The sequence below is a fragment of the Anabrus simplex genome, chromosome 1 (assembly GCF_040414725.1).
Source record: "Anabrus simplex isolate iqAnaSimp1 chromosome 1, ASM4041472v1, whole genome shotgun sequence".
In the NCBI taxonomy this organism is placed as follows: domain Eukaryota; kingdom Metazoa; phylum Arthropoda; class Insecta; order Orthoptera; family Tettigoniidae; genus Anabrus; species Anabrus simplex.
Window position 1 is genome coordinate 1026476574 of NC_090265.1, and position 288358 is coordinate 1026764931.

The 288358-nt window shown below is 39.3% G+C and overlaps 2 protein-coding genes across 5 annotated transcripts; both read right to left on the bottom strand.

The window, feature by feature from the left end:
- Nucleotides 1-79026: 79026 nt before the first annotated feature.
- LOC136857857 (serine-rich adhesin for platelets) lies at nt 79027-180393 on the bottom strand. Of its 4 annotated transcripts, XM_068225331.1 has the most exons (36): nt 180253-180393; nt 179717-179916; nt 179151-179363; nt 176823-176879; nt 175164-175223; nt 173870-174032; nt 173340-173539; nt 162919-163131; nt 159695-159754; nt 153627-153680; nt 152114-152276; nt 151576-151775; nt 151046-151258; nt 149447-149512; nt 146327-146383; nt 137839-137913; nt 135880-136074; nt 131981-132140; nt 128834-129039; nt 128114-128323; nt 127435-127506; nt 125499-125693; nt 121637-121796; nt 118487-118692; nt 117767-117976; nt 117097-117168; nt 115067-115226; nt 109827-110026; nt 107221-107433; nt 102913-102945; nt 102632-102823; nt 101972-102128; nt 90340-90545; nt 86032-86223; nt 81546-81572; nt 79027-79290 (listed from the first exon to the last, which is right to left on the bottom strand). In XM_068225331.1, the coding sequence occupies exons 1-36, from the start codon at nt 180384-180386 to the stop codon at nt 79286-79288; spliced, it is 5199 nt and encodes a 1732-aa protein (XP_068081432.1). In that variant the 5' UTR covers nt 180387-180393; the 3' UTR covers nt 79027-79285. The 4 variants fall into 4 exon arrangements, with proteins under 4 accessions (XP_068081432.1, XP_068081433.1, XP_068081435.1 ...); XM_068225332.1 differs by lacking the exon at nt 146327-146383; XM_068225334.1 differs by lacking the exons at nt 128114-128323; nt 128834-129039; nt 131981-132140; nt 135880-136074; nt 137839-137913.
- Nucleotides 180394-181230: 837 nt separating this feature from the next.
- Nucleotides 181231-234532, bottom strand: LOC137496968 (uncharacterized). The gene is made up of 6 exons (XM_068225180.1): nt 234464-234532; nt 213449-213566; nt 206244-206456; nt 201575-201637; nt 190784-190978; nt 181231-181292 (listed from the first exon to the last, which is right to left on the bottom strand). Exons 1-6 carry the CDS (start codon nt 234530-234532, stop codon nt 181231-181233), a joined length of 720 nt encoding a protein of 239 aa, XP_068081281.1.
- Nucleotides 234533-288358: the final 53826 nt, after the last annotated feature.

A 288358-nucleotide genomic window follows, 5' to 3' on the forward strand; every position in this document is an offset into this window, starting at 1 on the left:
GTGTTCTGAAGATGTTAAAAATGCTTTCCTGTACTTCAATCTTCGTTGGGCAGGTTGGTATCCAAAGAGTGGATGTGAAGGCATTAAATTTGTTTTAAGCGTCACAATAACTACTATTTACGGTTTTCGCAGTTGCTGAGGTGCCGAAATTTTGTCTCACACGAGTTCTTTTACATGCCAGTAAAGCTACGACTGTCGTACCTGAGCACCTTCGAATACCACCGGACTGAGCCAGGATCAAACCTGCTCAGAGATGCCTTAACCGTCTTGTGAATATTACTTACAGTACTTATATGTTACTGAACTAATGACTAATGTCCATTAAGGAGTTTTTCTTGTATTATACGGATAATCATTTTTAAATCTAAACTGTATAACGCAGTCTTTATCTATCATTTCCGTAATTCATTTCACTGTTACGCCCCGTAAAATTGTAGAAGATATATTTATTTTAAATGAAGTTTAATGTGAGAGAAAGTCTCACGTGTGACCACTCGTGTTATAATTCGGCTAGCGACCACTCGAGGGTTAATAATAACGCTTAGACTCAAAATCCTTTGTAAATACATAATTAAAATAATAAGATTGTATATTAACGAGCTCGTAAATAGTTAAATTTAATATATATATGAACTAATCCACGACTTTCCGCAATTACGGGTTGCCACAATGGACAAAATAAAGCGTATCAGGACACAGACTGTTTTATCACATAGAAAGATAGAGGTAATATGAATTTTTAAATTATGAAGGTCCGAACAAGTGAAATGAATATGTACTCAGACAACACACTACACTACCAATCACTACAGAAATATGTAATAGTGATTACAACCCTCCATATAGGATTGACATCAGAAGGACATCTCGCCGCAAAACAGGGACAATCCACATGTGTGACACAACAGGCACCCGCGACTAAACAGATATGGGAAAAGTGGCAGAAGCTGAAGAAGAAGTCACATACTGGTGCGGAACATCTAATTCCACACCAACATCCGAAAGTTGAACAGCCTCTTAGGCCGCCTTGTTTCTTACAACATATATTTCAAACATTACAATTCTTAGGTCATCCAAACAGCTTACCATTGGGGAATAATAACTTGTTTCTAGTAAATTTCCACATGACTAAATAATGTGAATGACTTGCAGAAACTACCGCAGCCACAAAGCAACACAATATGAACTAACGGTTAATTTGGGTAAATCTTACATCCACACACAACGAAGAGTGAAACGAAAAGTCCATTAAAACGAAAATACTCACGCACAGTATTTTCATAGGAAAGGCTGATGCGTTTAAAGTCCACATTGGCCACATATGATGTTTGGGGGTTGTGGCAACCCCAATGACACATGCGAGCACTCCGACCACCATTTTGGAATAAGCCATCTTGAACTACACTTATACTTTTTAAATAGAATGACAGGCATACAACACATCATTTCTATTTGATTTTCAATGCCGCATACCATTTTGTCCCATTCTGAACCGTTTTCTAATCATAACCCGTTTAACCTTTGCAGGTGTCACTCACTTAATAATGGTGCTGACGACCGAAGAACATGTGGAGATCATCCACATGTGTGGAACTCATAGCCCACGTGTGGTGGCTTCAGAGTTTAATGCATTTAACCCCGACAGGGAGCCCATTTCCCACTTGGTGTGGCCAAACTAATCAGCAGATTGCGAGACACGGGATCTGTGGCTGACTAAGCTCGCAGAGATCGCCCAATGATGTCGATATATGAGCCAACCACTATCGCTGTCCTCACATCCTTCTCTGAAAGCCACCAACGCAGCACCAGACGTTTCTGTTTGAATCTGGAGTTAGCGAAACGTCCACACGTAAGACACTTTCCGTTAAAAAAAACACCCTTACAAAATTGAGATGCACAAGCATCTGAGAGAGGAAAATCCAGAGCGTCCGGTACGGTTTTCCAAGTGTGTGACGGAAGAACTGGAGACCAATCGGATCTCCTCTTTCAGTTTTTGTTCTCCGATGAGGCAAATTTTTACCTCAAAGGAGAAGTGAACAAACAAAACCACCGTTACCGGAGTGGCCACAACCTACTTTGGATTGATGCATCGCTGATGGGTGGTTCCGTGAATGTTATGGTATGGTGTGGTATGTTCGGTCCGAGGATCATTGGGACACATTTCGTCTTCCGCACGCTGAACGCCGAATACTAACAACGAATGCTGGGTGATAAGATTTTTCGTCGGTTTAGTCGGAGGACTGCTCCTTCCGAACGTTCTTCCAGCAGGATGGAGCCACTTCTGTACGAAACTGCATGGATTATCAGTTCCCTGTGAAGTGCATGGGGTGTGTGGGATCGAAAGAATCGCCACCACGGTCACCGGATACCACGCCTCTCGACTTCTACCTGGAGGTCCACGTAAAGGCTATGAATATGTGGAATATACAGCATGTAGTACAGCGGGTTGTGGATGCGTGTGCTGCTGTGCATCCGGAGACATTGCTTGCTATACATTAGGACTAGAAAAGGTGCATGGCATAAACCATTGTTCAACAGGATGATCATTTCGAGAATGGGCTGTGAGCAGATATGAAAGGGTAAAGACATTCCATAATTGTGAAGCTTATTTCCCAAAGATACCAAATCCAAAAAAAGTCGAAATTTAGATTATGGTGGAAAAAGTACGTTGGTAGGTATCTCCATGATATGAAAGCAAAAGAAATAGCCAAAACGACCTAAATCCATATCAAACAGGGCATTAAAAATCTCGTTTGATTCCAATAAGTAACAAATCCTGTGGGCTGAATGTGTCACTACGTACCGTATCCACGCAGCCAATGAGAGGCCACTTCTGGGTCACGTGAATAGCAGCAAAATGGCCACGCTATGTTTACATGACGTGAAGTGACGGTTTTCTTACGAACTGGTCTGGTTGAATTTCATCTTTTTCATTCCCTTGCGCCATTCTGTGAACATAGAATCTTAAAGAAAGATCTGATATATGAAATATGATAGCATTCCAACACAGCTTAAGCAGGTTGAAAGTCAAAATCATATCAAGATTGCAAAGAAAAATGATGCAAACCAACTTCTCAGGGACATGGGGTACAAGGTGGACGACTTCCCTTTTTATTCACATGCATTAAATTTGCCAGATGATGGTGTCGTTAATGATAATGATATTAGTGACACTCTACATATTTTTTTATGATAGCACAGGGACCACACTAGTATAGAAGAAAGGGTCTGGATTTTGGTTAAAATTTTGACTAGTTTAATTTAATTTTGCTTGCTTTTTGTTGTAATATAGTTGCATTTTCATTATTTATTTCACTCTTAGTACTGGATAACATCATCCATTGTCTAGTTCACAACTTATTTACTATATTCATATTCTTTATACAATCATAATTTCTTAAGTTCAGTTCTGGTGCTTTGCATTACTTTCATTGTTTTTTTCAATTTAATATTATTTAAATAATCTATGCCTTCACGGTAAATACCTAAAATCTAATTATTGTATAACTAAATACAGTCAGTTTTATCGAAGATTCTGATGACTGCAGTGAAATTTACGTCTTTCGGGTGAAATTATTAGAGTTTCAGTGCTAAAAAGTACTAAATCCAACATTTTTTCGAATATTTTCTAAACCGCAAAAGCTTAAACAGAAATAATTTGTGTAACAATGCAATTATTCTGTCTGAACATAATAAAAGTGCTCAAGTGGATTTTCAGTTGAAATGTTACACTCTGAGCGTTTTACCTTTCTTCTGTAAAATATTACTTTTTGGATTTGGTACCTTTTGGAAACAAGCTTTGCAATTAGGAAATGGTTAATGATAGGACAAGACGATCTGTGGCGCTGAACTCCTCAAGGAAATGCAGGTGGAAATGATGTGTCGCGTGCCTATCATTTCATTTAAATTATTTTCTAGATCTACTTAGTAGTCTGTACGTGTAATTTGGTTAATAACTGAGAAATGTGATTCGTTTTTAATTGTAGTTGAAGTTAGAAAATGGTTGTGAACCGCAAAATTCTAGCTTTTAGCTGTTCTTGCAAGATCATTGTCCTTACCGAATGTTTAGGGTGTACCAAAGTCTAGTCCTATTTCAACAAATAGTGGATTATTATCTTCAATTTTGTCACAAAAATTTTTGGTAATACAAACATAAAATATATATGTAAATCTCTTCGCTGTAGGGTAGAGTGGTAAAACTTCGATACAACTACAATTCCGAACAAACTTAGAAAACCCACTGTATTTCATTCTTCAGTGTTAATAACACTTACGTGTGACCGGATGTGAGAAGAGTGAAGCAGCTTCTTTGCCAATGTGAAAAATAATACATGTGTTTCAGTTAGTTTGCAAGAAACTGCCGATTTTACATTGCAAGATGAGCGATGCTTCATTTCATTTCACGTTGTTATAAATTGGAAGCTATCTTAATTAAGCTTTGGGATCTTTTCTTGAAGTGTAAAGCGCTATTTATAATAATGCCATATTTGTAACAACCTCAGGACGGGAGTTGATAGTGTAAGCATTATCTCTTGTATTCCTCTCTAACTAGTGGATGGATCCATTATTGAAATACCGGTACATGCGGTACATTTTCGATCAGATGGTATGCCACAATTTCGATCATACATGTGTGCATTTTTCTCACTGCAGATTCCGCACAGATGGTCAGAGAAGAGAGTTTATATGAAATGGTCAATTACGAACCTTCATTTACCTTCAGTCAGTTGGTTATCGAAGAAAATTCCTGAGAGTCCTTCAAAAAGTCAACCCAAAATGGATCATCATCCTGTCGCCGAATGTAATGAATGACTGCAACTCAGTACTAATTCAACACCAGATAATTCGACCATTATGGAAACTGCCTCAACGTCAAATTTAAATATTATGAGCACTATATCAGCCGGCCCCGTGGTGTAGGGGTAGCGTGTCTGCCTCTTACCCGGTGGCCCCGGGTTCGATTCCCGGCCAGGTCAGGGATTTTTACCTGGACCTGAGGGCTGGTTCGAGGTCCACTCAGCCTACGTGATTAGAATTGAGGAGCTATCTGACGGTGAGATAGCGGCCCCGGTCTAGAAAGCCAAGAATAACGGCCGAGAGCATTCGCCGTGCTGACCACACGACACCTCGTAATCTGCAGGCATTCAGGCTGAGCAGCGGTCGCTTGGTAGGCCAAGGCCCTTCAAGGGCTGTAGTGCCATGGGGTTTGGTTTGCTTTGGAGCACTATGTCACCCAAAGAATCTATAAAAATATCTTACCATCGGTATCACCTGAAAACAAATCCACGTTATATCTTTATCCCACTTAAAATCAGGTCAGCAAATTCAGGTTTTTAAGTTCAAAAGTCTCTCTTTAGGAATGACAATAACGCAAACGTAAATCAAAAGATAACCGGCATGTCAAGCACAACAAATCTTCAGGATGATATAGCTATATCGACTAAAGCATTCGAAAGACAACTAGTGTGGATTTTGTCATCTGCATTATAACAGTGAGAATTTCGTGATAAAAGGACCACGGATTCAATTCGATGACTGCAACGCGTAGTATCATGAAATATGTGTTGGGGGAAAAGTAAAACAAGACATTTTGAACATGGAAAATGTGTGTGATCCATATTGTACCTTGTGTGATCAGAATTGTACCACCAGCAGTACAATTGCGATCAAAGGCAGGCTGTACTCTCTGCTTCGTACAACTTTTACAACGGGGCTTTATTTAAATGCTATTATTAGTATTGTGTGCTATTGTTTAAGGTGGCTACTTGGTGTCAATGTAAACGAATGTTGATATAAAATGAAGTGTGAATGCACGATTAATTAAATCTTGACCTACGGAAAAGCATACAAACTTGGATATGTTTTCTGGGCTTAGAAGACGAGAGTTCGAGTACCGGTACTGATTCTTTGGTTGTTCCACTCTTAGTAGCCTCTTACGGCATGTAAGGATGTGACAGAGTGGCAAAAGGGGCAATCGTGTTTGGCCGTGCCCCTGGCCGTACGGTTCGTGTAGTTTATTTATGTTGAAAATCTTATAGGTTTTCAACCTATCGATCATAACGGAGAAAATAATATCATTTCCAACCCAAGCAAGCTAGTGAGATTTACCAACTACATACAAATAGCATTACCCAATTAAATCATAACACTAACATTATACAATCAAATCATAACAAATATATTCGGAGAACTCCTAATCGCAGATCAGGTAGTTATAACAACACAGGGCATAATTGAACACACAAAAAAAAACAGAATAATCGGCAACACGGCAAAGTGGCCTACGGCCACCCAGAGGAAGGGTAATAAGAATAACATTCTTTTCCTCTCCTGATTGTATCAGCAGTTCTTTAGTCATTTACCTTCCAGAGTCACATATCACGCGTCGGAGTAGGCGGCCATTGTCTTGAGTAACATTCTAATGTTACTCGACCTAGTTGCTCCGTTCCCAACGTGACCTAAGTCACTATTTCAAGAATTGCTGAATCAATCACACGTATCATCTTTCCGTCTGCTGAGCTCGTGCCAACATTCCTTTCAAGCATAAAATCACTGTCTCACCACTTAGAATGAATATTAAGTATAACTTTAAGTATATATTGCATACTTTGCACTACTTTCCATAATATTCCGACCCACATTTGAATCTAGACAACCAATTCTTGCATTTTGCTTATACAACCATTTAAATTCAATTCCGCTTTGAGTCTCCACAAGCACCTTTTGATCTTTTAATATCTCCCTAATAAAATCAATCACATGACCGCTTGTTTCGTCCCAAAAAATAAATTATATATCCACTTATTTCGCTTTACTTATGCATTATTTTTGCCGGCACATGAAAACTTTTTCAAGTTACCTCCCCTCTTCCACTCTTTTGTTACCCACCCTATAATTTTTTGCTCGTCATCCTGCTTGCAAATCTCTTGTAGTTTAGTACTTAAAAGCTTTGCGCTTACCTTTTCTGTTTCCTTACATTGGGCTACCAAGTGTAGGTCATCAATCACAATACACACAGTGAGTTGTCTTCGTTCCTAACCCACCCCTTAATTCTGTGTAAACCCATGAGCCCCGGAATAGCTTAACCTGGATGCGACGAACATGCGCAACTTGCGGACTCACTTCCTAACCAAATCGAGACAGTGCTAATTACAACTCGGGAACTTTGTATTAGTCATGCGGATATCCCAGAGTCCTATGAGGTGGACTTGTTGTGGTAGTCGAAAATCTCCGATGAGTCATGTGAAACACCCCTGAGTCTGTTTATGCTGTTATTGTCTTGGGACACAGGAGAGGTTCAGGGCGTGGTCTTGACAATACCTACTGATGATTGGCTGGCAAGGATAAATCTCGACGTATCATGTGAGAGCTGAGATATATATATATATATATGCATTTGATCATACAGCAAGGAGTCAACACACGGGAATGAACTTCTCAACACACTGGACTGGACTGGACTTCAGATGTTTGAGGAACGTATTATTTTTATCGTGCAACGTGGCTGACCTACAAACTATGGAGTGCTTAGGCACGGGGTATTGTATTAATTATGGCGGCTTGGTATTATATGTTGATGAACGCCATCTCAGACTTTCGTTAACTTATGTTCAGGAATGACAAGGGTGTGTTGCTCAAGCGAATATATCTTTAAAACAAGTGCTAGAGTCAGTGAACACAGTATTATGAGGTACAGTATCTGTGTCATATAATAAGTGCCAATTATGAGAATCTACAAGTCGTCTCGATACACAAAGACAGTGAAGGGTACTTACCTACATATATGTGCATTGATCAACTGACAAACTGCAAATGGTGGCTTAGTCCTCGCTTTTGTTTTCCCACTGTTTTCGTCCTCCTTGTTGTTGTAAATATCGAGACTTCCAGCGATATTTTGTGAGTGTGTTTTATGTATATTTTGGCCTGTTGATGAGGTGCTAATGCACGTATTTTATTCAGAATATAGTCAGTTATTTTGGAATCAGTGTTATTGATGAAATTAGGTGCAGTTCCTACCTATTTAGTCGTTTTCGGAAGGTTAGGCCAGTAGCAGATGTACCAGTACGTAGCATTATGTACATTCCCTGGGAGATAAGGAATTATCATGCTCTATCAAAATTCGAGGGATCCAATCTGGTGAACTCTGGCATCCATACTACGGATATTTCGATTAATTATTTTTATTAATTGAATTTATTTCATTCATTTTAGTCAGTTTTTGAGTAATTTTATTTATTCGGATAATTGTATAATTCTTATTTACAAATATTTCAAATGGCGCCCAGTGTTGGGCAATGGTTTTTAATTATGATTATTATGATATTTATTAACATATCATTGCAGTATATTATATCGACTTTGTTCTCTCTCCCTTATTCCTGCACACCGTATATAAATATAATTTTTTTCATCCTGACTGCTGTTTTCTGCCTCCTTCAGTTTAGATACTTACTTTTCCAGATTTATTCACTTTCTTTCTTAACATCACAATTTATTTCTTATTACATCCTACCTTGGTCATTGATCCTTCTGTTTTTCTTGTATCCATTTCCTCATATTTCTGAATTCCTTAGCTTGGTCTTGTATCAACTCTTTAATCTGTTCTAAAGGGAAGACTTCTTTAACTACTTCCTTCACCACCTCTCTAATCTTCTCAACGTCTTCCCAGCTTATGTTGGCACTAGCATTCTTGCAGCGATTTAATTCGACGCCCTCTTCTTTATTTTCCACTGGCACCTCCCAATAGCCGTCCGATATCGCTCAACTCCCACCATACTTCTCGGCACTTGCCACTCAGCAGTCCGCACCTGTTGCTTGCTTAGGCTAGTCCTCAACTGGTATCATCTATGTTTGTAACGTAACTGGTATCATTTTTCAATTTTAAGGTTTAAAGTCACTGTTTATTAAAAAGCACAATTTTCCTTATCCCAGGATATCTTACCTTATTTTTACATGTACATAACTACAACTCAAAACATTTTGTGTCCAGATATAGCTATGATTTTTAAAATATATAGAAAACATGTTAAACTTCAAAAATGTTTCACACACCCACATATGTTCATTCATTTATCCGCAAAGCACTCTCAACAGATTTTTTTGGCGCACTCCAAGCAGATCGGTTTTCCACACCTCTGGTATGGGTACTTCGTACACCTTTTCAGTTTAGGGTCGCAAAAGTATCCCGTTTTACGAACCTCGAAGAATTCAAGCAGTTCATGCAGAATGTCATTTCAAAGTTTGGTTCATTAGGTCGTAAAACTTGCCAAGATGGTCCTGATTGTGGCTCCATTATTATTTATAGGAATTAAACGCACCGTAAATAACAACAGTGTTATACTAACTCACAATAATCACAATAAACACTCAATACTGAATAACGTCATTCGCGAACAATAGTCACGGAACTGGTATCATACATCTGTGAGACGGCGCGATAAGTTTATTACGCACTTACTCAAGGTCAAACAAAGCAAGCGGTACATCACCTTCCCTGCAGGGAAACAACACTCCAACTGAGAGCTACACAAGGGAAGAAAGCAGTAGGCTGAGGAAAGGAGAGGGGATGGCCTTGGAAAATTTGTCAGCCGTCTCACAGACATATGATACCAGTTGAGGGGTAGACTGTGGTTCTTGTAGTTGCTGGGATTGTTGGTGTTTCGGAACGGACTGTTCAACACATCAATAATCAGTAGTGTATTAGACGTGGCCATAAAAGGCGTCAGATTTGATGCCGGAGAAAGGTCCTGACTGAGAAGGACCAGACACGTTTCAGAGCTTGTGAATCAAAATCACTTCCAAATCCGACGGGAATTGCCGAAGTCAGTGGGTGAAGGTCCATCCCAACGTAGCGACATAACATTTTGACGGGAACTACATGATAGATTCCGCCATCTCGCAAGAGGCCATCACTCATACAGGCACATAGAGCTGCGCGTCATCAATGGGCTAGAAATCATCGAACGTGGACAGTAGCTGACTGCCAGAACGTAATGCCATCTGACGAATCGCGTTTCTGCCTGTATTTCAATGACGCACGTCGCCGAGTGCACCGAAAGCCAAATGAAGCATTTCATCCCCAGATGTGTGCAAGGTCAGCTTCAAGCCAGAGGTGGGTCTGTGATATTTTCGGGCTGTTTTTCGTATAAAGGATTGGGTCCGCTCACTGAGGTGGCCACATGTCTATTTAAACATTCTGGTTGATTCGGTGTTGACTTTTAGTCAACATTTGCATGATGAGTATGCTATTGATACTTTAATTTTTCAAGATAACAACAGCAAAGTTCATAGGGAAGGACGCAGGTGTGACTGATTTGATGAACACTCCCCCACCCTATTACACCTCGAGTGGCCTGCAAAATCACATGACTTGAACCACATTGAAAATCTGTGGGACGTGTTGGAACAGCGGGTAAAACGCTGATATCAGCATCCCCCCAGTTTGACGGAAATGCGCGACCAAATCCTTAGCGAATAGCTTAACCTAGATGCGACGAACATGCACAACTTGCTGAATCATTTCCTAACAAAATCAAGGCGGTCATAAAGTCCAGTGGTGGAGCTACACGGTGTTGTGATGCATGTTATGATGTCTCCAGCGATGATTACTTTGTTGTCCGGCGAGCTTAGATTGACAGCACCAATGCGTACCCACCTTGACTTGCTTCAGAAGGAGACCGTTCACTCCTACTAGCACCACAACATCCACAGTTACTCACACGCACAACGGAAACATAAAAACAATTAGAACCGTTTAAAATAATTATCAAACGCATGGCAACATGATTACTCAAATTCGATTTGCCGTAGTACCCAATAGTTAATTCAGTTTGGCGGCTTTCCTAATATACTCCATGCTCCCAATTGGAAGAAGAACCAAAACGCGACCACCCCGTCTGCAAATTTTAGTAACGCCAAAGTGATCCGTTGCTCAGTTTAAGATTCCCTTACCAGATTTTGTAAGTGATCCTGTTATCATCAGTTGCGTACCTTTGAGTAACTTCCTCGCTCGCCACACGCAATCACGGTCGACATAGCGTGTTAACTTCACTATTACTGGGCGTTTTCTACTGGCAGCCATTTAAGCCGTTGACTGATGAGGACTTCCAATTCTGTGGCAGGGTTTGATATCGCCCATTGTAACATCAATATTTAAACGAGATTTAAATACACCTGTTATTTCGGAATTCACCTTTTATTTGAGATCCCCGTTCACCCCATGAATTAGGAGGCAATTTCTCCGGCCGTGCGATTATGGGCACGCAGCTGTGAGCTTGCATTCTGTAGATAATGTGTTCGAACCCGACTGTGGACAGCCCTGAAGATGGTTTTCCGTTGTTTTCCCGTTTTCACACCAGGAAAATGCTGGGGCTGTACCTTATTAAAACAACGGCCGATTCCTTCCAGCTGCTAGTCCTTTCCTAACCCATCGTCGTCATGAGACCTATCTGTATTGGTGCTACGTAAAACAAATTGCAAAAAAAAATCTCCGGTTGTAGTGCTCTGCATCTCCAGCAGATCGTCTTGCCAGACCAATTCTGCATTCCAAACGGGAGATGTCCCTTCTAGTACATCCAGTAAATTTAGTGAGGTCAGGGCTGTGTGAGGCTAGGATCTCGGACGGTAAGGTGGCTGCTCTGGTAACGCTGGTAACCAGCTGCAGCCGCGTTCCGAAAGCTTACAATGTAAATTCGTAAGCGATTATTCCGTGCGTGTGATATAATTATGATTTTTCGGCTGCAGTATGCAGGTATGAATTAAGATGCTACTATATCTAGGAAATATCCTAGACACACTCGCTGGCTAAATAAAAGATTGGTTCTGTGATTTCTACAGGATAAACTGGGAGCACTCATTATGTACTGTTGGCTATGGGTGCTATGTTCCGACACAAGCCCATTCGATAATTCATACGTGATAAAACGTCACAGAAAATTAGTAAGACAGTATTTCTAGAATTCATTAACAAATCACCTTGGGAGTGGCGACCCCATTGTAATAACAGCCTATATTTGTTTCATTCATTACATCCCTGACCCGGTCAATGACTGGAAAACAGGTTGTAGGTTTTCATTTCATTTTCATATTTCTAGAAAGTATACCACTTGAGTAACTGCCGGGTTAAATACGTTATTTGTGTATATTATTTTATTAGTATAGACCGACTAAGAGACAGTGGTGACATTTTCAAAACTCGAAAGTTTATTTCAGTTAGACTGAAAAAATGAACACTCCTTGCGAAAAATGTAGGTTTCTGACATTTTATGTCTTACATAGTTTTTCCACACATGATGAACAGTAAGGGATATATTCATGATTATTGTATTAGTAGACCTAACAAAGTTTCAAATATCTCTGCAAATATTCATCGGTCTATGAATATTGTACATAAGAGCAGTTTTAGGAAACGTGTATTGAATGGGTTATGTTTTTATTGTTAAGTCCATGAAATATGGATATGATCAGTCTTCTGACTTTGATGGTTGCTACAGGTGTGATTATTTTTATGAGGTGAAAATCCACTTTTTATTAAGCCCTTATTGATCAAGAAAATATTGAAGATGACTATTGAAATGAGAGGGAAAATGGAAAGAACAATCGCTCGATTGGCGAGGAAAAGAATCATAAATTATTGGAAGTAGAATATCGGCGTCAACAAGATTTTAAGCTGGTAACGGACACTAAAGTAATTCCGTATGACAGCATTGCCCCTCAACACCGATTGCTTGTCCTCGATATTCGTAGCAATGTTACACAACCCAAACCTAAACCTAAGACTGGGCCTGACCGAATAAAGTGGTGGCGGATGAATGCCCAACTAAACGAGTTGATGACAGCCTTGGCAAACTTCTCCGTGAAGTCCGATCAATCGGTTCAAAACATGTGGAAAGATGCTGTGGAACAGATACATCAGGTGGCGACAAAAACGTTGGGAAAAACCATACCCGGACGAAAATATATTGATAAACAAACCTGATGGTGGGCAGACGAAGTCAAGCAAGCAATCAAGGAGAAAAAGATAGCCTACAAGACTTGGTGGAACTCACGTCTTGATACTGATCTTCAGCAATATCGCGACCTGAAATCTGCAGCAAAAAGAGCTGTAGCTGCAGCAAAGGACCATTATTACCAGTCACTATACGACCAGCTCGACACACCATCAGGAGAAAACAATATATATCGTCTTGCTAAGTCCCGTCACCGTTCAACTCAGGACATTGGACACGTCATGCACATAAAAGGAGCCGACGCCAAACTGCTGCGAGATCAACAATCCATTCTCCAGCGTTGGGCAGATTACTTTAATAACATCAGCAACAAAGAATTTACGCATCCACCAATTTCTAGTCCTGATCCTATCGTAGGCCCTGTTCCCTCAATTACATCCGAGAAAGTAATGCTTGCCATTAGCAAAATGAAAAATGGAAAAGCAACTGGTCCAGATGACTTACCAGCGGAAATCTGGAAAATGCTCGGAAAGCCTGCTTCAGAGTTCCTTGTCTCACTCTTCAACCAAATCATCGCCGAGAAACAGCTTCCACACTCATGGACAACTAGCACAACAGTTCCAATCTGGAAGGGAAAAGGAGATGTGAGTGATTGCTCGACCTATCACCCTATACGACTCCTCTGTCATACTTTCAAGATCTTTGAACGTGTACTTGACAGCAGACTCAGATGTATTGTCTCTGTAACACCAAACCAGTGTGGATTTGTTAAGGGATGCAGTACCATCGATGCAATCCATGCCACACGCCTCTTGATGGGAAAGCACAGAGAGAGAGACAGAAGAGTGTACACATGGCATTTCTAGACCTAGAAAAGGCTTTGGACCGTATCCCACACGAACTTATTTGGCGAGCTCTTCGCTGTCATGGCGTCCCTGAAGAGTATGTAAGCTGGGTGCAACTTCTGTATCGCAATTCCACTAGTGTCGTCCGGAGTCCTGCTGGAATCTCTCCACCTTTCGATATCACTGTGGGTGTTCATCAAGGTTCTGCCCTTTCACCATTGCTATTCATCCTCTGCATGGATACGGCAACAGCTGACATACAGACTGGACCCTTCTTTATGCCGATGATGAGGTACTTGCACAAGAAACCCGTCCTGAACTCCAGCTTCAGGTTCAAACGTGGAAGGACAGACTGGCTGAAAATGGACTGCACCTCAATATCCAGAAGACAGAATACCTGGAATGTGGCCCTCAAACCAGAGGTACCATAAGTATCAGTGAAGAAGACCTGCAGAAGACCATGCAATTTAAGTACTTGGGATCCGTCGTCACCTCAAACTGTGACATCGCTCCTGATACTCGGATGAGGTTAAATGCAGCTTGGCTCAAGTGGAGACAGGTCACTGGAGTCCTCTGTGATAAAAAGATGCCTCAATATCTAAAGGCAAAAGTTTATAAGAGTATGATACGGCCAGCAGCGATCTATGGGACTGAATGTCGCCCCATGACGAAACAACAGGAGCAAATGTTGATAACCATGGAGATGAAGATACTTCGATGGTCCATGGGGCTGACCCGATGTGACCACATAAGGAACACGGATGTCTGGCAAAGGTTTGGTGTCGCGCCCATCATAGACAAAGTGAGGGAAGCCCGTCTCCGCTGGTACGGCCACGTCATGAGAAAACAGGACGACTCAGTTGCCAAAACAGCGCTCCACATCAACCCAGAGGAAACAAGACCACGAGGAAGACCGGCAAAGAGATGGACTGACAACATCAAGGCAGACATGGACAGTGTTGGTTTAACACCAGAAGATGTCAACGACAGACAGAAATGGAGGAGATGTAGCAAAGCAGCAGACCCTGCAAGTCGGGATTAATGCTAAGAAAGAGAGAGAGAGAGAATATCGGCGTGCCTTGGACAGTTGACAGGAAGTATAACGGGAGAGAGTGCTAGGACAGGATCATTTCGGTCCTCTTGATCAACATTAACATTAGACTGACACTATTATTAAATATGTGACTTGTACATCCTGGTGAAATTAATCTCTGCTGGGTAGCATTACTGCTAATTCTTCCCATTCTGAGGTATGGAACGTTTTCGAATCGGTACAGGTCCAAATTTATTTGGTATACTTGGCATATGAACTACAACAAAAGTTCCTTGACTATAACTTGTCTTACATTGGCGCACGTCCTATTAACTCCTCAGATATGTCTCGGATGCAGTAGAGATTTTCTATACCTTATCTGGCTGCTCTGTTTTCATCACTGACCTCATCCAAGCTGAGCATTTCGAGCACAGTTCTAAATCTATTTTCTCCCATGGTGTCAGAAAATTTCAACCCTAGGTCACCTGCTCTACAAAATTGAAGAATGTTCTGGTTATCTGAATGGCTTACACAGGCTAACCCCGACGGTATTAAAGTATTCGAGGCCTAGGGGAGTCTTTCACGCCCTTCGTGGCCCTCGTCTTTCTTTCTTTCTTTCTTTCTTTTTCTTTTTTTTTTTTTTTTTTTTTTTTTGCTAGTTGCTTTACGTCGCATCGACACAGATAGGTCTTTTGGTGACGATGGGACAGGGAAGGGCTAGGAGTGGGAATGAAGCGGCCGTGGCCCAGCATTTTCCTGGTGTGAAAATTGGAAACCACGGAAAACGATTTTCAGGGCTGCCGACAGTGGGGTTCGAACCTTGTCTTACTTTGTCCGATATCTTCATTATTCGAATTAACGGACCCCTTTCATTTTTCTCTATGATTATTTCATATAGAGGATGATTGGATAGTTGTACTTCCTCTTAAAACAATGACCACCACCACTACTTTCACCGGCTAAACACAACAATTCGATCAAAGCCTTTAATTCAACAATGTCCATTTCACTGGCATCCCTAATACGGGTGTAGCTGGACTGTGCCTTACCGAACTATGTGTTTGTGTACTCCATTGTTTTCGGGAGGAGATGATCAGGAAAAAATACTCGCCAACATTCAAGTGCATACACTCATGTTTGGCACTCCATGTCGCACTTAGGAGATCAGTAACTAAATTGTTGCTTCCTTGTTCGATGCCAGTGTGTTATTCCATCCTTACCTACGTAGATTGGAGTCCCAATAGACTGACTTATGTTGCCAGTGTTGTCACAGTTATTGGTATCAGTGTCAATACTTGAATTACGAGGCTGATAAGTAGGCAAATCCATATCATCCTCATCCATACTTTCTTCAGTCTCTCTCCATCCATGACGATTCATCCATATTACCAGGGTCTGACAGGTCACGACTAGAATACGATCAGTAACATCCTCGTAATGTACATAATCTGAAAAAAAAGTCCGAATATGATCCTCTTCCTTTACTAAGTTCATTACGAACTCAATACAATTTAAACTACATAGTAAAAAAATTTCACTTAAATAAACAAACACACGCAAAATCGTTTTTTAAGTACGTGGTTACAAGCCTATAGGGAAAATTGCCGCTGTCATGATACTACTAATTAACTATTACCACTCTTTACGGAGCATTGGGAGACACTAATCAATTACATGGAAGTGTGTCTGACGTATGCGTAGAGGAATAGTAGAAGTGGCGCGCCTATCAGCGTGACATTACAGTTTGAAAACAAAAGAGTGGGGCAGTTTGCCGCCAGGTGTATAACGAGGTTTACGTTTTACGGTATTGGGATTAGTAGTGGAAAGCTGACAGAAATCTGCTACGAATTTTACAATATAAAACCAGTGTCGGCTGGAGTAGAAAATCAGTTGTGGGCTGTAACCCATCCCCCGTCCAAAAATAAAAATATTTAGAAACATGTGCGGTTTTCAAGAGGCTCTCCACTGAGGTTTTCATACTGAAGAAACACGCAAACAACCCCAGCACATACAAAACTAATTCAACACACAATAACACCCTCAATCACAAAACATTAACGAACTCAGAAACACTTGGTGTGAGTGCGCAGAAACAGAACTTCGCAACGTTATAAAAATCATTGAAATAAAACAGCAACAAAGTCATGCTAAATTACATATTTTGTTATAGTGAAATTTATGTCCGCCTCCGTAGTGTAACGGTTAGTGTTATTAGCTGCCGTCACCGGGGGCCCGGGTTCGATTCCCGGTACTCCAGAATGGCAGGAGGGCTGGTATGTGGTTGAAATGGTACATGCAGCTCACCTCCATTGTGGGGTGTGCCTGAAAAGAGCTGCACCACCTCAGGACGAGGACACGAGCTAACTTAGTGAAATTTGCAAACTAGACATTTTGTAATTAAAGGACATCACACTATCATGTCCTTATTTTGACAACATAAAAAGTACATTTTTTATAGTTCATCGATTTACAAATGTGCCTATGGAATAGGCAAGTTGGGAGTATTAAAAGACCTGCAGCTGATGGCTCCCTCTACAGTATTTAGTTTCCCATTTGCTTTGAGCGATCCACTCTTAAATACTACTGCTGAGTCACCTGCCACGCTCTCATTTCGGTCGAAATGCTGGTGTGACCAGTGCTGCCTCTGTGTGGTAGAACGAAGACTCGCTGTGAAGTGGTGTCTTGGCTGTTCTTTCCACAGCCTACCGAAGAAGTTAGACACGCATGCGCAAAAGGCGGAGTTCCTGCTTTCTGGTAAAAGGCTTAGAAATTCTCGCTGAGCCACGCTGAGCTGTGATCTGCACAGCTAGCACCCGGCGTGGAGCGCACGACTAGAGTTGAATGATTTGTTATTCTTTGACTGGCGTCTTTTTCATTACACTGTATTTCGTTGTAGATAATCTTATTAAAGTAATTCCTTTTTCAAATCGACAATGTGCTGAAGCACTTCGGCACATAAGGTACGGCCGCCCCTGTATAAAACTGAATTCTTTTGGAATAGATTTTCTCCATGAATTAGTCTTTACTGTAAATCAATGACTTCGTTGGTCTTACATTAGCTTATTCAGTTTTTCAATACTTAGTATTTTCCATTCGAAAGTGGAAGGTACAGGTTTAGAATTCGATTTTGATAACTCATACCATTTCACATTTTCAGCTACATTGTGGCTGACATAATATCTCATAGTGACTGCCTGTAGGGTGTATTCATAATTGCTACTTCAGTACCGTAGCAAATGGGGAAATCCCGGGAAAACTAATTTACATATCTTTTCGAAACAAACTACGTCTTCAAATTTTAAAAATTGGAAAAATCAGGTGGCTTTTAGTGCAAAAGAAGAAATTGATTCAGAAAAACATGGCCGAGAATAAATGCTAATCTCTTCCCTTTTACTCATGTTATTAATAATCAAATAACAAAATATTCTTTTTTTTTGCCACTTTTCCACACTCTCGTGGGGTCGTGGGTGCAAACTAAATGTGGAGTTGGTCCTAGTAGTGGAGACGGAGTGAGTAGAACTATATATTAATTCTCTTCGAGCAGTTATTGGACGTCACAGCGGAGCACCGAACCAATTCTAGTACGGTACTCCACATACTGCACGTGAATTTCGGTTCATTTAGAGCAAGGGTAAGATGCAGAATTGTACTGGTTATTCGAAAGTAGATTGAGACAATTGTCCTATTTATAAGTTTTTGTAGTTAATTTTTAATATGGTGGATTACATTCTGTCAGCATTTCTTAAATAAGAAAGAACTTGTAAACATCATAAACATTCTGTAATCTGTACATTCTGTAAACATAAATACAGAATATGGTACAGTGCTCAAGTAATATTTAAAGTTACAAAAAGTCAGAGTATTGTTAACCTGGTAAAGTTTAAAGGTAAATTCACTAATCATGGAAGTTCTTGTCTCACTTTGACGGTAGTAAATCCGTCGAATAAATTTCGATATTTATCGGTTTTCACTTCTTTTATATATATCGCTATATCGCCTGTACTACTCCGACTACTTAGTAGATGCCAGACAAGCCACACCTCTTTAGAGATCATAGCTAATAAGGAAGAGGGTACCGGCATACCATTAGCAAACAGCATTATTTCAAGGAATAAAATTATCATATTGATAGAGTTTGAAAATGACAGATAATAAATGTAGGTTTGTTAGTTGTTAGGAATGTGAGACTGTAGAGGTGCTGTGTTATCTTAAGAAAAAAAATAGCGAATAATAAAGGTAATAACTTCTCATTGAAATTATTTAAAGTGTACAAAATAATTTTGTTGACATTAACAACAAATATTATTAGTAAAACTTCGCTACCACTCCTAGGCCCGTACCTAGAGGGCCCATTTTATATATGCGCATATAGCAAATGCATCGATACTGAACTCCTTCAGGACTATGACTTATAATAGCCGTAACTCTGTGTGTGACTTCCTTCCGAAACAATTATTTACTTCCCGGCTTATATTTTTGGGCCATGGAGAAGTCAAACTCCGAAGTGCTGATGCTTTTCCAAAGATTCGTTTCGGATGACATCTCCAAAAGGCAATTTTGTTATGAAAGCCACTCAGTAACTGGTGGTGCTACGCACGTAGGCCCATTCTGCAAGAAAGTAGCACATCGAGTTACTGAAAAGGCTGAAGAAGTACATTGAAATGAAATGTCGTATGGCTTTTAGTGCCGGGATATCCCAGGACGGGTTCGGCTCGCCAAGTGCAGGTCTTTCTATTTGACGCCCGTACGCGACCAGCGCGTCGTGATGAGGATGAAATGATGATGAAGACAGCACATACACCCAGCCCCCGTGCCATTGGAATTAACCAATTAAGGTTAAAATCCCCGGCCCGGCCGGGAATCGAACCCGGGACCCTCTGAACCGAAGGCCAGTACGCTGACCGTTCAGCCAACGAGTCGGTCAAGAAGTACATTCATACGTGGAGAACAAGTTTAAAAGTGTCCTGAAGGAGTGAGTCGCAAGAAAATGGTCTGAGTATCTTAAACCTGTTTTCAAATTTCGAAAAAACTAGCTAACCCATAAGTTTCATGGCACTAATGATGGCACAAGGAAAGGAAAGGACGACGGTGCGGTAAAATGCTGTTGTCATAATAATGCATAATATTGACCCATTTGCTTCCATGTATATGGATTCGGTTTACCATTGGCCCACCTATCATATAAATATATTAACTTTAACTTTCTCGATACATCTATCTCAGCAGAGGAAATGCTCTATTCTGCTGGACAAATTATTTTGCACCGAAGGTTATCCCTCTCTGCAAGGCGAGCTGAAATGCTGATATTTCTGTGTAGATGTTAATCCCTTATAAGACCTGTTTCATGAAATACATCGCACTGTGTCTACGTCATGAATTGCGACTTATTAAGCTATATATATATTGTGCCCTTCTGACCAGAGCATGAGTGATGATGAATCTCTTCCACATCTGCCACGGCCATCTGAAAAAGAAAACATAACTTACCAATGACTTACCACCACGTAGACTCTCTTCTCAGGTGCGGACCGTCCGGTTGATTCGTCGGGCAGGGCTGGCAAATTGGGATGTCCAAACTAAACTACGGGTCAAGCTAACTACTAAATAATTTGAAATCCCCAGACTGATTAAATTGAATAAAATAAATTTTATTGGTCCAGACAAAATAAAGTTAAATGGAATTAAGAATTGAATGAAACTACGTTGATTTGAAATAAATTAAATTAATTGATTATAATGAATTCGTGTAAAATAACAATGACACAATAATCATCTGAAGAAGAAAAGTATAATTGAGTTACATCATGTGATTAAAGATCAAAATAAAAGAACATTAATGTCCTCACTGCATTTCAAATTAAATCGTTGATGTAACAGAATACTGTCTCAAGATTACACCACATGTGCTAAATGTTGTCACTAAATGTCCAAAATAATTTGATGTAGATCACTTAATAATTAATTCACGGTCACAAAACAGTCTAATATTAGATTCACATAACGTGTGGCCTAAGTTTCCAATCTAACCATGAACACATACACACTCTCAGTTTGAAATTATTTCATTACAATGTAGATTTATAATGTTAATAATTATTCAAAGGTTGGAAAATCACCAGTCAATGCTGTTATTTTAAATTCAATGAAAAATACTGAAAATAGACTATATGCCACGACCACACCACTATGATTGTAAAGTTATCGGACCAATTAAAATAACATATAAGAGATTACCCATGATGGGTCAGTGGTCGACTGAGCCTCCTTTCCAAACAAGACTGATTCTGTAAACACACAGACCGGTTTACTATTTCTTACACATCTTCACATAACCACATAAGTTTTACATTGATAATTGAATTTGCGGCGTTTCAATTGTTTATACAAGAATAAATTATTTGTTGACCTGACCTTAATACTTTTAAATTAATGTGACATTTAATATTCGAGATTCTTGTGTTGTCGAGCTAAGGTATTACGATAATGCTGCCATCTTATCGACTACCGTGTCGTCCATTTACTGTAAACCTAATCCTATCGCGTATTTACTAAATTTATAAACAAATGAATATTTACAAAAACTAAAATTACACTGGCAATGTAGAAATCCACAAAATGGGGTAAGTGACACAAAATAAAATAAAATCAGCTACAGTCTACTATTTACACAACTAAATGTTTACGACCTTCCAAATTGAGTTAATAATTATGAAATCCAAGATTTAATATTGAAAATTTGAAGTGACACACATTTCTGCAAGAATATTCGATAATTAGCATCCTAAGAATTGTCTCTGACTATTATACGCAAGCAAGATTGGTTTAATGAAAATACATGTTTTTCAAAATTAATTAAATAAATAGTTATTTTAATTTGGGTTCATCATGACTAATCACACAAAAATATCATTTTAAAATATTCTATTTCACAACAATAAAATATTTAGTGTTAAGATTATTTACCACTTTTACGTGTCATTGTCGGCAATCACCTCAAATTTGCGAAGCATTAACTATTTCCACAATACGTTACCAAATATTGTAACTTCTTATAAAATAATACAATGTTATTTGCATTGTCCTCTCGCTAATGAATGATTCTTATTTGGGTCCATTATATTCACTTAATCCCTGATTATCCCTGTACGTCGATTGCGCCTTCAGTGTTTACTATTCTCATATATCATAGTAGGTTCGCTCTTATCATTAGAGCCATCAACATCATTCACTTAATTCACTATCATAAATATCCGTCCTTTATCAAGGGACGCATTAAAATTATTCGTCATGGCACTTACACATGTGACCGTCACTGGCTCACATTCATACTCAATGAATTCGCTTCCTCTGTGCTTCACTTCAAAGGCAGAATTCATTCCACACATTTCAGGGATGAAATACTCTCAATATTCATATTGGCTTCTCTAGCCTTCACTTGGACCTATCTGTCTTCTACCACAATAATTCACAAGTTAAGAATGCCTCATAAATAAAGCCTGTATCATAGCTATTAATATGCACATTTGATTGCTTTCACAATGATATGTTTAAATCAACAACAACAACAATGTATCTGTAATGCATTACTTTACTTCAATTTAAGTTCCGAGATTCCTATTATTATTATTATTATTATTATTATTATTATTATTATTATTATTATTATTATTATTATTGTAATTTTACTATTATTATCATCTCCGGTTTTACAAATGCATTACTCTGCATTAAATATCAATTAACACAATTTCAATATGTACACATCTAAGTTTGAAAATTATGGTAACCTTATTATTATTATTAGTATTATTATTATTAGTATTATTATTATTACTATTACTTTTATTATATGAATATTAGAACTCCGCGTTGCATTTCAAAGATTCAAATATCGATTATTATTATTATTATTATTATTATTATTATTATTATTATTATTATTATTATTATTATTATTATTATTATTATTATTATTATTATTATTATTACGCCTAAACACTAGCTTATTATCTGAATTAGGAAGAATCGACACAACAATTATATTACGTTTACCTCCTAAAATTTATTATTATGTCTATTATCAGGATGCTACCTCGTAGGTGAATAAAATTAAATATTATGCTATAATCCATAAATTAGGTCGTGAAAGTTATCCACCTGTACCAAAATTTTATATGAAAATTTACATTTATGCAGTACTTATTATTATTATTATTATTATTATTATTATTATTATTATTATTATTATTATTATTATTATTATTATTATTATTATTATTATTATTATTATTATTATTATTGTTAGATCGAGTTTACCACAATCAGATTCCAATCGGCAACCTGACTGTCTTAATCTCTACTATTAGCTCGTGATTATTATAATAAATCGTCACATCACCGTTAGTTTTATTGTTAAGTGTCCGGTACGTGAACTGATTATTTACAAAACATTAAATAATGGCAATATCGGACAACGCGTTAATCTATAGTCTACATTAATTTACACAATAAATGTGGCATCTTATTATCTTGTTCTGCTGGCTGCAAACTGCATCCTTGGGGATCTATTTAATCCATATTTAGCACTTCATGGTGATATTATACGAATGCACTCGTATCACACTTGTATCACATGCATTTTTCAATCTTGACCTTCTTGATTTCTAATATCTAACTTACAAACTAACACGAAAAACATTTTAAATTATAAGATTTGCATCAGCGTTTGTTTAATGAATTGACTTGACTTCGCTACCGGAGTGTTTCTTCTGACGGGCGCTGTTCAATACGCTAATGATGTCGGCGGCACTCCTCTCTAATTGTATGTAAACAAAGCGCCGAACGTGTTCACTGACCTTGGTCTGACGAGTTGAGTATTTGTCTTTGCTACCTAGTTTCCAGGAATACTTCTACCTGCAACGGGACTGTAATTCCATTCTGACAAGTTCCACTGTCTTTAACTGCAGCTAGCGTTGGAAATTCTTAGGCTGTAAATGAGGTCGAATTCTTTTTTTTAATATTACCGTTTTGTAAAAGACAGGAAACGGAACTAAATGTGCGTAACTGGGCACAGTCTATAATTGTTAGATATGCTACAGTTCATGAAATAATGTAACTGTCCATGGAGAAATGTATTTACATATCGCGGCAAAGTGACATTTTGTTATGCTACTGCTAAACTGCTCAATTTCTACAAGCCGGTCAAATACCACTACAATTTTCTAAATATAAGACCGAACATTGTCTCTTGCCCACTGTCGTGTAGAATAGTTTATAAGTTACTGTTCATGGCAAAGTTGGATAATAGTCTGTGTTATAATTAACACTCACCTAATTTTTCAGTATTCAGCAGATGCTTAGGAATCGCGTATCACGACCGTGCTTCTGATTTATCACACCTGAGCATGTTAACACTGAGTTTTAGAATAACCACCGATTTAAATAAAATACTGCGAATAACTGCGGAAGACTGTCACAGAATACTGACTGAATAAGTTGTCGACTGGAGATCGTAGACCGAGTCGTAGACTGAAAACTGAGTGTAGACTGATAGACTGAATGCCCTGTCGGGTTCGACGTCTTCTTTTGTAATTTCCTACGCCATGCCCTCACAAAATCCAGAGTAAGGATGGCGGAAGGATACACAGTACACCACGGGACCTTCCTTTATGAGTGTCCGTCACTTAATTTAATGCCGATTTGCACTGATCTACTCCATTCATTGGAGCAGTTCACAAAATGATGATAATTCTGTAGATCGATCACAGAGTGTTATTAAATGTCAGAGGCGTCATCTATGTTAACTAACTTGGCGTAGACACACTGTTCTTCGATTTGCTTGCCTTCACCATCGGATGAGTCCACTTCACTTGCATTTGAGATGCAGATACTCATATTTAAATAATTAGAGAATAATTAATCAAGAGAATAATCAGCAAATTCCTGAATTACATGTTAACCGAGCTCGATAGCTGCAGACGCTTAAGTGAGACCAGTATCCAGTACTAGGGAGATAGTAGGTCCGAACCCCACTGTGGGCAGCCCTAAGGATGGTTTTCCTTTTTTCCCATTTTCACACCAGTCAAATGCTGGGGCTGTACCTTAATTAACGCCACGGCTGCTTCCTTCCCGGTCCTAGCCCTTTCCTGTCCCATCGCCGCTATAAGACCTATCTGTGTCGGTGCGACGTAAAGCCAATAGAAAAAAAAAATGTTGAAGATAAGAGCACTGTTAATTTCCTTTAAAACTGTCGATGATCACCAAATTAACAGATTTGCAGTCTTACTTAAGATGGGCGGTTATCTGATGCAAATTTGTGATTGGCTGAATTTAGCCTTGGGTCCTCAAAATGTCTCCCAAGACAGGGTTATTCCAAGTTGGTAAGGGGTGGTCGGTGTCGTTCTACCTGCCTTCCACACTGTTCTCGGTCTAACATTTAAGGAGTGGCACTGCATTTTTCGGCAAACTTTCTTTTCTCACGAAGAAGTTGCAAGCGAAATCTTCCGAGCGGGCCATTAGTCCAAATTGGAGGGTTTTTTGATATTTTGTTGTTGGCTGTACGTGCCTTAAAGAAAGTACGAAGGATATGAGCTGACGCCAAGAGTGTCTGGCTTCTGACAAATACTGGAGACGCTGTTCTGCAGATTTTCAAGGCGTATTCCATGTATGAAATTAATAAATATAATAAAATAATAGTTTGGGGATTGCATTATGGGTACAATATATATATATATATATACAGGGTGTTAGGTGTATACGTGCATATATTTCTTGTAACAATCGAGAATGATGTGTAGAACCAATATATATCAATTTTTTAATAATCGTCGGAAGTTACTTTCGTGAGCAGAGGGATATGATGTTTTTAGAGTAGTTAATACACCTCTCTGTTGTGAAAGGATAGCTTTGCTCTGTTTATGTATATGGGAAGCCTGTCCACAATAACAGCTGAAGGCTGGTGCTACTGGATCATGACAAGTTACGTACCAATCTTGTTAAACCGGTTTTGTTCATGTGTTTGGGCAGCCTGTCCACGATAACAGCTGAAGGCTGGTGCTACTTGTTCATGACAAGTTACGCACCATTCTTGTCAAACCGGTTTTGTTTACGAGTATGTGCATCCTGTCCAAGATAACAGCCGAAGGCTGGTGCTACTGGTTCGTAATATGTCACATAACATTCTTCCCAAAACAGTTTTGTTTATTTACGATCAGCCTATCCACGATAAATTTTTAGCATTTTGTTTCCATTTCAAGATCTTCAGGAAGCCCCCGTGGCTCAGGCGGCAACGCGTCAGCCTCTCTCCGCTGGATACCGCGGTTCAAATCCCGGTCACTCCATGTGAGATTTGTGCTGGACAAAGCGGAGGCGGTACAGCTTCCTCCGGGTACTCTGGTTTTCCCTGTCATCTTTCATTTCAGCAACACTCTTCATTAACATTTAATTTCATCTGTCGGTCATTAATGAAATTAAATGGCGTACGACGTTCAGTGGTGGGAGTGCCCAAGGACAATTTCGAATCGCCGGGTGCAGGTCATTGCCCCAGAGGAGTGCGACAGGCTTCGGCAGCCGGCACATTTCCTATCCTCGCAGCTAGATGTGGCTTCAATCATTCCATTTCTGACCAGGTCGAATGTCTGGAAAGAGGCTGTGGATTTCCATTTTCAAGATCTTCAGACTCCCTTGGTCATCGATCTCGGTTAATGGAGATGTATCGAATAGCCGGTGTTAATGTGGGCTCTGTTGCTGTTAGGTCCTTTAGGGGATTGGGATATTTGTGGTTATCAGTCCCATGCTCTAGTGAGTGTGAAAATGGCCTGATCATCTGTGTCGGTACGGGGTCTGTAAGATTGTGTGGTATTATAATTATTCGAGAGTGGAGTTAGGATAAGTACTCCAGGACATGAATATGCTACTATCCCGCTTTGTATTGCATAAATGGAGAATGAACAAGGCAAAATCATGCTGGCGTATACGTAAAGAACTTTCGTTGCGTCAAAAAAATACTTGAGATAGGATATAAAAATAGGTAGTATTGAAAGTGAACTATTAAAGCACATCGAACGTTTTGTTTCAACCGGATAATGTACACGTTATTAAACTACATAAATTAACGTACCTACAGTTCATCCTTCCTAACGAAAAGATCATGTATAATGGTAGAATAAAAATCATTAACTGATTGCTGCTTTTGCAGGGCTTATTTACCGCATCAAAATTCAAGTTTAGGGTCTGAGTGGCTCAGACGGTTCAAACATTGGCATCCTGGCCCTTACTTGGCAGGCTTAATCCTAGCTCAGTCTGGCGGTATTTTAACCTTCTCAAATACATCAGATAAGGATGTAAGGGAGAGAGCATATTTGTCTCTGGTGAGACCCCAACTAGAGTATGGTTCCAGTGTATGGGACCTTTATCAGGATAACTTGATTCAGGAACTGGAAAATATCGAAAGAAAAGCAGCTCGATTTGTTCTGGGCGATTTCCGACAAAAGAGTAGCGTTACAAAAATGTTACAAAGTTTGGGCTGGGAAGACTTGGGAGAAAGGAGACGAGCTGCTCGACTAAGTGGTATGTTCCGAGCTGTCAGTGGAGAGCTGCTATTTGCTTTACGTCGCACCGACACAGATATGCCTTATGGCGACGATGGGAAAGGAAAGGCGCAGGAAGTGGAAGGAAGCGGCCGTGGCCTTAATTAAGGTACAGCTCCGGCATTTGCCTGGTGTGAAAATGGGAAACCATGGAAAATCATCTTCAGTGCTGCCGACAGTGGGGCTCGAACCCACTATCTCCCGATTACTGGATACTGGCCGCACTTAAGCGACTGCAGCTAACGAGCTCGGTAGTGGAGAGATGGCTTGGGAGGACAGCAGTAGACGAATAAGTTTGGATGGTGTCTTTAAAAGTAGGAAAGATCACAATATGATGATAAAGTTGGAATTCAAGAGGACAAATTAGGGCAAATATTCGTTTATAGGAAGGGGAGTTAGGGATTGGAATAACTTAGCAAGGGAGATGTTCAAAAAATTTCCAATTTACTTGCAATCATTTAAGAAAAAGGCTAGGAAAACAACAGATAGGGAATCTACCAGCAGGGCGACTGCCATAAATACAGATCAGTAGTGATTGAGTGATTCCTATCAATAGACTTACTGGCGCGTTGAAGAATACATGTGGGGCAAGATTCCGGCACCTCGGAGTCTCCGAGAACCGTAAAAAGTAGTGGGACGTAAGCAAATATCGTTATTATTATTATTATTATTATTATTATTATTATTATTATTATTATTATTATTATTATTATTATTATTATTATTATTATTAAAATAAAAGGTATCCGTCACACTCAAACTTTGTAGCTCTTAATTTGTCACAATACATGAAAAAGAAAATAGTGAACTGTCAAGAACTCCGAATTTTTATCCGAATTGTTAATCATAACTCTACCGGGCGAGTTGGCCGCGAGGTTAGCAGCGCGTAGCTGTGAGCTCGCATCCGGGAGATAGTGGGTTCGAACCCCACTATCGGCAGCCCTGAAGATGGTTTTCCGTGGTTTCCCATTTTCACACCAGGCAAATGCTGGCCACGCCCACTTCCTTCCCCTTCCTAGGCATTTTCTATCCCGTCGTCGCCATAAGACCTATTTGTCTCGGTGCAACGTAAAACAAATAGCGAAAAAGAAATTAACTCTGAATACGGCTCCGAAATTACTAGAACATGTACCTCAAAGTCACCATTCCGTTCCCTTATAGGAGGTGCTCGAAATGTCGTCCGTTAACTGGACGACAGACGTCCATGTGGTGACAGCATAAATCCCTCACCCACCTCCATGTCAGCTCTCACAGTTACGATGGCATCCCCAATACGTCGTCTTACAGTAAATTCATCGGCATTTCCACTTGGTACACCAAGTCTTTGAGGTGCGCCCAGAAATAAAAAATCTAGTGGATCGAACTCGGGTGATCTCGGTTGGCAGCTGACGAGACTATACCGACAAACCCACCGATTGGGGAAACGGCGTTCTAGTGATCGACGAGCGTACCTACTGAGGTGAGGAGGTACCCCGTCGTGCATGAGCGACATCCGCTTTCGTATCTGTAGTGGAACGTCGTCCAGAGGCTCTGGCAGAGACAACTGCATAAATTGGAGATAACTAGAGCCAGTCAGTTGCGCAGGCAGCTCCAATGGTCCAAGAAGCAGATCTCCCGAATTTACAGCCTTAATATTTTTAGAAAACCTATGCTGGAAATAACCTTGGTGAATGGCATGAGGGTCTTCTTGCGCTCATGTAGGGGCATTGTGAAAAATAATTATACCCCACCCCACTGGTAAAGGATGCCTCATCTGTAACCAACTCACTGTGCGGAACGTCTGCATTACGTTCACATTGTTACAAGAATCAGGTACAGAATTCAGCTCTTGGTAGGTAATCCGCTTCTTGGAGATACTTATTTTTTTTTTTTACAATTGCCTATCCCATCGTCTTACTGCGACGATGGGATAGGAAAGGAATGCGAAAGAAGCAACCTTGGCCTTAATTAAGATAGAGCCCCACTATTTGTCTGGTGTGAAAATGGTAAACCACGGAAAACCATGTTCAGGGCTGCTGGCAGTGGGGTTCGAATCCCCTGTTTCCCGAATGCAAGCTGATAACTACGTGACCCAAACCATGCGGCTACTTGCCCAGTGAGATGCTGAACTTCGTGGTAGTGCTGTGGGTACAACAGCTGTTCACGGAATGTACGATGAGCAGTCTAGTTAGATGTAACTACTTGTCTTGCCAAGCTCCTTTGGCTATAGTCGGTCCCGCTTGGACAAGTTTTCTTCTTCCCGCCGAAGATCCAAGGGATCGCGTTGCAATCCACGGCACTCGATCTGAGAATGAAGCGAGCCTGATTCTCGGAGCCTTCGGTACACATCGGCGAACGTTCGGCTATTGGAAATACGGCAGTTTGGAAATCTTCGTATGTACAGCTTCCTCGCCGCATGTGCAGTTTCTCCAGCTGTCTGTAAACGAGGTGAATATCAGCTAATTCGGCACATGTAAATGTTTCCGTTATGTAATCAATTGGCTGCAGTGATGTTAACCCAAGACTGCGGGACAGGCAGCAACAACTTGCGAACAGTGACAGTGGGGTAGGTAGCGTGGAGCCTACATCCAGTGTCGCATTCACTTGTTTACTCACTACTGCTGAATATAACGTCACTCGGATTGCTTACATAAGAGCTGCGTAAAATCATTTCCTCATCTGATTGGTATACGTAGATTTAACAATGTCTTGACATTCAAACGTATTAGGTTCGATACGGCTCAGCCCGGTGATATTTGAAGGTGCTCAAGTACGTCAGCCTCGCATCAGTAGATTTGTTGCAACTTGCTTTACATCGCGCCGACGCAGATAGGTCATATGGCGACGATGGGACATGGATGGGCTAGGAGTGGGAAGGAAGCGGTCGTGGCCTTAATTAAGGTACAGCCCCAGCATTTGCCTGGTGTGAAAATGGGAAACCACGGAAAACCATCTTCAGGGCTGCCGACAGTGGGGTTCGAACCCACTATCTCGCGAATAGTGGATACTGGCCGCACTTAAGCGACTGCAGTTATCGAAATCGGTATCAGTAGATTTAGTAGGAGCCTTCCAACTCCTAGGCCTTTCCTATCCCATCGTCGCATTAAGACCTATCTGTGTCGGTGCGACGTAAAGTCCCTAGCAAAAAAAAAAATTAGTAGCATGTAAAAGACGTCATGTGAGGCAATATTCTGGCACCTCGGTGTCTCCGAAAATCGTAAAAGTAGTTAGCGGGACGCAAAACCTATTATTATTATTATTATTATTATTATTATTATTATTGTTATTATTATTATTATTATTATTATTATTATTCTAGTTGCTTTACGTCGCACCGACACAGATAGCTCTTATGGCGACGATAGGATAGGAAAGGGCTAGGAGTGGGAAGGAAGCGGCCGTGGCCTTAATTAAGGTAGAGCGCCAGCATTTGCCTGGTGTGACAATGGGAAACCATGGAAAACCATTTTCAGGGCTGCCGACTGTGGGGTTCGAAACTACTATCTCTCGAATACTGGATACTGGCCGCATTTAAGCGACTGCAGCTATCGAGCTCGGTATTTATTATTATTATTATTATTATTATTATTATTATTATTATTATTATTATTATTATTATTATTATTATTATTATTATTATTATTATTATTACGAAAGCTAGACCGGTTTACGAGTACAGCATGGCCCGCACGTGGGCCATCACCCCTCTTCCCCAGCGACAAGGGGAGGAGTACACCAACATGCGTTTGCCTGCGATAGCAAACAAGTTCAACAACTCCCTTACTCTGCAACTGTAGTTGAGCACGTGACTCAACGACACGAGGACAGTATGACATAACCAGCGTTTCCTACTACGGCAATTCAAAACACATTAGCTCCTAAAATATTTGGCTCATTTATAGGGAAACTAATAGGACAAGGTAAAATGTGCATAGTATGTGTTGTGAGATGTACTTTTCTCTACCGACTAGCGAAATATCTGTACGTATACACCTAACACCCTGTATATACACGTCATTGCATGTATGTGTTTATGCGTGTATGTGTGTACATATTACATCCCTTAAACCACTGGAGCGATTTCGACCAAATTTGGTACAATTATACTTAGTATAAGGAGACAAACCGCATGGGTGTAAGACACTCAAGAACCCTTAGGGGCAGGGGGCGAGGGGGGAGGTGTAAAATAATAGAAAATAGTGTGGAATGCATACTATTCCATCGTATTAGGGGTCGCTGAGTTGAATAGTGACACTCCGCAGTTTTTAAGTCAAAGTTCAGCCCTCTTTGGGGTGGGGGCGAGAGTGGAGTGAGATCTAAAAATAATCGAAAATAGTGCCGAATCCGTATTGTTTGGGCTCGCTGAGGTGAATAGTGACACTCCAGATTTGTTGTAAGTCCAAGCTGTTTTAAGTGCCTTCGTAATGGGGCCGAGAGGGCTGTGAGATATATAAATAATCGAAAATAGTGTCGAATCTATCGTTTTCATGGTCACTGAGATGAATAGTGACACTCTGTATTTTAAAAATTCAAGTTCAGCTCCCTTTAGGGTGGAGTGCAAGGAGGTTTGAGATAAGATTAATCGAAAATAGTGCCAAATCCATAGTTTACAAGGTCGTAGAGATAAAAAGTGACACTCCAGAATACGTTTGTAGAAATAAGGGGCATAGGGGGGAGAAAGAGTGAAAAATAAGATGACCAACATGACCGAGATTTTGGAAGTATGTGTGTATTTTCCAGCATAGCTGTCACCTAAATTTGGTACAAATATTACTTTATCTGTGATAAATGCTGTTCGGGTAAGACGCCCATAGAATCCCCAGGGAAGGGGTGAAATATAAATATAACTAAAAACGAAAGATAATAGTCTCTAGCCATACCTTTCAGGAATACTGGAGCGAATTGTACCAATTTTGGTACAAATATGACTTACTATCAGAGGACTAACCGCGTAGGGAGAGGACGCCCCTAGCATCCTTACGTGGGGTGAGATATAAAAATGGTAAATAGTGCCGAATCCACAGTTTTCGGGGTCGCTAATATCAATAGTGATACTCCGCATTTGTGACAGCCATATTTGTTATAGGGAGTGAAGAAGGATGAAAAAATAAAATGAGCAAAATGACCGAGATTATGGACGTAGGCCTATTTGTCTATTTTCCAGCATACGAGTAGCTGTCAACTAAATTTGGTGCAAAATATTACTTACTATCTATGAAAAATGCTGTGGGGCAAGACACTCCTGGAAACCCTAGGGAAAGGGGTGACATACAAATATGAATCAAAACGACCAATAATCGTGTCCAATCCATACTTTTCAGGACTAGAGGAGCGGTTTGAACCAAACTTTGAACACACTCGAGAATTTTTAGGAGTCCAAGTTCAACCTCCTTTCGTATAGGGGGTAAGAAAATGTGAGAAACAAAAAGTACAAAATGACGGAGAAAATGGATGTACAGTAGGCCTATATGCGTCTGTTCTAGCATAGCTCTCACCCAAATCTAATACAAGTATGACTTGGTGTCTGGAAAATAATACCTTGAGGGTAAGAGACCTCTAGCTGCCTAGAGTAGGGGTGAAATGTAGAATTAACTGAAGAAGCTGATATTTGTGTCGAATGCATAGCTTTTGAGGTCGGTGAGATGATCTGTGTCCCTCTCGACGCCGTTTAAGGCAAATTACAGTCCCAATCGACCGGGCGAGTTGGCCGCGCGGTTAGGGCAAATGCTTGGGCTGTACCTTAATTAAGGCCACGGCTGCTTCCTTCCAACTCCTAGTCCTTTCCTATCCCATCGTTGTCATTAAGACTTACCTGGGTCAGTGTGACGTAAAACCACTAGAAAAAGGTCCCAATCGGCAAGGAGGGGGTGAGAACGGTAAAGAAAGGAAAATGCCCATAAGTGACAGAGTTTAAGAGCTTTTGTGTGTATGTTCTAGCATACCTCTCAACCAAACTTGGTACACATATGACTTACTATCTGGAATAAATTACTATGGGAATAAGACACTCCTATAACTTCTAGACACGGGGGTGAATTATAAAAAACACAGACAGAGGGGTGAAATATAAAAGTAATAGACAATGACAAATATTTATGTACAGTCCATAGTTTTTGGGGTGACTGAGGTGAATTATGATACTCCGCATGTCGTTGAAGTGCATGTTCAGCCCCCCATCGGCATGGAAATGAGAAGGGATGGAGAAATAATGTTCGAAATGACCGAAATTGTGGATGTATGAGTGTTCCTTCCAGCATAGCCTCATACGAAATTGGTACATATATGACTTACTATCTGAAAGAAAGTACTGTCAATGTAAAACACCCCTATTACTATTAGAGGAGGTGGTGGAATATAAAAATAAATGAAAATGACTGTTATTAATATCGAACGCATTGTTTACGAAGTCGCTGAGTTGAACTGTGACACTCTGGATGGTTAAGTCATACTTCAGCCGCAATCGGTATGGAGGTTGTAAAGGGGTGAAAATATGTAACAATTAACCGAAATTATGGATGCATGTTGGGATATTCCGTAGTAATTTCGACGAAATTTGGCACGCATGTAAGTTACCATCTGGAAAAAAGAAAACAGAATACTATGGAGATAAAACATCCCAATCCCCGCTCGGGGTGGGTAATGGGAGGGGCTGATACGTAAAAAGAATGGAAAATAACCGATATTAATGTCTAACCCATTCTTTTTGTGTCGCTCAGAGGAATTGTGAGGCTCTGTATACCGTTAAGTCAACGTTCAGCCTCCACTGAGGCGGGGGGCTGAGAGGGGCTTGAAAGTAAATAGTCCTAAATAACCGACAATAGTGTTGATTCTGTTCCTTTTGGGGTTGCAAGACTGATTGGTGACAGTCTCAATGACATGGAAATCATATCTATAGCGTGACGGTTAAATACATATAGTTATCACTTACTATATTTCGAACGTTTCAAATACTTTCCAGTCAATTCGAGCTTCCACAAGGATAAAGTTTCACTCGAAAATTAAATATACTAAGACATGAAATCAAACACATCTAAATAACACTAAAACTACAGAAGAGATAGTAAAATCAACTTCTCGAAAAGGAATTCTATAAAAAATCACTTCACATATAACCAACTTGTAATACAAATCTTCAAGGCAAACATTCAAAAACAATCCGGGCAACACTGGTTACTATAGCTTGTGTTAGAATAGGTCTTAAGACAGAGAATCAAAATCATTTGTGTATTGTATTCCTGTAATTCATGTTATCAAAATATCCGGCTCCTAGGCTGACTAGTCAGGGTAGTGACCTTCAGTTCAGATGGCCTGGGGTTCGATCGCCTGCGATGTCAGGAATTTTAATCTCAAATGTTTGATTCCCTTGGTTCTTCCCTGAGTTTATGTGATGTCTCAAAATCCCTGCAAATCATACAGCACTTAAAACACTGTTATCTACCACAACAATTAGCAGCTTCCAATTCATGCCAGCTTCTTCCCATCCTCATCGGGGGTGTACTCCTTACTAGAGCTGCACTCGGCTAGTAATCCCTCTCTTATCGTTCCCTCAATTATGAGGATCTTGATCTCCGAGGAGGGTATTGGTTAGTTGTCTCCGTAACTTGCGGTCCTCTGCCAGACGTACTGCCCCCAAGACGTTCAACTCAGCTATAATCTTGATTTGGGTGGTGTGAATAAAAATTAGCACTCACTCTTTACTCGCGAATTTAGAGCAGGCACTCGCAGTGAGGTGAATAAGAACCGCCTGTCGGAGGCAATCACTCACAGCAGACCTGTGACCTTGAGCACACACTCCAGTCGCTTGAGTAGCAGAGTGGCGCTTCAGATTTCTGGTGAATAAAGATAAAGCAGGCACTCTTTCCGGTAAGCGCCTGCTCATGTTTCCTTGAGCTAACTCAGTAGGTGACTCCAAATGATAGTGTCAAATTCAATAGCATGGCAGAGGTATGGTGGTGGTTAATCGGAAAAGAAAATTATATAAACTTCGCAGAGAATCTTCTCAACTTGATTACAGTGTTATAAAGGTCCAGTAAGGAGCATGCTGAAGAGCCTCCGTGGAACAGACGGCAGCGCGCCAGCCTTTCACCTTTGGGTTCCGTGGTTCAAATCTCGGCCACTCCATGTGGGATTTGTGCTGGACAAAGCGGAGGCGGGACAGGATTTTCTCCGGGTACTTCAGTTTTTCCCGTCATCTTTCATTCCAGCAACACTCTCCAATATCATTACATTTCATCTGTCAGTCATTAATCATTGCAACAGAGGAGTGCGACAGGCTTTGACAGCCGGCACGATTCCTATCCTCACCGCTTCATTCATTCCATTCCTGACCCGGTCAGATGACTGGAAACTGGCTGTGGATTTTCAAGTAGCATGCTGAATGGTTAGCGGAGCATTTCCTTGGGCACTCCAAAGAAACAAGAGGTGGTGCACTAACAAATTAAGAGTGGAGTTAGTGAAGACATCTCGGAGAACTGTTTAAAAAACATTTTCGTAGGTTTTGACATGAACAGAAATGAAAGCAGAATATTAGATGAAATTCGAACAAATGTTGCTTAGATGCAGGAAACCAAACCAAACCAAACCAAACCCCATGGCACTACAGCCCTTGAAGGGCCTTGGCCTACCAAGCGACCGCTTCTCAGCCCGAAGGCCTGCAGATTACGAGGTGTCATGTGGTCAGCACGACGAATCCTCTCGGCCCTTATTCATGGCTTTCTAGACCGGGGCCGCTATCTCACCGTCAGATAGCTCCTCAACTCTAATCACGTAAGCTGAGTGGACCTCGAACCAGCCCTCAGGTCCAGGTAAAAACCCTGACCTGGCCGGGAATCGAACCCAGGGCCTCCGGGTAAGAGGCAGGCACGCTACCCCTACGCCACGCGGCCGGCCTTAGATGCAGGAAGCACGAGCTAAATGGCAAGAACGTTTGAGCTTCCCTTATGCTGTCGGAACTGTAGACTGTACTCATGTACAAATTCAGAAAGCACGTGTTAATGGGAATTACTACATCTACAGAAAAGGCGTCCCTGGCATTAATGTACAGGCCACTTGCATTGGAAAGGAAGAATTCAACCATTGTAGATGTATCACGGCCTGACTCTGTCTATGACGTCCAGCTCCATAGTTAAATGGTTATCGTGTTGGCCTTTGGTCACAGGGGTCCTGGGTTCGATTCCCGGCAGGGTCGGGAATTTTAATCATCATTGGTTAATTTCCCTGGCACGGGAGATGGGTGTATGTGTTGTCTTCATCATCATTTCATCCTCCTCACGACGCGCAGGTCGCCTACGGGAGTCAGATAAAAAGACCTGCACCTGGCGAGCCGAACCCGTCCTGGGATCTCCCGGTACTAAAAGCCATACGCCATTTCATTTCTGTCTATGACTCGCGAATTTGGAGGAACTCCGATGTAGGAAGTAGAAGGGATGACAACTTCTGCAGATCTTACAACTTGCTTACGTCACGCTGACACAGATAGGTCTTATGGCGACGATGGGATAGGAATGGCGTAGGAATAGGAAGGGACCGGCCGTGGCCTTAATTACGGTACAACCCCAGCCTGGTGTGAAAACGGAAAACCACGGTAAACCATCTTCAAGGCTGCTGATAGTGAGGATCGAACCCACTATCTCCCGGATGCAAGCTCACAGCTGCGTGCTCTTAACCTCACGGCCAACTCATCCGGTCCTGCGGATCTGGCTCCTTAAAAATTTAATTCATTATCAATATATTATTTTCAACATAATGTTTGTCAGTTACGTTATAGGCCGACCATTTTCCTCAATTATTAATGTCGTAATATTGAGGCTATGATTTCCTACCTTTCAGACGGCCGATGGTAGGGTTATTCTCCCCCTGCATCAGATTCATCAGCCGTTTCTCTCATTATTTTAACGATATGCATTTGTTTCTCGTACGCTTTAATTCTACTTTATATTTCAGTCTTGTTTTCATGTTTCGTAATTCTTAAGCAACAGTTGTTGGACCGAAATTCTTCTTCTCCTTCTACCACTTTCCCCACCTCTGTGGGGTCCTCGGTACGAATTATGTCCCACATGTGGATTTGGCCCTGATTTACGGCCGGATACTCCTCCTGACGCCAACCCCAGATGGAGGGATGTAATCACTATTCCGTGTTTCTGTGGTGGTTGGTAGCGTAGTGTGTTGTGCGAATATGAAGAGGAAAGTGTTGGTAAAAACACAAACACCCAGTCTCAGGGCCAGAAGAATTAATCAGAGGCGATTAAAATCCCCGACCCAGCCGGGACCCTCTGAACCGAAGGCCTCAATGCTGACCATTCAGCCAATCAGACAGTTGTTGGACGGAAATGTTTAAGTTAAATTTAGCGAGTAGTTCACAGTGAACTGCATTTATTGCACTTGTTTTCTTGTGCTTCTTATCCGGTAACTGTGACTTTGAAAACATAACTGTATGTTTCTTTAAAATGGAGATAAAAGCGGACTAGAATTCCACACTGTCAGTGCCATGTTAAGCATTGAACTACCCGGAAGTCATCGAAGTGTTATCACAGTCTAAGCTGTCATATACATGGCACGTGCACGACCTTATTCAGTGACACTGAGTGGCTGCCCCAGACACTCGAGTTTACGCTGTGCTTCCGCTCTATATTTTTATTCACCGCAAATGCGGAATGGAAGCTCATCGGCAGGAAGACACTCAGGCACTCAGCGAGCACACGCTCACTCGCTTACACTCATTTTTATTCACACCACCCAATTGTTCGACCATCGAGTGCGAACACTCTCTTTCCGGGAACATTTCCAAGAACAACCAGTTTTTTTGTGCTGGCACTCCTACGTCACATTGTGTATCCAAATAATTGTAAAATTCTTTGTTTATATACTGACGATAATCTGATTCTGAGGTTTAGCTGGTTTATAATGGATCATCAGTAGTATGACCAATATATGTTCTAAAACAATGGGTGCTGAGTCAGACCCCTAGTCAATGACGTTAGGGCAATGACGTTAATCCATACGTACGTGAGCAGGTCTAACGTCACGTGACGTCTTAACCTAACCTGCAATCGCAGACGCTAAACTAACCTCAATGGGTTAGGTTACGGACCGACGTTTTTGTTTTTGGGAGGATGGAGAGGGTCTTCCCCTGAATCCTTGGGGGGGGGGCTACCTCCCAGCGCCCTACCAAAAATAGGAGAAGGGTGAGTGAGAGTTATCTCTCTCTCTCTCTCTCTCAGAGGACCGCATCTCTGGTCCTCGACCAAGAATATTGCCGGCTTCTTAGCCAGGCATGGCCGTCTTCCCTCATGGGAAGACTGGTAGCCAGATCGCTCACTGCAGTGCCTTTTTACTTTATGCTCATGTGGGTGGGGATATATGCACGAGGAGTGAAGGAATTGAAACAGCTCATGCGCACTGGCTAGAGTGATATCAGCACACTCACGCGGCTGGACTGAGCGAGTAACTATCTGCCTCCGGGCGCAGTCCTGTAGCATCTTTGCGAGTTCCTACAATCAAATATCTCGCCAGTGCGTTACGCGGGGCGAGGAGGGGACTTGAGAAGTGCCCGCTCTCGTAGGGACTTTCGTAGGTTACTAAAAGCAAATGACGAAAACATCACGCAAGAGATATATCACCGCTCCATCTATTCATCTACTTCGTCAGTTATTCAAATGAAATGACTAACAGATCCCCGCTTGTGACACAAAGGATGCGCCACCTATTAGCTAGTTGGTAAAAATAGACAACAGATTACGCACTAACACAATATATGATGAAGAGCAATGTTCACGTCAACTGGGTGATTCTGCTTTTTAAATATCACTCTAGCTATTGGGAATATAGACAAATTATTATTGAGGAGGAGGACCATTAACTTACCCAGGCGGCCTCACCTTCTATGTTGAACAGGGTTCTTGTAGGGGGATGGGAAGATTGGAAGGGAGAGACACGGAAGAGGAAAGGTAGCGACCGTGGCTTTAGTTTAGGTACCATTCCGGCATTTGCATAGGGGAGAAGTCAGAAACCGCGGAAGAACACATCAAGGATGGCTGTGGTGGGAATCGTACACACCTCTACTCATTTGACCACCCGCGGCTAAGTGGACGTCGTTCTACCCGTAATACCACATTTCAAATTTTCGTAGCAGAGCCGGGAATCGAACCCGCGGTTCCGGGGGTGTCAGCTAATGACACTAACTACAAGCCCCGTCAGGAATCGATCCTGCGACCCACTGTTATGAAGGCCAGTACACTGACTAATCATCTAACGTGTCGGAAATAATAATAATAATAATAATAATAATAATAATAATAATAATAATAATAATAATAATAATAATGTTATTACCATCTTCTATCTCTCCATGTACATTTCTCGCATTTTCAGAGACAAAGTGATAATGGAATTTGGATTGAGCCAGGATCGAACTACAATAATGTTGTTACTCCTATTGTTAATTTTCCTTCGGTTTCTCATTCCTTTCATTAACACAAGGCTGTCGTATTACTTTCTTAATCTGTTTACCCTCTACGGTTGGTCTTCTCCTGGGACACAGTAAGGGATCACACCTCTACCAACTCAAGGGGCAGTGTCCTGGAGCGTGAGACTTTCGTTCAGTGGGATACAGCTGGAGAAGGAGGTGGAGTACCTCGCCCAGGCGGCCACACCTGTTATGCTGAACAGGGGTCTTGTAAGGGGATGGGATAGACAAGAGAGAGGAAAGGAAGCGGCCGTGGCCTTAAGTTAGGTACCAATCAGTAGCGGCGATTGGGAAATAGAAGTGGTGGGGGGTGCAAAAAATATACAGACAACAGCAAGTAGCCGATTTGAGGGAAATAGCGCGGGGGACGGGGTGTATACACATCAAAACTGAACAAAAAAAGCTACCAAGTGGTAATTTTTAATGCTCTTTGAGCGAATTTACTAACTTAAGTGCGGCAATAATAGTTTTCTGAGATTTTGATTCAATACTATACAATAAAACTTTCACCAAAGAAACAATATTATACACGTATTACAATTAAACAGAAGTACGGTGTGAATATAAAATCAAAAAATCATTTAGTAATTAACTACACTCTAAGAAACTAACAGACAATATTATTATTTTCTTTCTATTCGTTTTACGTCGCACCGACAGAGATGGGTCTTATGGCGACGATGGGATAGGAAAGGTATATGGCCTTATTTAAGGTACAGCCCCAGCATTTTCCTGGTGTGAAAATGGAAAACCACGGAAAACCATTTTTAGGGCTGCCGACAGTGGGGCTCGAACCCACTATCTCCGATTACTGGATACTGGCCGCACTTAAGCGACTGCAGCTATCGACCTCGGTCAGACAATATTAAAGAGACTGACAGAATGACGAATGCACGCGGCAATCAGGTGAATCATACCTCAGTGTCCACGACCTTGGCAAAAAATATGCCTTGTTACCCTTCCTCATAGCATTTGCGAAGTCTCCACTACTTCGGTTAGCAGCAACGAACGACATTTTGTGCAAATTTTCGATAACAATTTTGTTAATAATTAAAAATTTGCACAAATTGTTTTTTAATAATTCCTATAATTCCTAGTTTCAGCCGGCTAAAATGGAATAAAAATGTAATATTTTCTCTGCAATGTGTGGGGGGGGGGGCGACTGCCCCCCTTAGTCGCCGCTACTGAGTACCACCCCGGCATTTGCCTGGAGGAGAAGTAGCAAACTACGGAAAACCATTTCGAGGATGGGTGAGAAGAGAATCCAAACCCACCTCTACTCAAAGGAACTCCCGAGGCTGAGTGCACCCCGTTCCAAACTTCGTACCACATTTCAAATTTCATTTCAGAGCCGGGAATCGAACCCGGGCCTCGGGGGCGATGTACCTGCCTCTACTCATTTGACTACCCGAGGCTGAGTGGACCCCGTTCCAGCCCTCGTGCCATATTTCAAATTTTCGTAGCAGAACCGGGAATCCAACCCGGGTCTCCGGGGATGGCAGCTAATTACTTTTATTTGCTAGTTGCTTTACGTCGCACCGACACAGTTATTTCTTATGGCTACGATGGGATAAGAAAGGTATAATAGTGGGAAGCGACCGTAGCCTTAATTAAAGTACGTCCCCTAACATTTGCCTGATGTGAAAATGGGAAACCACGGAAAACCATTTTCAGGGCTGCCGACAGTGGAGTTCGATCCCACTATTCCCGGATGCAAGCTCACAGCTGCGCGTCTCTAACCGCACGGCCAACTCGCCCGGTGGCAGCTAATAACACTAACCACTACGCCACAGAGGCGGACCTGTCGTATTTCACTACCACTACCTTAAATTACTATCGAATATAGTTAGGTCTGAGAAGTTTGTAGTTTGTGACGACACAAGAGAGAAGAAGGCAGGTTCGAATATGATAAATTATCCACGCTAGCTGTAAGCTTCTAATAATAATAATAAGAAGAAGAAGAAGAAGAATGTTATTACCATTTTTCAGAGACGAAGAGGTGAAGGAAATTGAACAGAGTCAGAATCTATCTACAATACTGCAGATAATGATAATATTTTGTATGTCTTCTTATTTTTTCATTAACACAAGGCTGTCGTATTTTACTAACATAAAATACTATCGAACTGAGCTTGGTCTGAGAAGTAAGCGATAGGAGGTCGCCGCCATATTCATCTTACAAATCCAGCTCATCTGTTGAAAGCTTTTAGTGTGTTGTATACACCCCTGTCAACGTTACTCCGTATAGAGAGTGCTTATCAGTGGATGTGAGAATAAAGACTGCAGTAGCTTGAAGAAAGTTCGTCTGTACAGCCGTGTGTGCATGTTCTATTACGATCTAATTAACATTCAGTAATGATAAATCAAAATATCATTTTATTTTCAAAATAAGCAGTAGGAGAAAAAGCAGATAGATGCATATCTAATGTTCAGTCACAGCTTTTATCTTGCAAGAAAACAGAAAACCGTTAACCTATTTTGTCTAGCATCAGCAGTGTTCAAACTTAATGTCGGTGAAAACCCTACATCCGATGTGCGCATCGCTGTTTTAAAAACGATGACGGTAGATGAAATTTGAACAATACGGATATAAATATATCAGCATGCCAACGATACTCCACCCTCTTTTATCAAGCAGAGCAGCTTACAACAATTTCAGCTTTTCTAAAGGTAAGCAGATACGCGTGTATGCGATGGAATATATATTCATATTAAAATTAATTATAATATTATATTTTTGTAATCTTTCTTTTTCAGAAAATCATCATTGTCATCATCACCGTCATCAACAACATTAGTGGATTCATCTGCTCACCAGTCTCAACTTCAAATCTTGTGACTTGATTTCTGCATTCATGTGAAAAGTAAGTTAATCTTAGATTGTATATATTACATATTATTTTTCATAATTTTTCCTTATGTTTTTGTTTTATTTTAGGCGTTAAAAAAGAAGTTACAGATTGTCAGTCATAACGCTGTACGAGAAGGTACACTGCTAGTGTACTTTGGTAGTTCTGTAATCTTATCGCACGAGTTGGCGCATATACCTTCATTACCTTTCCAATGTATGTATTAATTAGAACAAGAGCACGTTATTGATAATTCAGTAGGCTAATAGAATGGAGGCAATGAACAATCTCGGTCACTTTGCAGGAAAACCAGTATGCAGACTTTCCGATCTTCCTGTTGAACAACAAATCCGTGTTATTTCACTTCAAATAATATTAACAAGATTCGGTGAGAGAATTTTATGTACAGGTGAGGATTTTAAAGTGTTTTACCAAATGAATTTAATGCATTTTCCGATTCTGATCTCTATGATATAAACCAACGAACAATTAAAATGACATATCATGCTATAGAAAACAATACATGCATTGTTAATTTTAACCGTATGTAATTGTTTATTATAACACGTAAACTACATCACACACATAGCATGAATTGAATGTGAATTAAATACAGCAATACATATTTTAAATATTTGTGTAACATCTGAAAGATTTCTCTTTAAAAAAATTTCTGTATGTCATCGCTTCTAATTGGGAAACTATTAATTCATATTTTTCTCCACGTATAACAAGTAGTATTATAAAATATTCAATGAATACTTTAGATCCAAATTCGTTTTTAGTATCATCCTATAATGTGCTCAAAGATAATGTAACTTCTTTGCTATCTACACATTCTTCACTAAAACTGAATGCAGCATTAGCATGTTCATTTATTCTTTATAAAGATAATGATGAAATTGATGAAACTTTTTATATAGCATCGAAGGTATCAAAGCTGTTATGTTCTGATAATATTTCAGAATGGTTCCATGAACACATTTTAGACGAATTACTTAAAAATGTCAAAAGATTGAAAAGGGTGCAATCAGTAAAGGAGTACAAAATATTTCACATCTTCAGCTAAATGTCTGTAAGTTTGATCCTTTAAATTCAGGAAGACATTATATCCCGCTTCCGAAAGCCATTGCAGATAAAAAAACATGTTATCAATATTCAGAATAATGATGACTATTGCTTTTTATGGTGTAAACTCTGGTCCAAAAAATATCCCCGCTACGTATACTGGCCAAATATTTCAATTTCAACCTCATTTTCTAACAGACTTGCATTGGTACCAGCGTTTTCGTGCTATCAGTTTATTTTCTATGAAGTTAAGACACTCTTCTAGTCGTATTTGTTATTAAAAGCTCAGTTTTGATAGGTTGATTGGAGTAATGTGAATGATAGAACAACGTGATAAGATTTATCTTGATATTGGCCGTATTCACGGTACCAGTTTCCGAGGCACATCCCGCCATATACCTCTAGTTGTACTTCCGTCTGACTTCTTATCAGTTGTTCTTCAGTAAGCTGAACTGTAAAAAGAGAAACCAATCTGGTAAGATTTTAGAGGTCTATTGTTCTGTTTCTCAATAGATAAAATTGTGTTCCCAAAGCTTACTGGATTTTGAGAGAATTTAAGGTTGATATTTTTTTTCGGTTATGGGAAGGAAGCAATACCTATCTCAAAGGAGGAATGGCATGATTCTTGCATTCAGTTCCAAGGAATATCCAACAGGGAAATTGCTAGGAGGTTATTCATTGACCATAAACCAGTGGGTAATGTTTTAAAGAAACAAATGGGGACAAGGATGACAAGTTTGAGGTATAAATGTGGTCGCAAGGAGAATGCCAGCCAAGATTGTGCAGGGCGCTGAAAGCAGTGGCGAAACAAGGACAAATATTGAGTTCCAGGCAGCTTTCGCGCAAGTTACAACATGATCTAGGTCATTCCGTTTCACACCAAACAGTGTTAAGATATCTCTCAGACAAGAACATTAAAAAAGGAAAAAGCCTGCAAAGAAGCCACTCCTGACAAAAAAAAGGTATATCCAAGACAGAAATAAATTTGTTGAGATGTCTGAAAATTCGACAACTGAGGATTGGTGTAAGGTGATTCTTTCAGACAAACAATGTAATGTGTTCGGTACTGATGGTGGTGTAAAACTGTAGATAGAGCCCGGAGAGAAGTTCAAGAAGGAATGTGTTGTGGAATTTAAGAAATTTAGTGAAAGTGTTTTGCTGTGGGGAGCGATAACTTCCGTTCCGCTTACCGTTTATGCAGATTTTTTAATGTTTTACAACACCTTTTCTTCCTTGTCAACCAGATTTGACAGAACCATATACTGATTATATTCAGAAGTATACGCCGTTTTCTGTTGCATACAAAGTTGTTTGTTCATTCGATTTATCTTTATCATTTATTATTTTTTGCTAGGGGCTTTACATCGCACCGACACAGATAGGTCTTATGGCGACAATGGGATAGGAAAGGCCTAGGAGTTGGAAGGAAGCGGCCGTGGCCTTAATTAAGGTGTGAAAATGGGGAAACCACGGAAAACCATTTTCAGGGCTGCCGATAGTGGGATTCGAACCTACTATCTCCTGGATGCAAGCTCACAGCCGCGCGCCTCTACGCGCACGGCCAACTCGCCCGGTTTATCATTTATTAAGATGTATCGTCCTCCCGCAGGTACTGTCACCTTAACGAAGGCAGTATGGCATTGCGGGGTGTTTTTTGGAGGCTTGCGTGCTCAAATAACCCTTAGAGCTATGCCAGCGGGAGCTACGGCTCCTGGTAGGGCCACCCAAGCTGGACAGGTCTATGGCGATGGTCCAGACTAAGAGCAGTACCCTGGTCCTCCAGGTTGGGGGTTGGGCGTGGGGTCAACAACCCTTCGCCGGAAAAAAACTCTCGTTACGGAACCAATGGACAAAGGAAAGAGGACGGATGTAATGGATAACCGACCCTGGCAACGGAAACGGCATATGAATTGGTATAGCGCGACATGGAATGTGAGAACACTCAATAAACCTGGAGGATTAACGAACGTAAACAATGAAATGAAGAAATATAATGTGATGGGGGTAGCATTACAAGAGGAAAAATGGAATGGAAGTGGAGTACTTGCAATTGGGACACACACCTTGTTCTATAGCTGTGGAAACAGAGGATACGGTGGTACAGGGTTCCTTGTTGATAATTAATATAAGAGTGTAATATTGAACTTTAAGCCCGTTAATGACAGAATTTGTCTTCTACGAGTAAAAGCCCGCTTCTTCAATATATCTTTCATATGTGTATATGCACCACCAGAAGATGCAGAGTCAGCGGAGAAGGATATCATTTATGAACAACTGGAACAAGAATTAGCACTATTGGCAAAGCATGATGTTGAAGTGGTTATGGGGGACACTAACGCCCTAGTGGGAAGAGAAAATGCTTACAGGAAAACAGCTGGTAAGGAAAGATTGCATGAGGTTTCGAACGATAATGGTAGAAGGTTGATTGATATTGCTACGGGTAATAACATGCTTATTAAAAGCACATGGATGCAAAGGAAGAATGTAAGGAAAGTAACATGGTGCTCTCCTGATGGAATCACAAACAGCCAAATTGATTATCTGCTTATAGATAGAAGGCATGCGTCAGATATCTTGGAATTGGATTGCTGTCGAGGTTCAGATGGAGATAGTGATCACTATCTGGTAAGAGTCAAATACAGACAAAGGATAGCCAACTACAGAGGGATTAAAAGAATTGTGGTACCCTGGTTTGATGATTCTAAGTTAGCGATGAAAATATAGCACACCAATATGCAATGGTTTTGATAAATAGCCTTAATCAAATGGAAGATTGGACAGGAGAGAGTATTGAAGAAAGACGGCAAATGGTTAAAGGTATAATGTATAAAACGGCCGAAACTGTTTTGGGCAGAAAGAAACAATCGAGGATTCAGCACTGGTTTGATGAAGATTGTAGGAAGAAGATTGGAAGAAAAATGAACGAGCCAAGGAGGAGAATGCTACAGAGAAGAACAAGAACTACTGTAGAAGAATACAGAGAGAAGAGAAAGGAAGCAGACAAGGCATGTAGGAAGAAAAAGAGAGAATTTGAGAAACAGTGGATTGAAAAATTAGAAGAGAGAAAAACCGCTCAGGAAACTAAACAGTTTTATGCAACCGCAAGCGGACTGGTACGCGCTCGAGCGGCTGGGCCAGGACTCCACAAGCGGACTGGTACGCCGGGATTCAAGGTCTCATATTGGAGACATTTGTGACATCTTTTGGTTTTTTCCGGAAACATTTCTAATTGAAATCTTTCCTTGGTGTCTCAAAATGTCACCAGAGTGCTCTGGTATGCTTTCTTGGCAAAGAGAATTGATTAAAATATCGATCGAGAAATCTGTATTCTGTTGTTGACAAGATGGCTGAGGAGGCAGTTGCTTGCTCGCGCGAAATGCTCACTAATAACGAAATTCAAAGCATATTTGATGTTTTAGGCTCTGATTTCAGCAGTGTTAGTGAGGAAGAAGTTATTAGTGACCCTGTGCATGAATGAACACGAAATATATCACCAGAGATCTTTCGCGTAGTAATATCGTACGACATGGAATGCCGAATTAATTTTCTCCCGCCCCTCATGATCCAATTGCGACTGCCGGATTTGAAACTACGATCTTGGTACCTGGATATGAACACTTTACCATTGATCCTCAGACTGAATAATAATAATAATCATAATAATAATAATAATAATAATAATAATAATACACTGAGTGAGACATACGGCTGTAAGTTCGTATTTGGGAGATAGGTTGGAATCTCATCATTCGCCTACTCGTGATTTGTTTCCCATTAGTTCCTTATTTCCACATCAGGCAAATGTTAGGCTCATGTCGTATTGGTTTTCTATTATTTCCTTATTTCAAAATCAGGCAAATGTTAGGTTCGTGTTGTATAATTAAGGCCATAACACACACTAAAGAACTTCCGAGGTGAGATAAGTTAGTGAAAAATGTAAGATTTCAAAGGGATTTTTTATGTGTTATATTTCTAAATTGTTCTGTTTTTTGTGTCATGAGCAATAGCCTGGAATTTCTCATTAATATAGAACAGGTCCCATGATAATACGCGCAGTTGATCACCCACCATACTGTTTTAACCGAAAGCCTGCAGCACCCAGGTTGCATACTAATAAGTTGGCGGATTCCTAGCAATGTCAGAGCAAAGGGTGGCTGGATGCATATGGGTTAACATTGCTTTGGAGAGGGTAATGCGAATAATGCAAGGGAGCAACCCTGGTGGAACGTTGTTTAATCGAGTGACACAAGACCTTGCATATGCAAACGATATTGATTTGCTATCCAGGAGGAAACTGGATCTGGAAGAGAAGTTGAGAAAACTAGAAAAATAGGGGGCTGAGATGGGAATGATGATTAATCAGTCAAAAACTAAGTACATGCTAATGTCTAGGAAAAAGTATAATGAAGCAGAAAAATATGTGAATTTAAATGGGAAAGAATATGAACGCTGCAAAAGCTTTAAATATCTAGGGTCAATGGTAGCTGAAAACAATGATATGAAGGAAGAAATACATGATAGGATAGCAGCTTATAATAGGAGTTACTTTGCCTTAGGCAAGGTATTTAAAGCAAGGAGTCTTAGTAGGAACCTGAAGCTGACTGTTTATCGCACGATAGTGAGACCTGTGGTGATGTATGGTGCGGAAACTTGGACTATGACACAAGGTGATGAGGAGTTGCTACGGAGATGGGAAAGGAAGATACTTAGGAGAGTCTATGGACCAATAAAGGATGGTGGACTCTGGCGAATCAGAAATAATAAGGAAATCAGAGAGCTGTATAATAAACCAGATATAGTAGCAAAAATAAAGAGTAGTAGACTGCGATGGTTGGGACATGTAGAAAGAATGACAGAGAACCGGACAGTAAAGAAAGTCTTTGATGGGGAACCAGAAGGACGTCGTATGAGGGAAGGACCGAGGATCAGATGGTTGGACAGCGTGGAGGAGGATTTGAGACGGATGGGAGAAGATGGAGAACCAGAGCTGTCAGCAGAGAAGAGTGGGTGGAGATTGTCCAGGAGGCTAAGGCCCTGCAGGGGCTGTAGCGCCAACGAGTAAGTAAGTAAGTAAGTAAGTAAGTAAGATGTATCGTGGAGAAAACTGTACTGCATGGCTGTTAAATGAATTACAAAAGTTAGAACATCGTGTTACTTTACTTATATGTTGCCCACTTCCAGTTTAATTGCCATTTGATGATATGATTATGCATGATGAAACAGATGAATGCCACATCTGTAAACAGCCTATTACATTCCCGGAGATTAAAGTTAGAGAACACTTTACAGAAAAATATCGTGGACCTGCACATCAATCATGTAATGAAATGAAATGTCGTGCGACTTTTAGTGCCGGGATATCCCAGGACGGGTTCGGCTCGCCAGGTGCAGGTCTTTCTATTTGACACCCGTAGGTGACCTGCGCGTCGTGATGAGGATGAAATGATGATGAATATAACACATACACCCAACCCCCTTGTCATTGGAATTAACCAATTAAGGTTAAAATCCCGACCCGGCCGGGAATCAAACCCGGGACCCTCTGAACCGAAGGCCAGTACGCTGACAATTCATCCAACGAGTCGGACAATCATGTATTATTTTATATCGTGTTCCTGCATGTATACCTTGCTTTTTTCGTAACTAGTCAGGCTATGACTCTCACTTCGTTGTTCGCGAGTTTGCACGATTAAAATATACAAAGTTCTGTGTAATTGCTCAAAATCATGAACGTTTCATATCATTCGGTCAACGTGTAGGCGATATTAGCATTCGCTTTTAGACTCATATAAATGTATTAACTTTTCTCACGAAACGCTTGTATATGGACTTTCAAGCGTGGACTTAAAATACGTTCATGAGTATTTTCCAGACCCGGAGAAATTTAAACTTTGTATTAGGGAAGGTAGTCTGCCATATGACTATATCGAAAGTTTTGAAACGTTAGAAGAAAATAAATTTACCTACTCATTCTGCATTTTCAAGTGTTTTAAATGAAAGCAGCACACCATCATGTGGTAAGCAAACAATATCCATTTCATATGAAAACTACATGCATGCATGGAATGTTTGGTCTATATTTAATATAAAATACTTAGGTGAATACGCTGACTTTTCTTGAAAAGTAGACACACTTTTACTTTGCGACGTGTTTGAAACATTCCGTAAAATGTATTTGACTATTTATGGATTAGACCCGTGCTCTTACTACACTTCTCCTGGCATTTCGTGAGATGTAATGTTAAAGTATACAGGTGTTAGACTTGATATTCTTATTAATGTTGACATGCTTTTGTATTTTGAACGTGGACTTCGTGGTGGACGTTCAATTGCGAATAATCCATACCTCAACAATTACGATTCAGAGAAAGAACATTCTTATCTTATGCATTTTGATCGTAATAACCACTACGGCTATGCGATGGCACAGGATTTACCATATAAATATTTTGTTTGGCTACCTGAAAATTAAATTGAACATTTTGATGTTTACTTTGCTGCTAAAGATCCTAATCGTGGTTTCGTTTCGGAAGTTTCTCTTGATTACCTTTCTAATCTGCATAATTCTCACTCTGACCTTCCTTTATGTGTTGAAAAAGTGATTCCCCCTGATAACTCATCAAAGCATGTTAAACTGCTAGCTACCCTATTCCCCAAAAAGCGGTATGTTCTTCACATAGAGGGTCTTCTTCAATGTCTAGAATACGGTTTACAGTTAGAGTGTAATCACAGTATTATCGCGTTTAAGCACCAAGCGCAGCTTAAATCGTACATGTATTAAATACAGAGCATTGTGAACGTTCTACATCAACGTTTGAAGGTACCTTTTCAAACCCATGAATAACTCCATCTGCGGAAGAAGTATGGAAAATGTTCGCTAACATCGCGACATTCATTTAAATAATCATTAGGATGGACGGTATGATGCAATCATATTTATATAACGCCGATTGATTTGGGAACAGTCATACTAGATTACTCAAAACTAAAAATGAATGAATGATTTTCATTATGGTTTTGCAAAGCAGAAGTTTAGGAATCACTTTTGTATATGGATAGGGATAGTTGTATTTATCCTCTTCGGAATACAAATGTCTACGATGTAATGCGTAACCATTCTGAATACTTCGACACTTCTTGTTTTTCATCATGTAATCAATTTGGCATTAAGCCACTTAATAAGAAAGTAATAGGTCTCATGAAAGGTGAATGTAGTATGAATAACATGGTTGAGCTTATTGGTTTAGCATCAAAAATGTATGCGTATGAAGCAGAAAATTCACAATCTCTGCGAAAACCAAAAGGTGTACGTTCTAGTGTACAGTAGTTAGACATTTACAAGTACAACACTATCGTAATGTTCTGACTTCTAAAAATGTTGTTCCTTGTAGACAGATGAGAATACTTTCACGCAGACTCCAAGTTTTTACTATTGAACAGAATAAATATTCATTAATTGCATTTGATAATAAACGTCAGTGAAAAGTGATAATCTTACAAGTGTGCCTTGGGGATACATGCTATGTTTGATTTTTTTATAATTGTAAAAATAAGCAGAACACAGTAAGTTATTGTAGTTTACGATGATTTAATATCTTTTAAAAGAAGAAGCGTACAATGTTGAAAATATGATGTTTAAGTGTAAAAGGGATAAGATTAACTGAAGTACAAAGTTTTCTACATTTTGATGAAAATATTTAAAATATATGTAAATACAAAACGTCATAAATGATTGTTACATCATCAATCATTCTTAAATTTCTATATTGAAAAAATATTATTGTGTAAAATATGATTTTCTCTATATTTTTATCTTAATAACCACTACGGCTATGCGATGGCACAGGATTTACCATATGAATATTTTGTTTGGCTACCTGAAAATTAAATTGGACATTTTGATGTTTACTTTGCTGCTAAAGATCCTAATCGTGGTTTCGTTTCGGAAGTTTCTCTTGATTACCTTTCTAATCTGCATAATTCTCACTCTGACCTTTCTTTATGAGTTGAAAAAGTGATTCCCCCTGATAACTCATCAAAGATTATGTTCCTTATATGAAAGACTGAAATGAACAAAATGTAAGTGTAAAAGTAACATAATTCAAACAATACTATTTTTTCTCCTCATCCACCTAATAAACCTAGTAGAATATGACAACCTTCTTCTCCTCTTTCCCTTATATACTTACATCTGAAAGAAGGGAGAAAGACCTCCTTCTCCTTCTAATAAACCTTGTAGCGTATTACATCATTTTCTCCACATAGTCTTTCCCTTCTTCACCCGCATGGAATGTATTATGTCATATGTACGTTTGAAGTTTTTGTTCCAGTTTGATGATAACAACATAACCAAAATCGTACGTGCTTTTATCCATGAGTTTAATGATTATTTCTTGTGGTTATCAGCTAATTATTCTGCTAAAAAGGATGATAGGTGACATAGAAGTATGGTTAACATGCGTGTCTCATATTGGGTATTTTCTGCCTGCTCTTAGAAAAGCACAATCAGATTGTAGAGATGTGGATAAAGATGAAATATTCTTGTAACCTAACTTTTTATTAGAAACGTAAAACTATCATCCTTTACGATCTTTCTAATCTCCCTTTAAAAGATGAACACATGAGGTAACTTATAGGTGATAACCTTCCATATAAACGATAACCTAACTGCACTCTCTCCTCTGTAAATATGTCTTCAATTACCGTCTTCTGTTAGAAGTGATAAACTGGTATAGAAATAAATAGTATTATTAATATTATTCTCCTTTTCCGAATAGATAGCAATTTGGCCTTACAGCCGCATAAGACACAGAGGCAGTTGGTGTATGTTAATTATTATTAAATTATGATCCCGTTTGAATATTAATTAATAGTAATTTTACTACTTTTACCCACACACCCGGGAGGATATGCGTAGCATGTGTGGATCTGAACCTGTTTTACGGGTGGATGACCTTTCTGAAACCATCGCAATATGGAGAAAGGGGAGGGCACCTGTTAACCATACCTACAAGTTGCCTCATTAGTTGGACTCCTCCTAGGGATTTGAAGGCAGGCTAGAAGTAATATAACTGGTAAAGTGCATTCAGTGTAGAATTGCAGACAGAAATAGCATCCGTCTGTGAAACAGTGTGGAATTCACACTACACCCTCAGGTATAGAAAAAATTCGTATTATTATTGTTCTTCATCTTTGCCGAATAGTTAGCGATGTGATCTTGACGCACTGCCGCGTGAGCCATAGAGGCAGTTAGTGTATGTTAATTGTTATTAAAGTATGATTCCCATACCTGAGTGGATATGCGTAGCACGTGTGAATTTGACCCTGTTTCACTGGCGGGCGACACACCTTCACGTCGACACACAAGTTGGGGCTCCTCCAACGGGACTGAAGATGATCATTTTTAATAATAATAATAATAATTTTTCTACCTTTCCAATACCTAGAAAGTTATTTAAAAAGCAGAAACACCCAGTTGTCGTGAAAATTACTCTTCATCATATATTGTGTTTTTGCGAAATTTGTTGTCTATTTTTTCCAACTAGCTGCTAGGCGGCGCATCCTCTGCGTCACAAGAGGGGTCTTATAGTCATTTGATTTGGGTAACTCGCGAAGTCGATGAATTCATGGAGCGGTAATACATCTCTTGCGCGATCTGTTCCTAATTTGCTTTCAATAACTTTCGAAAGTCGCTACGAATGCGTGCACTTGTCAAGTCCCCTCCCCTCCCCGCGTGACGCACTAGCGCAATATTTGAATGTAGTAACTCGCAAAGACGCTACAGGAGAGCGCCCGGAGGCAGATAGTTACTTGCCAAGTCCACCCGCGTGAATGTGCTGATACCACTCTACTCAGTGCGCATGAGCGTTTTCAGTCCCTCTACACCCCACGCATCCATCCCCACCCACACAAGCATGGAATAAAAAGGCACTGCAGAGGTTTTACATGTAGGCATCTTTCTATTTCCGCCTATGTGGTTTTGTCCTGACCCTTATCACCCGATTACACCGCTATTTAATACACACCACCATATCTGGCCTGTTAACATGCCAAGCATGGGGACAGGCAGATACTCCTGTCGTATCACACTCCCACTCCTCCCTGCTATCTTTCTCTTCTTAGAACTAATAGCATGTCGGAGGCCATGTAGATTGAGTCGATGGTCACGCGGGGGGAGTGGGCTACGGGGGCCCCCGAAATAAAAAGCGATCGGGCAGCCTGTCTTCCCGCGAGGGAAGACGGCCATGCCCGGCTCAGTAGCCGGCAATATTTTTCGTCAAGGGCCAGAGATAGAGAGAGAGCAATTTCTCAGTAATCCTTCCCCTATTTTTAGAGGGCTGGGAAGTAGCCACCAGGGAGTGAGGAGAGGACCCTCTCCACCCTCCCAAAAACCAAAACATTGGTCCCTAACCTAACCCAGTCAGGTTAGGTTAGCGTCCGTGGTTGCAGGTTAGGTTAAGCCATCATTGCGACGACATAAATTTACCTACGTGAGGTTAGGCCTACTCACGTACGCAAGTATTGACGTCATTGACTACAAGTCAATGACCTCGTGTGAAAATGCTGACTCAGCATCCATTGTTTTAGAACATACTTTGGTCATATTACTCTCATCATCAAATGAAGTTCATTTTAACAATTATAACATTCTTTGTTGAATACCTTTGTCCAAATTCAATACAAATATGTAATAATCCCGTTTCATAATGTCCACTCTAGCGCCGATAATTAATACAAGTTTTAACTACACATTTACAAATGTGTACCCGGTTTCGTACTAGGATTAAACAATTAATGACGTCATAGTGCTTGCTCCAAACAGATTCGCACCGTCCCCGCCACGATTAGGTCCCGCTTTACGGCGCGATGTACTTCCTGATGCCAATACTATGTGGAGGGATGTATTCGTTAGTGCGTGCTTTTCAAGTGGTTAATACTGTGATGTGTTGTGTGCACCTGAGAAATTAACCCTACACGATTATAAAATATCCTACCTGCCCAAGAATTTCACTTAAGACCCTGAGAACCGAAAGCTGCTATGCTGATCATTTAACCAAGAAGCTAAATAAATGCAAAAATACTAAAAGTAAACTTCATTATCACATTATCTTCTACTTCTAGTGCTTTCTTCTTGCAGTGGATTAGTGAAAATAACGGAGTAATTATTCTTACTTTGTACTTTCTGTATTGCACACATAACCCAAATGCCGTAATGGCAATGGGATAAAATTTAATCGAATTTACATACAAAATTCAACCATGCAGTGTGTTCAGCGCGAACATTTCACTTGGAGCTTGCCAAGGACCTCTCCGTGGAAATCCTGAGCCGGAAAAAGTTCTTACTGTCACGTTCAATGTTGACAATTACGTTGTAAACTCTCACCAATAAAACTTAATGCACCGCCTCAAACCAGCCTTCACCGATACTTCCCACGGGAAAATAGAAATGGCAGAACAAAGAGATCATCGAGCTGTCAGAAATGAAAAGGAAATCTGAAAAGAAGGATGAAGAATACCTTATACCCCTCAAAATAATAGCTTCACCCAAAATTATGAATGTCGAAAATCGAGCCAGCCAATAACAACTGTGGAATTTTAGAGCACAAATATAGGAAGGAATATATAGCTAGTTTATCTCGTGAGACTGATAAAATTTAGACGTGAATTGCACTGATCATCACTTAAATTATAATATTTTTGGAGGTAAAATTTGTGACATATTATAGTCAAAGTAATTCATTAGGAGCAAGTACATCATATCACATTTTGTTGCCAATTGTACCAACGGTCATCGGTAAAGTACACCCCGGAAGTATATCTCCACCAGGAAACTTAATCACACTCAAGCCATGGAAATATTTTAAAAGTGTACGATTAGAAATCAAGGTGGACTTGCTCAGTGGATATGCATTAATTTTACTCATTAAGGAGTCATGGAAGTTATGTAATTAGACCAGTGACTTAGAAAGTAGATCTAGCTCAGATCACGCAATCTATGTCCAGCAAATAGTCCCGGCGGGAAACTAGAGAGACTCTAAGGTGACAACAAAAGATACGGAAAGGAACACAGAGGTTGGCCGGTCTACCGCGTCGCGATATTTGCCGAATACGATATCGAGACATCAGCCGTGGGGTAAGTGGAAATATTAAACCTTTATAAAGATTTTCAGTGTCATGCATAAATGATTTAGGATGACGTCCTACTATTTATTCTATAGACAATTATAGTGTACGGAGATACGAATATGAACTAATGGAGGGGAATTTATAAAAGTATATAAAGTTAGAGACAATAGCTTGAAAATATTGTGCATTGCCTTAGTATGCTGGAAAGAAATCAGTACGGCAAAAAGGGACATGGTCACCTGCAACAAGGTAGGGTTGAATGACGAAACATGCAGGTGGGCAGTATTTAGCCGAAAGTCAAGACCACATTCCAATAGCTCTTCATGTCCAGTAAAATGAACATTAGGGCATTGACCTAACAGGAATTTTGTTTACCAACACCTGAAAGGAGTGACAGAGAAATCTAGGAGGAAAATACTTTCTCTAACTGCCAGACAGCAGTTCAACGGAAGAAACAGCCTACTAGAATAAATTATAGTAGTCAATCTTATAGAAACAGACGATTAGGCTAAACATTTATAATAGGAGTAAGTAGATTAAGCGGTACAAAAAGGGGGAAGAAGCGAGTGATACTTGACGCGTGAGTTTAAGTGAATACAAGTGTGTTCCACTGGATATGATGACATCTAAACCAGTATAGATAATCTGCTTTTTATGGTCTAGTTAACCATGTAGAGGGCCGCTGAATGAATGGAATGCAGCTTGCTATAATCTGAGTGCAAACTTAAAATGTTGATTTTATTTTACCTGTAAACATTATGCAAGATCCAAATAGGTGTCCGATTGTATGAAAATAAATGTCTAACCCTCATTTGAGAAGGATTGTTTAGGACCAAAGTTTTATAACGTAAATGATTTCACGTACCATAACTATAATAATAAGTATAATACAGTGCTTGATGGGTTAAAGTAAGTAAATTCAAATCGGCCTAGGTTTAATTCTTTTAATTTTTCAAATAGTGGAGATTGATATTGAATGTAACCATTATATAATAATAATAATAATAATAATAATAATAATAATAATAATAATAATAATAATTGTACCGGTTGGTACACCTCTATGCCGCACATTTGAATTTTCTGCCTTTAAGTACTCCTCTACAGGAGAAACTCTGAACTGTAACAACTGTATCAACTGATATGTTTCCTAAGAAGATGTCGCTACCGTAAATTTTTTGATTACGAAGTTGTCAGTACTGTGTGGAGTTCAACTTGTTTTGTTTTCTATTGATCAAGAAGTGTGGACATCTCTGATAGATGTATCTACAAAAAAAACTATGACCATGCACCCTGGTGCGAAGTGAAGGAACTTTTCTTGAAGATATTTTGTACTCACAAGTTTTCCTATAACTGAATTTCGTTCTTTCATTTGTGGGTTGGCAATATAAATCTTTTATTTCCGCCAGTTTTGAACTTAGCCAATCCAAAATTTCTGTAATGAATTGTTGACCAATCGTGTCCTTCCTCTTCAATTTTGATGTGTAACTTTCAGCCTGCCAATAAAGTTGAGTGGGTGTGTTTTAATTATTCATGAAAGGTCTCGAACTTTCGCCAAGTGTACAAAAACTGCTGATTTTCACGGCTCCTCGCCACTTCTTCAACCTCTAGCTTAGTGTATGGACGTGTAGCAGGGGGCGGGTAGCGCCTCTTCCTTCGGGCAGCAGCTCTTCAATAAGGTAATGGCCGTTTAACATCTTTATTTCTTGCTAGCTCAGCAGTTTAACCCTCGGTGAAGGTCCAAAACCTTTTCAATGTAACCTACCTGTCTAAAAATGTATTTTAGTGCCGGCTTATGTAAAATTTTCTTATTACTTTAACTATAAATCGGGGATAGAGAGTGCTTTACCCTCTCGAGCTCCCCTTCATTTTTGATTTGATGTGACTACGTTTTCATAACCGATTTTCTTCTCTTTTGAATGTGTTAAAATTTTTTCTTATACGAGTTACCTCCCTAGTATGGGAATAGCCCCTGTAGCATCGGCCTAGTGCCCCTTAGGTTTTAAAAGGTTTCATGTAGGAGTGCAAGCAACGCCTCCATTCATCTTGGTATTTTGGGCTACTTAATCTGTTATTTTCCAGTGAGGCCCAGTAGGTTGGGTACGAGATACCCCCGTTTCATTTGATGTAAGCGGTGCCTTGATGGCAATTTAGCGTAATAGTCTGGTATTGCCTTTAATAGGCTTGAAATATTGAGAGCGGGTCAGCTCTTTCTTGTGTTTGAAAAGTGTCTCTGGGAGGCTTGAGGTTAAAAGTTGGGAGCAAGTGCTCCTTGAATGAAGGGGTATTCTGCCCTTTGTACAAATGAGTGTACCTTGGTAAAGTTGTTCTAGTAGCTCAAGGATTGTGTAATTGGGGCTCGATGCCCAGAACTTGTAAATACCCCGAAACTCGGGCTTTCGTTTGTAAAATTATACCTTGTACCTGATTAGTAGATAGTGGTTGAGTTGTTATTTGTTGAAATTCTATGTGAAATTTGTTAAGTTTTTCTATTTGTGAAAATATAACCTTTATTGAAATTTTAATTAATATCTCAGCTTTGTAGCTAGACCCATTCCAGCCCGCACCTTCTTTCACCTCTGCCTTCCACGGGTAACTCCGTAATAATAATAATAATAATAATAATAATAATAATAATAATAATAATAATAATAATAAAGTAAATTATAAATTTATGGTGGGTCAGTATTTAAATATCCCATTCAATTTCAAGTGTTGTTTAGTGTGAAATAAGTGATGTTTGAATAACAATAATTGCGATGAAAGACGGTTGAGTATTAACAATATTGATGAATCTATATATATATATATATAAAATTGGATGTTGATATATTTGACGTTAATAGACTCAAAAACTACTGGACCGATTTCGCTGAAATTTTCACAATTTGTTCTTATTACATATGAAAGTGTTTATGAAGTGGTTTGAACTAAATCGATAATGTAGTTTTATTATAATGAGTAATTTTATGTAATTTTATGTAATTTTATTAAACTGCAAAGCCGCACCAAGATTGGATCGACTTGATGGACAGACTGTCGCTAGGCGACAGTAGCTTACGCTAAAAGATGATAGTCCGCTAAATGAAATGGCGTATGGCTTTTTGTGGCGGGAGTGCCCGAGGACATGTTCGGCTCGTCACGTGCAGGTCTTGTGATTTGACACCCGTAGGCGACCTGCGCGTCGTGATGAGGATAATATTTGCTGTATATAGGAGGATGAAAACACGCCGCATTGACGTACAAAGTACCTTTCTTGATAGGAGGTGCATTCTTATGCCTACTATTTTGAAATAGCAATCCAACATGCCGTGATCGAGATGTACTTTCATGTCATAGTACCAACATTGATAGGTCTGCCCATTTTGAAGAATGTAGCTGTGTATTAGACGTGTAAAATATTTCAGAAATTGTTAAAAATATAGAATATCAACAATGGAATGACAAGGGTTATCACCCCCCCTCTTAACGAAGAGCAACTGGGGGTTCCCAACGCGCAAAGGCGAGTCTATGTAATCTACAGGTCTATGGGGGGGGGGGGGGGGACGAGTTACAAAAGTAATTGAAAATAGTGTTGAATTCATAGTTTTCGGGGTCGCTGAGATAAATAGTGACACTCCGGATTTTAAAGTCCAATTTCTGTCCCCTTCGAGGCGGGAGCGAGGGAGAGTGAGAAATAATATTAATAATATGAAGAAGAAGAAGGAGAAGGAGAAGAAGAAGAAGAAGAAGAAGAATAGAAAATAGAGACGAATTCATCATTTTCAGGGTGGCTGAGATGATTAGTGACACTCCGGAATTGGTTGAAGTCCAAGTTCATCACCCTTTGGGGTGGTAGGGACGAGGGTTGAATGATATATAAAAATAATCGGAAATAGTGTCGAATCCATAGTTTTCGGGGTCGCTGAGATTAATAGTGACACTCGGGATTTTTTAAAGTCCATATTCAGCACCCTTAGCGAACGGGGGGGGGAGGGGTGTGAGATATAAACATATTAATAATAGAAAATAGAAGTCGAATCCATAGTTTCGGGGTCGCTGAGATGAATAGTGACACTCCGGAATTTTTTAAAGTCCAAGTTTATCACCCTTTAAGTGGGGGGCGAGAGGGAATGAGATATAAAAATAATCGGAGGTGACGAATTCATAGTTTTCGAGGTCGCTGAGATGAATAGTGACAGCCGCGATTTTTTTAAGTCCTTTGGGATAGCGGACGAGGGGAGAGCGAGATATAAAAATAATCGGTAATGGTGCCAAATCTACAATTTTCGGGGTCGCTGAGATGAATAGTGACACTCCGGATTTTTTTAAAGTCCAAGTTCATCACCCTTTGACGTGAGGGACGAGGGGAGAGTGAGATATAAAAATAATCGGAAATAGTATCGAATCCATAGTTTTCGGGATCGCTGAGGTGTATAGTAACACTCCGGATTTTTTTAAGTTCGTATTTAGCATCCTTATTGGGGGAGGGGGGACGAGGCGGGTGTGAGATATAATAATTATAGTAATAGAAAAGATAAGTCGAATCCATAGTTTTCTGGGTCGCTGAGATGAATAGTGGCACTCCGGAATTTTTTTAATTCAAAGTTCATCACCCTTTGGGGTGGGGGGTGAGGGGTAATGAGATATAAAATTAATCGGAAATAGTGACGAATCTATAGTTTTCGGCGTCGCTGAGATGTATAGTGACACTTCGGATTTTTAAAAGTCCATGTTCAGCATTAAGAGATAAGAATTTCGTGGTGTTTCCTATTGAAGTGAGTTCAGCGACCTTAAGGCCCCCCCCCCGGGAGTGAGACATAAAATTAATCGAAATAGTGTCGAATCCATACTTTTCGGGATGGCTGAAATGAATAGTGACACTCCGAATGTCGTTTAAGTCCAAGTTGAGCCCCAGTAAGCAGGGTTGTGAGAAGGGGTGAAGAAAAGAAAATGTGCAAATGACGGAGATTCTGGGTGTTTGTATGCATGTTCCAGCATAGGTGTCAACTAAACTTGGTATAATACTAAATTTATTCAATAAATTCACACTATCTATAAAAAATACTGCAGGGGCAAGACACCCATAGAAGCCCTATGTTGGGTATTCAGCCCGAAGGCTGGTTTGATCCCCTGCAGCTCCGCCAACAGCTGTCATAAATAGCCTATGGAAGGGGGCGAAATATAATTATAACTAACAACGACCGATAATAGTGTTGAATCCATAGTTTTCTGGACTGCGGGAGAGATTTCAGCCAAACTTGGTACACTTATGACTTACTATCGTGAGACAAACTGCGAGGAGGTATTGTAGACCTTGCACGCTAGGGGTGGGGTGGGAAGGGCTGAGGTGTAGGGGAGGGGGAGGGAGACATAAAATTAATCGAAATAGTGTCGAATCCATACTTTTCGGGATGGCTGAAATGAATAGTGACACTCCGAATGTCGTTTAAGTCCAAGTTGAGCCCCAGTAAGCAGGGTTGTGAGAAGGGGTGAAGAAAAGAAAATGTGCAAATGACGGAGATTCTGGGTGTTTGTATGCATGTTCCAGCATAGGTGTCAACTAAACTTGGTATAATACTAAATTTATTCAATAAATTCACACTATCTATAAAAAATACTGCAGGGGCAAGACACCCATAGAAGCCCTATGTTGGGTATTCAGCCCGAAGGCTGGTTTGATCCCCTGCAGCTCCGCCAACAGCTGTCATAAATAGCCTATGGAAGGGGGCGAAATATAATTATAACTAACAACGACCGATAATAGTGTTGAATCCATAGTTTTCTGGACTGCGGGAGAGATTTCAGCCAAACTTGGTACACTCATGACTTACTATCGTGAGACAAACTGCGAGGAGGTATTGTAGACCTTGCACGCTAGGGGTGGGGTGGGAAGGGCTGAGGTGTAGGGGAGGGGGAGGGAGACATAAAATTAATCGAAATAGTGTCGAATCCATACTTTTCGGGATGGCTGAAATGAATAGTGACACTCCGGATGTCGTTTAAGTCCAAGTTGTGCCCCAGTAAGCAGGGTTGTGAGAAGGGGTGAAGAAAAGAAAATGTGCAAATGACGGAGATTTTGGGTGTTTGTATGCATGTTCCAGCATAGGTGCTAACTAAACTTGGTACAATACTAAATAGTGGAGTAGTGAGACGAATATTGATACTCCAGGCGTCGTTCTGTGTATGTTTCTTCCAAAATAGCCCTCATACAAAATTGGTACACATATGACTTACTATTTAAAAAAATACTATTGAGTAAAACACCAGTAGCACTCCTCGCGGAGGTGGTGAAGTATAAAAATAAACGAAAATGACTGATATTAATGTTTACGAGTTCGCGAGTTGAACTGTGACACTCTGGATGGATAAGTCATACTTCACCGCAATTGGTATGGAGGTTGAGAAGGGGTGAAAATGAATGTAAAAATTACCGTCAAAAATGGGTGTATGTGGGTATATTCTAAAATAGCTTTCAACAAAACTTGGTACATATATGACTTACCATCTGGAAAAAAAATACTATGGAGATAAAACACCAATCTCCGCTGGGGGTGGGGATGGGAGGGCATGATATAATTCCATTATTTAAAAATAATACAAAATAACCGATATTAATGTCGAATTCATTGTTGTGACTACCTGAATATAGTTTAAGTTGACGTTCAGCCTCCTTTGGAACGGTAGACTGAAAGGGGTTTTGTAGTGAATAGTATAAAATGACCGAGATTAGTGTTGAATCCACTGCGTTTGGAGTCTCAAGGCTGATTGGTGAGAGTATCAATGACAGTTGAAATCGTGTAGATCATATCTATACCGTGACTGATAAATACATGAAGTTATCACTAATTACCTTTTTGAAAGGATCGAATACTTCCCATTCAATTTGAGCTTCCACAAGGATAAAATTTTGCTCAAAAATGAAATCATTTAAAACTTGAAATCAAACACATTTAAATAACTCTAAAACTATATACATGGTAAAAATCCATATCCCAGAAAGGAATTCTATAAAAATTCACTTTAACACAACTAACTGGTGATACTAACCTTAAAAGTAAACATCCTAAATCAACCGGGCTACGCCGAGTAGTACAGGTAGTAATCTATATAAATAAAATCGTAACGACCGTGTGTCTGTACATTGACAATTTTGGCAAAATTTCCGTTCAGTTATCCGTTTCAGGTGTAATAATGACCATCTGCACATTTATTAGCTTGGTGTCTGTTTGTCTGTTTGTCTATAACTTGAAAACTACTGGATATACACAGACTGAGCAAATGTAATGAGATAACGGAGCACTGATACGCAGGTGTGTTGTCTCCGCACCACAAGCCCCGTGTGCCAGCGGCAGTTGTATAGGAGACCTTGTGAGCAGTGGCTGTGCATGTGACAGGTGTAACATGGAACGTTGTCGTGAGCTGACACCGTTCGAACGGGGTATGGTGGTCGGTGCCCGACGGATGGGAAGGGCGGTTTCGGAACTGGTGCGGGAGGGTATATCATGAATGGTTGAATGTGGGTGTCACCATCCACAACAGACGAACGACCGACCGTCCAGCCACCCTCGATGACCGTGACTGGTGACATCTGAGACGGGTTGTCAATAGTAACAGACGGGCAACCGTGCAACAAATCTCGGCTCAATTCAACACAGGTCTTGCTAGACACGTCTCCCAGTGGACAATCCGTAGAAACATGGGATCTATGGGGTATGGGAGCCGGCGCCGCACACAGGTGCCACTGTTAACTCAACGTCATCGGGCACAACGACGCACATTTGTCGCCAGTCACCAGGGATGGACACTGGAACAATGGCGTAACGTGATTTGGTCGGACGAATCACGATTTCAACTGCACCGTGCCGATGGGAGGCACCGTGTATGGCGCAGACCACATGAAGCTATGGATCCCGCCTGTCTTGAAGGTGTGGTCCAGGGCGCTGGTGTCTCTGTTATGGTCTGGGGTGCAGTTTCCTGGTATGAAATGGGCCCCCTAGTTGTTCAGGACGAGACTTTGAATGGTACGCGGTACGTTTAGCTGCTCGGAAGAACATCTCCACCCATTTTTGGCCTTCCAGCGCCCAGACGGTTCTGCGGTGTTTCAAGATGATAACGCGCCGCCACATCGCTCCCTCTTCGCCCGGGAATGGTTCCAGGAACATGCAGCGGAGGTCCAACGACTGCCATGGCCACCCAGAAGCCCCGATATGAACCCTATCGAGCATATCTGGGATGTCCTGGAACGCAGGTTCCGTGCCATGGATCCTGCACCCACGAACAGACCAGCATTGGCGGCCGCTATGCAAACGATTTGGTGTCATCTGCGTCCACAGTACTACCAGGGACTTGTCGACTCACTTCCACGGCGTCTCACTGCAGTTCACAGGGCCAGAGGAGGCCCCACACGCTATTAGGTGACTATCCCATGACATTTGCTAAGTCAGTGTATTTCTACCAGACTTCATATTAAGAATCTACTTGTCCTTGGGTAGGTTTTAAGGCCAATATTAATTCTAAATCCGTGGACTAACTGGGGTTTTATACGAAAGCGAAACCGTGGTTTTGCACTTCCACAAAATATAAACATCCAAATTTAATGGAAATCCACCTGCCTTAATGGAAAACAATGTCTAAACCTTTTTACACATGTGCATCTCTCCGATACAAGGATTAAAAAGGGAGATAACGGATCATTTTCGATGCAAGTCCCACCGAACTTAACTCAAGAGCGGTGCGTGCAAAGCGTATTTCTTATAACTTGAAAACTACTGGATTTATTTCAATCAAACTTCATATTTAGCGTCCACCTGTGCAAAGGTAATTTTTTAGTCCATTCCATGTAAACTTTCTGGAATGGATTGGAGTCTTATAGGGAACCGAAACAGTGATGTTACTCCCCCACAATACATACAAGACCATCTTTACTGGAAGTCGACCAACCATGATTGAAATCCATGTCTAAAACTTTCTTATCATGTGCATTTCTTCGATAGGAGTATTATTAAAGGATATATCATCAACGGACGGTTTTTCAGTTCCGGGCTGAATGGCTCAGACGGTTGAGGCGCTGGCCTTCTGACCCCAACTTAGCAGGTTCTAACCTGGCTCAGACCGGTGGTATTTGAAGGTGCTCAAACACGTCAGCCTCGTGTCGGTAGATTTACTGGCACGTAAAAGAACTCCTGCAGGACTAAATTTTGGCACCTCGTCGGCGTCTCCGAAAACCGTAAAAGTAGTTAGTGGGACGTAAATCAAATAACATTATTATCATTGGTTTTTCAGTACAAGTCCCACCGGCCTTAATCAAAAGCGGGTGTTTGTAAAGCGTGCACCCGCTCATGCAGCGGTCAGTGTCAAGTTATCCCGGTAGCTCTTGATTTCTTCTCAGGGTATTCCATTTTCCGCTCATAAAATCTGTGATTTTATATTTAATTATTTTACGTGGTTTCGAATGAGAATTTGTCCGCTGGAATACGCACCACTGGAGTATCTACACGCACAGGTACGAACCAGTGACCAATAACCTCAAAAGAAACTCTTTCCGATTGTAGAACTAGTCAATTGCTTATTTCTATGAAACTTATTAACTAACTTACAACTAGACGTTACTTGAACAGAAATTAAAACACAGTCACTTACTAAGAAAAAAATATAAGATTATTTATTGACTAAAATAATGTTTGATGTTAGATGAAGTGAAATCTGGGTAGTATTAATTGATTAATATTTAATCATTGAAAGACTAGAGTCAGCGCTGGCTCAAATAAAATAAAATAATTAAAGCTTAAAAAAATGCTTACATACTCTCATAACTAATGTTCAAATTCATATTAATACATGTCTCAATATTCGTAGCCATGTTCCGAAAAGTATTTCATTTCCACAAATTATATTCGAGATCACTGAGCAATCAAGGAATCAAATAAAATATACATTGTGAATACTGTCCCGTTAATTATTAAAATTATCCTCACAACATATAAGTCGTCATGCTGAGATAAAATAAGTGATTCGTTAACTTGAAAACGTAATAAAATTACATGGGAAAGACTAAGATTGTAAACCCGAATCTGTTCATATTTTCACGTAATTATTTCCCAAATATACTCTTGTGTGAGTATTAAATCGTAAAAGTGTTCACCAACTTTCCATTCATAAATTAATCATTCATAGATCTGCACTCTGATTATTTGGTCACATATTTCGAGTACGCACAAGTAACAACTCACGGGCTAAGACAATACCCCCCTAAAGCCTACAACATATGGCTCCTAACTAACCATTATTATATTCTTCATATTTAAAATATTCGAATAGAAATCATATTGCATGAAAAGAAATAAACATCTAACTAAATTTTCCAAGTAGTTTCAAATCCACACACTCCTCTATTAATGGCTCAATGTGCTCTAGCGTTCTGCTCTATCTCAATACTTCATATATATACGAGCTATTCAACTTGTATGGATAGTATAGAATGAAATTATTGTAACGTCACCGCACCACGAAATATTAGATGTATACTAAGTCATGAGTCTAGTAAACTGTACATTAAAGTACACTCTTATTCATAGTACCTGTTATTTACCAATGTCAGACATAAATATAACTGTCACGATACACTATTTTACCATAATGCTTGTCTATCTTACCTTAAAATGGTCATCTGCGCGATGTTCTCTCCTTGTCATATTCTTCCAAATATGGCACAGAAACTCACCTTAAAATTCTAATATAACATTATCTCGTCGAATGGCAATTCTTACACTTCCCGTAGAACATAAACAAACCTCTATACTTTAACTATTCATCACTATACTCCAATAAATAATCACATTTCAACACTATTCCAAAGATACTTTAACATAACACCGGCTTTGATATAGCCGTTTGCATATAGCCATTACTCCCAAAACTATATGCTAAATATACTAGAATTGCCTTGTAAAAAAATACGTAGTCAATAACCTTTATCTTAACACCAGTAGTACGAGTTCAATGCCCTCTTTCTATGAAGAAAGGAATAGTTAATTTGACAATAATCATCGTATCGCACAGGTACTTCGTGACGTAATCTATATTCAGGTAAGCGAGATTAATCGAAATTTCACTAGCAAATTAGACTCATTGCTTCTAGGTATTCACAAGTAACACTTCCATCTTTTATCCAAACTAGTTTCCACTGTAAGTATTCAAGTGCGGTAACCTGTATATGTCATATTAGCATTCTAATTCTACACTTCCACCTTATCTTAAAATCTTAGATATCTCACACTTCATTTTATATTACACACGCGTTCTTAATTACTCCAAAAATATCACCAAATATTCAGCACATGCCAAGTTAGATTGAGGGTGCAGATTACAAGAAACTACTCTACTAAAGAAATGTATGGACTTAGCTCGTCAGTTGCTACGTCTGATCTGGTTGTTGCTCCATCCTTCGGTTGCGGCTAGACCCTCAGATCGGATCTGGATCTCTGGTTGGATTGCACGCTCATGGTCATCAGCTGGTCACATGGCTCGCCGGTCCACTCCTTCTCGTCCGGTCTTTTGGCTGGGCGGTCCTCATCCACGTCATCATGTCCACTGGTTGGCCGGTCCAATCATCCACAGCTGGTCATCTGGCTCGACGGTCCATATCCCCAGTTCAGTCCATCTTGTTAATTTAGCAGACAGTCATCATTTTGAATCTGTAGACCACGAAAAGAATTCCATTTGCGCAATAATTAGTCATGATATATTCCATATTTCAATTATTTATAAATATCGTCGAAGTTTTCTTTGCTCTGAAAATTTCTCCGTAAAATAGTTATTAGGTTTACAGCTACGGTAGTTACTATCCTCTCGTACGAAGTCAACAATATTGTAGAATGGTGAATTCCTATTCCTTCGATCGTAGAGTGGCTCCTCACTAATCCAAGTCAATCATATATCACCAAAAATTATTTATATATATATTTTTTTCGGCTCTTTCTTAGCATACACCGGTGAATAATTTAATCGTATGCTATCGCCGATTATAAATAATCAATATTCTCCACAGTAGCCAAGAATATTCTTTAAATACGTAGCTCCGCTCGTTTTTGCGTCTTGTTTCTGCGAATGTTATTTCTTGAGTATCTACTTAAACAATCCTTCCGCTGCTATATTTTTTTTAAAACAATTCAAAATGAGCCTCTACTGTTCTGCAGTGTCTTCGAAAATTATCCGTTCCGTGACGTACATAGCCTCCAATACGCTGCATTAATATGAAGTTCATTGCCTTAGTAGATCGCATGGGCCATACCTTCCTACGCCGCCATTTTGTAGCTGGTCTTCGAGATGCGAACGGGCACATTTAATCCCCCGACACGAAGAAAATATATTGGTCACGATATATTTTCTCATTGTTAACTTGAAACTCAAATGTGACTTTGCATCTCGTATATTCTTTGCCATTCCGATATTAGCTATTCGATTATCGAATATCAACAGATTGATATCGATTCTGACTTAGTTGCACTAGTTTGTTTACATGACCCGTAACCATGTATTTAACAGCTGATTTTCTTCATTTCATCAGTCCTAATAAAGATATTTAATGCTTCCTCCTGGCGTATTTCACGATGGTAGGTCGTTTATTGGCTTTAGACTTTCTTGTTTCTTAAGTTCTTATTACATATGCTGATTCTCTTGAAAGTACAACTTGATGTTGCATGCATTATGTATGTTACGATATTTGCCATTTAAACTTGCTATTTCATAAGCATTATTCCCAAGTACGCGCTCGATTCTGTAGGGACCATTGTATAACGGCAGAAATTTAGCACATATTTTTGCTGGTGCATTTGATATTGGTGCAGTTTTGACTAGAACTAGATCTCCTTGCTTGAAAGGTGCATGGTACTTCTTATTCCGTACCCTTCTTAATCGTTTTTGGGACTGATCCTTGAGTCTCTGTTGGATCTTTAGATTTATTTCTTGGGGATCTGGCTTTTTATCTAGCTGCATAGTGAAAATGCTGTCCCATGTTCTCTGTGGGTGAACATTTTTATGGGCTACGCTAGGAATCTGGGCAGTTGACTGATTAACGGTGTTGTTTAAACTTTCAGCTATGATGTCGAGCATATCTATCCATTTCCAATGTTGTTGACAACAATATATTCTCCCGAATTTAGCGATCTCCTTCATATACCTCTCTAAGGGATTAGCTGCTGGATGACGAACTGAGCATAACGTATGCTTGATGCCCTCATTTCTCATTCGATCGCGGAACATAACTGATGTAAATTGTGTTCCCCTATCAGTAAGGATCCTTTCAGGTTTTCCCATTTCAGGAAATGTCTTATTAATGCGGCCATGTAAAACTTGTTTAGTATTGGCTCTCTGAATGGCTTGCAATGAAATATATTTAGAGAATATGTCGATAACCACTAGTATATATTTCTTTCCCTTTCGAGCAGTGGGCAACTTTCCAAAAATATCTATTGCATAAATTTCCTGAGCTCTAGATGGTATTATTGGGATCGGTTTATGACCGCATACGTAATTGTTATGCTTTACTCTCTGACACACATCGCATGTTTTTGCTATGTTTCTTACTGATCTTCTTAATCCATTCCACGTGAATTTTTCCATTATCGTTCCAATGACCTTGTCTATGCCAGCATGTCCGGTCATCTTGTGAGTATGCCAGATTAATTCTCTTTGTAGCTCTTCTGATATTACAATTCTTTTGCTGTTACTGATCTTGTCCACTACTTTCAGTAGTATCCCATCTACGATTTCATAGTTCCTTATGAATTCTGGCGCTGATTCCCTGTTCTCCAAGTTATCGATGATGATCTTCAATTTCTGGTCAGATTCCTGAAATTCTCTCAAATTTTCCAACTTTCTTAGCAGTTGTTCGTCTTGAGTATCCAATTCGATTGCTAGCACCTCTTCTTCACTTTCATGTGGATTTCTACTTAATGCATCAGCCAAGATGTTTTGCTTTCCACTGCAATGTTCGATCTTTAGGTCAAACTGTTGAGTAAATAACATCCATCGCGTTATCCTTTCGCTGATCATGACAGCTTTCAAACCAAAAGTCAACGCCTTATGGTCTGTCCGTATCGTTACTGGGTACCCATAAATTATACGTCTCCATTGTTGTAATGCGTGTACTATTGCTAGTAGTTCAAGCTCAGTAGTGGTGTAGTGTTGCTCATGTTTTCTAAGTTTCCTACTGGTAAATGCCAAATAAGTTCGTTTTTTGGTCTCGTTATCTTCTTGATATAGGCAAGCTCCTACACCAACGTGCGATGCATCAGCTTGAATTATGAATCTCTGTTGATAATCAGGATATCCCAGTTTGATACTTTTCTTCATCAGCTCTTTCATATTAATGAAAGCTTGTTCGGCCTCATCATTCCACTTCCATTTATTGTTGACCTTTAGCAGGTTCTGTAATGGTGCAGCCGTCTCTGTGTAACCTTCACAATGGTCTGAGAAGAATCCAGTCATCCCAAGAAATTGCCTTATATGCTTTACCTTTGTCGGCCTCGGGAAATCGCATATAGCCTTTATTTTTACGGGATTTGGTCTTATCCCTTCTCCATCGATCACGTGGCCTACAAAAAGTACTTGGCTTTGGCAAAATTTAGATTTTGATAGATTTATTTTGAAGCCAGTTCTCTGTAAATTACTTAATAGCTTTTCCAATTTGAAACAGTGTTCTTCGAAAGTAGAGCTCGCAAAGACCAGATCATCAACATAACAATTTACGAAGTCCTTTACTTCACTCGTTAGGCTTCTGTCTAATGCCCTTATCAATACTGCCGAACTGACCTTTAACCCGAAGGGTAGTCGACAATAGGCATATGTTTGGTTATTAAACATAAAACCCGTTAACAACCGTGACTTCTCTTCAAGGACAATATGGTGAAATGAAGCCGTGCAGTCCATACTCGTAAAGTATTTCTGACCTCTAAATCTCTTTACAATGTCCTTAATTTTGGGAGCCTGACTATACTCTGGAATCAGTCTGGAGTTTAGGACAAAACGGTCGTTTTCTTTCTATTTGTTTTACGTCGCACCGACACAGATAGGTCTTATGACGACGATGGGATAGGAAAGGCCTAGGAATGGGAATGAAGCGGCCGTGGACTTCACTAACGTACAGCCCCAGCATTTGCCTGGTGTGACAATTGGAAACCACGGAAAACCATCTTCAGGGCTGCCGAGAGTCGGGTTTGAACCTACTATCTCCCGGATGCAAGCTCACATCCGCGCGCCTCTAACCGCACGGCGAACTTGACCAGTGCGGTCGGTTTTGTCCAGCGGACATAGCCCAAAAGGTATTGTACGTAGATCAGATTCCTTATCTATATAAATAAAATCGTAACGACCGTGAGTCTGTACATTTACTATTTTGGCGACATTTTCGTACAGTAAACCGTTTCAAGCGTAATAATGACCAGCTGCATATTTGTTAGCTTTAATTTCCTGAAAGTTCTCATTTTAAGCCCCCCCCCCAACCGAAACAAGATTGGAGCACGATCTGCCAGACGAGCTAGAAACTTGAAATTGACAAAATTATATGTCTTAGACTGTAACCGACGGAAAGCTTCAAAGATCTTTAAATATTTCATTTTTACCCCCGAAAAGTATCTGAATATTGAGGCAATTTCAATGTCAGTGCAGACCTTCGTTTGCAGATATTTCGCGGCTAAACGGTAAGTCATATCATAAAACGGATGGCACAATCTTAGTTCATTTTGGAGTGATCCACAACTTTGGTCCTATGACGTTCCGTCGTATCCCTATTCCTTATATGTTAGATTTGTCTCAATTTTTCGATTATACCTACATTTTGCTCTTTGTACACGTATAATTCGTAGTTAGAATCACTTATACGAAATATAGAATCATCTAATTCTGGACGAACATTGACCAACCCAGTATCCATACGTGAGCCAAATTCTTTGTTTGTAGCTGTCATATTAGCACCCGAAAATAAGGCACTGTGAGGAAACCTTACACAAATTTCACCCTATTCAACATTTGTAACTCAATTTTACCCATAAATAGATGAGACAGGAGAATGTATCTTAAGACCAGCCATTTAGACAGCTAAATGATGATGATTATGATGATGATGCTTGTTGTTGAAAGAGGCCTAATATCGAGGTCATCGGCCCGACCTCTAAATGAGGCATCCTTTTGGTACAATTAGTTCGTGGACATGATGTATCGTTTAGCAGCAGTTAATCTGTAAATGAAGGTTTGTAATATTGTAAACATGCATGTACTTCGTATGTCGATCTATATACTGTATATTCATTGAAATCGATTTGTAGCGATGTAGAAATGGTGTGTTTGCCATTATAATTAATATTTTACATCGATAGTGACTCTCAGCAGGAGGGTGCCTGCTATTGTGATCATTACTCTCCACGTCGACTTTGACTGCCAGTAGAAATGCGATCCTTCTCCAACTCCTTTGTTACTAGCATTAGTAAAGGGCGACTACCACTGTAGTCAATAATTCACTTCTCAGTTTGACTTGGCAGAAGTCAATGGAGCATGCAATTTTGTTCAAACCTCCCCTAACCGGGACAATAGGTTTACAGCTAACACCCTTCAGGTTCCACAGCATCGTACGGTTAAGTGCAGTAAGTCGTTCATTGTCACTGCCTCTCAATTATACAACGATCTTAAACTATATGAAATTCAGCAAAGTAGTGTGGGAACTCAGAAAAATCTCTTAAATACCGCTACCTTTCCACTTATTAAGCCATGTAAATGAATTTTCACCAAATTAATTAAATAGTACGAAATATCATAATCCCCTAGATACATTTTAGATGCTTAGGTTTCTCTTTCGTCTTCGCTTCCTTGTTAGTATAGTGCATGTTTATGAAATGTTAAATGTATTATTGCAATCTTCTAGATGTTTAGTTTTTAATCTTATTCTTATATCCTGAATAGGAAAATGTATCTTAGCGCTTTTTATGTATTATTTTATTAGATTTTGTATGCTAGGTGATATATTTAAGTTAAAGTGGCAGTTAGTTACAGCCAAAGGGACCTCTGGTCCTACTTGTAATTAACTTTAAATAAATATATTTCTATTTCTAACCGATATTGTTTGGGAGTAGGCATGTGTGCCCGCCATTATAAACACATTTACCCATCTAAAATGTGACTGGCATTAGGCAGAGTGGCCTCGCTATTACAATGCAAACTCAGCAACTCGGTGTAAATATAATTAAGAAAAGGAGCCTGTCATTATAAAGATAACAGCACAACTCAATTTTGACTGGCAGTAGGGGAGTTGCATGCCATTATAATACAAACTCATCAACTGTAATATGTCTGGAAGTAGGAAAAGGGGCGTGCGATTGTAACGAAAACTCTCCAAATCGATTGTCACCCCGCATTAGGCAACGGGGCCTGCCATTCTAATGCAAATTTCCCAACACCATTGTGAATGGCAGTAGGCAAGTGAGCCTGCCGTTATCATCACAACACCGCAATTCACACTTTACATTGGAAACAGCGTATGCTGATCTCTCCATGCTGTTTATGGATAAAGCTAAGGGACATGCAATTTAAGAAAATCTTATTCACTGCATGCACAGTAATTTACTTGATATCCATATACAATGTAGAATACCGTAGCGATGCGCGGGTGCATTTGCTAGTGTGGAGTTATAATAATAGTATTAAATAACTAGTAAATAATGTATTAATGGTATTAATTTAGTAAATTTATAGGGGCTAGATATGATTTAGTAATAATGTACGGTAGATAAAACATGGCAGAATTCCCATGAAGAGGCAAATAGTTTATTGTGTGGAAGTTGAATCTTCTAAATACTCGTAGTTGAATTTCCGTTTGGTAATTGGCAGACGGTGAAGATCATGGAACAGTTGATGAAAATATAAGTAAAACATAAAAATATATGAGCGCAATAGATAAATGTATTATCCCATAAATAATTGAGAGAGGATTTCCCGTCAAGAGGGATGAGAAAGTCAGGTCAGTGTATCACATGAAAAGAGGTTAATCGCGAAGAATAGGGAGACAGTGTACCAGATGTTAGTGAATAAAAAAGTTGCACACATTTAAGGGTTTCCTAGAACCAGTAACAGCCACCAAAAAGAAACAATAATGGACGGCTGAAAGGAAAGAAGCAGGAAGCAGGAGGATGAAGGAGTACTGGCGCCAAAGAAAATTTAAGTCATGAGGAGTTATTTGCGTGGTCCAAAGCTGGCCAAAATCGATGAAATAAGAAGAAATATTGTTCTACGAATCTTTGATGAGATTGATAGTTGTGCAATAAGCACACCGTATTAAGGGATAAATAAATAAATAGAGAAATTAATGAAATGTCGTATGGCTTTTAGTGCCGGGATATCCCAGGATGGGTTCGGCTCGCCAGGTGCAGGTCTTTCTATTTGACGCCCGTAGGCGAACTACGCGTCATGTTGAGGATGAAGTGACGATGAAGACAACACATACACCCAGCCCCCGTGCCATTGGAATTAACCAATAAAGGTTAAAATCCCCGACCCGGCCGGGAATCGAACCCGGGACCCTCTGAACCGAAGGCCAGTACACTGACCGTTCAGCCAACGAGTTGGATAGAGAAATTAATGACAGATATATATATGTCTATATTGTAAGACTGAGTGCTCAGCGACCTTGTTAAACGGGCCGGACTACAATAAATTCTTCCACATGCAAATAGCATTAGTACTAGGCTAATGTGATAATCAGTTGGCTAATTTGGCAATCCTGAGATGAATAATATAATGCGTTACTTTAATTGATTTATGCCTAATTGCCGTTAATTTATGTATAAATAATAATGAATGATATCTAATGTTGTTATGTAAAAAGGACGTTAGTGCCGTACTCTAACAGTGTGATAAGCTAAACTGTGTTAAATGATGTGTAATTTGTGAACATTATGGATGAGAATACGAGAAATTTTGATTATCCAATAATTAAACATGAAATGTAATTTGGGACATACCATTGGCGAGATAGTGAGAAAGTAACTGAATAGTCACTGACATGCCAGCCCACCAATACAAGCTATTATTATGCAGCACTATTTTGTGCAATTTTACTGTACGATTTATGCAAATGAGAAAAGGTACGTGAACATCAGTTGTTGTAAATAGCAGGTTTATTGTAGTTTGGAGTGTTCTCTCTTCAGAGTTGTTTTAAGTTTCGTTGATTTAATTGAGAACGCTAAAATGTTGACAGGGTTAGAGATACAGTTGACAGAAATGAAATGGAGGTTTAATCCATAATTGTGTCAGTGATATGTCGTATGGCTTATAGTGCCGGGATATCCAAGGACGGGTTCGGCTCGCCAGGTGCAGGTCTTTCTATTTGACGTCTCTAGGCGACCTGCGCGTCGTCATGAGGATGAAATGATGATGAAGACAACACATACACCCAGCCCCCGTGCCATTGGAATTAACCAATTAAGGTTAAAATCCCCGACCCTGCCGGGAATCGAACCCGGGACCCTCTGAACCGAAGGCCAGTACGCTGACCGTTCAGCCAACGAGTCGGACATTGTATCAGTGATAGTAGGCTTGAGGACAACACTTTGGAGCTTGTAATGGAATCAACATTTCCACATTTTCACTAGAATAAGGAAGATAACACAATCTTTCTAAAATGCCGGAATGAACCAACCTAGGAGTCTATGATGTTAAATTATGTGCCTATTTGGTTTGACCAAGGTTACTGGAAAGTATTAAGTGGTGAATCAATAATAATTAGTATCTAACAGAGTAGGGGGAGATTTGGTCTGTTCAGGAGATTAGAATTCAGTCAAGGAAGATGATTGTTCCTTCAGTAAAATTTGGTGTCGGCACAACATCATATAATTTGTAAGATAATCATTCCCGGTTATCAGTTAGTTATGTTGGTAAAATTGATTTCTGGTGGAGACAGTAAGCATTGTAAGGCAGTTGAGCCATGCTATTATATTAATCAGTCATAAATAACTAGAACGTCACATTAACCTGTGTGTGTTCACAGAGAATAAATGTAGATCTTTTAAGCAGCATTCAGTCTGCAATGCAGGGGCGCAGATTGTATGAGTGAGTGATAGAAAGGTGTGCTTAAGGCAATATGGTTTGTGTGTTTCACAAATAATGTACCCTATTAAAAACACGAACTCTTTTCTTTGTGAGATATTTACTGATTTGTGAGTGTATAATTAACATAATTAATTAGGTGTTGGAATTTTTTTGGAATCTTTGTTTCATTTATGATCAGCTTAGATGCGTGTTTCTTTTGTTTTCATCCCAGTTATTTCTTTTTCTGTTTAATCATCATCATCTTGCTAATTTCAACTTATTCAAATTTACTTTCATTTTGTTAATAAATTAATTGATTAAACCCAGTCTTGTTACCGTCATTTTATAGTAGTTTCGCCCGTAGTCTAGTTACCCTCTGTACCCAAACGAGGAAGATTGACGCTTCACTCCCTGAGGTAACTATCATGTGTGCGATTAGTATATTTTATAACAGAGTGGAGGCAGAGTCTGCGAACCAGTTCCACCGCCACATCATGCTCCAAGCGTAACTTACTACTGTCGAGAGGTTTTCACGGAATATTTCTCTCTGCCTAACTACTCGTCTCCATTTTATATTGCTTTATATGATCAGTTGCATCATACATTATTTATGATTTTTCATTCTGTCGAACATCATAAACAAAATATATTTAATTCCTATAGGCTAAAATTTCTGTAATAGAACACATTTCATTTATAATACAATGGCACATTTCGTTCTACTAGAATATCTCGTCGTTGCCGGTACAAAACCTCCTATGTGATAATATTTTTGGAGATATACTGACCCGCAGCACATACATTATGAAGAGCGAGAATGCCTTGACAATATTCACACAATATTTTAACTTAGATAACAAAACCTTACCGGCCAAATTTCTAAGCTGAAATATTTCACAAATGACGTTTTGTTCCGGCAGCGATGATCTTCTGATTCTATTAAATCACTTTTATAACATATCGTCGTTGCCGGGACGAAACCTCCTATGTGAAATATTTTAGCTTAGAACTTTAGCCGGTACTGTTCTGTCATCTAAGGTTCAATATTGTGTGGCAGTTGTCAAGGCTCATCATAACGTATGTGCTGCGGGTCAGTATATCTCCAAAAATATTATCACATAGGAGGTTTCGTACCGGCAACGACGATATATATATATGTACAAAATTGTGAATGGTGCGTTATAGTTTCTTTTACCCTTGCTCACAATATCATCGATTCGTAATCATAGTCAACGCAAATAAGTTTTACATATACACGCATGTTGTAAAATTAATTTGGTTGATTTGAGACAGTACTTGTAGAACGAATAATGCCATTTTCTTGTGGTTAAAAATGTTTTCTTTTACACGTAATGTATGTTATATTGATTTATTAACTTTTGTAGTCCTATTACTTGCTCGCCAGACTGAAAATTCTTAAAAGTTATATTCATTTTAAGTTAATTGATATTAATATTAATTAATATTGAAATGAATGGTTTCGGTCTTTACAAATTAGGCTCTATAAATATGTCCTCAAACTAGTTTGATTCCTCACGTTCTGTAAGGCTTAGTATTTCGCATGTTATCCTGAAACGATTGAGTACTTGAGAGGTGCGGCCCACGTAAGAGATCTTAACATTTTCCATGAATTAATTAAGTTCAATTGTGAATTCAAGTGAATATTTGTATCAGGATTCAGTTAGGTGTGCTTGCTGTAACATTCCTCGATCACTCGCGCTATGAAGTCCAATCTAACATGTTTTCACATTTTGATACAATTCATTTCTCTTTAGTTTTGAATCAGTGTCCATTCCAAACTGCCTCATTCAGTCCTTTGAGCACGCCATGATATATTTGTGAAGTAGCTGCGGCATTTTGCAGGGAAGGAGCGAGTCAAGCAGTGTTTGACCGAACTTTATTAATACAAAAAAAACTGTAGTTGTGATTTAGTAAGTAAGTTTAAATGTTCATATTCTATATTTTTATCATTTGATTATGTTTTATTAGGAACAAAAGTAATGTTTTAGTACAACTGTATTTAGTAAAATTATTAAATACATCAGTATACAAGAAGAAAATTATAAACAATAAAATCAAAACGAATAGTACTACATTAAATATTAATAATAATTAATGTTATTGGCTTTACGTCCCAATAACTAATTTTACAGTTTTAGGAGACGTCGAGGTGCGGAAATTTAGTCTTGCAGGAGTTATTTAACGTGCCAGTAAATCTACCGACACGAGGCGGATGTATTTGAGCACCTTCAAATACCACCGATCTGAGCCAGGATCGAACCTACCAAGTTGCGGTCAGAAGGCCAGCACCTCAACCGTCTGAGCCACTCAGCCTGGCTCATTAAAGATTCATAACAGAAATAATGGTGTTAGGTTTTACCTAACGACGTGAGTGATCATGGGTTAATATTTCACAGTACAGGAGGATATTGATGTATGTTCGACAAAAACCTAAGAGGTAGGAAATAAAAAGCTGGCAAAAGTGGATCATATCAAGAACTTAGGATGTACAATTTCAAAGGATGGTAGTACAGTAAGTAGAAATGAATCAGTATGTAGCAAGGCTAATGCAGTTAGCTCAAAGTTTTTCTTACACTTTATTTTACTTCACACCGACACAGATAGGTCTTATGGTGACGATGTGTTGGGAAAGGTCTAGGAGTGAGAACGAAACGGCCGTGGAATGGCGTAGAAACGGGAAACCATGAAAACCAACTTCAGGGCTGCCGACGGTGTGGTTCGAACCCACTATTTCCCGAATGCAAGTTTACAGCTGCGTGGTACATCGCTCAGTTTTATGACGGATATTGTTATATAGAAGTGAAATCTACTTGTGACACACATAAAGATAGTGAGAATGATTGCTGGTACGAAATGTTCGGAATAATAGCTGGAAGGTGCTCGCCATGAGGAGATATGAGGTAAGTAAGGAATGAACTAGGTGGATGAAAATGTGCATATAAACTTAAAAGTCATTTTCTTTATCCATACATGACAAACAGAACTACTAGGGGAGAATTTTGGATATTTGGGAAAGTTTAAGGTTATTTAATGAACAAACTGACCGCATCACATTGCTCTCAAGTGAAGTATATTATAAGTATAGACTCAGTTACAATGGTGAAAGCTTGGAAGTAATCTTCAGTTAATTCTGATACATAGATCACTACATTCTACAGCTCCATTACTACTTATATATGTTATTTACATATATTGAAAATTCATGGAAATCCGGGTCAATATTTGAAAATCCGGAAGTGATGAGAAGAATGGAATTATGTGGCATCAGTTTCCAGCAAATAGAACGCCGTCTGTCGAAGTGAACCTTCAATTTCAACCTGTAACAATGGGCATTAAAATTCCATCATAAATAAAAGAACGACATAGATATTCCATGTAATTAGTGACCTTAAGATAATGATTAAAACTTTTCGTAAAATTTAGTCGTTTTTGAGAATTTGTTTTATTTGCAGCTATTTCTTGTTCATTTTGTGATATTTGAAGCCATTTCTGTTCAGTTTTGATTCAGTTAATTTATAACTGTGAGCTGGTAAAAGTAATACAAAATTTGAAAGAGACCCTGCAGAAAGAACTCTCCTGACCCATTTATTTTTCAGGTATAATTCTGTTACCATATGCTTTCTTCTTCAGGTAGTTAATAAATACATTTAATTGAAAAATATTTTTTGAAGACTGAAGAACCTTACACTTATAAGTTATATTTTTCGTTTAATCAGACATGTGGTCTAATTTCCATTCCTGAACTAAAGCCAATTGTTTTATGGTGTAATACTTACAAACTTTTGGGTAATGGAAATAATACACATGGACATTTGTGGTAATAGAATGCAATATTATATAACAAACACTTGAAACTGCACCACAAACAGAAATTGTACATGTGCCTTTGTGTAGTTTGGTAATTTTTCGATTTAATTGCGAATTAACGTTATCTATTTGTTTTTACATCTTTGACAACTGTGAAATCATTAATCCAGTGCCATAGGATACAATTTTATATGTTTCACACGTACTGATGTAGTAAAATCTCATACACCAGCTACAGTTTCTGCTACTAAGTATGTAGTTACGAATTCCGTTAATGATGAAGTTGAGGTGCAAGATTCAGAGCAAACCGTCCAGCGTACTACTAAAACGAAGTCTCTGTAGGTCAAAATAAACAGAGTCGAAAAAGTACGCATTAAAGTATTGAATAAAGAAATCCGCACCAGAAAGCAACTCCGTACTCATAAATCGCTAGACTGTATCAGAGATATCCCTTGATATTTTAAGTTCCATGAAGTATAACACGCCACCTGTAGTCAAAAATTTGATACCCATTTATGAAATGGAGGTTAATTTTCTAGAGAATAAATTACTAGATTGTATCATAGATATTCCTTGCTCTTATAAATTCCATGCTATTCGTTTGTTCAGTCCATCCGTTAACAGTTATGGTATCAAAAGTGCAGTCAACATGTAAAACGCTCCACGCGTACATCACATATTATAACCAGTTTCATGAAACCTTTGACGATATAACTACCTCTGCGATCCGTCTGATTCAGTTATGGGATTGGGTTAATTTTTCAGAGAATAAATCGCTAGATTGTGTCATAGAGCAGAATGCAGAGGAATTTATTCCGATACCACTATGTAGTCTGACCATATTCCTTGATATACTCAGTTCCATGATATTCGTTTTTCCAGTCTATTCCCTATGACCTTCGGAATTAAAAAATGCTGTGAACACGCAAAATCGTCTACCCGTATGTCACATATTATAAGATATTTTTATCAAATATTTGACGATGTAACTATCTCTATGACCCGTCCGAATGCTTCAAGAGCCTTGGTGCGAATGTTGGTACTGATCAGTGGAGGCGTGTGGATTTGTGTAACGAACAAACTTACATTTGATTTTACAGATATAGATTAAAAGGGACCTTCTGACTGGTAGGATAAGAGATTTTCAACAAAAACTGAATGGATAGGCAAGAGAATCAATGAATGTATCTGGATGGAATTCTAAGGGAAGAGAAAACTAGTTTATAAAATGTGCGGAAAAGGGTGGCTAAATATTGTACCAAAAATAATCCTGATTGAAGAGAAATTTTTGGGAAGGACATGGACGTGTAAATTCGAGGTTCAAGAACTTTCAAGATTTTATACGACATTTTCATAAAACTACCTATTAAAAGTGAAACGTGAATATGAATACAGAGTCCAATACCACATCGACAAGAATAAGGATCTCAATAAATATAAAAAAAAAATTAAAGTAGATCCCACTGAAGGAACATTCCTAAGCCGTTTATTTTTCATGTTAATGTTATTATGATTATCGTCCTAATTTGCGTGTCCGCGTACGTCGTTTATTATGTGTACGTTCTACGTCAAAATTTGATACTGTAGAAATTACAGTTTCTAATATAAAGAATATGAAGCTACGAATCACATGCTTTTCTCTGAACTTCAAATTTTATGGTAACCTCTCAGTAACAATGGTAGGGAACATTATTCTCGTTCCATTTAAGTGACTCTCCACCCTAAAAGCTAACTTGAATTATTATATACTATGTTTCATACTTACATTGAACATTTGTCCTGTTTGCATAGTCTGTAAAGAATAAGAAGAACAGTTAGTTGAAGTATCGGTATGGTAAATTACTAAATTAACTTACAGGTATGTTTAACAAAGTATAAATTCTAACTTTAATATATGCTAAGAAACTCTATTCTTCCTAACAAAAATTTCGAATCATTGAAGGAAGATCAATAATAATTTAACAGAAGTAAAACAGCTCTTAGAAGTTTCAACGAACAGACAAAAACTATGTCTTTTGTTTCTGTGTTTTTTTCAATGTAGATTTAGGAAACTTTCATAGTGGTGAGTTATAACAGACCACGCTGGTGGGGAGCCAAAGACTAGAAGAGAGTTAAACAAAAAGAAACGGGATTGTGAGAATAGTTTACCAAGTTTTGCAAGTGTGTGTTTGCAGGTAATATGTGATAACCCATTTATGCGTATGTGGTTGTATGCGTAATTGTAATAATTTGAATTACGGCATTGGCCTAGAAATATAAAAATATAAAATAAGAAAAAATTTTACAGCCGAAGATCAGAAAATGGTTGACTGCATGAACGAAAAACAGGTCTATGTGACTTATAGAACTGGGGTAGAAATACTTAATGTTCATAATGACTTGAGTGCAGCAAAACAACCTGTAGATATAAAAGTAAAATATGCTATTTTTTGAAGAGTAATGAAATGGGATTATTACATGTACCATCTCCGTAACAAAAAAAATTTGTCTATCATAGTGAGCTTCGCTGTATTTGCTGGATTATTATTGCAAACACGTGCATGCACCTTCACATTCTGGGAAAAATTCTCCTCCACAAAAGGAATGTACATAACTTAATTCCAGATAATGAAATGCGAGTTAATTACATGAGTTCCTGGCTTTCTAGTGCGTAAACTATGTCTTAACTTTCAGGCAACATATCCTGTTGCCGTAATCTTCTCCAGTTCTTAGGAAATAATTGGAAGTATGATATTGTGAGTAGTAATCGATATGGTTAGCTAAGGTGAATTAAGTAACAAACAACGGTGCATACTTAATCACGAGGGCTTCTCTTTGGTGTAATTTGTGAACTGAGTGTTTTGAGACCCAACTACGAAGTTATTAATCCTACGTTTAATCATGCTAATAGCTTCATTATTTAAGAAGGGAGATTTATGAACATATGTTGAAATAACCTGTGTGTGTAAGTTTTGTCTGATAATATATGCTTTATATGTCTGTTCAGCAGAGTGTAAGAGCTAACACGGCCAGAATAATAATCAAATAATGTCCAATTTAGTGCGTAGACGTGAGTACAATGAGAATGATGTTGCAGTTGATAAATGAAGTACGGTATTTTTTTTTAAGTATTGTAAAAGTAAAGGGACGACCTTCAACTTCTCGTGGTACATTCTTAAATTAAAAGTATGGACGACTCTGGTATGTATAACTACTATTTTTGCAACAGAAGAATGCAATTCCCTATACTTGATTTCGTAAACCGGTTTGGTTACAAAATTTTCTAATTGTTACTACTCTTGCATGTAAACTTACTCTCGACCCTTTGATCACCAATATGCACCAACAGGTTCTGACTATTTCTGGACCGAACTTTAACCAAGGTAATTTCAAACGTATTTACTTTGAAGCTAAACGAGAAATCCTCGTCACAGGATTAAACATGTGTTTACGTTTGGAAAGGTGAACTCACTCAGAACTATGCAGCTGTGAAATTATAGGTGAAAGATAACTACTCCAAAATTATCTATAAAATGATTACAATTATTATGCCGAAATCAATACAATGGATAAATAATTAGATATATTTTAGGTTTTGAGATCCAGTGTTAGATTGATTCATGTAAAAACTGCTTGAATCTCAGGTTGAAAAAGAGCAGGTACCTATTTGAATTCTAACGCATTTTGTTTGTAGAATAAGAAGATAGAATAAGTTTGAAATAAGAAGTACTGAACGCCCCAGGGAAGAAATTTTGTTAGTTCTTCTATGAAAAGGAAACTAAATACAACAAGGTCTACTCAGTGACTTTAAACAATTATCAGTTTATTTAAAAAAATTGTGATTGGAGATGTATTAATATGAATGAAACAAGAAATAAAGTAATACCGTTAAGAACAAGTGCGGGTGAATACAGTCAACGCATACGGAGGGTTGCCCCAGTTAATACAGGACCCAACCTTCTGCGCACGTGCCGCTCCTGGAAGCAACTATGTGTTGTTTTTGTTCTGTCTGGTCAGTGTGATTTAGAGAAGTGCCGCGTACACTCATATCATACCATTGTTGCCTCATGGCTTGCCGAATTGCAGATATATGGCAAGGCTACATTGTTGGCCAGCAGTGTAACATGAAAGGTCTCTACACTAGTAAGTCCTCTGTAGGCAATATGATAAAATTATATCAGAATGGTTTCCCTCCTGGAACAACAACCTTAAAAAAACTGCCGCGGAAGAGAGTTCCACCGTCTAGGACTCTGGATATCATTAAAAAGGTAAAGGCTGCCGTCCTGAAGGAAAACCTACCATCTCAAAGACACCTTGCCAGCCACACATGTGCATCTACAGATACAGTCTACCGTATAACTAAAGCAGATCTGAACCTGGAAAAGCAGCATAAGGCACGTGGACGAGCGTTATAAGTGAGGCACATTAAAGAACGGTTCACTAAACTACCTACAAGGGGAAAAAGAGCAGTCGGTTGTTACCCTGGATGAAGCTTTGGTTTATTTGGACGACACCAAAAAGCCCAGGTCAATTTACTATCGCCCAAAATGCCAAAAGAAGCACTCAAACTTCGTCAAGGAAAACAAAGAAACGATTGCTAGGGGTTAATGGTAGTGGCAAAATATTGTTCCCGGAATAAACTCAGAATCCTCAGAATGCCGAAAAATGTGAAGATAAATGCTACCTATGTTATGGACTACTATTTCGACAAAGATATCCCTTGGCTATACCGTGAGGATGCTTTAAATATTTTGATCCACATGGATAAATCATGTAGTCATACTGCCAGATCCTCAGACACCTATTAGGAGAGAAAAGAAGCAAAGATGGGTTTCCGTCTCATACAATTTAGTTACATCCCTGTCAAATGCCCGGATTCCTCTCCGATGGATTTCCGTGCCATTGGTCTCCTGAAAAGAGAGCTTTCTTCTTGACATCCCGCCACTATTGAGGGTCTTTTTTAAAATGTACAAAGAGGTATGGGACAATATTCCTCTTCCTGTACTCCGCCGAAGTCTTATACAGTTGAAATTGAGATGCAGAGCAAGAGTACGTACCCGTGTCTATCACATCGAGCACAATCGTGTCTGGAAGAAAGGAATCGCGAAGGACAGAAGGAACGTCAAAATCGTCCAAATGTAACTGGGGCAATCCTCCGAATAAAGTATTTAATTTTGTGCTAGAGAGATGAAGTCAGATCAATCGTATTCTTAGTTATGCTGTTCAAACACTTGTAATAATTAAACAGTGCATGACAAGCCGTAGACTATAGGAAGTTGATCATTTTTAAGTTCATATTCGTGGTGCTTAAAATATGATGATTCAAAATACGTCGGTTGAAGGAAAGGAATATAGATTAAGTTACAATCTGATCGGCGGCAAAGATGACTAACATTAACAGTTTTTTAATGCATCAAGTATTGAAAGATAATTAGCTTTAAGTCCCACTAATTACTTTTACGGTTTTCGGAGATGTATGGAAAGAAAAATTGTAGCCGATACATCTAGTGATTCCATATGAGACGCCCACATTATTGTATAATCCAGTAAGTTCTTTGCGTACGTATTACTTACAATGCTTTCATGTAAAATATCTCTAAACTAGGTGAACATTTCAAAGTTATTTTTAGAAGGAAATATTTCACTGAGTTGTCCTCCTACTCATTGCTTTCTTAATTCAGCTCATTTCTGTGCAATGACGTACGGCAAAAGTACGTTGAATTGTCGTATGGCTTTTAGTGCCGGGATATCCCAGGACGGGTTCGGCTCGCCAAGGTGCAGGTCTTTCCATTTGACTCCCGTAGGCGACCTGCGCGTCGTGATGAGGATGAAATGATGACGAATACAGAACATACACCCAGCCCCCGTGCCGTGGGAATTAACCAATTAAGGTTAAAATCCCCGACCCTGCCGGGAATCGAACCCGGGACCCTCTGAACCGAAGGCCAGTACGCCGACCGTTTAGCCAACGAGTCGGACATAAAGAACGTTATTATTATTATACGACGACGTGTTTTATTTTAGAGTCCACTATAGTCTTGCTATGCCAGCCTTAGTGAGCCAGGCCAATAAATTGCACATTTTGGACAATTATCAGTCAAAAAAAACGTTGTTTGCTACAGCGTATATTAAAAACAGTTAAGCGAATTATATTTTTTTCATATATTCACAAGGAGAGGTTCTGAAGTTATGTCAAGTATCTTTCATGTATAGAAGGTGTAAGTAACGTCGGTGCCATACTAATATAGCTCCTACTTTTAGTGTTCACTTACCAGTTTCAAGCACATTCTTCAGCGAGTTGAAAATACCGAAGTCTCGAATAGGGTAGAAGTACGTCGCTATGGATGTTAGTTGTACAACATCATAATCTCCAACACCGATGGCGAAAAGTGGGTTATCACCTCGTTTGAGTATAGCAGCAGGCTCCGTCGGATCTGTGATGCTTATTCCATCCGTTATCAGGACTAAAACAAATTAGGAAGTAATTAGATGTCGTTGCTGCTGATTCACAGAAGGAGATTGAGACGTACCTTTGTTATTGATTACATGATATTATATCAATTATATGTGGATGAATAATTACGGATATTTTGTAAGAAAATAATAATAAAAATAATTCCTAGGAGTTACTCGTCTACGTGCCCGTGTACTTATTCCTTGCTGAATCCCATCCGACACAATATTTTATTTTACTTTCTGTTCTCCTGTTAATATTACATTTGTAATTAATTGGACTGTAATGGCAATTTGTGCTTAATTAAGGGCCTAATCAGGAAGGAGGCTTGGTTCAGTTTTGTAAATTTTGATACGAACTTGGATATGCAATCCAAAAGTACTAATCGGATAGGTCACAAAGTATTCTTGTTCGAAAGAATTATATTCATTATCCTCGTGCTTGTAAGCAGTATATGTGTATCCAATTGTCCACAGCTCTTAGCTGTCTTTATTCCCAACGTCCTAATTCCACACAACCAATAGTATTGTTGTGGAGACTTCAGATGTAATGACGGCCAGATTATAATATTATTTTATTTATTTATTCTCTAATAGAAATATCTGCTTAGAAAAAGTAAGTGACTACGAAGTTTTGAAAGTAGAAAGTAGAAGGACTTGCTGTGATTGTAATGCGGGCTTTCCCACCTGAGGCTTGCATGGAGGGGAGTCATGAAGGTAAGATTCTAAAGTCAACTCGGAAGTTTTAAAAGGGGATGATGGGAGGACATAATTTTTCTTAGCGTGTGAATTCATAGGCGATGTTTCATTTTATGGAACGTAAGGGGGCGCGTGTGTGTACCCCCGAAATTCCTTCTGCAGTTTGATTTTTCAGTGACTGGTCTTCAAAATTTGTTGTGACCTTTCAGCAGTAAATTATCCTAGTCACTCTGTAGTATGGATTAGCCACTGCTTCACAGGCGTTCTGCTGCTTAGGTTTTAACCGCCCTTATTTCTAATAGGATAGAATAGTTGTACCGGTATCCTACCATTTTGTGATTTACGGCCTATGAAACTAACCCTTTCTAGTTTCTATTTTCTATTATTATGGCCGTTAAGCATGGGTTTGCGCCCATGTAATATATATCGGCGAGCCGAGAAAGTTAAAAAGGACCAGTGTCGTTTATTGTAAAGTGCCAGTGCATTCTGGAACCCTCCCTGTTCTTTTCTTACTCTCTAAGTTGGGTCGTGAGGATGTGCTTACTGTGGTTTCCTCTCTTTTTGTTGTTAATTACCTCCTTTGTGTGTTTAAGTACCATCTAAGGTTTTTCTATTATATAAACTTAAATGGTCATCGCGTTTGAATTGTATGTTTTATATTGTCCAGAACTATCTGGTACTATATTAGATAAATTTTAGAGACGCGTCGCCCTGTATTAATCAGAAGCCTAAAATCTTCAACCTGTTAATTGTTATTAATTAGAAGCCTAAATGCTTTATCTTGTTAATTGGACTTGATCCCTGCTGAATTTTAAACACCAAACCTATATATCTTATTATTTGATTACCTTAAAGTTTTCGTATTTTTATTTTTGAAAGCAAAAATCCAAAAGAAAAAAGAACATTTGTATTAAAATTGAGGTGATACTTGTAATACTTGTGCTTCCTGTGTCCAGATCCAGGCCCGCACCCTTTCTTTCCCCTGCTATCCGGTAATAGCCGGAACAACTAAAATCGTAATATTTTGTCTATCGCCGGGGCCACGTTTATCTCCATCCTTCTCTTTATACAATTAGCAACTGAGTTTAACCATCGTCTTCTGAGTCTCCCTTTACTTCTCTTACTCTCGACTACCAAGTTCATTATTCTCCTAGGTAACTTATCCTCCTCCATTCCCCGTACATCACTGAAACCGGCTTGTGCATATGGCATCCTCCATCGAGTTTAGTACTAACTTTGCCTATATCCCCTCATTTCAAGTACCCTCCTGTCATTGGAAATCATTTTTGCCCCTTGTATACCTGTTATTCCTAGCGTATGAATCAGATATCCGTAGCTCAACCAGCTTTCACTCCCGTACAAATATAATTATAATATATAAATAAATAAATATAAACATAATATCCTCCAAGAGCTGACTTATTTCTTAGAGAATATCGATGATGAGAACTGCAGGCTCTCCGCACTAGCTTTGCAGTACCTTGGTTCGATTTTCCTGAGTATACTACCATCCAGGGACATAATGGACAATTTTAAAGTATATCGTCACTTCACCGGTAAAAGGTTGTAATCCACAAAGCTCTTCCTATCGATTATTCTCCTTAAGTGGTCACGCCTCCCAGCCACATATGGTTATGCAGTCCACCAGAACAAATTTTGTTGTGTTCATTTTCCTGTGCCCATGTGTAAAGGAAAATTAACCTTACTGTACCGTACTATCCGAACGTATGCTTCCATTACGTATTTACGCACTCCTATTGTATAATGCATGTTAGGTTCATTTTCGGTTACTCGTCGGCATAGGAAAACGAACACAACGGACATTGTTCTGATGGACTGCATATCCATATGTGGCTGGGAGGCGTGACCAGTCTTAAGGAGAATAATCGATAGGAAGAGCTTTGTGGATTACAACCTTTTACCGGTGAAGCGACGATATATTACCAAAATTGTTTACATTCCTACCAAATGAAGAGCTGACAATCAATGATGCAATATTCGTTCGTACGCACGGTGAATTTAGACACGGGATACGGAATGTGTCTTACAAAAGATGTTCGTATTGGTAAAGCAACACCCAAAATTGGTTATGTGCACCATAGGTATTTTTTAACTCCGGGCATTACTATGTAGTGATAGTCTACGACGGGTATGGGGCAGTACTTCTGAATGGCAGCGCCACAGCTATTCTCATGTGCAGCTGTTTGAGTGACGACTGGAGTTTACATGCAGTAATATGACGCCTCTTCGCGGTAAGCTACGGTGTTTCTTAGACCTTCCAGATATTGATATGACCTTTAGGTGCAAAATTGGAATCACACATCTCACCTGAATGTGTTAACACGTGTTCGACTCTACCTACTATTACTAATGATGTTGGAGCAGGTGATAATTTCGTGTGGCTATTTCTAGCCGAGTGCAGCCCTTGTAAGGCAGACCCTCCGATGAGGGTGGGCGGCATCTGCCATGTGTAGGTAACTGCGTGTTATTGTGGTGGGGGATGGTGTTATGTGTAGTGTGTGAATTGCAGCGATGTTAGAGACAGCACAAACACCCGGCCCCAAGCCATTGGAATTAGCCAATGAAAGTTAAAATCCCCACCCGGCCGGGAATCGAACCCGAGACCCTCTGATCCGAAGGCAAGTACGCTGACCATTCAGCCAACGAGTCGGACGGGGAAGGTTAATTGTTGTGAAGTGCACTCTAATGTTCGTGACGATATCTATTAAGGTTGGCTGGGAAGTTCGCATTAAACAGGGAACGATACATCCTGGAAATTCCTTCTTGCCTTACATTTAGCCTCTTTAGTCCTGAGTGAAACGAATGACTTCGAAGTGTGAATGGTAAGGAGTGCACGAGGTATTAGATGTATAATTTAAATGGAAATTAATACTTAATATTTGTTTCCAACTTTTACCGGTCCTGAAGCCCTTAACGTATAAAAATATTCCCGTCTATATCACGTCAAAAAGATGACAGTGAAGTAATAACATCGGTATATCATGCGTTTACAAGTGAAGTGCATAAATTAATAATCATACGTTTTGAGGAAATGTGATTTAAACATTTCCACAGAATTTCATTCCAATATCTGCTCGCGGAATAAGAATATTTACATTTAAAATTATGTAATATTCTCCATAGAATATCTAGAATATAACTTTGTAACTGAAATTGTATTAATGTATTTTCCCTGAATTAAATTCTTCTCTTCACATTTTGCAAAAAAAAATATAAAATTAATGATCTGCTCGACAAATAAACATCACTAATGAATAGAGAGGAAAATGAATACACCGGCTAGTGTAAAACATCCAAACACTACAGAAACTAACTTAATGTATTTTGCTTACAAACCACGACGTATATTATATGAAATTTCGGGGCTGAATAGGCTACATCTATGAACGCAAGTCTGAGTTACTTACACGTAACAGTGAAATCATGCACAGCATTCTGCTGTAACTCGTTATTAGCGAGTTGAAGAGCTTTAGCTAGGTTCGTGCCACCTCGAGGATACCTGATGGCGCTTACGTTGCTGAGGAAGGTACAAGTGTCATCAGTACTGACTGAGACGTCCACTGTTGCATCGCTGCTGAACGTGACCACACCGGCAGAACGATCTTCTGATAACCTAGAGTGGAAAACGTGAGGATCAGAGTTAAATACAGTATAATTCTTCACCTTCCACTCAGAAAGAAATTTCCGTGTTTATCAAGTATGACGAGGTGACTAACCTAGAAATAAGTACGATAATAATAATAATAATAATAATAATAATAATAATAATAATAACAATAATAATAATAATAATAATAATAACAATAATAATAATAATCAGTGTTGCTATTCCCCGGAGAAAAATTGGAGAAAATTGGAGAAACATTTTCAGAAAAATCCGTTACACTACATAGTCTACATAGTTTAAAATGTTATCTGTCTCTGTGCCCGAAACCACTCCTCAGATGAACGAATTTGTTTTAACAATATTGGACAGGTCTTTAATTGTGAATGAAACTATTCACATGTGATGGATTTAAAGTTATACTGCACAATTAATATACCCTTTATAGAACCAGGGACCTTTGTATCCCTTTCTTTTGATCACCGACTTTGCATAAGAAAAAAATACTCTCTTGATATTGACATTGTTCGCTGGAATTTAGAGCTGGATACATTTCAAGAAACCTCTCCACTGCAGGAGAAATCGTCAACTATTACGTCTCGCAGTGGTAGAGTAATTGCTTGAACTGAATGTACACAAACTAACAGAAGTTTTTAAGCGGCTCAGTTCTTACAGTGCATGTACTAAAATAATTGATTGTACAGGTACATCAAATGTATAGGGCATTCATACCATGTTTTAGTAAGCAATAATGTAAAGGTAGTTGAATATAAATATATTGTCCAGATAGAGAAAGCGACTAATACTGGAAAATTACTGAAATTTGCATACGATAATATAGACATTTAGGAAGAGATACAAAAGTTGAAATCTACAAAGGAGGTTGGAATTGTTACGATTTCTGGGGATATATCAAAGGCTTTGGGTTGTGATATAGTGCCTTATCTGAAATAGTTGATTACTGTTTGCATCTGTGTGCGATGCGAAATTAATGGATATTTGAAAGTTAAGCCCCAGAGTACAAGAGAAAGGGAGACAAACATGAAGCGGGTAATTACAGGCCAGTCAGCTTGGCACGTGTTGTTTGCAAGCTCTGGGAAATCATTCTTTGTGATTACGAGACACTTGTTCTGGTTTGGAAAGGTTTTCCAGTGAAGCTAAACTTGTGGATTCCAGCATGATATATCAGATATTTTAGATTCAGGAGGTCGAATGGACTGTATCATTATTGACCTATCCAAGGCTTATGATAGGGTAGATCATGGGAGATTACTAATACAAATGGCGGCAGTGGTGAACGGGTTGCCAAATGTCTAGAAAATAGAACATTGAGAATTAGAGTAGGTGAAGTGTTACCTGATCTTGTAATGATTAAGATGGGTTTCCGCACGGTAATATTATTGGACCTTTATCTATATCTATAAAATAACATATCGTGACTGACTGACTGACTGACTGACTGACTGACTGACTGACTGACTGACTGACTGACTGACTGACTGACTGACTCATCACCGCCAAGCCAAAACTTCTGGAGAAAACGGAATGAAATTTTGCTCATACATTTATATTAGAGTGTAGGTGCTCACTAAGGGAGGATTCTTAGATAGTCCACCACTAGGGGGGTGAAAAAGGGATGAATTTTTAAATGAGTATATCTATATCTCATAACTTAAAGTTTGCAGACGAAAAAATTGGTATTTCGAATCCTTTAAAACTAAAGAAACACGTATTTTTCTTGTTTCCGAAAAATCCCAATAAGGGGGGAGGGGTGAAATAAGATTAAAAATGGGCTATGTACCTTTTATGAGGACACATATCTTAAAAATTGAATATTTTACAGACTTGAAAATATGCATTTGGAATCTCCTTTAAAAATAAAGGAACACGTATTTCTTTGTTTTGGAAAATCTAATTAATGAGGGGTGAACAGGGGTGACAAAGGAGGTGAATTTTAAAAGGCTATATTGACTCAGAAACTTAATCTATACCAATGTATAAAGAGGTAAAATTCGCTTGCATGTAATGGCTAATCTCAGGAACTACTGGACCGATTCAGAACATTCTTCCACTAATATAAAGACATTATCGCTGAGTGCTATAGGCTATATTTTATTTTCAAAACAATTCGAGGGGGGCTGGGGCGACGTGGGGAGATATAAAAATACTAGGCTAATAGAAGCGAAATATCGAACTTGTCGTACAAGGACGAGACAAGGCTCATTTTAAGCCCCTTGACGCAAGAAACAAAACTCAATGAGCCCTACGGGCCCGAAAACCATATCTTAAGGCCCTAGAACAAACCGTTATTGAGATATTGGCACCACACTATCCCTGCTCTAGGAATCTGGTAGTGGATTTACGTTGCGCCGACACGGATAGGTCTTATGGTGACGATGGGATAAGAAAGGCCTAGGAGTTGGAAGGAAGCGGCCGTGGCCTTCATTAAGGTACAGCCTGGTGTACAAATGGGAAACCACGGAAAACCATTTTCAGGGCTGCCGACAGTGGGATTCGAACCCATTATCTCCCGGATGCAAGCTCATAGCGGCGCGTCCCTAACCGCACGGCCAACTCGCCTGGTTCCAGTATGCTTATAGCAGCGAGGTTATCTACAATATATCACAAAAATCTAACTTGTTACAGACATAAAATTTGGTATTTTTGTTTTCGGAAAATCCACTTAAGGGGTGAGGGTTTAAAAGTAGTGAGAAAGGAGTTGAATTCTTTATATGAGGATACATATATCTCAGAAACGGAAGATGTTACTGACGTTAAAATTGGTAGGCCGTACTTGGAATCTCTTTTAAATGAAGGCACTTTTTCTGGAAAATCCACTTAAGTGGGTGAAAAATTTAAAAAAAATGGGTGATATTTTCAAATTAGTAATCTTCTCCTCTTCTACCGGTTTTTCCACACCTGTGGGGTCGCGGGTGCGAACTGTGTCGCATCTGTGGATTTGACGCTGTTTTACGAGTGGATGCTCTTCCTCTTCCCTATGTGTAGGAATGCAATTACTATTGCGTATTCCTGTTGTGGTTGGTAATGTGGTGTGCTGAGTGAATATGAAGAGGAGAGTGTTGGGAAAAACACAAACAACCTGTCCTCGAGCCAGAAGAATTAATCATACGCGATTAAAATATCCGACCCAGCCCGGAATCGAAACCGGAACTCTGCGAACCGAAGGCTTCAACGATGAACTCTCAGCCAAGAAGTGGGGCAGTTTTTAAAATTAGTGTATCTACAGTATATCTCATAAACTTAACGTGTTACAGGCGTGAAATTTGGTATTTTTAATCTCCGTTAGAAATAAAGAAACCAATATTTTCGACTGTTCCTCACATGTAGAGTTCCATGTCGCATGTTCCAGACTTAGCTCTGCCAGTAGCTTGGTCATCTTAGTCACAAAAGGCAATGCCACAAACGTGGTTTACAGTGAGGTTCTGGCGTAAATGAAATGGAATTTTTAGGCGAGGGTTTATACTTTAGGGATTTTCAGATAATGTCTTAGTGCAGTACCGATCAACAATTAATTTTTATCAACTTACGAAATCCTCGCGGGCGAAGCCGTGGGTAACAGCTAGTATGGTATAGACGTAAAAAATGATACATGGAATCTCCTTTAAAAGTAAAGGAACATGGATAATTTGCTTTAGGAGCATCCACATAAGGGGAACGGAAAAGGGGGTGAATGTTTCAAATGAGCATATCTACAGTATATATTAAAAACGTTACCTGTTACACACGTGAAAATTGGTATTTTGTATCTTTTAAAAATAAATAAACCTGTATTTTTTTTGCTTTCGTAAAATCATTTAAAGGGGGCAAAAAAGGACTGAAAATGGGATTGAATTCCTTTTATTAGGATGCTGGTATTTCAAAAACTCAAGGTATGACAGATGTAAAATTGGTATTTAAGTCTCCTGAAAATCAAAGAAGTACATATTTTTTTCATTTGGGAAAATCTACTTAATGGGAGGGGGTGAAAGAACAGACAAATTATTTGAATTACTTGTATGAGGATACTTACATATACAAAACTAAATATTATGCAGACCCGAAAATTTGTTGTTGGAATCTCCTTTTGAAATAAAGAAACACGTATTCTTTTTTCAAAAATCCACTTAAGGTGGGGTGAAGTAATTGATAAATTAGTTGAATAATTTGTATAATAATGCTTGCATCTAAAAAAAAGATATTACAATTGTGAAAATTGGTATTTGGAATCTCCTTTACAAATAAGGAAACACGCATTTTTGGAGGAAAGTCTACTTGGGAGGGGGCGTGGAAAAAGAGCTTAATTCTTTTAATAGGATACATATATCTCTAAATCTGAAGGCGTTACAGTTGGGATAATTGGTATTTGGAAGCTCCTTTATAAATAAAGAAACACGCATTTTGGGGGTCGGGGGTAATCAACTTATCGGCGGAGGGGTTGAAAAAGTAGTTGAATTATTTTAATGAGGGTAGTTATAGCCCAAAAACTGAAGATATTACAGACGTGAAAATAGGTATTTGGAGTCTACTATAAAAATGAGGAAACTTTTTTGTGTTTTCGGAAAATCGACGTATTGGGGGGGTGGGGGTAAAAATAAGTAAAAAAACAGTTGAATTCTGTTTATGAGGATACTTACATTTCAAAAACTGAAGAAGTTACAGACTGCAAATTTGTATTTTGATTCTCCTTTAAATGTGAAGGAAAACGTGTTTTCGGAAAATTTTTGCTAGTGGCTTTACGCCGCATCGACACAGATAGGTCTTATGGCGACGATAGGATGGAAAAGGCCTAGGAGTTGGAAGGAAGTGGCCGTGGCCTTAATTAAGGTACAGCCCCAGCATTTGCCTGGTGTGAAAATTGGAAACCGCGGAAAACCATCTTCAGGGCTGCCGACAGTGGGATTCGAACCCACTATCTCCCGGATGCGGGCTGGGGAAGGACTGATAATGGGGTTGAATTCACTTTATAGGGATCTCAAAAACTGAAGATGGTACCGACGTGGAAATAGGCAGTTTGAAGCTCATTAAAAAATGAAGAATCTTTCGACTTGCTAGAAGACGGATTGTCACATGTATGAGTACTGTTCTATGTCGCATGGACATCTTAGACCCAAAAGGTCTCTGGGTAAATTTAAACTCAGTTCTTCCGTGAGTTTTTACAATTTAGGGATTTTCAGGTAATGCCTTATTACGGTACCGGGGAACGATTACTTTTATCAAATTACGAAATGCGGGTAACTACTAGACTCTGTATATAAAATAGCATGTCATGACTGACTGACTGACTGACTGACTGACTGACTGACTGACTGACTGACTGATTCATCATCGCCGAGCCAAAATTACTGGGCATAAAGAAATGAAATTTTGCGGATACATTTGTATTATAATGTAGGCGCTTACTAAGGGAGGCTTTTTGGATATTGCGTCGCTAAGTGGATGAAAAATGGGGGGATGAAATTTTCAAATGAGTGTATCTATATCTCAAAACTCAACCGTTTAAAGACGCGAAAATTGGACATTTGAAACTCCTTTAAAAATAAAGAAACACTATTTTCTAGGTAAATCCTCTTAAGGGGGGTCAAAAAAGGTTGAAAAAGAAAGATTGAGCACCTTTCATGAGGATTCTTACAGTATATCAAAAAATGAAGATGTTATATTCATGAAAATTGGTATTTGGAATCGCTTTTAAAAATAAAGAGGAACGTATTTCTTTGCATTTTCTAAAGTCTACTTAAAGGGGCGTGAACAGGAGTGACAAAGTGGGTGAATATTTAAAATTTGTACATCTACAGTATATCTCAAATATCTAACGTGTTACAGACGTGAAGGTTGGTATTTGGCAACTCCTGTACAAGCAAAGTTCTTTTTATGTGGATACTTATGTCTCAGAAACTGAAGATGATACAGACATGAAAATTTCTATTTAGAATATTCTTTAAAAATAAAGAAACAGGATTTTTTTGTTTTCTAAAACATCCACGTAAGTGGGTGGGGTGGGTGAAAATAATGTTTTTTGTGAGGATACTTACATATCAAATACTGAAGACATTTACAGACATGAGTAGGGCCTATTTGTATTTGGAATCTCCTTTAAAAATAAAGCACTTGTTTTGTGGGGATGGGGGGGTAGTAGAATAAACTTAAGGAGGGTGTATAAGGAGTTAAATTCTTTTTATGAGGATACAAATAAGAAGTGGACTTAAAACAACGCATCTGTAAGGGGTTTTGACTGGCAGGTGAGGAGTGATGACAACAATATGCATCTGTATGAAAGCGTTTGAATTACGAAGTTAAAATTTCAAATTATATCCTAGGTGTTAAATAACAGAAGGTTTGAAACAAATTTAAACATTAGAGAGTTAAATTGGGGTTATGATCCGAAAGCGAATATATTCATTCCTTCCTCCGAAATGGTTTAATCTACAAAGACAAAATTCCAAATAGCGGTATACATTTTAAATTCCAGGTGTGAAATAGGAAATATTTTAAACGTTCCACTCCTCAAGTTTTAGAGGTTAGCTCCGTAAACGTAATTATTCATCCCTCAAGAACCGTTTGAAGTATAAAGTTGTAATTTTACGGGAAGAATCTTCTTTAATATCCTAGGTGTAAAATATCGGATACTTGAAAATATTTCTCGCCTAAGGAGTGTAGATGGTGGTTGATTCTCAAAAACAAAATATCCATTCTTCCGAAATCGTTTCAGGCATAAACTTATATTTTTATGAAGGTTGGTCTTCTATGTCCGAGCTGTTAGTAAATATTTAAAAACGTTAACCCCTTACAAATGTATTCATTCCTCCGTTACTGTTCGACGTACAAAATCAAAATTTCACAGGTTGGTCGCTTTTACATACTATATGTTAAATATGATAGGGTTAAAAACATTCATATTTTTCCGTATGGGGTTCAAATGAGTGTTAGATCAGAATAATTACCTCCAAACCGTTTGACGTATGAATTGAGGGCGTATTTTACAGGCTCAGCTGACAGTGGACTCTCCAAAGTGTAGAACTATGAAAAAAAACTTTCAGTTTAAAACCGTAGTGAAGCATGGGTATCTTGCTAGTTTTATATATATAAATGATATGAGTAAAGGAATAGAATCACAGATAATGCTATTTGTGGATGATAATATACTGTGTAGATTAGTAAATGAGTTGCTGGATTGTGGGCGATTGTAGGGGGATCTAGAAAATATTGTGAGATGGACAGCGGACAATGGTACGCCGGTAAATGGGATGAAAGTCAAGTTGTAAGTTTCATCTGGAAGAAAAAACTCACTATGTTTTAATGACTGTGTTGATGGGATGATTGTGGCTCATGGGGAATATTGTAAATAGCTATGTGATAATATGAGGAATGATCTTCATTGGTGTAATCATATTAACGAGGTTCTAGTAGTATGCGTATACGTCTGTGGTAAGACCCTAATTTTAATGTGTTCCCAGTATGGGATCCACAGTAGAACAACTTGATACGAGAACTGAAAAGTATCCAAAGGAAAGCAGCACTTTTTGATCAGGGTGATTTCCGAGAAGGGAGTGGTGCTACGAAAATATCACAAACTTTGGGCTGAAAAGAGTTCGAGTAAGGAGACGAGATGTTCGATGATGTGGTATGTTTCGATCTGTCACTGGCGAGATGGCGTGGAATGACATTAGTAGACTAATAAGCTTGACTGGCCCTTTTAAAAGTAGGAAGGATCATAATACGAAGAAGATAAAGTTGGAATTGGGGCAAGTATTCTTTTATAGGACGGGGAGCAAGGGACTGGAATAAATTATCAAAGGAAATGTTCAATAAATTTCCAAGTTCTTTCAAAATGTTTAAAAAACTAGGTAAACAATTCTTAGGGAATCTGCTACCAGGGCGACAGCCCTGAATGCAGGTAATTGATTGATTGATTGATTGATTGATTGATTGATTGATTGATTGATTGGTTGATTGATTGATTGATTGATTGATTGATTGATTGATTGATTGATTGATTGATTGATTGATTGATTGATTGATTGATTGATTGATTGATTGATTGATTGATTGATTGATTGATTGATTGATTGATTGATTGATTGATTGATTGATTGATGTTGTAGGCAGTTATTTAGCACGTGAGCAGGGCATCCAGTAACTATTAATTTATCCCCAGTTAAGGTTCTTAACTTTGAGTATACGTTGTTATGAGGAGACGACTAACCTACAAAACATCGTATTACAGTTTTCACCTGAAATGGCATACTTTATTTCCTGTCATATCAAACTTTTCGAGTGACTTTTTGATTGTAGTTAGTATTCACAAAGGGGGCAACAAGAGCTAGTTGAATAACCACAGACCGATAAGCTTCATGTCAATCGCATGCATACAAATGGAATAATTAATAGTAGATTACTTGAGGTTAAAAGGGGCTCTTCTGGAATGATATTTTAGTGGGAGGAAGGATTTAGGGAAGGCTTCTCCTTCAGAAGCTAGTTCTGTTCCGTATGTCAAGACATATCGAATAAGCTCGACAATGGCTCAAGGATTGATGCAGTAGTAATTGATTTTGCTAATGCATTCAATCTTGTGCCACTTGTTATACTCCTTAACAAATTTGCGCGAACGGACATTGATATCACAGTGGTAAAATTGATACGTGAACTCCTCAATGGAAGGTCTCAGAGGGTGCGACTGGGAGAAATGCTATCTCCTCCAATAAACGTTACGTCTGGCCTGGCTCAGCGTAGCGTTTTGGGGCTAATTCTTTACATACATTTCTTGAATGATATGCCTGATTCGATAAATTCGGAAGTGCGTCTCTTTGCTGATGTATGCGTCATATACCAGGAGATAAAGACAGGGGAGGACGAGCTATTGATTCAGCAGGACTTAGATACGATTGAAAAATCGAATGAGAATCCACAGCGGAAAAAAACAAGAAATTGTATATCAGTAAAAAAAAGAAAGTGACAGGAAAGGGGGATTACGAGCTTGGTGGGAATGTGTTGTTGAAGTTGATATTTATAAGTACCCAGGTGTTATTATTAGGAAAGACTTAAACTGATCAGAGCATGTGGAAAATGTATTTAGGAAATCCTGGAGATCGTTACATTTTATTATAAGGAATCTCAAGGAAGCTAATTCTGGTGCCAAAAGTAAAGCTTATAAATGTTTGGGAAGACCGATCTGCATGCTGGGATCCATACAGGGTAGGTTTAATAAATTCCCTATCAAAATTTCAAGAAGAGTGGTGCGTTTCGTAAACAGGAATAGGAGGAATGCCATCAATTGGGATAGTCTTGAATCTAGAAGAATTATAGCGCGCCTGTGAGGTCTTCATAAGAACTACACAGGCTGCCTAGAGTAGTATTGGAAATAGGTTGGAACCTCCCTCTTACTTATCTAGAAGTGATCCCAAGCATAAAATTAGGACCAGGAACAAACATACGAATGTGGGCAAGTTTCAACCATAAACAGGACGATAAGGATTGGAATAAATTACCTGCATCAGTCTTTGATAAATTCCCTTCCGGTATCAACACATTCAAGATCATTAGTGCTAGAGAAATTGAAAAGCAGAAATTCGTACTGAATTTGTGATTATCTACACATTTGTCAATGTCTGCATTGTTCCTGCTATACGAAACCCGTGATATAAAATGATATTATATGATATTTTAATTGTTTGAGCATGGATTTACATGCTTTTATACTCCAGACCGACCACTAACATACTCGATTGAATGTATATGGTTTTATCTCAAATTAATTAACAGTTGTATTGTTATTTTATTGATATCACCATATTTTAATATTAAGGTTTTGTTGTTATAACTATACAAGTATAACTATTATTAATACTATTACTATTATTATTAATACTTTATCTTTACAGTAGATATTTATTAATAAGACTATTATTAATACGGAAATACGGTGGTTTAATTTAATTCTGCATTTACTAAGTTAATAGATTTTATTAACTTTTTATTACATATATCATTAGCAAAATTATTATTGGAAACATCTTTAATATCAATTTAATATAAGAGGTCATCACCATTTTTAATTTTGTCTTCACTTGATATCCAGAATCAGTATAGTGTAGTTTATTCATTTCATTTTATTGTGTACTTTTTCATTGTGCGTTTTATGTCGCCACCGGCTGTAAGCCCCGTGCATCAGAAGTTAATACTACTTACATAATATGCAAGGGTCTTTGGAGTCTCATTTTGCTTTCTTGGAAGTCTAAGCGTTTAGACTGTATATCCCCATTTTGCAATCAAAGTACTGAATCAGCATGAGAAATAATTTTACTGCTACGTGACTGCTAGCGACAGTAGCCACACCACAAAACAATATGCTTTTCGTTCTGTCCATCACTCTTTGTACTACATAAGGAGACAACACCGAATTCACAATTGCTTCCAAATTCGTGCTAGCACTTGATATTTTCTTCTCAGTTTCAAAATCTGGGAATAATTTCTTCATAAGAGCAGTAGTGCCTTTCCGCCAAGTATAAAACTTAGATGTCCAGGGATTACATTGGAAATTGGACCGGCAGTGAGCAATGCTAACTACCAGACTGAACTACGAAGGCATAGCATGCGATGTACATATTAAAGATATAAAAACATTAAATTACTTAAAATTCCTTCGACTATTATAGGATTTAGGAGATAGTTGAGAGCCGTGATTCTGCATCAGGAAACGGCTTAATGAGGCAATCAGTATCATCATTGGCACTTTCAGATCAAACCCAACTCACTGGCCACATGTCCTCCATATACTGCAAAGAAATCATCTAAGGCACTAAACTTCCTGGGATTGATATGCGAGAATTAACAAAGTACAATACAAATACCAAATTCGAAGAATGTAGGAAAAAGCATCCAACATACAGTAAAGTGCCCAACTTATCAATTATCCTGTCTGGATATCTGTAGGCAGTGAATAAGAACAGACTGTGGAAATTGTGGTTTCAGGATAAAAATGGGCACGGAATGATAGTGTCGTGCATTGTGAAGTGCTGCCTTTTTGAAGCTTTGGATGGTTTGGAGACCCTTCACAATGTGATTATAAATGTACAAATTTTGTTGTCATATCAGGATATTGATCTGTAAGATATATAGATTGTTTAAACGTTATACGTTTTGTTTATATTTATGTTATATACTTGACAATCCACATGATGAAACGCAAATTTTACATACACGAATTGTAGGTTGGTATCCGCATTTCTTCACAACATGATCTGGTTCATGTGATACGCTACGTGTCTTAGTTTAACATTACGCACTTCACAAGTAGAAAATAGGGTAGGTAAGATGTATTCACCCTAGCGTAGTTATAAATATGTTTTCTTTCTTACAATCACTCATCCTTAACCTAACACATTATTATTATTATTATTATTATGATTAGCAATGACTAAACATAATACATGAATACGTACGGAAATGCACGGACGATTGCATTCACTAGGCCTGTTTCTAAGCCAAATTCATCTTCAGTAAGACTTCCAGAGCCATCCACGACGAACATCAGGTTGGCAGGTCTCCCCAAAGTTCTGTTAATATTGGCAATGAAATCTTCACCAATTTCTTCAATAGCTGTACGCAATCACATACATTGTTTGATTCAGTTGCGGAGTTCATATTGGAAAATTAAAAGTTATTTATCTAAATTATATTTCCACAATGTTGGTAACATAATTTTCATGATTTAACATGCAGAAGAAGACATTACAAGTAAAATATCGCAAATTGTTTGCTATGTGTAGTAACACTTTTTAAATAAAATAACCAATTTATATGTCCTAAGATATATAAGACAACATTTAGAACTTCAGATCAAATTAATTGATCCTTAGTTGGACCATATAAAATAATAATATCAGCTTTTTTATATTGAAGTAGCAATCCACTGATGATAACACATCTCACTTTGATACTGATCAGATTAATCAGTGAATTTCACAGTTTTCTGGAACGGAAAAACCTTCCTCTACTGTTGAATTCAGAAATAATCCACTTCTTATGGAATTAAATGAGAGAATATAATTTTATCACAAAGTTATCAAAATTCAATATTCTGTAATCGACAATATACTTACTTTTACATGAAGGCATCCTGTCACCTCTATAGCTCACCCAGCCACTCTGGTTGCAGATTACTTCAGGAGTACAACTAAGTTCGTAGCCTTCTTCACAAACAAGTTCGCAGATAGTTCCCAGTTCGCTTGTGCCCGATGAGCAGTTGGTTGCTTCCCAGTAACCACGCTGGCTATTCTCTAAGGCCTCACAAACTAATACAGGAAGGAGAAAATACTAAATACTAATAACATGACTACACAAATAACTGTAATCAAATAGGGTACTTAAGTATACAACTTACCTGGAATTTCTGGACGTGAATCGGGTATGTAATCTGAAATATTAAAACAAAAAGAATTTAAATCCATGATATATTGATATACTATCAAAATTAATGTGACTTTATATTATAATTCCACCATGACTGGCAATGAAAATATTTTTAAGTGTACTTGATACATTAAATCAATACAAATGAAATCGTAACGACCGTGTGCCTGTACATTACTATTTTGGTGAAATTTTCGTACAGTTTTTTTCCGGTGTAATAATGACCATCTGCGTAATATTTTTAGTTTTGGTGTCTGTCTGCTTGTCTGTTTTTTCTATAACTTGAAAACTTCGCGATATATTTTCACAAAATTTCATATTTAGAATCCACCTCTCCTTGGGTAGGACTTAGGGCCAATATTGTTTCAAAATCCCTGAACTAACTGGGGGATCGTATCATCCAGAAACCGGGATTTTGCACTCCCACAAAATATACACATATACAAAACATACCTGCCTTAATGTAAATCAATTTCTAAACCTTTTTTCTCGTGTGCATCATTCCAATACGAGGATTAAGAAGAGTGATATCATGAACGGACCGTTCTTCGGTACAAGTCCCACCGGACTTAACTCAAGAGCGGGTGCGTGTAAAGTGCATTTCTTATAACTTGGAAACTACTGAAGATATTTCAACCAAACTTTATATTTAGCATTCACCTGTCCAAAGGTAGGTTTTAAGATCCATACCCTTTCAAATTCCCGAAATGGACTGGGGTTTATAGTGAACCGAAACGGTAATTTCACCCTACCACAATATATATAAGACCAACCTGACTGGAAATCGACCAAACTTGGTAGAAATCTATTTCTAAAAGTTTTTCTCATTGGCATTTTTCCAACGGGAGCATTAAAAACCGAGTTATCATGAATGGTCTATTTTGCATGCTAACTCCAGCGGACATAGCCCAAAAGGTGTTGTACGTGGAGCAGATTATATATCTATCTATATAAATAAAATCGTAATGATCGTGCGTCTGTGCACTGACTTTGCCGAAATTTTCGTACAGTTATCCCTTTAAGGGGTAATAATTGTACCGGAGGTACACCCGCCCCGTTATTTAAATTAAGCGCCTTGGACAAGGCCCTCTTTAAAATAAAGTTTGAAACGACTGTTACAAGAAGTCTGAACATTTCTCAACAGATGTCTCTACTATAAACTTATGTTGTGCCCTCTGGTGTGAAGATGAACTATTAAAATTCTAGATGAATTTGGTATGTAAATGTTTCCTACACTGGGAATGTTCGCTTTTGTTTTTCATGTTCAAAAGTTATCATCAATTCTAGCTCTTCCCGCCAACTTAAGGCGTTGGCCAATCAAAAATTTTGTACATTTATTTATTCACCAATGAGAAAATTTTGATGTTTATTTGATTATCGAATGAGAATTGGGAGTGTGTCAGGCCTTAGCCCAGACTTTTCTGTAACTTTCCCTTCTGCTATGAAAGCTGGCACTTTTTGAACCAAGTTGTCTTTGGGATCGCTCCAATCTACATCTGGTGTGTGTTCCGGGAGACCCACCATCTCAAGGTAATGGCAGATTCCGTAAAACCACGTGATAGTCTTTGAAGGCTAGTTCGAGGGGAATGTTTCAAATCCTTACTAAGGTAACTTTATTCTTTTCATGTAAATTTCAAACTCCAAATGCAAATTTCAAACGAGCCGAATGAACTTAAGAGAAATCAGGAAATAGAGAGTGAGGTACCGTCTCGTATTCCCTCTCAACTTGATTTTGCGGTGACTATGATTTTGTAACATTTTCTACATTGTAATTTCTGTAACTTAATGTTTTTACATCCAGTCCGCTCAGTACTATAGGCTTAGCTTCTGTAACCTCGAACCATAAGCCCAAATAGGGTTTCATGCATTTATATAAATTTTAAGGCGAGCAAGTGTTGGCCTCCTCACCATTTTGGTTTTGGGGCCAGTAACTTTAAACTTTTGTTTTTTACCGAAGGCCTTGTAGAAATGGTACTTATTAACCCTGTTAGACTTAATTCTTCTCATGTTAAAGATATTAGACTGTTCAGCATTTACGGCAGTGAATACTGTTGGATTTTGTTAAATTTAGGTTATGCCGTTGATAGGCATGGAAAATGAAAATTTAAAAATAGATTCCTAAGTGTAAATTTGTAGATCAAAGACGTTCTTCCTGTTAATGTAAAGGTTGAATAGTGCCTGTAAGGCTGGAATGGTATAATGTTTGGAGTGTAGTCTCCTAGATAATTTATAGAGCAAAGATGCTCTTACCATTGGTGTAAAAGAAATAGAGAGGTCCGTCTTCTTGACTGTTTGAAAGGAGCAGTAGTGGTCAGGTGAATCTGTTTTTGGGAGCTTCGATCTTAGGTTGTTAATTGGTGATTTGTTGATTATTCAGATTTTCCAACATTGTACCCAAGTTAAGGAGCTAGTTCTGAAACTGAATTGTAAAGTCTAACTTTTGAAAAGAAACAAAAAAGAGGAGAAATAAACGTAGCTCTAATTTTAAAGTTTCAAATTAATCTTCTAATCGCCTTATATCCACCCATTCATGCCCGCAAATTCTTTCACCTCTCTGCACCACAATGTCCCCGGAACAAGTGGTAGCAGAGCGTGGTTGAATGGGTCTGGATAAAGCCTTTTTCGACGGCTACTCATAGAAATCAATACCGAACTCTAAATATTTTTTGTTTGTTGGTATCCTCCAAATTTTTTCAGCTTTTCTATCATTATGTCTGGTTCTCGCGAAGTCCTTGCACCTCGGCACTTGCGCAAGGAGGAATTAATCTATGAACTTCTAATTAGGAAGGTCCAGTATGGTGGCACGGTTGCAGCAGATATTGTCAAACTGAAGGAATCTTTAGAGTTTCCCGTTTTTATCCCCGTATTTGGGGAGAAGGACATTGTTGGAGCTCTGTCCACTATCACTGATAACACCACCGAGCTAGCGTCTGTTGTTAGTTTTTATGAAATAAGTGATCCTTGTACTAATCAGCTTAAGAGAGTTCAGGCTGGACTGTTTCATTTTTACAATAGGGCTAGGGACCTATTGTGTCTAAAATTGGAGGCTGATCATGCTAAGGAAGCTAGTAACTTGGTCGAACACCTGCCTGACATATCTAATAGGATTAGTCTATTGTTATCCGGGGCCGCAGGGGCTAAAGGTGACCATGTGCCAAAGGCAAATTTAACTACGGAAGAGGACTCTAGTAGGTCTGTGGAGAGTAGGAAATCGGTGGCTACAAAACAAACGTCAACCCCATCGGAACAAGCATATCATCATCTAAAACAACTTCCACATATTTTTTATGAGTAATGCGGGTTTCGAGCCTTCTCAATCTCCGATGTCGTCACCTATCATTTCGCCAGGTTTCAGCAGTTTGCCCCACCCATTTGCCACGTTCCTTAAAGGCATATCTAAGTTCTCGATAAATTCTACTAATGAGGTGATATCCTTTTTTAAGATTCCTCGTCGAATTACAAACCCTTTGTATTTGCTCTCTCTGAATATTCCAGTAGCCCATCATCGGGTAAATAAGAGGCCGCTGCGAGCGAGTTTGTTGTTGTTAACTTAGTGGCCCGAGAGTGGCTGGACTGGTGACGGCGTGTACTACCTGAGAGTACTGTACTGTATGCTGAGGACCGCCGCAAGAGAAGCCGCTATCGTGAGTGTGAGGGTAATTGGACTTGTTTTTATTAGCTGTTGGGAGTATCGTCCTGCTGTTGAATACTGTTGAGCTGTTGCTGTTTACTTGCTCACTGCATGCGACTGTGTGAATTACTAGACTCTCCCTGGAGTCGAGCCAAGTAATGGTTATCGTGTGTTGTGTAACCAGTACCACTGTGTTAATACACAGAATCCTACACACAGTTGATGTATGAGGTGAATCGACATGGGGAAATGAAAATAAGGATTATATCCATCCCCAGGTAATTCCAACCGGCCGGGACTCCCTGGTGTGTGTACAGAAGAGAGGCTTGTAAATAGACAGCAATTATTAAGTGTAGCCATTCATACATACATGAATAGAATTGTGTGTGTATGCGTACATATTAGGTGCGTGTACGTCATTCTAAAATTAATTAGAGCAATAAAACATACGCTGTTTTATTCATAACAATATATACATACATACCACACATCAAAGAATCAGAATATTAAATTAAAATAGCAATGCTAAAATAACTTATTCTACATAGGACAAAAGAAGGCCAAAATCAAGAAAATGCCGACAGTTTGCCTTCAATATCATTTATGTTGATAATTTAATTGAATTCGAATTATTTGCATTGTACTCACTCTGACTGATGTATGTCGTTATTGCATTGAAAATTCCCCAGTTTTGGAACAGGAAGTATACAGAACTACCTTCTTCATTCGTAGAGGAAATGGAAACAGCGGTGTCTCGGTTGACTTCTCCCACATATATGGGTATTATAAAGTGTCCTCGGCTCTTAATCAGTCTTGCCTCCCCAGAGCCATCGATAGAACTCTCAGTACCGGAGATGAAAACTGTAAAGTTAATAACAGAAATCAATTATCATGTCTATTGCGAATGATTTCATCTTTATTGTAAAAATTCTGCTGTAAAAGTGCATTAAATGTCGTTCTACAAGGACAGTCAATAACTAATGAAGATAGTGAGAGTGGTGAAGTTTTTGTAATCGGGTCGAAATAAAGAAAAACTTAGTCAAGTAACAGTAATAATAATATTGAATTTTCACGACCGCATTGTAATTGAAATGAATTATTAATTATTAGTTATTAATTATTAATTAATTTGGCAGATAGTTAATTTTTTTAAATCATCACTGTATCTAGCGATGACAGTTTGGACTTGGATGTAAATTGGGGAATGCAGGCTGGCCCCTGAATTTGGGAAGAAATTGTCAGACGATTAAGCGTAAAATTAAAGACCTATAAGGGCACGGTGAGACCTGGAATGTTAAATGGAGCGGAGACTTGGGTAAGAATAAATTATCAATGCTAGAAGCTGGACTTAGCTTAAATGGGAGATTGGGGGTGGATTCAAGAACGGACTATATCAAAAGAACTATGTAAGAGGCAACGAAGAGGGATACCTGCTTTGGTATGTTCACTTATGTATGATGAAGAGTGCTAGACATCGAGGTGGAAAGTAGCAGAGAGGGAAGACGACCGGGAAGAAGACAGATGGAATGCGTGTGGATATCTGTGGAAGAAGTAGTTGTTATACAGTATAGTCTGGATTTGAAGCAAATGTAAGCAACTTGCTAGAAACGTCCGCCCAGCATGAACGGAAAAGGTGAAGGAAAAGAGAACAAGAATTGCATCAAATTAAAGATGAGACAAAACTGATCACAAGAAAGTTAGGTTAATGGGTTACATAGCATGATATCCAAAAGTAATTCAACAGTTTAAGAAGTACGGGTATGTTGGGTTAATTTTGTGTGGAGGATACAGATAACTAACTGACTACGGAAAATATTGTTGTTGTCTTTGTCCGTCAGTCCATAGAGTGGTTTTGTTCCGCCATCCATACCACCTATTACGTGGTAAACTTTTCATTTCTATATGAATACCACATACAATATTTCTCTAATATATTTGTCATGTTCACGCCTTGTTCTCCCTTTACCGGTCTTAATACTTCCGCTTACCTCAGAAACTATGTGAACGAGTAGCGGATGTCTCAAGATGTGTCCTGTCATTCCGTCTCTTCTTCTGGTCAAATGTTACCAAATCGTTCTCCAATCACCAAATCGATTCAGAATTCCTTCATTCGTGATCCCATCTACCCATTTCACTTTCAGCACATTTCTGTAGCACAACATTGCAAAAGAACCTGTTCTGTCTGTTTCTGAGGTAGTGATTGTCCATGTTCCCCGTCCATACAATTACACGCTCAAAGAAAACGTTCTAATTTGCATATCACTGTTCCAAGACTGCAAACGTATTGTTTTAGGAAAGAAATTTCTCCCTTATGATAATCTGTGTTTTATGTCCTCCTTACTTCTGTCATCGTTAGTTGTTTTGCTACCAAAATAGGAATACCCATCTACTTCTTTTTAGGCCATTTATTAATCTAATATTTCCTGCTCCACCAGACTTCATTCCAGTGCATTTTATTATTTTTGTTTTTGATTTATATCATTTTGATCTTGTACACGTTTTCCAAGACTGTGTCCATACCAATTCTCAGTTTCTCAAGGGTTGCTGGTTGCTGCCGACTCATTAATATAATCGGCAAATATGAAGATTTTGAATTCCTTCCCTTGGATTTTGATTTCTTTTCAAATTTTTCCCTGATTTCCTGTACCATCTCTTGTGTATAAAATTGAAGAGGAAAGCGGACAAACTATTCCATTATGGACTGCCGATTATTCTTCATAGCCCTAATTCTTATCATTGCAGACTGAATTTTGCTCAGATTGAAGGCATGCCTGTTTCTCTGTAGTTCATTTCGATCACCTTCAGAATCTCAAATGGCTTGGTACAGTCAACGTTATCGTTTGATGATTTTTCAGATCTACGAATGTTAAATATGTGTTCTGGTCTTTAATTCGATTCTCAGATCAGACGTAGAGTCGATATTCCTTTGTTTGTTCCTGTATTGAACCGTGCCATAATTACTTAGAGGCAAAAAGTGAAGCATCGGATAAAATTCTGTCGGAAGCTCACACAAAAATACAGATGAACAAAAAATATTTTAAAATGGTATCACACTAGCTGTTACTGAGTTTGTTTTGCATGAGGTATTAATGACTTACGTGAAGAATGGGGTATAATTTAAGTTTCCATTGATAAGACATTGCAGAATTCAGTTCACAATATTGGTGATTTTAGGGAGCAGCAACCTTATTTTAAGCAGGAATAACATGGTTCTTGAAATGAAAACACGAAAATGTTTTCACAGTATCACTTACCAACTAAAGTACGCCATCCACTGCGTCTAATGTTTGACAAAGCGCGGTCGAGGACATTGGCTATGTCACTTCCGTCCCTGGGAGAGTACTGGACACTGTCGACTCTTTGAATAAATTCCGCACTTTCAATTTCAGTGAAAGGTATGACGACTTCAGCGTAGTCGCTGTACGTTATTAACCCAAAGTAGGAGATTCTGGAGCTGTAAGAAGACATTAATCCATGAAGAGGAAATATAAACAATTCTAATAATTCAATAAATCAAGTGGCTCACACTATATCCCTCTTCTTCTGATTTCATTCCCATCATCTGTCCAGTGAGTAGTAATTTTCATCACAGCACATTGCCTAGAAATATTTCAATACCAGCTACTGTACTATACCCGTCGTTGACTGTGTAGTTTCGTATGATTCCAGCAGAAGAGTCAGAACGTACAGTCAGTCAATAATAATAATAATAATAATAATCTCACGTTGCTATTTATAGCCTAGTGCACCCTCTGCAGCCCTGATCGTTATGGGAAATTGCCTGTTATTGTGGGGGGGGGGGATAGCGTTCTTGTGTGTGTAGGGTTAATTTCAGGGATTCTGAGGACAGTTCTGCCTTTTCGATCTTCCTTCAGAAGCTAACACTATCTTCATCTAAAATAATCCTCTTACTGATATCATCAGTAAACACAATTTGCCTCGCTAAAATATCATCCAAACTGAACCGTACTCACGGAGTCATCTAAACTCACCTATACTTTCCTGTAAATTGTGAAATAGGCCTACAAAACATAAATAATACAATACGCAGGAGCTCAGTATTCGAACAGCGATTACTGATCTAGATACGCGTGTTCTCCAGCCATTGTGCTAAGAGTGACGACAAGGTTTTACATAATATTCCCGAATATCTATATAAATAAAATTGTAGGGGGTCCGCTGTTTGTTTGTCTGTTTGTCTGTCTGTTTGTCTGTTCCACCATCACGTCGAAACGGCTAGATAGATCTCAACCAAATTTCATATTTAGAGTATACTCATCCCGGGGAAGGTTTCGACATGCATATCATTTTAAAATATTTGAATACACGGGGGGTTTATAGGAAAACCAGAATGGTTTTTCCACCATCACTTCGAAACGGCTGGATAGATCTCAACCAAACTTCATATTTAGAGTATACTCATAGTGGGGAAGGTTTCAATATGCATATTATTTTAAAATCTTTGAATAGACGGGGGTTTATAGGAAAACTATTGATTTTCTGTAAACTTCGTTTACTGTACGTAAAACGTCTCTTCATTATAAACAACTTTCGTTATGTTCATAATTTACCTTACTCTTCACATGACGGAGAAATTTACAGTTTTCCGCTGGTATCATGCTCTGCATTGAGTGACCGACAGACCGACAACGAACCTACAGGTTACCATGGCAACGTCTCTGACTGCATACCAGCAGGGAAGTAACGTATTGACATTTTCCTCATTATGCTTTTACATTCGTGGTTGTTCCTTGGGTAGAAGGCAAGAGAGGCGTCAATCGGCCTATCCGAGGGATATTGGCGGAATATCGTTGGATGTTATAACCGCCCTCGAATAGATTAAGTAATAACACCATCAGTCATCTTATTATTTGTTTACCTAGGAATCAGTGGACCTAAATTTCTCCTCTGTTACCGCTTTATTATATCCATAACTCACACTAGCATAATTTATTGAGGGGCATTTGATTTTCCAATACATTCACTTGGCATTTACATATTTGTCGTTATCCGGGTGTCCTCAGTTATAATCCATTTTCTATTACTTTCAACTTTCTTAACTGTATTATTTTCTTCCTTAATTACGCAGTATGTACGCGAGTGCTACAAACTACTGGATGTATTTCCACCAAGACTCATATTTAGAATATACACCTGTCCTTGCTAGGTTTTAGGGCAAATATTGTTTCTAAATCCCTGAACTGACTGGAGGTTTATACGAAACCGAAACAGTGATTTTGCACTTCCACAAAATATACACAACCAAAGTTAATTTAAATCTACCTGCCTTGGTAGTAATTAATTTCTAAACCTTTTCTCTCATGTGCATCATTTCGATACGAGGATTAATAACGGAGATATCATTAACGGACCGTTTTTCTGTACAAGTCCCATCGGACTTAACTCACGAGCGGGTGCGTGTAAAGCGTATTCATTACAACTTGAAAACTACTGAAGACATTCAAACCAAAATTTATATTTAGCATCCACCTGTCCAAAGGTAGGTTTTAAACGTAAATAAGATTTCATGTTCCGGGATGGACTGGCGGTCTATAGGGAACCGAAATTGTGATTTTACTCTTCCACAATATATACAGAACAAGACCAACCTGACTGGAAATCGACCAAACGTGATGGAATTCCACCTCTAAACCTTTTTTTTCATGTGCATTTTTTCGTCAGGAGGATTAATAAGGGAGATAGCATGAATGGTCAGTTTTGCAGGTTAAGTCCAGCGGACATAGCCAAAAAGGTGTTTTACATGGAGCAGATTCCTTATCTATATAAATCAAATCGTAACGACTGTGTGCCTCTACACTGACTATTTTGGCGAAATTTTCGTACAGCTTTCCGTTTAAGGGGTAATAATGACCATCTGCATAATTTTTGGTTTAGTTTCCTGAAAGTAATAATTTTTACCCGCCTCGCCCAAAATCCAGATTGCGGCATAATCTGCCAGAAGAATAAGAAGATAATTGAAATTTGACAAAATTATACGTTTTAGCCTGTAACGAACGGAAAACATCGAAGATCATTAAATTTTTCACTTTTTATCCCCGAAGAATATCGAAATATACAGGCAATTTTTATGATGGTGCAGACCTTCGGAAATTCCTATCACATAACAGATTGCACAATCTCCGTTCAATTTGGAATGATCTACAACCTTGGTCTTATGACTTTTTGCCGTATCTGTATACATTTTACGTTTGATTTTTCTCTATTAATCGATGTTAAGTCAATTTGGAATTTTCACAGCATAATTCATACTTTCGATTACTCATATGAAATACAGAATCATCAAACTCTTCACGAAAATTGGCCCACCCAGTAGCCATATGTGAGCCAAATGCTATGTATGTAGCTGTCGCATAATTATCCGAAAACTAATGTAATGTTAGATAATCTTACAAAAACGTTACCCTGTTCCACGTTTCTAACTCAATCTGACCCAAGAATAGATGACATATCATAGGACCAGGCATTTAGGCCACTAAATCCGGCGTGTCTTATGGTATAATCCTTTGTCGATATGACGTACGTTTAGTAGCAGTTAATCTGTAAATGAAGGTCTTCAATATTGTAAACACGCATATACTTTCGTATAACGATCTATATATATTCACTGATGTCGATTTGTAGCGATCGAGAAAGGGTGGGTCTGCTATTGTAATCAGTACTCCCCACACGCACTTTGACTGGCAGTATGAAAGGGTTCCTTCTCCAACTCCTGTGTAACTGTCATTAGTAAGGAAGGCCTACAATAGTAATGAATAGTTCCCTTCTCGATTTGACTTGCAGAAGGCAAGTGAGCATGCAGTTTTGTTTATAACTCCCCTACCCGATTGTGTTTGGCAGTAGGCAAGGGTGCCCGCCATTATAAAGAAATGTCCTCATCTAAAATGTGACTGGCATTAGGCATAGTGGCCCGCTATTTTGATGGAAACTCACCAACTTGGTGTGACTGGCAGTAAGGTAGCTGGAAGTAGGAAAATGGACCTGGCATTATAATGATAACTGCACAACTCAACTTCGAGTGATAGTAGGGTAATTGCCTGCCATTATAATAAAAACTCCTCAACTGTAATGTCTGGAAGTAGGAAAGGGGGCTGCCATTTTAACTATACTCCCCAAATCGATTCTGTCCGCGTAGAAGGCAATGGGGCCTGCAATTATAATGTAAACTTCCCAACTCGATTGTGAATGGCAGTAGACAAGTGAGCCTGCCGTTATATCACAAATACATAACAAACTTTTTACATTGGAAACAACGTACGGGGACCTCCCCATGCTCTTTCTCGGATAACGCTAAGAGACATGCAATTTTAAAACAATCTTATTTACTGCATGTACACTATTTACGTCGATATTCGAATACAATGTAGAATACCGTAGCGAACCACGGGTACATTCGCTAGTTAAATAATATATGTGCAATGAAATTTCATCCACGTTGTGCCTAATTTATTGGAATTCTGTTCCAAAATTATGTCCAAAGGAGTTTATGAAGCCCCGTTGATGTAATTTGAAGACATAATTCAGAGAGTTAGTAGAGATTCTGTTCAGAGATATGCACGTTCTTCGTGGAAGTTTAAGAGCAGCTGGAAAATTATTTGGATCTAAGAGGCTGAGACACTCCGAAACTGCATAGGTTCACTACTACATCCATTCTACTGTTAGATTGACGAATGAAGCCAACATCTATTGTGTGTGTTTTCATTGATGTACGGTGCAATTTCAAACTCTATCCGTGACATCTATTTGGATATTAAATGTAGTGTTTGACATAATCTTATCATTTTATTGCAGAACAGCATTTAAGCGGTGAGAAGTGGTAGCCAGTAAGCTGCACTAGGCCTTTTAGAGCCAGAGATGACTACCGTAAAGCCGTTGAGCTGGACGTCGACTTCCTTGATGTGACAGGTGTCAAGCAATGCTATAGAGATGGTCGGACATATCATCAACAATCTTCGATTTCTTCAGAACGTGGATAAGGTCAGTGACAGTGGCAGTAGGATATTTGTGACGAAGATAGCTGTAATTGAAGACATAGGATGATGGTCTACATATAAAACGGAAGTTACAGCGGGGTCAGTTTGAATCGAATAGATCATCAACAATCTTCGATTTCTTCAAAACGTGGATAAGATCAGTGACAGTGGCAGTAGGATATTTGTGACGAAGATAGCTGTAATTGAAGACATAGGATGATGCTCTACATATAAAACGGAAGTTACATCGGGGTCAGTTTGAATCGAATAGACCAGAATACTTCCCCTAGAAAAATAACAAAATCGCTTATGTAGAGAAAAGAATGCAAGGGTGATCCAGAAGACGATTTAACATCCAGTTTTAATGACTGCAAACTTGGAAGTGTAGAATGTCAATAGATTAGTCAATTAGATCAACATTTGCAGACTGAACGCTGATAGGTATAAAAGTTTATTAAGGAAATGCTTTTAAGTGTGTTTAATAGAACAGTAAACATACTTACAAGACAACCTCAGTGATAATCTTAACGAAATTTAGCTCCGTGTTGTAAAATGCTGATTCGCCGACATTCCGAGAAGAATCAACAATGAATAGCACCTGTTGAAATCCTGTGAAGGTCCCATTAAAGACGCTCACTACTTCTTCACCAACTTCTTCAATACCTGCAAAAGAAAGTTCTCGTTTAGCACCATTATTTTCATTGACCAGGACTTCATAATTTCATGGCATGTTATCGAGTTCGTCTGGTGCATTCGACTGTTACGTCTCTATGTGTGTCAGTTGTAGAGTTTCTGTCGTGGGTTTAATCCCATCAGAGGTGTATCTGATTCCTGTTGGGCAGAGAGGGGTCTATTCACCACTGTTTATCTTATATTGACGTGTGAATTATCTCTGGTGACACGTTTGGTATTTGTCCCTCAAAATAAATTGTTGCTGGAATGGAAGATGACACAGAAAACCAGAATACAGCCCCCCCAAATGGAATTAGCCCTTTCCTACTATTAGCAGAATTAAATGGAGTGAGTAAAAAACACGACAATAGCCTAAATGCGTCGAATTAAAATATTATTATTAACAGACTATGCCCGTCTAATGGACAATTTATTTTCTTTAAGGATTTTTAAAACACAACAATAGATAATGAATATATAATTATACTAGTAAACTTAATCACCACCGCTAACTTATTACTATTATTATTATTATTAACTTTGAAAGAATTTCAGATTATCACATTATCTACATTAAGAAAAAATATTTTAAAAAGTTATCATGAAAATGTTTCCGTAGATTGTTTCCGAAACCATGAAACGGCATAAACATATAAATGAAAGATGTGTCTATAACATTTTATCATCAAATCTTACCGACTCCTTACTAAAGAAATTTTCACGTACTCCAAATATCATCTACCAAGGGCTTAAAGCCAGACGTTATTGTTATACTAATATTGCATTTTACAATGTAATTATTCGTATTGCCCTACTGGTGGCCATGATCGTTTAAGCGTCAAATCTGTATGGTTGACACCGCGGTTAGCAGGTTCGAGTCCCGTTGGTCGAAGAATTGTTAACCATCAGAATGTTGGCAGGTAGGGTAGGAGAGGCGGATGGCATAACGTTTCTAACTATTAGATTACGTGCCAAAAGCCTCGATTTACTCCCGCTTTGTTCATATGGAGGGACACTGTCGATGGTCATTCACCGACGGATGGTGACGTTAAGCAATGAGCACATAACTTGGTTCCATTAAACAGGAGTAGGCTATGTGCCGGCACAGGATATCTCCTTCCTTCCTTCCTTCCTTCCTTCCTTCCTTCCTTCCTTCCTTCCTTCCTTCCTTCCTTCCTTCCTTCCTTCCTTCCTAGTTTCATATGCCACATCATTCATTTGATCTCATTAACTCCTCTGATGATATTGACGTCAAGCAGGGAATCTGGTCGTAAAACTCGCTACGAAGATTCATCTCATTTCATACCCGACGCCGTAAATAAATGGGACAAGAGTTGCACATATATTCGTAGTACTTGTAGTGATAGTATTCAGTCTAATGGACAATGCATTATTTTCTCTGAGGTTTTTAAAAATACACAAATAGATAGTGGATATATATATTAGTAAACTTATATTCACACTCAGAAATTATCCTTAACAATGGATCCATTATTCCACGGGTTGCTACCTTCCCACTCCTAGATATTTTCTACCATCGTCGCCATAATACCTATCAGTGTCTGTGTGACGAAACAAATACGTATGTTATAGAAATAATTTATGATTAGTTAAAACTGTTACCAGTCACAATACGTATTAAATATTTTACTCCATAATATCTGGGTGAAATTATGACACCTACTGGATATGCTATCATTTCACCACTTGACGATGGCACCTACACAGTGAAGTAAAACACTTTTAAAAAATTTGACTCGTAATTATTCATAAGGAATTATTTCACAGTCAAGGTTTACGTAAAAACATATTTATGTTAACACCACCATATACTTTACTGTGCTAAGTGTCAAATACTTACCTGAAATATCTGTCGATGTAGGTGGGGGAGTAGTAGTAGTACCAGTAGTACCAGGACTGGTTGTCTCGTAACCTGTAACAACATAAACAATTCATGATTACAACAAAACTAATATAATCATTAATTGAACAACCCAAATTATGATTCTACGAGTGATCTCCCTTAGACATGTTGAAATATTACCAAGTGTGTTAACTAAGTTATGCATGCAAGAATTTTGACAAGAAATGAGAAGAGAAAATGGAAACAAGAGTATTTATAAATTCTCTTTTGACCCGTTTTGTTCCACAATTGCAAAATAAAAAAGAGACGAATATCAATTTTTTAACTTTTCAGATATCTCGTATACAAACGTCCATTATATTCAGTCATAGTTATCCAACAGCTGAAAGAGTTTGCAGTTATTTTACTTTCATTTCTATGAAGCTGAGAGCAAGTTAATATTGTGGTATTGTAGACAATGACAGCAAGAGGAGCAGTTTGACCTTCATTCTCGGTGCGCTGTATATTCAGACTTTTTTATGTACGTATATAAATGTTCTGAATAAGTTCCATTTGAATGCAGTGGGATCAAAAAGCGCCGATAGTTTGAATAACTTACATTTTGCTGTTACGTAAAGACATAAATAAAAACTGGTTGCGAGGCAATAAAGAATAAGGTCGCACTTACTCTCATTGATGAAAGATAGTATGGAACTGAAGCTCTCCCACGAAGTAAACTTGAAGAACGTCCGTTGTTCGCTCTCTGTCACAGAGGAGATGTACAAGAGCCGATTTAAATCAGATCCAACAACCAGTGGGAAGATCACACCACCGTTGTTATTGATCTGTCTGGCTTGGGATGATCCATCTGTAGAGCTCTTACTGGTACTCACCAGAACTATCAGAACAGGGAAAGGAACATATAACACGTCATTACATCACATCTTGCATTGTGCAGTGTTCAAGAAGAGTTCTGCCTACTTTAGTTTAGTGCACTTTTGAATTTACTATGTGTATATACGTATAAATAAAGAAAACAGCATGCAGTCAACAATGTGAAAGCAACACAAACGCAACAAAAGTACACATTTCGTAATGTGGCATTTTGAACACAAAATTGTGTGGAAAATGAATGCTGTGTAACACCACTTCGAGGCCTGAGACGTGCTTGAGCACGACGAGGCATATAGAACAATAAACATTCCTATTTGTTTTGGGAGTGATTAACTCACTCTTGGACAGCAGCTTCAGTCAGTTACGGAATGTTAGCAAGGGAATTAAGATGGTGGGTAATTTCTCTCGTCAGTTAACGTCATACATGCTTCTCTAGCTTGAGTAACATTGACATGTAAAAAATAACTAAAATTGGAATTTAATTCTGAGTGTGCTAAGTACTGAGATTACTTACGTATTAGAGTACTGCCAGTTACTTCACTTCGTTGTATCTCGCTGGTGACGACTTCCAATGCCATTTCAATATTACTGACTCCACCTTGTTCGTATGAGATTGAGCTCATGCGCTCCTGAAGCACGGATCTTTGATATTTACCGAGGGATATGACCACATTGGCGGTGTCACTGTAGGTGATGACTCCTATCGAGCGTGTGGTTAACCTGTCAAATTAAGGGTTCATCAGTAGTTTAGTGACATAGAGAAAGGAGATTAACAGTTAGTGATATTCTCTCTTCTTTAAAATATACATCTACTCATCCTTAATTTTCGACGGTTAATTTATAATCTTAACCTTACTAAATTTACCAATAATACCTATATAGTTGGTCCGTTATTGGACATTATAAATTTTCCAGCTACCTCATGCATGGTTGTCAGCGTTTCGCCCCAGTGTGCCAAATTGGGCTCATCAGTTGGTAAATAGCCCACTGGGGTGAAACGCTGCAACCTGGAGTGAGTTAGCTGGAAAATGTACAATGTCCAATAACGGACGAACTATATTGGTAATATAAATTTACTCACTCGGGACAAATATTTTACGTTCCCAATGGGAATCAACATCTATATCATAAGTTGACCATGTATAGCATGCCAGAAAAATATTTCAATACACTCTTCCCTTTCTCAATCCTTATTTATTTAGTATATCTTCGTTGCCGGGACAAAACCTCCTGTGTGATAATATTTTGGATATATACTGACTCGCAGCATATACCTTACAAGGAGCGAGAATGTCATGTCCGTATTCACACAATATTGCACCTTAGATGATAGAACCTTATCGGTCAAAGTTATAAGATAAAATATTTCACATAGGAGGTTTTGTCTCGGCAGTGACGATAAACTGGTATCATCATTTTTGGAGAGGCTCTAAACTATTACCCCTCTTTTACGTTCCTGCTAGTAGATGTTTATAATCTCGTTGTAGAACAATATCAGACACAGAACACTATTTTAAAGGTAGTTGGTTCATAACGCCTTATTGACATAATCAACAAGTAGGTGAAAGTGCTCAATCTAGAATGTATCTTTCGTGTTGTTGTTTTAGATGAAATACAAGTCCTTTTAATGGCATTGACAGTGTATTTTCGATGCTTTTATACTTATTTTTGTTTACCAGTGGTGGTATACTACGGCCCACCACCGATGGTACACATTCCATCTGGCTCATTTTTCTTAGTCACGTTGCACTTCTCCTTAGCTGCATCTATTCACCTAAGTAATTAATAACACCGGTAGTAAGAATATATATATTTGTATACTAGTGATGTCGTTCCGTCATTATTCATGGTTTCAGGAGTTCTCTCTCGTCGTTTCACGTCCTGTATTTTTGCCGCCAACCGTGATCGAAAGTCAAACCGTACCCCATGATACTTTCTGGGGTCCTATGGCAAGAATTTACTTTCTCAATAAATCTGTTTTCCGGTGTTATACACCGTATTGAAAGTATTACGAAAATCGGTTCTATTTTATTTATTTGTACATTCTCTAATACAAACAATTAATAATTTTAAAGCTTTATTTCCTTCCCTCTTTTCACTTGAAAGGACACGGGTTTAAACATCTGACAGAAAGTCGAAATATTCAGAAGACAGTCCCACATAGCCCAATGGCTCACTCTTCCTACGATAAGAAAAGAGTTCAGACATTCCTTGGGACAAAGTTTGGCCTCACATTGAGTAAACCCCTGTGCCAGAATTAGTGCTGAGAACACGAATACTGGAAGTCTTTCTCTTTGACCCTTCTTGGGATGCTCATCGTCTTCATGGAGTTGGTTTTACTTTGCATTGCTTCGCTTTAAATTTTCTGTTCAGAAATACGTATTTGGGGTATTACAGATGTCCTTCATCCTGCAGGATTGACAGTTATTGATATATACTATTTATTGAAGTATGGCACAATAAGTATTTTAGCAGTGAGGTATATTTTAGAATATTTCATAATTATTCATATACTTTATTTGTCTATATTTGCTTGGAATAAATAGCAGTACTATATTTTAAACCTTGACAACAGGTTACTCTAATTTTCAACTTTTGCCACCTTCACATATGTCTTGGGAACTAATGGTATCTTTCCGATTTCTACGTTCAGTTATGTGAATGACGTGATGTGAGGCAAAGTAATGGTGAAGCATGTTACTCGTCAGTATACTGGAAGTTGGCTGCGGATGATACTATATCCCTCCATGGTGATTAATTGTATTTACATGGATATATTTCTTTCAGTTATTTCAACAAATCCCATAAAAACATTCCTGAAATCGACCTTGTCTTCTGGAACTACGTGGAATTACACCCTTATGTATTAGTGAGCCTAGAATTTCTGTGCAAGAATTAGTGTTGGAATTAACCGCACTTAGATGTTCACGGCACCTTAGCATGAACATATATTGAAATACATTAGTGTCCGTATTGGGGTATTTACCCTATTAACAGATTTGATCCAATCTCTAAGTTGCTCTCTCATATGTGATTCCAAATTATCTCTCCTTTCAAGAGTGTATGTAGCGATCTAACAGGGTGAACTTGGGTGCAAGTCTTCCTCCGTCTTTTCGATGTCTTCCAGATACCAGAAACGAACTTTCCTCGTACAACCATGGAGTCGGTTTATTCCTGTGTCATATCAAGGGGCCATGTTTGCAGAATAATTTTTATAACTTCTTTCAGCACGGTCAGATCATCTAAAAAGTAATCTTCGTAAACATTTCGAATTACAAATATGTATCTACTTAAGGCAATAAATTGTGATCTTGTCTATTCGATTCTTCGTGTGTGGTCCTTTCTTCTTCTCTGTGTATGCTAATAATACCTACCAATGTATAATTCCTTCGGATCACAATTCATGAAATTTCATTCTTCTCAATAGGTGATTTGTTGTGGTCGACTCGTTGCATGTCATCTTTTCCTTCAATACCTATTTTCTTTCTTCATTTCCTTCTATCTAACTTTCCATATCTACATCTGTTACTTCCCTTTCACTTCAACATGATGAAATACTTGAAAAGCAGCGCTCATTCGAGAATTTAAAAGTTATCATAGAGTACATATGTAAAGTTACATTACTTAGTCCCTCATATCACAAATAATGTTAGCTGTTACTCACGAGATGAAGTTTAGTAAGATATTGAAAAACGCCAGCTGTATATTGGTAAACTGGTCCTGTCCAACGCTCCAAGACTCGTCCAGGACAATGAGTAAATTTGATGTATTCTGAAGAGAGTGATTCAGTCTTTCCACCAGTTCAGAACTTCGTTCCTCCAGGGCTGTAAGCAAACATCAGACGCACTTAATCGGTAATCCCAAACATTTCTATGGGTCTTTATCACTGTTAAGTATGTAATAGTAAAATTAATATCTTTAAACATAAACTAGTGATCATACCATTTTAATACACTTTTATTTGTAAAACAAGCACATAAATTCGGAGGTCATTAACATATGCGTAAAAAAACTTCTGTTAGCTTCCGTTAGTTTTCATTAACTGAACTATGTCCTTAAAATTCATATAACTCTATTTTCATACAATTAATATAGGAGGCAGGAATCCGTTAGTCGTGGTTAACTACAAAGTGTTATGTTCTACATGTACCGGCGAAACTGGTCATTTCATCATCCAGACGATTCTGGACTCGATTAAACTCAACAAAATTATAGATGATAGCCTACAAGTAACTATTTTTCATGGAAGTCCCGTAAGCATTAATGTAGCACGGTACTTAAAAAGAATATAGCAATGTCACAGCTGCGATTATAATCAAATAGCTACTTACCGAGCAAGTTAAACTTGCGGTAATGGGCGCACAACTGTGAGCTTGCATTTGTAAGATAGTGGGTTCGAACCTCACTGTCAGCGGCCCTGAATATGGTTTACTGGTTTCCCATCTTCACAGCAAGCAAATTCTGCGGCTGTACCTTATGTAAGGCCACGGTCACTTCCTCGACATTCCTAGCCCAATCCTCTCCAATCGTCACCATCTATCTATGTCTGTGCGACGTCAAGCAGCTTGTAACAAAAGTCAGTTATTTCTTTGAATGATAATATGCTTGGATATCTTAATGTACCAATTGCCTGCACATTCTACTTCAGTCAACATTGGTGTAGAGTGACCTACAGTATTTGTTAACTGATGAGTAATCTCATTACCGCTCACAGAAATGTATGTTACTTAAGCAAAATCTGCCACGTCAAAGGTGATAGTACTTAAGCTTCGTCACAAAAGTTAGTATATACCTAATACCATAAGAGTATTACAGTGTCGGTGTCTGATTCTAAGATTGTGGGTTCAAACCCGGCAGAGGTTTTCGGATTTAGGAAAGGCGGAGTATATTCGACAGGTGGATGTCGTACTCTGTTGGCATATAAAAGATCTCTATTGACACTTTTGGTGTCTACCTCACAAAGTGATATCTCCACAGGCGAATTCCACAACATTTCTGGTGTAAACTACAGTATGATGGAATATTAAACGTCAATATTGATGAGCAAGCAGCCAGATGGCGTCAAATTAAAACACTTGCTCACGTCAGCTAAGATCATACGATTAAGATTATTGTTATTATTACTAACATAAAAGAAGCATTCTCCAAATTAACTATATACTTCAGGTTTCGTTATTGCAGGACTTGATTCTTCTGCAAAGCTAGTGAATTCAGATGAAGAGATTCTGCTGATTACGCACTTGATAGAAACAAATCACTGGTATTTGATAGCTTTGTGGTAAATCATTCACTGAGTTTTGAACTATTGCCTCTTTGAGAATGATGTAACTTTAATACACGAACTAATAGAGTACATTAAAAAAATCATCTTTCCATCTGCACGCCATAAATTGCACATTTGGAAATCAAAGAAATAAGTCCTTAAACTTCATATAACTTCATTTTCGGATAGTTAATGGAGGAGGCAGGAACCCGTCAGTCATAGTTAACTACAAAATGTTATGTTCTACATGTACCGGCAAAACTGGTTATTTCATCATCCAGACGATTCTGGACTCGATTAAACTCAACAAAATTATAGATGATAGCCTACAAGTAACTATTTTTCATGGAAGTCCCGTAATAATCGATGTAGCACGGCACTTTAAAAAAATATAGCAATGTCACAGCTGTGATTATAATCAAATAGCTACTTACCGAGCAAGTTAACCGTGCGGTAATGGGAGCACAACTGTGAGCTTGCATTTGTAATATAGTGGGTTCGAACCTCACTGTCGGCGGCCCTGAATAGGGTTTTCCCTTGTTTCCCCTGTTCACAGCAAGCAAATTCTGCGGCTGTACCCTAAGTAAGGCCACGATCACTTCCTCGACTTTCCTAGCCCTATCCTCTCCAATCTGTCACCATCTATCTGTGTCTGTGCGACGTCAAGCAGCTTGTAACAAAAGTCAGTTATCTCTTTGAATGATAATATGCTTGGATACATTATGCCTTTGCTGGCGAGATGTAGTGTTTCCAGTGCACTATGTCTTCTTGTATGGGCTACATCAAATTTGTTACTTTCGTTGACCTGTCTCAGTCTCATCCTTGGCTTTGACAATATGTAAGTGACTGAGGAATGAGTGATGCTAGTAATAGCATTGCTTATGCAGCCAGTCTCTGTTATGAATGGTGTGAAAATATCGCTCATGGGGTCGGTTGGTGCATGTATTTCAGTGGGCTTGGCAGACTGATATGTAATAGCAACGGCTGGCTCAGTGAGGAAAGCAACGGGAAACTACCTCACTCCTAATTTCCCTAGTACGCCTCTTCAGTGACGCCTAGGCTATTTATAACAGCTGTTGGCGGAGCTGGAGAGGATCAAACCAGCGTTCGGGCTGAATACCCAACATACATACACCTTAATGCACAGTCCTCTTCAGTCAACATTGGTGTAGAGTGACCTACAGTATTTGTTAACTGATGAGTAATCTCATTACCGTTCACAGAAATGTATGTTACTTAAGCAAAATCTGCCACGTCAATGGAGATAGTACTTAGGCTTCGGCACAAAAGTTAGTATATAACTAATACGAGAAAAGTATTACAGTGTTGGTGTCTGATTCTAAGATAGTGGGTTCAAACCCGGCAGAGGTATTCGGATTTAGGAAAGGTGGAGTAAAGTCTTTTCGACAGGTGGATGTCGTACTCTGTTGACATGTGAAAGATCTTTGGTGACACATTTGGTGTGTACCTCACAAAGTGAATTTAAAATCAGCCATAGACCACCAAGTACCTTCGATAACTTCATAGGCGAATTCCACAACATTTCTAGTGGAAACTACAGTATGATGGAATAATGAACGTCAATAATGATGAGCATGCAGCCAGATGGCGTCATATTAAAATACATGCTCACATCAGCTAAGATCATAAGATTATTATTATTATTATTATTATTATTATTATTATTATTATTATTATTATTAGTATTAGTATTATTATTATTATTATTATTATTATTATTATTATTATTATTATTATTATTATTATTATTATCATAAAAGAGGCATTCTCATAATTAACTATATCCTTCAAGTTCGTTATTGCAGGACTTGATTTCTCTGCAAAGCTAGTGCATTCAGATGAAGAGATCCTGCTGATTACGCTCTTGATAGAAAGAAATCACTTGTATTTGATAGTTTTGTGGTAAATCATTCACTATGTTTTGAACCATTTTCTGTTTGAGAAAGATGTAACTTTTATACACGAACTAATAGAGTACATTTTAAAAAATCATCTTTCCATCTGCACGCCATAAATTGCACATTTGGAAACCAAAGAAATGTTCAACCTGTGAGCTGAACTACGAAACATAAAGTACCTTTGATATCTTCATAGGTGTATTCCACAACATTTATGATGCTGACTACAGTATGACGAAATACTAAAATATTGGATAATTTCCGAACTATTATGTTACTAGAAATTGAACAAATTATAGTCCCAAGCGTAAGTAAGCAATGATCTCCATCTACCTAGTACTTACTCAAGCAAGCTGGCAGTTGAATGTCCCCATCAGAACTTCCCCAGCCACTTTCAGAGCACGTCACCTCCGCATCTCCGGACAAGTCGTAACCTGATGCACAGACAAGCTGGCAGACCGTTCCTTCAGCACTCGACTCTTCTGTACAGGATGAAGACGACCAGTGTCCGTTCTCGATGCTCTCCAGGGCGTCACATACTATCATATAAATAAATATTAACTTATTCTTCAGGAAACATTGAAAAGAGCTAAATAACTTTAATAAATGGCGTACAAGATTTAATCTACCGATAACTCGCTAGTAGTGGTACTATCAACTTCCTGCAATAATTAGTCGATGAACTCAACTCAATAAACCAAAATGTTAGGATTTTTGGTCCAGAATTTTATTATACACGTTCTAACTGCTTCAATACACTATATATTTCAGTCTGATTTTAGATTCATTTCTTTTTCGCAGGTGTTGAATAGATCTGAGTGTGAATGTAGATGAAGTTTTTCTGGCCTGCAGGTTGTGGTCTTCCTCTAACTGTTGGATAGAGCGGATCCCTTGCAGATGACGGGCGCTGTTTCTAGTGAAACGTTGCAAGCTGGTAACCCAATTGGAACATGTGCTACAAACATCGACCATACTTTCTTCTATATTTATCCAGACACTTGTCGAGAAAGCCTAAGCTGTTATGTTGGATAATTGATTTTTACTACTAATCATTGTCCTAATAAATGGCACATTCGAGATAGTTTACTTCCCATTGTGTGGGGCAAACAATATATCCACGATATAACTTGCCTATCGTAAAAGGGTGACTAAATTGGGTCATCAGCTGCTCTTAACTGGCATATGTGTTTTGGTGACCATGGGGCCCCTAGCAGAAACTTAGATTGGTACCAGTAAATTTGTGGCTGACCTGCTTTGGTTAATTCGTATTCTCTTCTTACCTCACGCTGGCCCTGCGTTGCAGGATTAGCGTGCCTGCCTGTTACCCTGAGGATCCGGGTTCAATTGCCGGTCAGGTCAGGGAATTTTACCGGGATCTGAGGGCTGCTTCAAGTTCCACTCAGCCTACGTGGTTACAATTGAAGAAGCCAAGAACAACGGCGGAGAGGATTTCTCGTGCTGGCCATACGACACCTCATAACCGGTAGGCCTTCGGGCTGAGCAACGGTCGATTGGTAGGTCATGGACTTTAGGGGCAGTTGCGCCATGGGTTGTCTTCTTACCTCAGTGGTACTTGGCTTGCTGGACCCGGGACGTTTTTCAATTTCACGCCCGCTGTAACAATTCCCTTTTTTCTTGCCAGTAAAATAATTCACCGAAATTATTGACTTTCACGTATTCCTCTTCCCATTAGTGTTAATAGCGGATGGTCGTCTAGTTGTTCTTCCCCTCTATACAAGATAAAAGCATCACCAGATACTTTATGAATATAACGGGTAAGTTTCTGCGGTGCTTGAGTCACCTATCAACTTTCATTCGGGAGATACTGGGTTCAAATCACACTGTCGGCAGCCTTGAATATGATTTTGCGTGGTTTCCCCGTTTTCACACCAGACAAATGCCGGGGCTCTATCTTCATTATTCCACCGTCGCTACCTTCCCACTCCTAGATATTTCCTACAATAGTCGCCATAATACCTATCAGTGTCTGTGTGACGAAAACAAATAGGTATGTAATAGAAATACTTTATGAGTACTTAAAACCAGTCACAATAAATATTAAATATTTTACTCCACAATATCTGGGTGAATGATGACACCTACTGGGTATGCCATTATTTCACCACCTGACGATGGCACCTAGACTGTGAAGTGAAACACTTAAGAAAAATGTGACTCGTAGTTATTCATAAGGAATTATTTCACAGTCAAGGTTTACGTAAAAACATGTCTATGTTATTACCACCATATGCTTTACTGTGTTAAGTGTCAAATACGTACCTGAAATATTTGTCGATGTAGGTGGGGGAGTAGTAGTAGTACCAGTAGTACCAGGACTGGTTGTCTCGTAACCTTTAACAACATAAACAATTCAAGATTACAACAAAACTAATATAATCATTAATTGAACAACCCAAATTATGATTCTACGAGTGATCTCCCTTAGACATGTTGAAATATTACCAAGTGTGTTAACTAAGTTATACATGCAAGAATTTTGACAAGAAATGAGAAGAGAAAATTTTAACAACAGTATTTATAAATTCTCTGTTGACCCGTTTTGTTCCACAAATGCAAAATAAAAAAGAGACGGATATCAATTTTCAACTTTTTCAGATATCTCGTATACAAACGTCCATTATAGTCAGTCATACTTATCCAACAGCTGAAAGAGTTTGCAGTTATTTTACTTTGATTTATATGAAGCTGAGAGCAACTTAATATTGTGGTATTGTAGGCAATGACAGCAAGAGGAGTAGTTTCACCTTTAAGTGTTCATTCTTGGTGCGCTGTATATTCAGACTTTTTATATGGACGTATATAAATGTTCTGAATATGTTGCACATGAATGCAGTGGTGTCAAAAAGCGCGGATAGTTTGAATAAGGTACATTTTGCTGTTACGTAAAGACATAAATAAAAACTGTTTGCGAGGCAATAAAGAATTAGATAATACTTACTCTCATTGATGAAAGATAGTATCGAACTGAAGCTCTCCCACGAAGTAAATTTGAAGAAGGTCCGTTGTTCACTATCTGTCACAGAGGAGATGTGCAAGAGCCGATTTAAATCAGATCCTACAACCAGTGGGAAGATCACACCACCGTTGTTATTGATCTGTCTGGCTTGGGATGATCCATCTGTAGAGCTCTTACTGGTACTCACCAGAACTATCAGAACAGGGAAATGAACATATAACACGTCATTACATCACATCTTGCATTGTGCAGTGTTCAAGAAGAGTTCTGCCTACTTTAGTTTAGTGCACTTTTGAATTTACTATGTGTATATACGTATAAATAAAGAAAACAGCATGCAGTCAACAATGTGAAAGCAACACAAACGCAACAAAAGTACACATTTCGTAATGTGGCATTTTGAACACAAAATTGTGTGGAAAATGAATGCTCTGTAACACCACTTCGAGGCGTGAGACGTGCTTGAGCACGACGAGGCATATAGAACAATAAACATTCCTATTTGTTTTGGGAGTGATTAACTCACTCTTGGACAGCAGCTTCAGTCAGTTACGGAATGTTAGCAAGGGAATTAAGATGGTGGGTAATTTCTCTCGTCAGTTAACGTCATACATGCTTCTCTAGCTTGAGTAACATTGACATGTAAAAAATAACTAAAATTGGAATTTAATTCTGAGTGTGCTAAGTACTGAGATTACTTACGTACTAGAGTACTGCCAGTTACTTCACTTCGTTGTATCTCGCTGGTGACGACTTCCAATGCCATTTCAATATTACTGACTCCACCTTGTTCGTATGAGATTGAGCTCATGCGCTCCTGAAGCACGGATCTTTGATATTTACCGAGGGATATGACCACATTGGCGGTGTCACTGTAGGTGATGACTCCTATCGAGCGTGTGGTTAACCTGTCAAATTAAGGGTTCATCAGTAGTTTAGTAACATAGAGAAAGGAGATTAACAGTTAGTGATATTCTCTCTTCTTTAAAATATACATCTACTCATCCTTAATTTTCGACGGTTAATTTATAATCTTAACCTTACTAAATTTACCAATAATACCTATATAGTTGGTCCGTTATTGGACATTATAAATTTTCCAGCTACCTCATTCATGGTTGTCAGCGTTTCGCCCCAGTGTGCTAAATTGGGCTCATCAGTTGGTAAATAGCCCACTGGGGTGAAACGCTGCAACCTGGAGTGAGTTAGCTGGAAAATGTACAATGTCCAATAACGGACGAACTATATTGGTAATATAAATTTACTCACTCGGGACAAATATTTTACGTTCCCAATGGGAATCAACATCTATATCATAAGTTGACCATGTATAGCATGCCAGAAAAATATTTCAATACACTCTGCCCTTTCTCAATCTTTATTTATTTAGTATATCTTCGTTGCCGGGACAAAACCTCCTGTGTGATAATATTTTGGATATATACTGACTCGCAGCACATACCTTACAAGGAGCGAGAATGTCCTGTCCGTATTCACACAATATTGCACCTTAGATGATAGAACCTTATCGGTCAAAGTTATAAGATAAAATATTTCACATAGGAGGTTTTGTCTCGGCAGTGACGATAAACTGGTATCATCATTTTTGGAGAGGCTCTAAACTATTACCCCTCTTTTACTTTCCTGCTAGTAGATGTTTATAATCTCGTTGTAGAACAATATCAGACACAGAACACTATTTTAAAGGTAGTTGGTTCATAACGCCTTATTGAGATAATCAACAAGTAGGTGAAAGTGCTCAATCTAGAATATATCTTTCGTGTTGTTGTTTTAGATGAAATACATGGCCTTTTAATGGCATTGACAGTGTATTTTCGATGCTTTTATACTTATTTTTGTTTACCAGTGGTGGTATACTACGGCCCACCACCGATGGTACACATTCCATCTGGCTCATTTTTCTTAGTCACGTTGCACTTCTCCTTAGCTGCATCTATTCACCTAAGTAATTAATAACACCGGTAGTAAGAATATATATATTTGTATACTAGTGATGTCTTTCCGTCATTATTCATGGTTTCAGGAGTTCTCTCTCGTCGTTGCACGTCCTGTATTTTTGCCGCCAACCGTGATCGATAGTCAAACCGTACCCCATGATACTTTCTGGGGTCCTATGGCAAGAATTTACTTTCTCAATAAACCTCTTTTCCGGTTATACACCGTATTGAAAGTATTACGAAAATCGGTTCTATTTTATTTATTTGTACATTTTCTAATACAAACAATTAATAATTTTAAAGCTTTATTTCCTTCCCTCTTTTCACTTGAAAGGACACGGGTTTAAACATCTGACAGAAAGTCGAAATATTCAGAAGACAGTCCCACATAGCCCAATGGCTCACTCTTCCTACGATAAGAAAAGAGTTCAGACATTCCTTGGGACAAAGTTTGGCCTCACATTGAGTAAACCCCTGTGCCAGAATTAGTGCTGAGAACATGAATACTGGAAGTCTTTCTCTTTGACCCTTCTTGGGATGCTCATCGTCTTCATGGAGTTGGTTTTACTTTGCATTGCTTCGCTTTAAATTTTCTGTTCAGAAATACGTATTTGAGGTATTACAGATGTCCTTCATCCTGCAGGATCGATAGTTATTGATATATACTATTTATTGAAGTATGGCACAATAAGTATTTTAGCAGTGAGGTATATTTTAGAATATTTCATAATTATTCATATACTTTATTTGTCTATATTTGCTTGGAATAAATAGCAGTACTATATTTTAAACCTTGACAACAGGTTACTCTAATTTTCAACTTTTGCCACCTTCACATATGTCTTGGAAACTAATGATATCTTTCCGATTTCTACGTTCAGTTATGTGAATGACGTGATGTGAGGCAAAGTAATGGTGAAGCATGTTACTCGTCAGTATACTGGAAGTTGGCTGCGGATGATACTATATCCCTCCATGGTGATTAATTGTATTTACATGGATATATTTCTTTCAGTTATTTCAACAAATCCCATAAAAACATTCCTGAAATCGACCTTGTCTTCTGGAACTACGTGGAATTACACCCTTATGTATTAGTGAGCCTAGAATTTCTGTGCAAGAATTAGTGTTGGAATTAACCGCACTTAGATGTTCACGGCACCTTAGCATGAACATATATTGAAATACATTAGTGTCCGTATTGGGGTATTTACCCTATTAACAGATTTGATCCAATCTCTAAGTTGCTCTCTCATATGTGATCCCAAATTATCTCTCCTTTCAAGAGTGTATGTAGCGATCTAACAGGGTGAACTTGGGTGCAAGTCTTCCTCCGTCTTTTCGATGTCTTCCAGATACCAGAAACGAACTTTCCTCGTACAACCATGGAGTCGGTTTATTCCGGTGTCATATCAAGGGGCCATGTTTGCAGAATAATTTTATCACTTCTTTCAGCACGGTCAGATCATCTAAAAAGTAATCTTCGTAAACATTTCGAATTACAAATATGTATCTACTTAAGGCAATAAATTGCGATCTTGTCTATTCGATCCTTTGTGTGTGGTCCTTTCTTCTTCTCTGTGTATGATAATAATACCTACCAATGTATAATTCCTTCGGATCACAATTCAGGAAATTTCATTCTTCTCAATAGGTGATTTGTTGTGGTCGACTCGTTGCATGTCATCTTTTCCTTCAATACCTATTTTCTTTCTTCCTTTCCTTCTATCTAACTTTCCATATCTACATCTGTTACTTCCCTTTCACTTCAACATGATGAAATACTTGAAAAGCAGCGCTCATTCGAGAATTTAAAAGTTATCATAGAGTACATATGTAAAGTTACATTACTTAGTCCCTCATATCACAAATAATGTTAGCTGTTACTCACGAGATGAAGTTTAGTAAGAAATTGAAAAACGCCAGCTGTATATTGGTAAACTGGTCCTGTCCAACGCTCCAAGACTCGTCCAGGACAATGAGTAAATTTGATGTATTCTGAAGAGAGTGATTCAGTCTTTCAACCAGTTCAGAACTTCGTTCCTCCAGGGCTGTAAGTAAACATCAGACGCACTTAATCGGTAATCTCAAACATTTCTATGGGTCTTTATCACTGTTAAGTATGTAATAGTAAAATTAATATCTTTAAACATAAACTAGTGATCATACCATTTTAATACACTTTTATTTGTTAAACAAGCACATAAATTCGGAGGTCATTAACATATGCGTAAAAATCCTTCTGTTACCTTCCGTTAGTTTTCAAGTAACTGAACTATGTCCTTAAAATTCATATAACTCTATTTTCATATAATTAATATAGGAGGCAGGAATCCGTTAGTCGTGGTTAACTACAAAGTGTTATGTTCTACATGTACCGGCGAAACTGGTCATTTCATCATCCAGACGATTCTGGACTCGATTAAACTCAACAAAATTATAGATGATAGCCTACAAGTAACTATTTTTCATGGAAGTCCCGTAAGCATTAATGTAGCACGGTACTTAAAAAGAATATAGCAATGTCACAGCTGCGATTATAATCAAATAGCTACTTACCGAGCAAGTTAAACTTGCGGTAATGGGCGCACAACTGTGAGCTTGCATTTGTAGGATAGTGGGTTCGAACCTCACTGTCAGCGGCCCTGAATATGGTTTACTGGTTTCCCATGTTCACAGCAAGCAAATTCTGCGGCTGTACCTTATGTAAGGCCACGGTCACTTCCTCGACATTCCTAGCCCAATCCTCTCCAATCGTCACCATCTATCTATGTCTGTGCGACGTCAAGCAGCTTGTAACAAAAGTCAGTTATTTCTTTGAATGATAATATGCTTGGATATCTTAATGTACCAATTGCCTGCACATTCTACTTCAGTCAACATTGGTGTAGAGTGACCTACAGTATTTGTTAACTGATGAGTAATCTCATTACCGCTCACAGAAATGTATGTTACTTAAACAAAATCTGCCACGTCAAAGGTGATAGTACTTAAGCTTCGTCACAAAAGTTAGTATATACCTAATACCATAAGAGTATTACAGTGTCGGTGTCTGATTTTAAGATTGTGGGTTCAAACCCGGCGGAGGTTTTCGGATTTAGGAAAGGCGGAGTATATTCGACAGGTGGATGTCGTACTCTGTTGGCATATAAAAGATCTCTATTGACACTTTTGGTGTCTACCTCACAAAGTGAATTGGAAATCAGCCATAGACCACCATGTACCTTCGATATCTCCACAGGCGAATTCCACAACATTTCTGGTGTAAACTACAGTATGATGGAATATTAAACGTCAATATTGATGAGCAAGCAGCCAGATGGCGTCAAATTAAAACACTTGCTCACGTCAGCTAAGATCATACGATTAAGATTATTGTTATTATTACTAACATAAAAGAAGCATTCTCCAAATTAACTATATACTTCAGGTTTCGTTATTGCAGGACTTGATTCTTCTGCAAAGCTAGTGAATTCAGATGAAGAGATTCTGCTGATTACGCACTTGATAGAAACAAATCACTGGTATTTGATAGCTTTGTGGTAAATCATTCACTGAGTTTAGAACTATTGCCTCTTTGAGAATAATGTAACTTTAATACACGAACTAATAGAGTACATTAAAAAAATCATCTTTCCATCTGCATGCCATAAATTGCACATTTGGAAATCAAAGAAATAAGTCCTTAAACTTCATATAACTTCATTTTCGGATAGTTAATGGAGGAGGCAGGAACCCGTCAGTCATAGTTAACTACAAAATGTTATGTTCTACATGTACCGGCAAAACTGGTTATTTCATCATCCAGACGATTCTGGACTCGATTAAACTCAACAAAATTATAGATGATAGCCTACAAGTAACTATTTTTCATGGAAGTCCCGTAAGCATTAATGTAGCACGGTACTTAAAAAGAATATAGCAATGTCACAGCTGCGATTATAATCAAATAGCTACTTACCGAGCAAGTTAACCGTGCGGTAATGGGAGCACAACTGTGAGCTTGCATTTGTAATATAGTGGGTTCGAACCTCACTGTCGGCGGCCCTGAATATGGTTTTCCCTTGTTTCCCCTGTTCACAGCAAGCTAATTCTGCGGCTGTACCCTAAGTAAGGCCACGATCACTTCCTCGACTTTCCTAGCCCTATCCTCTCCAATCTGTCACCATCTATCTGTGTCTGTGCGACGTCAAGCAGCGTGTAACAAAAGTCAGTTATCTCTTTGAATGATAATATGCTTGGATACATTATGCCTTTGCTGGCGAGATGTAGTGTTTCCAGTGCACTATGTCTTCTTGTATGGGCTACATCAAATTTGTTACTTTCGTTGACCTGTCTCAGTCTCATCCTTGGCTTTGACAATATGTAAGTGACTGAGGAATGAGTGATGCTAGTAATAGCATTGCTTATGCAGCCAGTCTCTGTTATGAATGGTGTGAAAATATCGCTCATGGGGTCGGTTGGTGCATGTATTTCAGTGGGCTTGGCAGACTGATATGTAATAGCAACGGCTGGCTCAGTGAGGAAAGCAACGGGAAACTACCTCACTCCTAATTTCCCTAGTACGCCTCTTCAGTGACGCCTAGGCTATTTATAACAGCTGTTGGCGGAGCTGGAGAGGATCAAACCAGCGTTCGGGCTGAATACCCAACATACATACACCTTAATGCACAGTCCTCTTCAGTCAACATTGGTGTAGAGTGACCTGCAGTATTTGTTAACTGATGAGTAATCTCATTACCGTTCACAGAAATGTATGTTACTTAAGCAAAATCTGCCACGTCAATGGAGATAGTACTTAGGCTTCGGCACGAAAGTTAGTATATAAGTAATACGAGAAAAGTATTACAGTGTTGGTGTCTGATTCTAAGATAGTGGGTTCAAACCCGGCAGAGGTATTCGGATTTAGGAAAGGTGGAGTAAAGTCTTTTCGACAGGTGGATGTCGTACTCTGTTGACATGTGAAAGATCTTTGGTGACACATTTGGTGTGTACCTCACAAAGTGAATTTAAAATCAGCCATAGACCACCAAGTACCTTCGATAACTTCATAGGCGAATTCCACAACATTTCTAGTGGAAACTACAGTATGATGGAATAATGAACGTCAATAATGATGAGCATGCAGCCAGATGGCGTCATATTAAAATACATGCTCACATCAGCTAAGATCATAAGATTATTATTATTATTATTATTATTATTATTATTATTATTATTATTATTATTAGTATTAGTATTATTATTATTATTATTATTATTATTATTATTATTATTATTATTATTATTATTATTATTATCATAAAAGAGGCATTCTCATAATTAACTATATCCTTCAAGTTCGTTATTGCAGGACTTGATTTCTCTGCAAAGCTAGTGCATTCAGATGAAGAGATCCTGCTGATTACGCTCTTGATAGAAAGAAATCACTTGTATTTGATAGTTTTGTGGTAAATCATTCACTATGTTTTGAACCATTTTCTGTTTGAGAAAGATGTAACTTTTATACACGAACTAATAGAGTACATTTTAAAAAATCATCTTTTTATCTGCACGCCATAAATTGCACATTTGGAAACCAAAGAAATGTTCAACCTGTGAGCTGAACTACGAAACATAAAGTACCTTTGATATCTTCATAGGTGTATTCCACAACATTTATGATGCTGACTACAGTATGACGAAATACTAAAATATTGGATAATTTCCGAACTATTATGTTACTAGAAATTGAACAAATTATAGTCCCAAGCGTAAGTAAGCAATGATCTCCATCTACCTAGTACTTACTCAAGCAAGCTGGCAGTTGAATGTCCCCATCAGAACTTCCCCAGCCACTTTCAGAGCACGTCACCTCCGCATCTCCGGACAAGTCGTAACCTGATGCACAGACAAGTTGGCAGACCGTTCCTTCAGCACTCGACTCTTCTGTACAGGATGAAGACGACCAGTGTCCGTTCTCGATGTTCTCCAGGGCGTCACATACTATCATATAAATAAATATTAACTTATTCTTCAGGAAACATTGAAAAGAGCTAAATAACTTTAATAAATGGCGTACAAGATTTAATCTACCGATAACTCGCTAGTAGTGGTACTATCAACTTCCTGCAATAATTAGTCGATGAACTCAACTCAATAAACCAAAATGTTAGGATTTTTGGTCCAGAATTTTATTATACACGTTCTAACTGCTTCAATACACTATATATTTCAGTCTGATTTTAGATTCATTTCTTTTTCGCAGGTGTTGAATAGATCTGAGTGTGAATGTAGATGAAGTTTTTCTGGCCTGCAGGTTGTGGTCTTCCTCTAACTGTTGGATAGAGCGGATCCCTTGCAGATGACGGGCGCTGTTTCTAGTGAAACGTTGCAAGCTGGTAACCCAATTGGAACATGTGCTACAAACATCGACCATACTTTCTTCTATATTTATCCAGACACTTGTCGAGAAAGCCTAAGCTGTTATGTTGGATAATTGATTTTTACTACTAATCATTGTCCTAATAAATGGCACATTTGAGATAGTTTACTTCCCATTGTGTGGGGCAAACAATATATCCACGATATAACTTGCCTATCGTAAAAGGGTGACTAAATTGGGTCATCATTTGCTCTTAACTGGCATACGTGTTTTGGTGACCATGGGGCCCCTGGCAGAAACTTAGATTGGTACCAGTAAATTTGTGGCTGACCTGCTTTGGTTAATTCGTATTCTCTTCTTACCTCACGCTGGCCCTGCGTTGCAGGAGTAGCGTGCCTGCCTGTTACCCTGAGGATCCGAGTTCGATTAACCGTCAGGTCTGGGAATTTTACCAGGACCTGAGGGATGGTTCAAGTCCCACTCAGCCTACGTGATTACAATTGAGGAAGCCAAGAATAACGGCGAAGAGGATTCATCGTGCTGCCCGTACCACACATCATAACCGGTACGCCTTCGGGGTGAGCAACGGTCGACTGGTAGGTCATGGCCTTTCGGGGTAGTTGCGCCATGGGTTTTCCTCTTACCTCAGTGGTACTTGGCTTGCTGGACCCGGGACGTTTTTCAATTTCACGCCCGCCCTAACCATTCCCCCTTTTTTTTTTTTTTTTTTTTTTTGCCAATACAATAATTCACCGAAATGATTGACTTTCACGTATTCCACTTCCCATTAGTGTCAATAGCAGATGGTCGTCTAGTTGTTCTTCCCCTCTATACAAGAATAAAAGCATCACCAGATACTTTATGAATATAACGGGTAAGTGTCTGCGGTGCTTGGGTCACCTATCAACTTTCATTCGGGAGATACTGGGTTCAAATCACAATGTCGACAACCTTGAATATGATTTTGCGAAATTTCCCCGTTATCACACCAGACAAATGCAGGGGCTCTATCTTCATTATTCTACTGTCGCTACCTTCCCACTCCTATATATTTCCTACCATCGTCGCCATAATACGTATCAGTGTCTGTGTGACGAAAGCAAATAGGTATGTAATAGAAATAATTTATGATTTGTTGAAACTGTTACCAGTCACAATACGTATTAAATAGTTTACTTCACAATATCTGGGTGAAATGATGCCACCTACTGGATATGCCATCATTTCACCACCTGACGATGGCACCTAGACTGTGAAGTAAAACACTTTAAAAAATGTGACTCGTAATTATTCATAAGGAATTATTTCACTGTCAAGGTTTACGTAAAAACATGTTTATGTTAACACCACCATATACTTTACTGTGCTAAGTGTCAAATACTTACCTGAAATATTTGTCGATGTAGGTGGGGGAGTAGTAGTAGTAGTACCAGTAGTACCAGGACTGGTTGTCTCGTAACCTGTAACAACATAAACAATTCATGATTACAACAAAACTAATATAATCATTAATTGAACAACTCAAATTATGATTCTACGAGTGATCTCCCATAGACATGTTGAAATATTTCCGAGTGTGTTAACTTATACATGCAAGAATTTTGACAAGAAATGAGAAGAGAAAATTGAAACAGGAGTATTTATAAATTGTCTGTTGACCCGTTTTGTTCCACAGCTGCAAAATAAAAAAGGAGACGAATTTCAATTTTCAACTTTTTTCAGATATCTCGTATACGAACGTCCATTATATCGTCGTTGCCGGGACAAAACTTCCTATGTGTTAATATTTTTGGAGATATACTAGCCCGCAGCACATACATTATGGAAAGCGAGAATGCCTTGACCATATTCACACAATATTGTACCTTAGATGACAAAACCTTACCGGCCAAAGTTCTAAGCTAAAATTCTTCTTAAAGTGAAACAACTGCTTTATTGAGAAAGTTTTGTTCAATTCTAGTAAATTATTAACGTTATAACTACGGCTTTTCGATGTATTAATGCCCAAATTCATAACATATCTTACCCGACTGTCAACGAGATGGATAATGAAATGAGAACAAAATTGTTAAATAATTGTTCACTAATTGGTTAAGTTTTGTGCTGATCTCTCTTATCATTATTATTATTGCCGTTGCTGTCTGTAAAGGTATATTCAAGATATCTATACAACAAAAATACTCTTCTGATATATGACAGAGATCAGAACCTACAAGGTGAAAGTCAGGAGAAGTAAAGGATTTTGTTTCACCCTCCAGCAAATGTGTATTGCTCCATAGCTTACCACCCTATAACGCAGATAACAACCTAATTAATTCACATATGCTCTGATGAGTGTGACAGTACTTACTTGAAGCCTCATCGGAAGGTGTGTTTGCTTACCACCATTGTTACCATGGACAGTTCCATAACCTCTAATGGCAGATAGATTATAAGATTACAGCACACAAGTGTTGTTATTAGCTCAACAGTTTAGAGGTTGAGTCTTACCACTGACCGCTACTAGACGGCAAAATATAGTTTACATTTTAATGAATGTGCTTACTATATCACCTACTCCGGTAAACAGACAGGGGATGAGAAAAGAAAATGCGAAAAATAGCGTATGACTTATTCTTTCGCTGTGTGCTGATCTATGTGCAGGTTGCGCTATCTAGAGGGTACCTATTACCCGGAGGCCTCTCGTTCGATTACCGGCTAAGACAGGAATTCTTACTTGGATATAAGGTTAATTCGCGTTTTCTCACCCTACGTACTACGTCTTAACAAATTAGGAGCTACTTTATTGTTAGATAAAGGCTCTGGTCAAATAGCCAAGAATAACGGCCGACAGGATTCGTCGCGTTGACCAGCCGTCACCTCGTAATCTGCAGGGCTTCGGGCTAGATAGCAATCTCTTGGTAGCCCAAAGTCCATCAGGTTTGTAGCACCATAGGGCTTGTATTTGATCTTGTGTGTGTGTGTGTGTGTGTGTGTGTGTGTGTGTGTGTGTGTACTGATCTCAATTATTATTGTTATTAATTAATGAACGTGTTTCCATGGCTCATTGAACTGGATTAAAGTCACTATATATAGATAGATAGATAGATAGATAGATAGATAGATAGATAGATAGATAGATAGATAGATAGATAGATAGATAGATAGATAGATAGATAGATAGATAGATAGATAGATATTTAATAATAAAGCCAAGCTTTCAGCCAAATTGCATTGGCCTTCATCAGGGCATGTAATGTTTTGCCCCCGACAGTGAGCAAAGAAATTCTCTGAAGGGACGTGGAAGTCATACCCATACTATCCACGGCCTACCCCACTAACTGGACTCAAGGATCGTGGCGCTGTGCTGTGGTGGTTGGGAGGGAAGTTACTGATTCACCGCCCTCTGTCGACAATTTGAGTGCCTCCCGCTGTGCCATAGTGGTGTTATGCATGTATCACGATCCTTGAGTCCAGTTAGTGGGGTAGGCCGTGGATAGTATGGGCATGACTTCCACGTTCCTTCAAAGAATATTTTCTTTGCTCACTGTCGGAGGCAAACTTCACATGCCCTAATGAAGGCCAATGCAATTTGGCTGAAAGCTTGGCTTTATTATTAAATAAATATATATATAGTGACATTAATCCAGTTCATTTATTTCTTTATGTTATTATTGTTATTGTTGTAATTATTAGTGGATATAAAATATTCAATCAGTTATATTCGAAAATAGAAAAACGAAAAACTAATTCGATACATAATATACATTAAAAGCTATTATGAATATAAACGTATTTAAATCAACGATTTATCTCCATTCCATTGCGAATTAGTAGTTTTTCTCACCTTCTCGAACTAGAACACAAATCATAAATGTGGCTAGAAGTTGGAGATCATCAGTGAATCAGATTGGTCTGGTCAATTAAAATGTATTGTGTTAAAAGTAAAATACTATTAGTAGCCTCGTAGGAAATTTGTCGAGTGGTAACGTTTGTACCGTCATCTGTAATAACGTGTTGAAGATTATAATCCGAGACTTTAATACCTAGGGCTTGAATCCTAGATGTTTAGTCCTCATTAATACTAGAATTGTCCGGCTCCATGGCTAAATGGTTAGCGTGCTGGCCTTTGGTCACAGGGGTCCCGGGTTCAATTCCCGACAGAGTCGGGAATTTTATCCATCATTGGTTAATTTCCCTGGCACGGGGGCTGGGTGTATGCGTATTACGACTGAAAGATACCACCGCTGGGTTAAATTCAATTTTGCACAAAACATATTTCAAATTGTTTATCAGTACATCATTTACTTTATCATTCCACGTTCTTTACAATATCGGGAGAAGGACTTAGTGCATCATGACTAATTTCAAGGTGTTGATTATTCTCAAGCCACTACTAATTTATAACAGTTTAGGGGGCTACTTTTGAGAAGGTGATTCGATAAATTATTATAGTCGTTAACTGTTAGGGAATCAGAAACACAATATTAAGTATGATCATGTGCAAGTTAGAAAACTTAAAAACAAAAGTATTCCATTTTACAAGGTTTCTCGTCTATTCTTTGTTTTCAATGACCTCTCACGATAATTTCCATCATCAAGTTATCTCATTTATTACGATGAAAACTGGTTGCTCTTTCCACTGGCTCGGTTCACTACAAGTCCGTTACTCACAACTCATAAGAAATCTCTTACCGCAATAACCTACTGATTGTATACGTATTCCCGCCCCAATGATTCTGAACAGCCTGGCGAGTAACGGGAGAAAGTAATATAAGGAAGATAACATCAAAATCCGGTGTGGTACTCTGTTATCAAGAGGTCTTTTTGTGTGGAACAAATATCTCTAATACTTAAGTCCCTAATATATATATATATTCGTTTACGGCCATTAGAGACCACGTTAGATAACAATTACATGTTTCTGGAAGCCTTCCTCACAGCCCAGAACTTCAGCATCCTCTCTCTGGCAGCCTGTCTTCTTTCGTCCGTCCACCCACGGTTAAGTTTTGGTTCGTCATGGAATCCCTGAAATCTGTCGATCACTGACCTAAACTTTGTTCGGTTTGAGATGTCTTCCGAATTTAGTCCCACCTGTCTGAGATCCTTTCTCACCTCCCTGAACCATTTGTCCGACACTTTAGGTCTGCTGTCTAGTATTGTGAAAATCCTTTTCGTTAGTCTCTCTCATCTATTCTGAATAAATGCCCATAGAATTTAAGTCTCCGTTTTCTCATGGACTCAGTTATTCTTTCATTGTCTCGGTAAAGTTCTTCCCTTCCTCGCAGCCTATACTGTCCATCCACAATCTTTGGACCCATTATTTTGCGAAGGATCTTTCTTTCAAATTTCTCAGCTTCTCTCAGTCCCGCTTTTCCTGTCATTTGGAGGCATTCACTAGCATACAGACATTCCGTTTTAATCACTGTATTGTAGTGCCTTAGTTTAGCTCGTCTGGATATGGTTTTCTTCTTGCATATAGGATATGTCCTACGAAAAGCCGCAGCCATTTTCTCCCGTCTGGTGTTGTTTGCTTCTCTTCCATTTGTTTTCAATTGCACTATTTCACCCAAATACTTAAAGCTAGCAACTCTTTCTATTTTACCGTGTTCTGTCTTCAGGTACCGAGGGGCTGTTTTAAAGTTTGTTATATATTTAGTTTTTTCGAAAGAAATCTGTAGTCCTGCTTTTTCTGCTTGTAGTTTTAGTACATTCAGCTGTTGTATTGCTGTGTCAGTATTCCTAGATAGCAGCGCAACGTCATCAGCAAAGGCAAGGCAATTAATCATGACACCACTTTTTGACCCTCCAATGTATACTTGGTTAAGTAATCCTTTTCTGTCCAGTTCTTTTTCCCACTCCCGGATAATCTTCTCCAACACAGTTGAAAAGAATTGGTGACAATCCATCACCCTGCCTGACTCCTGTTTTAATTTCGAACTGCTTGGAGTTCTCTCCCATGAACTTAACTTTCGAATGTGTCCCAGTTAAAGTCTGCTTAATAATTGCTGTTGTTTTGGCGTCAATTCCAAATTCCACTAATATATTGAATAGCACTTCCCTGTCGACTGAATCATACGCCTTTTTAAAGTCTACAAAAACGACTACCAGATCCTTTGAGAGATGATTCTCTAGTACACGTTTCAGACTCCAGATTTGATCAACGCATGATCTTTCCTTCCTAAATCCCGCTTGATACTCGCCTAGTTGATGATCCACTTGTTCCACAAGTCTCCTCTGTAGTGCTTTAGAGAGTGTCTTATAAGTTACAGATGTGATGGAAATGCCGCGGTAGTTGTTAGGATCTGCTCTATCACCTTTTTTGTGTAGAGGATGAATGATAGCATTTTTCCAATCTTCAGGGATTACCTCCATTTCCCATATCTTTTCCATTTCTCGCCTTAAAATTGTTATTGCGATTTCTCCACCACTTTTCAGCATCTCTGCTATGACAGAGTCTTCCCCTGCAGCTTTGTTGTTCTTTAAGTCTGTAATTATTTCACGGAGTTCTTTTTCGTCAGGGGGTATTGAGTTTTCATTCCGTTGCTTTGGATCCTCTTTTGGCCATTTATTTTTAGGTTTTTCACAGTTCAACAATTTCTCAAAATATGTAGCTAATATCTCACAATTTTCATTCTTATTCACTGCCAATTTTCCATCTTCCCTTCGAAATCCCATGGTAGATGGTTGATATCCATGTATGTGCTCTTTAAAGGTCCTGTAAAAGATTCTAGTATTGTTCTTCTTAAATTCCTTGTCAATACTTCGAATTTCTTCAGATATTTGATTCCTTTTGGCTTGCCGGAGGATCTTTGCTGTCTGTTTGCGTACCTCCTTGTATGTCTCAAATTTATCTTCTGTTTTATCTGCGTACCATGCTTTATAGGCTGCAGCTCTCCTATCAATTGCTACATCACAGTCTGTAGTCCACCATCGGTGTCTGCGAGTTCGTCGCAATGGTGCAACATCCTTAGCTACACTGACTGACAGAGCAAATGCAACACCAAGAAGGAGTGGTCAGAACTTTATGCCAATTGCAGGGTAGACTGACGTCACTGAGGTATGCTCATGAAGTGAAATGCGCCACTGTGCTGCGCACGTAGCGAACGATAAATGGGACACGGCGTTGGCGAAAGGCCCACTTCGTACCGTGATTTCTCAGCCGACAGTCATTGTAGAACGTGTTGTCGTGTGCCACAGGACACGTGTTAGCTAAGAATGCCAGGCCGCCGTCAACGGAGGCATTTCCAGCAGACAGACGACTTTACGAGGGGTATGGTGATCGGGCTGAGAAGGGCAGGTTGGTCGCTTCGTCAAATCGCAGCCGATACCCATAGGGATGTGTCCACGGTGCAGCGCCTGTGGCGAAGATGGTTGGCGCAGGGACATGTGGCACGTGCGAGGGGTCCAGGCGCAGCCCGAGTGACGTCAGCACGCGAGGATCGGCGCATCCGCCGCCAAGCGGTGGCAGCCCCGCACGCCACGTCAACCGCCATTCTTCAGCATGTGCAAGACACCCTGGCTGTTCCAATATCGACCAGAACAATTTCCCGTCGATTGGTTGAAGGAGGCCTGCACTCCCGGCGTCAGCTCAGAAGACTACCATTGACTCCACAGCATAGACGTGCACGCCTGGCATGGTGCCGGGCTAGAGCGACTTGGATGAGGGAATGGCGGAACGTTGTGTTCTCCGATGAGTCACGCTTCTGTTCTGTCAGTGATAGTCACCGCAGACGAGTGTGGCGTACGCGTGGAGAAAGGTCAAATCCGGCAGTAACTGTGGAGCGCCCTACCGCTAGACAACGCGGCATCATGGTTTGGGGCGCTATTGCGTATGATTCCACGTCACCTCTAGTGCGTATTCAAGGCACGTTAAATGCCCACCGCTACGTGCAGCATGTGCTGCGGCCGGTGGCACTCCCGTACCTTCAGGGGCTGCCCAATGCTCTGTTTCAGCAGGATAATGCCCGCCCACACACTGCTCGCATCTCCCAACAGGCTCTACGAGGTGTACAGATGCTTCCGTGGCCAGCGTACTCTCCGGATCTCTCACCAATCGAACACGTGTGGGATCTCATTGGACGCCGTTTGCAAACTCTGCCCCAGCCTCGTACGGACGACCAACTGTGGTAAATGGTTGACAGAGAATGGAGAACCATCCCTCAGGACACCATCCGCACTCTTATTGACTCTGTACCTCGACGTGTTTCTGCGTGCATCGCCGCTCGCGGTGGTCCTACATCCTACTGAGTCGATGCCGTGCGCATTGTGTAACCTGCATATCGGTTTGAAATAAACATCAATTATTCGTCCGTGCCGTCTCTGTTTTTTTCCCCAACTTTCATCCCTTTCGAACCACTCCTTCTTGGTGTTGCATTTGCTCTGTCAGTCAGTGTATATTAGCCATATTCTCTCGAATATCCTCACAAGTCTCCATTTTCTTCTCCCGCATACGTCTTTGAAAGTCGTTTCTGTTTTCTTGAAGTTTTTCATGGTTTATTTTTATTGACGCATTCGGAGAGAGTCTCTTCTTGTTTAGCGGTAACGGCTTGAATTTTATGCGGGTCAAGAAGTGATCAGAGTCAAGATTGGCTCCTTTCCGTACTACCACATTCATAATTTCTTTAGTGTTTCTCCTTGAAATTGCAACATGGTCCAGTTGATATTCACCTAGGTCTTTCCCTGGAGCGCACCACGTTTTCTTTTTCCTTGGCAGTCTTTTGAAGTACGTGGACATTAATTTAAGATCGAATGTCTCACATAAGTCAATAAGTCTCTTCCCATTCGTATTTGTTCTGGTGTGAGCTGGATAACCACCTACTATTTTTCGGAACTGACGTTCTTTCCCAACCTGCGCGTTGAAATCACCCATCAGAATTTTGACATGATTGCTTGGCGTCTTTAGCAATTCATTCTCCAATTGATCCCAGAATATTTTCACCTTATCAGGATTTTTTCTGTTGTCTTCATTTATGGGGGCGTGTGCATTGAATAGTGTGTATCTCTTGTTTGCACATTTCAGTGTTAGAGTGGAGAGTCTATCAGAAGGAGAAGAGAAGTCCGTTACGGAGTCAATAACCCTTTTGTTTACACAAAATGCTGTGCCAAGTTGCTGCAGATTTCTTCCAATTTTTCGTCCAGGTTTACCCTTAAAGATTCTATAATTTTCTGAATCAAACGTATTAATATCAGTAAAACGCGTCTCTTGCACTGCTAGTATTAGAATATTCTGATTTTCCATTTCATCCAAAGTCCGTTTTAATTTCCCCGTCCTAAGTAGAGTCTGTATGTTGTAGTGATGTTTCTTTGTCCTTAAGTCCCTAATAATAATAGTAATAATAATAAAAATAGAAACTTGATCTGTGTTTCCTCTGTCCACGCTAGGCGTAATGTCATCTAATGGAGAGAGTGTAAAGAATACCCCAGAGGAGTAAAGACGTGCCCTCAGTGCACAGTCAAGATTTTTCAAGTGATCGTGCTTATTTCTGTACAAATCATCACATGGAACCATACATGAAAGAAAAGATTGCTGAAAGTCTTAAGGAGAGGCTAAAATCCGTTAATACTGTATATCGTGTGTGATGAGCATTAGCCTGCTAGTAGAACTACATCCAGTTGATTATGTTTTATCTTCGGGCGTTTAGTATCTTTAACAATATATTAAAAATATCAATACGATAAAAGGAGACGAAATAGCCTTAGTTTATGCGGAATAAAATGCTCTATAATATATCATCAGCGACGTAGATATGAATAATAAAAATATTTATGAATTTTCCTTAATTCCAAATCAATAATATAAATACTGAATATGCATAAGAATATGCAAATTGCCAATTAGTCATAATTTTTCTTCTTTACTCTAGTATTCTCTAACAGGTATTAATTACTTACCTGAAGTACCTTCTGAGGACTGGTGAGTAGTACCAGTGATATCAGTGGTCATTGAGCCTGTAACAATTCATAGTATTCAGGACTTTAATGCAAGGAATATTACGAATATTCGTATTAATAGTTGTAAAACCTATCACATATAAATTATGTTGCAGTATCTTGTTTGTTTCCATGGATTTTTTTTACTAGTGGCTTTACGTCGCACCGACACAGACAGGACTTATAGCGACGATGGGATAGGAAATGGCTAGGAGTGGGAACCAAGCGGCCATGGCCTTAATTAAGGAACAGCCGCAGCATTTGCCTGGCGTGAAAATGTGAAACCATCTTTAGGGCTGCCGACAGTGGAATTCGACCCACTATCTATCCAATGCGAGCTCACAGCTGCACTCCCCTCACCGCACGGCCAACTCGCCCGATCCTCCTTGGAATGTGTACGTTTTGTGGTAGTTAATGAACGGCCAGTATATCAGTGCTATACGATCTTAGTGCTACTTAATAGTGAATACCGTGAACAATTTTTTCTGAAAGGAACATTAGGTGATAATATTATCTAGTGTCCTCTGGTACTGAGCAGACAACTTTCATCAAGATTTACTCGTACGTGATGGTACAACTGCACCCATCCTCTTAGCTTGCTCCAGATATTCTGTACTGTTGACGAATCAGTTGCTGTTGCAAGTCAGGACGCAGGTATTAGTTGATTCTCATGAAAGAATGTGTATTTTCCCGTTGTCTAATACGTCCTGAATTATAATTTGAAAGTGTGGGTGGATGGTTCAAGCATAAGTGTTTCTCGTTACTCACGAGATCCGATGCAAAATTGAGCAGGCCAGAACTTCTTTTCAGAGACTTAGAAAACTTTTGACAAGCCGTGACCTTTCCATTTCACTACGGACACGACTACTCCGGTGCTACGTTTTCAGCATTCTGTTATACGGCGTTGAGGCATGGACACTAACTGAGACCATGTGCAAGAGATTGCAAGCATTTGAAATGTGGACGTACCGAAGGATGCTCAAGATACCTTGGACAGCTAAAATGACCAATATAGACGTTTTGCACCGTATGAACAAAGAACCAGAAATTCTCACTACCATCAAGAGAAGGAAACTAGAATACTTTGGTCATATGATGCGGAACTCTATATACCACCTTCTGCAAGTAATACTCCAAGGGAAAATTAATGGAAATCGTGGTCCGGGGAGAAGTAGGACATCATGGCTCGGCATCTTGAGCCAGTGGTTTGGGGTGACAAAGCTTACTCTGTTCAGAACAGCTATGAACAAACAACAGATCATGCTAATGATCGCCAACGTTCTGCGAGGACATGGCACATGAAGAAGAATAAGTTATGATAGTTCTGACTCCAAAATATCCCCATTAAACTTGGCTACATGCAGACCCTACACACTGCACATCGTTAATTTTCTCTATAGGTCATGTTACAGTCTCGATAAAGCGACTGCTTTCTAAGACCCTGACGTGCTTTCAAGCCCATCTCGAAGAACAGGTGGTACTCCGTTTGCTTATCGAGCATCATTTGACCTTCACACTCACCTACGTGACCCCTATTGCAGATGAACGCGTTGTTAGTCCGTGATATTGCTCTATCTAATTTGCCTAGACTCGATCTGCATTATAAATATACACATCAACGACAATAATATTTCAATATTGTTCAATGATTCACACAGTCGTATTACACTGAGTGGCCAGAAGTCATGGGAAGACACCGAATGTGATATCAGTAATGAGTTGCTCCTCCGCGAACCCTCAAAGCGGAAGCAATACGGCGAGGCACCGACTCTACAATGTGTTGGAATCGTTCTGGAGGGATCTGGACCCACGCATCTTGCACTGCTACCCACAATTGGTCTTGTGCATTTGGTGCGGGGTTCATTGAGCGCACACCAGCATCGACAGCATCCCATAAATGCTCTATTAGATTAAAATCGGGGGATATAGTGGGCCAATCTATGGTCTAACTTCACTAGTGCGCTCCTCCAACTATCTGCGTGCCACCACAGAGCGGTGACATGGCGCATTATCGTGTTGAAACATGTCATCTCCATCAGGGCACTCTACGGCCAGAAAGGGATGCAGATGGTCTGAAAGGATGTCCACATAATGTGCACCTGTCAGAGCTCCATTCAGATGGACAATGGGGCCTAATTGCGACCATGAAAACGCCGTCCAGACCAGAACTAAGCCACCTCCCGCCTGGACATAACCTTGATAGCACGGAGGATCCATAGCTTCGTAGGGCATACGCCACACTCTCACTCGCACATCAGCTCGATACAACTGTTATCGGAATCCATCGGAGCATACCACACGCCGCCACTATTCCATGGTGCATTGTAGATGTTCGCGGGCCAATGTACGTCCTTGAGCTCTGTGTCGAGGTGTCACCAAAGCAACACGAAATGGTCATCGGCTGGTGAAGCCCATGCGGTGCAGTTGCCTCCTTACAGTCTTGGTAGAAATGGATTCCTGACTCCCAACATTAAACTGGGTGGTGGTCTGAATCATGCCGATGCGCCGTGCGCCGATGATCACCCCACGTTCTAAGTCGGTTAACTCGCGACCTGTTGCCATCTTCACGACACTGATGTCTGTGACTGACTGCTCAGCTACACCGCAGCTAGCCGCAACGCTCAGTGTCATACACGGCACATTTTCTAATGGGACACCCCTTCCCGTGACTTGTGGCCACTCAGCGTACGACATTTTGAAAATGGTCTAATTTTCGTGAATGACAGTGTACTTTCTATACTTTGACAATATATTCACCAAGACACCTCGGCGGGACACTAAAGGAAGGAAATCGGGGAAGATCGTTAATTTAAGGTAATTTATGTACTGCTATTCAGTTAGATGAGCAGTGATCTTGTTTGATTACCTGATGTTTTTGCTATGTTAACGTTGCAGACAGGTCATATTACCAAACATCAATGAAAAATCAGAACATCAATTATATTTATGGCTGTAACTACTATGTTAATCGGTCAGGAATTGGTCAAGGAATTAAAGGCAAAGACGGAGAGGAGGGTAATAACAATCAACCAATATATAATCAACTTACTTTTATGTGTTACAGTATTTTTTATTGCTTACCTGTTGTTTCGTCTCCTGTTGGATGGGTCGTACTGGTACTGATGTCACCACTGTTTGTTCTGTAATCTACGGTAACAAGAAACATAATGTATCAAGCATTGCAACGTTAAGACCTAAATTCAACTGCAATCGCCTAATCAATCGACAAGTGTTGAATTGTCATTGCATTATAATACTGTTAATCTCATGCTCTATTTATCAGATTTTTAATTCCTGCTTTCCTATTCCGCCTGTCAATCAAGTCTAATGCTATATGGGTACTAGCTTGAGGGAATGTAAGTAGACTAACCCAACTTCAGTAGTGTGCAAGTTTCCTATGTGTACCTAATAAAGCGTAGATTTTGGTATTTCCACCAGACTCTCCCCTTAAGAAGTAATTTACAAGTAAAATTATATTTTGTAAAAGGTAACGATTAAAACATTAAAATACCTAAGAACATAATATTTACAATTAATTAAATTAGGCCACTTTTAGTCAATTACTACGCAACTCTGCACATTATGTATATTTTCTTCTTTATAGTTTAATAATTGCATTCTTCAATTTTCAAATTTTTCCTTGCAATTAACTAATATCTAAAGATCGTTTTTTGTAGAAAATATTTATTTTCTGTAATTACTACCAGGGGTAAATTATTTATATTTAGTCAGCCGCTTGGTGAACAATAACTTTTAGGAGTATTCATCAGTGAGTATTATTGAGAATTGCCATAGAATCTCAATTTCACTGAAAGGAATTATCCGATGTATCACCTTTACGAAGTTCGAGTGAGAAATCTTGGGAACCTATTCTAAAGACTGTCAGAAGGGGAATTTTATTTGATTTCTCTACTCATTTTCATTTTATGAGTCTGATGTTACACTTTTCTTGTCCATTAAATAATTTTTCAAATCCATGGCAGCACCGGAAATATGAACCGAGCTCGCTGGCCGGAAATTCTACTTGGCATTCCGTCTAACTTATGAAAAGAAGACATAATGATCTACTTTAACCCATTCTGATTAATAGTATGCAGCTCTAACTATTCAAGTAAATATTTCCTTCTTAATAAATAAATATACTGTAAGCTTATAATATTCCTGGATAAACACAAAGTCGTAAAGTAAATATTTCCTAAATAAAATTAAATATAAAAATCGTCTTATAGTTGACGAATTTACATAGATATTGAAGAAGTCTACGTTATCATTTTAGATAAATTATTTCGATATTAGAACAAAATATTTTATGAGCAGTAATGTTGAAAGCCTGTATTTCACGAATTTATTAATTAATGACCAAACACTTGTTTATTTCATACAATATATATATAGTACTTCACTTTTAATCCAATGTTTGTGCAATTGAATCAGAATTAGGGTCTCGAGTTACTCCCTACAATTATTTATATTTTGCGCTAAAAGATGCAGTTTTCCTGCATAATTATATTATTTCTTCACAGAGTTTTTTAATGAAAAGGTAGTATTCCTGAATATACAAGGGTCTGTTTATCTTAACACCTTGGATACTGACAGGAAAAATTTGAAGTTACTCGAAATATTATGTACGGGTATCCACTAAATATTTAGTGTATATCCAATGAATAACAATTTACTCACTTTCACTTATATAGACGATTGTTGAACTGAAAATCTCCCAACTTTGGAATACGAAGTACAGAGAACTACCTTCTTCATTTACAGACGAAATGGAAATGGCGGCGTTGCGGATTGCTTCTCCCACAATCACGGGAATGATAATGTTTCCTCGAGCCTGAATCAATCTCGCCTCACCCGACCCGTTAGTGGAACTCTCGGTACCAGATATAAGAACTGAAAAAAAAAGTAATTGAAGGAATTAACAATTGTCACTTACGTAGTAAATAATGATTATCTTAATATCAAATCTACACACCTATTCCACACATGCGCATTATATGGTCTTCATTTAATGTAATTAAAGCTTTAATTAATTTAGTCCTTCTTTGCCACACAAATATGAATACTCTCGCGTGCAACTCATCACATTCGAGCAGCCAGTGAAGGATGTTGGACTCCATCGAACATTGAACATTGTGATTCACTGAAGTAATTACGTGATTCGTGTAAGAAAAGACCAAAACACTGCGCTGGACATGAAAGTTACTTACCAACTAAAGTTCGCCTTCTGCTGCGCCGTATGTCTGAGAAGGAGCGGTCAAGAACATTAGCCATATCACTTCCGTCCCTCGAAGAATACTGGACATCATCCACTCTCTGAATAAATTCAGAACTTTGGTATTCATCTAAAGGAATGACTACGTCAGCAACGTCATTGTAAGTTGTTAGTCCAAAGAAGGAGATTCTGGAGCTGTAGGAAAACGTTAATCTTCATAAATAAAATAAATACACTTAGTTAACATCCACTACTGAAATAATAACGTGTACGCCTATTCTAGTGCACTTGAAATTATTATAGGTATACATTTTTACAAATATTAAGTAACAGTTATAATCCAAATTAACGAACCTGGGCTCATAATTAATTGTTCTTCTTTTAGGGAAATAATTTACCACCGAGAAATAATTGTTATACTCATCGAAACTAATAATAGTAGTAACAGTGTAGGTATGTTTGTTCGTAATGTATGTACTGTACATACATATGTTTCAGATAGTGTAGTTTATGGATACTAAAAAGATACTCACAAGAGAACCTCTGTGATGACTTTGACAAAATTCAGCTCCGTGTGAGAAAATGTGGCTTCTCCAACATTCTGAGAAGAGTCAACTATGAAGAGCACTTGTTCAAAGTCTCCTTCGGTACTATTCAAAAGGTTCAGAAATTCATCACCGATTTCTTGAGGAGTAGCTAGGAAAGAATGATTATAAGTTACTTTAGTATTATTGTTTACATTCATTCATACGATATTATCATTACATAATAAAGTTGTGTTTTTCATCTATAGTATTTACTTAGTCACGCTGTTATCGAAACTTCTCACCCTAGGCCAGAAATAAGTACCATGTTAATTCCTGGGGGCAAAGGCTCTGGGGTTTGAGCTAACCGCCGTACGCCATCATGTGGTGAGGTGACGGATAGTGAAAGCCTCTACTTTCCACTCCTCCAAGGACCTTCATATCCTGTACAGATATGACCTTGATTTCGTATTTTGTTACTGAACCTGTAATGTTCAAGTAAGGGAATGAGACATTTACAAACAGAGCCGTAATATGGCTCAGTGGTTGTATACGCTGTCCTAGAAAACGAATACTACCATAAAAAAGAAAAGCAAACTATTTGAAAATAAACATTATTTGTGATACCATATGCTCTTTCCATCTTGTGTACCCTTTCTTCTACTGCAGATTTGTCTAAACTATCTTCTTGAATTATTTCTCCCAGATATTTGAATCTCGTTACCCTTTCCACTGGACCAATATCTGTTGCCAAATATTTTATATCGTTCTTGATGTTTGTAACAAACCGGAGTTTTAAATGGATTGGCCCCGTGGTGTAGGGTAGCGTGCCTGCCTCTTACCCGGAGGCCCCGGGTTCTATTCCCGGCCAGGGCAGGGATTTTTACCTGACCTGAGGGCTGGTTCGAGGTCCACTCAGCCTTCGTGATTAGAATTGAGGAGCTATCTGGCGGTGAGATAGCGACTCCGGTCTAGAAAAACAAGAATAACGGCCGAGAGGATTCGTCGTGCTGACCACACGACACCTCTTAATCTGCAGGCCTTCGAGCTGAGCAGCGGTTGCTTGGTAGGCCAAGGCCCTTCAAGGGCTGTAGTGCCATGGGGTTTGTTTTTGTTTTGTTTGGTTTAAAGGGATAGCTTGAGTTCTTTAGGTCTCCAAATTCCTGGGTAGTCTGGTTTGGCAGGAGACTGTTCAGTTTTTGTGGCTGAAATTCCTGTGTCTTCAAAAAGTATCACTTTCACATACACATTCAAAACTGAAATTCAAAATCTTCTAAAATTACTATTTTATGAATCTAGGCTCGCTTGACCAGAAAATTTTCTTTCTTCATAGAAACAATGACAACCTATGGATATAATGTTGACAATAACAATTTCTGAATCGTATAATAAGATTTTGGTATAACTGGTTATGTGGCGACAAATCGTGAAGGGCCATATTTAGAACTTTACTTGTAACGATGTTTGAAAAACAAGTTGCTAGTTGCTATACATATGCTCCAAAAGTTGTTTGTTTACTTACTTGTTGTTGGAATTTCAGTTGAGTGATGGTTAGCATCACTAGTAGTACCACCACCTGCAACAAGATGTCAAGGATTGCCATTGAAATAACACTTCAATTACTTTCTATTTTGATACTCAATTCCATCACATTTCCTGCATAAAAAGAACAGCGTGGACTGGTAAAACCCTTCGTCGTCACAATATGAAGCAAGGTATTCATTTTATGTTGCACTTTTCTTTGTATTACAATTACGGTGAGCAATTTTCGTCTACCTATGATTAATATTGCAGTAGGTATAAAACATCAGCATATAGGACCCGTTTTGAAACCCAGTATACGGCTCATAATCTTTCCTTGAATGAAACAGCCAGTTGTCTAGTTTGTAGAATCATCAGTTATTTCGTAATGTGAAACAAAATAACAAAAATAACCATCGTGAAGAAAGAGAATGTATTAATGGAAGTAAATTTTACAGCGTGTGCCTCGTCTTTGTACTTTTGCTTCATAACACTGTCAAGGTCTGACGTCGTTTTCACAGTCTGATTTACACGATCACTTCAGTTGTTTGATTTAGTACTGATCCCCTCCAAACAATTCGTTAGACGCTTCCTTGGACATGATTGTAGCAGGTTTTCCTATTCCATGGGCTGTCAACTTTCTCGGCAATGAGGGGCTAGTTTAGAATATGGAGTCTAATAAAACTCCACCATATTCATTTTATATCAGCCGAGTTTTGCGCCTGCAAACACCTGTGTGCTCCTTAATCAGGGGAGAAGCAATATTATTCCGTTCATTCGAGTAAAATTCCTTTTTCACAGAAAATTTGTGGATTTACATCACAAGGTATTGAAATTAAATTGCATATAAAGGAATGATAGCTCATATTTGAATTGTACAAACTGAGCAGTTTTTTCTTCTTTTGGTTCTTCCTAAGTAGCGTCCCAGATTAAGACAATAGATACTTCTAACAGAAACTCTAATAAATATTAGTTTCTCTACTTAAGTAGGAATAGGGGCTGCCTGGCCGAGGCTGTAAAGGCGTGCTCGGTTCGCCCGGAAGGACGTGGGTTCGAATCCCAGTCAGGAAGTCGAAAGTTTAAGAAACGAGATTTCCACTTCCGGAGGTGCATATGGCCCTGAGGTTCACTCAGCCTACACCAAAATGAGTACCAGGTTAATTCCTGGGGACAAAGGCGGCCGGGCGTAGAGCTAACCACTCTACCCCATCACATGCCGCGGTTAACAATGGTGGTAGCCTTTACCTTCCACTCCTCCAAGGGCCTTCATGGCCTGTACGGAGGTGTCTTTGTCTTTGTTTTCTGACTTAAGTGTAGCCCAACTGAGTGCCTCGGACGGTAGATTGTTGATCTTCTGAGCCCGCGGGTGGTATTTGAAGGTCCTGAGATACGGTATCCATTTCTCAGTTGATATGTTGTCACGTAAATGAACTCCTGCAGGACAAAATTCTAGAAACTTAACATCTCCAAAAATAGTTGATGGGACGTTAAATCAATAACATTATTTTATTTAGCAAGAAACATGTGTTATATACAATGGACACCAGCCTATTCGACTCGACAGAAGGAGAAAGCACTGTCTTGGGTACTGAAATAGTAACAACAACGAAATGCATTCCACACCACCCTGAACACATGATCTTTCGTTGCATGGAGAAGCTATTAGCGCATCCCTTATTACATTGTTTCCGAGGCACGTAATCTTGTTTCAATTACGGTGCTAACAGTGTTGTGGCTTTAGTACATATCCCTTGCACTTGACTATGCTATCTGTAAAGTACGGGGAGATAAAATGTGAAAATGTATGTTTTCGGATTAGAAGACAATTTGGATCTAGCATTGTTTTCAATAACAGCCCCAATATGAGTGTAAACTCAAAATTTTATTTCGTTTAAGCATACTCTCTATTGGAGGTCTACATAGTAATGTCACTGTCTGTCTGTTAGGTCATTAGCCCAGAGGCTGGTTGGATCCACAAATAGCACCACCAATGGTTATGCGGTTATAAGGAAACCTCAAAAACCAATGGAAGCACCAAAATGAGTCGTACTAGGCAAGATGAGGAGTGAGGTAGCTTGCCATTGCTTTCCCCAATGGGCCAGAAAGTGCTATTGCAGCACGACTAACCCTATGAGCAACACCTTTCATAACACTCAAACGCACTAGTCGTGCTTCGAATGTCATTACTTAGCACCACCATGCCCCAGCAGCTTTCATATAGTCACAGCCATGGATGAGACTGGGACTTCGGTGGAAGCTACACTTTACTCTGGCCTGTGCCAAGGGATGGCTGCAAAAATACTGCAGCCATTAAGAAATGACAGCAGGCTAAATAATGTCACAATTCTTAATATAAATGGTCGAAATATATAAAGTAAGTTACATTGAACTCCAGTCTCTTAATTCTTAAGCTGATAATTTAATTTCATTTCGTGTGGCCATTTCTAGTCGAGTGCAGCCCTTGTAAGACAGACCCTCCGATGAGGGTGGGCGACATCTGTCCTGTGAAGGTAACTACGTGTTATTGTGGTGGAGGATAGCATTATGTGTAGTGTGTGAGTTGCAGGGATGTTGGGGAGAGCACAAACACCCAGCCCCCCAGCTACTGGAGTTAACCAATGAAGGTTAAAATCCCCGACCCGGCCGGGAACCGAACCCGGGACCCTCTAAACTGAAGGCCAGTACGCTGACCATTCATCCAACGAGTCGGACTCTTAAACCGATGGTATATCGTAATGAGCCGTACTAGAAGTGAGGTATCTCGCTATTGCCTTCCTCACTAAGCCAGAAAAAGCTATTGCAGCACGATCTGACTTTTGAGCAAAACGATTCATCATATCTAGACACACAAGTCGTGCTCCGTCTGTCATTATTAAGCAATATCCATACATCGGCAGCTTCCATACCGTCGCGGGGCTGAGTGGATCAGAAGGTAGAAACGCTGGCCTTCTGCGTCCAAGATGACAGTGCGGTGAGTGTCTGCAGTGTTGACATACGTCAGCCTCGTGTCGGTAAATTTGCCATCATTTAAAAGAAACCCAGTGAGATAAAATTCAAGCACCTTGGCGTGCCCGAAAACCGTAAAAGCAGTTAGTATGAAGTAAATATTATTATTATTATTATTATTATTATTATTATTATTATTATTATTATTATTATTATTATTATTATTATTATTATTCCATACCGTCATAGCAATAAATGATACTGGGGCTTCGGTGAGTGCTACATTTTGTTTTTTCCTGTGCCATTATACGGATGGAAAAATACGGAATGCATCAAGAAATAGCAACATGATCATTATACTCCGAAAATAAAAGTGGCAGTCAGTAGATCCTAGATTTTTCACTTGTAATCGGTTAGGATGCTCACTTAGTTGGCAAGTAGTAAGACGCGTATAGTCCGCTCTACTGCAGAACTCTTGTGTGCTACTCGCTTAAATAAGTTTGTATTCATTCTGTTATTGCTAAAGAATATGGGCTGTTGTAATAAGGACAGAAATAGTTCACCCACTCTGGACAGCTTATCCGAGGATCACTGAACGAAGTACGGTGTAGGTGATTGCAAATATAACACATAACCTAATGAATTATATCAGATACACCATCATGCGTATTGCTTGGCTTTTGCGGCCGGGTCCGTTGACTCTCGTATCAGTCAGTCACTCATGTGGCTTCACGAGGCACAGTACTTGAATGGGGGTGATCAAAGAGGGTTGACGTAGTTCCAAGAACTTAAAAGAGGGGCGACGTTATTCCAAATGCTAAAAGGAATACGAAGTTACGCCAAGAGCTAAAGGAAACATGTCGTTATTCCAAGAGCTAAAAGAGAGATTAATTTGTTCAAAAAGCTCAGGAGGGAAGAAATTATTCCAAGTGCAAAAACAAAACATGTCATTGTAACAAGAGAAGGACGACATTGTACGAAGAGTTAAAAGAGAGATGTCGTTGTTCCAAATGCTAAAAGAAAGACGACGTGGTTACAAGAGCAGAAAGAGAGGTGGCGTTGTTCTAAGAACTAAAAGAAACATGACGTTGTTCTAAGAGTTAAAAGAGATGACGTACTTCCAAGAGCTGATAGAGCGGTTACGTAGTTGCAAGAGATATAACACTACATCAGGAGTTAGTGGCTATTACTCTTTGAAAGCGAGGAATAAACAATGTAGGCAACTTTGTTCTACATTAGAAAAGACTAATCCGAAGAAATTTAAAGATATGCAGGCATTGCTTCCTTTCATACCAAGTGAGTATCGTATCTTTTAAAAGTCGCTCGAGTGTTCAAATTGTCCCGTTACAGAAGATTCATCAGAATCACTGGACTAAAATGCTATAGGATAAAATGATCTAATGACATAAAAGTTTTTACTTTGTACAATATTTTGTTAATTATACAGTATTTCTAGTTTTTAAATTGAAAATGGCTAACAGACAATAATAATATTCATTAATTTATTCAGCAACCCAAATATGTATCCTCAAAGCTTGCGGCAACATAATAATATTTCAGAAGTTAATAAACACATCCAAAATATAGACTTAGAATTTCCCCAAGAAACAAACATTACGATCCAAGAACCGCATAAACTTGTTCCTAACACTACAATCTGTGTATAGTAGTCAGCAAAAAGTGTATGCACTAAACAGCGAACTGTCTGGATTTACACAAACTTTGTTTTTCTCTAGCTTAAAACAAAAAATGAGGGTTATCACTATATTGTCCCTACCCCTTCAATTGCCAGCTGCAAAAACTTACATTGTGGTTCACATAATGGAGTATCTTTTGACAGTTTGACAGTAAAATACACTGCAAGTCACTAAAATAGGATACGGTTTACCAGACGTGATTTCACGTATTGTTGTACATTAAGCAATGTTTATTAAAATTTTATTATTTCAGTGTTAGTCACAAATAACATGCTGTACACCCGAAAATATGGAATCAAATGCTGTACTGAAGTCAAACAGGTCCTGTTAACCTGTATCCACGGTTTGTTAAATTTTAGCCCATAGACGATGGTGCACCTACAACCATCCTTTAAGCAGATTAGTATGGATGAGTATGTCTATAGGTTACGAATAGATAAATCCTAAAAATCGAGACGAAGATGACACGGTTTTCCATGGAAGAAGGCACATTTTTCGATGTCTTATATGATTTGTTGTTGTACTAAATTGTTGTGGCAATTATGTTTTGAATGTATTGAAATCACTGGCTTCAGAATAATGTATAGTATCACTGACTCGAACGAATCTACTGTCGTTCTCGATGTCACACCACACCAGAACACTACTTGTTGGTACCAGCATGTCTGATAGGAAAACAATAAACTCGTCAAGAATCGTTCCATGAATTTTGCCCGACCAGAAGCACAATTCATGGTAAGTCAGTATTATGTCATTCGTCCCACTTTTCACGACGATCGGTTCTCCACTGTAGCTGGAGTGGCAGTGGTATCCAGTGGCAGTGTCGGTGTGCACATAGTCCAGAATGTAACATCAGAAATGAGGGAATGGGTAACTTCTGCCCTACCGCTGTTGATGGTCCTACTGGATCGGTCAAAGCCATCCTCCGTAGATGGCCTTCTTCTGTCGATGTGGTCTGCTGTTAATACGCAGATCTTTCTCTCCCTTCGTTGGATCTTTCCTCCCTCCTTTTCGCAGTGACTCTGTGTAAGCTAACACGTTGATCCCTGCACATCAAGCAATGTCTCTTTCGGGGGCGCTGGAATCCATCTATCGATAACCAACCTTCCTTTATGTGTTCAAGAAGAGGTGGCTGAGAACTTATAGACTATAATTGACCTTCCCACCGAGCAGTTCGTTTCGTTTCGAAGATAAACGAACAATGCTAGGTCAGTGACTCCGCTGTCTCGTTTTCGAAGACTCTCTAGACATCGTCAAACCACTCTGTAATGTTAGTTTATCTTCCAATATTTTTACAATCATCAGTAAGTTACTCACTCTAGAACGTAGACAAAGGGAATGAAAATAAAATGTGGAAAAAATTCTTAATAATCCATGTTGTGACCAAATAATACTCTTAAACTGTGTAGTAATCTTGATTACTTACTTGATGTTGTATGCTCTGTTGGTTCGCTCGTATCAGTAGAGTCACGGGTTGTTCCGTATTCTGAAACAACATAGGAAGTTCATAACGTGACGAATTTTATAACATTGCTTCGTTAGAGACTCAGTTTTGACAATAAATATCAAACATAAAAACCGAACAATCTATTCTGCCTCAGAATCAACAGTTTTGTACACCACGTTACCTGCCCAGACATTTAGGCAAAGGTGGGAGGGAGAAGTGTAGATAAGGTTAATATTAATTAGCCAAAATGTAATCACCTTATTTCCATATGCTTTCGCAGTCTATTTCATCTCCTGTAGATTGTATGGTGCCGGTAATACCACTGGTTGTTCTGTTTTCTATATAACTATATAAGTTTAAGATCCTCAGTCAAAACTAAAAGCCACTAATCAATCAACGTTCGTTGACTATATCTTCATATCATACCTATTTTATAGTTAACCATAAATGCTCTATTTATCCGTTTCCTGTTCAGAGTGTTAAAAATGCCATGTCCTATACCTAACTGTATACGGAATATTAAGTCTTTATTTTCGCTTGAACTCACCGTTATGCTTGTTATTATTTGATGTGATCAATTTACATTTAAATGGTATAATATTGCGTCAAAAGTAGTGATATCTAACGATCGTTTTTCCAAGAAATACACCGCTTTCCAGCAGCATCACTTCTCTCTTTATTATCACCACCTCTGCCAGCTGTTGAATAATAGTTTACTGTATATACCACAGAACAAGTCACACTTTCCATACACTATACTGACAAGGGAACGTTATGAAAGTGTAAGTTTAGTTTGCAGTTCAGACGAAGACCATTTGAAAGAGTTTATAAAACATACATTGCCAAGAATATTCACTAGTTTCCAGGATAATTGATTTAAAGATGGAGGTACACATACTTTGCGTACCGATATGGATCGACACGTTTACTGGATACAGCTGAAATGTAGTGAGTGAAGCAGAATGTGATTTATACATAAACAATCCTTCCTCTGTACACAGCAAAGAAACAACGTAGGATTTTAATAAGTGACATGATACAGTCGAAACAAAAGTCTACAGGTGTAAAGAAATGACATGGTTCTTCCTGTAGGAAATCAGATTTTAAAAGAAATAACATCCGCTTCACATTCATCAAGTACTAAAGTGTTTACCTTCACAAGTTTAATTTCAATTTATTTCAATTTCGTTTTGATTTCTTCGAACATTACTAAGTCTGGGTAAGTTGGTTCTACGTTCGAATTTCCACCCACACTCCTTCACTAATAACTTTACAACACTGTCAGAATAGACGTCTCTCTTACATACAACAGCACATTCTAACATAAATTTAGCATCGGTAGATTTATTATTCTAAAATGTATATCCTGTGCACCATTTGGACATGTCAAACAAACATATCCACTTTGTCGATACATTCCAAAGAACATTTTTATGTACTAAATTTTATAGAGCGAATGCGAAACAAAACTGTTAGTTTAGGAACTTACAATGAAAATTATATTATTGTATCTATATCTCGAAAACATTATATTCTTTGCTCTCATAATTGTAGGGGTGTAGACTCTTTACTTTGATCTAGGAATTTATAAGATTATGTTGATTCTTACTAAATGTGGTCAAGGAATATTAGCCGTAAAGTACCGTAGCTGGATTAAGTTCACCTCTTGTAGTGGAACAAATATTTATTGAGCTTGTTTTGCATATCGGATTGCCTAAACAGAAGAAGCCAGTGCCGGTAAATTTACTAGCACGTTGAGGAAGTAATTTTCATGGTAAAACAAAAATCTACACTTTAAATTTAAAATAGAGCGTGTTTCATGGCAAACACCCATCATTTCAGAGTGCATTAAGAGATTTTATTATTATTATTATTATTATTATTATTATTCATATTATTATTATTATTATTATTATTATTTTTATTATTATTATTATTATTATTATTATTATTATTATTATTATTATTATTATTATTATTATTATTATTATTATTATTATTATTACTGCGAAATCCAGGTCACCAACGAAAAATTATAATTATTTAAGGGTTGAAACTATTACGACTAGTATTAGTATTCCAAGTTTTATTTTTTTTAAAGAAGTTTAAAAATCCTATTCGTAGATAAAAAGACACTGCATTTTATAATTTGTTTAGATTGAACTTTTTTTCACTTAAATGCTTTCACATTTATTATCAGAAAAATCAAGACAATAATTGCCATCTTCTGTTCTTCCTCGCTGTAGTACGAAGTATTATGCTTTATACTGAATGCCTCACCTTCTTACAGGACAACAAATTGTATGAGGAGATTGGTAATTACGGTGTTGTTTAATTGTTACAGGCTCCATGTTCGATAGTTCCTATCCAAGCACTTCTTGTCAAAAGTTGTTCTTTTCCAACCCGTTGGAAATTACGGTATGTTTCTAAGGCAAATATATCTCATTGAACTCCAATTATTTAACAAACGTCCTCATTCATCTGAGAATTTTAATCCTGCTTCTGGCAGTATGAAAGGAGACCGTTCATCCAATTTGTATGCCACTCCAACACACGTACGCTGAACAGCACCCGTAAATCATGTTAAGTCACAGAAAATTAATTTTAAACGTCACTGAGTCTGATTATGTAACGATAATAGGTAAAGAAAAGCAATTAGTTCAACAACCTCTCAAATAATTCGGAAAATTACGAATATTTTTTTAATTAAGATACTATATTACATCATAAAATAGTGATATTTTACATTAAATGCATATTCATATCTCGGTAACATGTGTATATTTTAAGTAGATAGTGATAGAATTCGTCTCAGTTATAAATTACGTTGGGGAAATTGACGACCATAAGGAAAGGTGTATAATTGAGAAAATGTTAAATACGTCACCTGAGGTTTTAAAAGCGATATGACTATTCTAGTCACCATAAAAACAATATAATCAATCCGAAAATGTGCTGAATCGAGTTCTTTAGATTTTCAGTAGAAAAAATATTTCGTTAAGTGTAGAGTGTTCAGTATTTTCTAAAGTATCATATGCGTATTCTCTACAATGACTCACGACAACTGTGGATTTCTTTATTTACCACTGCACCGAAATATTCTGTTGAACATGTTGGAAACTGCCACGAGAAAGTCTATACTTCTAGGAACATAAGTAAATACTCTATGTTACCGAATATGATAATGTCAGCGTTGTACTCACTCTCCTTGATGTAGATCACTGTTGAAGTGAAAATTTCCCAGCTCTGGAACAAGAAGTACAGTGAGCTACCTTCTTCACTCGTGGATGAAATTGAAGTGGCGGTGTTGCGGCTTTCTTCTCCCACAACCACGGGTATGATAATGTTTCCTGAACTCCGAATCAATCTCGCTTCACCTGAACCATCAGTCGAGCTCTCAGTGCCAGAAATGAGAACTGTAAGAATAATAATCACATTAAATATCTAAGACCCATTTAATTTGCATACGATTGATACTGCGTTTGTTCTTCTAATATCAACCGTAATGTAGCGTAACGTAAGCTGTTTTCGATGGTGTTGGTAAGAAGCATGATGATGCATGAAGGACAATAACATGTACTATATAACAAGGTTATTTTCTTCACAGATAAGGATATAATGAATTAAAGATCAGAAATGTACACACGAGCGTGCTTACAATTTGAGGGAAAAGTGATATAATACAGTTATCTATAGCTCAAGGATTTAGGCCTAGTACGACTTTCAAATCAAACACATTACGGAAAATCTAGGTTGCACTTCTTATTTGAATACAGATCTATAATCATAGTTGAAGATTAACTGGAGAGACGCTGTAAATTACTGTATGAAATATTGATCTGTGAATTAAGAATGTGAATTGAAATAAATAATCATTGACCTTAAATACACTGGGAACAATCGTTTTTTTTATCTTAACAACGTTCTTGAACACAATGTGTTATTTCATCTTCACAAGATAATTTATATGCGCTTAAAATAACAAAATTATACACTTTTGAACATAAAAGACGCTAATCACCGTGTAACAATAATTAAATTCAATTCAATGATTCCGTTCTCTCCCCAACTGACAACATTTCATTCACCCTCAAAGGTCGTCTACTTTAACCACACAACCTACTGCCCTATGACGTCGAGCTTGTTCCACTCCTGCAATGAGGACCACAAAAGTTCCATCGAGACTGACGGTGTTGTACTATGTTACTTACCAATCAAAGTTCGGCGTCCACTGAGCCGTATGTCTGAGTAAGAGCGGTCAAGAACATTGGCTATGTCACTTCCTTCGCTGGGAGAATACTGGACGTCATCCACTCTCTGAATAAATCCAGAACTTCCATATTCCGCTAAAGGTACGACGTTGTCAGCAGTGCCACTGTAAGTTGTCAGTCCAAAGTAGGAAATCCTGGAGCTGAAAGAAAAAAGTTGCCTTTGACACTAAACTGGATATAATATACATGCAGTGCTTAAGAACATTAAGTACCGGTAATTAATGTCTGCCGTAGAGTGCTGTAATCTTCTTAGAAAAGGGCAGAAGGTTTTACAAATTTAGTAAAGCAGTGTTTACTCAAATGTTTTAATGATTATCCACTCCAAACAACTTATTTGTCTCTTTAGGTGAATTATTCTCAGTGTACAAAGAGATGTTGTGCATATTGGAAGTAATAATAATCTATATATGTATGTATATTAAATGCAAATGTAAGGTAAATGATACTCACAAGATAACCTCAGTGATGACTTTGATGAAATACAACTCCGTGCGATAAAACGTAGCTTCTCCAACATTCTGAGAAGAGTCAACTATGAAGAGCACTTGTTCGTAGCCTGCTTCGGTATGGTTCAAAATATTCAGGAATTCGTCACTAACTTTTTGAACGCCATCTAGGAAAGAAGTTGCTTAATATTATTATTTACTTACTATAGATCCAATACAATTTCATAGTTCATTAGAGATTTTCGTCTATATTATCAAGTTTCGCTGTGTCAAACCAGTAGTTTTCAAGTAGTTCAACAAGTGAAACTGAGAAAAGTACCATCGAAAGATATGATGTACCGCAAAATTTGATTATGCAGTGTGAAACACTACTTGACAGAATATATTTTGACTCACTACTTTTACAAAAAAGGCCTCTAATAAATTTTTTTTTACATAAATGTATGTAGGAACTAGGTGTTATCCGAAAATGTGTGACGAAGTGTTATTCAGCAACCGTGCAAGTTATGTCTTATGGCTCCCGGTCATTTGAAATTAACAAACCGTTAATTGATGGCCATGATATGCTTTCATTTCATTCCATTTTGCACAAGGATACTTATAATTGCTTGTCAGGGCATCTTGAACGCTACCACTTTACATTCTATAAGATATCGGGAGAAGAACTTAGTGATTTTTGACTAGTTTCAAGTTGTTTATTATGGTCATGCTACTTGTAATTTATAACAATCTTGGGGTCTACCTTAGAGTAGGTGAATCTATAAATAAATATAGTAAATGTTAGGCTATCAGGAACACAATTTCAAGAATGATCATGTACAAGATAAAGAATGTAAACACTCCAACATTCCATTTTATACGGTTTCTCGTTGAGGCCACCAACTGTAAGCTGCGTGTATTTGGATTTGACAATGACATCAAGCTGTGGCGTTTTGGTTACAAAGATGATTGGTTGTTAGTTTCATTGGTTTGGTTCAGTGTCAGACCTCAGTCTACAAAACACATCTAACAAGCCTTTTCCTGCGATAGAATACTGATTGTAGCCATCTTCCCGTCGCAATGACTCTGCACAGCTACGCGAGTTAGGGGAGAACATGAAAACTACCGCTGTTGTATCATCCGTCGTACAGTATCTTCAACAAGTTGTCCAAAAGGTCAATACGATAAACAGAGGGCAAATAGCAAAGATTTATATGGAATATAAACTGTTTATCATAAGCGATGTAGTTTTGCATCACTACAAACTCATGTAGTTTCCTTAATTCCAAGTCTATGATATATATACTAAACTGATACAAGAATTTGCACATCGCTTATTATCCACAATTTTGCTAGATTACTTTAGTATTCTCTAACACGTACTAGTTATTTACCTGAATTTTCTCCTGAAGTCGGTGAAGTAGTACCAGTTATACCAGTGGTCGCTCCAGACCCTGTAACAATGCACAGTATTTAAGATTATAATACAACAAATACTATTATTGTTAGGTACAAAACATAGATCAGGTTAACTATATTACACTAATATCGGCTACAATTAGAAAAGCAAAATTAAGCTGCGATATAGTGTTTGTTTTCTGAATACGTGTACTTTGTGCAGTACTTCATGAATTAGTTAGTTTATCAGTGCCCTAAGACCATAGTGCTACTTAATATTCAGTGAATACCTTGACAGCATTTGGCTAGAAGAAGAATTATGTAACACACCAAATAATATTCGATGCCGTTCGAAGTACAGTACAGGCAAGCAAGCTCTAATTATTTAAAGAATTGCCAGTTTGTCAGTGACCTACGTCCTCAGTGCCACAGAATATTCAGTGAGTGCAATGACCATATTCGCTTGAAAAGAACATTGGGTAATATACCAAATAATGTTCTAGTGTTTCCTGTTGTTCATTACAATCAAGCAAGCTATAATTATGTACGTGCAACGTTTATAAAGATTTACTGGTAGACGATTGTTTAACGGCACCCATATTCCTAGCATGCTCCAGATATTTTGTATGGGTGACGAATCGTTTGATTTTGCAAGACAAGATGATTTACGTGGTTCTAAATAAATGAATTCACGTTTTTCCGTTGCCGAGTGCATCCTTACATTGTCTCCAAATGAAGGCCTGCTCTTATCAAAGTTCCCTTGCCAATCTGTCATCTTACTATCTTATACTATTGAACCCTTGAACTTACCATTCCATCGTTGGTCGGCCACAGCTGCTACAGTAGAGCAATATAGAACTCTTAAATCATGGGTCGTTGCGGGAAGAAATTCGGTCACGATCTTAACCAAACGATGGGGTTCAGAAGAGAGCCTAACTACTTGAAATGAGGAGCAAATATGTGCTTACTAACTTTTATTAAATTCTAAATGGCACGGCAACATTGTTATTTTAATATAAATCCTTGAAAAAAATTATAAATCATTTATTATTGAATGTTTCAAACGCAGTCACATTGCATAGCGTTGCTTGATTTCTCACAGTATCGACGAGTTGCTTCGGAGAAAGTAATAAATTAGTGGACAGCGAAACTGAAAAACTGAAAAAGGAAAGACCTGAAAACCGGGCACCTATTACTCCAAACGAGAACTGAGAATTAATCCACACGATCCGTGGAAAATCTGACTTTCAACAAGTAGAACGCCTGATTTCCTCTCCATTAAGGTTATCCACCAGTCGAATACCCTTACGGATACGGAACACCCGCCGAATGGACCCTTAATCGAACCAAACTGACTATCAGTTGCTTTGGATAGGTTGCGAAATATTATGGGAAAGCATGGTGTTCACTACGAGTTAACAGCATCATTCACAATTGAAATAAAATTCCACCATGTATTTGTCATTCATGACACCCTTAAGTGATAAAATAATCCCGATGCTAAATGTGCATCACCCAAACAACTGTTCGGAAGGAACCAACAACAACATGATCCGCGAGGATCTTACGTTACGTCGTTCTGAAGGAACAAAACTGCGAAATGCAGGAAACACTTATTCATCACGCATTTAGAAGAAGTGCCAAACACTGAAGTTAATTAAAAAGTGGTAAATCGCTTGAAAAGTATTATTATCAAACCGATTTTCAGGTTAGAAATGGTTACGTTACGCTTAATATAATTACCAGTTCACATTGAAAAATACAACAACTTTAAGGAATTCTTTCCTTTGAAAACAATGACTACCATTACAGATCCATCTACTTATTGTTTGTCCCAACACACTACCTATAAAGTGATCACTTAATCGAATTCAACTACGTATATAAACGAAAGAACCACGAATCGAAACCACATTCGCAGCTCAAGTCTTACACTAATATATTGAGTTTCAATATGCACACTATCAAACGAAACGGACGTCAGAACGACAAAACAATTAAGTCCGTAAAATAAAATAAAATATCGAAGTCATTTAAAACTCAGCACGCATGGAGAATTACAGTAAAATATTTAATCACCATCAGGTCGATAACCAATATTTGGGCAACTCTCATTCGCCGATAACGGTCCCGTATCTTAGGGAACCTTCCAGCTGTTGGAGCTGCGCACAAGTTGGCCTCATTATTACCGATCTAACCCTCTTCATATTTCATATTTTACTGTAGATGCTACCTTCGTCTTATCATCAATATACTCCAAGGATAACATGTGACGTCCTAAATCTATGGTCGGGCGTAAAATGGGTCATATTATGCATCCCCTAGCATATCAGGTGAACTAATAATTTCAACCAAACTCTGACATTTCAATTGTAACCTGGTCAGACTAATAACACACAACGGAACAACGTCTCTTACTATTAAATGAATGCTAGTCGGAAAATGTAGTAAGTCTCTATCTCGTTACAAAACGTGAGCTCGAAAATAAATATACGTGACGAACAATTCTCCAACTCAAACACGATCTCAGCATCCGCAATGAAGTTTTTGGGAAGCAATAATAGTTCCCAACACACGTCTACCATTTAAGTGGATGTTGTCCAACAATAATATTCATCACTACCGCGTTGGAAACTCTCAAATCGCCTACCGTCAATTCCAAATATTTATATCTATGACTATCCAGTGGAACGAAATTCAATACAACACCGACCGTGTATTCTAAATGCTCTTTTATCCTTGAGGTCACATTATCTTAATGTTTTGACTTTTACTACCAAGACTTTTAATCTTTACTAGAATCGTTTTCACTTGGGATCCTACTAGAAATCTACGGTGCCTCACACAGTAGTCGTCTCAAATTTCGGATTGTTAGCGGAATACACTACAGCCTGTCACAATACAGCCTGTCTCGCAAATCCTTCCTCGGCAAACATAGCCTGTCTCAAACTCACTCTCCTCGCCTTATCCCAGCGGTATTACTTAAAATCCAGGCTCCCATTCACCTTCAGTATTCCTATCACCCTCATCTCCACATATATAAATTCTTCGCTCTCAATCCATTTCTCTTATATTTCCAAGACCCTTTTCATATCTCAATCCTCTGGTGAAAACAATAACCATTATAAAATACACCTCTTTATTTTACTGTTACTACAACTTTTGGACCTCGAGAATACAAGAACACGCCGCTATTTTCCGTATCATTGACATACACGATGTCGCAAAATTTTACTTCCCATGAATAAAACATAACTCTGTCGAATTTCACTGGAATTATCTAAATGCCTGCGATCCTTGTAAAACATATACTGGTTAAATGCACTTTTAACATAGGAATTTTTTTATCCCGCGGTAGACATTATTATTATTATTATTATTATTATTATTATTATTATTATTATTATTATTATTATTATTATCGACAAAAACTTCTGAATTCAAATGATACTTGAAATGTAAGACATTCGCCACGATTACTTTACCATTATCGCTTTCGTAATTTTCCTCACTTTGGACAATATCTCATAAAACATTAACACCAGATTTAAACGTCGCATTTTACAGTTTCTTGACGTGAAATTTACAAAACTAAAATTTTCACACGCTGACCAAATTATAACACTTTTCGCCTGATAATTACAAATATTAACCCGACAATCATCTTGAAAAATTGGTCGGGATAAACAATAAAATCTAACTAAAACATAATACAAATATAGACAGACCTGCAAGTGACGTCATCTCCAGTATTCTGGCTACATTTTCGCCAGCTGACCTCGTGCTTTAGCCGCACATTGGTACAAAGAACATCATCTTCTCCAACATATCAATCTTACAAACACTGCCTTTTCACACGTTATTAAATTACAACACAAATCACGCACTTTCCTCGTTATAACTTGTACAACAAACCTCCCTCGTTCTGCAGTCAACTGCGACTGTCTACCTTCTTTCCAGAGTGTGTCACCCTAACACAACAGGTGTTCAACAGATAACGAAATCAGAACTATCTGACTAGCTTCCCAACTCTCTTAACACTTTCAAAAACACATGAGGTGGCACAATAAAATCTGCTACGTACTTTAACAGACGCATATGCTTCCATAGTTTGTCGGCAAAAGTTCAGAAAAATTTCTATCACCTTCCCTTTCTAACAGAAGATGTGGATCTCAGCTACGAACAATTACTAAGTTACTTGTAGATCAATCTCGTACAATTTTCTGCGGGCGACGGACGTAAGCTTCCGCTGCTTCAAAAACCAGATCGACACTGAGAAATATGCAGTGGGGGGTTCCTTTCATAGTCTTACGAGTGACGCTACACACACCACTAAGTTTGATTGCGTAATCTGCTAATTTCGCGTCCAATAGACCGATTTTCATAAAACTTGTTCCAGATTTCCGGACAGACTTGTGATTTATCTTGATGTTAATCTCATAATTTTACCACACTCGCAACAGGTGAAATAAATTATTTCTGCCCGGGCGTTTCGCGGGTTTCTTCATCCATTCACCTTGGCACGTGGAGCTAGTCCTCGGATCTGACGCTGATTTGTAGTTAGGCTTAACTGCATTTATGTTTTACCCTGGTGGTTCTGTCTTCACGTAGCGTTTAAGAATAATTTAAATTATTTCTTTATTTACTGTGTTGCCAAAATCTCTCGTTACAAAGAATTCCGTGAATTTGAAGAATTATTATGTGCTCGAAGTCCGCCGAGGTGTCACGGTATTTCACGAGCTTACCGCGGGTAAGATCGTTCCCACGCGACTGCGAGACTCTGGAAGCGCAACATGGCTGCTCTCAAAAGTAAAGTAGCTTGTTATTTCAAATAAATATTGAGAAAAATGAAAATACATTTTTCTCATTGTAGAATTATGGGTTCACTATATATAAAAATGTAGGTGTGTGTGTGTGTGTGTGTAAAAGACAAATCTCTTCCTAAACTACTGGAGCAATTTAAACCAAACTTGTTACAGTTATGACTTATTATCTGGAGACGAGCATTGTGGGGGTAAGCCATCCATAGCATCGATCGTTTTGGGGGATCATGGGGGTTAGGTATAAAAATCATCGAAAATAGTGTCGAATCGATAGTTTTCGCGGTCCGTGAGATGAATAGTGCCACTCCTGCTTTTTAAAGTCAGAGTTCAACTCCCTTTTTGGTGGGGGTGGGTGAGGGGGGATTTAGAAGATAAATATTAATTGAAAATACTGACGATTCCGTAGGTTTGGGGGTCGCCGAAATGATGGTAACACTCCCAGTATCCTAAAATTCAATGTTTATCCCCATTTATTTATAAGGAGGGGGAGTTAGATATTAAAATAATCGAAAATAGTGTCGAATCCATATTTTTCTGGCTCTATGAGAAGAATAGTAACATTCCGGAATTTCAAAGTACAAGTTCAGCCCCATTTGGCATAGGGGGTGAGAAAGGGTAAAAAAGAGATCCAATATGAGCGGCATAATGCACGTATATACAGTACGTTCCAGCGTGGCTATCAACCAAAACGTTTACAAGTGAAGTAGGAAATGGGGCCTGCAGTTGAAGGAAAATTTCCAATTCCTTTGTGAATTGAAGTAGACAAGTGAACCTGCCGTTATCATCACAAATCCGCAACTCGCACTTAACATTGGAAACAGCGCCTGTGGAACGCCTTATGCTGTTTCTCGGATAATGCTAGGAGAGATGCAATTTTAAAAAACTTATTCACTTTATGTACAGTAATTTACTTCGATATCCGTAAACTATGTAGAATTCCATAGTGAGGCACGGGTACATTTGCTTGTTATATCATAACGTAGAGATAATATTTTATGCTAAATCTATATTCATAACGTGTATTTTTAAGGTGCACAGTGATAGAATTAACCTTATTTGTAAATTACATTGTAGAAATTTACGATCATAAGGAGAGGTGTATAATTGCAGAAATGTTACATACGTCAGGTGAGGTTTTAAAATGTTATGACAATTCTAGTCTCAATTGAAATATGTTTATCATGTATACAAATGTGTGCTGAGTTGAGTTCTTTTAGATTGATAGTAGAAGAATGTTTCAGAGTTTTACGTGCAGTGTTTTCAGTATTTTCTTAAGTATCATATGCGTCTTATCTACAATGACTCACGACTTGCGTGGACTTTCTTTATTTACCACTCCAGCAAAATATTCTGTTCAGGATGTTGGAAGCTGCTACAGGAAGGTCTATACTTTTAGGAACATAAGTAAATACGCTATGTTACTGCATATGATTATGTCAGCGTTGTACTCACTCTCATTGATGTAGATCATTGTTGAAGTGAAAATTTCCCAGCTCTGGAACAAGAAGTACAGTGAGCTACCTTCTTCACTCGTGGATGAAATTGAAGTGGCGGTGTTGCGGATTTCTTCTCCCACAACCACGGGAATGATAATGTTTCCTGAACTCTGAATCAATCTCGCTTCACCTGAACCATCAGTCGAGCTCTCGGTACCAAAAATGACAACTGTAAAAAATATTAATCACATGAAATATTTAAGTATAACTTAATTTTATGTACGATTTTGAGCTTGATACCACGCTTGTTCTTCAAGTATAAACCATAATTTAGCGTAATGTAAGCTGTATTTTATGGTGTTGGTAAGTAGCATGACGATGCATGAAGGACAATAACATGTGCATGGTAACAAAGTTATTTTCTCACGGATTTCGATATAATGAATTAAAAATCAGAAATGTGAACACAAGCGTCATGTTGACATGCCACATCATGTGGTATACAAAAGTGCTTAATGGTTGAGGGAAAGTTAATGCAATACACTTCGGCGTAGCGCAAGGATTTAGTACGGTGTTAAAGTCAAACAGATTACGGAAAATTTACGTTGCATTTCTTATTTGAATATAAAACCATCATCTTAGTTTTAGTTTATATGGAAAGATGCTGAAAATTATAGTATGAAATAATGATCCCTGAAAAGAAAATGAAATAAATAATTATTGAACCATAAATACACTTTGAACAGTCGTTTTTTTTATCTTAACCCCGTATTTGAAAGAGAACGTGTTATTTCGTCTTCACAAGATAATTATATGCGTTTAAAATAGCGAAATTATGCACTTTTAAGCATAAATTCGCTAATCACTGTTCAAAGTGATTCAATATTTCTACAAAATCGTTCCCAATTGGTCGGTACTAAATACGTGTATTTCTCGGATTTAATTTTGAAGTGTACAATCTCAAAATTGTTAATAAGTGCGTAATTTATGAGAGATTATAAAATTAAAAATTAATTTATATTAGAGTTGTTTACATTACAACATCTCAAACTATTATTATCGTTGTCCAGCCATAGGCTCGTTTCATGTACCCGTAGAAGCCCCCCCTCCCCTTCCGTTCTCTTCTCAACTGACACCATTTCATTCACCTTCAAACATCGACTACTTTAAGCACACAACCTACTGCCCTATGACGTCGAGCTTGTTCCACTCCTGCAATGAGGACCACAAAAGTCCCATTGAGACTGACGGTGTTGTACTATGTTACTTACCAATTAAAGTTCGGCGTCCACTGCGCAGTATGTCTGAGTAAGAGCGGTCAAGAACATTGGCCATGTCACTTCCTTCGCTGGGAGAATACTGGACGTCATCCACTCTCTGAATAAATCCAGAACGTCCATATTCTGCTAAAGGTACGACGTTATCAGCAGTGCCACTGTAAGTTGTCAGTCCAAAGTAGGAAATCCTGGAGCTGAAAGAATAAGTTGCCTTTGACACTAAACTGGACATAATATACATTCATTGCTAAAGAACATTAAGTATCGGTAGTTAATGTCTGCCGTAGAGCGCTCTAATCTTCTTAGACATGAGTAGAAATGTTTACAAATTTAGTATAACAGTGTTCACTCAAATGTTATAACGATAATCCGCTCCAAAAAACTTATTTATCTCTTTAGATGAATTATTCTCAGTGTACAAAGAGATGTTGTGCGTATTGGAAATAATTATTATAATTAATACTATTATTATTTTCTTTGTATGTATGTAAAGTTAATGTAAATGTAAGGCAAATGATACTCACAAGATAACCTCAGTGATGACTTTGATGAAATACAACTCCGTGCGATAAAACGTAGCTTCTCCAACATTCTGAGAAGAGTCAACGATGAAGAGCACTTGTTCGTAGCCTCCTTCAGTATAGTTCAAAATATTTAGGAATTCGTCACTGATTCTTTCAACGCCATCTAGGAAAGAAGTTGTTTAATATTATTTTTACTTACTATAGACCCAATGTAATTCCATAGTATATTAGAGATTTTCGTCTATTTTATCAGGTTTCGCTGCGTTCAAGCCAGTAGTTTTCAAGTAGATGATCGAGGGAAGCTGAGTATTTTTCTAGTGGAAGATATGATGTAGCGCAAAATTTGATTATGCAGTGTGAAACACTACTTGATGTAATATATTTTGGCTCACTACTTTTACAATACAGGCCCCTAGTTAATATTTTTTTACATAAAAGTATGAAAGAACTAGGTGATATCCGAAAGTGTGTGAAGGAAGTACAATTTTGCAACCGTGCAGGCTATGTTCTTTGGCTCCCGGTCATTTGAAATCAACAAATCGTTGATGGATGGCCATGAAAAGCTTTCATTATATTCCATTTCGCACAAAAGATAATTATAATTGCCTATCAGCGCATCCTGTACTGTACCACTTCACATTCTTTAAGATACCGGGAGAAGAAGTTAGTGAATTACGACTTTTACAAGCTGTTTATTATTGTCATGCTACTTGCAATTTTACCAATTTTGGAGCCTACCTTGGAGAAGATGAATCGATAAATAAATGTACTAAATTATTACGCTATCAGGAATACAATTTCATGAATGGTCATGTACAAGACATGTACCAACTGGAAGCTCCGTGTATTTGGATTTAAAACCCCATCAAGCTCTGGCAATTTGTTTACTAAGGAGATTGGTTGCTAGTTTCAGTCTTAGTTCTCAGTCTACAAACACAAATAACAAGCTTCTCCCTGCGATAGTTGCTGATTGTAGGCCATCTTCCCGCCCCAAAAACTCTGCACAGCTTCGCGAGTAAGGGAGAAACATGAAAACTGCCCTTGTTGTATCATCGGTCGTACAGTATCTTCAACAATATGTTCTAAAGGTCAATGCGATAAACAGCGGGCAAATAGCGAAGATTTATATGGAATAAGAACTGTTTATCGAAAGCGGTGTAGTTTTGCATCGCTACAAACTCATGTAGTTAATTTAGTTCCATATCAATGGTTGATATACTAAACATATACAAGAATTTGCACATCGCTAATTCTCGATAATTTTAGTATTCTCTAACACATATCAGTTATTTACCTGAATTTTCTCCTGAAGTCGGTTGAGTAGTGCCGGTTGTACCAGTGGTCGCTCCAGACCCTGTAACAACGCACAGTATCCAAGATTATAAAACAACAAATATTATTACTGTTTACGATAAATGACACTAATATCAACTACAATTAGAGAAGCTAAATTAAAGTGCGATATCGTGTTTGATTTCTTAATACGTGTACGTTGTACAGTACTTCAATAATTTGTCAGTTTATCAGTGCTACTTAGTATTCAGTGAGTACCCTGACAGCATTTGGCTGGAAGCAGAAATAGGTAACACACCAAATAATATTCTATGGCGTTCTGAAGTACATTACAGGTAAGCAGGCCCTAATTACATAAAGAAGTGCCGGTTTGTCAGTGCCCTACGACCTCAGTGCCACATTATATTCAGTGAGTGCATTGACCACATTTTCTTGAAAAGAGCATTCTAAATATACTTAATAATGTTCTAGTGTTTCCTGTTGTACATTACAATCAAGTAAGCTATAATTATGTACGTCCAACGTTCATAACAATTTACTGGTATATGATTGTTTAACGGCACCCATATTCCTAGCATGCTCTAGATATTTTATATGGGTGACGAGTTGTTTGATTTTGCAAGACAAGATGATTTACGTGGTTCTAAATAAACGAATTCACATTTTTCCGTTGCCATGTGCATCCTTACATTGTCGTGTTGAATGATGATTTGAAGTGTGGGTGGATGGTTGAAACATAAGTGGCTTTCGTTATGATAAAATTCTAACTACACATTTTCCCCAATAACTCTATACCGTATGTATGTTTGGTCCTCAGCCCCGAAGGCTGTTTAGATCCTCAAGAGTTCCGCCAGCAGCTGTTATAGATGGCATAGACATCGCTGAAGGGGCGAACTAGGTCATGTTACAATCTCTATAAGACGACTTTTTTTCTAAGTCACTAATGTGCTTATGTGAATATCTCGAAGAGCGGGTGGTGTTCCGTTTGCTTATTGATCATCAGCTGGCCTTCCTATTGATATACGCGGCCCCTGTTGCTGACTGACGAGTAGTCATTAGTCCGTCATAATGTTGTGTTTAATATGCCTAGACTCGATCTGTACAGTTAATCTACACTGCAGTGTTTTTATTTCTTCAATATTGCACAATGAAGCACCCAATGATAATATGTGTCGTATTACAACTTTTTGATGACCCTCTGATTTTAGTGAACCGTGTATACTTCCCACTGTCTGACGTTTTATTCACTAAGTCATCTAGTCGGGATCCTAGAAAAAGGAAGCGGGGAAGGTTTATGTAATTCATTTTTGTATTGTTTTTAGCTGAGTAGTGGTCTTAATTAATTACATGATGTTACATCACTTTTGATTGGCTTGTATCATCACAGGTTGTTCTGTAGTCTTAAGCATCATACCTAAGATTATAACGCACCGTAGCCTACGAAATGGCATCGTTATCTTAACGTTGGAGACTTAGCTCTTAAAATAAAATATCAATCAGAAAATCAAAACATTCGAATTTATTCATGGCTGCAATTCGTATGTTAACTGCTCAGTAATTTTTTCAAGAAATCAAGGGCAGAAATGGAGCGGAGGGTTTACTATTTAACAAATATTTAATCTACGTAATTTCATGTGTTATAGTATTTATAATTACTTACCTGTTGTTTCATCTCCTGTTGGTGGGGTCGTATTTGCGTCAGTGGTTGTTTTGTAATCTACGGTACAAAAAAACAGAATGTAATATATCTACCATTGGGAAATGAAGGCCTAAAGCAGTTAATTAATCGACAAACGTTGATTTTCATTACATTATAATACAGTTAATCACATCCTCTGTTTATCATTCTTTCAATTTCAATTTTCCACTTCCGCGTGTCCGTTAAGTCTTACACTACACGATTTCTAACTTGACAGAATTAATATTTACATTGTATTATGACTATATATAGTATTTCTAATTTAGACCGACAAACTTTGGGTTCGGGTGTATAACCTTCTAGCGAACACTTTTTGTTCACGAACCCAAATTCTGTACCGCTTCGTTTTGATGCTGGAGAGGTTTATGTCATTGTACAGTTCAATCTTTGTGGACGGACTGAAGTATTTCGTTATGTGAAAGTTGAATAACTTCATTGTTTTGTAAGGAAAGGTGATCAACAAAATGGGTTGGAAAATATACGGAAAATAAAATGTCGACAGACTGTATAGATGAAATCAAACATCCTGAGCTCATACTGTAATCCGATGAGGTATGTGTACGATTTTCAGCTCAGGAAATTAAAAAACTGGGTCTAAGAATGTTACTGCGCCAAAGGAGTAAGCTAAATGGTATACAGCGTAAATGACAGTTTCCCGAGAAACAAAGCATCAGTCCATGAATTCCTTAACAAAATGTGCTTTAAGTAGGTCACCTCTCCTGGAAACATCTTATATGCATATTATCAGTGATGGGAAGATTACGAGAAAAATGCAATTGGGCTCGATTAGAGTCGCCTGTGTAATTATTTTACTAAACTACAATTACTGTACAGAAAGGTAGACGAAAGTAAATCTCTGTTTGTTTGTTTTTCGGAGGTAGCTGGAATAATACAAAAGTATGCATGAGAAGTATATACATTTTTTTTTTAGCATAGAGACATTAAGTGGCTATCATTACTAGGTGAGACTAAACATGGTACCTTTGAACAATTTGGAATTATCGTTTCTCTTCACCCCTTTACAGTTTAAGACGTTTAGCTTATCAAAAACTTTATCAGTTAATTTTCAAACAAATTAATCGGTTCTTACAATTCTCATCGCTAAGCTTCGACCAAAGTCCTTTTGGATTTACTCATAAAACGCCCTACAGGGGCACTTGAAATAATAAGTGTGTCTCGTTTCAAGAACATCGTTGGGATAAATATAAAGTCTTTGGAAGAACTGGAGATGTATGAAAGTATCTCATCCAGAACTGATGAAGCTACTGATTCTGCTTCAGTACAGCTGAAATGTTTATCTTCATCATCGTCATCATCATCATCATCATCATCATCATCATCATCATCAATTATTTTTTACCGTTTCTCCTTCCGTGTGATGTATATCCATGACTGAAATCTGATGATTACAATTTTATTGCAGGAAGTAAATTACAAGAGAAAATAATAAATTTTTTAACGATTACAAGTTAAATGACTAAGCATGTAATCCCTACAAGTACTTCGATTACATTTACTCAATTATTACGCAATTCTACATATTATGTATATTATCTTCTTTATGGTTTGATCATTTTACGCTTCATTTCTCAATATATTTTTTTACAATTAACTGATTTCTAACGGTCGTTTCGTGTAGAAAAGGTTTTCATTCTCTACCTCGCGCCAAGCATGAGTTATTATATTCATTCAGCCACTTGGTGAACAATAATGTACTGAATTATTTTTCAAGGACTATTAGTGAAAATTGCCATACGGTCACAATTCCGGTGAAAGGAAATATCCTATGTATCACCTTTACGATGTTAGAGTGAGAAATCATGGAAACCTACTCTAAATATGGTCAGAAGTCAAATGTTAACCAATTTTCTACTCATTTAGAATTAATGAGGCCCATTTCATTATTTTCAAATCCATGGCATCACCGTTTCATTATTGTATTAGATAATGATCAAAAACCTTGTTTATTTAATACAATATGCATTACTATATTAGACTAAACTTTAATCCATTTTTTGTGAAATTGACTCTGAATTCGGATCTCTGAAATCCTTACAATTACTGTCTGCCCTTAAGGAAACAGCTTCTCTGCAGAATTATATTATTTCTTCACAGTGCCATTTAATTAAAGGGTGAGATTCGTTAACGTAAGATTCTCACTCTATTACAACTGTCTGTTTATCTTAACAACATGGATACTGACAGACGAAATTGGAATTTACTCGAAGCAATAGGCACTGGCATATATGAATATTTTAGCACTCTTTCAATTAACGAATTTTTACTCACTTTCACTGATGTACACAATTGTTGAACTGAAGCTTTCCCAGTTTTGGAATACGAAGTACAGAGAACTACCTTCTTCATTTACAGACGAAATGGAAATGGCTGTGTTGCGGTTTACTTCTCCCACAACCACGGGAAAGATAAAGTTTCCTCGGGTCTTAATCAGTCTCGCTTCAGCCGACCCGTTAGTTGTACTCTCGGTACCAGATATAAGAACTGAAAGAAGTAATTGAAGGGATTAATAATTGTCACTTCAATATAAAATAATGATTATCGTAATACCAAATCTATCCACCTATTGTATAGATGTGCATTATAAGGTCTTTATTCAATGTACCTAAATCATTAATTTATTTAAAGCTTCACTACGGCCTTTATCTGCCCTACAAATGTCAATATCCTTAAATACAGCTCATCGAACTCTAGGATCCCATTAGTGATGATTGACACATCGAACAGTTAATATTGTGGCTATTAAACGTATTCCACTTAATTAATTACGTGATTCACGAGATTAAAGACCAAATACCTACTATAACTGAGTTGCGCTGGAAATAAATGTTACTTACCCACTAAAGTTCGCCTTCTGCTGCGCCGTATGTCTGAGAAAGAGCGGTCAAGAACATTAGCCATGTCACTTCCGTCCCTCGGAGAATACTGGACATCATCCACTCTCTGAATGAATTCAGAACTTTGGTACTCATCCAAAGGTATGACTACGTCAGCAACGTCATTGTAGGTTGTTAGTCCAAAGAAGGAGATTCTGGAGCTGTAGGAAAACGGCATTCATTTTAAATAGATTGATTCACATAATTTACGTACACTACTGAATGAAAATAATGTACATATAATCGAGTACACTTGAAATTATTATCGAGCAGAGTATAAGTTTTACAAAAGATGAGTAACAGTGATAATCAAAATTAACTACCCTGGCCTAACAATTAATTTTTCGTCCTTCAGAAAAATTCTTCCCCACCGAGAAATTGTTATCATACTCATCAAAACTAATAATAGTAGTAACACTGGATGCATATCTGTACGCACTGTATGTATATATTTTTCAGAAAATGAAGTCTATCGAAATTGCAAAAATGATACTCACAAGAGAACCTCAGTGATGACTTTGACGAAGTTTAACTCCATGCGATAAAATGTGGCTTCTCCAATATTCTGAGAAGAGTCAACAATGAAGAGCACTTGTTCGTAGCCTCCTTCAGTATAATTCAAAATTTTCATAAATTCATCGCCGGTTTCTTCAACAGTAGCTAAGGAAGAATTATTATAATTTAGTACTATTATATATATATTCTGTCATAACTCATAATCATTACATACACGAAGTAAATTTGCAAATTTCATCTATTGTATATACATATTCACACCGTTATTGAAACTGCTCAGATTGTACTAAAATGAATACCAAGTTAATTTCTGAGGGTAACGGCAGAAAGCTGGAGTTAAACACGCTACCTCACCAAATGCCGATTTACGGAATTGGAAGCTTTTACTTGCCAGCTCTCCAAAAGGCTCATCATTGCCTGTATGGAGATGACTTTTCTTCCGCTTTACGCTATCAAACCTGTGATGTTCAAGTAAGGGAATGAGCGAAATTAAGACATATCACAATCGAAGCCGTAATACGGCTAAATGTCTGTATATGCTGTCATAAAGGCCCAATCCTATGTTAAGAAAGAAAAGTAAAATATTTCAAACCAGTGTGTCAATCTTCCAAAGTCCTGGATAATCGGGGATTTCAGGAGATTGTCCACTTTCTGTGACTGAAATTTCTCTTTTAAAAATGTTCACATTCACGTACACATTCAATAATTCGAAATCATCTATAGTTATTATTTTATGGAGTTTGGCCAGCATGGCCAGTAAACTTTCTATCTTCGTAGGAATAATGGCAGCATATCGTTAGAGTGCTGACAATAAAAAATCTTGAACTGCGTTATAAGGTTTAAGTAGAACTGGCTATGTCACAAAGAATCGTGAAGAGCCATGTATTGGACTCTGCTTGTAAAGATGTACAAATATCTGACGAGCTAGTTGCCTTAAACATGTCCCAAAAGGTGTTTGTTTACTTACTTGTAGTTGGATTTTCAGTTGGTTGATCGTTAGTATCACCAGTTGTACCACCACCTGTAACAACATATCAAGGATTACCATCGAAATAGCACCTCAGTTTCTTTATAATTCGCTACCCATTTACATTAGTTTACTGCATATTAAATACAACCTGGACTGGCGAAACCGCTCAACGTCACAACATGAAGCAAAGGATTCGTTTTCGGTTGTATTTCAAATGTATTTGAATGAAGGTAAGTAATATATGTCTACGCTGTGTAACACTACAATTAATATTGCAATAGGCATAGAACATCAGCAAATTGGGCCCATTTTGGACCAGTATACAGATAATAAACTTAAATATACGCTTGCCTCTAGTGTAGCTGTTCTTTCAACGTTCGCTCAGATCCCCTGAGGATCAGTGGTTTTCTCCGCTGCTTCCTGCGACTGCTCCAGAGCTCTGGATGTCCCGGGTATGTATACCCCAAGGGGCCGTTGCTGTAAATATGAGCCCTGGCACAGCCGCGACAAGAGCGGAAGGAGCAGACGAGGCAAGACATCATCACGATAGTGAATCCGCCCCATTAGTACTTTATTTGAAAAAATATTAAAACTAGGGGACCTGTGGGAGAAATCTCGCATGTTCATAAAGTATGTGGTGGAGTAGCCCTCAGATTAACTACTGGCGAACTAAGGAATACATAAATCAGTCTTGCTTACCACTTAATGTAATCTTTAATTTTTAACATTTAAGGTATCCACTTGAACTGAAGCAAATGCAAGTGCATTATTATACTGACGAATGTTTCCGAAGCAATTTTTGGTTTACTTTCATTATTTTCTTAACTGATAATTACAGCATATTATAATGACATCAAACAGGCATCCCAGCATCCAAAATGTGAAGTGGACAGCAATTATGGCACGTATTTTCCTACAGCAACAGTATTTGCAAATCGCACACTTGGTACAATTTTTAAACTAATTTGTTAAAGTTGTTATCGATACAGTATTTATGAAACGAGAGTGCAATTCGTTACTGCTAATGTCTATTCTCTTTATTTTGAATGCTGAATTGTCAAGATGGGCTACTTGTGAGCGCCGCAAAAGGGATCTATACTATTGAAATAATAGTAGTACCACCACCTGCAACAACATATCAAGGATTACCATCAAAATTTATATTTTGCTACTCATTTCCATTACTTTTTCAGCATAGTAATTACAGCCTGGGATGTGGCGAAACCGCACAACAGCACAACATGAAGCACAGAATTCGTTTTCTGCTGTATTTCAAGAGCATTAAAATGAAGGTAAGTAATCTTCGTCTACGCTGTGTAGCACTACAATTAATATTGCAATAGGCATAGAACATCAGCAAACTGGGCCAGTTTTGAACTAGTATACTGCTGATAAACTTTGTGTTTGTTTGTGGCTGTTTCTTCGACGACCGCTCAAATTCCCTGCAGATCACCGGCTCTCTCCACTGATTCCTGCGACTGCTCCGGAGCTCTGGACGGCCCGGGTATATGTACCCTATTGGCCGTTGCTATAAATATGAGCCCTGGCTCAGCCTCTCCAATGTCAAAATACGATAAGCGCATGGAGACTCAGTGTCCTTTATGGTTATCAGCGGTGTTCTCTTGGGAGATAAATAGCACCAGAGCAGCGAAAGGCTATCAAGAAGAGCAGTGGTACACCAACACTTTACACGACATCGACCATGATATGGGGAGGTCCGGTGGCACCTTAGTCTTCGTAGGTAGGCCTGTCTGGGTACAGTCAGGCAGTGTTGGACTGTTCTCAAGTTGCGAGTGTGGTTTACACCAGGGTTCCCCTACCGCCACGACCTCTACTTTGGCGCTTGCCGCTGCGGTTGACCGCGCCCGCCCTGGTGGACTGAGTAAACTGAAACCCAAACCCCGGGCATTGGGGGGGGGGGGAAATTAAAAACTTCTCCTCCCACCGTGTAGGCCAATTGGATTGCGTACACCCAGCCGCGGGTGAGCGAGATGTAGGGCAAACTGGCTCGCGTGTATACGCAGGATATCTGACCGTTGTCTAAGGATTCCTATTTCGACATGAACCACAACCCAGTCTGTACATTGTAGTGGACCCGTCCAGCTGGAATCTACGTCTTGGCATATGTAGTAGGCACAATTTCAAGCCACCGATGTGGTTTCTCCTGTTGTTGGTCTCCTATCTGCTGTCCATGTTCGTCAGAGGTGACTCTAGGGGAGCTGGGCGGTCGTCGAGTAAAAGCTGAATCTGGCTGATCACCTTACAAGTCTGTAAGTACTCTTCAAATGCTTTGAGAGCAGCCTGCTGATCGATGGGGTGGCTTGATCCCCATGTGGCTACTGTGGGGGTGCCGTCGAATGTTTCGGCAACAACTGGTATCTGTGATGGCTCTGCTACAGGGATGTCCGCAGGGGGGAGCAAGTGATGAATATCGTGACAAAGGAGCGTAGTGGTTCCTTTGCAGAAAAAACTCATGTTTAGTAATGTGACGTAAAATACCAAAGTTACTAGTGATGAAGAAAGGAAATGTAATAATTACAGTAATATATTCCTCGTATGTATCGTCTTTGTACATTTGCTTCATAACACTGTCGTTTTCACAATGAGCTCTGCACGACCGCTTCAATTGTTTGATTTAGTACTCGACCACTCCAAACAACTCATTAGACTCTTCCTAGGATGTGTTTGTAACAGTTTTCCCAATTGCATAGGCTTCCCACTCTTTTGCAAATGAGGAAGGAAAATAGAATATGGAGTCTCGTAAGAAAATGTAGCATTAAAGAACTCCACGGCGTGCATTTGATATCAAAAGATGTTTACGTCTCACAACACCTGTACGGACCTGAATTGGAGGAGATGATATATTATCCCATTCATGTCAGTAAAATTCCTGTATACCGGGCGAGTTGGCCGTGCGCTTAGGGGCGCGCGGCTGTGAGCTTGCATCCGGGAGATTTTTGGGTTCGAATCCCACTGTCGGTAGCCCTGAAGATGGTTTTCCGTGGTTTCCCATTTTTTCACACCAGGCAAATGCTGGAGCTGTGCCTTAATTAAGGCCACGGCCGCTTCCTTCCGACTCCTAGGCCTTTTCTATCCCATCGTCGCCATAAAGCCTATCTGTGTCGGTGCGACGTAGAGCCACTAGCCAAAAAAATCCTGTATCATCTAAAGTCACATACATTTTACTAAAATTAAATTGCATGTTAGAAAATTATGGCGCTTATACAATAATTTGGATTTTTCTAACTGAGGAGTTCCATTTTGTCCTTCCTTTAAGTAGCGTCCCAGATACGGCAGTAGCTACTGCTAACAAAAACCCCAGTAAATCTTGGTTTCTCTCTTTAACTAAGGAAAACCCGGGCTGAGTAGCTCAGGCTGTATATAGTTGGTCTCCTGAGCCCACGTGGGCTGAGCTGGTCCTGACTCAGTCCGGTCGTATTTAAACACGTTGTAATAGAGTAGCCTTGTGTCAATTCATTTACCGTCAAGTAGAAGAACTCCTGCTAGATAAAATCCCAGCAACTCGGCGGCTCCAAAAGCGTTAAAATTGTTGATAGGTCATAAAACCAATAACATTACGGTATTAAACAAGAAATATATCTGTAAGGTAATGGACACTTCCCTAGCTTCATAGAGTTATTAGAACTTCTCTCTGATCACTCTACTTCTGCGGCACCCAATCATGTTTTAATTGTGGTGCTCTCTGTGACGTCAGTGTACGGCTTTAGTACATACGTATCTCTTGCACTTGGCCCTAATCACCACGTTGTTAATGATTGCTATATTATCAGTAAAGTATGAGGAGAGAAAATGTTTACATGCACGTTTTTAGATTAGAAGACAATTTGCGACGAGCCCCTTAATATGAGTGTTAACGTAAAAATTGATTCGGATTTAAACATATCTTTGTATAGTAGGTCTACAGTGTTTTAAGTCTTAAGGCGATGATAATATTGTTATGATACGTACAAGGAATGAGGTAGTTTTCCATTGCCTTCCTCATTGAGCCACAAGGACCTATTGCAGCACGATCGGACTTATGAGCAAAGCCATTCATAATATCTAGACGCACAAGTCGTGTTCCGAATGTCAGTACTCAGCACCATACACCTTCCATACTGTCTCGGAGCTAAGCGGATTAGAATTTGGAAACGCTGACCATCTTAGTCCAAGATGACAGATTCGATCTACCCTGTAGGACAAATATTCAAGCACCTCGGCCCCTCTGAAAACCGTAAAATTAGTCAATGGGACGTATTATTATTATTATTATTATTATTATTATTATTATTATTATTTTTTGATTCGTTGTGCCCAGCTGTGGAGCGCGTTTGAACTTATTTTGCACAATGTTTCTTCTTCTTTTCTTCCCAATATCTCTTCATTTTTTCACTGTGTTCCTTTCTGCGTGTTTCTGTCCAGCCTGTATTTTTTCTTGTTGGTTTCTCTGCAAATTTATGTTTGTTTACTAAGCTTCTAAATTTCATTCTATCTTGAATGGTTTCGTCCTCGATACCCATTTCTTGTAGATCTTCATGTATTTCTGCTAACCAATTGTTGCGGATTTTCAGGGTTAGAGCTAGATTTAGAATTTTCTTTGTCAGCCTGTTGTTATCCATTCTGTGTAGGTGTCCGTAGAATTTTAGTCGTCTCTTTCTGATGGTATCTGTGATTTTTTCTGTGAATTGAAAAATTTCGTGTGGTTTCTTTTTCATCCAAATTCCATTTTCGAACTTTGGTCCTAGGAAAACATCTTGAGGCAACCTCTGAGGCTCAATACCTTAGTTGTAACTATGAGATTGACAAAGATCAATCTCCCCATTATCTTCAACTTACTAGCATGATGGCAACGTCAGTTAATTATTATTATTATTATTATTATTATTATTATTATTACATACTGTTACAGCAATAAATGAGACTGAGGATTCATTGAGTACTACATTTTGTTCTTTCCTGTCGCAAGAGAGAGAAGAAAAAATACTGAATCCATCAAGAAATAGCAATGTGTTTATTGTTCTCCTAAAAGTGATAATCAGTAGATACTGGACTTATCAGGTTAGGATGCTCCCTTATTGTCTAGTACCGGTAGTAAGTTGCGTCTACAGTAGTTCGCCCTACTGCAAAACTGTTGTGCGGACTAGAAGATACTACCTGCTCGCTTAAACAAGCTTGTATTATGTTTTTGCTTAAAAGTTCGGGCTCTAATAATAATAAATATTTCATAAACTTTCAAGAGAACGGTGGCATGACCTGGGATCACTGATCGAATTATTGTGGAGATGACTGCAGATGTAAAATATATAAGGATCGTTAAATCACATACATCCTCATCCATAATGCTTTTTTTCTGCGACCGGGTCCGTTGGTCTCATATCAGTCATTTCCTCATGTGGCTTCATAAGGCTGCGTGAATTCCGCTCCAGCCCTCACTCCAGAATTACCATTCGGGACCTCCGGGTTAAAGCAGGCAACCCCTTCACCACGTGCGTGGCACAGTACTCGAATGGGTGTGAGCTAAGGGATAGCACGTAGTTCCAAGAGCTAAAAGAGATACGAAGTTATTCCAAGTGCTAGAAGAAACATAACGTTCTTCCAGGTGGTAAAACCGGAGGTGACGTGATTCTAAGATCTGAAAGAGATGACATGGTTCTAAGAGCTGTCACCCCACCAAGCGTGATTGCTACGTGGTTTGGCCGACTTAGCTGTGAGTTTGCACTAAGGATAACGTGGCTTCGAATCCCACTGTCATCAGCCTTGAAAGCGGTTTTCCGTGGTATTCCATTTTTAAACCAGGCAAATGTGCATTGTATATTTCCTTGTAATGCGGGATCGTTCGTTCGTAAATGGCGTCTAAGGACACTAGCATCCTTTATTTCCTTATCATGAGATTCGATCGAGCAGTTTTCGCGACTTGTTTTTCGAAACAGAGATGTCCGTCCATTGAGATCCCCGTAAAGCAGATGGACCAAAAAAAATCACTGACAACCACGCTTCTATGTATAGATGAATATATTTGATATGCCATTGAACCTGCTGAATTTCTCTGCGGGAAAACGGGTTCTACTTTACTGGCATAATTATCTTCTAAACTAAATCTAAATTCACTGTTAGGATACTTTTTTTTATTTTTCTACCATGTTATTCATGTAACTTTCTCCCGGTTTTTATCAATGAAAGAATTTAGTCTCGACTTTGTCCAGGTTGCTTTTCTATAAATCAACATAGGAAGTTTCATCATTCTCTGGCTCCTTACCTAAATGATCAACGTAGGGGCTTTCGCTTCTGGGGGCTATGGGTTGGATTCCGGGCTCGGTTGGTAATTTTATCCACGTATGGATAATTCCTCTAGGCGTTTATATTCGCTTTAATACACGCACCATTCACACACAACGCACTACATTGCCAACGGCCACAGTAACACGCAATAGTGAATATATATCTCCAGATGGAGTTAGCTCAGGATTATACTTTGTTGGATACTTTACATCAAAAATCGCGAATGTTAGGTACACGTTTCTTACCTTTATAAACTGGATAAGCGCTAATCCTCTTCAGGAGCTATAGCTAAGTATTTACGATGAACACTATCTTCTGAAATGGGCTAGGAAGAGATGATTACCGTCATCAACTCTATCAGACGGATTTTTCTTCTTGGCAATGGATGGTGTGGCAAATATTGCCACCACCCAAAATACAATTTGAGTTTTGATGTAATCTAAGTAAGAAGCAATTGACCACAGATTTGCATATATTTTGTAACACAATCTGGGTTATTACCGAAAGTGTTTTCAAACTACTTGTAGATAAAGATTTTCAAATGTTCCATGTCTGTCTGTTTCGAAGAAAGCACTCTATCCTTGATAATACCACACGTGGCAAAATCGACTACCCATGCAGGCCGCTCAGTAGTGCTTCGTCTAACTATAAATTCGGTGTAATGAATACGACAACGATTAATCCATAGTGGGCGTGCTCCAGCTTATCAAATGATCTGGTACCTACGTATCAACTGTACAATGCCACAAGATTAGCTGCAACTGTATTTTAGGAGAGAATACATCAAAGAGGGCTTGTCGCTCTCAGGTGGCGGTTAATCAAGCGAGAATGTCAGGGCACGAGCCAATTCATAGAGACACTCAATCCAATACCAACGTCACATCTGGGTAGCAACTTATGTGTTACACTATAATAAACTGATTGAAATATAAATGACCGGGAGTCATAAGACCTATCTGTGTCTGTAAAGAAAATAGCAAAAATAAAATGACCGAGCGATTTGGCTTGCGGTTAGGTTTGCGTAACAGTGAGCTTGCATTCGGAAGATGGTAGGTTCGAATCCTACCATTGGCAGCCTTGAATATGGTTTTCAGTGGTTTCCCATTTTCAAACCATGAAAATGTTGGGGCTATACCTGAATTAAGGCCATGGCTACTTATTTCCCATTCCCAGCCCTTTCCTATCCTTGCGTCCCTGAAATCTTTCGATGTGCTAGTGTGCCGTTAAACTACTGGCAAAAGAAAAAAAATATATAAATGACGCTAGTAACATCGTTCCTTACGCAGTTAGTCCCGACTATAAATGATGTGAACGTCCGGCCTGTAGATTCGATTGAAATACAGTACATAAACGCTAAGTTGCCTTTCAGATGACGTGTAATACAATTTGTATCCCAGACCAAATTATTCTTGCGCCAAGACACTGCGATACAGGTGGAATCCGGAAAAAGAACAATCCTGCGGGGTAAAAGGATTAAATAAATAAATAAATAAATAAATAAATAAATAAATAAATAAATAAATAAATAAATAAATAAATAAATAAATAAATATTGAAGTTATGCAATAGTTATTTCCAAGTCTGGCAGGTTATAGGCAGCGTAAATCCAGGAGCACGCTTACATCACGAACGAAACATGTGCATCAGATGTTAGTAGATATAATTCTCATTAAAGGACTCGCTATTTGTCTGTATATTGTTCAGTCGTCTGTGTACGCATTTACCTTCGAATACTGTGTTATACTCTATACGTACTACGTAATATCGGCTACAATGTGCTTTGCCTTGCAATCTCGTACATAAAATTGACGGAAGTTTTAAATGACTCGAGTGGAGATATCATTGCACTACATGTCGTAATATAATGTTCAATAATGTATTCCAAGTATAAAATGTATACCAGAAGCAATTGTGATATGAATTCAAACTAGTCGGCTGTCAGCTCTGACTTCTGGATCCATTTGTAATAACGTTGGGAAAACAAATGACTAGAGAAGTCAGTGTTCGGCGATGTTGCTAGGCGTTCCATTAGGAAAGGACCGCAAGTTCTTGAATCCCCAATAGTTTCACCTTTAAAAGTCAATCAAGGGGCTTGCTAGGGAAATGTCATTGAAGTGTTACTTGTTATGATGATTTACTCTCCAAGATGGGTTTTCGCATGACTCAGTGAGAGATCCCACCTCTAGCACCTCTAGGCAATGTCCTGGAGCGTGAGACATTTGGTAGGGAACACAACTTTGAAAAAGGAACAGTAGGCCTACCTCGCCCAGGCATCCTCACCTGCTATGCTGAACAGCGGCCTTGTGGGGTTGCGAACATCGGAACGGATAGACAAGGAACAGGGAAGGAAGCGTCAATGGCATTAAGTTAGATACAATCCCAGCATTAGCCTGGAGAAGTGGGAAATCACGAAAATCCAATTGCAGGATGGCTGAGGTAGGAATTGAACCCTCTCAACTCAGTTGACCTCCCGAGGCTGAGTGGACCCCGCTCCAGTCCTCGTACCATTTTTAACATTTCGTGGGAGAGCCGCGAATCGAACCCGGGCCTCCGCCGCAGGTAGCAGCCAATCGCACTAATCTACACGACAGAGAAGGACAATTTAAATATTTTATTAAAAATACTGGGAGCCTCCGTGGCTCAGGTGGCAGCGTGCCGGCATATCACCGCTGGATACCGTGGTTCAAATCCCGGTCACTCCATGTGAGATTTACGCTGGACAAAGCGGAGGCAGGACAGGTTTTTCTCCGGGTACTCCGGTTTTCCTGTTATCGTTCATTCCAGCAACACTCTCCATTAACATTTCATTTCATTTGTCAGTCATTTATCATTGCCCCAGAGGAGTGCGACAGGCTTCGACAGCTGCCACAATTCCTATCCTCGCCACTAGTTGGGGTCTTCATTCATTCCAATCCTGACCCAGTGAAATGACCGGGAAGAGGCTGTAGATTTTCATTAAAAATACTCCTCTACTCCATAATTTGAGAAAAAGTAAATGTGTGTATTCGTCCCGAAGTTCGCAGATATTTATACGTAAATCCCCAATGGAGGTGGTTGTGCGTGTACAATTTTAACCACATAGCAGCTTTCTTGCCATTCTTACAGGATCGGGAATCGAACTCGACGCGCCAAGGAATACAGCTAGTAGCATTAACCGTTACGCTACGGAGACCGGCATTTTTTTAGGTTAAGGCTGGTAATTTAATTGTTTTCAGTTCCTGTGCTTATTCAACAGTAGGTAGGTTATAGAGAATGGTACTCACTCATACAAGTAGGGATGATGTTCACACCATACTGTCCCTCCCAGCCTGACTCTGTGCAGCGAACTTGGGATCCACCACTCCTGTCAAATCCTCGACTGCACTGCAATTTGCAAACACGTCCCAATTTCTGAGATTTTTTCGAGCACTGACGAGGTGTCCATCTTCCATACTGAGTGCGTTCCAATTTCTTGCACACTGTAACAAATAAAAATGATTAATTAAGAATGTTGAAAACAAGAAAAATGACTTACAGTTATAATTTCTTATAATATCCAATGAAAACTCTGTTATGGAGAGCATGATACTCCTTCTCCATAAATGTCATTAACCAAGAAAAATGATTGGTAAGGATAAAAAATTCATGCATTAAACTGATACTTAGCCTCTAGAATCAAATGTAACTCATGAGTAAGTGTTTAGTAGAGAATGGGAAGCATCTAGAATGCATGAAGTCCAGTGAAGGTGTCAAAGTCACTAAACAGCCTAATTCACTTAAATTGAACACACACACTTATACCTCCGTGAACAGCACAAAAACACTGAATTGTGGTCGTGCTTATACCATACAATCAAGGGAGATGACATTCCAGAACTTTGGTAAAAATAAAGTGGTTACTTTATGTTTCAGTGGATAAATAAATAAATAAATAAATAAATAAATAAATAAATAAATAAATGAAGACTCTAAAACCTAGCTAAAACGAAATCCAAGTGTGCGGAAATCCAAACTTTGTGTTGAATGAGTATCCAAATTTTTGAGTTAGAAATCGATCACTTTACAGTTCAGTATTACTGAGCACTGCTCCTTAGTACAGTATATAAGTAACAGTTTAGGTACTCGTTTTGGTAGAACAATTCAAGCAGATATATTACGCAGACGCTCACGGAAACGGAAGTGCCTTGTCACTTCATCGCCAACTATATTCCTAGCTTCTGTAAACTCAGCGGCGACGTCGCACATTGCAGCAAAACGTTGTAAATTTTTCAAGGAGGTTAAAATTCCTGGCAGCTGGGCAAAATTACATATTCTCCTGATCACTACTGCTGCCTCAAACAATATTATAATTTCGCGTGGCTATTTCTAGCCGGGTGCAGCCCTTATAAGGCAGACCCTCCGATGAGGGTGGGCGGCATCTGCCATGTGTAGGTAACTGCGTGTTATTGTGGTGGAGGATAGTGTTATGTATGGCGTGTGAGCTGCAGGGATGTTGGGGATAGCACAAACACCCAGCCTCCGAGCCATTGGAATAAACCAATGAAGGTTAAAATCCCCGACCCAGCCGGGAACCGAACCCGGCCCCTCTGAACCGAAGGCCACTACGCTGAGCATTCGGCCAACGGGTCGGAAGCCTCGAGCAATAACAACTGTTGATGTTCAATAAGTTCTATTGCTACATTTAATGTGCACATTGCTAAAATGAATTGGTAGGCTGAAAGTACAAGCTGAGACTCGGTGACGTTCACGGATGTCGATCTAATTGCACCAAGAAACATTAATGTTAAGCCGCTTCATACTCAAATAAACTATGGTCTGACAGAGACTTGCCTTCAACTACACGCATTTCTTGCATTCCTAGCGGAGAAACAACTGACAGAACACAACAAATAGCATCAGTAGTTTGCGTTAAGTGAGATATAATGAGGCAGGGGGCTATGAAGAGTTCTGGTAGCCGTGGAGACCTTTCATGACAACATGCTGTAGTACATTACTTGCCGGGGCCAACATTTTGTTCATGTTAACCGACTGTTCATCTTAGGCGAATTCGTGTTAATGGGGCTTTACTGTAAACAAATTAATTAATTAATTAATTAATTAATATAAATTATGCGACAACCACTGAATGGAATTAAATGATTGATAACGTAAATGAAGACCCTGAGTAGGAATTTATCATCATCATCATCTGTTTACCCTCCAGGTTCGGTTTTTCCCTCGGACTTAGCGAGGGATCCCACCTCTACCGCCTCAAGGGCAGTGTCCTGGAGCTTCAGACTCTTGGTCGGGGGATTCAACTGGGGAGTATGACCAGTACCTCGCCCAGGTGGCCTCACCTGCTATGCTGAACAGGGGCCTTGTGGAGGGATGGGAAGATTGGAAGGGATAGACAAGGAAGAGGGAAGGAAGCGGCCGTGGCCTTAAGTTAGGTACCATCCCGGCATTCGCCTGGAGGAGAAGTGGGAAACCACGGAAAACCACTTCCAGGATGGCTGAGGTGGAAATCGAACCCACCTCTACTCAGTTGACCTCCCGAGGCTGAGTGGACCCCGTTCCAGCCCTCGTACCACTTTTCAAATTTCGTGGCAGAGCCGGGAATCGAACCCGGGCCTCCGGGGGTGGCAGCTAATCACGCTAACCACTACACCACAGAGGCGGACTGAGTAGGAATTTATACTGAGTTAAAGCTTCCAAACGGAACGAAGGATGTCATTCTGTACGTTAAGGTTGTATTTTCCTTATGCTACCACGGAAAGTAAATAGGAAATTTAGAATCCATGTACCTAAGCCGGTTAATCTTCTTACTCATAGATGGCTGCACGCAGACTTCATTCAGATGTACTGCTGGAAGGTGAGAAGAAGGCATACCCGTATGCCCGATGAGGCACGGGGAAAGTAGTTTTCGCCAGTGAAGTCAGTGACGTAATCAACGTCATAGTATTCCAGCTACTACACAGGCCACTTGTATTTAGCTCTGAGTAACAGCCCTTGGCACCATAATTTACAATACTGCACTCTCTGCGTTCATTGTCATGTCATTATTCCTTTATAAATTCCTCATTTTATCCTGTCCCTTATTTTCCTTTTATTTCTCTGTGAGTTACCGTTTTGCAAATAATTTGTAATGACTGTCGTTAGCAAGAAGGGAAACACAATTCATAATGAAGCTGGACAAATGTTCCGGAACATTGTAAACCAGAGTGATTGAGAAGCTAAGCAGGAAATATTCATGTACTTAGTAAAATAGAGTAACTTGCAAGCTGCGAATTACAGCGATGTGCCAGTTCGAACGATTTCAACCATCCGAAAGGAAGGACAAAAGAGGTATATTTCTGTGAATTACAAGTTTCACTGTGATGTTTTTGACAGAGTAGTACGAGACGGATAAACTACTTCTACACAGTGCAGAGAATAAAATTTTTCCAACGGCAACTAAGCTACTGTTGGTAGTTAAAGGGAAAATGCACTTCCCGTCCTAGGCACGCAAACTTTAAGATATTTGTTGCATAATGAATGGGTTCAAATAAAAGAGGTACTCCAGTAACATGAAAATAATTATTAGCCCCCATATATGATTCACTGGCGAGGTGACTAAGACGCATGTTTTTTTTAATTGGCTTGTCGTCGCACCGACACAGATAGGTTTTATGGCGACGATGGGATGCGGAAAACCTCCGAGTGGGAAGGAAGTTGCCGTGCCCTTAAGGAAGGTACTTGGTGTGAAAATGGGAAACGACGGAAAACCATTTTCTGGGCTGCCGACATTGGGGCTCGAATCCGCTATCTCCCGGATGCAAGCTCAGAGCAGCGCGCCCAAACCGCACGGCCAACTCCCTGGTGGTTTCCAATTTTCACAAGAGGCAAATGTTGGCGCTGTACTTTAATTAAGGCTCCGGTCGCTTCTATTTTTTTTATTTTTTTTTGTTATTTGCTTTACGTCGCACCGACACAGATAGGTCTTATGGCGACGATGAGGCAGGAAGGCGCTAGGAGTGGGAAGGAAGCGGCCGTGGCCTTAATTAAGGTACAGCCCCAGCATTTGCCTGGTGTGAAAATTGGGAAACCACGCAAAACCATCCTCAGGGCTGCCGACAGTGGGGTTCGAACCCACGATCTCCCGAATACTGGATACTGGCAGCACTTAAGCGACTGCAGCTATCGAGCTCGTTACACGGTCGCTTCCTTCCCAGTGCTGGTTCTCTCTTATCCTATCGTTGCCATAAGACCTGTCTGTATGGATGCAACTTTAATACGAATTCTAAGAAAAAATCTTGAGGGATTGAAATTATTCACAGAGTTACAACCAACAAAGGCTCGTCGATCAGTCCGTTTCTCGGTCAAGGTGGCTCTAGGAGTAGGTTTATCGGTGTCTAAACGTCGAAAAGGAAAGGGCCAATGAATGTGGGTAATGTTTTGCAAGTGGATAAGCGAGAACTCTTTCCTAATCTTTCCTCTAGAAGTGTTACACTAATTGGCAGTGCTCTTTAACACAGTACTGAAGAAAACAAAGTACCCCCTCGGTATGCCGTTAAAAGTGATCTGGTGAAATGATCTAGGAGTTCAAAAATCCAGAAAAGGATACTGGTTCGATGAACTACTGATATTGCATGGGCAGTTCTACGCTTGCATCTTTACGTCATGTGTGACCTCGGTGCCATAAAGCTGGTCTGAATAAAAAACAAAAGATCTGAACGAGTGCAAAACATTACGGGCGTCACGTCGTTAATGAACCTGAAGGATGTGACGGCGAGCGCTGTCGCATCTGTGACATCCGTCGATTGGAAAGGATTAGATCAACTGGAAAACCAGTTGGGAGGAGGATGGGCGGTAGGGAGATGCAGTAGAGACACATTTTGTTATATGCTTATGTGCTATCGATTCGAGTGACGATGATGAATCCGGCCTAAAAATATTTAGAGCCATTCTCTGTTCAATTACATATTTGTTCACATGCATTAATTGGCAAATCATGCCTTTCCTTCAGGCGGTTCTTGTCGCATTGATTCAGCACCTGTATAGATATTAGTGGGAACTCTCGTGTTTTGTGGACCCTGTAAACAACTCGATATAAAATCAATCTTGTGCACAACCGAAGAATATTTTCTAAGTGACCAGTTCATCATCACTATTTATTAAAGGCTGCAGCCAACGTTCTCTGTACATTTCCAAAATCTTCATTTCTTCATGAGAACTGTAGTTTGTTCCCATAACGTGTTTCTTGATGTATGAAAACGTTGACGATTCCTCTCTCTACTTTCCACCTTCCACGATGCTGCATATGAAACTATTGTGACTCGCTAGGTGTACAAACGATTTCACTTCCCTTTTCTCTGTTTTTTTTGATGGAACTACACTTTTCATTTACTTTTGGCATCATTGTGGCGTAACATTTTATTTCTGTTTAGTTATTCAGTTTAATCGTCTTCAAACAACACCTCAGTTGCTTCTAACCTGTCCCTATCTTGTTTTCCCAGGGTCCATGTTTCGCTTCCATAGCTTGGTACATTCCACGTACCTTTCATGTACAAATTTATTTTTAGCCATAGCTATCCTCCTTTTAACCTTCCTCCTGCTTCGTTTATCGTTAATGATAATACCTCCAACGTAATATAATTCTGGAATTTCATGCAGTTTCCTAGCTTTTTACATCTTAAAGCCGATTTCTGTCCGTAATTTCCTTTCCTTACTTTCATTGTCTCATTTTTTCCAGTATTGTTCTTTTAATTTGCCCACAACTTTTTCGATATGTTGTAGCTTTCCATTCATGTCTTTTTCTGTTTCTGCAACAAATGCAGTTCCTTTTGCAAACCGTACACTGAGTAATGTTTTCTATTTATTTTAATTCGCTTTCCTTTCCCTTCAGAGAAGTAATGTTCTCTTCGATATACAGTATAGACTGATCAAGTAGAGTAGTAAAGGATACACCTGTCTTACACCTCTCCATATAGTTGCTACCTTTTACCATCGTTTACTTCAATTTTGGTTTCATGTAGCTTTTAGGCTACAAGTTTAGTACGTAGAACCAATCTTTATAATCAAGGACAGTTTTTTTAATTGCTTGAAATAAGAACTTTCCTTCCAGGGATCATGCATGATGAGAAAGATGTTCCTCCGGCACCTTTCCCATCTCTGGAGGCCAAACTAAACATCTTCGTACATACTGCTCAACCCGTCATGTTATTCTATTATTTAAGATATGCTACGAAATTTTTGAAGCATTAGAAAGAATATATGTTGTTCTACAACTATAACAATCTATGGTATTTCCTTTCATTGGTAGCATGACCGTCTTTCTCTAAACAAAATCAGTCATGTGATATTACTTGACTTTCATAACAGCCAGTAACTGTTTCAAAAAGTTGCTTCTTCATTACTATATATTTTTATTCAGACCATAACACTCATACGATTCACTTCCAGATTATTTACTTCCGGATACTTGAAAACGTAAGGTTTATGACAACAGGGAACTCAACATTATGTCAAGTTGGAAATTCTTGGAATTGATATTACTATGCTTCATTGTACATTCACTAGTATGAACAGCCGAGTATATATATATATATCTGAACATTGGATGCATGAATTCTTGAGTAATACCTGATCGTCTTACTTATGGAGAATCAAAATACGTCATAGGAATTTAATTCAATTATAAATATCCAAGTCCTGTTCCGAGTGAATCGCTCTGTGTAAATGAGCCAACTCGGTTAGAGTGAGTAGGTAGGGAAGTTTTAACATTATATTTGCAGGATATAATGTTACATATTGTCACGGAATGTCCGCCATTTTTTTCTGGGAGCAGGAGGGGTCTGGTCACATTGGCCCCGCCCGAGAACAATTGATGTCTCGGCTCCAACTGTCGATTGTACTAACTACCACTCAAAAGTAGAAACCAGAAGTGGATGTTCCGGCCGTACATCTGACACATCATCCTCGACACCTCTAGAGGGTTCGGATCCAGACTGTTCTGTACACAGCCCCTTTCTGCAATAATCTCGAGTTGCTGGCCGGCCTATATAAGTCGGACAGGCGGTCATCAAGTGTGTGGACTGTCGCGGAGTATTGTCGTTTGTACTGCTACGGAGTTTTAAAGTGGATTTTCATGGTGGGCTCAGTCCTTTCGTGGAGTGAACTCTATCAAGAATTCGAGTCTCGAGTCTGTCTGCGGTCTGTAAGTGCCCGCGGTGGTGTATGGAGTTAGCACGGGAGTCTGGGGAAGGCCGGAAAGTGGCTTCGAAAAAAGTGTTGGAATTTATGACCCACGAATGAGAGTGCATTAACTTCTTATGACAGATAGTGCATAACTTCAAAGTGACTAGTGTGAACTATGAACGTGGTTAGACTGTGTTAATGTAAATTGTTGACCTGAGTCACTGTTGATGCGTAAGTAATGGAGTGAGGAAACTGTTAAACTGCTGTGACCAGTGTTAATGTATCTTCTTCTTCTTAATGTGCGATCTTCTAGCGAAGGTTGGCGGTTAACACGGTGATCTTGAATTTGGATGCAGCGACACGGAATAGAGCCATCGTGTTCAACCCATACCAGTCTACGAGGTTCTTCATCCATAGAGTTCGTCGTCTACCAGGACTCCCACGTCCTTCTATTCTTCCTTGTATAACAAGCTGCAGGATTCTGTACTTATAATTCCGCATTAAATGGCCGAAGTATTCCAGCTCCCTCCTTTTAATGGTCAGCGTGACTTCAGCCTTCTTTCCAAGTCGATCCAACACCTCGGAATTCCGGATTCTGTCTGTCCACGAAATGCATACATCCGTCTATACACCAACATTTCGAATTCTTCCAATCTTTTCCAGAGGACTTTAGTAAGTGTCCAGCCATCCATTCCATATAGTAACGTGGGAATGATGTAGCCACGGACCAGACGGAGACAGATTTACTGTAGTTGTAGGTTGCGGTTATTGAGCAGTTTCTTCATCTGCATGAAGATGCTTCTCACATGTTCAGTGAGTACTAGGTTTTCTTAATCCTCAGTCCTCTGTTGCTGCAAGCAACATTCCCTTTGTCTAATTATAATTGAAGGTCTTCTGCGTTGTCTGCTAGCTATACAGTGTCGTCAGCATAACGGAGGTTTTTTAGACGTTCCCCGTTTATAATGATGCCTATGGTAGACGGATTTTCCAGTGCTTCTGCAAGGATAGCCTCTGAGTAAATGTTGAAGAGTAGAAGCGATAATACGCAGCCTTGTCGAACGCCTCGGCGGATGTTTATTTCTTCTGACAGGTTTTCCTCAATCTTGACTGCCGCTTTCTGACCCCAGTACAAGTTGGCAATAATCCGAATACCTCGGTCGTCAAGTCTCATGTTGTGCAGAATTTCCATCAACTTCCCGTGCTGGACTTTGTCAAATGCCTTTTCATAGTCTTTGAAACATGCATAGACATCCTTGTTCATTTCCAAGTAACGCTGGACAAGTACTGGAATACAGAAAAGTGCATCTATACTCCCAAGACCATTCGTGAACCCGAACTGTGTTTCAGTTACCACTTCTTCACATTTAGCACGGATTCTGTAATGAATGATCTTTAAGAATATCTTTAGGATATGACTGATCAGACTGATGGTCTGTACTCTTCGCATCGTCTGGCATTTGCCTTTTTGGGGAGAGTGGTAAAAGTGGACCTAAGCCAGTCTTCTGGGATTATTCCACTTGGGTAGATTTTGTTGAATAGCTCTGTCAGAATACTGATACCGTTGTCGTTCAGAAGTTGAGGAGTTCTGCACGCACTTCATCGGGTCCAGGTGCCTTTCCATTCTTCGTTTGGCAGATGACACTCCCCACCTCGTCCTGGCAGGACTAGTGTTCGCCTTGTTCACACCATGTTCGTTATGTCTGTCATCGGTGAACAGTTCTTCTATATATGACTTCCAGACCCTGAGTTTGTCAGTGGCCTTCAATAAAAGAAAGAGTAGCCCTTAGAGTCAAATGCTTCCTGCAGGGGGTTATTCGTCATCGTTTTGGCTCGTCACATTTCAATTTTATTACTTATGGCAGCTATTACAGACTCTTATTTTTTGCTATTTTGCTTTACGTCGCACCGACACAGATAGGTCTTATGGCGACGATGGGACAGGAAATGCCTAGGAATGGGAAGGAATTGGCCGTGGCCTTAATTAAGGTACAGTCCCAGCATTTGCCTGGTGTGAAAATGGGAAACCACGGAAAACCATCTTCAGGGCTGCCGAGAGTGGGATTCGAACCCACGATCACCCGGATGCGACCTCACAGCTGCGCGCCCCTAACCGCACGGCCAACTCGCCGGGTGTACAGACTCTTGGAAAAAGTTTTATTCTAAGGTACAAAATGTATTTGATTATTCAAGTACTGAGTAAATCATTAACTGACATAAACAAAAAAACAGAAAACATGGCTTGGTTGTAGTAAGTATTCACGGACTGAAATAGCAGGCACAGTGTTTTATGTAGGTTAAAATGTTTTCATCAAAAATCATTTAAGAAATTCTTTGTAGTAATTGTGACAATAGGTTCATAATATTTCATTATTCAAATCATCCATGGGAGTGACAAGATTACTGAAGTCTGAAGACGGATTTCACAACATTAATTTAATAGCTCCCCTCTACTATTCTGGGATGGACTGGCTTATTTATAAATGGATTAAAATTGGATATCTCTCAAAAATAATGACAGAAAAGTATAACGATGACTCACACTACCAGAATAATTGAAGGATAGAACTTTGGACACCTGAAAAGATCAGATCATGTATTTCGTTTGATATACTTCTTGATAGGTACGACAACGTAAAAGTGTGTTTCAACAGAAACATCAGACAACTTTATTTTTTGATCCAATTGTATACCCGAAACTTCATAGAGTGTAATAAGTTTTTAATTTATATATTTTAAATTATGTTTATTTTGGTGTTATTTTCACGCATAAATAGATCCGTGATAAGCTACTTTTGCAACAGCTTAAAACGTAAGTTTATCAAAACAATGTGCGTCTGAAACTTGGAAGACTCGAAGTGGGACAGTTTTATCCGTTTTATACTTCGCATTACATCGTAACCTAAATTAAATGGGCAGAAAATTAGAACTGTTGGGAACTTGGCGGATTTTCTACGGTCTTCATGGCTAACCTACTTGCTTTCTTTCCTGTGATTCTCTTCACTTTCTCTGTTATCATCATGTTTTGTTCATATCCGTCCTTATTGGATTTATCTCCACCCTTTCCCTGGCCATTATGTTCCCTACTGCCATCATTGGTGGAGTGTCGGCCTCTGGATCTCAAGATAGCGGGTTCAAATCCGACAGATATAGTGGAATTTTTAAAAGGCGGAAAAAATCAATATGATTCACTACGTCGTATGATATCGGCATGTAAAAGATCTCTGGTGACATACTTGTACCCGACAAAATTCATTAATTCTCAGCCTTAGACGTACAAGAGAGTTTCGGTTTCACCTGTCTGCGACCTAGTAGGCCTAGTAAAACAGAACATCGAAATTGACTAGCAGACAGCCAGATGGCGTCAAATCGAAATGTCTGCACACGGTATTTGAGGCCATACGATTATTATTTATTTATTTGCACGATTGTTCCCCTTAAGGGGAGCGATTGAACTTGATTACATAATGTCATCTTCCGGCGTTTTCCCCTTTTCCTCCCAAAATCATGTCATCCTCTCTGAATGCTTCCCCTTCCGCACCTCTGACCACTTTTTCCCAGGTTGTCGTGATATTCTTGACTCATATGTTACATTGACACATCACCCTCGACACCTCTGGAGGGTTCGGACCGAGACTGTTCTGTGCACAGCCCCTTTCTGCAATAATCGCGAGTTGCTGGCCTGCCTATATAAGCCGGACAGGCGGTCGGCGAGTGTGTCGACTGTCGTGGAATATTTTCGTTTGTACTGCCACGGAGTTTTTAAGTGGATTTTCATGGTAGGCTCAGTGCTTTCGAGGAGTGAACTCTATTCTTCTTCTTCTTCTTCTTCTTATTATTATTATTATTATTATTATTATTATTATTATTATTATTATTATTATTATTATTATTATTATTATTATTATTATTATTATTATTACCTTTGTATCTACCATGCCCTTGTTGTTCATTTCCAGGTGACCTCTCACAAGTATTTTCCCCACCTGCAACAAGACACACACACAACTCAGTAATAAGTAAGAGGTTGTGTTATGTATCAAACAGCAAGAAGAACCTTCAGTGTGAGTACTTTGTATTACCAGAGTGAATTGAATTGATTTTTTTGATAATGATGATTTACATGCCACTGAGGCTGAAAAGCCCCTTTATGAAGCGTCTCCGTATAACACAATAAAGTTTTATGTACATACTAATTACATTTTATAATATCAAAATATTAAATTAAACATTAAACTTAAAAGAATTAAAGTACAGATACCAATTCTAATAAAATTAAAACATAAATTATACTGTATAAGAAATAATAAAGTATATAATTAAACTTATTTAATATTTTAGACTACAAGAATCTAAAGAATAGAAAAGAACAGAAACAATTTTCTTAGAAATATACACATTTCTGATTGTTAGACACAAGAATACCTGATCTCTGCGAGGGAGAAACCTATATTCATCAACAGCACAGGGACGTCGACACTTATTGGTGCTCAGTATGCTATAGCAAAGTTTGTATTGCTCTAGGACACAAATGCGAGTGCGAGGAGGGACTCAAATATATGTTCATGAAAGTAGGCATTCAATACAGAGGAACAACTGAAAAATATATACCTCTTTCCTTGAGAAACAATTGCATGTTACTGGATATAGGATGTAACAGTGTGAACAAACTTTCACGACGCATTTCTCACACGTACAAGAAGAATATGTGCTATATGAAAATGGGACCAGTAAAACTTAATTTCCATGTTAAAATCAGTTTCTACAGCTCTACATAGTACATTAACCATGGAAAACACACAGAAATAGAATGTACCAACATGAAACGTTTTCTTACATGAGGTATAAAAGCATACCCTCCGTCAGCATTTTTACAAATTATACATCAACCCTACGTCGGATTGAATCGCGGGTGCGCTGACATATCCCTGGAATTTTGCGTCTAATGCGTCTAATGTATGAACATTTCATGAATGAAAGAGTTTCACGTGGTATGCTGGTACGTTCTGTGTCTATGTGTTCCGATGATACTGTGTAGAGTTGTAGAAAATGAGTTCTAACATGGAAATAAAACTCTTCTGAACCCATGTCTATATAGCATATTTTCTTCTTCCACGTGTGAGAAATGTGTCCTGAAACTTTGACCTACATTTTTGTTACACCCTGTATGCGCAGATGTACTTAACGCTTTCAGTAAGAACATTAACAGATGAGGACATGTTCTTGGCATGAGTAACTATCAACAGGGCTGTGAATAGCCTCTGAAATTCTGTCTCAAAAGTTTTTTTTTTAATATCCCATTGTTGCTTATAAAGTAAACCAGGAAGTAGGGCTTGCGTAAGTGGCTCAGATGCTACTGTAGAGTGCTGCTAACTGAACCTAAACAGACTCCTCTAAAATCAGTACGGTTGAGTTTGATGAAATTCGTTCCCCTTTTGTCGGTGGATTTACTGCACTGTAGATGAACTCTTCATATTCACTCAACACACCACATTACCAACCACAACAGGAACACGCAATAGTTTTTACATTCCTACATATACGGTTGCCGTTAGGAAGGGCATCCAGCCGTAAACAGTGTCAAATCCACATGTGCAACACAGTTCGCACCCGCAACCCCACAGATGTGGGTAAATCGGTAGAAGAAGTACCCATTTTAAAAATTCACACGCTCTTTTATTCTTTTCACCCCCTTGAGTGGATTTTCCACAAAAAAAAGTGTGTGTTCATTTTCAAAGGAGATTCCAAGTAACAATTTTAACGTCTGTAACATCTTCATTTTCTGAGATATATGTATCCTCATATAAATAATTAATTCAACTCCTTCCTCACTTCTTTTCACCCCCCTCCTCTAAATGGGACTTTCTAAAAACGAACATTTGTGTTCTTTTATTTTTAAAGGGGATTCCAAATACCAATTTTCATGTCTGTAACTTGCTAGGTTTTTGTGATATATTGTAAATAATTTCGCTGCTGTAGAAACCAGGAGCTGACGTTGCCATGGTTACGGCAGTTCATTACCGAGTTTTGTTCTTCGCGTCAAGGGGATTAAATTGTGCTTTGTTCCGTTCTTGTACGACAAATTCGATATTTTGCCTACATTAGCCCATTACTTTTAAATCTCCCCCCTGTGTCCCCCATTTTCCATCTTCCATCTCCACAACAAGTTGGCTAATACAAAACTCCAAGTATGCTTCAACGGCTCAGTGCTAAAGCACAATCCTAATCCAAAGTACCTCGGGGTAACGCTTGACCGAATCCTACCTTATAGAAAGCATCTTGAAAACCTCGGATCTAAGTTGAGGTCACGTAATAATATTCTATTTAAATTGTGTGGAACTTCATGGGGTGCTTCAGCGGACACATTACGACGTACTGCGCTTGGCCTCGTGTATTCTACAGCTGAAAGTCGTTGTACAACTTAACACCACCATGCGTATCATCTCTGGTACCCTGAAGCCTACTGCAACGCACTGGGTGCCAGTCCTGTGCCACATTGCTCCTCCAAGTCTGCGACGTTAAAGAGCCCTTGTTCAAGAATATAATAAGATCATGTCCAATCCAACTCTACCCATCCACACGAATGTTGCAGATCTATGGAGACAAAGGCTGAAATCCTGTAAGCCACCAATGAAAACAGCTATGAATCTAATGCGTGCTGGTTTCAATTTAAAAGAGGAATGGCAAGAACAATGGTTTCGTACAGCTCCGGAGTGGCCAAGCCACTTTAATCCAAACCACGCCCCAGCTGGTTTCAGTGTGCCAAGAAGAACGTGGTCATCACTAAACAGGTTTCATACCAATTGTGGAAGATCTGCATTCACCCTTCACCAGTGGGGCTTTAGGGACTCTCCAGCGTGTAACCATGCATCATATAATGGACGAATGCCCTCTGCGTGCTTATGGTGGAAACCGGAAAGACTTTGCTGATGTCTCAGTATCCCTAGCGCAGTGGATAAATAATTCAGATATCCATGTGTAATTGTTCCCTACTTAATACCATGTATTCTTTGCAGGTCTTTCTTTCGTTTAATATTGTATGTACTTGTCCATTATGTATACTACATACGCTTAATAATAATAATAACCTCGAATTATTTTGAAAATAAAATAAAGCCCATGTTACTCACTGGCAAAGTAGCTTTCTATGGGTGAAGTAATTTTTAAAATCGGTTCAGTAGTTTTTGAGTCTATCCGTTAGAAACAAATATACACATTTTTTCTCTTTATAATATTAGTGTAGATTATTATTATTATTATTATTATTATTATTATTATTATTATTATTATTATTATTGTTATTATTATTCACAAGAGAGGAACAATATATTAATGAGTTTTATGTATTATAGTGAAACCTATGTAGCATGCTGTATAGCTGTGATGTCTGCAAGAACATTTTAACTGACTAGGGAATGAAAGGGGATTTCCGTGAGAGGGACACCTTGTCCAAATTTATTTATTTATTTTGTATGGCAAAACAAGGATACATATAAATACATATTTCTTAAATAAGTATGTAATTTTCAGGTCAGCATTCAAAACTTAATGTCCAAACTTTTCAGCCAGTCCAAATTATCTGTAAGTTGAAGAGGGAAAGGTCATGCATTTCTAATGTGAGGATTGTTGGTTGTGAAACTCAATAACACTTTCTTTTACGGGTAGTAATGAATGTTAATAAAATGAGATATCATCATCTGAAGAATCAACTTGTGAAGTTGTTAGCCTTTGGTACAGTACAGCAGAGGTACAGTACACTGAAATATTTCTAAGAATGTTTGGCATCACACGAAGAGGAGGCACGTCCAATAAGCGGAGCTACGCATAAATGATTATAATTTTCAGTTTGCTTAATCGTATTTATCGGATATGTATATATTTAAAGATGAAATAACAAATCCCACTTACATATACCTACTGGCAGGCTGACAGGGTTATCCATAAACTGATTACAATAAAATTGCACGTAGGTTGTAGTTGAATTATGTGCAGTCAAAATATTTATACGTAGTAAAACTGAAGCATTAACGGACTTCTTCACTCCCAGATATAGACCGATAACTTTACATCGTTATTATTGACTTGCCATTGAGTGCGGTAATTGTGTTTTACATGACCAACCTCGATTGTATAAGTTAAACCAGGCAGTATTAATATTCCACGGGATTAAAATGACTTGTATTACTTTTTAATGCATTGCCTACTGAAGCGTCTTCAACTGCGTGGCCAACCTTCATCGAAAGTTAAACTTTCTCTTCAAATCAATTGTTGTAAAAGCATGCGGAAGAATGAAGGTACTCATATACTTATAATGAGTGTATGTACTGTATACAAATGTTTATATGAACGAGTGACTCACATATATCGTACGTTGTTCTTTTATAAAAGCTTTCGGAAGTTGAAGTGAGAGTAAAATATCCAAATTTTAATGAACCGAATACAAATATATTCTAACCTATAAAAAATTCAGGTTTAAAAAATTAACGGTAAGTCAACAGTGTCTTATGTGTATTGTTTATTACACAAAGATCGTCAATAGCAAGTTTCACGTGCGAAATACTCTCATCAGTATTTTCAAAGGCAGTATCTTACCTTTACAGTCACAGTTCACGTTTTCAGGCGAGTCACATTTCTGTTCCTCAATATTGAATAGGCGACCTCGTGGACATTGGCGTAATTGAAGTTCGTAGTATGCTGAGCAGTCGGTAGGGTGCGCTTCGAAACGGCGTTCCTGCCTAGGGGAATTTTTCTGGGCAACACCAAGCCCAACCGAAGTAAGTAAGACCAGAAAGCCGACCACGTACTCTGTAACAAATTGTAAAAATTATAAACAAAGAATCTGAATTATATGTTATATAATAATCATAATCAACAAAGCAAATATGATATAATGATGATTAATGATCACTTATGATCTTCTAAAAGACACGTTCGACAATGGCACTAATTACGTGAGTGTAGTGTTTTGCAGAACTCTAGATGGCCGTGAGTAAGAAATACAACAAGCGGATTTGAAGTCAAATGTTATTGCAATTCTTTTGCGGTTTTAAGGAAACTGAAATTCCGACTTATAATAATTCAAAGGGCGTTTAGGCATGTAAATTTTATATGAATTTCCGAATAGTACTGTATTGGCAATAACATTTACATTGTCGAAGCTGTATGTTCTTCATCTCCAGTGAAATTTGTTCAAACACAGGAACATCGTAAGTAGAGCCGCATAAATAATAATTTAATGTAACAATTTAGCTACAGCTGCACGTCTCAACGCGATATTTCGTGGCTTTCAATCACAAGAACTGCATGAACATTTCAAGTTATTTCTAAGGTCAACATTGCGTGTAATTCACTTCGTAAGCTGAATAGCGTCCTTGCACCTATCAAAGGCTTTTGATACGGTAGATCATGGGAGACTGCTGACAAAAATGAGTGCAATATTGAACTAGATGAAAGACTAACAGAATGGGTGGCAAAATTTCCATAAAAGATAACTCATAGAATTAGATTAGGTGAAACATTATCTGATCCTGTAATGATTGCGTGAGGAGTTCCTCAATGCAGTATTATTGGACCTTTGTATTTTCTAATATGTATATATAAATGACTAGCTGTAGTACTCATTGTTGACGGGACAATGTTCCATGGCTAAACGGTTACAGTGCTGGCCCCGGGTTCGATTCCCGGCAGGGTCGGTAATTTTAACAATCATTGGTTAATTTCGCTGACACGGGGGCTGGGTGCATGTGTCGTCTTCATCATCATTTCATCCTCATCACGACCAGGTCACCTAAGGGCGTCAAATCCAAAGACCTGCACTCCCGGCACTAAAAGCCATACGACATTTCATTTACGGGGCAATCACATAGCGTGTGTATGATGACAAATTTTTGCACCCCTCACAATTTTTCCCAGATTCTGAGGCACATAAGTGGAAATGTCTCCCCTGTCAGCATTTTGTCTCTGTGGCCATTTATAGGTTCATTTATTTTACATTAATACTGATGAACCTTCTCTTCTGTTATAAGAAAAAGCCAAGTATAGGGTAAATATTAAAGAAATTACTGACAGAATTATCTCCGTAGCAACTCTCTTTACTATCTGTAGATCTAGTTATCGGCTCTTGGAATTAAACTTTCATATGACTGCAACTGATATAATCGCCATGACCTATTTTGATGATGTTCGTTGTTTAAAGGTACCTAACAACCCCTTGACCTATTTTAGTGTAAAACGAATTGTAAGAGAGATAAATAAAGTTTTATGCTTTAGTCTCTTTCTGAAGCAGCCCCTCCTGGTGAAATTATTTGGACAATTTATAGCCAAGGTTCTACGTGACATTATTCTAACTGAAATCGCAAGTTTCATTACAATCCACTCGTCCAGTTACCCGTGATGCTGTAACAGACACGGACAATATTAAACTGAACTTAACATAGGTCATTACAATGACGTCAGTATTTCTGTCAGAGTACAATGTTAACCGAAAATACTCGGAGAGCTGAATGTGGTACGTAAGCAAACATCGAACTTGGAAATTGAATTTTTTTTCAACAAGCTCTTGGTAAATGATCTAACATAAACTATATTTCATTTAAATAAAAATTAAATCATGATTATCAAATTGAAATTATTAGGAACACATTTAGATCCATGAAGTGGAATCAATCACTACTGATCTGCATTTGGGGCAGTCGCCCAGGTGGAAGATTCCTTATCTGTTGTTTTCCTAGCCTTTTCTTCAATGATTGCAAAGATATTGGAAATTTATTGAACATCTCCCTTGGTAAGTTATTCCAATCCCTAACTCCCCTTCCTATAAACGAATATTTGCCCCAATTTGTCCTCTTGAATTCCAACTTCATATTGTGATCTTTCCTACTTCTAAAGACACCATCCAAACTTGTTCGTCTACTAATGTCCTCCTACGCATCTCACCACTGACAGCTCGGAACATACCACTTAGTCGAGCAGCTCGTCTCTTTTCTCCCAAGTCTTCCCAGCCCAAAACTTTGCAACATTTTTGTAACGCTACTCTTTTGTCGGAAATCGCCCAGAACAAATCGAGCTGTGAATGCTCACCTGGACTTTGTTTCATGTAAATTATCAAGAGTAGCATATCTCTTCAGATCTAGCAGAGATATAATGCCTAGTAAACACCTGATAAATGCCTACTTTGCATTGTTTCACAGTCTTTCTTAATACATAATCCTGCTATGGGGAAACTGCAGTCGACTCCACTTCCCCAGAAAAGGGCATTACGGACTTTAACAAAATAGCCTATGTTAGCACACGGTAGTCCTCCTTTTATTAAGCTTTCTGTCATTACTGCCGAGAACACATATATTTATAATGCACCTCATAATGTTTGGGCAGAAACAGGCAAAATTAAGCTCACTGTAAGTGACGTGTAGGTCAGCTAACCAAAACGACGTACCTCGTTCCAATGATTTCATTGCCGTGCCGTTAGAGGCGCGCAGCTGTGAGCTTAGGAGACAGTGGGTTCGAACCCCACTGTCGGCAGCCTTGAAGAAGGTTTTCCGTTGTTTACAATTTTCACACCAGGCAAATGCCGGGGTTGCACCTTAATTAAGGCTACACACGCTTCCTTCCCCTTCCCACTCCTAGCCCTTTCCTATCCTATCGTCACCATAAAATCTACCCGTGTCAGTGCGACTTAAAGCAACTTGTAAAAATAGATATTAAAAACTATCATCTAATATATTGGGACGTAAACTTAACAAGTGAGTACATATGCAACCCTTTTACGCAGGAGTACTTCGAAATGAGTGACTTTGTTATTTTTGAAATTACACGTTATTCTTAGTCTGTGTTTGTATATTATGGTTCTATTTTATTGACAATGCCTGTTGTGCGTAACATATTTAAAGACTGAACAACATTTCTCACGGCCACTACCTTCCCAATCCTGTCCCTTTCCTTGCCTCGCAGAAAACCTTCCGTGGGTTAGCACGGCGTTAAACTACTACAGTCAGATAATTCATTATACATAGATTTAACTAAGGCTAAAATCATACTTGGTGAAAGAATGAATAATTGTTTCAAAGTTGTTACAAGACTGTAAAATCTAAACCGTCTTTTGTCATACTATGCATAGGTCATTACATAATTACCTGTAGTTTGATGTACAGAGAGAAAAGTTGAATCACCGAAAATGCTAGTGTGTACTCAGTTGCAATAACCGGTGTTTGGTAACATACAAGCTGTTTCCAGGTTAACATAGCCGTATGCGTTAAGGCAGTGTGGGGACTAGGAAAATCGTATGTAAAAACTGAAGGTAACAAATGGTTATGAGAACATTTAACTGCAGTTATAAACAGTACGGGGTAGTGTTAAAGAGATAGTCTTTATGAAGATATTACACTAATTTGGATCCAATAGTTGGTTCTTACTGGACGTACGAAGAAGCATGGCAAAAGATATGTGAGACTTTACAAGGTAAAGAAGTTAGAAAGGAAAATTAGGAGAAAGTGTTTAAACTTGCTGTTTTATGCTTTCAAATAAGAATATAGAAACAGGAGAGACTGCACACTGCAGTTTTAGTTTTTAAGATGTGTATAGATTATGAGCATATTTTCGTGCTTGGTTCTTCCTCACACTCACTGACCAGTGTGATCAAGGAGGTAACTTTGACAGATCTAGAATTCAAAACTTTGATTGAAACCCATCTCTTAAGAATGAGTTTCTATGAGTTTGAAATTAATTTTTCACAGGTCTAGTAGTTTCATGTATAGTGTTTTGAAGACTCTTTGTTCATTCACAGAGTTTAGAAGTTATCAGACAAAACGAAGTAAACGCGCATAATAGAAATGTATATATGTATGCATGTGCGTATGAATGTTGGAGGAAGATCTAAGAAATTTCAAAAAAGGTGAATAAACGTGAACCGGTCTAGAAAGCCATGAATAACGGCCGAGACGATTCGCCGTGCTGACCACATGACACCTCGTAATATCTACAGGCATTAGGGCTGAGCAGCGGTCGCTTGGTAGGCAAAGGCGCTTTAGGGCTTTATTGCCATAGTGTCAGTTTACATATATGTAAAGAACTTGGTATGGTACAAGAAATACGGCTAAGTTTGCCACACTTTTGAAACAAAAAATAAACCAACCCATGATGCTTTAATTTACCGACATATGACATTAGTGTAACAAACGAGAAATTTCTATGCCACGGGAAAAAGTAGTCGTCCGTACAGAAATAATTGTTAATATATTCGTGTTTAGCGGTGATTTTGACGAATAAGATTCATGCCACACAACTTAAGGCTTAAAAAACCTCAAATTAAATTAATATACTTGCAATGTGGGAATATAGTTCTTCTAAGTATTTTTACCCTTCTAACTACTGTTTGATTCTTCCACATTATTTTCATATATATTTAAATATAATATAATTGGTGGCCTAAAAATTTTAAAATATTCATTCTGAGCTAAGATCTCCATTGTCATCTGTTCAATATACGGAACTTCTTGGAAATGATAACTAACACATTCCTGATTTCGAACAGTAAGACACTCTGAAATGAATTAGTATACATAAAGACTAACATATCAATATATCTTAATATTGTCTCTTCAGGCAAAAGTCTTAGCCAAAGAAGGTTTGGACAAGAAAGATATCCCTTTGAACAGCATGTGAATTTATTAACACATCGTTCAACATTTCCAGTACAAAAGTAACGCCTATGTGGAAGAAATCTGAAAGTAAATGCCAGGTACGAAGTATAGTATTTGAGCAGGTAGACTATTTAAAGTGATATTTTTCTGTATTCTCCCAGATCCATCTTTGAGATAAACCTAAATAGGTTGTAGCGAATTAGTGGCTATTAACATTAATTTGGAGGCAAAAGTGAGACCTCAGGTTATTGTTATACTGCGCTGCTGTACAGGACTTAAACCTGGCTAGGCTCTTAATATAATGTTCGTAAACTTGAGGTAACAGTCATGGATATAGTGAAGATGGAGGGTATTCACAACGAAGATATCGAGGTCAAAATGTAAGAAACAGGCTAGGTAATGTTGTACGTGCAAAGTGAGATGGAGTGAAGTGTGATAGATGGAGTAAAGTAACTTGCCAAGAAGAAGACGAAGTAGGCAAAGTTAATAATGGAGTGTAACAAGAAGAACACTCTTTCAGTTATAGGAAGGAGAAATACATCTAAGAAAACTAAGGCATGGTTGTGGTTGCAAGGAGAAGATTAAGGAAGTTCTTAGCTTTTAAAAACATTTGCAGACAGGACACTGAAAGGTATAAAAGGCTTCGGTTCCCCTGTACTGCCAGAAATTTAAGAATGGCAGGAGGGCTGGTGTGTGGTTGAAATGGTACATGCTGCTCACCTCCATTGGGGGTGTGCCTGAAAAGAGCTGCGCCACCTCGGGATGAGGATACGAGTTTACTTTTCCATGGCTAAATGGTTAGCGTGCTGGCCTTTGGTCACAGGGGTCCCAGGTTCTATTCCAGGCCTGGTCGGATATTTTAACCGTCTTGTTCATACTATGCATTGGTTATTACATAATTACCTGTAGTTTGGTAACAAAGATTGTCTTGTTTGATGTACAGAGAGAAAAGTTGAATTACCGAGAATGCTAGTCTGTACTCCGTTGCAATAACCGGTGATTTGTAATATATATGCTCTGTTTCCAGGTAAACATAGCCGTATGCGTTAAGTCAGTGTGGGGACTAGGAACATCGTATGTAAACGTTGATGGTAACAGATGAGAACAGACATGATACTGTACAGGCTTTTGGGCTAAGCCGTGTCAAGAAAATCGGATGAAATTCTTTACCTTTCGCAGAGAATTGTCGGTTCTTACTGGACGCATGAAGAAGCTTGGCAAGGCCATACAAGGTATGCTACCATAACACCGGCTTTATGCTGATATCTCAGCATTCCTCTCGAGGTGGTCTTAAGCCACATGCAGATTCAACAACGCTTTCCAACGCCCATTTCAATTCCCCCACGAAGTGATCCGATTGGCTAACTTCAGCAGCTGATGTAACGACAACGGCGCGACGTACCGAATTCTTTTTCAAATTATTTATGAGTATGACCAACCCACTAACGTTCATATACCCAATTCACGTTATTTCCAACCAACCTGTTTAACTGATTGAGTACTAGGTGGTCTGTTTTTCTATTCCATTTCCTGGTTACTAATTCCGGAACGAGAGCCTAGATTATTCATAAGGATAAACATAAATGTGTACAATGTAAGTCAACATAGTCGGTGTAAATAAACGTACTCTGCACTATATTTTCCATACTAAATACTAATATTTTTCGCAAATTATCCATAATTTATAATATTACTTGTTAAATTCAAAGTGAAAGAACCAGAAATTTGAATAAACTATATTACTTGAGTAGTATCCTAAACGCTACTTAAGACCAAAGTTCAAAGGAAGGTAGCCTCAAATACCCAAGAAAGGACTTCGAAAATCACAAAGGAGAAATTTTCTTCTTTTACCTTTTTTTAGTTTTGTTTGTCGTTTAAGACCACTTAACGCATCGACGGATTTTCAGTGACGCAAGGATAAGGACTGGCTAAGATCAGAGAGGTAGGGGCCATAGACTTAACTAGGGCAAAGCCACAACCTGGTATAAAAATCGGAAAAACACCCTCAGGCCTGGCAACAGTAGTTTTCGAACCTACCTACCAGCTCTCAAATGTATGCTATGAGTTAAGTGACCTACCCAGTCGGTACAAGGAGTGCCTGAATGAAATAACTTTACGCTTAACTTGCAGTTATCAACACAGAGGAGGAAGAGAACTCACCTTTCATGACGGCGGTTCTGAAGACTACTTGCCGATCACCGGGGTAACGGCAGGGTATATATATGGTGCTCTTATCACTGAACGCCGCAGGGTTAGACTCACGCCGCGTGACTGTTCTCTGTAGTGTAAGTCTATTAGTTATTCACTTGTTTATCTCTATAATTATGTTTAACTGCTTCACGTTTATTCCTTTCTTAATTTTTCAGTAAAGAAACCAAACCCCATGGCACTACAGCTCTTAAAGGGCCTTGGCCTACCAAGCGACCGCTGCTCAGCCAAGGCCGGTTTATTTGTAGAAGGAGAAGGTAATTATTTCAACGTTTTTTACATCTTCATTCTCTTGATTCTACTTGTGGAAGAAGTCAAAGAATGATTCAAAGAGAAGGTATGAATCTATCAATCAATATTGTTAATGACGCTGACTGAGTTCAATATTATTAGTTTTATCCATGTTTATAGTCACGAAAATGATATTTATAACGGTAGCTCGGAATGATATTATGACAGCAGAATAAATATCAAAGCCAGGTGGAAGAGAAAATAGTCTTAAATACTATTGTATTGGAAACTCATATTCTATCGTTTATCACGTTATGTAGTGTGTAACGTAGAATTCCAAGAAAGAAAAAGTTATTAAAGAAACAATTGAAACATGTGGATTTTATCAAATAATGTTCGTGTGCGTAACCTTAGGGTGGATATTTGGTCAGTTGAATTAAAATCAACGTATAGTAGCTAAATTCAGTCAGATTTCTACCGCAAACCAGAAGTCGTTTGTTCGGATGGTAAGGAGTTAACCTCACATTAAAAAACGGAGATGTTTTTCAGGAGAGTAAACGTACACAACATGTTTCCTTGCAAGCGATAGATATTCAAAAGTAGTAAAAGTCTCTTCTTAGCGCTTCAATAAGGCGTTGCATATACAGTAGTTGGTACTGTCTTTTAATTAGGTGTAACCCACATGTGGCTAACTTATAAAAATTTTGGACTTTAATACTTCGAATGTTAATCCGAGATCATAAGTAACAAAGCCTGCAGGGAACATTTGCATGTTAGTCACCTTTCCTGAAACATATATAGATTATATACTCATCGCCATTCGGATAACAGCTGGACTGGGTGGAAGTTTATAAAGATTTGTATGGGTTATGTGAGTTCCCATGTTCGGTCGATAAAAAATTACTTTAAATATTCTAAAAGGTATGAAATGAAATGTCGTATGGCTTTTAGTCGCGAGATATCCCAGGACGGATTCAGCTCGCCACGTGCAGGTCTTTCTATTTGACTCCTGTAGGCGACCTGCGCGTCATGATGAGGATGAAATGATGAAGACAACACATACACCCAGCCCCCGTGCCGTAGGAATTAACCAATCAAGGTTAAAATCCCCAACCCGGCCGGGAATCGAACCCGGGATCCTCTGAATCGAAGGCCAGTACGCTGACCGTTCAGCCAACGAGTCGGACTATAAGGTGGTAATAACTGGAAACTGAAACTTTGCACTCACAATCGAATCGATTACAGGTTTGGTATGTGGGGATGGGATGTCACTTGACACATTTTGGACAAATATCAGTGGGTATCGATAGAAACGACCGTGCCTAAAATGTTCCCATACACAATTGAAAGCATGTAATAATAATATTAATAATAATAATAATAATAATAATAATAATAATAATAATAATAATAATAATAATAATAATAATAATAATAATAATATTCATTACAAACATCAACAGATATTGGTCCAGTAGAAAGAGTAACTAAATTCAAATATCTGGGAGAAATAATTCAAGAAATGGTTTAGACAAATCTCCAGTAGAAGAAAGGGTACACAAGATGGAAAGAGCATATGGTATCACAAATAATTTTATAACAAAAAGTGTGTATCTAAAAATCTTAAAATAGGGCACTACACTACAGTGGTGAAACCGGAATACTTATATCCAAGTGAATGCTTAGTATTAAACTATAGATTAAATGAACTTGAGATACTAGAAAGGAGAATCATGAGAAAAATCTTAGACCCTGTGAAAACAACAGAAGTATGGATATTAAGATCTAATTATGAAATATAAAGGAACATAGAAAACATAATAAAAACCATAAGAAAAAGGAGATAGCAATTTTTCTGACATATTTACAGAATGAATTATTCCAGATTAACAAAGAAGGATTTTCAAGTACCTTTGGGATAAAAGGGCAACAGCTAGCTGGATTCAAGAAGTAAAGAGATTTAGAAGGAAATAATATTAAGAGAAGGAGAAACTATGAACAGAGAGAATTTTACAAAGAGGGTAGTAAGTATGGAAGGATTCCAAGGAAGATTGAACAAAAAGCCTGGTGCGAAGTGGTCCGAGGACGGAAGGAAACAGCATAGTGAAAGGTTGAAAGAATATTGGAAGGAGCGGAAGAGAAAACAACAAACTATGAAGAACTGAATTGAAATTGGCACGTGGTCCTTAGCAGGCCTCATCGGAATGAAGAAGAATAATCATATCGAAGATTTTTTAAACTTCCAATCATACGAATTGAATAAACAACCGAAGGTAAATTGTGAAAATTAAGGTAACGAGTGTGTGGGGTCGGCAGGTCGTAACAATACCGGTGTGAGGTGATAATGCCGAAGCAGCTGCAACAATGTGCATGAAGTCAGCAGTGATAAAAATAATACCACCGGCGAGTTGTTCAGGCCCACGATAAGGCAGCTTCTTGGAAAAAGTTGGAAGAGGAACAGATGCCAGGAGTGATGTGGAAGTGGAAACTGCAAGAACCTTCTGCTGTGTCGAGTAGAACATTCAAACGCGAATGAGCTAGTCAGTAACTGTAAAAAGTATTCAATAAAATTAGTGGATAGTGAAAACATGCTACATCTCCGAGGATACATTTTAATTTTGAGGGCCCGATTAGCTCGCCACAGTACTTAGGATGGCCAGTACTGCTGTACATAAGGATCACGGGAATATCATGTACTCCCCTTGGTATGTGTGTTTGTGAGTGTCCGTGTGGAAAATAATCATGATTACTTGCAGAACTTACAGTAATGTCAACTTCAGATGATGATGAACGAACCTTTGAGACCTTTCTTGCATCACTAATTTACATGGAATCTAATACAGAAAAGAGAATTAGATCATATCCAAATAAACGATACATTGTGTTATTTATACTCACAGTGGAAGAATCTCGAGATGTGATTGGTACATTTACTGAATTACTGGATTTCCAAGTGGATGACTAAGGTTCGAACCGCAATGGAAATGGGAAATGTTATTTAGCGTCAGGTAAGGCAAATGCCCTTAATTACCCAAACAAACCATGAAACGAGCCATGGAGATTTTCAGACCCCATAAATACCTAGGATTAGGTGAGGAAATTGCCTTTTCCTGTTCTTTCTATATATCCTACATCTAGCCTACACAGACTTGTTTATACATTCTTTACCAAGTTGGCTGCGTGGTTTGCGTTACACAGCTGAGGACTTTCATTCAGGATATGGAAGGTACGAACCCGACTGTCGCCAGCCCAGACTATGGTTTTCCGAGGTTTCCATTTTCACGCCCGGCAAACGCTGCTTCCGTACGTTAAACATGGCCACGGTTGCTTCCTTCTCCGTGCTATCCCTGTCCTATCCCATCGTGATCATAACACCTCTCTGAATCGGTGTGACGTAAACTTCATAGCAAACATTCATCTTTTCCTGGAGTGCGATAATTGTATGTAGCTGGAATAGAGGACATTCACAGTAAAAAATGTATTATAATACATAAAGTACATGGTTTCTTTTAACATGATTCAAGATTTGCATTTTCTTTAAATTTAATTTAAAAATTCTGTCAGAGGGAAAGTTTGCATACTATTTCTCAGAACAATCTAATACATCGTGCTTCATATTTCATGCGCAAGGCCATAGTTATGCGACGTGATTAAGTAACTACGTATATAGGAATAGGGAGTGGAGACCGGTGACGGGGAATATCATTGAAAGTGGTTGCTACGACTGAGGAATTGGGAGTATAGGAGATATTCAACAGACAAGTTCAAGGTGTATAATACAATATGTTTATTGAGTACCAGAACGTATACAAATCCTTTGGAAACAAATAGGCCTACTGATAAATCGAGAGTCAATGCATTTGCTGATGTGATGCCAGAGCACTCTTCATTATTACATCTCCGAGCATTAATCTGTCTTTGTTTCCTTTTATGCTCACGGCTGAGAAAATTCCCGCGTGCATCGAGGTCCCCGATTATGGGTTCTTTTTTTAAATCTCGTGACTTCCTTCAACGCACTGATGTTCCTTTGATGGTTCTGCCATTATCCTATAAGATTTCAGATAATTTTCCAAAAATATTTCCATCCCTTTCTTATCACCGCGTCGCCGCAAACCTCTGATGTGTTAGTGCGACGTTAAACTACCATTAAAAATATTACTACTACTACTACTACTACTACTACTACTACTACTAATAATAATAATAATAATAATAATAATAATAATAATACCGAGCTCGATAGCTGCAGTCGCTTAAGTGCGGCCAGTATCCAGTATTCGGGAGATAGTAGGTTCGAACCCCACTGTCGGCAGCCCTGAAAATGGTTTTCCGTGGTTTCCCATTTTCACACCAGGCAAATGCTGGGGCTGTACCTTAATTAAGGCCACGGCCGCTTCCTTACCACTCCTAGCTCTTCCCTGTCCCATCGTCGCCATAAGACCTATCTGTGTCGGTGCGACGTAAAGCAACTAGCAAAATAATAATAATAATAATAATAATAATAATAATAATAATAATAATAATAATAATACCAGGTTTTCAAAGTTCAAAGTAACTTTTCAAATACACGGGTGTTCATGTACTTCTTATCTCTCTTGTGTTTCACATACATACATACATACATACATACATACATACATACATACATACATACATACATACATATGTACATACACACACATGTATATATAAAGAGTGCTCAAATAATCTGAGAGTGGAGAGTACTTTCAAAAACAGCACAAATGTCCCTATTCACATATACATTACCGTCGATCGTTTATTTTCCAACTTTGTGCGGGGAGTACTGGTAATAGCTGTACTTGGCATATCCCATGTCGAATAGCTGTCATTATGTTGCTATAAATGCGGGGATACTATAATTATATTATAGTATCCCTCAGGACGCTTGCAAGCACGCCTCAAAACGCACCATATTGATTGTCGGGAACTTCAAACAATGCCAAGCATTGCACGTAAAAATGAATCCAACCTTCTTCCACACACTGGCGAAGTACTCTGATGTCCGTAACGGCACGCTAGACTCCAAAATAATTCTGAACACGAAATCCCCTCCCATTCCAGTTAATAAGTAATGCCCGTCTACGTGGCTAATTAGCGTGCTGCCCTTTGGTCACAGGGGACTGGGTTCGATTCCCGGCAGGGTCTGGAATTTTAACCATCATTGGTTAATTTCGCTGGGACGAGGGCTGGGTGTATGTGGTTTTTTTTTACTACTTGCTTTACGTTGCACCGACACAGATAGGTCTTATGGCGACGATGGGACAGGAAAGGGCTAGGAGTGGGAAGGAAGCGGCCGTGGCCTTAATTAAGGTATAGCCCCAGCATTTGCCTGGTGTGAAAATGGGAAACCACTACCGTAATATATTCCAAAACCGTCCGCAACCTGTACATGCCGTACAAAGAACAAAAATACGGTTGAATCTAGATGAAGAAAGCATCCGAATTATACTACCAGTATACAGAAATAACAGAAATACCGAGCTCGATAGCTGCAGTCGCTCAAGTGCGGCCAGTATCCAGTAATCGGGAGATAGTGGGTTCGAGCCCCACTGTCGGCAGCCCTGAAGATGATTTTCCGTGGTTTCCCATTTTCACACCAGACAAATGCTGGGGCTGTACCTTAATTAAGGCCACGGCCGCATCCTTCCACTTCCTAGGCCGTTCCTATCCCACCGTTGCCATAAGACCTGTGTCGGTGCGACGTAAAGCAAGTAGCAAAAAAAAAAAAAAAAAAAAAACAGAAAAAAGACAATCGCTTGCCAAGTATCTATCATTAAGGGCTTTAGCCTGCCAAGACGACTGCTGCCCTGGAAGGTGGCTTACAGACTGAATTTTCACGTGGTCAGTGTAACGGCATCCTCAACTGGTTTGCTTGGCTTCGGCTACTCGATTCGATGTCTCTCGTATCACCCATCTTCTCAGCTCGTTTCACGGAGTTGAGAGAAACACTTTCACGCTCTGAATCCAAAATTAGACACTGAAATCCCTCGAATCGTTACTAGAGCGTCCGGATAAGGGACAGGCACGCCATGTACAGCTTCATCAAGCGAGTTTATACCTAACTTACCCTTTATCTCCTCATTCCGAGTACTCTCCTGCCAATTGTTCCTACCTGCTTGAAGCAGCGATTATTCTCGTTAATTTCATGTCTGTTACTTCTTACTTATGAATCAGATATCCTTAGTCTACCGTGCTTTCCTTCCCGTAAAGCAAAATTGATCTGAAAACAGACCAGTTTTACAGAATACTGTTGACCGCAACTGCGAAATCACTGCGTTAGCTTTGCTGCACCTTGATGCCGTCTCACTTGCTACACTACCATTCTGGAAGAACACACATCCTAAATATATGAAATTATCTACCTCTTCCAGTTTTGTATACCCAACCTGACATTCAATTCTCTCATGCTTCTTACCTAGTCTTGCTTTAGTCTTGGAAATGCTAATTTTCATACATACTCATTGCACCTATTTTCAAGTTCCGAGGTATTAGACTGCAAGTTTCCAGCACAATCTGCATTTAAAACCAAGCCGTAGGCATAGGCGATACTGCTTACACATTTCCACCTAAATGAATCCCTCCTTGCCACTTCATAACTTTCAGCATTTGTTCCATGTAAACTACGCACAACAAAGGTGAAAGTTTATAGTCTTGTGTAACTCCTGCAAGTACCATGAACCAAGAACTCATACCATCAATTCTCCCTACAGACCAATTGTCAACATAAATGCCTATGAGTCATTTTAATAATTATCCTTAATCCCAGAGTCTTCCAGTTCGCCGAACAAGTTTTCCTTCGGTATCGGTAGTTTGTCAGATGCTTTCTCTAGTTCAATGAAAAATAACTGTCTATTAGTATCGCAGTATTTGTCAATTACCTGGCACACACTAAAAAACTGATTCTGAGAGCACCTGTGTGATCTGAAACCACAATTTCTTTTCACCTAAATTACTCTGAACCACTGATGGTACTCTCCCTTCCAAGACGCCAGTGTACACATTGCCTGGCATACTGACCAATGAAATACCTCCATATTTGTTGCGATCCTTCCTGTTTTCTTGCTTAGAGATGGGTGTAATTACTGCTTTCATCTAAGAAGGTACCACACTAATATTTCTTGTTAATCTTATTACTCTATGAAGCAATTCCATCCCTGCCTTCCCACTATATTTCACGATTTCAGATCTAATTTCATCTATTCCTTCTGGTTTATTAAAATTAAGTTTATTTACCCTCCTTTCCACTTGCTCAAGCACAATTTCACCAACATCATTCCATTGAGCTTGGTTGTTTGCTACGTCACCATAAAGATTTTCTTTTACAATGAGAATATTTTCAAAATATTTCCTCCACCTGTTTAGTGATTCCCTGGGATCTACTATGAGTTCACCTGATGTATCCAGAATTATATTCATTTCCCTTCTCCTTCCCCTTCTAAGCTTCTTATTACTGTCCATAAAAGTTTCCCTGTTGCTTGACCTAGCTCTTACAGGTTATTACTGAAATCCTCTCACGATTTCTTATTAGGTTCAACTATTCATTTTGGTCTGTTTTTTCTTGTACGTACAGTACAATTCCCTGTCTGCATCAGTCTTTGTTTGGAGAAATTTCTGTTTGGCTTTCTTTTTACGTTTGCAAGCTGCATTCACTTCATCATTCCACGAAGACAATAGCTTTTTTCTTATCCTTGTAGACAGTTGTTCCTAGGCATTCCCTTGCTGCTTCTGCTGTAGCATGCCTGTATGCCTCCCATTCTCTCTACATATTCTGAACCTGCTTACTGTCTATTGTTTGGAACTTTTCACTAATCGTTCCCATATACATCTGTCAAATATCCTCCTCCTGGATAATTTCTACCCATATTCATATAAATTGACCGATTTCATTTTCACTATCCTGGACTTAAGAGATACTTAGTTCACTACAGATAGTATTCCGTATCATCTAAAAATCCCCGGAATACCTGCACATTTCTAACATACTTCGTGAAATCACAACCGGTTTTCATGTAGTCTATTATGGATATCGTACTCCTACCCTTCCGTGCGTATTGGTCAATAGCCTTATGCTTGAAGAATGTATTCTTAACTGCTAATCCTATGTTGGCACAGGCGTACAGTAGACGCTTCCCGTTCCCATTAGCTTTTGTATCTTCCCCACGTTTAACTTACTCGTCACCGTTTCATATCCTGAAGATTTATTTCCAATTCTCGCATTGAAATTACCCATTTGCACTATATTATGTTTGCTGCCGACCATGACTACGATGTCACTCAATGTTTCATAAAACTTGTCAACTTCATCCTCATTTTCACTCTCAAAAGTGCATAAACTGAGACATTTTTAGTTCTAATTTCTCCAAATGCCAAATCACCCACATCATTCGCTCATTTACGTGCCTAACAGAAACGATGTTTCGTGCAATAGCATTCCCTTTCTAACACCTGTCAAGGACACTTTATAATATTCTTCGTTATCTCCTCTTACACGTATATCATGAATCCTAACATATCCGGACGCATACTCTTCGCCGACTCAGCCAGTTTACCTTTCTTCAGTAAGCCTCATTAATATTGATATCTCCCAATCGAATCCCATTTTGATTGCCAAGTTGCTTCTAAGGAGTTCTTCGCTTGTCAAACTGAATGGGGATTCTGTTATTTCCACAGGTCGGAGGCATGCTTAAAATGTTCTCTGCTGGGTATATTCTGTGGAGCAGGATGCTACCTTACTTTACCCACAGTCCCAGTCAGGATTTATCCTTTATCGGGTTAGGGACCAACTGTGGATTGTATAATCCTATCCGCCTGAGCTAAGTGAGGGCCACGACTCAGAATATGTCTGAGATACCCATTATATTTCCATAGCAACTGGTATCTAGTCTCTCAGAACCATTTACTAGGCCACTCGGTCATAGCACATGGTTCTCGAACTAGGACGTGACTACAGTAACCCACAGCACGAACCATTAAGTCTAGATAAAATAAAAATCCCAAGGAGGCTCGTAAAAATATTTCCATGATACTGAGTAATTACAGCATTGTTATGCGGTGGGGCCCCCCCAGTTAAACATGCAAGGCACCACCTACGATCATTCAATCTTACGACCACGAAGTGTCGAACGGGAAAACAGAATGACAAGAGCGATAAGGAGTAATCTGACAGTTCCACAATGAACTCAGCTGAACAGACAAATATACGGACACAATTATGGAGGCAATTAGAGGGTAGTGAAGGTCTTTCTGCATTGAAGTACTGTCTATCGATAGACTGCAGCTGTGCAGTTATGATAATGTCTTTCACAAGCACAGTGAGAGTTAAGCTCACAGTTTTGTTCTTTTTTAAGATTTTATCTCTAGAGAGTTGGTCACAGTTGGAGGTAAAAAATGAAGGCCATCTTACCATTTAAAGAAAGCCAATCAATACGCGCTATTGCATCTCTGAAAATTGAGGCATTCTGGTTTTAAGATGTTTCGTTCGGGAAAACAGAATTAGTGTATGCAGAACCATAAATAAATTACAATATGACACTCTGTTATTAGGGCTGTTAATTTAAACGTTTTAATACTTTTAAATGCTTTTTTGTTAGTTCATTTAGTATTTTGTAGTATGATTTATCATTTTAATTCGTGTGAAATAAAAACATGGAATTCTATTTAATTCTGAAAAATAGATGATGAATTTTGGTATTACTGGGCCTAATGTTAACTTTAAACAGTATTTTTATAGATCTAATTCCTCCAAACGCTATGGCCTTCCAAGCGAGCACTGCTTGGCCCTAAAGCCTTGTAACAGTTACAATCGGCTTTCTAGACCGGAGCCGCTATCATATCGTCAGATACATTCTCAAATGTAATCACGTAGGCTGAGTGGACATCAAACAAGCCCTCAGATCCAGATAAAAATGCCTGACCAGGCCTGGAATGGAACACGAGGTCTCCGGGTAAGAGTCGGGCACGCTTCTCTTCCACCACAGGGACGGCTAAGCATAGAGCTAATAGTAAGTTGTACCGTCTTTTCAGTGTGGAGGAATTTATTCACTATTACGTGTTTCTGTAGTTGTTAGTAACGTGGTATGTTGTATTTAGATAACGATAAATGTACCGAAATGAACACGAACACCCAGTTCCCAAGCCGAAGGAATGATGCTTCTTCTTCTTCTTAATCTGTTTTCCCTCCAGGGTCGGTTTTTCCCTTGGACTCAGCGAGAGATCCCACCTCTACCGCCTCAAGGGCAGTTTCCTGGAGCTTCAGACTCTGGGCCGGGGGACACAACTGGGAAGGATGACCAGTACCTCGCCCAGGTGGCCTCACCTGCTATGCTGAACAGGGGCCTTGTAGAGGGATGGGAAAATTGGATTGGACAGGCAAGGAAGAGGAAAGGAAGCAGCCGTGGCCTTAAGTTAGGTACCATCCCGGCATTTGCCTGGAGGAGAAGTGGGAAACCACGGAAAACCACTTCCAGGATGGCTGAGGTGGGAATCGATCCCACCTCTACTCAGTTGACCTCCCGAGGCTAAGTGGACCCCGTTCCAGCCCTCGTACCACTTTTCAAATTTCGTGGCAGAGCCGGGAATCGAACCCGGACCTCCGGGGGTGGCAGCTAATCACGCTAACCACTACACCACAGAGGCGGACAGGAATGAAGCATACGCAGTTAAATTCCCCATACCTGTAAGAAATCGAACCCGGGTCCCTCTGAACCGAAAGCCAGGACGCTGCCCATCAGCCAAGCAGCTGGACAGGCTAAAGGATAACACAGGAAGAAAAAAATTAGTAAATTATATTTGGGTCCGCCTCTGTGGTGTAGTAGTTAGTGTGATTAGTTGCCACTCCCGGCTTTGCCACGAAATTTCAAAAGTGGTACGAGAGCTGGAACGACGTCCACTCATCCTCGGGAAGTCAACTGAGTAGAGAGTGGGGGAGGGGTTCGATTCCCACCGTACCCATCCTCGAAGTGTTTTCCGTTGTCTCCCAGTTCTCCTCCAAGCAAATGCCGGGTTGGTCGTAATTTAAGGCCACGGCTGCTTCCTTCTCTCTTCCTTGTCTATCCCTTCCAATCTTTCCATCCACCCACAAGGCCTCTGTTCAACATAGCAGGCGAGAGTGCCTGGGCGTGGTGCTGTTCTTCCTCAACCCAAAGTCTCACGCTCTAGGGCAGGGCCTCTCAGGGTGCATGCGCGTGGTGCATGCACTGTGCACGGTGCAAAAGACGACTTGGCTTGGTTGACCAGAGTGCAGACCCCCCACTCCTCGATTTGGAGCAATAGCGCTAACTCTCTCTTTCCTCACGCCTGTCTCGCTCGCTCCGCCTGTCTCCCTCTCCCCCACTTGCGCCGTAGCGCTCCAAATCCGGGCTGAGTTGAGCCGAGTATAGCCGAGTAGAGCCGAGCATAGCCGAGTAGCCCAGAGACGAAGCGTTGATCCGAGCCATACCGAGCGGCACCGAGCGGCACCGATGCACAGTGCACGGAGCTCTTGCACCTCGCTCTGCACGCGTGAGATTTTGGGCGTTTGAGAGGCCCTGCTCTAGGGCACTGCCCTTGTGGCGGTAGATGTGGAATCCTTCCCTGAGTCCAAGGGAAAAACCAACCCTAGAGGGTAAATGGATTAAGAAAGGAAGAAAATTCTATTTGGCATAGGCCTACACATCGGTGCTGCTCGGAAAAACTCTGCATGATATTGCAAGGGTACAAGAACCGCATGGTTCAAGTTTATGAAAGAAAAATAGTAAACTTAAATAAAGCTGTATTTGAAAAAGCCGTCGGTTTCGCGTTTGCATCATATTTTCTTATAAAATGTGCAATTTCAGATTTTATCTCGTAACCAAAACCCATTGGAAAATAGTTTTCTGTTCAACAAAAATACAAAAGTACAGGCCTTTGTATACCTTTCGCCTAGTATCGCTGTTGAGGAGACTCAGCGCTCCGATTTGTTAAGCGGTATATTATAAGTCTGCATTTTACTAACATGGACCATTACGAGTAAATCGTCAAACTACAAGCGCGTAACGTCCACTGCACTAAAAGTTGTGCACATGAGCTTAATTAATTTTAACGGGAGTTGAAATATTTATATTTTTTGACATATAGTTTACTGAATCTGTCTGAAGGGTGCTTTTATTATAAATTATTATTTCAGAGTATTTCAATCCATTTTTCAGAGGAAGAAATATTAGGCCTTCGTTATATCGTCTTATTATTATAGTGAGAAATTCTTTGTTTCCATTGAGGTTTATATTTGGTATAGGCCTACATTTCGTTGCTATTTTGTGTTTTCCGTGTTAATGCTGTCGTATCGTGGAAATCGAACCCTTATTGGAGTTTCCCCGCTTAGGATAATATTCTGCGTCCATATCTACGTTTTACATATATCTTATCATTGATCATCAATTGTATCGTCCGACTCGTTGGCTGAATGGTCAGCGTACTGGCCTTCGGTTCAGCGGGTCCCGGGTTCGATTCCCGGCCGGGTCGGGGATTTTAACCTTCATTGGTTAATTCCAGTGGCTCTGGGGCTGGATGTTTGTGCTGTCCCCAACATCCCTGCAACTCACACACCACACACAACACTATCCTCCACCACAATAACATGCAGTTACCTACACATGGCAGATGCCGCCCACCCTCGTCGGAGGGTCTGCCTTACAAGGGCTGCACTCGGCTAGAAATAGCCACACGAAATTAAATTAAAAAATCAATTGTATCAAAAAATCTCTGATGAAACTTGCAGCTATATATTTATCATAACGCTACAGCTATTTCTAGAAATTAGTGGAAATCATAACCTTCTTGGTCACTTGATTTTAGAGATGCAGAGTTTTCAATGGTAGTGAGTGAAATGCGGAGTATAACTTAATAAATATCAAACACTTCTTTCTGGAACGAGCTTCTCATGAATAGATATATCATCTTAATAGATTACGATGATGATCCTATGCCATCGAGTAGACGTGGACTCCTGGCGACTGCAGTGGTTGATTGCCTCCAGGTGTTTCGGTCTTCAACAATATATTCAGATCCTTCAGTGACATATTCATGTTGGATTTCATCGAGTCCATCCATCTCACTGCTGGCCGCCATCGACAATTAGACCTCTCCACCTTCGCAAGCGTTATGGTTTTTCCAATGAATTACATCGTCTCATAATATGTCCAAAATATGATTAGCTATAATCCTGTAATGAATGCCTCAAGAGACAGATCCGGTTTGATCTTTTGAGTGACCCATGCATTTATCTTCTTGGCTGTTAAGGGGCTGCACAATATCCTTAAAACATCAGAGCTGAAATGCATCAATATGTTTCCTACCTCGCTTGCTTACGGCCCAGCTGTCATAACCGTATGTAGGTATGGGAAAGACTAATGCCTTAACTATTCTGACTTCTGACTTTAGTGTGCAAAGATACATCTGAATATTTGAAGATCTTTTCTAGGCCCTTGAAGGCTGCTCTTACAAGGGCAAGTCTTCGGAGAATTTCTGGACTGTTTGAGCCACTTCTACTGATGGCTGAAGCAAAAACATGAATTTAATCCGGAAATTCTAAATGTTTCTGTAAGATAAAAATCTAGAAATGAAAAGTTTTTCAGTCTTTGCTGTTTCAACTCGTCTTATTGTTCTATGAAAATATGATAGTTTTTGAGTAAGAGTCTATTTTATATTATGATTTGATATTCAGTGATACATGGCAAATGTCATTATGTGTATCATGGTTTTGATACAATTGAATTAACTACGTAATTAACTGTAAAATCATCGCATAGAGAAATTATTTCATATTGAACCCACAAAGGTCATGGATTCAATATTTATTTGATTTTTTAGGTTTCATGGTATTAAAGGGGTATGTGCCAAGTGCAGTGACTTCACTGATGACTTTCACTCTGGCGTCTCGTTGCATTCCGGTTGTAACTTTAAATAATAATGTTATTGGCTTTACGTCCCACTAACTTCTTTTACGGTTTTCGGGGACGCCGAGGTGCTGGAATTTTGTCCCATAGCAGTTCTTTTACGTGCCAGTAAATCTACCGACAAGAGGCTGACGTATTTGAGCACCTTCAAATACCACCACACTGAGCCAGGATCGAACCTGCCAAGTTGGGGTCAGAAGGCCAGTGCCTCAACCGTCTGAGCCACTCAGCCCGGCGGTTGGAATTTTAATGTTCAGGAATAGCATCTGAACTTGACACACCCAGCAAAATAAACTCCAAATGATCCGCAATGACTACACGAGGGGAAAGCTGAGAAAAAGGTTTGACGTCAGCTAAGTTGATAGCAGCCAATAACATAATAATAATGAGAATCCACAGCCTGTTTCCATTCATTCGACCGGGTCAGGAATGGAATGAAAGAAACCCCCATTTAGCGGCGAGGATAGAAATTGTGCCGGCTGCCGAAGCCTGTCGCACTCCTCTGGGGCAATGTTTAAAGACTGACAGATTAAATTAAATGATATTGGAGAATGCTGCTGGAATGAAATATGACAGGGAAAACTGGAGTACCCGGTACCGTTAGAAATCTCTCATTAAGCCCGAGATGGTAACATTGCTAGAGGTTCGAAATTGTGAGAATTTCTTAATTTGATTCATGCGGATATTGGAATATGAATTCCGACCCCTAATTTGTGGGGGGATGGAAAATCTTACCCGTGACATAACGGTACCATTTCGGTGGACTAAAGGCAGCTAGAGCAGCAATGACGTGGTGTAGGAAGTTTCAAAGACTTTTTGAAACATGATCGCGTTTGGTCTCAATGAAAGGAGGAATTCGAATAGATATGAACTGTGCTATCATATATCTTCTCAATCTTCAATTTCACAAATTATGTCTGAATGCAGTCATATGCACGTTCCGACTGATGCGGGATAATGCAGAGTGGTACAGACAGTTCACGCATGCTTGGGCTATATAACAAGTCATCCGTGTCACTAGGTGATCAGCGATCCATGTTACTAATACCAACGAGTTTACATTCGCAAGAAATATCTTGCCCAATGCGATACCATTCGTCTCCTGCTGCAATTATCATCGAGATCGTAAAGTCACCATCTAACGCTTATTTCATTTCACCTGAAGTCAAACTTAAGTCAAGCGACGTTGTCACGAAAATTTAAATTCCCACACCTGTCCTCTCTCGTACTTTTTCTATACTTTTACTTAGGCCAAAATTTCTGGCTTTATCGTCAAGGCTGGTGGCCATTTCTTGCAAGCACGTCCCTGTGTCAGCAAGCAGTGCAGTGTTAGTAGTAGTATAACGGCAGATCCCAAATTTATCTAAAGAGAATCTCGAGCTGAAGTTGTATTTTTGGCTATTTAACGATTTGCTGCAGTAATTATAATATCAAAAGCATATATATAAACCTATTTAAATAGACTGATATTCATGACCTGTACAGAGAACAAATCATTCAGCACGGAAACTTAGTTTTTTTTTTTTTTTCTATTTAAACACTTTGGGCTCCACTTCCCCAAGATTTCGTCCGTCAGCTTCATCAGAACAACATACTGTAGGTGTCTTGTTGATCACGCGGTGTGCGGTCAAATCTATTATTAAAATGTTTCCGAGTACTATTCTGATGGATTCGTATAAAAACAAGTGTACTCAAGTGTGGTAATTCGAAAATGCTAAAACGAAGAACGATAATATTATGGCAATAGACAGCTGTTGAATGGTCGATGTCCCTCATATTCATATACTCTACGAATCACTGGAGTCATGAGATAAAATGTTTGGAAAATCTGAATATATTAAGCGAGTTGCTTTTCGCAATTAAAAAAATCCACGGAAATGAGAAACAAGAACGGCGATCAATTAAATCCAAGTCTTACTCGAGTAACGACGTTGAAATCTGTATTGAAAGATTCAGTTCGGACGGAAATCTTGGAGATGAGCTAAAGTTTTCTGTAGATGTTAGTGAAACGCTGAGAAATAACGGAAGTCCTAGAAATGTTCTGTAAGGATGCTTTTACGTAAGAACATCAAATGTCTTTTTGAAATCAATGAAGTTCACCGTTATTGGCTCTTGGAGTTCTATTTCTATTCAATGATGTTTCTTCAGATAAGGATCCGCTCGCTACAGGAGCGATTTTTCCTGATCCCTGGCCGATCTTCGGGTAAATATACTGTATATCCAGTCGAACGTTTACATTACATGCTGAACATTGCATTAATTCAGATTCGTTACAACGATGAACCATTAAGGTCTAAGACTGAATTTTGCAATTTATACATTTTTAAATGTACTTTTCTTATGCCCTATTCGTACACATGTCAACAAGTATTGAACATATTTAGACCTGCATAGATGGACTTATTACAAAGTTAGTGCTATCTTGCCTCATGAACGCTATATTTCAACATCTGTATGGGGTAGACGGAACACCCAGGCTTAATTTACTATTTCAGCGAGGGTTTTTCAAGATCAGGTGCGTTTCCTGCTGCCACGATCTAGTCTCAAAGAAAATTCTGCAAGAAGTCGTCGGCTTTATAAACTCGAAATCAAGTGAATAGTTCAGTGATCCAGCGGTGATTGCAGAAGATTGAGAGTCGTTTGAAGTTTTTCTATTTTATTTTATAGCAGTTTTCTAGCTCCCTTGATTCACTTCAAAAGTACAGCTCAGAAGGGTGCAGTGATATTCTCTTTCCTGGATAGGCCACTCTTCAATATTTGGCCTTATAAATTCAGTGCAGATGGTGCACAAGTTGAGATCGACTGGGATGTCGCGCCAGGCTACTTGGGCACGGGCTTAATTTCGGTCTAAGCAATGGACCCGATGGCACATTCCTCCCGATGGGTGTCGGGCTTAATTTCGGTCTAAGCAATGGACCCGATGGCACAGTCCTCCCGATGGGTGTCGGGCTTAATTTCGGTCTAAGAAATGGATCCGATGGCACAGTCGTCCAATGGGTGTCTGTTCAGTCCGTAACAAGCTGTCCAGCTGTTAACTTTGCTGTAGGATGCCGAGTTTGCTCTCTCGATCTCTCCGTCTGCACATTGGTGTGACCCCAACCACCCTCCTTTCTTCTTCTTATCTGCTAGCCTACCACGCATTTTGGTGTTACGACATTCAGTCCAGGGATTTGAAATCTAGATTAAGAGCTGGAATGTGGTTCACTCAACCTCTTCAGATATACTCAGGAGTTGTCTGATATGAAGAGCAGAGAATTCCGTCAAGGAAATCAAGCAATAGACTTCGAATATCTTCACGATACTCATGCTACTCTCCGAGATTTTCAAGTTATGCGGTTGGGCGGTAACCACTTTAGCTGGTAAAGGTCCATAATAGGTGTTGCTCCATAGCTTTTTGCTAATTTTTTGTACTTTTAGTGTTCTAAATTGCTTTGGCTTATGCATTACATGTAATTTTCAAGATTTACATGCAAAGCAATTTAAAAGCTGTTGAATTTGAAAATAACGCCTTGATCGCACTGACTCTAGAAATTTTGTTTAATCATTTTCTTGTGATGTAACAAAGGGAAGAATAAACAGAAAAAATGTTTAAGTGAACTTGATTTCGACTGTTGTGTACCTAATATCAGGTACAAATTAATTAATAAGCAAGAAAGTGAAGGGCACAGACTAAATGGTAGTTATATTTGTATAGATATCTAATAATATTTAGATATTACGTTTCGAAATTATTAACAGTCATTATCTACACCTATAAAAGACAATGCCCTGACTGACTGTCAGTCGAGGCCCAGGCAAAACTACTGGACATATAGAAATTTCGGGTACATAATTCTGTTAAAGTGTTTGTACAAAAGGGGTTTCAAAATATTCCACCCCTAAGGGGAATGAGACGGGGATAAAACGCTGAAACCAAAATATTCATTCCTCTGAAATCGTTCACCGTACAAAGTTGAAAAATCAGCCATTAACGGGTTAGCTGATGGTTAGTACTCGAAAACAAAAATACTCACTTTTCTGAAACGGTTTGACATATGAGGTTGAAATTTTACATGAAATTTGCTCCTCTATGTCTTAGGTTTTAAATACGAATTGGTCTTAGAACAATACACCCGAGTGTGCTTTTCACGGGATTTGAGTCCTGATGAAGAAGATATCCAGTTATCGGAAGCCGTTTCACATACGAGGTTGAAATTTCACATGATGGTTGCTCCTCTATATCTTTGATTATAAATCAGTTGTCTTAAAACAATACACCCCTAAAGAGTTTTTAAATATGGGATGAGGTTAATTAATTTCGTGTGGCTATTTCTAGCCGAGTGCATCCCTTGTAATGCAGACCCTCCGATGAGGGTGGGCGGCATCTGCCATGTGTAGGTAACTGCGTGTTATTGTGGTGGAGGATAGTGTTATGTGTGGTGTGTGAGTTGCAGGGATGTTGGGAACAGCACAAACACCCAGCCCCCGGGTTATTGGAATTAACCAATGAAGGTTAAAATCCCCGAGCCGGACGGGAATCGAACCCGGGACCCTCTGAATCGAAGGCCAGTATGCTGACCATTCAGCCAACCAATCGGACATGGGATGAGGTGAGACAATATGACAATATGACAAAAATAATTCCTCTGAAACTGTTAGACTTACTAAGTTAAAATGCCACATATTTGGTTCTCTTTATGACTTACAGCCAACGGCCGTAGCCGTGTTGAAACACCGGATCCCGTGAGATCTCCGAAGTTAAGCAACATTGGGCGTGGTCGGGAGTTGGATGGGTTTCCACGCGCTGTTGGTGGGGGGTAAGGGAATGGAGGAGCGGAAAGGAACTGGCCACTCTACCGCACGTAAACTCCAGCTCAGGAACACCTCTGCGGAGGTTCGGACCTGCCTTCGGGCAGAATAACCCTTACCTTACCTTATGACTTACATTTTAAACAAGAAGTGGTCTTGACACAATACACCTCAAAGTGGTTTAAACTGGTGGGCGGGTGAGGCCCGATGACAAAAATATTAATTTATCTGAAACCGTTTGGCTTACAAAGTAAAAATTTCAGATGATATCCTTGGCGTTAAATGACAGAAGGTTTGAACAATATAAATCTCCCGTAGAGTCAAATGGGGTTTAAGATCCGAAAACAAAAATATTCATTTTTCCAATAACATTTCATGTTCGAAGATAAAATTCCAAATGGCGGTATGTATTTTAAATCCTACATGTGTAATAGGAAATATTTTCTAATACTCCACCCCTAAAGGATTAGCCTAAGTGGAGTAAGCTCCGGAAACAAATTTGAAAATCCTTCCAAAATCATTTGATGTGCGAAGTTGTAATTGTAAAAGGAGGTGGTCCTTTTACGTCCTAAGTGTGAAATACATGTTTCAAAATACATCTCCCATAATGGATTTTGATGTGGGTTGATGTTGAATATCACAATATTCATTCTTCCGAAGATGTTTCACGTACTAAAGTTGGTCTTCTATGTCCTAGATGTTAAATAAGACATTTCTTAAACATTCTAACACTAATACCAAATATGCATTCTCCATTACTGCTCGACGTAAGAAATAAAATGTTCACAGGTTGGTTGCTTCTACATCCTAAATGTTGAGTAAGAGAGGGTTTGCTAGTTGCTTTACGTCGCACCGACACAGATAGGTCTTACGGCGACGATGGGACAGGGAATGCCTAGGAGTGGGAGGGAAGCGGCCGTGGCCTTAATTAAGGTACAGCCCCAGCATTTGCCTGGTGTGAAAATGGGAAACCACGGAAAACCATTTTCAGGGCTGCCGACAGTGGGGTTCGAACCTACTATCTCCCGAATACTGGATACCGGCCGCACTTAAGAGAGGGTTTTAAAATATTCCGATTCCTTGGAGTTCAAAGTAATGTAAGATCCAAAAATAACCATCCCTCCAGAACCGTTTGATGAACGAACTGACGGTGAATTTTACAGGTTCAGCCGACAGTGGACTCTCCAAAATTTTAAACTTTGAAAGATACCTTTCAGTTTAAAACCATAGCAAAGAATCGCTATCTAGCTTATACAGTATATAAGGTCTTGCAGTGTTGACATAGATTCTTTGGCAGTGACTTTTATCTTTTAATTTTAAACCCTAGTTTCCTCAGGTTAATTTGGCTTCCTCTAATCAGACGTATTTGATAATCTGACCCCAACTAAGTCCCATAGTACTTATTTATCGAGCTAGATTAGGTACTAGAAGTCTGACTCGTTGGCTGAATGGTCAGCGTACTGGCCTTCGGTTCAGGGGGTGCCGGGTTCGATTCCCGGCCGGGTCGGGGATTTTAACCTTAATTGGTTCATTCCAATGGCACGGGGGCTGGGTGTATGTGTTGTCTTCATCATCATTTCATCCTCATCATGACGCGCAGGTCGTCTACGGGAGTCAAATAGAAAGACCTGCACCTGGCGAGTCGAACCCGTCCTGCGATATCCCGGCACTAAAAGCCATACGACATTCATTTCATTTCAGGTACTAAAAGATAAATTTGCTGTAACGATTTAAGATCACTGGCTAGGTCTGTATTAGTTATTGACATTTGCGCCGTTGTATATACGTTCACCTTTAGACGTTTGCTAGAGTGCATACGTAGTATACTCCTCTCTTCTCTGGAGCTGATATAAACAAGTAAACTGTAACTTTGTTTACTGAGATATTATTGGATTCTCATTCATCGAGGTATTCTACTCAATGGTTTCAGTTTGAATATAAAGGCTCTTGTCTCCATTCCACGCTCTGGTAACTGCGATATACGAATCCCGGCTGAGCATGTACGTTCTCCGCTCACCCGAGCGAATCGGAATGCGTCCTGTTCATCATAATTGCTGGATTTAACAGGGACATTATGCCACGCCATGTTGATACTTAATGCTCAGGTTTAACAGACTGGTATGGTGAGCATAGGCCTAAACAGAGCCACTAGCACTAGGATGACTATAGCTTCCGAGGCTAATACTAGAATATCGAGTAGCCGTGTGGAACCAATAACAAACAAGGCTCATCAATTCACTAGAAGCGGTACAAGGTTCGTGCTAAATGATTTCGATTCTACAACGATGTGTGTCATGTGCAATGCTTATATAAATAAGCCCGCTAGAGGAGAATTGAACAGTCGACTGGAAAAGCCCTGGTGCAGAAGGAAAATCCATCTTTCCTGTAAAATATAATACAGGCCACAGAAAGCCGACAATAGTATATGTTCATTTGTAAGATGCCTAAAAAAAGAATTATCATGAACATTATATGTAAGTCTCTATGTGACAGCGTTTTACTCAAAATGTTAAACTATTATTTGTAACTCATTGTACTCCTCAGTCTACTATAAATCGTATTGTGAATATTCAAGTTATCTGTAAATTTCAATGCGACTGCATTTTCATTATTATGCTCCAAAATGTTTGATTTTATTCTTCAGTGACTGTTTTGCAGTTATGTTACGCTGCATGCCGGGGAATAATAAAAGGTATTTTTTGTAAATTTCGTGTATATTCCCATTCGTTTGATCGTAATTATTATGTTATTTAAACTTTTTTGAATGATATTAATTTTACGTCCCACTAAGTACCTTTTGACGGTTATCGGAGACGCCGAGGTGCCGGAAGTTAGTCCCGCAGGAGTTCTTTTACGTTCCAGTAAATCTACCGACACGAGACTGACGTATTTGAGCACCTTCGAATACCACCAGACTGAACCAGGATCGAACCTGCCAAGTTGGAGTCAGAAGGACAGCGCCTCAACCGTCTGAGCCACTCAGCCCGGCATGCTACTTCAGCTCTCATATATTTGTTTCTTGTTTTCCTATATTTCTTGTTTTATTCTTCTTTCGTTTCTTCGTTATTATTAAATTCTTGACTTGATAAACGGAAGTGTGAAAATTATTAGACTGAACTCCAATCTTAATCCATAAGAAGATTGCTTTTTGCAACGCAATATGGTTCCTTCATGTGTTCCCTATTACTGCTGATTATATTTTTTAAATAAATCATTGGAAAGGTATTTGTCTGTTAGAAATGCCATTCGTAGTGGCAATCTGCTAATTTAGACTCCTAAACCAGCTGTTGAAAGCAAAGTTATGGAATTCTTGTTTTTATTTTGTTACCATTTGCGTTTCGTCGCACCGATACAGATACGTATATGTCTTATGGCGACGATAGGATAGGAATGGGCTAGGAATGGTAATGAAGCGGCCGTCCCGTAATTAATTAATTTACCTGGCGTGAAAATGGGAAACCGTGGAAAACCATCTTCATGGATTTCTTGTATTTCGTGTGTTTTTATATAATAAGGTGACTTCATGTCAGGGATACCATATTGTGTGGTATGAAAAGGTCGGCACATTCTGATGATTTAATACATTATTATATATTATTTCTTAATAAAATGCATATATACTCGCTTAAAATGTATGTTCATCGTTTTTAATATTGCTTTAATCTTTATTCTAACTACGAGAATATAATTCACCCCCATGTAGATACAAACACTGTGGATACATACAACAAACATTATATGTGTAGGTTAAATTTTTCTGAGGAAATTGTTCTAGAGAGGAACATTACAATATCACGCGATAATTCTTTTCCTTGAGTGACTCTGCATGCTAAACTATTACAGACATTATGTCAAAACAGCAGACAATTTTATGAAAATTCTCACAAATATATCTCAAAATACATTTTAAGACAATGTACATCCAGTTTTACTTTAATTTTTCACAGTTACATTTATCAAATGGTTATATTTTACTCAACAATTTCGACATTTCTTTTATCACTCAATGAAATATTAACAAGACATAGTCTAAATTCGAACTCGTCGAACCACTGTTTCCTTATTAACATTGACATTGTGAACTGGCATAGCAAAACTAAACTGGACAAATTTCTATAATTCAGGGTGATTGATAGGACCTGTGATACGTGCGAAATAGTTTTCTATTGGTTTGTGTTATATGCGTGACATGTAGGGAGGAGACTGTTACTTGGGTCATTATTCTCTGTTTCTAATATTTAACATTTTTAAATATTGGTGGTAAACTCTAAAAACCTGGGATTTTTAATGTGGAAAGAAAACCCGGCCGTATGGCATTTTACAAACTGTAGAATAGGATATGCCTGCGAGAAGACGACGGATGCCAATCCTGCTTAAAATGTTCGAATATTTTTTTTTCTTGAATTATGCTACCATTTGCTGTTAATTGTTCAGATATTTTGTATTGTAGCACCTTAACTACTGGAAACGGAGATCGTAGGAATTCAGAAGACCTATTAAGATATATTTTATCCCAAATTTGCACATTTGTGCATATGGTTCAGCTGAATCCATATTAGAATATACGATCGGGATTCTCATGTTACAAATCCAATAGACAGTTCTGAAGAAAAGAAAACAGCCTAAGCTTCCATATTACTAACTAGCTCCTTTGAGTCTGGTGTAATTATTTTCAAACCTCAATCAGTTACTACTGATCTGCATTTAGGGCAGTCCCCCAGGTGGCAGATTCCCTATCTGTTATTTTCCTAGCCTTTTCTTAAATGATGCAAAGAAATTGGAAATTTATTGAACATCTCCCATGGTAGGTTTTTCCAGTCCCTAACTAACCTTTCTCTAAACGGATATTTACCCCAATTTGTCCTCTTGAATTCAAACTTTATCTTAGGGTACGAACATACCGAAGATGCATCGCAGCTCGCGGTCGCGGTTTACATCGCGGTCGATGCCTCGATGTCACCTCCTGGTGACACAATCACACAGTTTTAAATGGAACAGTTCATGTCAAAGATGCTCGCTTCCAATCACCATCGCGATTTACCAGGAGGTCTAGCGCGATGACAAGAAAGTTTGTGTTTCCATCGCTGTAAAACGGAAGGCATCGATGTAGCTTGCTCCTGATTGGCTTGTCCGGATTGAGATCACGTGATATATCCCCCCGTTCTACTATGCCCTTGATCCAGGTGTTCACAGAGCCCGCGTGTGTATTCGTGTGGTAGTTATTGTACTTCACAGTATCAAATTTCGATTCCACATTGTTGTATGTGTATTGGAACGTCTCAAGGGACATTCTCATGTATGAATGGTATCTGTCCGGGCGTTCAGTTCTTCAGCGCCTGCCTTCTTTGATTTATAGGATGAGCATTCCACTGGCGGGCTGACTAATTTGAAAGTAGCCACCATCGTGAGCTTATGCACAATGAATCACTATCTCCACTGTCATTTGAATATATACTATATACTTGAACGCGGAGATCTAAACATTACGTCCATTCACTGTAAACACATCTCAGAACACTGAAAGGTAAACCTCCCCGGTATGTTCACCCTCCATCGACCGCGACGTAAACCTCGACCGCGACCGCGGGCTGCGATGCATCTTCGGTATGTTCGTACCCTAATTCGTCTACTGATGTCCTCTCTAGTTTCTTCTCTTGTCTTGTGTTCTTGTAATTTTTTGTCGTGCATAATTTACGTTTTACATTTCGTTTCACTGCTTCAGCACTATAATGCAGATATTGGCACCAGGATATCTCCCAATTGTAATTTTGAATGTGTCTGTTGTCGAAGTAGAACACCTCGTCATTAAGGGTTTGAAATGTTATTGTTGAAAATTTATTTATTATTTTTAAACAAATTTCTATATCTTGAAGGCGATGAGTTCCAAATAATTTTCTATCAGTTGGGCAGTAGGTGTTCTGGACGGAGGATCCAACTGACCAGAGTATAGTTCACGATGCTCGTCCGCCTTAAATTTTAGACTTTCCTGACAATCCTCTTGACGCTCGGCATTGATGATTAGGGCCTTCTTAGAATTCTGTCTAGACGCTCCATTTCTCGAGCGCGTTTACAACAATTTTGAACCTCTATTTTTCCTATATGTGGCTACATTTTAGGAAATATACTTTTTTTGTAATTCATCTGACCACAATTTTCAAATATTTCCACTATTTCATTCTGTTTTGCTGTAAACAAGTGGAACCCACTGAGATGAATCAAGAGACACTTTATACGACATGCTACCACGCCGGAAACCAGAGCTAAAATAATTACTTTCTGCTTGGCACGTCGATTTTTATACCTCTGCGCTTTTCCGTTACGGTTTGCTTAACGTCGCACCGACAGAGATAGGTTTTATAGTGACGAGGGAATGGGAAAGGATTGCAAGTAGGAAGAAATCGGCCGTAGCTTTAATTAAGGTACAGCAGCAGCATTTGCCTGGTGTGAAAATGGGAACTACGGAAAACCATCTTCAGAGCAGCCGACAGTGGGTTTCGAACCTACTATTTTCCGAATGCAAGGTAGCACTTTTGCATTACCCGGTTATGTCACACTGAAGTCAGAGACTTTTTGTTAGGTACATCAACTTTTTCTCAGTAAAATAAGATACTGAACAATGGTGGTAGTTGGGGTGGTGGTGTTGATTACTGTTTTAAGAGGAAGTACACCTGGGTAACCACATTCTGTTAACACTAATTAGAGGGGAAATATAAGGCAGGGGTCCAACACTAAGATAGATGATGGGATCGTCCAAAGAACGAGTAGACACTAATGACATGAAAATGAAGAACGCCTGACTGAGTCAAAATATCAACAATACCTATCATAGTTCTCTTATTTAATGCGTTCTTACTAAATTGCTTCTCATACTGTTCTTTAATGTGAAAAAACTCGGTCCATACTGCCGCCCCACTCCGTCTGAAAGGAAATAATGCTCCTAGGTAAACGTTGTGAGAACCATAACTGCAGAAACCATCACAAAACCGAATTCACAATATATCAAACTATGATCTAGAACAAATAAATACTTCATTGCTTGGGAATCGTGGAAAGCGAATGAGCATGCCGGATACCGCATCTTCTATGAAATTCTGTGTTCTGGAAGGCATGTCATCATTTAACTCATTCAGGAGCAATCACGCAGCGGGGCATTTGAACCAACGTGCCAGCGATTTAAATGCTTTGTACACAGCATGTTAGAAAATTGAATATTATTCTTTAATGAGTAGTTCTAGGGACTTAACATGTTGTACAGACCTAAGGAATGCATCTTAATAGACATTAATCATTGTATTTGCTTTAAGTCCCACTAACTACTTTTACGGTTTGCGGAGACGCCGAGGTGCCAGAATTTAATCCCGCAGGAGTTATTTTATTTAAATCTACCGACATGAGGCTGACCTATTTGAGCACCTTCAAGTAGCACCGAACTGAACCAGGATCGAACCTGCCAAGTTGGGGACAGAAGCCAAGCGCCATAACCCTCTGCGTCACTCAGCCCGGCCCTAAAAGACTTTGACAGTATGAACCAGTATCTTCGAACTTCAATTGCAACACGATTTTTGGAAGTCCGCCTCTGTAGTGTAGTGGTTAGTGTGATTAGCTGCCACCCTCGGAGGTCCAAGTTCGATTTCCGGCTCTACCACGAAATTTGAGAAATGGTATAAGGGTTGGAACGGGGTCCAGTCAGGCACGAGAGGTCAACTCAGTAGAGGAAGGTTCGATTCCCACCTCAGCAATCCTCGAAGTGGGGTCCCTACTTCTCCTCCAGGCAAATGACGCGTTGTCCCTAACGTAAGGCGACGGCCGCTTACCTCCCTCTTCCTTCTCTATCCCTTCCGATCATCCCGTCACCCCTCAAGGCTCCAGTTCAACATAGCAGATGAGGAGGCACTGGTCCTCCTTCCCAGTTGTAGAAGGTCCCCCGACCCACTCCAAAACATTGTCCTTGAGGGGGTAGAGGTAGGATCGCTCGTTGAATCCGAGGGAAAAACAAACCCTGGAAGGTGAACGGTTTAAGAATGAATGAAAGAAAGAAAGAAAGAAAGAAAGAAAGAAAGAACGAAAGAAATAATAATAATAATAATAATAATAATAATAATAATAATAATGTCCTATTAAAGGAAATTACCTATTAAAGGAGATGACCTATATTAATGAAAAAGAAACGGCATTCAAGTTCATTACTGAATTGGAGAAAAGTACCTAAACGAGTCAAATTCTAGAATTTTGCTGTCCCGCAGAAATTCTTAGTTCTTAAAGCAAACGTGTGCCCTTCAATGATACAGTATACACATGCTGCTCGTGTCAAATTAAAAGAACAGATTTTCCTTTATCATGATGTATGTTAGGTTTCTTACACTTGTGAGGGTTGTACAATATGTACCGACCAAATATAACTGCAGTTTGTTGACGCTATAACTGAAACGCCTTAACTGGCCGACAGACGCGCCAATGAAGGTCTCGCGAAATGCCTTACGGAATGTGTTGAATGACATTAACTACTATTGTTTGTCATCAAATATCCTCATATATTGTTAATGTATTCAATATTGTCTCGTTCCTTTCAGTTCGAGGAATCGCGATGAGAACAACCGCCGTCACTCGGAATAAATTACGTAATTTTCAGAATTATCCCACAAAGATATTGAGGCTATTGTGACCGTTGAATGCAATCACACCACGTGTAAAATCAGTTACCACACACCGCTTTAAGAAGCATACTTCAAAAGCAATAAAGCAGCATGTGTTCTGCTCATAAAACTAATCACTTTTTACCCGTCATTCATTCTTTTGTGTCAAGTTTGTGTACGATAGGAAACATTTGCGCAACTCAATGCTGTTCTCTACCTTGAAACAGGGTGTCATAAAATAAATTACGGAAAATTTATGGGCATAATAAATCCAATAATATGAGAGAGGATCCACAATCCATTTTTCCAAAAAACATTTGCTTAATCTCCAGGGGTAAATGGTTCATGTCTTGCGACGTAGTGCACTGAATTCGCAACTGAGTATTAGCGGTGAGGAGTGTTAAAATTCCAAAGCAAAGCAAAGCAAAGTCATCTCCGTACAGGCCATGAAGGCCCTGGGAGTGGTGGAAGGTAAAGGCTTCCACTATTCGTAACCTCGGCACTTGATGGGGTAGAGTGGTTAGCTCTACGCACGGCCACCTTTGGCCCCAGGAATTAACCTGGTACTCATTTTTGTGTAGGCTGAGTGAACCTCAGGGCCATATGCACCTCCGGAAGTGGAAATCTCATTTCTTAAATTTTACGACCACCTGACGGGGATTCGAACCCACGTCCTTCCTGACGAACCGAGTACGCCTTTTACCGCCTCGGCCGGGCAGCCCTAGTGTTCAAATTAGCTTTCACAATTCCTAAGAAAAATGCATGAATCGAGCGAGTTGGCCGTGCGGTTAGGAGCGCGCAGCTGTGAGCTTTCATTCTGGAGACAGTGGGTTCGAATCCTACTGTCGGCAGGCTGAAGATGGTTTTCCGCGTTTTTCTGCTTTCACAGCAACCAAATGCTGGGGTTGTACCTTAATTAAGGACACGGTCGCTTCTTTTCCACCCCTAGATCATTTCTATCCTTTCGTTGCCGTAAGACCTACTGTATCTGTGTCGGTGCGATGTAAAGCCAATTGTAAACAAAAATTAAAAATTAATGGGGTACGAAGAAATAATGAAAACATTTACTAGTGAACGGAGTACAGACATAAGCGCGTGACTGGGGACCGCATGGTATCGGCTGCTTACGTGTTGGCAAGCAATACAGTGAGTGAATTGCGTGAATCAAAACATGCATGGGAGGGGACTGGACAAGTGTGGCATCGAGAAGGAGAGATTTAAAGCTAAAGTCCTGTACGTTTTCGCGCTGGTGTCCTGCGCCGGGTGAGACACACAATAAAAATTACATAACTATATGAATATTCACAGTATGTATGATACATAAGCAATTAACAGAAATCAATTACCACATAACAAATTTCCTCAATGGGCAATGGACTCAAAAGTCAAGCAGTAAAGACCTATCTGTTACGTCAGGGAACCTAAATAACGCGTGCTGTACATTTATGATTAACACCTATCAAGACACAATGATAACGTACGGAACTACCTGGACGAGTTTTATTTATTATTTTCTTCATTTTTTGCTATTTGCTTTACGTCTCACAGACACAGTTAGTTCTTATGGCGACGATGGGACAGGAAAGGGCTAGGAGTGAGAAGGAAGCGGCCGTGGCCTTAATTAAGGTACAGCCCCGGCATCTGCCTGGTGTGAAAATAGGAAACCACGGAAAACCATTTTCAGGGCTGCCGACAGTGGGGTTCGAACCCACTATCTCCCGAATACTTGATACTGACCGCACTTAAGCGACTGCAGCTATCGAGCTCGGTCTGAGTTTTTATTAACCTATATCTTAGGATACTCTTTAACACTTGTCAATACCACAGGACATGCTTGAAATGATGACTTTCATTACATAACTTATGTTACGTGGGTATGTAATTCAGTAGTTATTTTGCAGTGTTGTTAACATTGGCATGCACGAGATGCACTGTGTTTAACGATACTCTTCATAAAACAAAGGCACTGCACTCACCCGAAACCGGGAGGAGTTTTACTACTAGGATTTAAGTTTTATACGTCAGTCGTTTCAGGATGCCTTATTGCATAATAATTAGAATAACGACGCTACATTATCCGGCCATGACGACCAGATGCTACTTTGTGTTACGCAGGGTTGCATGTGAGTAAGGAACACGTTGTGTGCTTCGGTAACGCACCACGCATGTTATCAAGCAACAGAGCTTGGCTGACCATACGCTAACAGGTTGACACATAAGTTGCTCACGATTGGACTTCTTTGTTGACTTAAGGTGAGTATCAACTGGGAGGAAATAAAATACGCTAGAGATCGAGTTTTCTTTCAGAACAATACGTCCTCTTATAATTTCCGTAACTTATTTTCAGGCACTCCTTCATCGACTTCGTACTATTCCTTCAAAAAAGTAAAACATATCCAAGTCTGCACGTTGTTGATAATGAAGTTTCTGGTACTGAATTTTTAAGTAAGAAATTTCCGATTGATCAACAAACCCGCAGGGTGTTTTCAAGAAAATTGTCTTTTAATGAAGGTACAGATGTTGATTGTAGTTTTTTATAACTTGCTTTACGTCGCACCGACACAGATTGGTTGCATGGCGGCAATGGAATAAGAAAGGGCTAGGAGTAGGAAGGAAACGATCGTGGCCTCACTAAAGGTACAGCCCCAGCATTTAACTCGTATGAATATGGGTAACCACGGTATAGCATTTTCAAGGCTGCTGACAGTGGAGTTCGAACCCACTACATCCCGAATGCAAGCTGAGAACTACCTGAACCAAGCCACGCAGTCACTCCTCTGTATGTTGATTTTAAATGTCCTGTTAGTTCTATCTCGATATCAAGGATGGATTTTGATGATTCCACGAGACTAGTCACAATCTTCAATGACTTGTTGTTTTGCCGCTCCAACCAATCCTAGTTCTAGTAAGCAAACAAATGTGTCGCTGTATCTTAATAATGGTTCAAAATGGAGGTGCATGTAGTTATCAGGTGTATATAATCAAAGGGATTTCAACTTAATGACTACGTTGGGACAGATCATATTAAACCAAAGAAAGGTGTATATAATTTCGTGTGGCTATTTGTAGCCGAGTGCAGGCCTTGTAAGGCAGACCCTCCGATGAGGGTGAGCGGCATCTGCCATGTGTAAGTAACTGCGTGTTATTGTGGTGGAGGATAGTGTTATGTGTGGTATGTGAATTTCAGGGATGCTGGGGACAGCACAAATACCCAGCCTCCGGGCCTTTGGAATTAACCAATGAAGGTTAAAATCCCCGACCCGGCCGGGAATAGAACCCGGGACCCCCTAAAGCGAAGGCCAGTACGCTGCCCATTCAGCCAACGAGTCGGACAAAGAAAGGTGTGAATATTATGTTATAGATTTCAAAATGTTCGACGAGAATTGTGTTATTACCTGGAGCAGAGCCTCTCAAACGCCCAAAATCTCACGTGTGCAAACTTCGGCGCAGAGTTACTGTACACGGTGCATCGGTCCCACCCATGTTGTCAGATTATTGAATTTTAGAGAGTCCATTCAATTAATTAATCGATGTATTAATTAAAATTGGAACTTCCTTTCAAATAAAACTATTCCCCAGTGTTTATAGAATATAAGACATTTCCTCATTGTTGCCTAGATGTAAGCCAAACCTCCTTTACAATAATAATAATAATAATAATAATAATAATAATAATAATAATAATAATAATAATAATAATAATAATAATAATAATAATAATAATCATAATAATAACAATAATAATAATAATAATAATAATAATAATAATATTTTAGATGAATGATAGTCAGAATTATTACAAGCTGTAACTGCTGCCTGTCAGGACCTCGCATACCTACGAGTGGAATCTTCTTGGCACATCAAGTAAATCTTCGAGCCCCTTTGTCAGCATTTTACATTGTGCGCCTTTGCAGCAGTTGTTCGTTGTTGTCCTTTAAAATTCCCAGAAAATTATGGTCACCTTATACGGTTACAGTACCTAAATTAAGGCCACGGCCGCTTCCTTCCCTCTTCCTTGCCTATCCCTTCCAATCTTTCCATCACATCTGTTCAGCGTTACAGGTGAGGCCATAACAGGTGATACCGCCCGGGCGAGGTACTGATCATCTTTTCCAGTTGTTTTCCCAGGCCCAAAGTCTCACGCTCCAGGACACTGGAGGCGGTAGAGGTGGGATTCCTCGTTGAGTCCGAGGGACAAACCAACCCTGGAGGGTAAACGGATTAAGAAATAAAAGAAAGCTGGCAAAACGTTACTGTCCAAAATTCTAAACTGAAATATTCCTCATAGCGCTTTTCGCAGACGCAACGACGATATGTAACCTATTCACATTTCTTCTGAATATTATTAACCGATGTCGGGCTATTATTGAGTGTATTTGACACATCCACTAATAATGTATTTACCGTTATAAAAGTTATTTTACGGTGCCATTTTAACTAGTTATGTCAGTGCTCCATAACGCAGAAAAATTCCCCCTCCACGACGTTCAGATTCAAACAATCACAGTAAACAACGAAAAGAGAAGACTTTGAAAAGGACAGCTGTCTTCAATATTAAACTCCCCACGTCACTACCAACGTCAGTACTACACCCATCAAAGAAATATTCAACAAATATAAATGAGAACCTGGATAGAATAACGGCGTTAGTAGGTTTATGAAACACGAACTTTCAAATTCGGATAACTAAGTAATAAAGATCAGTGTAAGGTTTTAGTCCTATATTACATAAATAATGTTTTCAATACATACATATAAGCGACTCTAAAGTTTGCGTTCGAATATATTGCATGAGTACAAGGATAAAGTAAATTAAATTTTCTTAATATACGGTACGTTGTTATTGCATGGAATGCAGAAGCACTGTAAATGCAGGTTCTAAGAAATGTTACTAGCTCATTGTGAATTAACTGTGTTTGGAAAATCGAATCGAGTGATTTCTTGAATTAATTAACATGTTCAGCATGCACATTATCTATTTCAGTTTAATGTATTGTTGCAATCAAGTTCACTTGAGGAACGTTCTGACTCAGGGCACATACATAAGATTCATTGATACCACTCTATATTTTCAGGTTTTAAATAACTTACCAAGGATGTACACCAGCTTCCTCTTGTGCTTTTACGCCTGTCTTCTTTGCTGTATATTAACTATAAATCACTGTAAGAATGAACACCATGAATTATTTATCACTTATGATGTTTCTTATTTCTGAAAGACTTTTATTTTTTCATATAACCCAGTTCTTTTCACCCTTAATCGTAATCTCTACCTTTGCATCGCTTGCGTTTTACAATATTTATCTTTCAATTACTTGCGTTCCTCTTTCTTTTGTCTCATTGCAGAGAGATATCTCTTGTTCGTCACTAAACACATGTGAATCCTTACAATTTGTTAAAATAGATTACATATGTGCTCTTTCCGTTCATAACTCACTAGTATGCAACATTTTCTCCTATCCACCATCTTCCAGCAGTGTCGCCTTTGCTCCTTGCAACAACACGTAGGCCTGTCATCCCCTGACCTCCAGGAGCTACGGGTAGCTTATCGGATAGCACAGAATTCAAGAATTTTCAAAATGATGCTAATGCAGTAACAGTGTTGGTATACTAACATCCATATTGTATGAAGGTCATCACTCTTGATCTTCAATCACTTCAGTCACTACTGATCTGCATTTAGGGCAGTTGCCCAGGTGGCAGATTCCCTATCTGTTGTTTTCCTAGCCTTTTATTAAATGATTTCAAAAAAAGTGGAAATTTATTGAACATCACCATTGGTAACTTATACCAATCCTTAACTCCCCTTCCTATAAATGAATGTTTGCCCCCAGTTTGTCCTCTTAAATTCCAACTTTACCTTCATATTGTGGTCTTTCCTACATTTAGAGACACCACTCAAACTTATTCGTCTATTAACGTCATTCCACGCCATCTCTCCACTGACAACTCGGAACATACCACTTAGTCGAGCAGCTCGCTTTCTTTCTCCCAAGTCTTCCCAGCTCAAACATTCCAACACTTTTGTAACGCTACTCTTTGTCGGAAATCACCCCACAAGAAATCGAACTGCTTTTCTTTGGATCTTTTCAGATCCTGAATCAAGTAATCCTGGTGATGGACCCATACACTGCAACCATACTCTACTTGGGGTCTTGCCAGAGACTTATATGCCCTCTACTTTACATCCTTACTACTACCCCTAAACGCCCTCATAACCATGTGCAGAGATCTGTACGCTTTATTTACAATCCCATTTATGTGATTATCCAATGAATATCTTTCCTTATATTGACACATAGGTACTTACAGTGATCCCCATAAGGAATTTTCACCCCATCGACGCAGTAATTAAAACCAAGAGGATTTGTTTCCTATTTGTGAAACTCACAACCTGACTTTTAAGACCGTTTGTAACTACACCACGGCCTGCTGTCCATCCCACAACATTATCGAGGTCATAATGCAGTTGCTCACGATCTTTTAACTTCCTTATTACTCTATACAGAATATTATCTCTGATTCCACTTCTTTACTCATATCACTTATATAAGAAAACACGAAATTCCAAAAAATGCTGTCTTGAGGAATTCCCCTCTTACGGTAATTATTAAAGAGTAAGATAAAGCTTCTACTTCCTAAAAATATATCAACCCATTCAGTTACTCTTATTTCTCTTGTCCAATTGCACTCATTTTTGCCAGAAGTCTCCCATGAACCACCCTATCAAATGCCTTAGACATTTAAATCGCGATACAGTCCATTTGACCTCCTGAATCCAAGATATCTGCTACACCTTGCTGGAATCCTACCAGTTGAGCTTCAGTTGAATAACCTTTCCTAAACCCGAACTGCCTTCTAGCGAACCAGTTATTAATTTCGTAAACATGTCTAAAATAATCAGAATGAATGCTTTCCCAATGCGTACATGCAATGCATGTCAAACTGACTGGCCTTCCCTTTGTACACAGGGGCTACTGTAGCAACTTTCCGTTCATTTAGTATAGCTCCTTCATGCAAACAACAATCAAATATGTACTTCAGATATGGTACTATATCCCAACCCATTGTCTTTAGTATATGCCAAAAATCTTAACAACTCCAGCCCCTTTTCTAGTTTTCAACTTTTGTATCATATTGTAAATGCCACTGTTATCATGTGTATACTTTAATACTTCTGTATATTTAGTCACCTCATCTATCTGGACATTATTCTTGTAACCTACAATCTTTACATACTGCTGACTGAATCCTTCTGCCTTTTGAATATCCTCACATACACACTGCCCTTGTTCATTAATGATTCCTGGAATGTTCTTCTTGGAACCTGTTTTCACCTTAAAGTACCTATACATACCATTTTTCACTAAAATTTGTAAGACTGCCAGTTATGCTGCTAATCATGTTATCCTTAGCGGACTTCTTTGCTAGATTCAATTTTCTAGTAAGTTCCTTCAATTTCTGCTTACTTCCACAGCCATTTCTAACTATATTTCTTTCAAATCTGCACCTCCTTCTTAGTCTCTTTATTTCTCTGCAAAAATAAAGTGGGTCTTTACCATTCCTTACCACCTTCAAAGGTACAAACCTGTCTTCACATTCCTCAACAATTGTTTTAAACCCATCCCAGAGTCTGTTTACACTTTCATTTACCGTTCTCCATCGATCATAATTATTTAAAACTCCCCCATGCCTGATTTATCAGTCGTATGGTACTGCCTAAAAGTCCTACTTTTAAGACCTTCCTTTCTACATACGTACATACATACATTATCATTATAGACCATTATGCCTTTCCGCGTTCAGTCTGCAAGCCCCTGTGAATTTACTAAACGTCACCACAATCCTATATTTGCAACCAGTGCTGTGGCGTCATTTAGTTCTACATCTCTTATCTTTAAATCCTTAGAAACTGAGTCTAACCATCGTCGCCTTGGTCTCCCTTTACTTCTCTTACCCTCCACATTAGAGTCCATTATTCTCCTAATTAACCTATCCTCCTCCATTCGCCTAACATGGCCCCACCACCGAAGCGGGTTTATGCGTACATCTTCATCCATCGAGTTAATTCCTAACTTAGCCTTTATCTCCTCATTCCAAATACCGTCTTGCGATTGTTCCCACCTGTTTGTACCAACAATAATTCTCGCCACTTTTATGTCTGTTACTCCTAACTTATGAATAAGATATCCTGAGTCAACACAGCTTTCGCTCCCGTAAAAACAAAGTTGGTCTAAAACTAACCGATGTCGAAATAATTTCGCCCAGGAGCTGACTTCCTTCTTACAGAACACTGTTGATCACAACTGCGAGCTCACTGCATTAGCTTTACTACACCTTGATTCAATTTCGCTTACAATTTTACCATCCTGGGAGAACACACAACTAAAATACCTAAAATTATCTACCTGCTCCAGCTTTGTATTACCAATCTGACATTCAGTTCTGTTGAATTTCTCTCCTACTGACGTAAATTTAGTCCTCGAAGTGCTAATTTTCATACCATACTCATTGCATCCATTTTCAAGTTCCAAGATTGCGGGCTTTCGGCACAATCTACCATTAAGACCAGGTCGTCAATGTAAGCCCGACTGCTTACTATATTTCCACCTAACAGATTTCCCTGCGTCGTTATACCTTTCAGCAGATGGTTCATGTGGACTACGAACAGCAAAGCCTTGTCTACCCACTGTAAATACCCCGAACCAAGAACTCATTATAACAATTCTCACTGCAATCCAATTGCCATCATAAATGCCTTTGATTGATTTTAATAATCCACACTTAATTCCATAGTCTCCCAGTATGGCGAACATCTTTTCCCTCAATACCCCGTCATATGCTTTCTTTATATCTACGGAACATCAACACAACTGACTATTCCTCTCGTAAAATTTTTCATCTACCTAGCGCATACTGAATATCTGACACTGACAGTCCCTCTGTAGTTTGAAACCACACTGGTTTTCATCCAACTTCCTCTCAACCATTGATAGCACCCTCCCTTACAAGATGCCAGTGAATACTTTGCCTGGTATACAAATCAGTGAGATACCTCGATAGTTGTTGCAATCCTTCCTGTTCCCTTGCTTGTAGATAAGTGCAATTACTGCTTTTGTCCAATATGGAGGTACCTTACCATCACTCCATGCTAATTTTACTACTCTATGAAGCCATTTCATCCCTGCCTTCCCACTATACTGCACCATTTCAGGTCTAATTTCATCTATTCCTGCTGCCTTATGACAATGGAGTTTTCTTACCATCCTTTCCACTTCCTCAAGCTTAATTTCACCAACATCATTTCCTTCCTCAACATGAGCTTGGTTCGCGACACTACCATGAAGATTTCCTTTTACGTTGATAAGATTTTCAAAATATTCCCTCCACCTGTCCAGTGATTCCCTGGGATCTATTATGAGTTCACCTCAATCACCCAAAACACTGTTCATCTCCTTTTTCCCTCCCTTGTTAAGATTATTTTTACTGTCCATAAAGATTTCCCTGCTGCTTGACCTAGCCGTTCCAAGTTATTACCAAAAGGCCAGCGGATTACGAGATGTCGTGTGGTCGGCACGACGAATCCTCCCGGCCGTTATTCTTAGCTTTCTAGACCGTGGCCGCTATATCACTATCAGATAACTCCTCAATTGTAATCATGTAGACTGAGTAGACCTTGAACCAGCGGGGAATCGAAGCCGGGTCCTCCGGGTAAGAGGCAGGCGTGTTACCTCTACACCGCAGGGCCGGCTAAGTTTCTAAACATGTTTCATAATACGAGAGATAATACAACCCGAAATTGCACAACTGCTCATGCCTGACACTCATCTGGTACGGCCGGATCAGTTATTGAGGATGGGTCAGGATTGATCCACCGCACCCCGTCCTTTCAAACAAAGGTCGAAATGAAAGCGGCAATGCAATTATCAGTTATATAATCAGTATATTTATCACACACAGTATTACGTAATAACTGTAGTTTAATAAACAATCAATTATCAGTTATATAATCAGTATATTTAACACACACAGTATTACGTAATAACTATAGTTTAATAAACAATCAATTATCAATTATATAATCAGTATATTTATCACACACAGTATTACGTAATAACTGTAGTTTAATAAACAATCACCCAACTAATATTCTCATGTTAGACATCGATACGCTACAAGTGTCACTCCCAATATTTTCGCCATTATAATATTGTCGTTTAGGTGGGCTATATGGACGTTCTAGATTGGTAGCATACGATATCAGCCCAAATACGCTTAAAATAATGCCGAGGAAATTGCGGTTCAATTTTATTAGAAAAATAAAATAAAATAACTCCACTGTGAGCTATTGAATAATTGAACAGTTTAATGGCTTTTCTCGGACGCCATTGTTTATTCATCTGGCAAACGTGGAAATACAATCCCCACTAGTATTTATGAATCCGTAGATTACAAATACGTAGTTTGGTTGAAATACGTCCGGCAGTTTTCCAATTTTTGGAACACACACATATAGAAAACCAGACAGACATACTGACAACAAAGGGAAGTATCACGTTTGACATAAATAATTTTGCTCATATAGTGAATATACATACACTTAAGCCTTATGAAGGTGATTTTTATATTATTAACATCATAAAGCTATTTTCATTCTTCCTCGGTGTTTAGTTACATGCGGCGGGATTAAAACCCAATCTGAGTGATGTATTATGCATCATCTGATTTTCTCCCGTCATGGATCCTTCAAATCACTATTGAGCACCTTTGTCAAATTAATTCATGTTTAAAAACCACTACATTTCGCAGTTCAACGTAGGTTCTAAATGAGGTTGAGATTATGAAATGCATAATGCAGTTCTTGGCCTTGCTGTCCTAGATCTCGTACGACTATTTTAACGACAGGATATCCATGAGTAGCAGACACTTTTTCTAATCCATTCTTCCTAATGAATTTTGCTCCTAATACATTAATTGTCCCCAACAAATATGGATTCCCATCTAAAGCATGCGTAAATACGCTTGTTCCAAATACAGTAAAATGTTATATTGTTTCCATTAGCTTTTAAGAACACTCAATATTATTGGAATTTGGGAAACACTATTTAAAATGTAGGAGTCAGTAATTTCTTCACAGCAGCATCGCGATTTCCTCACTGTTTGACCAAGCTGTAGTTGGTTTAGTATTGTTTCAGTGTCTGCGTGTTCCATTTGTACAGTAGTTCCGTTAAGATGGTCAGGTGAGGAATATTTACACATGTAAAATATTGAATTCATTAGTGTAATCATTTACATCAAGATCGTCCGAAAAAAATTGCTTGAAAAGAAATATTCAGTGTACTGATGATCAAATCAAATCAAATCAAATCAAAATCTCTTTATTTGCAAATGACGTGTCTACCTCGGTGGCAAATGGTACACTAAAATACATTATTGTCAAGCACTAAATTTTAAATTAACAAGAGAAGAAGGAACTTTTCCTAGAATACAATATTATACAATTTACGCTAACAATTTTTTCTATTAAACACACACCTCATCCTTAATAAATTTATATTGTTTACAAAATTCTACTTATAACATCTCCTGTACTTACAAACATAGTTAACTCATATACAGTATGTAAAATTACTTCTAATAATACTATACAACTGGTATAAGATTAAAATTAACATTGCATTTATTTAATTTATTTTTTCCTATTTTGGAACCTAGGTAACATAACGATCTTTAAGGTGGATGTAACTCTCAGCCCTTTCCGCGAGTTCTTATATAGACTGACCTTACAGTCTCTATCTTCGAAAAAAATGTCTTCCCTGAATAATCAGACAGTTGGCGAAATAAATGCCTGTAGTTCATCTCACCTTTCCTTAACATAAATGAATAAGAATAGAAAGGGAAATATATTTTCTTTAGAGGAGTCTTTTTTTTTCTAGAAAGACTCGCTTGTCATATTCCTTTCACGCCAGCAATACGACTTCCTTCTCCGTTGTTGACTGGTTAGAGCGGCCTCAATGACGATCTTCTGGATCCAGCATGGCTTATTCAGTCATCTTCAGCTCCTTCACGTGCGAGCGGCCAATGATTTGGAATGTACAATTGTAGGATCTCACAAGCAAGTTGACATGTGTCCCTTTTGTTGGAGAAATTAGAGAATCTGATAAATGAACCATAGTATCCATTTTTTCATAATTGGGCTGAGTGGCTCAGACGGTTGAGGCGCTGGCTTTCTGACTCCAACATGGCAGGTTCAATCCCTGCTCAGTCTGGTGATATTTGAAGGTGCTCAAATACGTCAGGCTCTTTTCGGTAGATTTACTGGCACGTAAAAGAACTCCTGTGGGACTAAATCCTGGCATCTCGGCGTCTCCGAAAACCGTAAAATTAATATGACGTAAAGCCAACAACAATAATATTATCATTATTCACTTTTCCGTAGGAATAGGAAATTCCATCTGATTAGTGCTCCCATTTGAGATCTACTTTGAAATGATGATGTAATCGGTAAGAGGGTTATATACTAATTCCCTTCGCTGACTTTCACTGCGTGGAACGGTAAGCTATCTTGTTTCAGTTTAGTTGAGCTTAATCTTCTAGCAATTGCAAGTCGTGTCCATCAGCTTTTATGCTTTTGCAGTCTTCATCACTGGTCTCTTATCTGTGTTACTGAGCTGGCCATCTTTCCAATTCCTGCTGAGCAATCTGTACTTCGTTTGACGATGCATAGCTAATTCGTCGTTCTGCTAACGCCTGCAAATATTCCTCTGTGGTTGGGTTTTCTTGTGAAAATAAAATGACCTATCTACCTACACTGACTGACAGAGCAAATGCAACACCAAGAAGGAGTGGTTCGAAAGGGATGAAAGTTGGGGGAAAAAACAGAGACGGCACGGACGAATAATTGATGTTTATTTCAAACCGATATGCAGGTTACACAATGCGCACGGCATCGACTCAGTAGGATGTAGGACCATCGCGAGCGGCGATGCACGCAGAAACACGTCGAGGTACAGAGTCAATAAGAGTGCGGATGGTGTCCTGAGGGATGGTTCTCCATTCTCTGTCAACCATTTTCCACAGTTGGTCGTCCGTACGAGGCTGGGGCAGAGTTTGCAAACGGCGTCCAATGAGATCCCACACGTGTTCGATTGGTGAGAGATCCGGAGAGTACGCTGGCCACGGAAGCATCTGTACACCTCGTAGAGCCTGTTGGGAGATGCGAGCAGTGTGTGGGCGGGCATTATCCTGCTGAAACAGAGCATTGGGCAGCCCCTGAAGGTACGGGAGTGCCACCGGCCGCAGCACATGCTGCACGTAGCGGTGGGCATTTAACGTGCCTTGAATACGCACTAGAGGTGACGTGGAATCATACGCAATAGCGCCCCAAACCATGATGCCGCGTTGTCTAGCGGTAGGGCGCTCCACAGTTACTGCCGGATTTGACCTTTCTCCACGCCGACGCCACACGCGTCTGCGGTGACTATCACTGACAGAACAGAAGCGTGACTCATCGGAGAACACGACGTTCCGCCATTCCCTCATCCAAGTCGCTCTAGCCCGGCACCATGCCAGGCGTGCACGTCTATGCTGTGGAGTCAATGGTAGTCTTCTGAGCGGACGCCGGGAGTGCAGGCCTCCTTCAACCAATCGACGGGAAATTGTTCTGGTCGATATTGGAACAGCCAGGGTGTCTTGCACATGCTGAAGAATGGCGGGTGACGTGGCGTGCGGGGCTGCCACCGCTTGGCGGCGGATGCGCCGATCCTCGCGTGCTGACGTCACACATGTCCCTGCGCCAACCATCTTCGCCACAGGCGCTGCACCGTGGACACATCCCTATGGGTATCGGCTGCGATTTGACGAAGCGACCAACCTGCCCTTCTCAGCCCGATCACCATACCCCTCGTAAAGTCGTCTGTCTGCTGGAAATGCCTCCGTTGACGGCGGCCTGGCATTCTTAGCTATACACGTGTCCTGTGGCACACGACAACACGTTCTACAATGACTGTCGGCTGAGAAATCACGGTACGAAGTGGGCCATTCGCCAACGCCGTGTCCCATTTATCGTTCGCTACGTGCGCAGCACAGCGGCGCATTTCACATCATGAGCATACCTCAGTGACGTCAGTCTACCCTGCAATTGGCATAAAGTTCTGACCACTCCTTCTTGGTGTTGCATTTGCTCTGTCAGTCAGTGTATTTTATTCTGAGAGCAGAACTTCGGCTTACGAACAGCATCACACACTTCTCAAATCTGTCAGCAGAAAGCCTGGCTTTGCGCTCTGACTCAGTCTTGCTATGCTGAATCGGTTAAATAGTATATCATTGGCCAGCTGTCACCGAGGTAGTGGGTTTGGTTCTACCTCAGTTCTATGCCATGTAAAGAGGTGTCGCTCGTGGAAATCTACAAAGCTGCAAAGCTCGTGTCGGTAGATCTACCTTTACATAAATTAACACTCCCGGCACAAAATTCCCAACTCCTCAGTGTCTTCAGAAACTTTGGGACGTAAAACAACATATATTAAAACCAGCCTCAGACTCCCTAGATTTAAAATTACTTTCTCCCTGTGAGCTGAACCTGGTCTGCTATCAGCATCGCTCTTTCAATATCTTCCTAAACCTCCCCGCATTCAAACCCGCCTCACGTTCAGAAGCATTCTCAGACACCCCAGACTTGGACTGGTTAAGATTTGAACGATGAATTTGCAAGGGAAGCTCCTTGTTTAGTGTCCATAGTGAAAGGCACCAACTCTCAAAAGTGTCACAAGCTACCTACTGGCTCTGAATAAGTTGTAGTCAATGGTACGTGATGTGACTTAATCGACGAAATCAAAGTCTGCGAAGAAAGAATGCACGAAAGAAATAGTGCATAATGTCTCTCAAAGGAAGGAGAGAAAAAGTGCATAATATCACTCAAAGAAAAAGTCCAGATTTCGGAATTAGTACTCTCATACACACGGATAAATTAAGACAGACATAGTTTTAAAAGTTCACAATAATTGATGATAGGATGCTATCTGAGAACAGCCGGATAGGACAAGTACTTAATGACCATGTGAATGGATTTAAAAATGAAATGTACCTCACTAAATTCTGTTCAGATAAGGTACGGATTTTGAAAAATTTTATCTTAATCTTATCTTAATCTGCATAACCTCCAGGGTTGGTTTTTTCCTCGGACTCAGCGAGGGATCCCAACTCTACCGTCTTAAGGACAGTGTCCTGGAGCGTGAGACATTGGGTCGGGGGACACAACTGGGGAGAATGACCAGTACCCCACCCAGGCGGCCTCACCTGCTATGCTGAACAGGGGCCTTGGTGTGGGATAGAAAGATTGGAATGGATGGACAAGGAAGAGGGAAGGAAGCGGCCGTGGCCTTAAGTTAGGTACCATCCCGGCATTTTCCTGGAGAAGCAGTAGGAAACCACGGAAAACCACTTCCAGGGTGGCTGAGGTGAGAATTGAACCCACCTCTACTCAGTTGACCTCCCGAGGCTGAGTGGACCCCGTTCCAGCCCTCGTACCACTTTTCAAATTTCGTGGCTGAACCGGGAATCGAACGCGGGTCTCCGGGGATGGCAGCTAATCACACTAACCACTACACCACAGAGGTGGACAACATTTTTTTAAATAGTATAAATATAAAAGCAGGGAGTATTCAAGTAAGGTGGTGTTCTTACCGAGGCCTAAAGAGGCAACTCAGTTACAAGAAACGAAGGCAGAAAACAGAAACAGAAAAGAAATACACTAAAAAAATATTTAAAACGCCAGAAAATACCTTAGAGTGTAAAATTATGGCCTACACTCCACGGTACTGCTCAAATAATAACAGCCGTGCTTAGCACTATTCGAAGACGTTTGTTACTTCCTTTGGTATCCCGCAAATATCCCTCAGAATGGCAGTTTGACACCTCTCTCACCTTCTACCCAACAACCAACCACGATTTTACAGGAATGATGATGATATTGACATTACGTTCCTTCCCTAATGGCAAGCAGAGGCGTTGCCGTGGCAACCGGTAGATTAGCTGTCGGTCTGCGAGGTTGTTGTCCACCGAGTTCGATAGCCGCAGTCACTTAAGTGCGGCCAGTATCCAGTATTCGGGAGATAGTGGGTTCGAAACCCAACGTCGACAGCGATTAAGATAGTTTCCCGTGGTTGCACATTTTCACGCCAGGCAAATTTGACACCTCTCTCTCCTTCTACCCAACAAACAACCACGAGTTTACAGGAATAACTACGAAAGTGGCATTACGTTCCTTCCCTGATGGCAGGCAGAGACGTTACCATGGCAACCGGTAGATCCACTGTCGGTCTGTGAGGGTGTCCTTAATTAAGGCCATGGTAGCTTCATTCCCACTCGTAGCGTTTTCCTGTCCCATCGTCCCCATAAGACCTATCTGTGTCAGTGCGACGTAAAACAACTTGTTAAGCAAAATCGAGGGTGTCCGTCACTCGACGCAGAGCAAGAAACCTAGAAAATGGTAATTTTCCTAGTCATTTGAAGAGTAAGTGAAATGATGTACGGAACAAAAATGATTTAAAATGAAGGGGCGTATGGTCTACATATAACACAGAAAAGCTATAGTTTGAGAGAAAATTTTAAAATTATTCTGTTCTTCCAGTAAGCACCCAGTCTATTCGGTTAATTGTTAATGATGTGCATGTCAAAGCATGAAATTTGATCGAGATATATTCAACCGTTTTCTCGTAATGGTGCAACAGACAAAGAAACAAACAAACAGACATGAAAGCTAAAAGCCACCAATACGGTCTTCAGTTGACTTAAAGCGAATAAATACATCAAAATATAGCAAAATAAACGAAATTACAGATAGCGCACCCCTACAACTCTATTTATAAGATTTACAACCATAATAATGGAAAACATATAGAATACGCATGCATGGTCTCCAATATGGAGACACTCAGATCTATTCCCGGTTTGTCTATGTATTTTATTCCTTCACTGCGTGCTGAAACGTGGACATTCTTCCTCGTGAGGCCGAGTGAGGAGAGTAAGTGAAAGATGGACTGGTCGAAGAACTAGTTGAAAAGCTCACAGTCAAGATGACTTGGGACTGTACCACCAGCAATTGACTTAAATTTGATAAGTGGATGAGCATCCCTAAGATCCAGCAGACAGCCAATGATACAATCCCGGCACCTAAGAAGAGAAACTCAGGGGATGGAATATGGTCTGCCATGAAACGCTGGCCCATAGAACAAAGGTCTTGTACTGGAGTGCTTCTCGGAAGCCTGAGGAATTTGACGTGTTCCGCAAAACTCGAAAAGACGCAACCAGAATATTCCTAAACGCCAAGCGTTCATATCAGAAACAGCAGTTAAAACTGATCGATCAGGATTTCCGAAAATACAGTGACAGAGACTTATATCAAACGTGAAAGTCCCTAGTCTTTCATCGAGGATGGTTGCCTAACTGCACTTCCTATTAAAATAATAGCCACCACTACCACCACAACCGGTCTTTGCTTTAGAGTTGCAAATGGAAAGCTGGACCTCACCTACATAGAAAACTTTCCAATAATGGCTCGTTACTTTGAGCTGGTACCCAATTGTAACGAATCGAAAGAAATATTTCTGTATGCCAACCGATCCACGACATCCCAACGCATCCCTCACCTTATAAAATGGAGATCAAGTAGATTTATCAACAGACTAATAATACGGCAGCTGGAGATGATTCATTATTGGTGGAACTACTTGAGATGGTGAATGATGAAACTCTGGATGGACAAGTCGAGGTCTTCTAGGAAATATTGAGAAATGGGAGGGTACCAACTGAATTGGAAGTCAGCACTAATCCATCATCTACAAAAGAAAAAATATATGTAATTACTAGAGTGGCATATAAAGTGACTTTTATGTACACGATTCAAGATTCATTCTAAAACACTTCAGAGAAGAATAGAAAATTACTCTGACCAACAAATTTTCAACTTGCAAAGCATCTTCAGGCACAAGAAGACAGGAGGACATAATTACGTGACAATGTTTATTTATTATTTGAAATCTCATGAATGCATCGACAAGGATTGCTGAAAACGGCCCAAACACCCATTTCCGGAGTCATAGCAATTAACTAACGAAAGTTAAAATCTCCGACCAGACCGGGAATCGAACTTGGGACCATTTGGACCATAGGCCAGCACACTAACTAACTATGGGGCCGGAATATTGGCTAATACATTTATGCTATAAAACCTATCATTCCATGAATAAAACATCTGCGTCGTTCTGCGTACATATAATAGTTTGTTTCACATATAAATGAAATTTCAATTACATTATCTGATAGGTTCCTTGGAATCAGAGTTTCATTCCTGTACGGTTACAATATTCTCCCTCAGTCGGGCTTCATACCCTTTGAGATGAGCGCTGTTGCCACCTTGGCTAAAGTGAGAACAATTATTCGGTCTTAAGTTCACATTCTACCCTGAGTATACGGCATGTCTTCACAATCTTGCTATTATCTTCCTGTAAATAACACATTAGTGTTACCCAGCTATCATTTTTCTATGTATTTGTTAGGGTTTCTTCCACTAAATGACAACTGGTACTATTCTAGAGCGTCAGTGCAAACATGTCGCTGTACAGGAACAGGGAGCGAGATTTTTTCGTTCATTATAAATTGCGGATTGCATAAAACTAAACCATAAGAGGCTCGTAGGTTTATAGGAAATGAAAGAGGCATTCATAAATGTAATCACTATTCAAAGAAAATTATTTCGATGATTAATTTTGTCTTATTCTGCAGAGGATCTGGGAGGGAGTGTAATCAACTCAAAATTGGAAATGTATGAAAATACCCAGCTACTGGCCATGTTCGTCAAGTCTGCATGGTGTGGCACAGTGGAAAAATTTCAACATCTTAATATTGGTCGGCGAGGTAGGAGAGGTGGTGGTATACTATTTATAATCACTAGATTCCAAACCTTACAACAGTTTTCGAATGGAGTTAGAGCATATGATGCTGTTAGTTATGATTCATCGGTCAAAATGCAGACATTGAGCCTTTAGCAAACCTCTTGACATTGTTCGACAGGGGTAGGCTAATCACCGACACCGGGCTTCACCCTCTTACTACGGGTGAAGCGCAATAGGTTTAGTTGGTCCCAGTGCATTGATATGCACTGATCCTTCCCTTGTACAAAAAGAAACAAAACCGAATGAAAGAACAGCAAATGAATACAAGAGAAATGAAATGTAGGTGATTTAAGTATGGTGATGTGCAGTATACAGGATATGCCGATTAAAATGGTCTACCATGTTTTGATTTCAGAATTGACAACCAAATTGGCAAGAAATTCGTTAGCATACACATCCATTCTGTTTTTATAAAGAGAAGACGTAAAGGATAAATATTGTTTAAAAACTTCTGAACCTCTCAACCCACAGTTGACATGTTGAGTTATACAAATAAATATTAATTATGTTGATGTTCACCCAGTTGGAATGAAGATCTAGTTTAATTCTAACAAACGTAGAGATATGGGTTAGTGTATGACTTTTCTGTACAATACACATATGGATATAAGCGAATGAAAACGACGTAAAACAATTTTCAGAACTTCCTAGAGACGTGCAATGAGCGAGAATCCACTAGGTCACACATCTCCACTTCTACAACTCAGTTACTTTGGTTAGAGAACGAGCTTGTTGCTAGAAAGAACTGAGGAAAACTCGTAAATGTACGAGTCTAGACAGATTCAAGTCAGACTCACTGGTGCTCAGTCAAAGTGAACGATAATTGAACACTGAGCTGCGTGTATGAACCTGAGCTTGAAATTCGATAACAGGCTCCGTATACCAGCCTACTAAGTTATTCACTCACTCGGGAGGAGATCAAACAGTGATTTGTTGCCTTGTTTCTGCTTCACATGAGTGCGTTCGGAGCGTTATATGATGTAATGGCGCTAAGAAGAAGACGTACCGAGAGCCACCAATACACAAATCAGTGCCACTTGGACTTCTCAGTTCCCGACCTGCTCTATCGACCGAGACTCATTTGTGCTCATTGTGATAAGGCAGTATCGACAATTCTGTAGACTCATTTCTTCAGCGAAATTGGGCCTCTTTTCGAGTTTGGTTCTTTTCCATATTCATTGACCAGAATGTTCGAGCGAGAAGTTTTGAACAAGTCTCGACGTCGAAATACCAAGCCAAATTCATCTCTTACAAATGAGTTTCAGAGCGTCTACATGTCATTTGGACCTGGCAGCCGTAAGCAGAAACCAGAGTCCTACACTGAATTGACTCAGTAGGCTTCTATCTGGATGAAGTTTTACGTCGAACTGATTCGATTCAATCCACGAGACCTGACCCAGCTCACGTTACTTTTCTGGAATACTTTGAGACAGCATCGCTTGACAAAGTGAGCGTGCATACAGGACTTCTTTCATCTCCACAAGCCAGATCACAATTAATACAGAAAATTACATATAGTAGTAAAATATCATAAGAAGTAACAGGAAAAATACAAAATACATTGTCGAATAAGAACGCAAGTAAAAATTAAAAAGAATTACTTCTCGCTCTCTGTAGCTCGCGTAGACACCATTAGTAGGTGTTTACTTCCAAGAAGGGTTTGTAATGAACAATTACAGAGTAATTACACGAGTCTGTGAAATTCTCTCTCTCTCTCTCTCTCCCTTTCATTTCATTCACCCCTATGAAACTTTATTATGTCGCTACCTTGGCCGTGATTCTCTGTACTTAATGCATTTCAATTGATCTTGAAAGTTACTAACAAATTCCTTGCACTCGAAGTGCGATTGAAGCACTAAGCTTCAAATCTAATTTCATCTGATGTGCAATTTAAAAACATATATTTGCTTCCAAACGTATGAATTCTCTAAATTAAAATTCCTTAGATGCAGAACTCGAACAGTCACAAAAGCAAATGCAGCCAATTCAAAATTCAATACAGACATACATGATAAATTTGTTATTTTAGAATCTATATAAATAAAGTTGTAGGTGGTCCTCTGCCTGTAATTTAGTTTAATTTGCCATATTTGGTATATTTTCCCGTTTTTGGTGACGTCCAGACTGTAACAGAAATTTCTAGGTTTAATGATGTTTGATTGTCTATTAGACTGTCTGTTTGTTTACTTATTTGCTTGCTCGTTTATTTGTTTTTTTCCACCATTACGGGCAAACTGGTGAATATATCTCGATCAAACTTCATATTCAGATTCTACTCATGCAGGAGCAAGTTTTATATGCATATGATTTAAAAATCTCTCCATAGATGGTGGTTGATAGGAAGGCCATAATAGTTCTTTTCTGTTTTCAATTTTTTCTTACGCTATTGATTCTCTGTGAAATCTGCAAACTATATGTGAAACGTACCTTAATTTAAAATCATTTTTGTTAAGTACATACGTTCACTTACTCTTCAAATGGCGGATAAAATTACTATTTCCTGGGGGTTTTATACTCTGCAGCCGGTGACGGGCACACTCGCACACCTAAAGCGAATCTACCCACTACCATGGTAATATCTCTTTACTTGCCAGTAGGAATGTAACGTAAGGCAGTTTTCGTCATCGTTCCTGTAAACTCGTAGTTATTTGTTTGGTAGAAGTCGAAAGGGGCGTCAAGCTGCCATTCTGAAGAATATTTGGGGAATATCGTTGAAAGTTACAATCGTTTTCGAATAGTGCTGTGTGGTTTTTAGCATTTGAACAGCACTGCGAGCTATAGCCCATGATTTCACATTGTAAGGTGTTTTCTGGCATTTGATACATTTGGTAGGCCTACTGTATTTATCCTCTATTTTCGGCCTATACTTTGCCTCTTTAAGCTTAAGTAATAACACAATAAGTCATCTTCTTATCTGAATCTGTAACTCATTTGATCAGAATTTGATGATGTATATGTCATTTCTCCATTTCTTCCTATCGGCTGCCCTCATATATTGTCCTGTTTTCGGTTATTGTCACCTTCTTAACTTTCCTAAATTCTGCCTTATTTTTTTTTCGGGCTCAGTGGCTCAGACGGTTAAGGCGCTGGCCTTCTAACCCCAACTTGGCAGGTTCGATCCTGGCTCAGTCTGGTGGTATTTGAAGGTGCTCAAATAACACAGCCCCGTGTCGGTTGATTTACTGGCACGTAAAAGAACTCCTGCGGGACTAAATTCCGGCACCTCGGCGTCTCCGAAGACCTTAAAAAGTAGTTAGTGGGACGTAAAGCAAATAACATTATTATTATTATTATTATTATTAGACTCTTTTTTCTTTTAGTGATATTACGCGCTATTTCATCCTGCATTTTTCCTTCGCAGTCTGTGATTTTTCTGTTTAAGTTACGTAACTTATTGTTAAATGGAACTTATTTACTGTAAGTGAGTTGTCTGCGATATTTTTGAGAGTTGGTGCCTTTTAAATGGCCATCAAAAGTTGAGCTGCCTTTCGAAAATCATCGATCAAACCTGAAAAATACCAGCCCACGTTTAGGGCGTCGGAGAATGATACTGAACGTGAGACATTCAGAGCACGCTACCGACAGCAGGCCATGTTCAGCTCGCAGGGAGGCCGTCATTGTAAATCTAAGGCGTTTGAGAGTTCGTTTCATAATGTTGATTTACGTCCCACAGCTCCCAAAGACGCCGCAGGAGTTAATTTATTTAGAGATAGATCTACCGACTCGAGTTTTGCCTGCTTTCCATGAGTGTCACCCCTTCATATACCATCGAACTGAGACAAGATCAACCCCTCGAGGACAGATAGCCAAGCCCAGGAAAGCAGGAAGGTCATTTCATTTAAATTCAACCACTACGGATTTGCTGACGTTAGCAGGACGACGAATTACCTATACGTCGTCAAACGAAATAAAGATTGTTCTGAAGAAATAGGAAAGACGGCCACCACAGTAACATAAATCACAGAGCACTGATGAAGAACACAAACTCTTAAAAGGAGATAGAGTAAGATTTAGAAAATGAAGCTTAACCTCAACTGAACTTAGATATCTTACTGCTCCATGATATGAACGGCAGTGAAGTGCATTAACACATAACCATCTCATCGAGGATATTCAGCACCTCAATTTAGATGTCTAGTGGAAGCACGAATCAGAAGACATTTTCCATTTCTATGGTGACATTAATTGGATACCATAGTTAATTCATCAGAATCTAAAATTTATCTACTAGAAAGGACATATGTCAACATTCAAAATTTCCTTCAGTCTGTGAGGTCCTACAATTGTACATTCCATGTCACAGGCTGCCTGCATGTGAGAGAACTGAAGACGACTAGAAGCAATGCCGGATCCACAAGAAATTTATTGAGGCCAAATATTACCAGCCCACATGGTTAAGGTGGTGGTGTTGCTGGTGTGGATAGGTGTGACAAGCGAGTATTTTCAAAGAAAGAAATGCTCCTCAAAGTAAAATGTAGTTTGAGTCATCCGTCAATCAGCTCTCCATCGCACCCTACCATGAGCTATTTTCATTTCTACCTGAGTGCTACACCCTGCAACTGCTCTAATATGCTTGTCATATTCATATTTTGGTCTTCCTCCACAGTTCTTACCACCTACACTTTCCTCAGAAACCAACAACACAAGTTCTGAGTGTTTTAAGATGTGTCCTATCATTCTATCTATTCTGGTCAAATTAAACCAACCTATTCGATTTATTATCTCTTCATTCGTGATTCGATCTATCCATCTCACTTTTAGAATTCCTCTGTAACGCTACAATTCATAAACTTCTGTTTCCTTTCTGAGCTAGTTATTCTCCATGTTTCAATCCCATCGACACCTGCTCCGTGTGAAAGTCTTCAAAAACATCTTAATTCTTATATCAATGTTCGAAGAGAGTAAAATTATTTTCTTAAGAAAGGTTTCCTTGTTTGTGCTCATCTGTATTTTATGTCTTCCTTACTTCTGCCAACCGTAGTTATATTACTACTCAAGCAACAATATTTGTCTACTTCCTTTAAGACTCCATTTCCTAATCTAATATTTACTGCATCACCTGACTTCATTCAACTGAACTTCATTTCTTTTGTTTTGGATGTATTTATTTTCATATTTTACTCCAAGCTCTGTCCATACCACACAACAATTTCTCCAGATCTCCTGCCATCTCAGATAAAATATCAATATCATCGGCAAAACTCAGGGATTCACTTTCCATTTCTTGAATTTTGATTCCCTTTCCAAATCCCTCTTTGATTTCCTTTACTGGCTGTTCAATATAAAATTCGAAACTGAGAGGGGAAGTGCAGCCTTGCCTCACACCTTTCTGGATTGCTGTTTCTTTTTCAAAATCCTCGATTCTTATCAGTGCAGACTTATTTGTGTACAGACTGTAGATTATTCTTCTTTCACGGCATCTGATCTCGATCACTTTCTGAATCTGAAATAATTTGGTCCAATGAACATTATAGAATGTTTCTTTCTAGATCTACGAAAGACATGTACGTGGACTTGTCCTTCTTAATTCGGTCCTTTAATAGCATACGTAAAATCAGGTTTGCTTCACGTGTTCCTACATTTCATCTGAAGCTAAATTGATCTCCTCCGAACTCAGTTTCAACGTATTATTCCAATCTTTTGTAAATAATACGTGTTAAAATTTTCAGGCATGAGGTACTAAAATAATGGTGCGGTAATTTTCACACTTGTCAGTAACGTTTTTCTTGGCAAAATATATATCAACATTCTGCCTAAAATCGAATGGCAATTCCCCTTTATGATACATCTTACACAATAAGTGGAATAACCACACCATGCTGGTTTCTTTTGAGACAATCAGTAATTTAGACGGAATGGCATCAATTGCAGGTAACTTATTCCTTTATAGGTCTCCCAATGCCCAATTGAATTCTGACCTACAAACTGGGTCTCACATTTCATCAGCGTCAACAGGCTCCTTCTGCCCCAGAGCTATGCCATATACGTCTTTACCTTGATACAATTCCAGGATATGTTCCTGCCATCTTTCTGCCTTGTTACTTTGTATTTCTCCCCTAGAAGTGGTTTCCCATCTGAGTTTTTAATATTTATACACCTAATTCTCCTTTCTACGAAGGTTCGCTTGATTTTCCTGTATGCAGCATCTACCTTTCCTAGGATCATACAATCTTCAACATCCTTGCACTTCTCCTTTAGCCATTTTCCTTAGCTGTCCTGTACTTCATATTCATTGCATTCTTTATTCACCTGTATTCCTTTCTTCCCTTCTCATCCTTCGAATTTCTGTACTGTCTTTGTTCGTCAATCAGATCTGGTATCTCCTGAGTTATCCATTGATTCTTAGTTGATTCTTTCTTTTCGGTACTACTGATCTCACTCTTTACACACAAATGAACCTGGTGTAGCAACTAGTGTTGACGAACATGTTGGCCAACAAGTTCGCTCGTGAGTGGCCTGCTTAAGTGCAGTCTATGTGTGAGCAGGCACTCCTTGTCCTCATTAGGATCAGCACTTTGACATTTTACCAATATTGTCTGTATCGCTTCATTCCTTAGGTGTTTATTTGAATAATCTTTTTCTTAACATCTCACAAGCATGGTAAAGATTCATATAGTTCAATAAATTCTTTCTAAAACCCTTTGTTATCACTGAAAGACATCGCGTACGCTGCATTTTACAAGCAGACAACTATCTAATTAGTTTTCAACACGTTGCAACATGTTACAATTTATAATTTGTTTTTTTACATCGCACCGACACAGACAAGTGTTATGGCGACAATGGGATAGGAAAGGCCTAGGAGTGGGAAGGAAGTGGCCGTGGCCTTAATTAAGATACAGTCCCAGCATTTGCAGTCCATACAGTACCTATCTTCGCAAAAGAATAAATAAAAGTCTTCCCAGAACTGATCAGACGGTTGACGAAATAAATGCCAGTTGTTTACCTCGCCTTGCCTTAACCTTATTTTTATAAGCGTAGAAAGGTAGAGATGTTTTATTTAGCCCCCCCTGCAATCCGCGTGACCTTTAAGCGATGGGGAGGTTTGTAAAGCAGATGCCCAGCCGCTGAGCAACCATATCGGGTTGGTATTGTACCAGGAAAGCCTATGTCCTGGCCCATATCAATCGAAAGAATCGTTATTCCAGCATAAAATATCCGTCCGACGTACGAAAATTTAAATGCAGGAATGTTCCAGCATGTGCCAGACTTCACGAGTGCACTAGGCGAAGTCAAGTGACGTCACCTGTCGCTCGAAGCTCACCTCCCCTAGAGATATTTCTCGAAAAGAATTTTCTTTTTGCAAGCTTTTCAACGCCTTAACCAATTTCAACGGGACAAACGCTGAATTGTAGCGAACGTCATAAAAGTTAATCCCTGTGAATTTCGAATTAATCAATCCCATGGTTGTTGGTTTATAATAATTTAAAGTCTAAGAAAATTATACACTCACGGTCACATGGCCAAAAGAAACCACCCCTCCCAGCGCCGGTATATATATGTCAAGGCTAACAAGCAGAGCAGCGCAGTACAAGGACGAGTACACAGATGTGTGTGAGTGAGACAGAGGAGAGACCGACCCTCGTACAGTATGTCCGCGCAGTCACGGTGAAAGTACTTGCCGTCGCGTTTCCGGAATACGAAGTTATATCGCCGACAAAATTATAAAAGACGTCGCACTATATTTAGTACATCGCGTCGCGACTACAGTCTAATTCTAAAGACATTTGAGAATATAATACGAGTGAACTTATTGAAGTGCAAATACCAAATATTAAACGTTCACAGAATATATCATTACGTGTAGACTTAGTTTACTTCACACGATATTGAACTTCTACAGAAACTAATGTGTAGAATTACCAGAACTCATTTCTTTTCGAGTATTGAACGGTATTTCTTTATTCACGCCATATTAGTATACGACTTACAGTAGTAATCTGAGTGAATACTAAGAACTTTTTCTGAGGTAATATGACGTTATAATAACAAGATAGTCAGAAAATAATCCTTAGTGACTTAATGACCGTGTTCAAAGACTGTGATTATAGACTATGATTTGCCTTTTTCAAGTGTGAACTGTGTAATTATGGACGTTTCAGTAACGACTTTAAATAGTATTTCATACAGGAAGGACTGTGATTATTCATTTAACGTCTTAAAGTTCAATTACGCCATAAACTGTGTTCAACAGTAAATGACAGTGTCAGTGATAACTACTCGCACTAAGTGAATTTTTCGTGTGCGAAAAATCACCTTAACGAGCTGCAATTCTACACGATCCAGTTCCAGCTATCATCACCTCATCGGGGGACGTCAACATGGTGTGTTAAGGGAACATCGGCGATCCTGATTCCCCACGGAACATTCTATATGTCCATCCTTCAACATTTGTAGCAACATTTCTTTCATTAAGTGAGTAGTAACAAACTGACTAAAATGTTCTCATTAATTTTGAACAGTGGAAACTTCAGTGCCGCGTGTGAACAAATATTTCAGAGTTCTCATAGTTTCTCAGAAGTGATTAATTTAATTTTCAAATTTAATTTTCATATCTTATAGAAAGACTTCAGGCTTTTCAAGTGTGCTATACATCAAGGTTTATAAACTGAAAAACTGAAAACTTTTAACAGAAATTTAATTTCTCATGTCAATTTGCAATTACAAGTGTGTGCTCATATTTAGAAAGACTTTAGGTGGAAATCTGATACCTCGTATTCTCACATATGAAAGACTTTGGAATCAGTGATATTCATTTAATTTTCATGAACAGAATTCAGCAAGATTACGTTCAAACTTTTAATTTCAACGCCAGATTTGAGTCCAGTAATCATATTGCAGGGTGAAGAATTAATAAATTGTTTTAAAAAATTTAACCATCTATTATTCGCTCTGCGAGTCTATCCTACTCTGTATCGGCTCCAAAACCAAGTTCCACTCCCTGAGGTCCTACTCATGCCCCTTCCCCAAAAACTTCAGACCAACGAATGATTCTTCGAAAGAGGGGTAGCAGCCTTTCGAAAGTTGCAAGGGCGGCAGTGTAGATGATTGACTGAAATGGCCTTGTAATAATACTTAACATGGCTTAGCTGTGTTGTTACTACTACACGGCTGTGAGCTTGCATCCGGGAGATAGTAGGTTCGAATCCCACTATCGGCAGCCCTGAAGATGGTTTTCCGTGGTTTCCCATTTTCACACCAGGCAAATGCTGGGGCTGTACCTTAATTAAGGCCACGGCCGCTTCCTTCCAACTCCTAGGCCTTTCCTCTCCCATCGTCGCCATAATACCTATCTGTGTCGGTGCGACGTAAAGCCCCTAGCAAAAAAAAAAAAAAAAACAGTATCCAACTGTTAACGTCCACTACTCAGTTCAATGACTGATCATTGTTTCTTGAAAAGGTACACATCCAGCATTACTACACTAATAAGTTTTGTATAAGTCTCTAATTGCTGTCTGTCGTAATAATGTTTGTTTTCTTTCACGTAAGGGCTGAAGACCCAGAAGTTGATTTACTTCTCGACGCCAGTCACCCTCTCTAATTTCACCGCTGTTGCCTTCTTCGAAATCTGTAGAAGACGACTGAAGGTGATTCGTGCTGTGTCTCACTAGCTCTAAGAGAGTGGTAAGCGTATTATCGTCCATACTTAAATAGTTCCCGCAGTCTGATAGTTCCGTAGATTTCAGTTCTCGCAACAAATTCATATGAGTGTATTTTCTGCGAGGGTCTGCCTAGCCGAGGCAGTAAAGGCGTGCTTGGTTCGCCGGGAAGGACGTGGGTTCGAATCCCCGTCAGGAAGTCGTAAATATTTAAGAAACTAGATTTCCACTTCCGGAGGTGTATACGGCCCTGAGGTTCACTCAGCCTACACCAAAAATGAGTACCAGGTTAATTCCTGGGGGCAAAGGCGGCCGGGCGTAGAGCTAACGACTCTATTCCATCAAATGCCGCGGTTAACAATGGCGGAAGCCTTCACCTTCCACTCCTGCAAGGGCCTTCATGGCCTGTACGGAGGTGTCTTTGTATTTTCTGTGAATTAATAGCCACTGCGCTGTACATATCCTTCTTGTTTTTCTGCCCTTTTCCATCACTATTAGCAGGATTGTTGCAATTGCTAGTTTCTGTTGCTCAGACAACACTTCAATTTTTACCGTTATTACCCACTTCCCAGCTCACGTGTAATTGAAGTTCGTCTCCGTGTATGCGCAATAGAGAATATGTTGACGATCACGTCGGAGAGCATGTTGGCCAACAAGTTCGCTAGTGAGTGGCCGGAGAAATACCTTTACCTTAATTGATGGTATCATGTCAGGACAATAGAGCTTTCAAGAACTTTCACCGAACTAACTTGATACATGCAAGTACATGAATGAAGTCACTATGTTACGTGTGTAAATATTACTGATCGCACCTTTCTATTACAAGTAACATGAATGAATTCAATATGTTACATGTGTAAATTTTCCTAATCCAATCTACCTGTTAAAATTAATATGAATTAACTCAATGTGTTACATGTGTAAATATCCCTGATGCGAAATTTATATTACACGTACAATTAATCCAAAGTGGGAAGAAATGTCATTTAAAACGGTCAGTCACCCAATGATCGTCACAACGTTATTTAACGTGTGTTTCACTAGAAATTCAAAGCTCTCAGGGATTTACTAAACAGAGGTCAAGTATTTGGGCAAACTCTTTGTTTAATGCCCTCGATTGAGTAGCAGATGCGATGTTTGCCTGTACTGTAATGGACCGAGATTTCGATACTGGATATAGCAGATTTTCTTTAAACAGCTGCATTACAGTGAACAGCCTTGGGTTATTGCAAGTTATCAGACAACTTCTTTTAAGATTCGATGCCACTCATTAACAATAATTTTGTTAAAATATACATCTTTAATTAATAACAAACATAATAATTAAAAATTTCATTTGACGTTCCTAAACATAACAACCATGTTTCAGACCAGAAAAAAATATTACGCCTCGATCTCTTTGAAATAAAGACCTTTCCGGAAGAATGTGTTTTATTTCCGAAATAATTTATTCAGTTTAAACCAAATTTTAAAGTTTTCTTAATTCTGACTGCATTAACTGTCTCGTCAGAGTTGATGTAAATATGCCTAATTATCAAAGAGAAAGTTCAGTGCTCATGAATGTCATAGGCTTCGCATTGTTCGTCTTGGAACAGTAACTAAATAAGACCACCAAGGGAGGTCGCCAATGGACTGAAAACCTTGAAATTCTTGATAATATAGTAGAATGGTGCGCCCTTTTTGTTGAGCTAAATAGTTATCGTCATAACCCGCTAAAAGTACACCGAACAAGACGTCGCCGAGTTCCTTAATCTTATTTGCTGCAGATGTGGGATCTGTAGAGCTGACGCTATCCGTAACGAAGACTAAAAGCAAAGGCAGAGTTCAGACATGTTTTCTCGAACGTCGACCACTACTTTGATATCAGGGTTGACATTACATAAATAGACGGCATTATAGGAGGTTGAGCAGTATCGAGCAGTAAACCCAGATAGGAGGTAATGTCTATCTATCGAAGGTATTGCAGAATTTTAATCCATATAAAGCACGTGAACTGAATAGGTACGAATACACCCAAGTGATTAAAAAAAAAAATTAGGACTTCAAAACTATGTTTTGATACAAACAAATTTTAGAATTTTAAATGAAAAACATTATTGACGAGGAAAGTACGCTACCCATCTGTAATTACATTTTATACGACGGCCGTAAATAAAGTCGTGGCAACGTAGTCCAGACACTCGCAGGAGATCGGTCATGTGCAAATAGGATATGGGAGCGGTCAGGTGGTCGATGTGTAGTGTGCACTTGATGGGCATCCAGTTGGGAATGTTGTTTCTGTGTGGCATTGAAGTGAAGAGTGTCCATTTCACCGCTCTAAGGCATGTTTTCAAAATATGTTCAACGTTCGTGAATTAAAATCGAATTCATCAGAATGTTATCGAGAATTACGTGGAGCCTGTGGCGAGAATGCATTACTGTATAGGACGGTTACACGATGGGTCAAGGCGTTTCGTGCGGGTTGGAATGAGACTGCGGGTTTGCACCGCAAAGGTCGGCCGTCCATTCGTCATGATCAGTGGTGAGTGGTCTCATATCCGTAGACCATAAATGGACTGTCTGGGAATTTTCCGTAGAGCTTGGTCTCGGTCATCAAACGAAGTGGCACATACTGACTAAATATTTCAATATGAGGAAAATTGCGTCCCGTTGGGGTCCACATGAACTCAGCGACGTAGGGAAATGGCATCGGTATGCACTGGCTGGCATCCACCTGGACAGATATCACAACGAAGGGGATTTCTGCAGCGTACTGTTGCAGTTGATAAGACGTTGACACGAGCTTACGAGTGCCAATCAAATGAATGGTGTCAAACAGGTTCGCGAAGTCCACAGACATTTCGACATGAACCCAGTCCATTGAAGCTAATGCTAATTTTGGCATACGACTACGAGGGTATGCTGTTCCCGAGGGCCAAACCCTTAACAGTGACTCGAGTGCCGATTTCTGGAGCGACATCTGCGTCCGGCTATGCGCACAAGCGTCCACGTTTATTACAAGAAGATCGCCCTGGCGTGTTGCGTTACAACGCACGTTGTCATCTCGCGAACAATGTCAAGCTCTTATTGCAACGGTGGCATTGTTGTTTTTTTTTTTTTTTCTTGCTAGTTGCTTTACGTCGCACCGACACAGATAGGTCTTATGGCGACGATGGGACAGGAAAGAGCTAGGAGTGGAAAGGAAGCGGCCGTGGCCTTAATTAAGGTACAGCCCCAGTATTTGCCTGGTGTGAAAATGGGAAACCACGGAAAACAATTTCCAGGGCTGCCGACAGTGGGGGTCGAACCTACTATTTCCCGAATGCTGGATACTGGCCGCACTTAAGCGACTGCAGCTATCGAGCTCGGTGGCATTGAGAGTTATTGGAACGCTCTTCGTACTCACCAGACATGAATCCTTATGACTTCGACCTGATTCTCAAGTTGAAGGAATCCCTCCTAGGCCGCTGATTTTCTGACGTGGCATCTATAGTCCCCGCAGTAGAGCGTTCCGCCGCTGTTATCAACAGAGAACGCCTTGCCAACGGTCCCTACCGACTTCGCAACATTTTATAAAAGGTAATATACTTTGAGGATGACTACATTGAAGTAATGTAATGCAATTGCACTGTTAGTCCATTAAATATTGCGTTCTAAGTAGTATAATTGGACAGTTCTGCCGCACCTCCGCCGCCGCACGCCTCCGCCCGCCTCCTCCTCCGCCGCCGCCTCCGCCTCCGCCGCCGCCGCCCGCGGGAAATTTGAATTTTGGCGGGAAATTTGAATTTTGGCGCGAGATTTGAATTTGTAAACAAAGCCACGTGCTTTTTGACAGCTGTCATCGACAACAACGCATCGCTAACCTCACTGCTGCCATCTTGACGGGCCTAAACCTCACTAGTGCCAACTTAACCTAACTAGCGTGAGGTAAACAAAGCCACGTGTTTTTTGACAGCCACGTGCTTTTTGACAGACAACAACGCATCGCTAACCTCAGTACTGCCATCTTGACGGGCCTAAACCTCAGTAGTGCCAACTTAACCTAACTAGCGCGAGGTAAACAAAGCCACGTGCTTTTTGACAGCCACGTGCTTTTTGACAGATTTGTAAACAAAGCCACGTGCTTTTTGACAGACAACAACGCATCGCTAACCTCAGTACTGCCATCTTGACGGGCCTAAACCTTAGTGGTACCAACTTAACCTAACTAGCGCGTGGTAAACAAAGCCACGTGTTTTTTGACAGCCACGTGCTTTTTTGACAGCTGTCATCCGCCATTTTTGAGCACTGTGCTGCCCTCTATATCGCAGTAGCTGCAAAATTCGTCACCTGTCATCGGCAGTGCTGCCATCTTGACGGGTCAAAACCTTAATGCTACCAACTTAACCTAACTAGCGCGAGGTAAACAAAGCCACGTGCAGCTGTCATCCGCCATCTTTGAGCACAGTGCTGCCCTCTTTAGCTACTTACCTTTGAAATGTGGTGGCGGATAATATGAAAAATGCTTTTTTGACAGCAGCCATCTTGCATCGCAAACCTCAGTGCTGCCCTCTTTAGCTAGATACCTGTGGTGGCAGATAATTCCACGTGACAGCAGCCATCTTTAATCAAGAGAGCACCGTGCTGCCCTCTATGTGGTGGCGGCAAATTCCACGTGCTCTTGTTTGGTAAACATAGCTACGTGCTTTTTTGACAGCTACCACCCGCCATCTTTAATCAACAGAGTATAGTGCTGCCCTCTATGTGGTGGCGGTAAATTCCACGTGCTCTTGTTTGGAAACAAACTCACGCGCTTTTTTGACAGCCGTCATCCGCCATCTTTAATCACAGTGCTGCACTCTATGTGGTGGTGGCAATTTGAAAAATTCTATGTGCTCTTGTTGGGAAACAAAGCCACGTGCTTTTTTTTTGACAGCTGTCATCCGCCATCTTTAACCAACAGAGCACTATGCTGCTGGCAATTTCGTCAGCTGTCATCCGCCATCTTTAATCCAGAGAGAACAGTGCTGCACTCTATGTGGTGGCGGTAAATTCCACGTGCTTTACAAACCTATGCGCTTTTCTGACAGCTGTCATCCGCCATCTTTGAGAACAGTGCTGCCCTCTATGTAGCGGTGGCAAATTCCAAGTGCTTTACAAACCTATGTGCTTTTCTGACAGCTGTCATCCGCCATCTTTAATCACCGTGCTGCCGGGTGACGGCAAATTCCACGTGCTCTTGTTTGGAAACAAAGCCATGTGCTTTTTTGACAGCTGTCATCCGCCATCTTTAATCACCGTGCTGCCCTCTATGTGGTGACGGCAAATTCTACGTGCTCTTGTTTGGAAACAAAGCCATGTGCTTTTTTGACAGCTGTCATCCGCCATCTTTAATCACCGTGCTGCCCTCTATGTGGTGACGGCAAATTCCACGTGCTTTACAAACCCATGTGCTTTTCTGACAGCCGTCATCCGCCATCTTTAAGCTGTAAATCCCCGATTCTCGTGTTAGAAGTTGTAAAACAGATTCTTAATCCGAGTTGTCAGGAAGGGCATCCGGTCGAAAACAATAGTGTATGACGTGAGAGGCTAGATACTGCTAGTTTTGCGTCAGGAAGGGTAACCCAACAAATTCATGCGATTTAAAAATCTTAGTCAGGAAGGGCATCCGGCGAGCATCTAGCTGTAAATCCTCTCCGATTCTCGACAGATTCTTAATCCGAGTTCTTTGACGTCAGGAAGGGCAACCGGTTGAAAACCATAGTGTATGAGGCTAGATACTGCCAGTTTTGCATCAGGAAGGGCGACTAGTCTTAAAACAAATACTTGCGATTTAAAATCTTAGTCAGGAAGGGCATCCGGCCGTGAAACAATAGTTCGTGATTTAAAATCTAAGAAGTGCATCTAGCTGTAAATCCCCGATTCCCGTGTTAGACGTTGTAAAACAGATTCTTAATCCGAGTTGTCGGGAAGGGCAACCGGTTGAAAACTATAGTGTATGAGGTTAGATACTGCTAGTTATGCATCAGGAAGGACAACTCAACAAATTCATGTGATTTAAACACATTTTTATTCCCAAGAGAATCGAACCCGAGACTACCGGGTGAGAGGCATGCATACTGTAGGCTATAGATTTGTTCTACAGTCCTCGAAGTATCGGCACAGTCATTCTGAGCGAGTTGTGTGGAATGCATGTGTTAGCTGAAATTGTACACGTATCTTCCGGCTCAACCTTGAACGAGGACACGGCGTGCTTGTAACTCGCGAACGTCTTCTTAGCTGAGTAGCATGTAAGCTCTTAAAACACAGTACTAATTAAGGTTGTAAAATATTCTGAAATAGTCCTCCTCTGTAGTGCAGTAGTTAGTGTAATTAGCTGCTACCCTCGGAGGTCCGAGTTCGATTCCTGGCTCTGCCACGGAATGTGTAGCATTTAGCCTATGTAAGTTCCTAACGTAAAATATCATGATTGTACGGAAAGGTTAAAACACACACAGTGCCTACTCCTATCGAAAGAACCTGCACGGTACCGGCATGTAGGCTTCTCCTGGTGAAGGAGCCTGCACATGGTTTAACGCCTCCTATCAACAGCCCTTACTTAATGCTGGCTTTTTTGCACACCCCGCCTCACACCATAGTTTTACGACCGGCTGCCCTTCCTGACTAGGATTTTAAATCGCAGTATACACGATAAATTTGTTGTAGCGGGTTTTATAACTAGATATCCCGGTACCGACACATAGCCTACTCCTACCAAAGAAGCCTGCACAAGGCTTATTGCCTCTATCCGACAAATGAATCACCGTCAAGTCTTGTACTCAAAAAATCATTTTCGAGGGAGTCTGCACAAGGTTTAACGTCCTCACACCATAGTTTTATACGACCGGTTGCCCCTCCTGACTAGGATTTTAAATCGATATCCCGACATAGCCTACTCCTACCGAAGAAGCCAGCTTAACACCTCCATCCAACAAATGAATCACCCTCAAACACTCTTCAATCATTCTCGCTACTTCGGAAGATAGCGGGTTCGAACTGGAAGCCGTAAATGTTAGGCGAGGGACCTGTGCGATCGTCATAACATGATCTAGCTAGATGCCCTTCCCGACGGCATAAGTTACCAGGATTTGAATCGCGTACCCCGACTAGAAGAAGCCTGCACATAGCTTAACGCCTCCATCCGACAAATGAATCACCCTCAACATTCTTCAATCATTCTCGCTACTTCGGTAGATAGCGGGTTCGAACTAGAAGCCGTAAATGCTAGGCGAGGGGCCTGCGCGATCGTCATTACATGATCTAGCTTTAGCTCGATACCTACAGGTAAGGAATACCGCGTATGTACCCTCGAGAAGTCGAGGATCACACGCTAACTTTCCAAGGATCGAACTCTTAAATTCTGACACCTCGGCATCAACAGGAGGTTCGAATACGTCAGCCTGCAGGACTATAGGTGGGAGCTCTTGTTGCATTCGTTCCGACTGTACCGCAGTTGCCAGCTCAGCGATTTTTCCACATCCGCTTGGTAACAAGCAGAATATTTATCCGCTGCAGTCTGCGCGAAGTGCTCACAGTTCTCTGTATGCGTTTATTACGTACACACACACATCTCCCGTCTGCTGTGAATATTATTCTTCAGCCTTTATCTTAAGGTAAGGTAGAACTGTTAGTTACTTTTTTATTTGCAAAGCAACTTCTACGCTGGACATCTACATTCATATATGTTTATTATTTTTTAGGTACCGTTCGAAAGTACGCAATTTTATTCATCCCAGTAACAGCCTGCAGCACGTGCATTTTTTTTAAAGGTATGTTTTCGAACTTTGAGTTGTAAAGATAATTAGGTTAGATGATGCACCCTACACTACATTCATATATGTTTCTTCTTTTTTTAGGTACGACCAGAATATTATCATTCGAGTTTCAGGCTTGAACGCACGCATTTTATACATCCGAGTAACAGTTTGCAGCGCGAAGATTTTAAGGTATGTCTGACCTCTATTCGTTGAAACTTGGTTTCTTCTAAAACATCGTAACTTTAGTCTATTGATAAATAGTTGTTCTCTTTAATCCTCACGCGGGGTACGTACATAGCTATGTCTGCCCTCAACAGGTTGAAACTTGGTTTCTTCTAAAACATCATAACTTTAAGCAATTGATAAATAGTTGTTCTCTTCAACCCGCATACTATAGACGTGGTATAATTTCAAACACGTACACATAGCTATGTCTGACCTCAACGGGTTGAAACTTGGTTTCTTCTAAAACATCATAACTTTAGTCTATTGATAAATAGTTGTTCTCTTTAATCCTCGCGCTATAGACGTGGTATAATTTCAAACACATGCACATAGCTATGTCAGCCCTCAGCAGGCTGAAACTTGGTTTCTTCTAAAACATCGTAACTTTAAGCTATTCATAAACAGTTGTTCTCTTCAACCCGCATACTATAGACGAGGAATAATTTCAAACACGCGCACATAGCTATGTCTGCCCTCAACAGGCTGAAACTTGGTTTCTTCTAAAACATCATAACTTTAAGCTATTCATAAACAGTTGTTCTCTTCAACCCGCATACTATAGACGAGGAATAATTTCAAACACGCGCACATAGCTATGTCTGCCCTCAACAGGTTGAAACTTGGTTTCTTCTAAAACATCATAACTTTAGAGTATTGATAAATAGTTGTTCTCTTCAACCCGCATACTGTAGACGTGGTATAATTTCAAACACGCGCACATAGCTATGTCTGCCCTCAACAGGCTGAAAATTGGTTTCTTCTAAAACATTGTAACTTTAGTCTATTGATAAATAGTTGTTCTTGCATACTATAGACGAGGTATAGCTATGTCTGACCTCAACGGGTTGAAAGCTGGTTTCTTCCGAACATCGTTACTTTAGTCTATTGATAAATAGTTGTTCTCTTCAATCATCATGCTATAGACGTGGTATAATTTCAAACACGTACACATAGCTATGTCTGACCTCAACGGGTTGATACTTGGTTTCTTCTAAAACATCATAACTTTAGTCTATTGATAAATAGTTGTTCTCTTTAATCCTCGTGCTATAGACGTGGTATAATTTCAAACACGCGCACACATAGCTATGTCTGCCCTCAACAGGCTGAAACTTGGTTTCTTCTAAAACATCGTAACTTTAGAGTATTGATAAATAGTTGTTCTCTTTAATCCTCACGCTATAGACGTGGTATAATTTCAAACACGTGTACATAGCTATGTCTACCCTCAACGGGCTGAAACTTGGTTTCTTCCGAACATCGTAACTTTAGTCTATTGATAAATAGTTGTTCTTGCATACTATAGACGAGGTATAGCTATGTCTGCCCTCAACGGGCTGAAACTTGGTTTCTTCCGAACATCGTAACTTTAGTCTATTGATAAATAGTTGTTCTCTTCAATCCTCATACTATAGACGTGGTATAATTTCAAACACACGCACATAGCTATGTCTGCCCTCAACGGGCTGAAACTTGGTTTCTTCCGAACATCGTAACTTTAGTCGTTCTCTTCAATCCTCATGCTATAGGCCTAACTCACAGCCATGTCCAACCTCTATACGCTGAAACTTGGTTTCTTCCGTAACTTTCACCTAATCTCTATCGGTCGTTCTCTTTTCAGATGTTCCCCTGCTGCGAGGAATGTAATGTAACGTTTGCAAGGCGTGATAACTTCATGCGCCATATGAAATCAAAACACCCTAGCATAACATCTGCTTTATGTAAAGTTTGTAGTGTGTATTTCGCTAACGTAGAGCGATATGAGGATCACTTAGCAGAGGTACATCAAATATCTACTCGCCCTCAGGTAGTAGTAGGGAAAAAGCGTGCAGCTACTGATGTAGCCGTAGAAAGTACTAGTAGTAAAAAACCTAGAAAAAATCATGAACAGATGTCCCCCTGCTGCGAGGAATGTAATGTAACGTTTGCAAGGCGTGATAACTTCACGCGCCATATGAAATCAAAACACCCTAGCATAACATCAGCTTTATGTAAAGTTTGTAGTGTGTATTTCGCTAACGTAGAGCGATATGAGGATCACTTAGCAGAGGTACATCAAATATCTACTTGCCCTCAGGTAGTAGTAGGGGGAAAGCGTGCAGCTACTGATGTAGCTGTAGAAAGTACTAGTAGTAAAAAACCTAGAAAAAATCATGAACTTCAAACTATTCACTGCGAGCACTGTAACACTGATGTACCATCTTCGCATTTTCAGGGGCACTTACGGAGTAATGCACATAAAAATAATGCGTGTAGAAGTGGTAGTAACGCAAACATCGAGGAAATTAATACAGGATTTAAAAGTAGGATTGCTAGTTACCGAATTCGCACCAGTCAAAAGTTTCAGAGCACTTCAAACTTTTTAAATTGCGTTCAACCGGATGTACAACAGCTTCTTGCTAAATCTTTGACCAATCATAGTTTATTTAAAGTTAATTTTGAACTTTTCGCCTTGTACATTAAAAGCACGGATGAATCCGAAATAACGGACATTAAATCATTTAATACGAAGAATTTTATCATAAGTCAGTCGACTAATTTTGGTGATGTACTTAGGGATGTCTCTAACATTATTTCAACTAAGAGCGAGGAATTTCAGGAAAAGGAATCAGGGTGGGCTTTAGTTGAAATAATGTATCTAGAAGTTAACATCAATAAGTACAATCCCATGCGAGGTTCATCGTACATTGAGCTGCCGACATGGATTCAGCAAAGAAAAGCTGTTGTAAACATCCGAAACAATGACGAAGCATGTTTCGCATGGGCGGTGATGTCAGCTTTAAATCCTGCTAAATCGAATGTAGCGTATAGAACATCATCGTATCCACACTATTCAACGCAGCTAAATTTCGATAGTATAGAATTTCCCGTACAGTTAAAAGATATTAAGCGCTTTGAGGAACTAAATAACATTAGTATTAATGTGTATGGTGTAGAGAAAAAGTCTGTAGTAGGTCCTCTGTATTATACATGTCATAAGAAGAGTACTCATGTTAATTTACTCTATATTGAAAACAGTGAGAATAGCCACTTTTGCTGGATTAAAAATCTGAGTAGACTTGTTGGTAGTCAATTGTCAAAACATGATGGTAAAAAGTGGCTATGTGATGGATGCTTGCAGTATTTTAGAACTGAAGATCAGTTAACGAAGCATTCCAAGAATGACTGCAATCATGTACGTACAGAGATACCTACTACAGGCAATAATGTTTTAAAATTTACAAATTTTCACAAGCAGATGTGGGTACCGTTCGTGATTTATGCAGACTTTGAAGCCATCCTCACGCCATGCAACACATGCTCACCTAATCCTGACAACTCTTTCACTAATACTACGCACATGCATGTCCCGTATAGCTTCGCGTATTACATCAAGTGTAGTTACGATAGTACGCTTAACAAGTTAGAGCTGTATCGAGGACATGATGCTGCTAAAGTATTTTTAGAAAGACTTGAAAGTGATGCAGTTCGTCTCGGTCGTATTCTGAATAGTAATATTCCTATGAAGCCACTCACCGAAATTCAGTTAAATGATCATGAACGTGCTACAAAGTGTAGCATTTGTGATGGGGAATTTTCCGAAAATGACCCTAAAGTTTTTGATCATGATCATTTAACTGGTTTCTACAGATGTGCCGCTCATTATAGCTGTAATCTTAAGTATAGAGTTCCTAAATTTATCCCTGTAATTTTTCATAACTTATCTGGTTACGACTCTCATTTCATCATTTCACAATTTGGAGCTTCAGATGAAAAAGTAGATATAATCCCTCAGAATAAAGAGCGGTACATTGCGTTTGCAAAGTCTGTAAAAGTAGATGCTGAGCATTCTATAAAACTGAGATTCCTTGACTCGTTTCGCTTTATGGCGAGTAGCCTCGATAAACTTTCTAGTCATTTACAGCCTGAACAATTTACGGAAATTCGACGCGTTTTCCCCGAAGAAGCGCAGTTTAATTTACTTCGGCGTAAGGGTGTTTTTTGTTATGAATATCTCGACTGCTTAGACCGCCTCGAAGAACGTGCCTTACCATCGAAACAATCCTTTTACAGCTCGCTGAATTCAGCTGATATTAGTGATGATGACTATTTACATGCACAACATATCTTGGAGCAGTTCCACACTCAAACGCTGGGTGAATACTCCGATTTATATTTAAAGACAGATGTACTTTTGTTAGCTGATGTTTTTGAAAATTTTCGCTGTGTTTGCATGAACACCTACAGCCTTGACCCATGTCAGTATTTTACTGCACCTGGGTTAAGTTGGGACGCGATGTTAAAATACACGCGTGTGAATTTGGAACTGCTGACCGATATCGATATGGTGCACTTTATAAAAGCATCAATTCGAGGCGGTCTGAGTCAGTGCAGCGGGCGATATTCGAGTGCTAATAATAAGTACATGCCGAGTTTCGATTCCAGTCAGGAATCTCAGTATATCGTTTATCTGGATGCTAATAATCAGTATGGGTGGGCGATGAGTCAGCATCTACCGGTGAGTGGTTTCCGCTGGCTGACGCAGTGCGAAATTGATGCTTTACAGCTACACGCCCTAGGCGATGAAGCTGATAAAGGTTATTTCCTCGAAGTTGACTTACAGTATCCTAAAGAGTTACACACTTCTCATAATGACCTACCGTTCTGCCCTGAAAATATGAAGTCCCCGTACATTGCATCAACGACGAAAATGCTCATTGCTAATTTATGCGATAAATCTAAGTATATCATTCATTAACGAAATTTAAAACAGTGTTTGCAGCATGGTTTGAAGTTATCCAAAATTCATCGTGTACTAGAATTTAATCAGTCACCGTGGCTAAAGCCATATATCGATCTGAACAATAATTTAAGAACGAATGCGGTTAACGAGTTTGAAAAAGATTTCTACAAGCTCATGAATAACAGTGTGTTTGGTAAGACTATGGAGAATGTTGACAAACGCGTTGATGTAAAATTGATTACAAACTGGGATAATATTAAGAAAAGGTATGGTGCTAACTATTTAATAAGTAAACCAAATTTCCACAGCTGCACCATCATACATGAGAATTTAGTTATTATACAGATGAATCGTGTCAAGGTTAAGTATGACAAACCTACCTACGTCGGCTTTGCAGTACTTGAATTGGCTAAAACACTCATGTATGAATTCCATTACGATTATATGATGAAGAAGTACGCGCATAATGCGCAATTGCTCTACACAGATACCGATTCGTTTATTTATCAAATCAAAACTGATGACTATTACAATGATATAAAGCCTGACTTGGGTAGGTTTGATACAAGTAACTATCCTGCAGATAATCAATATCATCTACCGCTAGTGAACAAAAAGGTTCTAGGTAAAATGAAAGATGAATGTGCTGGGAATATTATCGATTCATTTGTAGGTACTAAATCCAAGTCATATTGCATAAAACTCTTAAATGAATTACAAATAAAGAGATTGAAGGGGGTTAAAAAGAATGTCGTTCAGAATCAGCTAAGTTTTGAAAACTATAACAGTTGCATTAAAAGTAATCCACCTGTTTTGCATAAGCAAATGTCTGTCATTAGAAGCAAGAAGCACCAGTTGTACACACATTTAATTAGTAAGGTAGCCCTTAATAGCGATGATTGTAAGCGGTTTGTCATTCCAAATTCTACCAACACGCTAGCCTGGGGGCATAGTAGTATTGATAAGTACTACTTTACATAAACATTATGCTAGAGGTGTGTGTACTTACGTTACGCTGTCTTACATCACAAAGAGGTACGCTGAGAGTGTAGTACGGCAAGTTTAAACTTGTACATTCAAGAATTGCATCGAGAAGTACGCAAAACATCACTAGGGTAAAATGATTCGAGATAAAACTTGTACATACAAGATGTAAATAAATAATGTAGAATTGGCATATTCTTTTATTTTAGGTTAGGTATTACCTTCCTCCCACTCCTTATTTGCAAGATAGAGTTTTTGTTTATTACTCATAGAAGAAGAAAGAAGGTGATGAGCAGTTTCGTAAGTATAGTATCGTCTTGTTCGGTAAGTATCTCGAGAGCAGAATTTTTTTTTGTCAAAAAAGCACATAGCTTTGTAAAGCACGTGGAATTTGCCGCCACCGGGGCAGCACTGTTCTCTCTGGATTAAAAGCTTTGTTTCCAAACAAGAGCACGTGGAATTTGCCGTCACCCGGCAGCACGGTGATTAAAGATGGCGGATGACAGCTGTCAGAAAAGCACATAGGTTTGTAAAGCACTTGGAATTTGCCACCGCTACATAGAGGGCAGCACTGTTCTCAAAGATGGCGGATGACAGCTGTCAGAAAAGCGCATAGGTTTGTAAAGCACGTGGAATTTACCGCCACCACATAGAGTGCAGCACTGTTCTCTCTGGATTAAAGATGGCGGATGACAGCTGACGAAATTTCCAGCAGCATAGTGCTCTGTTGGTTAAAGATGGCGGATGACAGCTGTCAAAAAAAAGCACGTGGCTTTGTTTCCCAACAAGAGCACATAGAATTTTTCAAATTGCCACCACCACATAGAGTGCAGCACTGTGATTAAAGATGGCGGATGACGGCTATCAAAAAAGCGCGTGAGTTTGTTTCCAAACAAGAGCACGTGGAATTTACCGCCACCACATAGAGGGCAGCACTATACTCTGTTGATTAAAGATGGCGGGTGGTAGCTGTCAAAAAAGCACGTGGCTATGTTTACCAAACAAGAGCACGTGGAATTTGCCGCCACCACATAGAGGGCAGCACGGTGCTCTCTTGATTAAAGATGGCTGCTGTCACGTGGAATTATCTGCCACCACAGGTATCTAGCTAAAGAGGGCAGCACTGAGGTTTGCGATGCAAGATGGCTGCTGTCAAAAAAGCATTTTTCAAATTATCCGCCACCACATTTCAAAGGTAAGTAGCTAAAGAGGGCAGCACTGTGCTCAAAGATGGCGGATGACAGCTGCACGTGGCTTTGTTTACCTCGCGCTAGTTAGGTTAATTTGGTAGCATTAAGGTTTAGACCCGTCAAGATGGCAGCACTGCCGATGACAGGTGACGAATTTTGCAGCTACTGCGATATAGAGGGCAGCACAGTGCTCAAAAATGGCGGATGACAGCTGTCAAAAAAGCACGTGGCTGTCAAAAAACACGTGGCTTTGTTTACCACGCGCTAGTTAGGTTAAGTTGGTACCACTAAGGTTTAGGCCCGTCAAGATGGCAGTACTGAGGTTAGCGATGCGTTGTTGTCTGTCAAAAAGCACGTGGCTTTGTTTACAAATCTGTCAAAAAGCACGTGGCTGTCAAAAAGCACGTGGCTTTGTTTACCTCGCGCTAGTTAGGTTAAGTTGGCACTACTGAGGTTTAGGCCCGTCAAGATGGCAGTACTGAGGTTAGCGATGCGTTGTTGTCTGTCAAAAAGCACGTGGCTGTCAAAAAACACGTGGCTTTGTTTACCTCACGCTAGTTAGGTTAAGTTGGCACTAGTGAGGTTTAGGCCCGTCAAGATGGCAGCAGTGAGGTTAGCGATGCGTTGTTGTCGATGACAGCTGTCAAAAAGCACGTGGCTTTGTTTACAAATTCAAATCTCGCGCCAGAATTCAAATTTCCCGCCAAAATTCAAATTTCCCGCGGGCGGCGGAGGCGGAGGCGGCGGCGGAGGAGGAGGCGGGCGGAGGCGTGCGGCGGCGGAGGTGCGGCAGAACTGTCCAATTATACTACTGTTCTATCTATAGTGCCACCACTTTATTTACAACCCTCGTATAACACCTGCAAGCCAAACCCTAGGTTTTCCTGCTTTATAGCTCACAAACAAAGGACCAGAGCTCTCACCAAACTAAATTTTATCATAGAATGTATCTACACTTATAGGTTGTGCAGAGGTAGAATCCATAAGTTGGTAAATCAAAAACTTAGCACTATGTCATGTAGAAGTTAAGTGAACGAGTGGTCAAGAGGTGAGGTCTCTACAGAGATCTGGAAAATGCTTGAATTCTGTGAGCATTCACTGGAGGATTGTGCGATAATTCTATATCTAAACAATAACCTATCCATCAACGGCAGAATTTGTGCTCTGAATTTCCCGATGCTCGAACAACTTTGAGGTAACGAGAGCAGGGTAGCCGTGCATCAATATCAGACGCATTTATCAATGCCATTGATGAACTGGTACGGGAGAATAGACGTTTAACGATGAATCAAGTAGTGGTGTTTAACGAACACTTTCTGGTGTCATGGAAAAGAGGCATTCATTTTACTCTGTGACAAAAGTTTAATAACTTTGTTTGTTGTCCGGCTCCATGGCTAAATTGTTAGTGTGCTGTCCTTTGGTCACAGGATCCCGGGTGCGATTACCGGCAGGGTCGGGAATTTTAGCCATCATTGGTTAATTTCGCCGGCACGGGGACTGTGTGTATGTGCCATCTTCATCATCATTTCATCCTCATCACGACGCGTAGGTCGCCTACGGATATCAAATCAAAAGATCTGCACCTGGCGAGTCGAACATGTCCTCGGACACTTCCCGCACTAAAAGCCATACGCCATTTCATTTCATTTGTTTGTTATTTGAAAGAATAATGAAGTGATGCTGAAATAATGTTCTTTATTTGATCTGTCATTATCTGTTCACCTACAAAGAAGATAAACTTAATTAAATAGGTAGTCATTTCTTAATTGTAAATAAATTTACACATCTTCAAGACGGAGTACATCAGAGCAAAGGTGATCAGAAACCACATCGATGAGATTTAAAATATTTTCCACCAACTGGGGCAGTCATGAATTTGAGACGCTCCCAATAAGCCTATTGACGCTCCGCAAGGGTGATTTTAGACTTTTTAGTAACTATTGCCAGCCTCCTTATCCTCCTGGAAGATTTTTTCATCATTTTGATGCCATTTATTGCTCATTTCGCGAAAGTAATATTTTTTCACTTCCTCGGACCAGAATATTCTCTATATTCATTATTTTTCACCATATAAATGTAGAAATTACTAAAAGGTATGAATTAAATTTCGTACTATATACCGCATGTCACGGCGGTTTTAGTACCTCAAAATGGCGACACTATTGCGTCACCTGATGACGTAATATCTAGGTTACACTTTTGTTTCTACTTACATTTGTTCTTCTACTTTACAATGAGAATACTGAGCACTGTTGTCACGCGTCCTGTATATAAATTATTTCCATTATTAAACGTCCATGCTCTTTTAACGTCCACATGGTCAACTTTGGTTCCGAATCTATGGACGTATTCTACGTACTTACTGCTCGCTGTACTAGCCCGTAGAAGGCTGTTTCTTTAGTAGGACTGATATCAAGGAAAATATACATTCTGGTATTAGTACAAGAAATACCTGTCTTGTAGTCCACTTCCAGGTGGCTCAATAAAGAGTAATATTCTGCACAAGAGCTACAGAATAACTATAACCTATTCATTACTATTCATTTTGAGGTACTAAAACCGCCGTGACATGGGGTATATAGTATGAAATTTAATTCATACGTTTTAGTAACTATTCATCGCAGAAAATGGAAATTCTTTCGTTTTATATAAAAGCTGAACGTCTGCAGAATGACATACTACGGTTAGTAAAATAAAAACCGTTCTTTACCGGGAACCTTAATGAATATAACACGGATATTTAAGCCACTCTACATCTCTTTATGGGATACTACTGTGTATAGCCCGGATGGCCACAACGAGAAGGCATTCTCGTGCGGCTCTTGACACCAAGCTTAGAGTAAAATTAATTTATATAATTAATGGAAACTAACATCTCCCGGCCGGCGGCAGTCAGTAGCAGCGATGTGCGGCTTAACGTTATTTAATTATTTGAGATCACTTAAACCTTCATTTTCATTCCTGGAAAATCCTTTTGCTGTTCATGTTGTGGGTGATGGCTGTCCTGTTTCATCACCAATAACAAAGGATACAGCAGCTGTAGAGTTGGAGCTACTAGAACTGCAAGAGGACGAGGGAGTAAAAGAACTCAAACGAAGTGGCGTTTCTACCATAGTTTTTGGGAAGAATGATCTAGAAGCAAAATACCCACTAACAAAAGAGTGTGCTACTAAGAGACTTATCTCAATCTTTGGGACTACATATATGTGTGAATCACAGTACCCAACGCTCAAATTCATTAAATCTAAATATCGACCTGAACTAACTGATGAACATTTAAGTGAACTTGTGTGAACTACGCTTACCAATTATCAGCAAAAATGAACACTCGAGAAAGCACTTCTCAAAAGTAAAATCTCATTCCTTGATGTGTACCTGAACAATAATGTTCTGTGTAGTGTAGAAAATAAAGGTTCCTTCATTTGTTATAAAATGTAAAACATGTCTTATTTTCATAAACCATTTTCTAAACATTCTCCCAATTTTGTCTCCTAAATTTTCGGCTCCCAAAATTAAGGTTAGTGGCCACCCCTGGTATATAGGATGATATATTATTAAACATAATTCAATAAAGTTTATTTTACTATGCAGCTTACGAACTGAGTTAATTTGCCTTAAAAAGCGTATTTAACACCATTAGTAGAATCGTACATTTGTTGTATAAGTGTTCTCATCTATGCTCTTTCGTACGTGCATTAAGGCTTTCTTCTTCTTTAAACTTATTACAGCCGGGCTGAGTGGCTCAGACAGTTAAGGCGCTGGCCTTCTGACCCCAACTTGGCAGGTTCGATCCTGGCTCAGTCCGGTGGTATTTGAAGGTGCTCAAATACGTCAGCCTCGTGTCGGTAGATTTA

Bases quoted from the DNA above. Each gene is read 5' to 3' on its own strand.
- LOC136857857 (XM_068225331.1), bottom strand. From the start codon at position 180,386: ATGAAAATTTTGAATTATACTGAAGGAGGCTACGAACAAGTGCTCTTC. The intron at 152,277-153,626 runs GTAAGTAAACAA...ATTCTTTCCTAG, and splicing joins AACTGAAATTCCAACAACAA to CTACTCCTCAAGAAATCGGT. The intron at 129,040-131,980 runs GTGAGTAACAGC...TTAATTTGACAG, and splicing joins TTCTTACTAAACTTCATCTC to GTTAACCACACGCTCGATAG.
- LOC137496968 (XM_068225180.1), bottom strand. From the start codon at position 234,532: ATGGCGTGGCATAATGTCCCTGTTAAATCCAGCAATTATGATGAACAG. The intron at 213,567-234,463 runs GTGAGCGGAGAA...CTTACACTACAG, and splicing joins ACGCATTCCGATTCGCTCGG to AGAACAGTCACGCGGCGTGA. The intron at 181,293-190,783 runs GTGAGTACCATT...ATGTTGTTACAG, and splicing joins CATCATCCCTACTTGTATGA to GTGGTGGTACAACTGGTGAT.